At 38.8% G+C, this 288,358-nt stretch overlaps 6 protein-coding genes, 1 long non-coding RNA gene, 1 other non-coding gene and 1 pseudogene across 18 annotated transcripts; 6 read left to right on the forward strand and 3 right to left on the reverse strand.

The window, feature by feature from the left end:
* Positions 1 to 4,118: 4,118 nt before the first annotated feature.
* Positions 4,119 to 33,032, reverse strand: LOC126058509 (uncharacterized). The gene is made up of 3 exons (XR_007513233.1): positions 32,886 to 33,032; positions 6,402 to 6,685; positions 4,119 to 4,268 (listed from the first exon to the last, which is right to left on the reverse strand). It is a non-coding gene; the product is annotated as an uncharacterized LOC126058509 (long non-coding RNA).
* Positions 33,033 to 33,047: 15 nt separating this feature from the next.
* Positions 33,048 to 69,413, forward strand: SNX16 (sorting nexin 16). Of its 9 annotated transcripts, none has more exons than XM_049853575.1 (9): positions 33,053 to 34,009; positions 34,884 to 35,132; positions 35,220 to 35,359; positions 42,196 to 42,282; positions 47,570 to 47,718; positions 57,874 to 57,943; positions 67,500 to 67,636; positions 68,168 to 68,287; positions 68,963 to 69,413. In XM_049853575.1, exons 2-9 carry the CDS (start codon positions 34,985 to 34,987, stop codon positions 69,057 to 69,059), a joined length of 948 nt encoding a protein of 315 aa, XP_049709532.1. In that variant the 5' UTR covers positions 33,053 to 34,009; positions 34,884 to 34,984; the 3' UTR covers positions 69,060 to 69,413. The 9 variants fall into 9 exon arrangements, with proteins under 9 accessions (XP_049709533.1, XP_049709532.1, XP_049709526.1 ...); XM_049853569.1 differs by having other exon boundaries at positions 33,054 to 33,741; positions 33,828 to 34,009; positions 34,884 to 35,359; XM_049853570.1 differs by having other exon boundaries at positions 33,054 to 33,741; positions 33,836 to 34,009; positions 34,884 to 35,359.
* Positions 69,414 to 93,046: 23,633 nt separating this feature from the next.
* CHMP4C (charged multivesicular body protein 4C) lies at positions 93,047 to 127,574 on the reverse strand. Its single transcript, XM_049853581.1, has 5 exons — positions 127,204 to 127,574; positions 105,530 to 105,707; positions 101,468 to 101,582; positions 97,575 to 97,728; positions 93,047 to 97,389 (listed from the first exon to the last, which is right to left on the reverse strand). The coding sequence occupies exons 1-5, from the start codon at positions 127,391 to 127,393 to the stop codon at positions 97,325 to 97,327; spliced, it is 702 nt and encodes a 233-aa protein (XP_049709538.1). The 5' UTR covers positions 127,394 to 127,574; the 3' UTR covers positions 93,047 to 97,324.
* A 12,667-nt stretch (positions 127,575 to 140,241) lies between these two features.
* LOC126059107 (uncharacterized) lies at positions 140,242 to 140,341 on the forward strand (annotated as a pseudogene).
* An 11,642-nt stretch (positions 140,342 to 151,983) lies between these two features.
* On the forward strand, positions 151,984 to 179,025 carry ZFAND1 (zinc finger AN1-type containing 1). Of its 2 annotated transcripts, XM_049853579.1 has the most exons (8): positions 151,984 to 152,063; positions 155,212 to 155,254; positions 156,115 to 156,154; positions 160,585 to 160,712; positions 160,801 to 160,892; positions 161,818 to 161,939; positions 178,492 to 178,647; positions 178,742 to 179,025. In XM_049853579.1, exons 1-8 carry the CDS (start codon positions 152,009 to 152,011, stop codon positions 178,910 to 178,912), a joined length of 807 nt encoding a protein of 268 aa, XP_049709536.1. In that variant the 5' UTR covers positions 151,984 to 152,008; the 3' UTR covers positions 178,913 to 179,025. The 2 variants fall into 2 exon arrangements, with proteins under 2 accessions (XP_049709536.1, XP_049709537.1); XM_049853580.1 differs by lacking the exons at positions 155,212 to 155,254; positions 156,115 to 156,154 and having other exon boundaries at positions 151,993 to 152,273.
* Positions 179,026 to 182,683: 3,658 nt separating this feature from the next.
* SLC10A5 (solute carrier family 10 member 5) lies at positions 182,684 to 185,875 on the forward strand. The gene has a single exon (XM_049853567.1). The coding sequence runs from the start codon at positions 182,690 to 182,692 to the stop codon at positions 184,001 to 184,003; it is 1,314 nt and encodes a 437-aa protein (XP_049709524.1). The 5' UTR covers positions 182,684 to 182,689; the 3' UTR covers positions 184,004 to 185,875.
* On the forward strand, positions 182,984 to 214,312 carry IMPA1 (inositol monophosphatase 1). Of its 2 annotated transcripts, none has more exons than XM_049853578.1 (9): positions 182,984 to 183,011; positions 196,343 to 196,418; positions 197,038 to 197,171; positions 199,098 to 199,202; positions 200,848 to 200,893; positions 203,276 to 203,384; positions 205,110 to 205,218; positions 211,876 to 212,027; positions 212,886 to 214,312. In XM_049853578.1, exons 2-9 carry the CDS (start codon positions 196,356 to 196,358, stop codon positions 212,999 to 213,001), a joined length of 834 nt encoding a protein of 277 aa, XP_049709535.1. In that variant the 5' UTR covers positions 182,984 to 183,011; positions 196,343 to 196,355; the 3' UTR covers positions 213,002 to 214,312. The 2 variants fall into 2 exon arrangements, with proteins under 2 accessions (XP_049709535.1, XP_049709534.1); XM_049853577.1 differs by lacking the exon at positions 182,984 to 183,011 and adding an exon at positions 191,321 to 191,442.
* Positions 214,313 to 240,737: 26,425 nt separating this feature from the next.
* LOC126059098 (U6 spliceosomal RNA) lies at positions 240,738 to 240,844 on the reverse strand. Its single transcript, XR_007513362.1, has one exon. It is a non-coding gene; the product is annotated as a U6 spliceosomal RNA (small nuclear RNA).
* Positions 240,845 to 276,201: 35,357 nt separating this feature from the next.
* Positions 276,202 to 285,916, forward strand: FABP12 (fatty acid binding protein 12). The gene is made up of 4 exons (XM_049853583.1): positions 276,202 to 276,274; positions 280,767 to 280,939; positions 282,623 to 282,724; positions 285,842 to 285,916. Exons 1-4 carry the CDS (start codon positions 276,202 to 276,204, stop codon positions 285,914 to 285,916), a joined length of 423 nt encoding a protein of 140 aa, XP_049709540.1.
* Positions 285,917 to 288,358: the final 2,442 nt, after the last annotated feature.

Genomic DNA, 288,358 nt, shown 5'->3' on the forward strand with positions numbered 1-288,358 from the left:
ATTATTTATCACTGATTATTTATTTATGATGACTTTATCAAGGGCATAGAACCAGAGCACATCCTTGAGGATTGGGGTGGAGTTTCCCCAGGGGAAAAAAAAAAAAGCATTTCCTATCTCCAATCAACCTAAAAGTGGGTAAACCAGAGGGGAGAATGGAGAACTTGGGTAGAGAGAAAATTTTATCTCTTTCTAGGTTGGGGCTTTTGATGCATCAGAGAGATCTGAGATTTCTGGAGTGATCCGAATGATGGGTTTTGAGCTGTCTTTGTTCAGAGAAAGCAGGCTGAAACCCAGTCAAGAAATAAGACTGTGAGTGACCATAGAATGCGCATGGGTTTGGGCAAGAGTTGTTAGGAATTCCCTGCCCTAACGCTCTCCTTTTATCCCTGAAGGTTCAAGCCTGAATAAGAACTACATGGTCTCAGTTGCTATGGGTAATTCAGAAAGGCCTAGTGCATGTGAAATTAAACAAGGCACATCTGTTATTTTTCACCGATCTATACTGAATATATTTATACTGAATATTTACCACATGTCATGCACAATTCTCTGTGTTTTCACATGGACTAACATTTTTACTCCTCATAATAGCCTTGCAAGCGAAATGCTATTATCAGTCCTTTATTAGTGTACAGCTAATCTTTTTTTTTTTTTTTTTAATGTACTCAAGCTACACAGGGAGTAAGTGGCAGAGCAAGGAATGAACACAGGCAGCCTGGTCCCACTACAACACACTCTATCATGGAATAAAAAGCAGATTTATCTTGCTAATGTTTTTCATGAGACAATAGTAGATAAGTTGCCAAAATGGGTTAAAGTGTATAGAATGGCTGGATAGCGTTTTTGTACTTTGTTCTTTGAACAGCGTGGATCAGTGAAGGGCTTTGGAAAATTGATTTGAGAAAAGCTTATTTTAGGAAGATTTACCCTTGAGATTAGCATACAGGAGGAATCAGAATTAAATTTATGCAGCTGTTTTAATCACAATGGTTTATAATCTCAAATTCGTTTTATTTGTTACCCCTACTTTGCTAATTAGTATGAACACATGTGATATGTTTAGGCATTGTTTGCAACCAAGACCTGTTGGGAATAAGATTAACAATTAGAATACAGAAAAAGAAAGTTACCAAGGGAAGCAGGGCATACAAACACTTCATGTTTAGAGATATGTACCTAAAACAAAGCCACAAACCTGAATATGAAAGCCTAAAGGAGAGGATTTGGTTGAAGATAATAGGAGGAAAGAACAGAAGGGCTATCGAACAAACAAGATCAGTGTTTCAAGAAAAGCTTAACTCTGCTATTTGCCAGTAGAATTAGGCCCAATGGGTAGAAGTCAGGTTCAGTACAAGAAAAGAAATGTTCAAATAATCGCAACCATGCTAAAAAAAAAAAAAAAAAAAAAAAACCATGCTAGGGTGAATTAAATTGAAAGATGGGGTTTTATCAGTGGAGAGATTTAGGCAAACTGGTGAACTCCATCAAGGATGTCAAGGGTACACAGCTATCAGAAGGGTAGTTGGACTAGATCTCTTCTAACTTTGTGATTCATGACCATTTGATTCCAAATACCTCTATCCTAAAAGTTTAAGCTATTGAATGTTATACAAAAATGAGAAAGAAGAATACCTGACACAGTACATATACAGAAGCAAATAGTACGTATTTGGTAGAAGGAAGATCAGCATGCGCAGTACACATACTGCAGCTAAAGTGATAAGAAATGGATGGACAGACTGGTAGAAAGAATTGATAGATAATTTTAAGTAGACAGAAAGGGAGAAAGACAGGTTGAGTATTATCATATTGTTTTAACAAATTTCCCAGTTTCCAAAATATAGAAATCACAATCAAGATAAGACTCTAAGAGTTTAAAAGCTATGTCTGAATAATGATTTGCATGGTTCATGTACTGGTAAATGAGAAAGAGAAAATGATTGAAAGCTTTAGTAATCATTTTTAACATCTGGATTTGGACAATTAGTGTTCGTTCTTCAGCTTAAAATTGGGTACTATTTCACATTATTTAAAATCCAGTGAGTATTGGATTTGGGGGAATTCATTTTCCTTTTAGATAAAAAATAAACAAAGGATTCCTTCCCCCAGATGGCAAGTGAGGAGAGTGAATCCATCATGTTTCTTTTACAAGCATAAATATTTGGAACGTCCTAAGTCCAGTGCTTTTTTATCTATGTATTGGGTTTGTGTGTGTGTGTTTGTGTGCAGAATTTAAAAATACAGATTATAATGATAAACATTTCCATTATATTCACCTCAAATAGAAAATTAAAGAAATATCTTGAAATGACGTTAAAGGAAATCAAATAAGATCAGAAACATCTTATTTATACTAAAAGAAATATCAACTTTCACTTCCTTTGCCTAGGTAGTTTATATCTCATGGTGGCCTGAATGATAATTCCAATAAAGAATCAGACACCTTTCATCTAATACCTATATATTATTTTGGGGAGAAAAACCAATTCTGCAGACAAACACCAGCAAAATATTTTTTTCACTTTTAAATCATTTATTTCAGCATAAAGAAATCAGAAGTTTGTAGGAGCTTTCATACTTACATTTTTCATGTTACATAACGAGGTCATTATTGCCAGAGAATAATTTCTCTTTCCAATTGCCTGAAACCACTGCCACAATAATTTTATTTAGATTGGAAAGAAACAATCATAGCATCTTTTCAATTAAGAGACATACTTCATTTTCCAATGTTTTCATTCTCGTCATTTCTTCTAAAACTCATCACATACGAAATAATTTTACTCAGCCCAAGCAACCTGTGAAAACACATCAAGGGTACAGTATAATTGTGAAGTTGCAAGGCTGTCCTTTATCTTTTTCTTGGGAATATTTTACATTAACAGGTAGAAACTCCCAGTTTTTTTTTTCTTTAACACAGTGTATGTGCTATGAAAATTAAAATATATAAAAACTATAGCTTTTGTCTGAATTAATATGATACACATTGTTAAAATATATTTTGCAAGACCCAAATATATTAAGTCACAAAACAAGTAACATAACAACTGCTGTTATATGGGCAAAGGAAATTTGACCACCATGTCAGGTGCAAGGGTCTTTCAAATCAGTAAAATCAGTATGTATTTTTCCAAATACATATTTTTTGAACTTTATATTTTCAGAAGAAATATTGTTCTCTTAAAAAGGTAGTAATCTAACTGGACTTTGTAATAAGGTGCTTAAGGGCCAAAATACACTTATAGTCATATGCTTTAAGGTAATAGAAATAAGACATTTTGACAAAGGAAAGGAAAAATAATTTAACTATAATTTACTTAAGTCCAAGAATTTTACCAAAGACTTTACATAGGTAGTGTCCCTAGATGGCACAAAGTTAAGCACTCAGCTACTAAAGAAAAGGTTGGCTATTCAAGTTCACCCAGAGCCACGTTGCAAGAAAGGCCTTCTAAAAGGTCACAGCCACTAAAACCCCTGTGGAGCACAGTACTACTCTGACACGCATGGGGTTGCCATGATGCAGTATCTACTCCACAGCAACTGGTTTTATTTTTTTTAACCTCATTCATTCTTTCAACAATCCAGGAAGTTTGCTATCATTAGCCGTATTTTACGGATGAAGAAACCCAAATAAACAAGATTGCCTTGAGGAAGAGCATTCTAAAACTAAAGCTCCTGACAGATTGGAAATTTCTAGCAAAGGTCTAACCCAAATCTATCCTCATCCAAAGTGACTCCATCTTAGATTTCTAACTGCAGCTTTTGTCATATAAGAAGATGAGCCTGTGGTTAGAAATGGTCGACGTTAGAAAAAGATAATTCAGACCTGTAGAGGTATTAGACGTTGCATTAAACATGTGACTTTGGTGGTCGGCTGATTCTCAGAAAATGCCCCCATTACTCCCCCTCAAAAATGGTTTTTCTAACCTGTGCCTGGGTCCTTCCAAAGCCCTGCATGCTTCCATGACCTTGCTCTAATCCCCCTTGAACATACTTGTAATTTTCCAAACTTAGTCCTAATTAGCCCAACTCATGATTAGAATAAGCTGATGTTTAGCATTTTCACTCTTACTCCTTCAACAAACTTATATATCAGCAGAACTCACCACCATAATGGTAAAGCAGTTTAACACAGGCAGCAGATGCCTAAATGCCAAGACACGTGTGATTTTAGTGGTATGCCAAAATCCTGTCAACTGGAGCCATCATGGCAAAGAAAGCCAACTCCTACAAAGGTGTCATCCAAGACTCTGCCACCTGCAACTCTGTAAATGTTAAAAAATCAAAAAATTTTTAGCTGCACTTTTCTGTTTGTGGTTTTTTTCTTCATAAGCTCTGCATCACTGCAGCCCCCTAAAGGACGATATTCAAATTATTCTGACACTGTGCCTTCCCATTTTACAGAATTTTTTTTTTTTTTGTCACAATAAAGCTGTTTGTTTTTAAATTTAAACAGGCTCATGGGTATTCCACTACAACAGACTGAAAGAATACAGGTAATTTATCCAAGATCATACAACTTATTAGTGGCAGCGTAACAATTTTAAACCAAATGTGTGAATCTATAGTTCTTCCTTTGTTAATATGGGAATTCTTGAATCTGCTGTGCTACAATTTTTCCAGGTCAATTACATCAACATCAGCATTAACAAAGATGTGGTGAAATTTTGGGAGGAGTGTATTCATATTGCCATTTTAGAAATAATTTGTCAGTATCCACCAAATTTTAAATGAGCATATCCTCTTATACAGGAATTCACATCTATGAAGCCATCTTATAGAAATCCTTGCTCTGCACAAGTATGTCATTACAACATTATTTACACATGCAACAAAAAAAAAATATATAGGAACAACCTATTGCCCATGAATAGGGAAATATTTCAATATAATACAGTGAGCAGACATCATATAATTACATGTAGGAAAACAAAAGAATGTGGTAAATCCACATGTACATACATGGAAAAATCTCTAAGATATACCTTTAAGGGTAAAAGCAAAATAGAATACTACAAATAATATACATTCATTTTTGTAATAATGTTAAGACAGATAGATAGCTATAGACAGACTAGACTGATAGATTCACAGGGAGAGAATGTTACTTTTGGAAAAGAAAATTTGATAGGAGTATTGGGTGAAGGGTACTTTCACTACTTTATATATTTCTGGGTTGTTTTTTTTTTAATTTTATGGTGTTGCTGTTCTTAGTTTCATATTATTCACATGATAAAAGAATTTTTTGAAGAAAAAAGTTATTAAATCCTATTTTTATTAGCTTTCTTGCAACTTTTACTAACAGCAAGAAATAAATATTTAGGATAAGTAGCTCTTCCTACTATCTAATGCTATCTTTGATTTTGTGACCATGATTTATCTTTATTCTATAAAATCACCTTACACCACAGGTCAAAGACCGAGAATCAAACATCCCCTTGTCTTCCCCACAGGTCTATTGAAGCTCCAGGACTGAATCTAAAAAAAAACCACTACCATATTAATCACAAAGCACATTTGACATTTACCATATTAAAGCACTTTTGCTCTAATTATATAATCTGGTCCTCACCATAACCTGCGTTATCTAGAGCAATTCAACAGTAATGAAATTTATATTATTCTATTTCATGCTAGTGTAAACTCATGTTTACTCATTTAACAAACATTTATTGAGGGTCTACTATGAGCTAGGCGTTTGTAGTAGGTATTGTGGAGCTAGAAAGATGAATCAGATTAGACAAAGATCCTCCCCTGAATAAAATAAGCAGCCAGAGTGTATGTGTTGGGAGAGGTGGTGAGTATTAAGGTATGTGCACAATAACATAATTTAAGGTAAAAAGTAATAGGTGCCATTAGAAAGATAAAAACTATTGTCTCAGAGGTCTGCAAATCTTGAACCCCGGAGGTCTTCTGTAAGACTGTAAACTATGAATTTATGTTATCCATATAACTATTTGCCTACTTATTCACAAGAGTTCTTTAAAGATCTTATTGATCCTATAACATCCTACTATGCAATGTGATCAAGTGCCAGCACATGAAATTAAGAGACAAGTAGATCTGACGTCCAGTAGAGGTTGCTCCATTCACTAGCTATTTGGGAGAATTATTGAACCTCTCTGAGCCTCTGTGTGGGAAACTGAATGGCCACATCCATGTATCTGGTCCATATGTTCTCCAGAAGCTTTTTGTCTAACAAGAGAAGTCAATTTCCCCTCCCCTTAAAACTGGGCATTCTTTGTATTCACTCAATTAATAGAATATGGCAGAAGTTATGCTGCATAATTGCTAAGGTTAGTCATAAAAAGTGACACTGCTTCTCTCTTTTCTCTTCTTCCCTCCCTCCACCCTCTCCCTCACCCTCACTCTCCTCCCTCTCTTTCCAGAATACTCACCTTTGGAATCCATCCACCCTTCTCTGAGGAAGCACAAACTAGCCCATGTGTACAGGTCACATAGAGGTCCTCAGCATCCCTCAGCACTTCTGTGAGTGCACAAGCCTTCAGATGATCTCAGCTCCCGGCCTTTCTGTCTTCTAGCTGAGGCCCTAGACATCATGGAGTAGAAACAAGCCATCCTGTCTGAATTCCTGACCCACAGAATCCATGAGCATAATAAACAGCTGCTTTGGTATAATTTGTAACAAAGGCATGGTAACTGGAATATTCAATTTTTTCATCTGTAAAAAAGAGAATAAGAACATATTAGAGGGTTGTTTCAAGGATTAACTGAGACAATATAAGAGATTTGATATAGTGCCAGGCACACTACACTAAAGAAATGGAAATTACTATTACCACGTTATTCTCATTATTCTCTCCGCTCTATCACTACATTACACATTATTTTTGCCTCCTCGTCCCACTTTTCTGGTAGAAAAGTCAAGCCCCATTCTGAAACTGCACCCCTAAAGATATACGAGAACTAAACTAGACATAAGCTTTTAGCAAGTGGTTTGTATATTTCTCGTATCTTCTGGTAAACATTAATTCTGAAGGTGGAAATTAACAGAGATGAAGAGTGTAGATGGAACAACAGCCAAAATGAGACAAAGTAGACAAAACTCCTCTGTGATAAATCTGCTTTCTAACTTTTTTCTGTTGTCCCTTAGAGCAGTATAAACCCACTGCCCACTGCCTTCGAGTTGATTCCGACTCATAGTGACCCTACAGGACAGAGTAGAGCTGCACCATAGAGTTTTCAAGGAGCGCCTGGTGGATTTGAACTGCCGACCTCTTGTCAGCAGCCATAGCACTTAACCACTACAACACTAGAGCAGTATGGACAAGTATAATCTCTTTCTCTCTGTCCCTCTCTCTGTCTCTCTGTCTGTCTCTCTGTCTCTGTCTCTGTCTCTCTCTCTCACACACACATACACACACACACTCTCATCAATTGAAATGAGTATCTGTATGACCAGAATTCATGCTGGTCAGTATTCAGAGGCATCAGCTTAAACATTTCATCCTTTATTCATTCATTCATTCATTGGACAGGCCTTTACTTAGAATCTTGTACATGCCAGGTGCTGTGTTGGTGATAGGAATCAATGGCATATTCTACATGGTCCCTACCACTCTTGAGGATTTATAGTCTAAACCTAGAATACAGGCAAGTCCTTTTTCTTTTTTTAGGAATTCTTCCTTCTTCCCAAAAAATCCTTAATATTTCATGTTAGTTAAAGCAGCCAAAATTTAAATCAAATAAGTTGTATATTAGTGCATCTTCAGTTTATGTTAATACTCCTCTCTTGTGATTTACATTATATCCTCCTACCATCATTTCCATCACTGACACAAATATCAACCAACAGAGTATTTCAAGTGCATCTGTTTTGCCTTAGCCCTAGTCAATGAACACAGTTAAATAATCATGGTATTGCCATCTGGGTACTGATATTATGGTGTACAGATTGCTATGCACATGAACTTAATAAACACTTGCTTAACAAGGCAATGAAAGTGTGATACTGTTAAAAACAGATTCTGTGGATATGAAAAGAATCAGACAATCTTCACAAGTCCCACCACTGTTACCTGAGGAAGCCATGTTGCTCATCAGAAATAAATCCCCTGAGTGGGCTGGAATAAACAACACCTGTATCAACTGTCATAATAACTCATGCTGCCCAAGGAAGCAGCTGCACAGAGAGCCCCTTGCACCTTAGCAAAGTATTCAGTATTCATAGCCCAAGAACCAAGTGCATGTCCTCTCTCGAGCATGTCAAGACTAACCCGACTATGACATCTATTCCTGCTTTCTCTGTCTTCACCAAAAGTCCAAGCCACCATGCCATTCCTTCTCTTTTGTTGTTGTTGTTGTTGTTAGGTGTAGTAGAGTTGGTTCCGAATCATAGCGATCCTATGTACAACAGAACAAAACACTGCCCAATGCTCACAATCGTTGTTATGTTTGAGCCCATTGTTGCAGCCACGGTGTCAATCCATCTTGTTGAGAGTCTTCCACTGTACTTTACCAAGCATGATGATGTCCTTCTCCAGGGACTGATCCCTCCTGACAACATATCCAAAGTATGTAAGATGCAGTCTCGCCATCCTTGCTTCTAAGGAGCATTCTGGTTGTACTTCTTCCAAGACAGACTTGTTCATTCTTTGGGCAGTCCATGGTATCTTCAATATTCTTCACCAACACCACAATTCCAAGGAGTCAGTTCTTCCTCGGTCTTCCTTATTCATTGTCGAGCTTTCACATGCATATGATGCAATTGAAAATACCATGGCTTGGGTCAGGGGCACCTTAGTCTTCAAGGTGACATCTTTGCTTTTTAACACTTTAAAGAGGTCTTTTGCAGTAGATTTGCCCAATGCAATGCTTCTTTTGATTTCTTAACTGCTGCTTCCATGGGTGCTGATTGTAGATACAAGGAAAATGAAATCCTTGACAACTTCAATTTTTTCTTCATTTATCATGATGTTGCTTATTGGTCTAGTTGTGATGATTTGTGTTTTCTTTATGTTGAGGTGTAATCCATACTGAAGGCTGTGGTCTTTGATTTTCATCAGCAAGTGCTTCAAGTCGTCTTCACTTTGAGCAAGCAAGATTGTGTCATCTGCATATCTCAGGTTGTTAGTGGGTCTTCCTCCCATCGTGATGTCATGTTCTTCATATAGTGCAGTTTCTCAAATTATTTGCTCAGCATACAGATTGAATACGTATGGTAAAAGGATACAAGCCTGAGGCACACCCTTCCTGACTCTAAACCACACAGTATCCCCTTGTTCTGTCTGAACAACTGCCTCTTGATCTCTGTACAGGTTCTTCATGAACACAATTAAGTGTTCTGGAATTCTCATTCTTTGTAATGTTATCTGTAATTTGTTATAATTCAAACCATAGAATGCTTTTGCATAGTCAATAAAACACAGGTAAACATCCTTCTGGTATTCTCTGCTTTCAGCCAGGATCCATCTGACATCAGTAATATCCTTGGTTCCACATACAGCCTGAATTTCTGGAAGTTCCCTGTTGATATACTGCTGTAGCTGCTTTTGAATGACCTTCAGCAAAATTTTGCTTGCATGTGATAGTAATATTTTTCGATAATTTCCGCATTCTCTTGGATCACCTTTCTTTGGAATAAGCATAAACGTGGATCTCTTCCAGCTGGTTGGCCAGTTAGCTGTGTTCCAAATTTCTTGGCATAGACAAGTGAGCACTTTCAGTGCTGTATCCATTTGTTGAAACATCTCAACTGATATTCCATCAATTCCTGGAGCCTTGTTTTTCACCAATGCCTTCAGTGCAGCTTGGACTTCTTCCTTCAGTACCATCGGTCCCTGATCACATGCTACCTCTTGAAAAGGTTGGACTGCTTATATATCCTCTAATCTGACCCAACCCCCTCCTGTCTCCTTCTACCTAAACCCCAGCATTTCACATCCTTCAGGTCCCTCTTTTCAAAGGACTTCAGGTCCTTCTTCTCAAAGACTGCCTCTGACAACCCCATCTAAGTAAGTTTCATTCTGTTATGTGTATCATAGCACTTTTTACTTCATTCATAGAATTGTTACAATTTGCAGCTACAATTTAGTTTTTTGTTTACTTGCTTATTATAGCTTTCCAAATTAGAAATAAACTCCATAAATGTCAGGGATAATACCCACATTGCTTACCACTCTAAACCCAATACCTAATTCAGGGCCTAGCACCTAGTATGTGCTCAATTAATATATATTGGATGAAAACAAACCTGTTAAGTAAGTAAATATCTAACCAAGAATTTCATTATGTAAGAAGAAACATACAGTTTACTCCATTGCCACTGTCACTACCATCATATAGGTCAACATCATTTCTTAATTAAATGATTGACTGCTTTAACTAGTCTCCTAGCTTGTAAGGAAACCCTGGTGGCATAGTGGTTAAGTGCTACGCCTCCTAACCAAAAGGTCGGCAGTTCAAATCCACCAAGTGCTCCTTATATAAGAAGAAACATACAGTTCACTCCATTGCCACTGTCACTACCGTCATACAGGTCAACATCATTTCTTAATGAAATGATTGAGTGCTTTAACTAGTCTCCTAGCTTCTAAGGAAACCCTGGTGGCATACTGGTTAAGTGCTACACCTCCTAACCAAAAGGTTGGCAGTTCAAATCCACTAGGTGCTCCTTGGAAACTCTATGGGGCAGTTCTACTCTGTCCTATAGGGCCGCTATGAGTTGGAATCAACTCAACGGCAACGGGTTTTTTTCTAGCTTCTAATCCACTATTTCTTTTCCCTTCCCAACCTGTTCTCTACATAGAACAATACCAAAAAAAAAACCAAACCCAGTGCTATCGAGTTGATTCCGACTCATAGTGACCCTATAGGACAGAGTAGAACTGCCCCATAGAGTTTGCAAGGACCGCCTGGAGGATTCGAATAGCCAACCCTTGGTTAGCAGCCACAGCACTTAACCACTACGCCACCAGGGTTTCCATAGGAACAATAGGGAGTTTTCAAAAGAAATTGGAGAAAAATTTTTTTAAAAGTTGGGACTGGCGGTGCCATGGTTAAACACTTGGCTGCTAATCGAAAGGACAGTGGTTTAGACCCACCAGCTGCTCTGTGGGAGAAAGATGTGGCAGTCTGCTTCCACAAAGATTTACAGCCTTGGAAACCCTATGGTGGAATTCTACTCTGTCCTATAGGATCACTATGAGTTGGAATTGGCTCGATGGTAAAACTTTGAAAGGTGAAGAGAAGAAGGCAGACCAGCTAAGGACTTTCAGATCTATGGAATGACACAATAATGAGTACTGTGGGACTTCTTTTTGCCTCATATATCCAAAATTTAAAATTGAGAAACCAGCAGCCCAGAAATACTAAAAGGTGCAGGCAAAATAAGTCCCAACAGAACCCTGCTCTCTCTAGCCAAAGGACCAGAAAAGGAGCAACCTAGCAAGACTGAAAAGTGGTACACAATAACCACTCTATTTCAGCTAAACACCACTGAAAAAACTGTGGCCCCACATACACTCAAGCTAGCAAAAGCTGCGTGGAGAGCCTCAATGTCCACACTCATGAGGCTATAAAGAGGTGCCCCAATACTTTTGTCAAGGTGGTGTTACAAAAGGCCAAGTAGGGAGCTAGGACTCTCATTCTCCTGCCAGCAGTAAAGAGACACTGGTGTAGGGTCAGAGGAGACCTAGTGTAGAGTCAGGATGTTCACCACTGCACACCTGTAATGAGACCACCCCACCATGGTGTCAGTGAAAAGCTGGAACTCCCACCCCTCTCCAGCAATAATGAAGTGCATCCCCCTCAGGTGTCAAGAGAGACCAAGTGGGGAATCTGTACTTCTACCCCCACCTACCAGTAACAAGGCAATGTTCTTGCCTTCTCCTTCTGGAGTAGCGTCAGTAAAAACCAACTCAAACAAGATCTCATAGCATAGTATAAAAATGTCCAGGTTTTCATTGAAAATCCCTCATCATACCAAGAACCAGGAAGATCTCAAACTGAATGAAAGAATAAATAGATACCAATGACAAGATGACAGAAATGCTAGAATTATCTAACAAAGACTTTAAAAGTATCATTATAGAAATGCAGCAATGAGTAATTACAAATGAACCTGAAAAAAATGGAGTCTCAGTAAAAAAAATAGAAAGTCTCGGCAAAGAAATAGAAGACATAAAGAACCAAACTGAAATTTTAAAACTGAAAATTAATAATCAAAATAAAAAGTTTAGTGTATGGATTTAACAGCAGAATGTTGGGGACAGAGGAAAGAATCAGCAAACTAGAATACAGAATAACAGAAATTATGCAATATAAACAATAGAGAGAAATACACTAAAAAAAAAATAAGCAGAGTCTCAGAGATCTGTGGAACTATAAGAAAAGATCTAACTTGTCATTGCATCTCAGAAGGAGAAGAGAAAAGGACTAGGCTGACAATGTTCACAAAAATATAATGGCTGAAAAATTCCCAAAATTGACTAGATACATAAAGCTATGCGTTCAAGAAGATGAGTGAACCCCAAACAGAATAAAACCAAAGAAATCTACTCCAAGATACGTCATATTTAAATGCCTGAGAGCTAAACACAAAGTTTTGAAAGCAGAGAAAAGGAATAAAAAATTTCAATGGCAGCAAATTTTCTCATTAGCCAGAAGGAAGTAGCACAATATTTTTGAAGAGCTAAAAGAAAAGAACGATTTTCGTGGCACAATACTTTTCAAGAAGGAAGTGGCACAATATTTTTCAAGCGCTGAAAGAAAAGAACTATTTTGGTCCTCTGTTTAAGTGGATAGACTCCTCTGAACATCTATGAACAGAGCAGATAGGTTCACTTCCACAATTTTCTAAGTTTACGAGCTTCATTTGAAAACAAAAGGTATCATATGAATTTTTCCTCCTTCATGGTATCAGGGAAACCTTGGTGGCGGAGTGGTTAAGTGCTACAGCTGCTAACCAAAAGCTTGGCAGTTCAAATCCACCAGGTGCTCCTTGGAAACTCTATGGGGCAGTTCTACTCTGTCCTATAGGGTCGCTATGAGTTGGAATCGACTCGACGGCAACAAGTTCAGTTCAGTTCATGGTATGAGATATTGAATTCTAAAATTAAATCAAGTTCTGCTCTGTTCCTCTCTGGCCCAATTCCATGATCATGCTACCTTGCAGATCACTCACGTTCTTAAAGAGTAGTGCTAGGATTTAGTTTATGGTTCAAAACTGAGGTTCTAGCCAGGTACGTCTTTTATATGAGAAGTACGAAGTGGAAGAACAACTTGGTTGCCAATATAATTTTTGTATAAAATACCATGTTAATTGTCCACAACTGACAATTACGTTTTGTTTGTTGACTTTGAGCTTGGAATCACTTGTTAAATAGACGAATAAGTGAATCAACAGATGGACAGACACACTGATGAATGCATTAAAGGCAGTTCCAAATATACTGATTGTATTTTAAAACTGTATTTGTAAGTTGGGGTAAATTCAATTTGGGGTGCCTGAATCATATGTTCTTTGGCAAAACATAAAGAACTTCCCTTCAGTACTCCATCATCCATCCCCGTGCTAGAGAGTAGGAGCTATGATGCCTGCAGTGGCGATTCCGTATCTGGGATACAGGGTTCAGCAAGAAGCCAGGGAAAGAGATACATCAGAATTCTGGGGGCTGAGTGTTTCAGATGAAATCTCCACAGCAACGATTTACAAAGTATGATCCACAGGCCCCTAGAGGGCTTCAAGATTGTTTCAGGAAATCATAAGAGCAAAAAAAAATTTTATAACAATGCTACAACATTTTTTGCCTGCTTTTCTGTTGACATTTGTATTGATGGTACAAAAGCAATGGTGGGTAAGACTGTTGATTTCTTAGCACAAATCAAGTCTGGGACCAAAGTGTACTAGCAGACACTAGATTTTTCACTGCCACATGCCCAAAGTGGAAAACAACCAAGAGCGCCAAGATCTCCTTGAAGAAACAGTAAAAATAATAATTTCATTAAATATTAACCATTGATTACATATTGGTTTAGTAGCCTGTATGACACACACTGAAGTAGAAGGATTGACTACATGTTTGATTAATTTCAGATTGCAGAAGTTGGTGTCTTCATCTTTGGCCTTGGTGGTTGGTGCATAAATTTGAATAATAGTCATATTAACTGGTCTTCCTTAGTGTTGTACTTCAGGATAGATCTTGAAATGTCCTTTTGGATGATGAATGTGATGCCGATCCTCTTCAATTTGTCATTCCTGGTATAGTAGGCCACATGATTTTCCAATTCAAAATGGTCAATACAAGTCCATTTCAGCTCACTAATGCCTAGGATATCTATGTTTATGCGGTCCATTTCATTTTTGATGACTTCTAACATTCCTAGATTCATACTTTGTACATTCCACATTCCTATGATTAATGGATGTTTGCAGCTGTTTCTTCTCATTTTGAGTCATGCCACATCAGCAAATGAAGGTCCTGAAAGCTTGACTTCATCCACATCATTAAGGTCTACTCTACTTTGAGAAGGCAGGTCTTCCCAGTTGTATTTTGAGTGCCTTTAGGCTGGCAGTTCAAATCCACCAGGCACTCCTTGGAAACTCTATGGGACAGTTCTACTCTGTCCAATAGGGTCACCATGAGTCGGAATTGACTAGATAGCAACGGGTTTCCAACCTGAGGGTCTCATCTTCTGGCACTATATCCAACAATGTTCCACTACTATTCATAAGGTTTTCACTGGCTAATTTTTCCAGAAGTAGACTGCCAGGTCCTTCTTCTTAATCTGTCTTAGCCTGGAAGCTCAGCTGAAACCTGTCCACCATGGCTGACCCTGCTGGTATTTGAAATACTGGTGGCATAGCTTCCAGAATCACAGCAATACGTAAGCTACCACAGTATGACAAACTGACAGACATGTGGCAGCTTTCCTTCATGGGCAATAGTATTGCTGACATATATATTATGAAGAACTGTTATAACATTTCTAAATCCTTATGTTCAGCATAAACATAAATTTTTAGAACACACACTACACCATCCCTCCCCTACATTATCATTCAAACAGGCCCTCCTACATTCACTCGTTGAACTATAATAAGACGCATAATTTTAACTCACACAATGTGACTCTAACCTGTCCCTGAAAAGTGTGTGTTCTATCATGAGGCTTCATGGGCACCACGTGAAACCAATAGGAACCCTCCTTTTTTTACAGGTTTCTTGATTACTAATCAAGCTTCATTGATATCACTCAAGAGTAATAAAACATTTATTGTAAAAAAAAAAAAAAAGTCATCAACTAACATCCTAGAACAAAGCCCAACTATCAGTTCTGAAAGAATGGTTGTTTCCAAATAATCTCACTGAATTAGTCTTGGCTGGAGAATAAATGACAGATAGAAAGTTATACAGAATCTAACGTAATGAAAGAAATGGCAGAGCCATAAGCAGATAATGAATCCTCACAGTAAAAGATATGGCACTGTTGTAACATGTTAATAAGCCACCATGGCAGACTTGCCTGTCATTCAATGCTATTATCATGCCCAGTGGGAGTGTGATTGGTTTTGTTGTTTTAAGCAGTGATGTAGACAGTGAATCCAAAAGACGGAGAAACAGCATATCCAGCACTACACCTACAAACCAAAGAACTTCTACAAGAATTCTATGCCACAAAAAAAAAAAAAAAAAGCCATACACAAGTGGAAATGCAACTGTCATTTTTTCTACCATGCCTGCACTACACAGAGCAATTTTCAATATCCTTTTTTACTCAGGGTAATGTATGTAGGCCAAGCTTTGATTTTACTAGAATTGATCATAACATACAGGAAATATTTCTTTAATTTCTCCACTAGGAAATTCATGTCTTTTAGAAAACATGCAGCATTAACTTATGGTATAGTGACTTTAAAAAATTTATAAGGCTTTTTGGAAAAGTAGAAATTCTTATATAAGTTTCTAAAAACATGTATTAGTAATGAAATCCGTAAGTAGATATGTCCTAAGAAATAGGATAGTCAATGCCATAGCTATTATTCGGAAACTAATATGATGTATTATATAATATTGCATGCTCTCCAAAACACAAAATTTTAAATAGATACGTTTATTTTGTAAAGAAAACTTACCTAAAAAAATGATCAAATAGTATAAGTAACAAAGAAAGAAAAAAATTCAGTGAGGCTGAGATAAAAAATTTCGTAGGTACCTGTGATGGTTAAGGTTGTGTGTCAACTTGGCTGTGCCATGATTCTCAGTGGTTTGGCAGTTATTAAATGATGTAGTTTGGCAGTTATGTAATGATGTAATTTGGTGGTTATGTAATGATGCCGTTATCCTCCATTTTGTGATATAATGTAATCACCTCTACGATGTGATCTGATAGGATCAGCCAATCAGCTGGAACAAATCTATCTTGGAAGAAGTACAGCCAGAATACTCCTAAGAAATGAGGATGTGTTTGGACATGTTAACAGAAGGGACCATTCCCTGGAAAAGGACATCATGCTTGGTAGAGGGTCAGCAAAAAGAGGAAGACCCTCAGTGCGATGCACTGACACAGTGGCTGTGACAACGGACTCAAACATGGCAACAGTTGTGAGGATGGCACGGATCGGGAAGTGGTGCACTCTGTTGTGCATGGGGTCACTATGGGTCAGAACTGACTCCATGGCACCTAACAACGACGACAAGTTTAGGACATTCTTCATGTTTGCACTATATTTAGTTTAATAATAATATTACTTAATAATAAATTAATTAATTATTTAACAATATTTCATTGCAATTTTATATAATTTGATAACGGGCTTACAAAAGTTCTGAAACTTTAACAATCAACTCTTGTGAGGCAATAAAAGGTCCAACACACAACTGTATAACTCACCTAAACTAAAGCTCTTTGGAGTCTCAACAATTTTAAAGAGGTAAAGAGTTCCTGATCAAAAATTTGAGAACTGCTGTTCTAAGAGTGAGCTATAAACTGGTTGCTGGTGAGAGAAATTAAAATAATCACGACTGGAGGTTAGAAGAAAGAGAAGATTTGAGAGGGAGAAGTGTGCTGGGAAATAAGAAGGGAAACAGAGTCAGAGAAAAAGGGTTTTGTTAGTGGGGGTAACACGGCCCAAGTGTTCTCCCCTTTCTCTTCCTTTCATTCCAACTCACCTGCTCCGCTTTCTCCTGACTGTGATGCTTAGATTCCAGGTCTCCCTGCTGCATTTCCATGCCAACACCTTCACCATCGCCACCTATCCTGACTCCATCACTACCAGACAAGCACTGATGACAGATAAATTTGGAGACCAGGACTGAAGAGAGGGGTAGGTAGCACCACAGACAGTTGGGGCATTAGTTTGTCAGCTTAAAACTAAAATGTTGAATTAACCTCATAAAAACCAACCAAACAAACTAAACGATTCCGACTTATAGCGACCCTACAGGACAGAGCAGAACTGCCCCACAGAGTTTCAAAGGAGCAGCTGGCGGATTCAAACTAACGACCTTTTCGTTAGCAGCTGAGCTGTTGACCACTGTACCACCAGGGCTCCAAATAACCTCATGGCTTCTACCAAATTTTCAAAGTGGCAGTGGAGAAGGGAAAAGAGAAAGCGAGCTCTCCAACGGTATGGCAATTCATACCTGAGTATACACGAAGAGTACTGATTAAGAGTTGCAAATTTACTACTACATTCAATTAAATGGGGAAAGTTTTATGAAAGACATGTAAATTTGGGAATCAGATGAAAGAGGGAGAGTTCAGTGAATTGCCTAAGTGTAAGAAGGGAAGTTAGAAAACCTGCAAATGTAACAACTGAACCAAAAATTTTATACTCTTGGTTACTGATCCATGATTACAATTATGTAAATATATTGAAATACATAATCTAAGCTTTATCAAAATTAAATATCACCAAAAAATCTAATTGAATAATTAATTTCCTTAATTTTTAAGGAACAATTAGTGCTGACTTTTTTTTTTTTTTGAGAGTACTAGGAGACAATTGGGGCCTTAGAATGAACATTTTACATATAAACCTCATTACTGAATGTCACATCTTTTGCATGTTTCACTCCAGGCTTTTTGAATTCTCAACAAACCCACTTTTGAATAATACATACTAATGTTAAAATCAACACTTTATATCTCAGCACTATATATCTCAGAAACCACATTATGTGATTTATATTATACATAAAACACATCAATACATTTTATTTTGCTCTTCAATGAATTTCTTTTGGAACTGCTTATATTTTTTAAGTACTATATAAATGTGAAATGCTAAATCTTACCACAAGGTGGCTCTTCTTAGACTCTAACTGCATCATGTAAGCAGTTCTTGAAAAAGAATTTCCATACAGATTATCTCTTAAATGATCTTTTAAAGCAGAAAATAGTGAGATAAAGCCAGTTTGGGAAAGTAAAAAAAAAAACCTAAGAACAATACGCTATATATACATACACAAATAAATGTCATTTCAAAGATATGTATGTGTGAGAGAGAAACAGAGACAGGGACAGAGAGAGAGAAACAGAGAGACAGAAGAGAACCTGCTGCCATAATACACCTATTTAGAAGATATTTAGGCTCCTGAGTAACTGCAGTGGAATATGGTTCTTAGTGCAGCTCCTAAATGCTGTATGGAAGGCACCTTGAATAAATTCTTTCATCATTTACTGGGAAATCCATTATTGCTTCTTCTTTACTTGTCCAGGAGTATATCTCCCACTCAATGTCCAATGCAGGGTAGCATATGAAATTATTCACTTAATAAGCTGATTTACCAGCATTTTAGGGAAGCCCAAAATGCAAAACACTCATTCATTCAGCAAATATGTATTGGTCCAGCCCATATTCCAGACACTAGAGTAGACATCATAGTAGAGTGGTTAAGAACAGACCCTGGTACCAGATCGTCCAGGCTCGGATCATGGTTCCATTCTTTACTCTCTGTGTGATTTTGAGTAAAATAGTTTATTTGTGTCTAGATCCATCATATGTGAAATATATATAATAATCTAAGATTGTAATGAGGATTAAATAACTCAATATAAGTAAAGGTTATAGAAGAGCGCTTAACATAAAGTGCTTGATAAGTGTTTGCTGTTATTATTAGGCACTATAATAGATTTTAAAATATGTCCTCAATTTCTGTGACACTCCTCCCATAGAACTTAATCCCTTTTTCTTTAAACATAGGCTGGCCTTAGTAAGGAAACACTGGTGGTATAGTGTTAAGTGCTACGGCTGCTAACCAAAGGGTCCGCAGTTGGAGTCCACCGGGCGCTCCTTGGAAACCCTATGGGGCAGTTCTACTCTGTCGTACAGGGTCACTGTGAGTCGGAACTGACTCGACGGCCCTGGGTTTGTCTTTTTTTTGGGGGGGGGGTGGTTGGCCTTAGTAAAGCCCTCCTAATACACAGGATGTGCTGTATCTTATGCAAATAACGCACGCCCTCTGCGTTTGTTTGCTGGTCGCGCCTCCAACCACCCCCATCCCACCTCCTACAAGGCACTCTCATGACTGTGGCCATGTCAATCCTCTTCCACATTTTGCTGTTAAAAAAAAAAAAAAAACTAGCATAGTGCGCTTATGAAACTACCCCAGGGTGGTGAGGGAGGGCGCGGCCGTCTAACAAACACAGAAGGTGTGTGCTGTTTGTGTAAAAATACGGCAGTGACTTCAAAGGCTAGAAGAAGTGATACAACTTCAAGGTGGCTCTCTTTTTTCTCTTAGGATGCTCACCCTTGGAACTCAGCCACCATATTGTGAAGAGGCCAAGCTAATCTTAAATAAAACACTGAAGAATAAATTTGGTAAGAGTACAAAACTTATACTCTGAAAACTACAAAACATTATTGAAAAAAAATTAAAACGATCTAAATAAATGGGAAGATATGTATGTTCATGGATCAGAAGACTTAAATGCTGTTAAGATACCAATGCTGCCCAAATTGATACACAGATTCAACAAAATCACTATCAAAATCCTAGCTGGTATTTATTTTCAGAAACTGACAAACGGACCTTCTCTGTTTACTGTAAACACCTCCGAGTCCTGCTTTTACATCTATAGAATCAAGGTAATAATTCTCTCTAAATATTGCTACCAAAAAAAAAAAAACCCAGTGCCGTCGAGTCAATTGTGACTCATAGCGGCCCTCTAGGACAGAGTAGAACTGTCCCATAGAGTTTCCAAGAAGCGCCTGGCGGATCTGAACTGCCGACCCTTTGGTTAGCAGCCGTAGCACTTAACCACTGCCACCAGGGTTTCCAAATATTGCCACATACCCTCTAAATTATCTCCCTCCCTCTAGTCTTCTCTCTCTTCTATTTATTCCAGACACCAAAGACAAAGCAATCTTTCTGAAATCCTAATTTGATCCTGGGTTCCTTTCCCTGACTTCCCCTTGACTACTCTCAATAGTTTACTTCTAAGCTTCTTAATCTTGCTTTCAACAGCCCTTTATGATTTGGTCCTCATTTACTTCCTCTGTTCCATCCTAGCCTTCCCCACTCTACACTCTGTATTATAGCCCCTATGAATTTTTCCTGTTTCTCTTCTTACACTCTCTTCTGAAATCCAAATAATTCCCTGGGGTACACAGACTACAGTCTCTACATAGTGTTCTAAACAAAGAAACATGAAACTTGTTTCTAAAAGTTTAAAGGATAGGGTAGATCTTAACTACGGAAACTCACAAACTGGTGGCACAAGAAGTTTCACAGAAAGCTACCTTTTATACACACTCCTTCCCCTGAAGTTTCCCCTTCTGAGCAGCTGGTAAAAATCTTTTCCTCTCTCTTGATACAACTCTTTTACAGTAGGGTAGCTCCTCCCTCCATTCTGCCCTATCCCCAGGATGCACCACCCCCAGGCTAGAAGTGGTCCCTGGTCTTCCACTCAAGCCCAACAGCCAAGCTAATCCACTCTGGAATAGTCTAGGACAGCTAGAGATCCAAGCAGGTTCAGATCCCTAGACTGCCCTCACTTTTTCAGAAGAGAATAACATGGAACTTCCTGGGAAAGGTAATCTCAGCTCCCTCTCTGTTGCTTTCCTTATTTTAAAAAATCGACTCATCACTAACTTTGCAAAATACCTAATAAGCAAAATTAAGCTCCAACTTTAAAAGTCAAGGGTCTATAGAAAATTGTAAATAACCACACATTCAGAATGTTTTACTCCTAATACACTTGACTTTACCATGCTATTTTTCACCTTCAAATCTTAGGAAATACTGTCCTTCTGCCTGGAACACTCTTCTCCCCTATCCATACCCCTCTTACCTGCCTAACTCCTACTCATCCTGAAATTAAATCTTATTTCCTCCAGGATGCCTTCATTGACTACTCACCCTGCAGTCTGAGTTGACATACTTTCTTGGTGTAAATATTCTCTACTTTACTCAGTTATGATGCTTACTGGACTTTACTGTAACTGCCTGTGTGGTTTGTCTACTCCCAACTATACTGTAAGCACCATGACGGCAACCATGAATTTTGTTTTAGTGACCACTGTATCGTCTGTGACACACCATATGTGCTAAACAAATATCTGTTGTTGGTGGAGAGAATAAATGAGATGACCTGTGTAAAGTGACTAGTGTAGAAACTGACAATCCCAACTCCAAGTACAACTGCCTCTCTCTTCTTTATGTAGATCAGCCATCCTTGTTGAGAGAGCCACCCTTGCATCTAGAACACTTTAGTATGTATTGATTTAAATGTTTATCACTACTTAACTGCTGGGTGAAGTCAATAAGTATAAAGTCCTTATTTTTATATGCCCAGCACCAGTAATTGTGCCTCACACACATAAAAGTGCTCTAGAAATGTGGGCTGACTAAATGAATGGGAAAACAAACATGGAAACAATTTCAATACAATGTGATAAAGGCCATAATAAAATCTGTACAAAAGACAAATAAGAGCATAAAGTAAGACATGCCAAATAAGCTTGGGAAATCTATTTTTAAAAAAACTTGAGCAGTAATTTGAATGATGAATGGAATTTTTCAGAGAAAAGAGAAGTAATGGCATGGACCAAGGAAAGGAAGTATTTCAAGTTTATGACAAGTGATTCATTAAGTATGTCTGGTCCCAGAGAAAAGAAAAAGAAAATTAGGGGTGATAAGGTTTTTTTAAGGTTAGAAGGGTAGACAGGAGCCAGATCATAACTCTCCTTGGGTGCTAGGTGCTGGGGTAGAGAGTTTTACATTTTATCTCATAAGTAACTGAGCATTAATAAAAAGACTTTGAGCAGATGAATTATAATGCACACAGATTTGCATTCCAGAATGCTCCCTCTAGTAGCAAAGTGGAGAATGGATGTTTGGGAGAACAACCTGGAGACGAATTTTATTGGTCCAAGGAAATATATGTGAACACCTGAAAGAAGATATGTGCGCAGAGAAGATGGAAGAGAAAACAATTTTGAAAGATATTTAGAAAACAACTGACAGGAATTGCTTTTGACGTGGTATAAGAAATGAGGGAGGCGAAATGTGGAACAACTGCCAAGACTCTGGGTGACTGGGTAGGTAGCAACATCAATACAAACCAAAGCAGAGAGAGGAATTAACACCTGAGGAGTACACAGATACTGAAAAAATCATGACTTTAAAGTTTTGATGGGACATTCAGATAGAACTATTCAACCAGCTTTTGGAAATAAGCCTAAGTCATGTGGTGCTTCCTTTTCTGTTCCACGGAGTACATCTCTTCTGGGAAAGGGAAAACTGGAGGTGGGGTTCAACTTTACCATGTCTCCAACTGAACTGTTGTCAGATAGCAGATGATCCTCTGCACCTAGCAGAACACAATGACATTGATGTCTCTACCTGTAGATCACTAAGGAGACACTCTTTCTCAACCCGTTCCAGATACCACCTAAGCCGACTTTTCACAAATGAATACAGATCCCAGTGAAAGTCTAAGCTATCCCAGCCTTTCCCTAAAAGCTGTATGTACATCTTTACCTATTAGCTGGAGTATCATTCAAGCACTTCTGCCTCTTATTTAGGATTCACATACAACCCCATTATTGATTCACCTCTCACTATGTCATTGACTCTCCTTAGAGAGAACATTATTGCTTGCTTTTTCAGCAGCCATTCCTTATTCTCCCTTCCTAACAGTTTATTCATCTATCCACCCCATCCTCCCTGCAACCCATGTGCTTTGAGTAGGGCTGATTCGATGCCTCAACTCTAGGGGAAGACTTTGGTTGACGTAAGTCAGTAAACATGTTCTGGCCACAGTCACTGGTGTACTGCTGGACATGTGACTTAAACAGTCTCATCAAGATGAATCTCAGGACACTTGCTTGGAATATTCAGACAGAAGTTCTTTGTGCTACTAGAATAAACAAACAAACACATTTACTTGACTACTACTGGCAGCCATCCTATATCCAAGAGGCTAATTAGCTTAACACCTCAGAAAGCAAAACAGAATCATTAAACCATCAGATTAGCCAATCCTGAAATCTGTCCTACTTCTGGATTTTCAGGTCATTGAACCAGTAAATTTTCTAATTAATGTTTGAGCCACAGTTTCTATTACTTATACCCTAAAGCATCCTAAATGATTCAGAACCTGGAATTAAAATTGAAATGGGTTAAAGGAAGGAGGCAGGGTGCAGGGTAATATCCCAGGCTGAGGAGGTGGCAATCCTGGTTATGAGGTTAAAAAATTGTTAGTTAAATTGCCAGCTATTGTGACAGAAAGGAAATAGTCTCTCTTCACCAACACTACATTCTCCAAAAGGGCACACTATCCTCTTTTCAGGTCTCCTCTAATATTATCTGGGTAATACTGGTGATTGGCCCAGTTCTCTGAACTGGGAGCCCTCAATAAGAATTGTGGGAAAGATTGCTGGCCTCAACCACTTGTACATTATACCCTTAGAATGTAGGGTACTTAGTAGGGTACTCAGCTTTGGGCCTTACCATCTTTCAGAATGATAAAATCTCATCTGTCATTTAGTTGCATAACTTAATTTATATGCTTATATATATCTGTATGTATGTGTGTGTAGCCATAGCTATATACATAAACATATCTGCATTTATATTCACATCCATGTCTATATCCATATTCTTGCTTATGTCTATACATCTACATCTCTAAGGAGCCCTGGTGGCGCAACGGTTAAGCTGTTAACCAGATGGTTAGTGGTTCGCTCCCACCCAGCCATTTCATGGAGAAAGACCTGGGGATCTGCTTCCATAAAGAATACGGCCAAGAAAATCCTATGGAACAGTTCCACTCATCACATGGGGTCACTGTGAGTCAGAATCAACTCAACCGCACTCAACAACAACAATCTGTATCTATATCCACACCTATACACGTATCTAGTTCTATGACAATATGTATGTTTCCATTTATATGTCTAGCTATATACATAACCCTATGTTGTAACAACATTAGTATCATTGCAATGATTAAATTAGTTGATATATGTAGATGCTCAATAAATATTTGTTGAATTAAATGTGCATACAACATTGAAGTGCTCAATAAAGGTTTGTTGTTGTTGCATTGAGTTGGCTCCAACTCATGACTACCCCACACACAACAAGATGAAACATTGCCTGGTCCCATACCATCTTCATGATCATTGGTATTCTCAAGTCCATTGTTGCAGTCAATATGTATTTTGAGTGCCTCCCAATAACAGCTAGATATTACTACTTTTGTTTAAGTATATTTTTGTTGTTATTTTTATTAAGGTAGCAACAACAAAAAAAACAACTTAAGCTTACTTATCAATACGAAATTTATTATTGCACATAATTTCAAGTTCCAAAGTAGAGTGGACTCTAAAAAAAAAATCAGAGCCTCAGTGATATCATCGAGATGCTTTACTCCTCTTTACTCTGCCATCCTCATTACCGGCTTCATCCCAAAGATGGCTGCCAGTGGCAATTAAGACTCAGTGCTTCCTTATTCATACCCAACTGAAGAGAAGAAGAGAATATTTGCCCCCAAGCACGAGGTAAATGTTCTTCCTTTTTCTTGGCCTTTCTCTAGATCCTTCTGTTCACATGTGTATGTAACAAGCAGGCAAAGTAACTCTGTCCAGTTTAAGCAGAAAGATATTAAAAAGACGTCAACTAGCTCACAGAGTCTCTTGGCAGTTTGACAACAATGCAGCCTGGAACAAAGCCTAAAATCAAACCACAAAATAGTCTTGTAAGGATGCTGCTGCTAGTGTGCATTGGATACTATACCTTGGACCGCAAAACATGGCAGGCATGAGAAAAGGGTCTGTCTGATTAGCAAAGTTCAGAATATCCATACCCTAGCTGCAAGGGAAGCTGAGGAAGCAAGGATATGACAATTTAGAGTTTTAGAGTGGGAATTTGTGTTCTGACCTCTCACCAAGATTCATAGGGCAGGAATTCCCAGACACGGAGAGAAGTTCAGATAGTTGGCAGCCAACAAACGTCCACTACAGAGCTGTTACAGAAGCATCTGCCAAAACAGCCACCCAAGTGGTGTGCTGCTCCCTGGGGAAATGAGAGCTATGTGAACGAAAGTGAAAGGGCTGGCTCGCCAAACTCTGAAACACTTCAGGATTTGCGCAAAAGCGAGAGAAAGCTCTCCATTTCAATTGGCAGCTGACTGCTGCGCTGTGGGTCTCTGGTTCAGCAAAGGCAGGATAGCATCGCTGGAAGATTTCCAGCTCGCGTCATTGGTATCAGAGTTTGACTCAAGTGACACTGCACATCTAATCTCTGTTAGGGCAAAGGCTGGTGTAGAGCTGTCAAGCAAGCAGTGACTCAGTCAGCGGCAAAAGCAGTGACAGTTGCTCACCCAGCAACAGCGATGGGGAGCAAAAACCAGAACGGATTCCCTGAAGCACTAAAGATACTCCTTGCCCCCCACCCCCCGCCCCCGAGTACACTCAGGAAAGGGAAAATTTACAAGAGACTAGAATTTTTTAAAAAGGAAGTGGGGGCTTGAAACCAGCAAAATTTGAGTGTTAATGTTAAAATTCAGTGTCTCAGGGACATATGGATCACATATGTGATTAAATAAACATCTGTCATCGTGTTTCCTGGAATCAGAGCTATTAAAAAAAAAAGGAGAAGGAAAAAGAAGCACTTTTGCTAACCAGTTTCCTTTTTCCACCCTATGGAACATGTGAGGCTGCTTTCCTGGAATGCTCTGCCACTAGGTTTTTACCAGGCTGTTTTCTTTCAAACATTCAAATCTCAGCAGTCAAGAAACACTTGAAGAGAGGCTTCATTTGATGTCCCAGTGAATAATTGCTGCGCTTCCTCCAACCTGGCCACTCATATCATAGTACCCTGTTTTCACTGTTTTCAAAAACATAAATCTATCTAAGTTTTTAAAACTTGTTTCTCTGTCCCATACATTCACCAGAATGTGAACTCATGAGAACAATGACATTGCCTATCTCATTACTGGTAAATTCTTGTAGGCTGAGGACATTAACCGGCACATATTATAGGCAATCAATTAATTCTTGTTGAATGAGTACTAAGATGTGGCTCCCTGCAGAGTTGAGGCTGTTTGACAAAACCACGTAAAACTTCAAATTTTATGTCTCTAAGTCTGTAATTCAATTCAAATAACTTTCTCTCTCATTATTAAACAATTTCTATATAAAATCTTCTGGACCTTTCCTGCCTAGGATACTTCCCCCAACTACACCCATCATTTCCCTTCCAGCTACACACATACTTCACCTGGTTAACTCTTTCCCAATCTTTCCAGTTTATCCAGTTCCTCTTACTTCTATCTTTCTTCAACAAGGAAAACTGAAGTTCGATACCAGAGAGCAAATCAGAATAACAGTACAAATGCTGGGGACAAAACAGGACACAGAATAACATCAGTTCATCAAGACAAATATTTTGTAGGAGCCAAAGGTATGACATATTAATTATGCTAGCTAGAGCTAGGTAACGGTCAAAGAAAAAAAAAAAGAAACTAAATAATTTGGGCTAGATACCACAATGTTAAATGGGGTGAGGAACCCAGGAGTTCCTAGAACTAAGTCCAGAGACTTAAGTGTTTCTACAGCGGTCTTGCTCAGTGTGCCTCTGTAAAGGTCTAGACTCCACCCCTCACAGTAAAGGAAAATATATGGTGGAGTGGGGATGGGCTATGGAGGTGGCAGAACTAGGACTGAGCCCCAACTCTGCCAAGCAAGATAATGTCTCAAAGAATAACTTAACCAGTTAAAAAAGACAAGCTAATCCTCTCAATCTGTAAAACATCCATTATAATAATAGCATTTGTCTCATGGGATTATTGTGAGGATTAAATAATGTACAAAAATTTCCTACTCTAAGTAATTTTTCTTTATTCATTCATCAAATATCTATACACATTATTATCAATATTGTCTGTATCTTTAAAGAAAGCCCGGGGTGATGCAAATGGCTACGCACTCAACTACTAGCTGAAAGGTTGGCAGTTAGAACTCAACCAGAGACACCTGGGAAGACAGGCCTGGTGATATGCTTTTGAAAGGTTACAGCCTCGAAAGCCCTATGAAGCACAGTTCTTCTCTGCACACATGGAGTCACCATGAGTCAAAGTCTACTCCCCAAGGGCAATTAACAACAACACATCTTTTTTAAACTAGCTGAGCTGCCTTCTTCATTTAGGAGATAATAACAATATAAGAAAAAAAAAAAAACAACGTTGTCCATTCGATTCCAACTCAAAGCAACCCTATAGGACAGAGTAGAACCGCCCCATAGATTTTCCAAGGAGCGCCTGGTGGATTCAAAACGCAGACCTTTTGGTTAGCAGCCGTAGCACTTACCCACTATGCCACCGGGGTTTCCAAAGAGACTGGCAGGCCTACTCAAATATTTGCATTTATTCTGCAAACTAGGAGTTGAAAATGCACATATCTGTAGGGGTCTGGTAGGAAATGTAAACAATTTAAGAGGTTCAGATGCAAAAAAAATAGTGGTTATGGGGACTATGAAGTACTATCTTATTCAGGCACCAGTCAAGGTACTGTAAGCACACAAATACGTAATCTTGGCTCTTAGCCAGTACACATAAATAAGTAAGTACCAACAATATAATGTGGTGGCTGCCTCCAATGTGTACCACATACAAGGGAATCTTAGACAAAGGGTCAATTTAATTCCACCTGAGGGAGCCAGGAAGGCGTTACTGATGAGGTATCTGAGATGAAGCCCTTGTAGCACTATGGTTAAGAGCTTGGTTCCTAACCAAACGGTCAGCAGTTTGAATCACCAGTCACTCCTCGGAAACCCTATGGGGCAGTTCTACTTTGTCCTATAGGGTTGCTATATGTTGGAATCGACTCCACGGCAACAGGTTTGAGTTTTTGTTTTTGTTTTTGTTTTTTTTGAGGGGCAAGTAGGGGCTCATCTCTCTATTTCCAACTACTCCCTACGATACTCCCTTCTGTCCTTTCAGATTGCTTTTCTCACTGCCCCACAACACCTCATACTCTGTTATGTATTCCCTCAAGTCCAGCTTTGCTTGGTGTACCCTGCCTTCATCTTCTACTTATCTAATTCCCACCAATCCTCAAATGCCCAGTATAAGATTTTCTTTGTGCATAAAATCCAAGACTTTCCAGGTATGAAATATTACCCGGAATGTACCAGACCAAGATATTACTGAAAGACTGAAAGATATATTGGACATAATAGAGTGTAAAATGCTCAGAAATAGCTTCCTAGAAGAAGAGTCTTACTGTACGTGGAGAGCAGTTTACTAGTTTGGAAGTCAGGGATTAATCTGCTCTGTAACCTCGTGCGTTATCGTTTAGCCTGTTTTCTTCAGTATCCTTTTCTATGAAATGAAAGCATATCTTCGTGACCATCCTCATGACTATGACTCTATGATTTTAGGAAGAAATGTGATCTCTTTGTTACATGTCCAGGAGGATTTCCACACATGCTATTAAATGAACTCTTTCAAAATTGTCCTTATTTAATATGGCAAGTGGAAAATCACTACTCAATTGTGGCAGTATTGAAGAATGTCTTCTCTGTGCTATTAGTAGTATCATAAAATTTCTACTCTCGATTTAGGGAAGTGCATACATCACAAGTCTAGTGCCATAGTCTGCTATCAGGTTACCCTGCTACTACTTTGCTCACCTCCATTTACTGTAAGAAAAGGTCACTGTGGTTCTTTCTTTGGACTCATAATTTCATGGCAGTGAGGAAAGAGAGGGCAGATGTAATACCCAACCTGAATATTAAAGAAAACACTGTTTATGGAGAATAATATACATGAACTGGGAAACTCATGAATTTAAACCAAAAGAATCACCGAAAAAGTTCTTTATATGTCATTTTGTTGTTGTTAACATGCCATCGAGTCAGTTCCAACTCATAGCAACCCTATGCACAACAGAACGAAACACTGCCCAGTCCTGCACCATCCTTACAATCATTCTTATGCTTGAGCCCACTGTTGCAGCCACTGTGTCAATCCACCTCGTTGACAGTCTTCCTCTTTTGCACTGACGCTGTACTCTGCCAAGCATGATGTCCTTCTCCAGGGACTGATCCCTCCTGAAAACATGTCCAAAGAATGTAAGATGCAGTCTCACCATCCTTGCTTCTAAGGAGCATTCTGGCTCTACTTCTTCCAAGACAGATTTGTTGGTTCTTTTGGCAGGCCATGGTATATTCAATATTCTTCACCAACACCACAATTCAAAGGTGTCCATTCTTCTTCTTCCTTCTTTACTCACTGTCCAGCTTTCACATGCATATGATGCAACCGAAAATACCACGGCTTGGGTCAGGCACACCTTAGTCTTCAAGGTGACATCTTTGCTTTTAAAATAAATTATTTTAGCTACTACAAATTATTGAAAAAAAGCTGTTTCTTGATGTTGTAAACAGAAAGCATATTATGAAATACTATATTTTAAGAGCATAGATTATAAACTGCTGACAGCTATTCAAAAAACTGGAAAAACACTTTATCAGCTTCTACTCATTTTCAGTTTGCCTCATTCCAACTTGCTGTATTCATTGTTCTTTTGTTATAAGCAAAAGAACCAACTCCAGCTAGGTTTAAGTAAGAAGCTGATTAATTGGAAGGACACTAGGTTATCACATGGAGACCCAGGGAAAGAATGGAGAAGAGGATCAATCAGATCACTCCAAAAACCTCAGCAATGGGACTTTGTGGAACTTCTCACCACAGAACTTTTTTGTGTGTGTGTGTGCTTTAAGTGAAAGTTTACAAATCAAGTCAGTCTCTCGTACCAAAATTTATATACACCTTGCCATATACTCCTAGTTGCTCTCCCCCTGAGACAATGCACTCCCTCTCTCCACCCTCTATTTTCGTGTCCATTCGACCAGCTTCTGACCCCCTCTGCCCTCTCATCTCCCCTCCAGACAGGAGATGCCCACATAGTCTCATGTGTCTACTTGATCCAGGAAGCTCACTCTTCACAAGTATCATTTTCTAACCCATAGTCCAGTCCAATCCCTGTCTGAAGAGTTGGTTTTGGGAATGGTTCCTGTCTTGGGCTAACAGAAGGTCTGGGGACCATAACCTTCAGGTCCTTCTAGTCTCAATCAGACCATTAAGTCTGGCCTTTTTACAAGAATTTGAGGTCTGCATCTCATTGCTCTCTTGCTCCCTCAGGGGTTCTCTGTTGTGCTCCCTGTCAGGGCAGTCATCACTTGTAACTAGGCACCATCTAGATCTTCTGGTCCCAGGCTGATGTAGTCTATGGTTTATGCGGCCCTTTCTGTCTCTCGGGCCCATAATTACCTTGTATCTTTGGTGTTCTTTATTCTCTTTTGCTCCAGGTGGGTTTAGACCAATTGATGCATCTTAGATGGCCACTTGCTAGTGTTTAAGACCCCAGACACCACTCCCCAAAGCAGGATGCAGAATGTTTTCTTAATAGATTTTATTATGCCAATTGACTTAGATGTCCCTTGAAACCATGGACCCCAAACCCCTGCCCCTGCTACATTGGCCTTCGAAGTATTCAGTTTATTCAGGAAACTTCTTTGCTTTTTCACCACAGAACTTCTATTAGTCTGACTTTAGCTCCTGTGACTTCTAGCCTGTGTCTCTTTTCCATATTCAAATTTTTGGGAGACAGCATTTGTTGAACACAACTTGGGTCAAATTATCTTTTTGTGGCACAATCAACTATGACAAGAAACAGAATCACTTATTATAAACATGGCCACCAGAGGCCAGCCTTATATGAGGAATCAATTCCAGAGAAGGGGGAAATAGTGGGACTTTTTTTTAGGAGCCCTGGTGGCGTAGTGGTTAAGAGCTCAGCTGCTTGGCAGTTTGAATCCAACAGCTGCTCCTTGGAAACACTATGAGGTAGTTCTACTCTGTCCTATAGCATCACCATGAGTTGGAATCAACTCGATGGCAATGGGTTTCTTTGTTTTTTTTTTTTTTTTAAGGAAGTCACCTCATGAGATGCCTGCTTGCTGCACATGCTTTACTCGCTGTGGTTGTTATCCCCGATTTAGCAGTATTTATATATCATTGAATAAGATTGTTCATTTGGTTGGCTCAAAATGCCCTCCTGAGAGATATATATTTTATACAATGTTAAAATAATGAAAGAGGCAGAAAAAGTGGTCTTCTATGACTTTATAAGTTAGAAGGCATCACTTCAGTTTGACTGTGGGCAGAGTACAGAGGTATCAGGAGCTGAACTAAAACAAAGCATTAACAGGGACCGAATGTCATACATGACTTGACTTGTGATAATGTAACTTTTACTCTTCCCAACCACAGAATATACTTTCTTGATTTCCCAAGACTTTCAATTCATTTCCTGAAACAAAGATCTAGACATTTATCAATATCAGATATCATGGAAGACAAAGTATGTAGTATGTATATTGTTGTGTTCCCTTCAAAAATCTGTGAAGGAAGTTCTTCTTGGGCAATTTCAATGACATTTTCCATGTATTTATCCTCCTCCTAACTGTGTTATCTGTACACTCTTACTTCTTGAAGGTTTCGTTTTCCTTGCCTTCTTAAATGTTAGACTATCTATCAGGTTTTCCTCATTACAGATCTCTTTGCTACCATCTGCAGCCCTATCGCTGAAGTGAGAGAAATATTCCAAGACTCCATTCTTTTTCTGCCTTCCTCTAAATATCCTTACTCACTTACAGAACTAATGGATTTAACTGCCCCCTCAAGGCCAATGGTTGCCAATTCTATCCTGATAATTACCTGTGTTTTACTCCACCGTTTTTATACAATTCTGTTATATCTCATTCTCACCGGTAAGAGCAGTATCTCTCAAATCAAAATCATTATGCTATAAATCAGATTACATTCCTATGTTCGTTGTGAAATTACTATTTTTTCCCAGTCTTTTGGGACTACTCCAAAGCCTTAGAAATCATGGAATGATCTTTAAAACAAATCGCACAGTTCTAAGACGAACAGGCCTGTAAACTGATCCGAAACTTTGTATTTGACTATCAAAAAACGGCTTTCCTGATAAACTCCCTGGTCTTCAGATGTGCCTGTCTAACAAGACTAATGTTATCATTTGGGGCAAAAATGTTCCCCAGGGAGTAAAAACCACTAAAGAATTTCAGGGACTGTCTGCCAGCGAGGACTTCTGAATTATGTAGGACAGATAGGCTGTAATGCAGTGTTCTATTTTCCCACTCTTCCAATCGATTGCCATCCCCTAAAGCGCTTCTAATTCTGGAAAACAGCCTATAACCTATTTAAAACCACCTCAAACCGGTGATGACTACAAGTCCCATGATGCAACGCAAGAGTCCTGCCATAGGTTAGCAGTAGACCTTCCGATCACTTGTCGAAGAAACTAGGTATTGTAGGCTCTATTTCTTAAAAATTCGCCTCGAAAAATAAAGCTAGGGCAGAAGGGGTGGAATTCTTACCACAGGACTAGGTTCAACCGTTTGCCAGAGAGCCCTGGCTCAACAACTCCAGTCTGCGCCTCAGGGGCGGGCGCCCTTGGCGTGACGCCACTTCCGGGAGAGGCGGCTCAAGCCCGGCCCCTCCCTCACCTCGCGGGTATCCTGGGCCGGGTGGCCGGGGCTGGGGAGGCAGAGGCGGGCGGAGGCGGAGAGCAGCTGCTTTCTGGGCGCGGGGTCACGTGAAGCCTCTCGCTGCCGTGGGAGGAGGTGAAAAACTGCGGTTACGGAGGATCTGGTTTAACCGTCACCGGGAAGCGCGCTGGAACAGGATTGCAGAGTGAGGTGAGGTAGGGTCAGGTTGGGGGGCGCTGTCCTGGGCGCTCGCGTGGGAGACACCTGCACCCGGTAGCTGGTTGGGGGCTCTGCAGTAGGGTGTCGAGGCGCCGCAGGAGCCTCCCGGCCACCTGCAGGTCACAGCTGACTCCTCCGTGCGTCTCGGAGACGCTGTCCGCGTATACTTGCAGGCGCAGGAGAGAGGGTTTCGGAGCGACGGGTCTCACCTCCCCTCGCGCCGAAGACCCTTGGCCTGCGCAGACCCCGGCCGGACGCGCTGGAGATCGAACTGCGCCGGGGTTTCTCCACTTTCCTCTCGTCACCCACTTTTCTCGCCCACCGGGTCGCTTAGGGCCGGGCCACCTCACCTGCCCGAGGTTTTCCAGAATGAGACTGAGATGATCATCCTCGGAGCGTCTCCAAGCCAGGGCAAAAGTCAAGACGCTCCTAATGCGAACATTACGTTCTCTTAACGCTTGGGTAGACTCCTCTGGACGTCAGTAGTTGTATCGATGTGCGTCCCACCCCTAGTCGGCGGCCTCAGGTAGGTCTAGTGCCAAAGGGCAGAGTGATCTCACAGGCCTTGAGAAGCATGAGATTTCAGACTTTTATTTACTTCTTTTTTTGGAGGCTCTCAGGCGGAACCGAGGATCGATGAATCAGCAACTCAAGTTTCTTGAATCTTTGATGATGGGGAAGGTTGCCCGGAGCCACGTGCTTGGTTAAAAATCTGTTCCAGCACCTTTCCAAGTTGAGGCGGCCCATTAGTTTCCTACCTTTCCCACCGAGTGGAGTTGCATAAATAGAGTTGGGTAGGTAGACCGGTTGTTATGTGAAGTCCTGTCACTTCTTTGGTCTCTAGTTATTACAGTTTTTACAACTTCACGGTATACCTTTTCTTTTGTATTATGGAATTATTCCGATATAAGATTTACTAATCCTTTTGACGAGAGGTTTTGAGTATGAGTTATAAGTATGGCTAAGTACCCTCAGTGTATGGCAAAGCAGAATTAGTGATGATGTGGAAACTCTGAAGAACATTTAAACTTTTAATTATTTAATCTTGTTGGATATATAGTTTAATGTTCATTAGGTTTTATTTGAATAATTTCATAAAGTTTTTTTTTAATACATTTGATCCTGGGTTTTATAAAATGTTAATTTAAGAACAATTGATATTTACCACGTAGCATCTAAGCTTCTGGTTCAGTTATTACTCTGTGTGATTGAGTTTAATTAATCAAAATCAAAGGTAGTAGGAATAGTTTTCCTCTTTGTCTTTTTTTCTTCCCTCCCTCTACTATACATAGTACTATTAGCATCATAAGCAGGGAATAAAGCTTCAGGAAGGTATTTATCACTCTTCCCTCTTCCATCTCTTTTATATAGATGAAATCAGGCAAAAATGAACATTAGAGAAATCCTTCACGAGGAAATAAAGTAGAGAAAAAGGATAACGTAACATGAGGGTCCAAAAAAGGGTGTGGAGTAGTTCTTATCTCTTTACCTTGGAAATAGGAGTCCTTAGAAATTATATTTGGGATTAAAGGAAGGGGTTTGGCATGTCACCACTGCAAAAAGAATGAGTGTCACAAAACTAAAAATAGTTATGAATATTTTTATTTTCTTTTTGGATCCTGCTCCAGGTTAAAGATTAATTTTCCAATATGTCTGTCTCATTTGTAGATATTGAATTACTAAGGAGAAAATAATGGATTGCACATTAGTTATTCTCTAAGTGTTTGGACCAACAGTGTGTAGGCCTCTGTTGCAAAGGCCGAAAGAAGATGGCAACTCCTTATGTCCCAGTTCCTATGCCAATAGGAAACTCTGCTTCCAGTTTTACACCCAACAGAAACCAAAGAAGTTCTTCTTTTGGGAGTATCTCAACAAGCTCAAACTCTTCCAAAGGCCAGTTAGAAGACTCAAATATGGGTAATTATAAACAGACAAGTATGCCTGATCAAATGGAAAGTACTTCGTCTATCTGTAGCAGTCCCCTCATTAGGACTAAATTTACAGGTACAGATTCTTCCATCGAGTATTCTGCTAGACCAAGAGAAAGCGAAGAACAAAATCCTGAAACAGCCAGTTGGGAAGATAGACCATCTACACCTACTATACTGGGTTATGAAGTGATGGAAGAAAGAGCTAAATTTACTGTAAGTATTGGCTTCTGCAGTACATCAATAGAAAGTGAAATACCAGCTAACCTGTTGAACCTAGGGCTGTCATTACAAAGTACCACAAACTGGGTGACTTAAAACATCAGAAATCTATCGTCTCACACATCTGGAGGCCAGAAGTCTGAAATCTAGGTGTCAGGAAGATTGATTCCTTCTGAGGAAGAATCTGTTTCACGCCTTCCTCCTAGTTTCTAGTGGCAACCAGCAAGCCAAAGCTTTCCTTGGCTTGTGGCATCATAACTCCAGTCTCTGCCTCTGTCTTCACATGGCCATCTTCCCTCTGTGTCTATCTTTGTCTCTTTTTTTTATAAGGAAACCAGTCATATAGGATGAGGGCCTACCCTAGTTCAGTATGACCTCATGTTAACTTAGCTAATTACATCTGCAAAAACCATATTTGCAAATAATGTCACATTCACAGGTATAAGGGATTTAGGACTTCAGCATATCTTTTCAGGGGACACAAATCAATCCATAACACTTACATTTTAAATCTGTGTTAAATTATTAATATTAGCCTGGACTTGTAATTTTTCGAACTTCAGATTCAAATAGTTTTCATGGATGAACCTTGAAAACATTACAATGAATGAGTTAAGTTGGACACAAAAGGACAAATACTATATGACCTCAGCTATATAAAATGAACAGACACATGAAGACAAAAGTGTATTAATGTTACCAAGGTAGATGGGAGAGGAGGAATGTAGAGGTACTAAAGGGATATTGAGTTTCTGTTAAGGGTTATGAAAAAATTTAGAAATAGGTAGTGGTGATAGTTCACAACATGGGAATGTAATTAATGTTCCTGAATTATACACATAACAGTGATTGAAATGGCAAGTGTTTTGTTGTATATATTTCACCACAATAAAAAATAATATGGGAAAATTTTTCCTGATTTCTTAAAAGTGATTTAGTGGAGTAAAGAATTTTGTACTTGACTAGCTTAATGCTGTTAGTAAACTTGTTTTACCTTTGTAAGTTTTCACAAACTGAACACACCTTATGAGCTAGCACATAGATCAAGAAACAGAACACTGCTGGCATCCTAAAAGCCTCCTTGCTCTGCCAGTCATTACCGACTCACCATTCCCTGAGGGTAAACACTTTACTGATCGTGATAAAAATCTTGCATATTTTTCTACCTTATATAAGTGGAATTTTGAGTATATATACTCCTTTGGGTCTGGTCTCTTCTGATCAGCACTATATTTGTAAGATTCACCCTTGATGTTACATGTAATCATAGGTAGCTCATTTTCATTGCTGATAGTATTTCTTTTTGTGGATAAAAAACACATTTATTTATCCATTCTAGTTTTACCATTGAAGGACATTTGAGTAATTTCCAGGTTGTCATTTGGTTAACACATACACACATTTCTGTTTGATTTCTACCTAAGAATAAAATTGTTACTGATACACCCAGCTTTAAAAGATACTGTTGAACAGTGTTCTAGAGTAGTTGCACAAATTTATAGTCTTATAAGCAGTGTGTAACTTTGGAAACCCGGGTGGTGTCGCGGTTAAGAACTGTGGCTGCTAACCAAAAGGTCGGCAGTTTAAATCCACCGGCCGCTCCCTGGAAACCTTATGGGGCAGTTCTGCTCTGTCCTATAGAGTTGCTATGAGTTGGAATGAACTCGACGGCAGCGGCTTTGGGTTTTGATTTTTTAGCAGTGTATGTAGGAGACCCAGACTTGATTCCCAGCCAGTGATCCTCATGTGCAGCCACTGCCTGTCTGTCCTGCCTGTCAGTGGAGGCTTGTGTGTTGCTGTGATGCTGAACAGGTTTCAGTGGAGCTTCCAAACTAAAAGAGACTAGGAAGAAAGGCCTGGTGATCTCCGCCCAAAAATTAGCCAGTGAAAACCTTATGGCTCACAAGGATGTGATTTACAGCCGATCATGGGAATGGTGCAGGACGAGGCAGCAACGTTTCATTCCATTTTGCATGGGGTTGCAATGAGTTGGTAGCCAACTCAGCAGCAGCTAACAACAACAAGCAGGGTCTTCAACTTTCAGTATTTTCCATCTTCTTCTTTTTAACTATTTAGGTGGATTTAGAGTAATATCACATTATGGCTTTGATTTGCAGATCCCTAATGCCTAATTAAATAGAAGACCTTTGAATATATATATAAATGTATATGTATGGGTATGTTTGTGTGTGTTGCCATATGGATATTCTCTTGTGAAGTGTCTGTCCAAGACTTTTGCTCGTTTTTCCATTTTCATTTGTATTTTTCTATGCGTGCTGTGTATGTCTGTTTTCAGATACATTTTTGTGTGTGAATAGCTTCTCTTACTGTGTGTTTTGCTTTCTTACTTAATCGTACACTTGATAGAGAAAAGTTCTTAACTTTAATATAGTCTGGTTTACTAGTTTTTCCTTTATAGTTAGCACTTTTTGAAATGTCTACCTACTCCAAAGTCACAAAGATGTCCTCTGTTTTCTTCTAAAAGCTTTATTGTTTGACAGTTCACATTTAGATGTGTAAACAATCTGGAATTGATTTTTGTCCATGGTGTGAGGTGAGGGTCAAGATACATTTTTTTTAATCCACATAACATAGGTTGATCAGGCTTTTCTTGAAAAAACTACTTGCTCCACTGTATTTGCACTGTTGCCTTTTTCATAGATCAGGTGACCATAAATGTACGTGCCTGTTTCTGCGCTCTGTTCTGTTCCAGTTTCCCATCTGTCTGCCAGTTCCACACTGTCTTACAGTGTCTTTATGATAGGCCTTGCTATCTGGTAGTGTAAGTACTCTAGCTTTGGTTGTTCTTCCTTAGGATTGCCTTGGCTATTATTGGCCCTTTGCATTGAGATTATATTGAATCTATAAATTAATACAGAGAGAACCGACACTTTTATAATAGAATCTTCCAGTCAGTGAACCTAATCTATTTATTATGGATCTTCTTTAATTTCTTTTAATAATGTTTTATAGTTTTCAGTGCAGAGGTCTTAAATTTTTCGATGGTATTTATTTCTAGATATGGATGTTCTTGTAAGTGGTTTTTTTTTTTTTGCTTTCTATGTATTGATTGCTAATTGATGTATGTCAATCTGGTTATCTAGCAACCTTGATGTTCACTTCAACATTTCATACTGTAAATTTATGACAGGATGGGAGGAGGTCCAAGAAAAAAATACTGAGATAATTTACAAAGAGACTTGATCTTTAGAGTTAAGTTAATCATAAGAACACTGATGAGGTGGGAAATCTGTGTGGAACTGATTTTTTTTTTCTTTAAGAGTCATTTGGAAATAAACTGGAGGCTCATTTCTTTACATTGTTCTACCTTCCTTAGGAAGAAGTGATCATTAATTGAGGCAATATATATGAAAATGAAAGCTTATAGGCATTTAATAGAGTTGTATACCAAAAAAAAAAAAAAGCCAAACCCATTGCTGTCGGTTCCAACTCATAGTGACACTAAAAGGAAGTACAATGAAAAATGAAGTTAGTCATACTCATTCATTTATTCATTAACTCAACAGACATTTTCTGAGTACCTGTTATATACCAGGCATTGTTTTGGGTAATGGTACAGCAATCCAAAAAGAAAAGAAAGAAATGAGAAATAGATAACTAAGTAAATCCCTCTGATGTGTCACATGGTACGATAAGTGCTATAGAGAAAAATAAAACGAGGAGGATAGGAAGTTTCCCCCAAGCTGGAATTGTGACTTTTATGGTGTTATTAGTCAAGGCATCGCAGAAAAGATTTTAACTCTTAAGAGGGATGAGCCATGAGAATATTTCAGGAAAAAGTATTTCAGATGGGACAACTGCAGAGGCCTTTGTGCCTGAAAGCAGGGTAAGCAAGGGAGAGAGATACAGAAGATAACAGGTAAAGGTAAGAGAGAGTGGCACACAGATCATGTAGGGCCTTGTAGGCTACTGTGAGAACCTTGAATTTTACTCTGCATAAAATGGGATTCTTAAAAGATTTTGAAAAGGGGAGTCACTTGATCTAACTTAATGCCTTAAAAGGCTCATTCGAGCTGCTAAATTGAGATTGTATGGGGAAAGAGTGGAAACAGGAGGCAGTTAGGTTTTGCAGTAATCCAGGAGGGACATGATGGTGGTTAGGACTGCGGTTGTGGAGGAGATCCTGAGAAATGATCAGATTCTGCATGTATTTTGAAGGTAGAGCCAACAATATTTTCTGATGATTTGGAGGTGGAGTGTGATCAAAAGAGAAATCAAATCGACCCCAAAGTTTCTGACCGGAGAATAAGGTTGCTGTTTAATCAGATGGCAGATTCTAAGGAAAAGATCAGGCTTCATTTTTGGACATGCGTGCTTAGAGATGTATATTAGACATCGAAATGGAGATACTAGATATGTGTATGTATATGTGCGTGTGAGTATGGACACTTGTATTTGTAGTGTGTGTATGTGCATGCACATGTGTGTATGTGTATAAAAGTCTGGGAGGCGTCTCAGCTGGAAACACAAGCTTAGGAGTTGTAAGTTTGTAAAATAATTTTTCCTAGATATGTTCCTTTGAATTGAGCTCTTAACTGAAGAAAATACTAGGGCTATCGAGATCTGATAATATATACAGTGTCAAGTCTTTCAAAAGGATTTTTAAACAGCAAGTGACTAGGAGTAGGTGGTGAGTAGAGTTGGGAAAGAGGCATGAGATAGGCTTCTGCACTTGGTAATGTTTTGTTTCTTGCTCCGGGTGCTAGTTGCATGGGTGTATTCATTGTGAAAATTCATCAAGTTGTGTACTTATGATTTGTGTACTTTTCTTATGTATTTTATAATTCATTGTATGTTGCTTAAAAATCCTTAAAAAAAAAAGACTGCATAAAAAGATAGTGTGTTATTTGAACATAGAGAAGAGAATGATCACCACTATCCATAAAGTTTGAAAGAATCAAAAACCAAACCCATTGCCATCGACTCAATTCCAACTCATAGTGACCCCACAGGACAGAGTAGAACTGTTCCAGAGGGTTTCCAAGGAGAAGTTGGTGGATTCGAACTGCCGACCTTTTGGTTAGTAGCCAAGTTCTTAACCACTGCACCACCAGGGCTCCTTCATTGAAAAAACACTACTTAAACAAGTAGAAAGGTAGGAAGAGAGCTTTCTAGAAAAGATAAACCACAAAGGTCTGCACTTTGTCTTTCCAAGAGAAGGAGGAGTATTTAGGAGCCAGTGTGGCGAATAGCCAAAACAGGAAAATAAAATACATATGAGTTATTTGCAGATAAACCTAATTATCATATGGAATTGACTTTTATGGTGTAATTCATACTCACAAGTTTTGAAGTCGATTTATCACCCTTTCTTTTAGCAATTTCTAAAAAATTTCCTTTGTATTCCCATTGTGACTGTCTTAGATCAGGACTTTCTGCAGACTTTAAAGGGTATCTGAATAATCTTATTCCCTACCTTTATGTGTTACAAAGATAAATTACTTACTTTTTACCTCAAAGCTAGAGGATTTATTATTATCCCTTGCTGATTCTCCCCCTTAAAAGCTAAAAGAGAAGCCTATAAGGCAGAAAAGTCAAGTCTATAAGGGAGAAAAATCTAGAGATAAATAATGAGTTATCTCTAGAGCAGTACTGTCCAACAGAAATATAATGTGAGCCACGAATGTGAGGCACATTGGTTATTTTAACTTTTCTAGTAGCCACGATTAAAAAAAAAAAAATCTTTTTATATTTCATGTCACATAATATATCCAAAATATGATTTCAACATGTAATCAATATAGAACAGGTCTAATGACATAATACATTTTTTCTTACTAAGGCTTTGAAATCCAATGTGTATTTTATGCTCATTGCACATCTCAACTTGGACTAGCCACATTTCCAGTGCTCAGGAGCCACATGTTGCTAGATAGAGCATAGCTCTAGAGCTACAACTAAAAATGATTGCATAGCCAACTTCAAGAAGAGAAGTTGCTCTTTGTAAGAGTTTCACTCATTCAACGGATATTTACTGAGTCCCTTATATGTGCCATGTATACCAAAATGCTGTGCCAAAGCCTGCTATGAAACGTTTCTCTGATATTCTATCATTAAATAGCACTTCCTTAAAATATACTGCTAAAGTTTTTACATGTTATATGCTCTTGAAGATATACTGGCTTGCTTCAGCCACATTTTTCTATTCAATAGCCTGGATAAAAAAAAAAATAAGAATATAAAATTTTATCTACTATGAGAACTTTTTTAGTTTGAATTTCAGCCTTGAAGATTAAAACAACATTGAACTTCTTTGAAAACTGTGCTTCATAGTTATTGGGTTTTAAAAAATTAAATTATGTAGGGCAAGAGTGGTTATTTTTCACAGCTTGTTAAAGCATGAGTGAGTTCTTTTGTCAATTTCAGAACATGTTAATATGAAACATATTTTGGAAGCTAATCACTGTTATTAATGTGCACAGAAAAAGCATGTTGTCTCAAATTTGTCATATTTGTGTATCTTTAAAAAAAATCTTGCTTTTGATGAGAGCATTTTGATTACTTATACATTTTTATGATCTAAATGGTTTTTATATCTTTTGCTTCATAGTTTTCATAGTTTTCCTGTATGATCATGTCCTTAAGACTAAACATTCACAGATATTAATATAGAATGGTAGAGCTTGATTAGTTAATACATTCCTAATAGTGACAGCTTAAGTCTTTCAGCTTTAACACTTACATATATAAGCTTAAGAAATGCTATTAAATTGTTATAATCGGAGTTGTCAAATAAAAGATTTAAAAATATTTGGTTCGAGTTATTAAATATCTTTACTTTTCTGTAATTTTTTTTTTTCTCTGCATAGGTATATAAAGTACTAGTAAAGAAATCCCCAGAAGAAAGCTGGGTAGTTTTTAGAAGATACACTGACTTCTCTAGACTTAATGACAAAGTAAGTTCTTTAATGAATTCAAAACTAACTTTTCAGTTATGAATTATTATCTGTTCCTTACACTTCTGTTATAGTTGTGTTTTTTCTTGCCATTAATTATTTGAATCAGAGTGTTTTTATTTCACATTAGTAACCTGAACTCCCATCTATAAAAAAAAAAAAGCATAGCTTTATTTTTTATGAAAAAAAACAAATTTTTTAATGTAGAAATGTAAGACCTTAAAATTGCTAAAAGAAAGTATAAGTGATTATACAATTTTGTGGATTTGGAGGGACAACATGTATGGTAAGACCCCCAAATCCATATGATTGTAAGAAAATGAACAAAAAATATTTTTGATATATTGTATTAACTTTCCTATTGCTGCATAACAAAGGACCACAAACATAGCAACTTAAAACAACATCAGTTTATTTTCTCATGGTTTCCATGGGCTCACCTGACTCACTACTTAGGGTCTCACAAGGTCAGAATCAAGCTGTTGACCAAACTTGGTACTTACCTGAAGCCTCTGGGGAAGAATCATTTTCCAAGCTCATTCAGGTTCTTGGCAGAATTTAGTTCCTTGAAGTTAAAGGATTGAGGTTCCTGTTCCCTTACTGGTTGTCAGCCAGAAGTTGCTTTTAACTCCTAGAGGCTACTCTCTAGTCTTTGCATGTGGCTCATCCATCTTCAAAGCCAGCAACAGCATATGAAATCCTTCTTGTGCTTTGAATCTCTCCTGACTTTTCCTTCTGCCACCAGCCAGAGAAAACTCTCTGGTATTAAAGGGCTAACGTGATAAGATTAGGCCCACCAAGATAACCTCTCCATCTTAAGGTGAACTGATTAGTAACCTTAATTCCATCTGAGAAATCTTTTTTGATTTGTGGCACAATGGTAAGCACTCGACTGCTAACCGAAAGGTTGGCAGTTCAATCCCACAGCCACTCTGCGAGAGAAAGATGTGGCAGTCTCCATCTGTAAAGATTACAGCCCTTGCAAACCCTATTGGGCAGTTCTACACTGTCCTATGGGGTTGCTATGAATCGGAATTGACTTGACGATGAGTAACATGACAAACTCATAGAAGTAACACTGGTGGCAAAGGTCATGGAACCATCTAGAATTCTGCCTAGTGCACATATGAAGCAAAGAAAGAGGTTAATAATAAACCTTTATATGTAAAGAATGCTTAAAAATAAATAATAAAAAGTGAACACAAAAGTAGAAAATACAACAAATGACATGAACATGGTATTCACAGAAGAAATATAAATGACCAGTAAAGTTTTAAAGCATTTAATATCACAAGAACTCCAAGAAAAGAAAACTAAGGAACTTTTTCACCTTTCAAGTTGACCAGCATTTAAATGGTATTATTCAGTGTTGGAAGAATGAAACTTCCTAGAGGACATCCTAAAGTTTCATATGATTTTGTCATAATGAACACATTTCTGGGGTTTATCCTGTATAAAAAATCATGGCTATGGGCAAGATTTACCTCTAAGGGTACTCACCATGCTGTTTTATTTATTGTTGTCATATTTGTGTTTTACTTTGTTTTTAATAGTTAAAAATTTGAACCAACCTAAATTTTCGATAGGGAGTTGATCAAGTAAATTGCTGTCCCGAGAGCTAGAAGAAAATTGTGGGGGTGAGGGGCTGTAGTTGGCAGGTTATGGATATTTTAGAAACCAAGAGAAAAACCATTTTTCCAAAAGAAGAGGGTGGTTCGTAGTGCTTCTGAGAGACCAAGTAAGATGCCTTAGAACATCCAGAACTTAGTCCCCAATTTTGACAGATGTTTAGTAGAAAAAACTTTACTGGTTCTGTTCTTTCCCATTTGTCACCTTCTCTTTCCTCCTCCTTTGAATTACTTAAAACTTCTAAAGTTAGTATGCTCTTTTCATGTTTAATGGTATGAAACCCCGTTTTTGTGACTTAGCAGCCGTCTGATTGCCAAAACATTTCTTCCACTCTGAAAACCTTAGCGTCAAAGTAAAAAGTATGATATAAAATGCCAAACTATTTCAGCTTTTAGTAGGGTGTTGTTGAGATGCCTTTTTAAGTATGCCAAGATACTTTTAAGTGTTTTTTATAATGTAACATCATATATGATTTTGTTACTGTTCCTCAGCTTCATATATTACACTGATGAATTAAAAACCTGTAATTCTGTACACCTATTGATTTTTTTTTTTTTTATGATTAAACAGGAAGATGAAAGCAATTCCTGAAGTTATTAGATACTTAAGTGGAATTCTTAGCTTTGTTTCAAAAATTGTCACAATTTTATTCAAGCAGATTTAATTTTAAAGTGTCTATTTAAAGCTATTTAATCTTTTATGACTTAAATTTTTTCTTTTTAGGCCTTAACTGTAATTGTTTGCTTCCTTTTATCTCTCAATTTATCCTTATTGCTAAAGTATCTCTTTTATTAGACAAACCGAAACTTACACACTTAATATGGTTTTTGAAGAAAGACTCTAGTCGAAGTTTAATATAAATCTAATAACTATCTCCTTGACCACTTCAAGTTGGTCACTTAAAATTAATAAGGGTCTAAGTCAGTCTTTTAGATACCAGAAAGAACTTCAACCATCACTGGCTTTGACTGGCGAGAATCAAAAATGTATGTTAAACATCAGTAGGTACATAGGTTAAATTATAGTTAATATTTGTATAATTGTTAATATAAAGTGAAATGTTAGGATTGCTCATCTTATAAAAGCACTCATCAGGTATTTACGAAATGAGTAGCTTGAGTTGAGCGTTGTGCTAGGAATTTGGGATTATATAGAAACTATAGATATATGATCTTAACTTTAAGGAGTTTACATCTGGGGAAATAAAGAGGTTTAGCCAAAAAGAGAGAGAAAGAGGGTGAAGGTACACGCATATAACAAATAATATGACTGTGTACACATAAATGTTAGATGAGATATACATGTTTCATGGGTATAGGTAGTCAAAAGATAAAAGAATAATGAAGTTTGGAGAAACCAGGAGTGCTGTTGAATGGGTTGGGGATACTATATTCATTAGGAAAGAAGTATTTATTGAACTGCTAATTTTCCCCAGGTTCTAGGCCCCTCTCATGACTTAGTAAGGTAGATTGCAGTTTTTCCTTTTTTACACCAAAGGGAATGGGTCTGGAGAAATTAACTAGCCCAAAGCCAGACTGCTAATAAGTGACAGAGTGATTCAAATTCAAGCCTGTCTGACTCCAGCGGCCATGCTTTTTGTAGTACACCAAGCTTCTAAGAGATGTAGGAGATGGTAGCTGGAATTTTTGAAGTCTTACTAGCTGATATATAATGTTAGTGAACCATGTCCATATATAAGGCAATTTCCCCCACTTCTCAGTGAGAAGATACAAGAAAAAATTTTTGGCCATCTTGAATATATGAACTCTTAATGATGTAGCTAAAGTAGTCAAATGTGTACTTAAGGTATTTAATTAGTTATACATAATTGAAATCATATCTATAAATAGCATTTATTTAGAAGTATGACTTTTTTTCACTCAAATTGTATGAAATAATTTTATTCAGACTCTTTACATGATCTTCAATATCAGGTGGTTCTTCATCCCTAAACCATAAAAAGCCAGACCTGTTGCCATCAGGTGACTCCAACTCATAGCAACCGTATAGGACAGACCGGAATCACTAAAGCTTATTTTTTTAGTCATCTAACATAGTTGTCCAGAGCCTATAATTTTTATTTCATCTGTTTGACATAGAAGACATATTAAATACATGTACAATTGCTATCCCTGGATATTTTATTCTGTGCCACAAGTACTCTTATATTAAGACACTAGTGTTTTTCATCTGTCTGCCCTAAAAAGGGTGTATATTTAGGATCTCCATTATGTAGCATATTTTCCGTTACTTTCTTTTTTCCCCCCCTCTTCTTCTGCAAAAAAGGGGGAAAAAATTTATTAGAAGAGTATCAGTTAGCTGAAAGAATCGGTAAGAAACTTAAGAATTAAGTTCAGAACATGAGTGGAAACTGAGGCTAGACATGAGAGAACACACCAAGATCATACCATATATGAATCTAGTTAAGATGCTGTCTCTGGGCTTTAGATACTCCTACCGTATGTTTCATTATCATTGCCATTAGTGTGAATAATTTCTGAAATAGCCCTCAGATTCAAAGCTCTGGGTGGAAGAATGTGTTAGAGAGTCTAAGTTGCAGGGGCAAGGAGAGAAATTTGTCCATTTCAACTTCTGTTGTGAGAGGTAGAAACCTGCTTCCTATTGAATAGGGAAGGAGCTGAGGTGCACATCAGAAAATTTGCAGCATAAAATCAGGAAACTTTAAATATTGTAACAAGAAGACCCATTTATAATTGTGGAGGAAAAAAAATAGCCAATTGACAATGTGAAAGTTACTCAACGGAATTAAAATACAATGGTTAGAACAAGACAAGTTTTCCTGCAGAAAGCTGATCTTTTTTTTTTTTTTTTTTGAATTCTCCTGGCTTCAGCTTCTCTGGAAATTTATAAGAGCCTCTTCTAAGTGGGGTAAAGTCATGAGCAATTTTGGAATACATAGGGCATATCAGAGGCGAGGCATCTGGAGGATTGTAGGATGGACTAGGTGATATACAAGTTGCAGAAATATATCACCAGACATACCAGTGAGTGAACCTTCAGATGATTTCAGCTCCCAGCCTTGGTTAAAAAAGATTTCTTAGATAGGATCTAAAAAGCACAAACCAAAGGAAAAAATTGAAAAGTTAGATAACATTAAAATGAAAATTTTAAGTTAAATTTTGTTTTATCGCTCTGTTAAGAAAATGGAAAGTTAGGCCACATTCCAGGAGAAAATATTTGTGATACATGTATCTGACAAAGGACATGTATCCAAAATATATAAAGAGCTCTTAGAAACTCAGTAATAAGAAAACCCAATTTTTAAAATGGGGGAGGAATATAAGACTTGAATAGGTAATTTATCAAATAAGATATACAAATGCAAATAAGCATATGAAAAGATGTTCAAAGATCATTTGTCAACAGAGCAATGCAAATTAAAACCACAATGAAATACTACTACGCACCCACTAGAATGGTTAACATTAAGAAAACCAACAATGCCAAGTGTTGGCAAGGATGAGGAGCAACTGGAACTTCTATCTATACATGACTTGTAGAAATCAAGAAACAAAGCAATCAGGGCTTGAAAAGCTGAGCTGAAGCTTATTCATGAATAATTTTTCATAGTCAGCAGGATAAATTTTGTAGAATTGATACAATTGAGTTGAACATTATATTTTCTTTTCTCTTTCAGTTAAAAGAGACGTTTCCAGGCTTTCGATTAGCACTTCCACCAAAACGCTGGTTTAAAGATAATTACAATGCCGACTTCTTAGAAGAGAGACAATTAGGATTACAAGCATTTCTTCAGAATTTAGTAGCTCACAAGGACATTGCTAACTGGTATGTAACAAATTAAAATAAGAGATTATGAAAACAACCAATTTAAACTAAATAATAAATCTAGAAATGTAGTTATTCAAGCACGAAAATGTAGGGTAGGAGTGTATTTTTTCTAATAAGGCGCTACGTGGAATTTTCTTGCTTTCAGTAAGGACTTTATTTGGCATTTGCTTTTTATCAAAACTTTTAAAAAGTCAGCAAAGTCAAAATTCAGTGTATAACATTCTCAAACCAACCAACAGTTTTAGCTTTAGCATTTTAACTATCATTTAAATAAAATGAGCTCACATACGAGTAGATTGTTGGTTAATATGACACTATATAATTTTGAAGATAATCATTCTTTATATGTCTCCAAACTAGTGCAAAAGTATGGAAATTATGAAGTTGAGTTCATTTATATAGAAGGCAAAATGAAAATACTAAAAACCACTAAAAAAAAAAAAAACAGAAAGGGTCTTATGGGCTTTTTTTGCTTCAGAATATATTTACAAGAAAATTGCTCTATGATTTAATATCAGCTCGGTGTTCAATTTTGCAGCTTACATTATTAGATAAATGTGAACTATTTTGAAGGAAGTAGAGAGCATTTGCATTGCAGCAATAACATGTTGTATACACTTGTGTTTGTAACTGTCTAGCAGTTTTTCAGCTAAGGATAGAAAACAATTTTAAAAAAACCATTCTGTCTCACTTGTTATACTTTTTTGTTTTTGTTTTTATGTATTTCATAACATACACATTGTATGTGTACACCTTGCTTTGTAATGTGTGCTAAGCTTGCAGCTTCTTGAGATCCCTGCTAATTCCCTCCCATTCTACCAATTATTCTTCTAATAAAGGAACTATACCCAAACCAATTCTCTATTCAGCTGCCTCCTTGACATCTCCTTTGGATATGTCAAAGTTACCTCAGACCTAAGACAGACTTAAGAGCTTGCTCCCCGGAGTTTTTCCTCCTCCATTTTTCAGCACCATCGTGTACCCAGAATCTGGGAGTCATTCATCCTTGACACATCCCTAACTATCCTTACCTCTTCCTTTATGTTTTAAATACTACTGTAATCTGTCGCTTGTCTCCAACCCTGCCATCCCTACCCTAGTCCAAGCAGTTATTTCTTGCCTTAATTACTGCAGAAGCTTCCCGGCTGGTCTTCCTCATCCAATGTTAAATCTTTCAGCTCACTGAAGTCACAGTGATCTTTTGTTATACAATCGAGTTAAATATTCTTTCTGGCCCCTGCCTACCTGCCTGTCTTTCCAACCTCATGTTTTATTATTCTCCCACCTCTGTATATCACTCATATTGGCCTTCCTTTAATTCTCCAAAATCACCTTAAACCTCCAAAATCACCTTGCTCTTATTCCCTCAGATCTTCAAATATGCTGTCCTCTCTGCCTGGAGAGGTAACCTTTCTCACTGCTAGCCCACCCAGCCCTGGCCTACATAACTCCTGTACATTCCCTCAAATTTCAACACAAACTTTACTTCCTTAGATAACTGGCTTTCCTTACCTACCCCTCAGCCACCACTATCACCACCAAAGGCTAGGTCGGTTCTTTCCTTCGTGCCTATACAAGCCCTTCTCTACTGGCTCTGAGAGCCAACTCCCAATGCCTTAAGGCGTTCACTGTATGTGCTGAATTAACTTTTCTCCTGTGCTTTGAGGTTGATACTTAGCTACGTACCAGTCTAAAGAGAATTGAGAAAGTACTAGTCACTGAAAGCATTTTCAGTAGGCTTTCTTTCACGAAACCTCCGTTGAGAAAAGCTGGTTGGTATTTTTCTTTCAGACCACATCAGTTTTTAATTATTCGTGTGACCGTTTAATTGTGTTACCCTCACTAGACTGTAAGGTTCATAACAGCAGGTCGTATGTCTTGTTTTACTCAACACTCAGTGTCCACTGCTTAGCCCAGTCCCTGATACACAGTGAGTGCTCAGTAAGCACTTGTTAAGTAAATGACAGAATTGTTGCTATCCACTGTTGTATGTTTATTTAGAAAAAAAAGTTTGAAACAAACATGATAAAACTTAGCGAATATGTGTTCTAAGTAGTGGGAAAATGGTGTTTCCTATCTTTCTGCATTTTTTTTGTTTGTTTACATCTCTCCAATAAAAAAGATCAGTATTGCTTCAGACACACAAACCAAGAATAAAAACCAACACACACTAAAATCATGGAGAAAATACATTTTATACCATTCCGTGAAAAAAAGACTTTCACGACCCAGAAAACCAAAAAACCAAACCCACTGCCGTCGAGTCGATTCCGACTCATAGCAACCCTATAGGACAGAGTAGAACTGCCCCATAGAGTTTCCAGGGAGCACCTGGCGGATTCGAACTGCCAACCTTTTAGTTAGCGGCCGTAGCACTTAACCACTATGCTACCAGGGTTTCCCACAACCCAGAAGTCAGCACGTATTACCCCCTTTCTCTTGTCTCTTATTCAGTAAACCTTTATGTCCCTGTATTAAAATGTTGTGGTGAATTAAAATCGAATTTATTCTGTAAATGACTATACTTCATCTAATGAAATATTAAGTAATATGAATCAAGTAAATAAAATCTTGTGACTCCTTGATTTTCTTAGTGTATCTTGGTTGACATATTCAGATGCATCTTTTTTTCTTCTTTAATTTCTGATAACAGATCTCAGTCTCTAAGGTAGGCACTGCTAGGAACAATCTTGAATGTTTCTAAAACTATATGCCTCAGGGTGGTGTTGCTCAGTTTTTAGATAGATATTTCAGGGAAAGAAAGGTTCCACGGTCAGATAAATTGGACAGAGATTTCACTTCGCATTCCTGTAGTGTTAAAGGTTCTAAAAAATACATTCTTGCATGAAAGAATCTAGTGCACATTGCCTTTATTTGCCTACCTACTTTTGTCATATTTTATCATCAGGCTTTTCAGGAATTCAATTAAATCACTTAAATTGAATTCAAAATAAAGTTCTCTCTGCCAGTTGTCTCTTTAATGATTGATGGGTAGCATATTTTATTTTTCACTGCAAGAGGTTTCTTTTAGTAAATTACTGCTCAAAAAATGAGAGGGAGTGGAGAGGAAGGATTGTTTATCAACATCAAAAGCATTTGCCTTATATCATGCAAAGAAGGGTACAAAATTTATTTGGAGAAATTATCTTCCATTTAAACAAAAGAAGGGACTTTATAAAATGCTGTATGGTATGATGCAGTTTATAAAAATAACAGGAATTCCGAGAAGAGAAAGATCAGTGCTGTTTGCACTGATCAAGCAATACTGGAAGGAGGATGTAGGGTTTGAGAGCATTGAAGGCTAGATGAAGATTATGGGTAAGAAGATGGATATGAGTCAGAAACAAAATAATTAGAAGATGTGTAGGAAGTCAGAGGTTGCCAAACAGCTATTTATTAGTTGAAAGTCGGTCCATTCAAACAGGAATAATATTTTTCATATTTTTGAGCTTATACCCCAGAAATATCTCACCACCCCTCAGTACTGCTTCTTCTGTTAAAAAAAATGACTAATTCTCAAAGTGTCAGTGGCAAAATTATTGCAGTGTTCTCCCGTCAATGTTGCCATTACTATTGCACTGTGCAGCAGATTGTAAATACCTCCACAGTCTAAGTTCAAATAGTAGTTGGTTCATAAGGTAGTTCACCAGACAAAAGCTTGATTGTATCTAAAAATTTCAGAGAAGAATGAGAAGTTTCTTTTATTTTTGACAATCCAAAAGGAAGAGGGGAAATCCCTCCTAGGAGAAAAGAAAAATCCCTCACATCTCTTTATGCAGATGTTGTCGTCTTGTGCCACAGGTTCCAACTCATGGCAACCTCCTGTGTTTTACAGAGTAGAGCTGCTCCCTAGGACTTGCTTGGCTGTAATCTTTACGGAAGCATGCCACTAGGCACTGCTGGGTGGGTTCGAACTGCCGACCTTTTGGTTCCCAGCTGAGTGCAAACCATTTGCACCACCCAGGGACTTACGAAAACATAAAACTACATTTAAGAATCACTGCTTAAAACATCCATTAGTGGAGTATTACTTGCTAGTATGCCTGTTAGCATCCTGTTATGGGTGAAATGGCAGCATGGAAAAGATTACTACCTTTATATTGCCAAATAGCTGTTTAATATTAATTCTTTATACAGTTCTTTTTATTTCCTTTCTGATATCCTTAGTACCTTACAACACAGTTATTTAACTTTCAGGTTAGCTAAAAGCTTGCCATTACACAACTGGCAGCTCTTGGTATTATAATTTCTCTAACCACACCAGAGCAGAAGTAGGAGAAAATAAGATCTGAAAAGATATTAAGGACTGTTGGTTGAGTGTTTTCAGAAAATATTTTCAAACATATTCAGAAAGTACAAGGTAAGAAAACATAAAATACTTCAGTGATAAAAGGATTAATTAAAGGTTTTGATTTTCCAATCATTTATTTAGTTCCTGCTATACATGGTGTTGTGACTATTATACAAAAGTAAATTATATGCTGATCCTGTTTTGAAAAAAACTGAATAGGCAGAAGATATGCCCAAAATAAGTATAATGGATAAAGAGCAAGATCTCTTTTCAGAAGAGAAAGAAAGAGAACTTTTGGCTAGGAGAAACCCTAGAGGGTGACATTTAAACTTACTAACTTTAAAGAATTAGTAAGATTTGGACTGGCAAAGAGAAGGTGAAGAAGGATTTTCTGTGTGAAAGGGAATATCATAATCAGAGTGCAGAAACAATAAAAATAGGTCCTGTACTGGGAGCAACATGAGACTCACTTTGTCCAAGTGAAGGATATGTAAAGATGGATAGAAGGAATAAAGTCTTATATTGCACAGTGTGTTATAGTTAAAGTATTACTGTTTATTGTTTTATGATGTGCTTCTTAGAAATTGTTACCTCATTAGTCAGCACAGAAAATATTTTACTGTTCTCTGTTTTCAAAAGTATTCCACATATATCCTGATTTACAAATCTTCCCTTCTTTTTAGTTCTTTTAAATACAAGGGTTAAAATCATGCATTTTTCTTCATATTACTATCCATCTGTAAGGGTTTCACTGCCAAAACTCCATATAAATTCTACATCTGTTTAAAAACAGAAGAAAAAGTTTAGATTGGATCTGAATTAGCAGCAATTCATGGTTTAAAAAAAAAAAAAGTGTCCATATATTTATATGAGGGACAATTGAAAGAACTGAGAATACTTGCCCTTTAAAAAGAAAAAGAACTTAGGGGTATGATGGCCGCCTTCACGTATTTGAAAGATTGTGATGGGAAGAAGGATATTTATCAATATATAACTATTCAGCTTTAGATCAGTGCTATAGCGTGCATATGAATCACCTGGGGATCTTGTAAACCGCAGGTCCTGATTCAGCAGGTCTGGGGTGAAGATCTGGCGTTTCTAGATTCTAGATGATACCAATACTGCTGGTCTGAAGATCTCCTTTTAAATAGCAAGGCTGAAATGTAGAACTAGGAACCATCGAAAAGTGAGAGGTTAGAGGAAAGCTTCAATTAAGAGCTAAATATCATTTCAAGCTCTCCAGTATAAAAATATGTCTCTTTAAGTATTTAAAGAGGCTAAGTGACTATCGATGGTATTTATTAAGTGGGATGATTTGGATTAGGTAACTACTTAGGTCTCTTGCAGTTGTAAAATCCAGTAATTCTATATTTCTTGAACAAGAATACTTAAAGATAACAATTTTTATACTTTTTTAACTTGACGTTTCTTCTCACAGGAATTTTATTGTTATTGTCTGTAAGATGCTATTATACATACAAAAATGTTAAAAAGAAATTGAGTTAGTATTAGAATTTTTATAAAACGAAAGGGGAATTCAGTTATATATGCAGTAAGTAGTTCACAAAACGTTAGTTTGATAGAAATTCAATTCTGTAAATTTGTAAAATATGCAATAAAGCCAAACATTTTGTACTCAGATACATGTAAATTCTTACCTAATTAAATTGAATCTCAGAGACTTTATGCAAAACTCAGTTTTGTGGGCTTAAAAAAATAGCAGGAAATAATTTTAAGCAAATTACTTTTAACTATTTTATTGTCAGTGTCCTGATTTGGAAAATAAAATTGGACTAGATGTTCTGTAAAAGTCCCCATTCAACTCTAAATTTCTCATATTCTGTTCTTTGTGTTGTGCTTCTTAAGACTCTTGAAGTCATAGCATCAGACATAGCTAGGTTCTACTGTTAAGACTTTTGATCTTACTCATTGCTGTCCTGAGCTATTTGAGACTACAGGCAATGTGCTGTTTGCTTCTGATTTCTACTGTAATACGTGAATACTACTGACAGTTTTTACTCTAGGCACACTTACTGAAACTACACAAGAGTTTGAGATAGACTATTGTCAACCAAAATCAAGAAAAGGAAGCCACAAACAATAAGTCTCTCTTCCTTATCTTGTTAAATAGGAGTATCTGTTGAAAACGAAAATCCATCTCAAATTTGAGAATTGTACTCTAGTGTGTATCTACAGTAGTGGATAAAAGTTTGTCCTGATACTCTTAATATTGTTTCATTAATTTTTTTAATTAATGAAACTATTACAATTGCATATATTTTAAGAATTAATTAATTAATTATTGAGTACTTAATCTGTGCTGTGCTGGTTAACTTGGATGTAGTCTACATGTCCAGGAACTTGTTACTTACCTTTTAGTCGAGCAGTGGCTGGTAAACAGACAATACTAATAACAGAGTGTAATAAGTCCTATGAAAGGAATCTCTATAACGTGCTATGGTATAGCTAGAAGAACACTGAACCAAGTGTGGAGAAAAGGGGTTTAGTCAGAGAAGGCTCTCAGAAAGAGATAATAGCTGAACTGAATCTTGAAGAGTGAGAGTTAACCAGGTAGAGGTCTGAGGGGTGGGTAAGGACAGTAGCAGGCATGAGCAAAGGCATGGAGCCATGAAACAGGCATGAGGATGTACTGTTGATGGAGTGTCAAATAAAAGGAAGTTAGCACCTAAAGGTAGGCAGGTGCTTTATGCCAAAGCCAAGAGCTTGACTTTGTTCCCTCTTGCTAGAGAAACCATAGATGGGTTTGTGTGTGTGTGTCTGTGTGTCTGTGTTTTTTGTTTTTTGTTTTAACACCTGACCCAAGAGCAACCAATTAGAGCTCATCCCAGAGAATTTTTTTTTAATAATACTGAGTTTTTTGGTGAAAGTTTACACAGCAAGTTAGGTTCACATTTGACCGTTTACACACAAATTGTTCAGTGACATTAGTTACATTTATCACAGTGTGTCACCGTTTCCTTAGTTGTATTCTGTTTGTTCTCTTTCCGGTACTCTAGTTAACCTCCCACCTTACGGTCTTATCTTTGCTTTTGAGTAATTGTTGGCATTTTGGCCTCATACTGATGGTTTTTAAGTAGGGCACTGATCTTTGGATAATATCCTTTATTTTGTGTGTCACTCTGCTATTTCACTAAAAGGTGATCTCAAGGGATAGGCTCAGTTCTGGGTTTAAAGAGTGGCTCAGGAAGTCTTCTGTTCTCTACTGTTCCAGTTTGTCTCTTTTTTTTTTTTTTAAATAAGAACCTGCGTTCTGTTCCACATTTTTCTCCCGTTCTACCCAGGACCATCTATTGTGATCCCGGTCAGAATGGTCAGTGGTGGTAGCAGGGCACCATCTCCTTCTTCTGGTCTCAGGGTAGATGAGGCTGTAGCTCATGCAAACTTGTTTCTTCTCTGAGCTTTAGGTTACCTTCCTACTGTTTTGCCCCTGGCAAGTAGATGAGTTTTAAAATGGGTTTGACATAAAACATTTATCGGAAGGGATTAGATTAGAAGGGGTGAAACTGAGTTTTTCCAGTTTTTACCCAGAAGGAATAAAATTGGATTAGGGCAGATTAAAACTAAGGCAGAGACACTTGTGGGCTAAGTCTCTAGGTGAGAGCGATCAAGGTCTAACCTAAAGCCCCTACTGCCAGAGCACACATCCAGCACAGAAAACTAAGTATGAGCGTTTCAATCTCACATGCATCCGCCCCAACCCCGTACACTGTGAGGCTCACTGTTAAACTACCCTTGATCTCTGAGTCCTTAGCCTCAGGGTTATGTTTAATGTCCATTTTTTGTTGTTTACTTTTAACCAGTCAAGAATACTAAAGAGAAATATAAACTGATTTAGCATTTCTATCTAAAGTCTCTCAGTGTATTTATGAAGTGACTTTTCGTGCCTTATTTGGTTTTGACAAATTGGTGTCTAGTATTTTTAGTGTATTTTTTACTTCAGTCTTAGTTGACCTTTTAATGAATTGTAGGCATTTGTCTTAGGATTTTTCCCCCTTTTAAAAACAGATTTTGAGATAAAGTGCACATTTAGCTATTGATAGTCTTGTGTGTGTGTGTGTGTGTGTGTGTGTGTGTGTGTGTGTGTGTAATGCAAACAGATAAATAACAGTTAATAGAAAGTGAAGTTTTACTGAATGGATTGTTTATTAAGTTGGATTTGAATAGATTATTATGTAACTTGATGAATTCTGTATTAAGTGTGTAGTTTCAAAATACATTAAAACTTTTGAAGAGAAAGGAAGAGTTGAAGTTACAGTGCAAAGTTGCAGTTATGACAAACACAATGTCGGAGGAGACCATTTCTCCTTAATTTATCTCCAGGCAAGTTAAGTCAAAAGCTTGATGCAATTTTAATGTAGAGTTTTTTCCAAACATACTAAAAGACGCTCTAGGTAATAAAAGGAATAGAAAGGGAAAGAATTCCAGGTTGTCAGATTTTCCTCAGTCGCATAGGTTTCTCTCCTATCCTGATGTGTTTCTTGCCTACATATTGTCATAGTCAAATGGAAGCAAAAGTATTAAAGATGGAACCCAGAACAAAGATTAGGGGACTATATTGAATCTAACATTAAACACGTTTTAGGAAAAAAAGACTTTTTAAAATTGATTATTGTCATTGTGTGCCGTCAAGTTGATTCTAACTTATAGTGACCCTATATAAACAGTAGAACTGCCTTGTAGGGTTTCCTAGACTGCAGTCTTTACTGGAGCAGATCACAAGGCCTTCTCCCCGCCCCCCCCCCCCCGCCCCCTGCCAGCTGCTGGTGGGTTTAAACCGCCACCGTTTCGGTTAGCAGCTAAGTGTGCTTAACCATTGCACCACCAGGGTGTCTTTTTTAATTGACGACGATATATCAGTAGACCATTTAATAATGTAGACTTGGGTTTTATATATTGTTTGAATTTACTTGATTTGTTTATAGATTGTTGTTGTTAAGTGCTGTCAAGTCAGTTCCAACCCGTAGCAACCATATGTACAACAGAATGAAACACTGCCCGGTCCTGCGCCATCTTCACAGTCGTCGTCATGCTTGAGCCCATACGTGGATAATGTATATGTAAAATACAAAATGATAATATATAGAAAATCAGTAAGCAGAACCATAGCATACATAGGCATTCAATAAATATTGACTAAATAAATTTCTCAAGTCACTATTCGAAGCAGGGGTGTTGGCTTCCTTTCCTAGGAAAAAAAAGTATCAGAATTTTTTACAAGAAAGGAGTAACTTTCTGAAACACTAGTATGTCTCAGATAGTCATGCGTCTCTCCCTGGATAGGAGTAGAGTTTGCACCTGGGGCTGCCTTCCTCTGCCTAGTCCTGTTGAAGCAGAGGAAGTATAACTGCAAAGTATGTAAATCAAAGTTGTAAAGCCAATTTTAAATACTTTAGAAGCATCCACTGGAAGAAACAATGGAAATGCAAATTAGAAATTGTATTTATTCGTAACAGAATAATGACTTTGTTAGTCTAGTTCAGGCTAGTATTCCTTCGAGAGTCATTTTCTTAAAAATAAATAAAGATGCTGTTCACCGTTTAGATTGGTCTCCTGTACCATTATTCTGAATTTGTTTTATGCCCTGTAGTTTTTATGTAACAGTAAATCCCCAGTCTGTTTATGTTCATAAGATCTTAGAAAATAGCTTGAAATCTTTTTATCTTGCATAGATTTGATAATTATATCTGGTTACTTGTATGAAAGCATGACCCAACTTGCTTATTCTGCTAAAGCAGCAGAACCCACTGGCTTAATACACTCTATAGCCTGAAAGTTACTTGATTTTTGCTCTCTCTTGTAAATTTATTTGTACCCCAGCTCATTTTTTTTTCTTTGGAAAGCCTTGCAGTGAGAGAATTTCTTTGTCTGGATGATCCACCAGGTCCATTTGATAGCCTAGAAGAAAGCAGGGTAAGTGCTGTATTACATGTCACACAGAGAGAGGAACAAATAATCCAGTACAATAACTGCATTGTTTCTTGGGTGGACTAGCAAAATATCGTGATTTCAGACTGTAGAAGTTTTGCTCGGAAAGCTTTTAATGTTTAAGCCAAAGGTTTTATTTCATTTGAAACACATGGAGCTAGTTAAGTGAAAAAAATAAAAATGAATGCATGTCATATAGTTAATGAACTTCTAAAATTAAATCCTGCATGATGCTCTTCACTATTGTACAAAAAAAAAAAATGATTTGGGGATTTATTTTACTACATTTGAAAGTACTGTTTGTATGCTGGATTTTATTCTATCTAAATGTTGAAACACCCACCATTAAAATCAAATTTAAAAGTGTTTTGTTATCATTAGAGGTAGAAGTGATTGTCCTGTTATCAATTTAGCTCATGCCTGATGCTCCTCAAATTACATTAATTGACGTATTAAAGTGGCCTGTTTCTTGAAGCAATGGGCTAGATTCACAAAACAGATTTGATAATAATAGATTCATTAAGGTTTTATGCAAGTTTTTCCCTAAATGTTTATTGATATTAAATGAAACATTTAATTGGTAAGTTTGTAATGTTTTCAGTTAAACTGAGTCAGTTCTTTGTATTAGAGTAAATGCCATATCTTTTTTAAACAGCTTCATTGTAAGTAAAGTTTTCACCCATAAAATCTATGCAGTATAAGTACCTAATTTAATACTTTTTGCTAAACTTATAGAGTTGTGTCACTATCACCACAATCTAGTTTTAAATTATTTCCATTTCCTCAAAAAAATTTAGCCTGTTTCCAGTTGGTCCACACTCCCAGCCCCAAGCAACCATGGATCTGCTTTCAGTCTCAACAAATGTGCCTTTTCTGTATGTTTCATAAAAATAGAAAGACACACCATATAAACACACACACATGCACACACATATATTTCATGTACATATATATATGTCTATGTATAGATGGATAGGTAATCTTTTGTATCTGGTTTCTTTCATTTAACAATATTTTTGAGGTTCATCTATATTATAGCCTTTATCAGAATCTCATTCTTTTTTATTGCTGAATGGTTTTCCATTATATGGATATACCACATTTTGTTTATCCAGACACCAGTTGATAGCCATTTGGATTATTTCCGGCTTTACACTATTATAAATATTGCTACTATGAACAGTCTCCTAGAAGACTTCTTGTACACATGTATTGTCATTTCTCTTGGGTCAGTCCCTAGGAATGGAATTGTTTGACCATATGGCAAGCTTATGTTGAACTTTTTAAAGAAACTCACAGACTTTTCTGAAGTGGTTGTACCATTTTACCTTGCCACTAGTACTGTATGTAAGGTCTGTTGTCTGCACATCCTCACCAATATTTGATAACGTGTTTTTTAGGATTATAGGTATTTTCATGGGTATGCAGTGGTATTTCATTGTAGTTTTAATTTGCATTTCCCTAATAACTATTAATGTTGATCACCTTTATGGAAGCCATTGATTTCTTTAAGGCAATGTCTAAGCCTTTTTGCCAATTTTTTTTTAAATTTTACTGTTTATCATATTGAGTTGTAAGGATTGTTCCCTGTGGGTAAAAGTCCTTTTTCACTTATATGATTTGCAGATATTTTCTCCCAATCTGTGTATGTCTTTTCATTTTCTAAATGCTGTCTTTTGAAGTACAATTTTTAGAAATTCTAATGAAGTCCATTTTATCTTTTTTTTTTTTTTAAGTAGATCATGCTTTTGGTGTTGTATCATAAGAACTCTTTGCCTAATTCAAGGTTACAAAGATGATTTTCTCCTACATTTTTTCAAGAAGTTTTATAGTTTTAGCTCTTAGTTTAGGTATATGATCCATTTTTTTATAAGGTGGTAGGTAAGAGTCTTAACATTCCTATAGATATCCAATTCTATCAGTACCATTTTTTGAATTGTATTGGCACCTTTGTAGAAAAGGAAGCAACCTTAAATGTAAGGGTTTATTTCTGGACTCTCCATTCTGTTCCATTGATCATTTTGCCTCTCCTTATGCCAGTACACGTTGTCGCGTAGTATTTTTTGAAATTAGGTGGTATAAGTACCCTGACTTTCTTTTTTACAATTGTTTTGGCTTTGCAGTTCTATAGAAGTTTAGGATCCCATTACCAATTTCTATGAGAACCTATGGCATTTTTATAGGAATTACATTGAAGCTATAGGTCATTTTTAGGAGAATTGCTATCTCAAAATATTGTCTTCAAGTAAGTAAACATGAAATGTCTTTAGATCTTCTTTAATTTCCCTGAGTATTCTGAAGTATTTTACACTTCTTTCACAATCCTATTCCAAAGTATTGTAACTGACATTGTTTTTCTATTTCATTTTCAAATTATTCATTGCTAGTATCAATGGCAACTAACAACAAGTATATAGAAACACAGCAGTTTTTAAGATATTCTTATATCCTGTAACGTGACCTTACTAAATGTGTTTATTCTAGTAGATTTTTTTTGTGAATTTCTTAGGATTTTCTACAGTAGGATCCTGTCGTAATAAATCCTGCAAATAAAGACAGCTTAACTTCTGGGGGGTGCCATTTCTTTCTTTCTTTATGTATTTCTTCCACCCACCCCTTTATTAGGCTGCCAAGAACCTCTTGTACAATATTAAGTAGAAATGGCAAGAGCAAACATCCTTGCCTTCTTCCCAGTCCTAGGGGGAAAGCATTTCAGTTTTTCATCATTAGGTTATGATGTTAGCTATAGATTTGTCTTATATCAGGTTGGTTGACAGTATTGTTTGGGTCTCTGTACCTTGCTGTTATCCTTGCTGATTTTCTGTCTGCTTGTTCATCAGTTATTTAGATTAAAAAAAAAAAATACAGGTGTTGAAATATGTGGCTATAATTGTTGAATTGTCTGCGTCTTTCAGTTCTGTCCACTTTTTTTTAATTGTCCTTTCAGTGAAAGTTCAAGTCAGTTTCTCATACAAAAATTTATATACACATTGTTATGTGACGCTAATTGCCCTCCTTATAATGTGACAGCACACTTCTTCTTTCCACCTGGGATTTCCCTATTTTTTATTGAGCCAGGTTCCTTTCTGCCTTCTCATCTTGCCTCCAGCAGGAGCTGCCCATTTACTCTTATGTATCTACTTGAGCACACTCTTCACGAGTATCATTTTATGTCTTACAGTCCAGTCTAATCTTTGTCTGAAGAGTTGGCTTTGGGAATGGTTTTAGTTTTGGACTAACAGAGTCTGGGAGCCATGTCTTCCATCAGTTCTGTCAATTTTTAATTCACGTATTTTGGGGCACAGTTGTTAGGTGCATGCATACATTAACAATCGATGTGTTTTCCTAATGATATATTTTCCTAAGATGCCGTGTATTGAACCTTGTACCATTATGAACTGTCCCTTTTTGTCTCTAGTAGTTGTACTCTTAAAGTCTATTTTGTTTGATATTAATATAGCCACTCAGCCTCTCTTAAGATTACTGTTTGAGTAGTGTATCTTTTTCCAAGCTTTTGTGCCTTTTTGTGCCTTTCAGTCTAGGGTGCATCTCTTGTACATAGGGTTGTACATAGGTTGGGTCTTGGTCTTTTAATTAGCGTGACATCTGTGACTTTTACCTCCATTTGTCACATCCTTTTTAGTTCTCTTTTCTTCCTTTGCTGCCTGCTTTTGTTTTAAATAAATATTTTTTTAATGTATCATGTTGATTCAAGTCACAGTTTCTCAGCCTTCATGCTATTGGCATTTTGGGCCTGATAATTCTTTGTTTGAGGGAGAGAGACCTTACCTGTGAATTGGGATGTTTAGCAGCATGCCTGGACTCTGCCTACTAGATACCAGTAGTATCTCCCCTCCCCCAATCTATGAAAATCAAAAATATCTGCAGACATTGCCAAGTGTCCTCCAAGGGTCAAAGTCACCCTTGGTTGAGAACCACTGCTTTAGTAAATAAATCACCAAAACCAAAAAAACCAAACCCATCACCATCAATTCTGACTCATAGCAACCCTGTAGGACAGGGTAGAGTTGCCCCATAAGGTTTCCAAGGTTGTAATTTTTACAGAAGCCTACTGCCACATCTTTCTCCAGTAAAGCATCTAGTGCATTTGAACCACTGACCTTTTGGTTAGCAGCCAAGTGCTTAAACCCTGCTCCACCAGGTTCCTTGTAAATCACCGGGATAGTATTAAGTTTGTACACTCAACAAAGTAATATGGAAGGAATCTGCTAGAACCTGTCTCTGTACTTGAAATTAAATGTTTATTTGGACAGTAAATTTGTTCTATGCTAGATCTTCTATATCAAAATAAAATCTACAGTGATTTTGCCAGATACATAGCTCTTTATTCTGCAGACTTCCTTAAGCAACCTCTCATTTTAAGAAAAATTCCAAAAATACCATAAATCCATCCTTGAAACATGAAGTTAAACTTCAAAGGATAATGAAGCCTTCAATCCAGTAAATCCTGACTCTCTCCTACTTAGAACTGCTCGTAATTATGTAGTTGAAATATTCCCAGTTACTTATTCTTTTTGTTATTAGATAGTGGGTCTTTTTATGCCTAACAGTGTTTTTTGCCTTGAAATCCATTTGGTCTGATATTAATAAAACTATACCTTTTGGGGTGGGAGAGGGAGATTTGCTTGTGGCCTGGTAAGTATTTTTCCAGCCTTATTTTTTAGCATGTCTCTTACAGACATATAGGTAGATTTTTGTGTTTTAACCCATTCTGAAAGTTTGTGTCTTTTTACTGGTGAGTTTAATTCTGTTATTTTTAGTGATTACTGATACAGTTGTATTTATTTCTACCATTTTATTTTGTGCTTTTTATTTTTTTTTTAATATTGCTTTTTCTCCTTTCCTCCCTTTGATAGATTTAATGGATTTTCAGTCTTCCTTTTTTTTCTACTTCCGGTTTCCAAGTTGTATATTCAGTGTCTTTTACTTAATGGTCATATGGGCTTCTCATCTAATATTTTAGAACCAAGTGGTTTATAGCCCTCCCCAACGTTAGCCATTATTATATTTTATACAGAGGATGCTTTGTTTGCCACTTTCTTTCCCCACCATTCCTTCTTTCATCCTACTCTTTCCTTTGGGGTTTAATTAACTTCTTTTTAAAGTACAGCCAGTCCCTGAGCTACAAGACAACTCTTGCCCTTTAATGTTATGTAAATTTACCCTCACTTTCAAACAGTTGAACCAACCCCTACTTGCAACAAATTCATTACAATCACCTTCACTTGTTACACCTGCAGCTTTTAAATCACTGAAAAGGCTTCTAAAGTCACTGAAAGGGCTTCTAAAGTCACTGAAAAGGTTTCCAGCATTTTCTTGCACTAAAGTAACTCTAAGTAAACACTGTACGTACCTGTTACTGACTTACAAATTTCAGTTTAAAGGCACAGTTAAGAACAGATCTCATTCGTAACCCGGGGTCATGATTTAATATTTCTTACAGTGTGGATCTGTTAGTAATGTTTAGGGCTTTGGTGTCTGAGTTTTTTTTCACTCTTGCCCTTATACTTGAACAGTGTTTGTGTGGGTGTGGAATTCTACCTTCACAGGTATTTTTCCCTGTGCTTTGAAATGCTCTACGCTGCCTTTCACCTAGACTGTTGCTGTGAGACCTGTGCCCTCAGTTTATTGTAGTCTCTTTATTTAACTGTTTTTCCTCCCTAGTGTTTTGGAGGTCTTCTCTTTGATTTTGGTATTTGCAGTTTCAGTATCTTGTATGTAGGTGTATATTTATTTTATTCTTCCTTGGATTTTCCAAATCTAAAAATGCTAGTATTTCATCAGTTCTGAAAATTCTTCACTATTTTCTCATTGAATATTGCTTTTCCCCCCATTCTTTTTGTTTTCTCCCTTTGGAGTTCTATTTACAAATATGTATATTAGTTACTTTGCTTTTCCATCTGTCTTACCCTTGCCTTCATAGTATCCATCTCTATCTCTCTGTGTTTCATTGTGGGTAATTTCCTTATATCTAGCCTCCAGTTAACTACTGTTACCTTCATGTAGGCTTATTTATTTCACTGTTTGATGCTTCTATTCTTTTTAATGTTATTGACTATATTTTTCATGTCTTAACATTCTATTTGATTTGTTTCATGTATACCTTGTTTTTAAATAGAGGCTTTAAAATATATTTTCAAGTCATTATAAATGCCCATATTTTATGGTTTCTGTCTAGAACTACCCTAGCAGTTCTGTGATTTGGAGTCTGTGTGATTCTGATCCTCTATTTAATGGATCTGTTCACTTTGTTTCATGTTGGATTGTTTCCAGTGTGCTTTGTAATTTTGGATTGTAAATTCACTGCCATTAGAACTCTGTCTACAGGGACCTTGTGCAGCCTAGACTGAGGGTGTATAATTCCATAGAAGTTTGTGTTTGCTTCTGAAATAATTCCTTGATTACCATTCATCCTGGACTTTATTTATTTATTAATGTTAGCTTCTCACTTTGGGTGTTTCTGACCAACTGTAATAGGGTAAATTCAAATCCAAAATTCACATGAGACATTGTCCAATGGTTATAGATTCTTCAGGAGAGACTTTATCTCACCCACTGAGAGACATGATGAAACAAGCAGTCTGTCTTGTATTGCTATGTTGAAGAATGACCTTTATTATGGTTTAGCTCTTTAGGGTCCTTGCTTTATTCTGAGTGTTACATTTCTGGTCACTGACCCCCAAACTATTCCTGAGTCCACATCTCTTGTCCCATCCTGGTGTTCCAACCCAAGCTCTAAGGTAACCGAAATTAGCATCCCCTCCTCGACACATCTTCCCTACTCCCTCAGCTGTAGTGTCAGTGGACATGATTATGGCACTTGTTTTCATGTCTCTTCATTTTGCCCCCCAAATTTACCTTTCTTTCTTGTCTGTGTAGCTATTTAAAAAGTTGTTTTATAGCTGGAAGCTTTAGTTTATCTGGCCTACCATACTTTTAGTAATGGAAGTTATTTGTGGTTGATCTATTTTGTTTTTCTCTATGGTTTTAGGTACTGTTTGAGTGATGGTTGAAATTGTTCCTTTTTTTCATAATATTATGAATATAGTTAGATTTTTAAATGTGGAAATGTTTATATAATGTCTATCTTATGTGGTTAGAGCCCTGGTGATGCAATGTTAGCGTCCTATGGCTGCTAATCAAAAAAGTCAGCTGTTTGAATCCACCAGCCACTCCTTGGAAACCCTATAGGGCAGTTCTACTCTGTCCTAAAGGGTTGCTGTGAGTCAGAATCAACTCAACGGCATTGGGTTTGGTTTTTTTGGTTATTTTTTTTTTTTTTTATGTGGTTAGATGAAAAAAGCAAGTCTGAGAATGGTGTGCATTATATATTCCTATCTGTATTAAAACAAATATTTGAGAAACTGAAAGTACTTCAGTTCGGTTGGAACATGGGTATGTGGAAGACCAGAGGAAGGGAAAAGTAATAGAGCAAGCCGTGAAGTTGGAGTGAAAGGCATATACCACATCATAAGGTACCCTGTTTGCCAAGGTTAGAGATTTGATCTTATCCTGTAGGCAGCGTTGAATCACAGGTAACATGATAACATCTATTTTTAAGAAAACTAGCTTTGTTGAGAATGGTTTGGAAGAGTGCCACAGTGAACATAGGTAGGCTAAATAGTTTACTGGTGTTGTAGTTTAGTTAAAAACTAAAGGCAGTGGCAATGGAGATAGAAAGTAAATTATAAAAATTCAAGAGATGTTGATGAGATAAGGGGGAGAAAGTGAAAAGATGTGATTTTAAGCTGTAGAAATGAGGGAAATGAATGACTAAGATGACTGGTGGCTTGGGTGATTAGGCGGTAGAATGAATGTTCCTTTCGGGGCATTTTCTCTTCAACTTGTCATTGATATATCCAAATGAAGAGGACCTATACGCATTTGAGTGGTATCTGTGTAATCAGGAAAGGTTTGGGCTAGAGATTAACCAAGAAAGAAAAAAATTGGAAGTTGATAACATACAGAATAGATTATAGCTGAAGTGATGAGAGTGAGTGTAATTGCCCAGGATGGCATGTAAAGCAAGAGAAAATAATCAAGGACAAATCTCTGATGAATGCCCACATGCAAAGAATAGGTCCAAGACTAAGAAGAAACTGTCAAAGTTAAGAAAGGAACCAGGAAGTTTATAATGACCAATGCAAGAGAATTGTATTAAATACAATAATAATAATAAATAAGCCAACAATGACATGCTACAGAGAAGTCAAGGGAGATGGTAAATAAAAACAGTGTTTTGGATTTGACAATTAGAAGGTAATTGTTATCTTTTACCTAGTTATGATCAATAGAGAAAATGAGAGTAAGCCCCTTAATTGAATGGTTTGAGTAATGAATGAAGACTATATTTACGTGTTTAAAGACCTTTTTCTTGTAGTTCATTTTGAAAAGAGAGAACGTAGTGTCTGGAAAGACTTATGGTCAGGCAAGTGATGGAGGTGATTTTTTGTGTGTACAGGTGAGAGATTTTTAGGATTTACTTAATAAGCTTCAGGGACGAAACTAGGAGAGTAGCAAAGGTTAAAAATTTGAGAGTATTAGTGATGGAGCAAGATCCCAAGTGCTTCTTTAACTGGAAGAACAAAGTGATTGGATTAGCCTTAAGGATGAGAAGACAGGATGAACATGGATGCCAATGCAGTTAGGATTCAGAGAGTCTGTGATTTTTATTTTTTCTGGTGTAGGAAGCAAGATCATCTGCTGGGCTCTGTCTGGAGCAACAACAGTGGCAATCGTGTAGGAAACTTGAGGGGCCGGAAGGGCTTTAAATAGTCACAGGAGACAAGTGGTAGCTAATTGGAACAATGAAAAAGAATGATGAGCAACGTTGAAAACCTCACCAAGTTAAGTGACCAAGTTTTTTTTCATGGCATCATTCTTCATGGTCCCAGAAACCCAGTGCCCTTGAGTCGATCCCAACTCATAGCGACCCTATAGGACGGAGCAGAACTGCATACTTCATGATAGTATGATCTTATTTGTTTTAGCCTTTATTTCATCAGTGGTTAGCATCCTGGATATAGAAGCAGAGAACGTGTACCATTAGGTTTTGAGTAAATATGGTAAAAAGAGAAGGTGGTATCAAGGAAGTTGTTGTTACAGAGTGTGTCCGTTGGGTTAATACAAATGGAATCAGTAGCCATGGCTTTTTAAACATCTAATCATGTAGGGCTGGGCAAAAGTAGATTAAGAAGAATAGAAACTGTAGCAGTGGATATTAGTCTTTTTTTCCCCAGTTCAGCACAAGAAGGATATGAAATATTCACTTAGACACAGGCTTGCTGTTGTAATAATTCCCAAGAAAAGACTCCCTGGTGGGTGGGGACTAATGAGAAAGAACCAAGATAGCAGAGACCTAAAAAGATGAGGGGAGAGAACACATCATTGGGTTGTGTATGTGTTACTTTGATTATCCATGTTCTTTAACTCTTCAGTAATGCTCTTGGGAAAGGTACTGCGTAAGTAATTATTTTTATCCTTTTTCTGCATGTGTTTGGGGTTTTTGTTTTGTTTTTAGGCTTTCTGTGAAACTTTAGAAGAAACAAACTACCGCTTACAGAAGGAACTACTTGAAAAACAAAAAGAGGTGGAATCACTGAAGAAACTGCTCAGTGAGAAGCAACTTCATATAGACACTATAGAGAACAGAATCAGGTGTGTTGCGATACTGGCAATTTTAGTCTGATTAATTCAACTCTAATGCTCCATGTTACGTGCCCTTTGTGTTTTTATGTGATTTAGGGGATTTCTTCTTCTGAAAGTTGTAGACTTTTGGCATACTTCCCTGTTTTGGAAAAACTGCCTTTTGGTGATGTAGGAGGCCAAACCCAGTTGAAGGATGGGAAAAATTCAAAAAATTCACGTCTAGCTATTCAACAAATTAAACATTACTCATTTTAACCTATTTAAATGATAACTTCCTTTCTGGGAACTTAGAGCAGCTTTTCATATATGAAAGCTGTAGTTTGCCTTCTCATCAGCATATATTGAATTGATTCTAGAATTATTTTGTATTAGCCATAACTACTAATTTTTGTGCTGACTCCCAGACTCGGCAATTTATTAGCTATGTGACTACATTAAGATGTAGCAGCTGAAGACTGCTAAAGCCACATGTATTCACAACAGTAAACTTATACATGTTTTCTTCATAGAAAATAACTTGTTCTTGTAATTTACTTTTAGAACATTGTCCTTAGAACCTGAAGAATCACTGTGTATGTCAGGAACAGAAGGTGAACAAATCCTAAAGGTGGAGTCCCCTGTGCTTGAGTCGGATCGAGATATCCTGGATGAAGAATCTAGGTATATTAATGTTTCATTTATTATAGCAGTTTGAATAATTGGAAGTACATGGTTCTATGTTAATTTTTTTAATGAACTCAATTTTATCATGCATCTTCTAGCAAGTAGGGAAGGACTGCAGATATTCTAGGCTCTCCCTAAAATGAGTCTTTGGCACCCAGGCTGTAAGCCATAGCTTTCTCATTTATTTTGAAGCTGTGTCTGAATTAATTGGACTATGGCTCAGCCTTACATTTTTGTAAATCTTGACAAATAAAAATTCATTCAAAAAGCAGGGCACTATAATAGCAACCACCCCATCTACCTAATAGGAATGATGAAAAGATAATATATTGGAAAGTTTGTAGAATTTTTATTGCATATAAATCCAAGGCAGTTGTTAATACTTCAGTGGTAGCAGCTGAATTATAATTATGAGAACAAATTTTTTGTTGATAAAGGCAATTACCAATGGGATTTTTATTGGTAAATGGTCATTTGGAGATCTGAGAGTTAAAAATATCTCTCCAAAGATGTTACTTGACAGTAACAAGTTAAAGATATTAAATTTCTGATTGAATATTTAAATATTTGGGTTCTTTACATAAGGTAAAAGGTTTGTCAAAGTAATAGTGAAGTGAAACAGCATTCATCCAATTCTTTTGTTAGACATGTTTCTGTTTTGTTTTTTTGCAGAGCTGATAATAAGCCATCCTTAAGTTGTAATGAACTTGAAAATTCTATATCGGAGATAGAAGTAGCGGAAGTGGCATATAATGCTGAAGAAGACTAACACATCTCAAGCATCTCCCTCCATTTTGACATTTTAGTAAATTTAGAATTGAGTGGCAAATATTATTTTTTAAAAAAGGACTGTGAAACATTTACAGGAAAAAGCAAGAATGTACATGTATAAAGTTTACATAAAGAAAAAATATTTAAGTTATTGGAATAGGAAATATATTCACTGCTGCTTTTAATCATCTTTTTCCAGCTTTTGTGTTCAATACACTAAAAAAAATCTAGTTAGAATTCTGTTATCAAGAGTCACATTATTAAATACCGTGCATAAGTAATTATGGTATTTTGCCACTATATTTTGCTTCAGACTAACATGTATGTGTATTTTTTTTTAAATCACCAATTATATTAGTCAGATAGAAATTAATAGCATGTTTCTATCTGGGTGATTATATACTGCATTGTATCTCTGACATGATATATTTTCATTAGTGGTTTAAATTAGTGAACATCCTAGTAAAGATAAAGATGAATTGTAAATGTTCACATTTTTACCGTCTTTAAATGAAAATTAGTTATTTGGAATGTTAATGCTATTTAAAAGAAGAGGCAATGACTTTCTAGTACCAAAGGAAAATGATTTGAAAGATCTGAAATCACAGAACTAAGTGATAAAACATAGCCTTGATATAAAAAGCTAATTCATTAATATCAAGGTACTGTAGTACCATGGAACCCTGGCGGTGCAGTGATTTAGAGCTGGGCTGCTAACGAAAGGGTCAGCAGTTCAAATCCACCAGCTGCTCCTTGGAAACCCTATGGGGTCAGCTCTGCTCTGTTCTGTAGGGTCACTAGGAGTCAGAATCGACTCAACAGCAACGGGTACCGTGTCCCAATTTATTATGTCATGCTTGTTTATTTTCCATGTAATCTTAATCTTCAGTCTTTACCTGTAGAGTCCATGAGTTTGCCTTTTCCAGAATACTACCTCTTTTTCTAATCAAGGCATACTCTTTTGAAAAAATATTATAGATTCTAAGCAAATAGGAAATTATACAAAAAGAAAGGAAAACAAAAAGCCATATATGCTACGAAGTTCCTAACTAGGCTGACTCCTCTGGTGTTGCATTTTTATTTCTATATGTGTGAAGATGTTGCTATCATGCATTATGGCTGATTTTCTTTTTAATATATTTAGCCAAGTGATGCACTTTATGATAAACTCTTTTTGTGCCAAGTTTAATTGGTGAATTCCTTTAGTACATGGAGTAAGGAGAATTATGTAGTGCCTTTACTCGTTCATGTTTTACAAGTGTCCTAGGGTCTGTGAGTCAGCTTTATGAAAATGTTTTATGCTTATTTCAGCTTCATGTCTAGTTATTGAAAGTGCCTTGTTTCATTTTATAGTATGAAGTTACTCATTTATTTTCTGTTTCTACTGTTTTACCTGTTGCTATTAGTATGCATTGTAATCATGCTAGCATTTTCAAGTCCCATTTGGTATATTGAACTACATATGCTTTCTAAAAACTGAGAGAAACAGAAAACAATCTCCAATTTTATTTTTTTTACTTTATAAAAGTTTATCAGTATCTTGATGTACACGTTAAGACATGGTTGTTTAAAATTCTGCCGATAAAGATCAGTACGTCCAATGGCTATTGTTAATCTTTGATCTAAAAAGGAGACTCCTTTTTACCACAGTACCAAAATTTTTAAAGTCTTTGTCAAAATACACAGGTATGCTCTGTCTCAACATCTTCCACAAAGTATATATTACAAATGTGTTCACTATCCTTGGAGACAGAAAAATCAATATAATAAACCAGTCTCTACTTGTTCATTTAAAAAATACTATTCTAGACCTTGCAAAAGGCTTTAAAAGAATAATCATTTAAATTGATTTATACCATTTTCAGTCTAGTAAAACAAGGTGATTCTTGCCAAATTCCAGATACTGTAGCCCTATGTATCTGTCTTAAAGTGAACCACAAACTTAAAATCTGACCTTTCCGAAGATGGTATTTGAAGTTTTGGATGGGGAAGAATAACTGCTAATTAGGTAAGCCACTAATATTTATATTAAGAATTTACTTTTTTTTTTTTTTTTACTTTTATAACCCGTTTTATTCCCAGTATTATATTCATTTAGTAAATTATTTGTTTCGGTACAACAGAAGCTATGTTGTTCAGATATTGAAAGTCTTTTTCCTCCCCCAATTTCTGTGTTCTTCTCCCTATCACCTGTTATTATTATACATTAAGTTATATTTAAGTGCTGCATTTCACAGATGTGGAATGAATCTGTGATTTTCTTTTTATGTTTACACGTCATATTACGCATAGTTCTAAGTCTTTGTCAATAGGTACAGTGCACTTCAGATGTAACCAATATTAATAAAAAAATGAAACAGCTGAACCAGAAAAACACTTTTGTGGATCATCTTTTACCTTTTAAGATTTCAGTTCACATATAGGTAGTTCAGCCATGAAACTTAGCATTAAAAATTATGTTTTAAATATATTTTTAATTTGTTCAAAATGTATTTTATGTGTTAACTACTCTGAGATTAGCCATTGAAAAGCGCACTTAGAAAACCATGTTCCTCAAATAAATATGTAGCCTTGTTCAACTGTCTATTAGGAGAGAAGTGTGGCCTAAGTCTAAAAATAATCCATACTTATGGTTTCAAAGTAGGTTTTATCACTAATATGGACAGAAGAGTTTTGGGATTACCAGTGCGTATTCCCAGCTAGGAGGGGGAGGGATCCAAATCTCACCCTCTGGGAGGTCTTCAGAGAGCCCCGTATTTGACCCACATTTTGCTGTTGATTGAATTGCCCTGACTGCACCGCACTCACTGCTGTGCTTCTATACTCTTGCCTTTTATTAGGGAAAAACAATCATCAAAACTTGTATTTTCAACACATATGTTTTTAAGGCTGTTGGCTACTTTGTCACACATCATGTACCCTTTATGAGGATCCACGGGAGAAAGTTCTCTTAAGTCTCAGTACCAGTAAAACTGTGCTTCTGCTAAACAACTGATTTGTTTTTATGTTAAAGACTCAATTACTTACATAGGTTTTGTTTTGCCTTTTGGACATTTCTAAGCCAAATTGTTCACCTCTAGCTACTGCACAGAACATTATGGGTTATGCTTTGTGCAGTAATCGTGGCTTTATTATATTTGTCTATCGTTATTTTCTCTTAACTCCAACTTTCTCCCTCATTTAATTTATCCTGTTAGAGCATATGTAATTTTGTTCTGATAAAGTCTCAGACTTGAATGACATCTTAGACTACATTTAGGTAAGAACTTGTCATATCCTTGTACTTCATCTTCTACAATCACTGCCACCACTAAGTGATGCCAATAGTACGAAAAGCTAAATCATCCTTGTCTTTTAAAAATGCCTTTAAGTGAGATGAGTGAATGTGGAATGTAAACTTAGAAATCCTATCCAGGGGCAAGCTATGCGTAGGATTTTGGCCAGAGCACAGCATTGATAAAGTCATGGTTTTAACCATAACCTCAAATTAGGACAGACCCCACTTGCCAATTGCATATACTAAGATGGTATCTAAAGCCCCACCTCGACAGTATTGAGCCCTTACCTCTAGAGGAGTTACTCTCTAGAGTTAGTTGATCTGCCAGTTCAAGCTTTCAGTTATCTTGTCCAGCAAATACTGTCCATTGGCTAACCCAACAGATATTTGCAGTCCTTTTCCACCTCCGGGATAGGAATTGGAAAAGCTAAATACTTATTTTTTCAGCTCTAAGTTTGGACTTGGGGCACAATTATGGCCAGTGAGACAAGTGAAAGTCTGCTGGTGACTGCTGGAGTGTCTTGCTTTTCTGAGAAGGCCAACACGCTGCAGATACAGTCCCTTACTCTTGTTTTGATCTCAGATTTGCTGTCCAGAGGTACTATGGCAAACATGAGGTGTGACCAGCATACAGGAAGGATAAGAGAAGCACAGAGATTGGCTACTTCTTCAGCCACTATTAATTTGTGGGTTTTTTTTGTTTTTTTGCTAATTGTAGCCGGAAACATTTGTAATTAACGCACCAAAATAAAAGCTATCTTAATTTGGATTGCAGATTATGATCTTAAGAAGAAAAAGTTTTTCAAAAAAAAAGGCTTTTCTGTCTGTAGTGATATTGTTTTTTGTTTTGTTTTTTTGTTTTAAAGCTTAAGGGGAGAGAAGCATCTATTAGATATAACTAAGGTCCCTTAACTTTTGAGGCTCTTCTGACAAATCAAGTATGAAAGAGAAAGTAAATAGTCTATTTTCTTTATATAGTGTGGATGTAACATCACCGAAATGTTTGTGAAAATACGTCATAGTTCAAAAGGTTAAAGTAGATAGCCTGTTCATTCGTTCGTTCAGCACGGTACATCGACTGTGACTTGGCAGTGGGTTATAAAAATTAAACAAAGAACATGAGTTCTTGGTTATCTTTCTTAGTAAGCCATATTCCTAATACATTTTCTGATTAGCTTTGTGATTTCTCTAGAGTGAAGACTCAAGACCTGTGTGAAAGAATCTATGACAGAAAGCTTCTCGATTTTTAGTTTTTTTTTTTTTTTTTTTCAAACTCGTGCTAGTAGCTATCTGGTTATACTTTTACCAAGTCTTTCCAAATCATTTGACCTAGTTTTTCCTGAAATATTTTGCATTCCTATTTCATTAGTTCTGACTGTATTAATCAACTGATTTTAAATTCAATTTTAAATACAGCTGCTATACACAAATTTGGAAGCAAACTGATTCTTAGTAACCATACAGTGCACCAGGAGGGGGCAGGAGTGTGCAAGTGTTCTCATGAAGGAACCAGGAACATTCAGGGCGCCATGAGCGTTCAGGTATTTTACGAAGTATATTTTATAGTAAAGATGGAGAACCTCAGCGTATCATTTAAGTGTGTATTCCATGGTTGGGGGCAGGGATGATTCACCTTACACCTAAAACCTGTCCAATTCTCTTCATCTTTGCACCCATCACCCTGGCCAAATAAATGAATCGCTGCAGTCTTCTTTTAACTGATCTTCCTGCTTCCACTTGTGCCCCCACTATAATCCATTCTCCCGAAGTGGCCATAGTATTCTTTTTGAAAAACCTAAACACATTGTATGTTTTCTCTACTTAGAAACTTCAAAAGGTTTCCCATTATAAATTTCAGACTTCTTGCCGTGGCCTCCAGACATGAACTCACTTCTGCCAACTGCTCTTCCTAATGCCAGCCACATTGTCCTTCTTTCTAAACGTAAGTCTGTCAAGCTCTTTCCTGCCTCTTAACTTTGCCATATGCCCTTGTCTAGAATGCTATTCCTAGACTCCTCACAGGCTGGCTTCTCTTCAAGTCTTAGGTTAAGTATTACCACTTCAGGCTACCTAAAATAGTCCTCAGAGCAGCCACCTCAGTCTCAAATTTCTAATTATTGTCCCTTTCATCTGCCCTCTCCAGTCCTGCCCCCTTCCCAGCTTAGAAGAGGCCCTGGCACAATAGTGCTCAAAAAGTATTTATTGAATAAACAAGGTTGTAAACACCTGAATTAGGAAATTATTAGAGAAAGTAGAAATCAGTAGCAAAAAATATTTGGAAGGAAAATTTAAATCCTGGGGCTTGGTACTCTCTGGGTAAATTGCTATACTACTTAAGTGAGGCTAGAGGGGGAGGAGCACATTTAGTGAGGACGAGCTTAGGTTATCTAGGACATACTGGATTTGAAATACCACAGGCAATGCAGATGAAGTGCTCCAGTGGGTGGCTGGATACAACCGTCAAAAATTAAGGAATTTAGGAGGAGAACTGAAACCGTGTAAATGAGAAAAAAAAAATCAAATGATGTATTACATTAGGCAAATCTGCTGTGAAAGACCCCTTTAAAGTATTAAAGAGCAAAGATGTCACTTTTAGAACTAAGGTGCACCTGGACAATGAATAAGGAAGACCAAAGAAGAATTGACACCTTTGAATTATGGTATTGGAGAAGAATATTGAATATACCATGGACTGTCAAAATAACAAACAAATCTGTCTTGGAAGTACAGCCAGAATGCTCCTTAGAAGCAAGGATGGTGAGACTTCATCTCATGTACTTTGGACATGTTATCAGGAGGGACCAATCCCTGGAGGAGAACATCATGCTTGGACAAGTAGAGGGTCAGCGAAAAAGAAGAAGACTCTCAAATAGATGAACTGACACAGTGGCTTTAACAATGAGCTGAAACATAGCAATTATTGTGAGAATAGCACAGGACTGGGCAGTGTTTCATTCTGTTGTACATAGGGGCGCTATGAGTCAGAACCAAATCGACAGCACCTAACAACATAACACCTCTTATTTTCATATTCCTTCTAGTACGGTGGTCTAGAACATTAGGAACTCAAATGTTTGCAGCCCTGAAATGAAGACCAGAAATGCATGGCTCCATGTGTGCTATAGTGACAAGCATCCTGGAAATAGCCTGATGGGCCCAGGTGTTGTATCCAGTTAATTTGTTTTTCATTCCATCAGTAATTTGTTATCACCAAAGTCATATTTAATAATAACAGATATAAATAGCACAATATCACAAAGTTCTGTCTTTGTTCTTTGCTTATTTTAATAATATTTAGTATTTAAAGTGAAGTTTAGGAAAAAATTCAAATAGGCAATAAAATCAAAAAAGTTAGGTCTCACTAGTAATCAAAGAAATATAACTGCAATAAGAAGGCAGTATGTTGACAGATTTTTTTTTGTGATGTTTTCACTTGAGTGTGGGGAAATTAACTCTGTGCATTGCAGGAGGGGAAACCCTGGTGGCGTTATGGTTAAGTGCTACAGCTGCTAACCAAAAGGTCGGCAGTTCGAATCCACCAGGCGCTCCTTAGAAACTCTGTGAGGCAGTTCTATTCTGTCCTATAGTGTCGCTATGAGTCGGGAATTGATTCTACAGACCCCTCCTGGTCAGCTTGGCCCCCGCCTTGCCATGCTCTGTGGTCCCAAGGGAAATAGGCCTGGACCCCCAGACCCCTCCCCACCAGCTCAGACTCCACCTCACCATGTTCCACAGACCCCAGAGGAACAGGCCTGAACCACCAGAGTCCTCCTCCCCAATCAGTCTCCACTTTTTAACACTCCATGCCCCCAGGAGGAACCAGCCCAGACTCCCAGACCCCTCCCTGCCAACTCCGCCCCTGACCCGTCATGCTCCACAGCCCCAGAGTGAACTGGCCTGAACTGCCAAAGCCCTCCCTGCCAGCTCAGGCCCTGCCTCACCATGATCCATGGCCCCAAGGGAAACAGGCCCACCCCTCCCTGTGCCCCAGTCCAGCCCTAAACTGCAGCCCAGTTCTTGCCGCGAACAACCCATCACAGCCCCTTCCCCCGCTACTGGACCTGTCCTGCTGCAGCATAGCTGAGCGACAAGCCCTGCTCACCAGGACAAGGTAGTGAGAACTGTCGTGCTCACAGACAAGGAGCAAAGCACATCCAGCCCACCTACCCAGACATAACCAAGCAAAGCAAAAAAGCAGGTTAAAACAAACAAACCTACAATCAATAAACAAAGAAAATAATACCTGAATGTCTCAGAGACAGCAGACAATATCAAAACATATTAAAAAAAAAAAAAAAAAGGACAAGATGGATGCAGTAAGTGACCAGAATAAAGCACCAGTTGACCTTACAGTAGAAGAAAAGGCACTGGAACTACCTGATAGGGAATTCAAAATTTTAATATTCAGGGCTATCCAAGAGATTAAGAGATCAAGGAAAATGCAGACAAAATCATGGAAAATACAGACAAAACCAACCAAAACAAAGCCAAAATCAAGGGAAGCACAAAGCAATAGAAGAATTCAGGAAAATAATACAGTAACAAAATGTCAAAATAAATAAACAATTAGAAAACATACAAAAACAGCAGTTAGAAATCCAAATGACAAAATTCAGAAATAGACAACGCAATAGAAGGTTTCAGAAGCAAATTTGAAACAATGGAAGACACAATCCATGAAATTGAAAACAAATCCATGGATGTGAGTTTGTTTGAGGAAAAACCAGAGAAAAGAATGAAGAAAACCTAAGAGCTACATGGAACACAATCAAGAACAAAAAATTGCACATGTTCCAGAACAGAGGAAAAAATAGAAAACACAGGAAGGATCATTACAGATTTGCTGACAGAAAACTTCCCTAACATCATGAAAAATGAAAAGCTAACCATCCAAGCTCAACGAACCCCATATAGGATAGACCACAAAAGAAAGTCACCAAAACATATCATAATCACACTTACTAAAACCAAAGACAAAGAGGAATCATTAGAGCAGCTCAAGAAAAATGAAAAGTCACATACAAAGGGGAAACAGTAAGACTAAACTCTAATTACTTGGCAAACACCATGTAGGCAAAAAGCCAATGCGATGATATATAAAACCCTGAAAGAAAAAAAATTGCAAAACAAGAAAAATATATCCTGCAAAACTCTCAAATATGATGGTGAAATTAGGACATTTCTAGACAAACAAAAATTAAGGGAATTTGTAAAAAAACCAAACCAAACTTACAAGAATTATTAAAGGGAGCCCCTCTGTTAAAGAACCGACCAACAACCTGAATCTAGGACACAAGTCAGTATCAGCCAGTGTTAATTACTAGGTAATTAACTCTCCAGGATAAAACAAAACTTAAAGACTTAAAACAGGGGACTAGAGATGTCAACCTGTATGTGACAACAACATCAGAACAACAAAAGGAGGAATACATGGTGCAGATACACAACTTTCAAACAGAGAGAAAGTCAAGGTGATACTGAGTAATAAAAGACTTAGGAAAAAAAGGGAAATTTTCACAGTAAACACAAAGTTATCAAACCTACTTATCAAATAAAGAAGAAAAAAAGTCTCAGTAAACACAAAATCTACAATAACGATAGAAATGAAAAGAAATTCCACAAGCAAAAGGAACCCAGCACAGGAGAGTAAGAGGAACAAAGAAAACCTCAGCACCAAAAAAAAAAAAAAGCACCACACAATGACAGCAATAAATTCACACCTATTGATAATCACACAGAATATAAATGGCTTAAATGCACCTGTAAAGAGACAGAATGACAGAATAAAAAAATGACCCCCCATCAATATGCTTTCTACTAGAGAAACACATTAGACCCAAAGACAAATATATTAAAAATCAAAGGATGGAAAGAAAATCAAGCAAATAAACCAAACCCACTGCCGTCAAGTCAATTCCGACTCATAGCGACCCTACAGGACAGAGTAGAACTGCCCCATAGAGTTTCCAAGGAGCACCTGGTGGATTTGAACTGCCAGCCTTTTGGTTAGCAACCAAAACAGAGCAGAAGTGGCAGTACTAATCTCAGATAAAATGGACTTTAAGGCAAATCCACCATAAAAGACAAGGAAGGGCATCATATAATGATTAAAGGGACAATCTACCAGGATGACATAACCATAATAAATATCTATGCACCCAAAGACAGGGCTCCAAAATACATAAAACAAACTCTAACAGCACTGAAAAGAGAAACTGACAGTTCCACAATAATAGTAGGGGACTGCAACACACGTGCCTCCGCAAAGAATAAGACATATAGAAATAAACTCAACAAAGATACATATCTTAGTCATCTGGTGCTGCTATAACAGAAATACCACAAGTGGATGACTTTAACCAAGAGAGGTTTATTCTCTCACAGACCAGTAGGCTAGAAGTCCGATTTCAGAGCACCAGCTCCAGGGGAAACCTTTCTCTCTCTGCTTCTCTCTCTCTCTTTCGGCTCTGGAGGAAAATCTCTGTTATCATCTCCCCTTTCTCTGGAAACATCTCAGCACAGGAACCTCAGGTCCGAAGAATGCCCTGTACTCTCGGCACTGCTTTCTTGGTGGTATGAGGTCCCCCTGTCTCTCTGCTTCTCTCTTTTATATCTCAAAAGAGACTAGCTTAATACACTATCTAATCTTGTAGATCTCATCAATATAACTGCCACTAATCCATCTCATTACATCATTGTGATAGGATTTACAACACATAGGGAAATCACATCAGATGACAAAATGGTAGACAATCATACAATACTGGGAATCATGACCTAGCCAAGTTGACAGATATTTGGGGGGGACACAATTCAATCCATGACATTCCACCCTTTGGCCCCCCAAAATTCATGTCCTTGCCACATGTAAAACATATTCACCCCATCACATCATAGCAAAAGTCTTTGATCAACTCCAAGTCCAAAATCCAAAAATTCCTCTTCATCTATAAAAGCAAGAATACAAGCTATCTGGTTCCAAAGGTGCAATGCTGCATCAGGCAGCCACAGGCTAGACATTTCCATTACAAATGGGAGAAATTGGAGGAAAGGAAGGGAAAAGAGGCACCAAGCAAGTTAGCAGAGCATATTACATTAGCCCCCAAGGCTTGAAAATAATCCTCTGTTCTCTGAGACCATTCACACAATAGCCCTGTCCTCCAGACTCTAGGTATTGGCCACACTCTCCAAATTCTGAGCGGAGGCCCCTCAGCCCTGGGCTCCAGCTCCACCTTCCAGGCCACTGGAATGGCAACTCTGCTTTCTCAGCTTTAGGTACAGCATTCTCCTAGTCCATCTGATGGGTGACTCCACTCTTAGAAACACCAGAGTCCATGGCTCCACTCTTTGAGGCCCCAGAGGTTAAGGCCATACCTTTTGAGACTGAGGCAGTTCGGCTTCCTGTGTTCTTTGTCTCTTCAGCTCCTGCTTCTTGGTTCCTTGGCCTCTCCGCCCTTGGGCCTCATGCCTGCATCTGCCCTGCTAGAGCAAGTGTTCCAAAGCTCTGTAGCTCCACCGATCAGTGCCTGGAGGCACCCCACTCCACCAGTGAACTTTGGCCAGAAGGCACTCAGCTCTCTCGCCCCATTGGTCAGCAAGCCTAGCTCCACCAGTAAGTGCCCAGAGGCACCCCACTCTGACAGGAAGCCTCCTGTGTACAGGCACTCAGCTCTTTTGCTGTGTGGGTCAGCTCCAGTGCTGTCTGGCACTGGTCTCCCTGGCTCTGCTGCTGCCAGTCCTCTGCCGCTATTGTTTCTCTGCTGTTGCCAGTCCTCTATCCATTCGCAGTTTCAAAATTGCTTCCACATTTTAGGTATCTGCTACAGCAGCACCCCACTCTCAGTACCAAATTCTGTCTTGGTCATCTAGTGCTGGTATAACAGAAATACCACAAGTGGATGGCTTTAACAAAAAGAGGTTTATTCTTTCACACTCCAATAGGCTAGAAATCTGAATTTAGGGCGCCGGCTCCAGGGAAAGCCTTTCTCTCTTGGCTCTGGAAGAAGGTACTTGTCATCAGCCTTCCCTTGGTCTGGGAGAATCTCAGTGTAGGAACCTCAGGTCTAAAGGACACGCTGTGCTCCTGGCACTGCTTTCTTGGTGGTATGAGGTGGTATGAGGTTTCTCTGCTTGCTTCTCTCTTTTATATATCAAAAGAGATTGGCTTAAGACACTGTCTTAGTTACCTAGTGCTGCTATAACAGAAATACCACAAGTGGATGGCTTTAACAAAGAGAAATTTATTTCTTCACAGTAAAGTAGGCTAAAAGTCCAAATTCAGGGCATCAGGTCCAGGAGAAGGCTTTCTCTCTCTGTTGGCTCTGAGGAAGGTCCTTCTCATCAGTCTTCCCCTGGACTAGGATCTTCTCTGCACAGGAACCCCAGGTACAAAGGATGCACTCTGCTCCTTGCACTGTTTTCTTGGTAATATGAGGGCCCCCTGTCTCTCTGCTCGAAGAAAACAAATCTTATAGATTCAGTCCTGCCTCATTAACATAACTGCCTCCTATTGCCCCTCATTAACATCATAGAGGCAGAATTTACAACACGTAGGAAAATCACAGTAGATGACAAAATGGTGGACAATCACACAATACTGGGAGCCATGGCCTAGCAAAAGTGATACATATATTTTTGGGGGACACAAATCAATCCATGACAACCACTATTATAAAAACTCAAGAAAAGTTTTACACACAGAAAGAAACAGTCTTTGATGGTTACGAAGGAGAGGAGGGTGGGGAGGGAATAACACTAACTAGACAGTAGATGAGTGGTAACTTCAGTGAAGGGTAAGACAGTACACAATACTGAGGAAGTCCCCACAACATAACAAAGGCATAGAAACATGACAGACACATCAAAACTGCCTGAGGGACTGAGTTACTGGGGCTGAGGACTCAGGACCATGATCTCGGGGGACATCTAGATCAATGGACATAACATAGTTTATAAAGAAAATGTTCTATATCTGACTGTGATGAGTACCATCTGGGGTCTTGAAAGCCTGTCGGCAGCCATCTAACATACATCTACTGGTCCCATCCCAGTTAGAGCAAAGGAGAATGAAGAAAACAAAAGATACAAGGGAAAGATTAGTCCAAAGGACTAATGGACCACAACTGCCACAACCTCCCCAACACCAAACCCAGAACAACTGGATGGTGCCTGGCAGGGATCACAATACAGGGTCCTGGACAAAGCAGGAGAAAAATATAGAACAAAATTAAAATCACAAATTGCTGGTCTTCCACAGACTGGAGAAACCCCAAGAGTATGGCCCTCGAACACCCTTTTAACTCAATACTGAAGTTACTCCTGAGGTTCACTCTTCAGCCAAAGATTAGACAGGCCCATAAAACAAACAGTAAAATACGGAGCTTAACCATGTATATGAGACTAAACAGGCATAGCTGCCCAGGGACAGGGACAAGAAGGCAGGAGAGGACAGGAAAACTGGATGAATGGGGAATCAAGTCTGAGAAGGGGAGAGTGCTGACTCGTCATAGGGTTGGCAACTAACGTCGCAAAACAATATGTGTACTAATTGTTTAATGAGAAACTAATTTGCTCTGTAAGCCTTCACTTAAAACATTTTTAAAAAATCACAAAGATTAGATTGGCCTGTAGGACAAACAATCACACACATGAGAACATGCTTCATAGTTCAATCATATAACCTAGACTAAATGAGCACACCTGCCCAAATGCAAAGATGAAAAAGCAGAAGGGACAGGAAAACTGGATGAGTGGAAACAGGGAACCCAAGTTGGAGAAGGAGAGAGTATGGACACATCATGGGGTTGGCAACCAGTGTCACGAAACAATTTTTGTATTAAATGTTTAATGAGAAAGTAATTTGCTTTATAAACTTTCACCTAAAGCCTAAAGCACTATTAAAAAAAAAAAGAAGAAGAAATAAATAAAATAAAAGAATTATGTCAGACCAACCTAAAAAAAAACTATCAAATTGGACAGACTTCAGTTCGGGCTCTGCTTTTTGCCAAGCAGATCAAATGACTTTGCATCTTTGAGCCTCAGTGCTAATTTAAAACGGGGATAATAATAGTTCCCATCCACGTGTGTGTTGAAAGAAGTAAAAGTGAAAGGGTAGGTAAAGCGTTCTGCAGAGAGCTTGGAATCCTCTGTGGTTCGAAAAGCAAGATAGCCCCAAGTCAGCATGGACATTGTACAGGTGCTAAGTGAGGCAGTGCGCTGTTGTAAAGATGTGTGCCAGCCAGGTATTTATCCTCGAAAGCCCACCCACCATCTTAGACTCCACTTATAGCACCATTAACCTGTATTAGAAAAAGGTAAGAACTCAGCCTGAAGTCTTAGGAGAAGAAAACAAAGCTATCTGCAATGCCGAATTATCAGTATTCCCACATTTTACAGTCTTACCCGGTGATGGTGGAATCACTCTTCAAATAGATATTTTCTTGGAAATATACTTTAGTGCACCCACGTTGACAGTAAATTGGATCTCACCTCTTCACCCTTGAAAACCCTGGTGGTGTAGTGGTTAAGAGCTTCAGTTGTTAACCAAAAGGTCAGCAGTTCAAATCCACCGGGCTGTTCTTGGAAACCCTATGAGGCAGTTCTACTCTGTCCTATAGGGTCAATATGAGTCGGAATTGACTCCACGGCAACAGCTTTTGTTTGTTTCTTCACTCTCACTCCTATCACTCTTCCTTTCATTCACTAGCCATACTAGCCTTTTTCAGTTCATTAGACGTTCCGAACACTCTCACCTCAGAACTTGCCCACATATCATTCTCTCTACATTTTCTTTCTGTAGAAGAACAACATCAAAACTTAACTAGTGAAATCTCAATTTTCTGCTCCTAATCTTTCCAATAAATCTAGTGATGCCTACAAAGTGTTTTATTAACACTGAAAATTAAAATGAAATTTCCAATGTAAGTGCATGAAAGGAATAGGGAAGTTTTTAAAGAAATTTGATTTATTTGTGATCAGATATCAGATTTCCTTAAACTTCTTCTTGGAAGCATTTTTCTTTTCGCTCCTTCTTACCTTTCAAATATGTCAGAGGAATAATATTGATTTAGTGTCCTATCAAAGCATAAGAAGCTGATATGGAAGTCACTTCCTAAATGTATTTTCAAGGTACAAAATGGTCACCATGACTAAGCATAGAGTGTCTTTGAACTTCAGTTGATCCCCCAATTGCATATGGAATTCCACTCTTAAAATTTTTTGAAAGCAAACATTATCTGAGTAACTTTATTCTACTCTTTTTCACTAACTTCTGCCAAAGAAGAGAACACAGTGTGAGGAAGTTAATTGAATTTTGTGATATGTAAATAAGAAGATCCTTCAATTATAGCTGTATTTGCTGAAATTCCTGTTCATGTCCATGGAGTTTCTGGGAAAATGATGACAACAGAAACGTAATCTATGCTGGTCTTGAATTCTGTCTACAGAAAGATCTCGGAAACATCTTTGGCATGGCTCTCAATTACCGAACACTTTGTAATCTGTATAACCCATTGCCATCAAGTGGATTCCAACTCATAGTTACCCTATGGGACAGTGTAGAACTGCCCCCATAGAGTTTCCAAGGAGCTCCTGGTGGATTTGACCTGTTGATCTTTGGTTCACAGCTGTAGCTGGCTCTTAACCACTACACCACCAGGGTTTCCTGTAATCTGTATACATTCATGCATTTAATCAGCAAATATTATTGACCACCTACTGTGTGGTAGGGCATGTGGTTGGCCTGTGCTGGGTATACAGCAATGAACAAGGCCCTTGATGACCAGCTACATCTCCAATCTCGTCTACCAACCAAACCCCACTATGACTCCTAAGCTCCAGACTCGCTATGTCCCAGCTCTGCATGTGATAGTCCCACTGGAATACCCAGAAAGTTAGTTAGGCCTATAACATCTTGTACATTCCTCTGGTAGAGCACTTACCACCTTAAGTTGTAAGTATTTGCTTTAAGCCGATCTACCATATTAGACTATAAGCAGCCCTTCAGTGCCTAGCACTGCATGCCCTGCTGTCATCGAGTCAATTTCAACTCATGGCAAGCCCATGTGTTACAGAGTAGAACTGAGTTCCACAGGGTTTTCTTGACTGTAATCTTTTACAGAAGCAGATCACCAGGCCTTTCTTCCATGGTAACACTGAGTGGGTTCAAACTATCACTCTTTTAATAGTAGAGTGCAAATCATTTGTAACACCCAAGGACATTTATTATTATCATGTCATAATACCTGGCATATATACAGCAGGAGCTCAATAGATATTTGTGGCATATGAATGGATTGTGACCAATATTGTAAATGACATTGAAAAATAAAGTATTTGAGAATTTTTAGCCCCAAGTCACATGTTGTTGCTGTCAGGTACTGTTGAGTTGGTTCCGACTCATAGCAACCCTATATAGGACAGAGTAGAACTGCCCCATAGGGTTTCCAAGGAACAGCTAGTGGATTCAAACTTCCAACCTTTTGGTTAGCAACTGTAGCTCTTAACCACTGCGTCCCAGGGCTCCATAAACTACTTATAGGTAATATGGATCTAGGGGCTCTCTTATAACTAGAAGTACTTTGGAAAGTAACTGATCCAAAGTGACCTTCAGGGCACAAACCCCTTCCATACAAACATACCATTCCTATAAGGCAATTACAACCACCTGTAGTCATCGTAGGGCGGCAGCTTGCAGACAGACTACCATGCTAGATTCAAATCCTAGAATGCTTATGCCTAGAAGAGCCCTTCAAGTCTTCTGCTCCAAACCTCCCCCACCCCCTTGTTTTACAGATAAAACCTCTAAACCAGAGAGGTTACATGAACTTCTTAGCCTATAGGCAATGAGCGAGTGACAGAGCAAAATGAAGAACAAGGTTCTTCGGCTCCCAGCCTAATGTTCCTTTATTTCATTATGAATCTCTCCTGCCTTGGGTTATATGAGCAAAGATTTCATAAATAATAAATCATAGGCAATATCTGTGAATTACAACTTTAGTACAGCCAGTGGAGGAATTATTCTCAATCTTATCCCTGATTCGGGGTTCCAGTTCTATCTCTTGGGCTTAGCTTGACAAAGCAAATTAGTGAAGAAGGGTCAAGAGTCACATTTTAATACCATCAACCCAGGATCAACAACCTGCAGCTTGAGGAAGCTGCAGACATCATACCTACCTTCCTGAGATCCTGGAAATTTGCTGTCGGTGTCAATTCCGTTAGTGTACACACAGGCCCCACTGCATCTGGATGAAGAGTTATCCTAATTTCCTGGAATGAGCTGTCTCCCTAAGTGTTATAGCTATTCAACATGCTCTGGGATGGGTTGGAGTAAGACCTGAAATTAAAGGACAAATCAGCAGAGTTTAGTGTGGAAACTTCTTCAGACATAGGAAGAAGATAGGGCGAAACAAAATCTCACATCTTCCCTTGGAGAAATCATAGCCCCTTATAAAAAGGTCTCGTCCCTTTCACCTCCACCTCTGTCCCCAGAATCTACGCTTGATTCCAATACTGGTTTGTGAAGAAGGCTCATGGCCTCCACTTCTGAGAATCAGAAGCAGTGGGGCTGAACCAAATGCTCTTCCTCTTCTCTGTGCTAGAATTTGGGAGAAGGCTGAAGTGGCCAGTCCATTCATTGCCCTGTGAGGACTTTCTGGTCTCCGTTGAATACGCTGAAAGAACCCAATAGGTACCGACACAGAGATGCACATCACGGGTAGCCCATGACTTATATTAGTAAATGAGTCTTGACTTAGGAGCTGTTTCCCTATCCTAGAGGTGGCAAACAGGAAGTTGAACTTGCTGCCCTCTTACCAATCTGCAGAGATTCCTTCCAACTCAGTGCAGAACAGATGTCCAATATTCACAATTGTATTCAAAGGTTATGAAAGTTTAAAATGGATAAATAAGTTATAGGGAAGGTTTAACCCATTACCATCAAGTCATAGCAACCTTATAGGCAGAGTAGAACTGCCCCATAAGATTTTCAAGGCTGTAACCTTTATGGAAGCAGGCTGTCACATCTTTCTCCCATAAAGCAGCTGGTGGGTTTGAATTGCAGACCTTTTGGTTAGCAGCTGAGTGCTTAACCACTGTGCTACCAGGGCTGTACGCTGAGCGATAATCCAAAAGACTGGACTATATGAAGAAGAACGCCGAATTAGGATTGGAGAAAGAGTCATTAACAATCTATGATATGCAGGTGACACAACCTTGTTTGCTGAAAGTGAAGAGGACTTAATGCACTTATTGATGAAGATCAAAGACTACAGCCTTCAATATGGATTACACCTCAATATAAAGGAAACAAAAATCCTCACACATAGACCAGTAAGCATCATCATGATAAATGGAGAAAAGATTGAAGTTGTCCAGGATTTCGTTTTACTGGGATCCACAATCAATGCCCATGGAAGCAGAAATCAAGAAGTCAAGAAATCAAAGAACATATTGCATTGGGCAAATCTTCTGCAAAATACCTCTTTAAAGTGTTAAAAAGCAATGATATCACTTTGAGGACTAAGGTGCACCTGACCCAAACCACGGTATTTTCAATCTCTTCAAAAGCTGGACAATTAATAAGGAAGACCAGAGAACTGGTGCATTTGAATTATGGTGTTGGAGAAGAATGTTGAACATGCCATGGATTGCCAGAGGAATGAACGATTCTGTCCTGAAAGAAGTACAATCAGACTGCTCCTTAGAAGTGAGGATGGTGAGACTTTGTCTCACATTCTTTGGACATGTTATCAAGAATAACCAGTCCCTGGAGAAGGACATCATACTTGAAAAAGTAGAGGGTCAGTGAAAAAGAGGAAGATCCTCAATGAGATAGATTGGCACATGGCTGCAACAATGGGCTCCAACATAGCAATGATTGTGAGGATGGTGCAGGACTGGGGAATGTTTTGTTCTGTTGTACATAGGGTTGCTATGAGTTAGAACTGATTCTGTGGCACCTAATAACATCAACAACAACAGGGAAGTTTATTCCTCTTTGTCACAAAGGCATATAAGTAAGAAGTTAAATGAACACAGTGAGTAAGTAAATGGTTGGGTTGGGTTAGAACTTGTCAAATATTATTTTAAACTTCTTTTGTGTTTTCCAAGTGATCCAACTGGAAAATTAAGCCTTTCCCTCAATGGAACTCTCTTTAGTGCAAGTTTCTGTCATAGCATTGATATTCCTTTATTACACTTATTTGTTTATATACTTCTTTTTACTCAACTGTGTTGAAAGAAGACCCTATTTTTTTTACAATTGCATGCCCACCCTCTAATATGATAGTAGGAATTTAAAAAATGAATATTGCATAATCCTGTTTAACTAGGCTTCTGAGAGTTACCGTGCAGGTTACTTAGATAGTTTAGTTACTAACAAGAAATAAATCTTACACCTTGTCTCCATGTTCATGTAAAATCAAAATATTGAACAGAATCACTTCCTCATGAACAAACTACAACAGTCTGCTTAAGCTTCCCTGCTTGTGGTGTGCAGAATAATGACCTCCCAAAGATGTTCACATCCTAATCTCCAGAAAGTGTAAATACACTGCCTTACACGGCAAAAGGGATTTTGCAAATGTAGTAAAGTTAAGGACCCTGAGATGGAAAGATTGTTCTGGGTTGTTCGGATGGGCCCCATCTAATCGAATGGGTCTTTAAATGCCGAGAACATTTCCTGACATGGTCAGAGAAAGATATGACAACGGAAGAGCCCAAGAGCTGCAACATTGCTAGCTTTGAAGCTGGAAGAAGGGGGCTGTGAGCCAAGGAATGCAGGTAGCCTCCAGAAGCTGGAAAAGCCAAGGAAACAGACTCTCCCCTGGGGAACATAGGCCTGTCAACACCTTGATTTTAGCTCAGTGAGACCCCTGTTGGACTTCTGAGCTACGGAACTGTAAGATAATAAACTAGCGTCAGCTTAAGTCACCAAATTTGTACAATATGTTAGGGCAGCAAGAGAAAACTAATACACAGCCCAATTCCTACACTACCACTGACAAGCTACAACAAAGCTCTCGGAGCTTGCATCTTCTCATTTATAAAAGAAGAGACAATCACGCTTACCTCAGAGGACTCCTGTGGGGATTAAATGCAAGGAAGAATGTGGAACACTTAACGCAAGGCCAGGACATCATAAGTAAGGAGAACTGCTTCCCTTAATTAACTGCTATGTGAGTCCCTGCAGGCACTGCTGCAATCAAGCAGTCCTGCATCTTATCTGCCAGTAAGGGGTGAAAACTGATTGCCTGTGAGGCTGCTTGTTAGAGAAGTTATCTCTACCGTGTGTGGCTGAACAAGATTGCTTGGGTCTTATAAATTCCTTGAGAAGCAGTCGGCTACCCAGTAGACCAAAACATTTCCCAGTTACCACAGTCCCAGGCTACCTGTACTCAGGGAAGAGAGGGCCAACGGTCAGCCCAAGTTTCATAGCAACCATGTTGTCACTGGCAGCCTTGCCTTCTGCAATGATGCACAGGAGAATGAAATGAAGCAAGAACGAGGTTTCCAAAGACCACATCCTTTCAGGCTCAGTTAAGCCATATGGCCTGCCTTGTTGTCTAGTTTTTATGTAAAGAACATTTTCAGCTCTAAAGTTTCAATTAATAAAATCCAAACTGTTAATCAATTTCCCACAAATGGAGTTGCCTGCAGCAGATTTTAGTTGGCACTTAGTTACGACGAGCTTAGAGTGCCGCCTAGCGGGAACGATGAGCAGTAGCGCTTAGAACATCTCATCCTATAAAACAAAAACCAAACCCAGTGCCGTCGAGTCGATTCCCACTCACAGCGACCCCATACGGCAGAGTAGAACTGCCCCATAGAGTTTCCAAGGAGCGCCTGGTGGATTCGAACTGCCAACCCTTTGGTTAGCAGCCCTAGCACTTACACCACCAGGTTTTCCATCTCATTCTATAGAGGAAAAAAAACTACCAAGGGAGGTGCCAGGGATGCCGCAAATTGAAAACCCCAAGGACCCATAACTGGATGCTGTTTTGTGGGTTTGTCTGGCCAAAATGAGGTCTATCCCAGGGATATTTATCTTAAGTGACTCTCTCATCCAAGAGAGTGTGCCATCTGGAGTGAGCTGAGTCAGACCATTTAGGTTTCAAATACCTAAATAGGCGTTTTTTTCATTTTCTATTGGGTATTTTAGTGAATTTTCCCCTTTACTCCATAAGGCAGAAACAACAAATTGATTATTGCGTTAGTCGTTTTTATATCCGAAGTGCTAAAAAGCACTTGGAATTCAAAATTTTTCATGTATTTATTTCTATTATTTTATCTGTTTTTCACTAGGATGCCAAATAGTGTTGAAATGTGTTTTTTATAACTGGTTTTAATAATTCTGTGCCCACACTCTTTATCCCTTTGTAAAAACTTTCCTTCTTTTTTTAGCTGCATTTTTTCTGTTTAACATTAGCTAGTTTTCTGAAAATGGAGTTTTTGATAACGTTTGTCATCTTATTTTGGAAAAATACAGTTTCTACTCTTTACCCCATATATTCCCTTTCAAGGAGGATTTTGACATCTTGAGAGAAGTGACTTTGTACAAAGAATTTAAGAAATAGAAAACTGCTTAACTGACTGGAAATGGGACATTTTTCCATTTGTCAAAGTATACCTGAGAAGCTAGAAAACCTCCCAGATGTTTTACTATTTCTCCAACTTCTCTTCAGTTGCAATTTGTATCATCTGATGTTAGCCAGCTCTCTTCCACTTGACCTTCATTCTCTTTCCAGTTGCTGTCAAGTTGACCCTGATTCATGGCAACCCCATGTATGTCAGCATAGAACTGTGCTCCTTAGCGTTTTTAATGGCTGGTTTTTGGAAGTAGATTGCCAGGTCTTTCTTCCAAGGTGCCACTAGGTGGACTAGAGCCTCAAAATCTAACATATTACCATGAAGACAATCAAATTTCATTTAAAGTTCATGATTTCAGGAGTAAGTCAATAAATGGTAAGTCTAATTATTTTAAACAGTATGCAAATATTTCTCTAAGTCTTGTTTTATTAAGATTGTTTCCCTAAGGCTTTGTTTTATTTACAAATATTCCTAGAAACTCCAAATTTTACTAATTGCATTTCACTCTCTAAACTCAACCCAACTTGTACTTATGTTATATTACTAAATACCATCAAAGCTGTTGAAAAGCAAAACATTTTAAGAAAAGAGACGGAGCTAGCAAGTGCATAATGATTTTGGGCCATCTGGGGTGTCCCTGTCACAAGGTTTAGCTTCCTGCACTTTAAAATCTTCACTGGATGACTTTAAGAAATGAAACCGTCTGAAGCCTTTCGACATGGCAGTGCTATACATTTGGCCAACAAACATCTTCTGGAAAGGAACCAGAGTAAAAACAGTTTAAATTCTATTAAATCTTAACTTTAAAGCGTGATCTTGAACTCTTAGATCTTGACTAAGAACTATCCTAGAGAAGAGCTAACTTCTCAAATGGAGGCTTCGTTTATAATGTTTGAACTGTTACTGGTATAAACTTTTTGGTTGGAATTTGCTCTCTTTCTTTGCAATTGGGAAGAATGTTCTCCTTTAAAACTCTGTCAGTCTGGCCCCGTTTCCCTGAAGCTCTTTATACAGTTTTATGCCTACCTAAATGTGCGTTGTTCAAATTAAAATAACCTTCTAGGAGAATCACTGTAAGAAATACTCTTCTCACTGTCCATTTCCTGGCTATGATGGGCCTGCTGGCTCTCTGCTGCCCTCTACCGCCCAGGAAAGGAAAAGAGCGGTTCTTCCTTGGGTTCTACTGGTCTGAACTGTTACGGATTTTATGTCTGTGTCATTTTGTACTAGCAGAGATATGGGTTTTGGACTCAAGAAGACCTGGATTCATTTTTAAGGATATGAGTTTTGGACTCAAGAAGACTTATATTCAGTGGGCCTACCATTTAGCAATTGTGTGGCCTCTCTGAGCCACTTTTAATAGTGTTATTAATGGCTATTTATATTGATTACCCACTGCTGTCAAGTCGATTCCGACTCATAGCAACCCTATAGGACAGAATAGAACTGTTCTGTAGAGTTTCCATTGTCTATTGATTAATGTGTATTGATTAATACCTACTATATTAATACCTGGAGCCCTGGTAGTGCAGTGGTTAAGAGCTCAGCTGCTAACTAGAAAGTCGGCAGTTCGAATCCACCAGCCACTCTTGGAAACCCTACAGGGCAGGTCTGCTCTGTCCCGTAGAGTTGCTGTGAGTTGGAATCAACTTGATGGCAAAAGGCTTGTTTTATTTGTTTGTTTTTTTGGAGCCCCAGTGGTGCAGTGGTTACAGCACTTGGTCGCTAACCAAATGGTCTGCAGTTCGAATCCATCAGCTGCTCCACGGGAGAAAAGTGTGGCAGTCTGCTTCCCTAAAAATTACAGTCTTGAAAACCCTAGGGGGCAGTTCTATTCTGTCTTATAGGGTCACTATGAGTTGGAATTGACTGGATGGCAAGGGAATATTAACACCTGGCTCTCTGGGTGGTGCAAATGGTTGACACACTTGGCTGCTAACCAAACAGTTGGAAGTTCAAGTCCACCCAGAGGCTTCTTGGAAGAAAGGCCTGGTAAGGTACTCCTGAAAAATCAGTCCTTGAAAACCCTGTGGAGCACAGTTCTACTCTGACACACATAGGGTAGCTTTGAGTCACAGTCAACTCAATAGCAACTGGTTGGCTATATTAATACCTACTTCGTAGCCATGTTTTGGGAACTAAATGAAATATTGCATAAGACCATTTGCACTTAGTTGGCACGTAGATAGCACATGACGGATGGTGATAATTTTTACTTAAAGTGCCTCTGTTGCTTTGAGGATAGACAAGAGCAGAAAGAATCTGACTCTTGAGGAGGAAGACCAAAAAAAAAATAAACCAAACCCATTGCTGTGGAGTCAATTCTGACTCACAGTGGCCCTACAGGACAGAGTAGCACTGCCCCACAGGGTTTCCAAGGAGCACCTGTTGAATTCGAACTGCCAAACTTTTGGTTAGCAGCTGTACCACTTAACCACTATGCCACCAGAGTTTCAAGGAAGACAGTTTGCTCAAAATGATGGTAGTCTGCTTTTCCATACAACTAGCTACTCAGAAGGAATCCCTCAGATCTGAGGCTCTCTGGTTTCCACCCTTCCTAAGATTTGTGTTTTCAGCTTTTCCTTTGATTCTGAGAGCTATCTATATCGCCTCCTACATATCCAACTTTGTCTTCTAAACTACCTTGAATATGTTTCTTACAAGCAAAAAGGAAAAAAAAACAGCAACCCCTGACTAAGATACAGAACATTTCATTTAAAAATAACAAAACCAAGGTGAGGTCCACCAGTAAGATGCTGCTATAAGGTAGTAAGACCAGTTTCAGCAAGCTTTCTAGAATTTATAACTCTCAAATAAATATTTTCCCATTCTAAGGATGACTTGCTAGCAACACCTTTAGATGACTTATTAATACCTTTATTCTTTTTAATACCTCTTCAGTTTAAGGTGATTTACAACTTCTCTCTCATTTGTTGTTCTCTTTCCTTACTGTTAACAAAGGGGCAGCATTATGATTGTATTTCAAAGTATTTTTAATTTCTTTTCAAATTAAAATATCACCTTTTGCACATTTTTTTTAATTTTTAAACTTCAACAGTTTAATACTTCAAGTCATGGATTATTTATACATGCACTGATAATAAGTTGGTCTTGCCCAGCACTAACCAATAGGAATATATAAATATGTAAAGGTAAATATCCCAGCAGCCACATTAAGAAAAAGTAAAAAGAGGTGAAATAAATTTTAATCATACATTTTATTTAATCCAATACATCCAAAATAAATATCACTTCAACTTGTAATCAATATAAAAATTATTAATGAGATAGTGTACATTCTATTTTTCATGAGAAGTCTTTGAAATCCAACATGTATTTTACACTTAGAACATATCTCAGTTCAGACGCAAATTTACACCAGCAATATTTGGCCTGTATATACCCACACCACACACCCACTGCCATCAAGTCAATTCCGACTCATAGCGACCCTACAGGACAGAGTAGAACTGCCCCATAGTGTTTCCAAGGAGCGCCTGGTGGATGTGAACTGCTTACCCTTTGGTTAGCAGCTGTAGCACTTAACCACTACACCACCAGGGTTTCCAGGTCTATATATTAAAAAACTAACTAAATTTTACACTTGGAACAGTAGATCCATGCTGTTCCAAACATAAACTTTTCCAATAACTGAATCTAGTTAGCTTTTAAATTTAAAGTTAGATAAAATTAAAAATTCAACTCCTCAGTTGTACTAGCCACATTTAAGTGCTCATTCCATGTGGCTAATGGATATTGTTTTGACAGCGCAGCTCTGAGTAGGCTATGCATGTGTGTTTAACGAGGGGAGGGGAGACATTCAAATGTCTCTCAGGTCTCATTCGCAAGGTTTTAACATTTTAGCATTCCACAGTAACTTTTGTTATTGAAAGATATAAAAATTTCTGCTTGAGGATTATTGAGCTTCAACAAACTGTGGGTTTATAGTTTTCATCAAATTTGGAAATATGGGGACCATTATTTCTTCAAATTTTTTTTCTGTCTTGTTTCCTCTCTCACACACCTCCCACCCTGCTACCTACCCAGTCTGAGTACTACAATTTCAGGACTGATGGGTTTGAACTGCTGACCTTTCAGTTAGCAGCCAAGAACTTAACCATTGTACTGCCAAAACGCCTGTTAATCCCAACAACTACATTAATTTTTTAAATTTCAGATAGTGTATTTTCATCTCTAGTATATGAGCCCTGGTGGTGCACTGGTTAAGAGTTCAGGAGTTCAAATCTACCAGCCACTCCTCAGGAGAAAGATGTGGCAATCTGCTTCCATAAAGATTACAGCCTTGAAAACCCCGTGGGGCACTTCTACTCTTTCCTTTTGGGTCTCTGAGTAGGAATAGACTCGATGGCAATGGGTATGGGATTAACAGCAGATTAAACACTGCAGAAGAAAAGACTAGTGAACTTGAAGACATAGCAATTTAAACCACTCTAAATAAAACACAGAGAGAGAAAAAACTAAAAAAACAAAAATAACACCTAAACAGAGCAAGAGTGAGCAGTGGGACCATACTAAGCAGCCCACCATACAGATAACTGTAGTACTCAGACAGACTGGGTAGGTAACAGGGTGGGGAGAAGTGGGAGAGGAAGCTGTGAATGAAAGCCATGCTGTAGTTCAAATTCTAAATTCACGAAGGCACCAGTGTTAAAGCCAGCTACCTCCTGAAAGGCCAATTTAGACACCATTTCAGAGCTCAGTCTCTCATCAGGGAATACTGGATGACTATTAAGAGGACGGAGTCTGGTAGTGCAATGGTTAAGCATTCAAGTGCTAACCAAAAGGTCAGCAGTTGGAATTCATCAGCCGCTCCCTGGAAACCTATGGGGCAGTTCTACTCTTGTCATACAGGGTTGCTGTGAGTTGAAATCAACTGGACAGCAAATTTTTTTTTTTTTTTAGTATTTCTATTTGGGTCTTTTAAAAATATTTTCTGTTTATCTCTTCATCCCGATCATGGTTTTCTCTATTTTCATGAACATATGGAGTATAATAGCTGTTTTAATAGACTTGTGTTCAAAACTCTCTCATCTATATCATTTCTGAGTCCACTTATATTGGTTGTTTTTCCTTGTGGTCATAGGTTGTGTTTTCCTGCTTCTTTGAATATCTGAAAAATTTTTATTGGATGCCAGACTTTGTGAATTTGATGTTATTGGGTGCTTGGGTTTTTTTTGGTTGTTGCTATTTCCACTGATTTGATTGTTTTATATTCCATTAAATAGTTTTGGGCTTTGTTCTGGAATCCAGTTAAGTTACTTGGAATCATTTGATCCTTGTTTTTAAGCTTTTTAGGGTGGTCCAAAATAGTCTTCAATCTAGGCATAAATTACTAAGGAAAAACCCTCCTGAGGACTCAAGGCAGTGTCCTGTGTGGTAGGTCTTTCCAGTCTGGCTGGTAAGAACGCAAACTATCTAGCCCTGTGGAAGCTCTGGGGATTGCGCTGCCTACTTCTTTCTGATAGTTCTTCCCAGTCTTAGTGGTTCTCTTATATACATAGGCAGATCAGTTCTCAGCCAAAGACTTGAGGGGACTCATCAGCAAATCTCCAGAATTCTTTCTCTCTGCAGTTGCTTCCTTTCTAGGACTCTTCCCCACAAATTTTCTTTAACTCAGCAAGACTTCCAGGCTCTGATTGAGCTCTCCTTTCTTGTGCAGGCAGTAAACTGGGGCACTGGAAGGGCTCAGTTCTTTTGTTTCCCTTTTCTCAGGAATCACAGTCCAGCACTGCCTGTTGTTCAATAACCGGAAACTATTGTTGCATATATCTGGTCCAGCTTTATAGTTGTTTGAAGGCAGGAAGGTAAATCTAGTTCCTATTATTCCATCAGGTCCGAAAAGATACCAAAATAATCATGTGTTTAACAAATATTTACTAAATGCCTACTGTATAGGAGGAAATGTGCTGAGTACTGGGGATAAAGAACTAAAAGAGATACCCTCAGGATTACTATATGAGGGACCCTAGTGGTTTTCACAGTCTAGCAGGGAATATCAACAATAATTAAAGTAGATCAGTAAATATGTAACCATGATAAATGGTACAAAGAAAAGCAGAATACTATGAAATCATATAATGGTGACACCTGAGTTAGCCTGGGCAATCAGGGAAAGATTCCCAAAAGAAGGGACATTTGAACTAAGATTTAAAGAATACACGAGAATTGGTATGTGTTATGGAGGGTGGGAAGACTGCCAAGGAGAGCAGCATATGCAAGAGGCCTATGGCAGGATGGAACCCTTAGAGATCACCAAGTCCAAGCCTTAGATTTCCCGTTGAGAAAACAAAGTCTCAGAGTTTGTAAAATGCCTAAAGTCACATTGTCTTAGCAGTGGCAGAGCAGGGACTGGAATCCAGGACTCTTACTTCCAGGTTTAGTGCTCTTTCCATACCACTACGTTGCTAAGCATATATACAAATATGTAGAAAATACTAGAACATTTTGTATAATGCTACTGGTCATTATATACACAAATATTTTTGTAATTAATTTTCATTTAAAAATAATTATGGCCAAAATTTTATTCAAGATACACTTTTAATTGCCTACATTTTTTAATATATTTATAGGGAATATTCTGTAAAGTGTAAGAGAGAGCACAAAACAGAAAAGAACAGAGACTCACACATTTAGTGCGCTGAAGCTTAACATCACCATAATGGCCTGGGAGTGTTAACGCAGCTCCCTAAGTGGCTAAATTACACCCAGGAGAGCCTCGCTCAGCAATATAGGCTGTTAGTGCTTTCAGACATTTTGGGAAATGCATCCATTGCCCCATTTCAAGCTTAATTGGCATAATAAATGTCAATTAAAGTGCCTTTAAGATTTTAAACGGCAAAACTCTAACGAAACTATTTATGTATAGACTCACACAAGACTATCCTGCAAGAAGTCTCTCCCAAAAGTGGCACTATGTATTTACATTTACCATGGGCTATATCTCTTCAAAAATGGAAAAACACAACAAACTTGCATTCACTTCAAAAAGGAAGTTAGTTTGCCCCACAATCCTGAAGATATCACCCTTAAACGGCTTATAAACTGTTGTATGCCTTATATGTTAGTAGAATTCAGTTTTCTTTCAACAAGTATATATTGAGAACCAGTATATATTTGTATATTCACTGTCTGTACGTATTTCTAAGATTAGAAACTCAGTAGTGGACAAGGCTCCTGCCATTCAGTATGGATGGACCCTTCCAGGTGCTGCCGCCTCTGATTCTATGTCCACACATCACCACTTTTTTAAGCTTTAAATTACAATTAATGGTTCAGTGTGGATATAAAACAGTACCTTTGTTAACTTCTAAACTTGGCAATGTATTTATATGTTTTATGTATATTTCATTAAGTGTCAAAAAAAATTCCATTCTAGTTTAAGTAGCCCAAGCTGCCAAGTGCTTGATATCATCATCCTCTTCTTTTGTCCTCCTGGAAGATGCTGAAACATAAAATGGATATAAATTAGTAATTGGTGTCATTCATACTTTCAACAGAGAAAACAGGAATGTACTATGAATAAAAATGTGTATTTTTATAGAATCAAAAATAAGTGCTAAAAGGGAAGAGCTTGGCTATTATTTTAGGTAACTGTCCGGCCACAGGTAGTTGAGTTGGGTAACAGACCTGCTCGGGATCTATGTGCAGTGGAGGACATGGCTGGCAGTCTATCTGGCTGTGCTGGGAGGGAGGAAGAGGGCACATTTGGAAGTCGGATATTTCTCATCTTCTTGTTTAATTCCTCCTGCTCCAATTCTTCAAGTTCTGCCATCAACTCATCCTGAACACAGGAAAAGAGAAGAATTACGGAGTCAACGTTTCAAGAAGTGAGTTTCCTCAAACACAATAACGAGAACATCTGCTACCCAATTGATATGTGAGAACCCAGTGAAATGGAATATTTATTTTAAAACTAAGTCTTTTTGCAACATTGAACAATGATTAAAAAATGAATATTTTGGGTTGTGCAAATTTGTTGCAGTTAATCTTATAAGACTTCAGTAAACAGTCATGCAAGTAATTTCTGTTAGCTGAATATGTAACCTCCACAGTTTCTAGGAAATTTACACCTTGCCTGTTGTATTTCCAATTTATCTTTTCTCCTGCTGAATATGAAGAATTTGTGAAACAGTCTCAATGTCTTTGAAAGAAATAAATATTTTTATTTGGGCTAATGCTATTAAAAATGAATCAGAAACAGGTATGTAAATAGCATAGTTCACAGAAGGTAGTTATGCCATGGTTCTTTTATGTCTCCGAAGCCAGTATAAATTGTGCTGTGTGCTTGGGTTGAGAAAACTTCAACTAGAGGTAGATGCACTGCATGTTCTTCTTTTAGCTCTAATCCCACGGAGTATGGATTAATCCTAAACTATCTTCTGGCCCAAATTTTAAGGAGGGAAACGAGTTTGAGATCTTAAGGGTATAAGCAAAGATTTGAACTGGTTCATCCCAGTTCAACTCCCTGCTGAGACCTTGCATTTCCACCCCAGGTATATTGAATCAGAATCTACATTTTAACAAGATCCCCCAAGTATACATAAGAATCACCTGGGGATCTTGTTAAAAAGTAGGATCTGATTGAGTACATCTGGGGGTGGAAATGCAAATTCTCAGCAGGAGTCAAACCAGAATAAACCAGTTTGAAGCCCTGCATATAAGTCACCTTATGACAGATTTGACATGACCTGAGACAGTGCCGATCTTACTGGCTCCATGACTCTTTATCCCCTCTTAGAGGTTGGGAGTTGAAACTAAATTTGTCATCACTGAAATTCTGACATTATCAGGATTACAAGTTACCTGGCCACTCTTATATTCAACCAAGTAGATTCTTCATTCATTCCTTCATTCATTCATCACTCAACAAAAAATTGAGAGCTGATGCCTTACCAGGTATTGCACTCAGTGCAAGGAATACAAAGTTGGACAGTCCCTGAATTCAAGAATCTCATGCTCGAATTTGGGAAAGAGGCACATAAATAATTATCTTATATTAAAGTGAGGCTAATGATACTATGGGGCAAGAAACTTATGCCAACCACAACATTTTATCAAGTCAACTGGTCTCAGATGTGCAGCAAGCTAAAAAATTGTCTGGCTTCTATTAAATTTACCTCATGAGACAAAAAGGGCTACATGAACCAGAGACTACATCATCCTGAGACCAGAAGAACTAAATGGTGCCCGGCCACAACCGATGACTGCCCTGATAGGGAACACAACAGAGAACCCCTGAGGGAGCAGGAGAACACTGGGATGCAGACCCCAAATTCTCATAAAAAGACCAGACTTAATGATCTGACTAAGACTAGAAGGACCCTGGTGATCATGGCCCCCAGACCTTCTGTTGGCCCACGACAGGGACCATCCCTGAAGCCAACTCGTCAGACATGGATTGGACTGGACAATGGGTTGGAGAGGAATGCTGGTGAGGCGTGAGCTACTTGGTTCAGGTGGACACTTGAGACTATGTTGGCATCTCCTGCCTGGAGGGGAAATGGGAGGGTAGAGGGGCTTAGAAGCTGGCAAAATGGTCAGGAAAAGAGAGAGTGGAAGGAGGGAGTGGGCTGTCTTATGTGGGGGGAGAGTAATTGGGAATATGTAGCAAGGTGTATATGAGTTTTAATGTGAGAGACTGACTTGATTTGTAAACTTTCACTTAAAGCACAATAAAAATTATTAAAAAATGAAACTTAGGAACTAACTCTTCATAAGACCTGAATTCTAATTTTTATTCTGTAACTAACAAGCTGTATAATCCTAAATAAAGCCTTTCACTCTCTGGGTAAAAAAACAAATTTACCTCATGAAAAGGAAATAAAACATGATGGTATGTGGGATGGAGCTCTGAGGGTGCAGTGGTTAAAAGCTTGGCTTCTAACCATAAGGTTGGCAGTTTGAATTCATCAGCCACTCCATGGAAACCCTGTGGGGCAGCTCTACTCTGTCCTACAGGTCGCTATGAGTTAGAATCGACTCTACGGCAACGGGTGTGGTTTTTGGTTTGGTGTGTGGGAGTTGGGCCATGTGAAATATTACGGTCAGTGTAGATGTGTTTCCAGTATGAATAAAACGACATCAGAACCACTACTCTGAACTCCTTTTTGTTCTCACAAAACAATTAAGTACAAATACAGTAAATATTTTTTTGTTTTTAGAACAGGAAGATTTCCTACTCAGAGTGTGTACCCAAAATTGCCAATAATGCTTGATAGTTATTAACTGCATTAGAAGATATTTATATTTTCTTTAGAAAATATGAGGACAACTGAATTATCACCTCCTCCATCATTTTCAGCCTTCAGGTACCAAACACTTATAATAAGAGAATTTTAGAATTTAATGAACTTTAGAGATAATCCAATGATTCAGTAATTTTCATTTAATAGATGAGAAAACTCAGGGTAAAAAAAGTAAAGGGACTTACAAAAACCTTACTAATAAATGGTAGAACCAGATGTCTTCATGCTTAGCCCAAAGCCCTTTCTACCATATCTACACCAGGAGTTGGCAAACTTTTTCTGTAAAGAGCCAGGTAGTAATATTTTAGGCTTTGTGGGCCACATACGGTCTCTGACACATAACCTTCTTTGTTGTTGTTGCTATTGTTTTCAACAACCCTTTAAAAATGTAAAAATCATTCTTAGCTCACAGGCCATACAAAAACAGGAAAAATTTGGCACACAAGCCATATTTTGCCGACCCCTGATATACACCATTTAAGTAAATTGTTGACACGCAATTATTATTTTCTAAGACTCCATGAAACCATATCTTACTTGTTAGATGTGTCATTTTAAATACTATATAGATACAGGAAGTCAGATTCTTTGCCCTGTTAATCTGATAATTGGAAATGTTTCAAATTGTGGACTAATCCTACTTGTGAGTGCTTTGAGCAGAACAATTGAAATTCACGGTGCAGACATCACCATTATAATTATACCCTATATTATTGGACTGATTAATCTAAATGGAATGTGTATATTAATAATGCCACTCCACATTTATTTTGTTTCATAGCCTGAGTAATAAACAAAAGCAGCCTAACCTCTAATTTAACAGCTATAGAGCATGGTATGTCTCTTCCTTGCAGAATGACACAATCTGTTTTGTTTTGCCCAGATGTACAAGCACTTGAGTCCTCATAATGGGGCTATTCAGGCTTCAACCATTTAAAGTCACTGACTTCACATAATCACACACTGCTTTTTCCTTAATAGCTGAAAACTTAATTAGGAGGCTGTTTGCCAAACTATATTAATCTTTTCTTTAAATCAGAGTTAACAACACTTCATTTTTCTCTTAGAGAAGTACACTTCTACCAAACTATATTAATCTTTTCTTTAAATCAGAGTTAACAACACTTCATTTTTCTCTTAGAGAAGTACACTTCTATCAAATGTCTTTTATTAGTTAATTCTTTAAGGAAGAAGGCAGCCTGTCTGCTATATATGGTGGGAAACTACCCTTTATTATAGCCACAGATACAGCATTCTTTATACCGTGTTACCCACCTCATCAAAGTTATCGCCAAATCCAACCCGTTGAGAAAATGCTTCTGAGATTTCTTGGGCGATATCCTGTTGCTCTGTGATCTCTTGCATCAAATCATCTATTTTATTTACATCCCTGGAAAATGATATTTTGTTGAAACATTTTAGAATTTTAACTTAAAATTATGAATTCAGATATAATCCTGTATGAAAAAGAGTCAATTTTACATTCTTAGCTCCTTAAGTAGGATAACAAAAATTCCCGGTGCTGATTTATATTTTAAAAAAAAGGAAGAATCCTATACATATCTATTGTAAATATTACATAGATAGCCACTACATCTGCAAGTCACTGGAAAGCATAGTATTTGTGTCATATTTTGAAGTCTTGTCCAGTAAGGAATATGCCAAATTTAAATTATATGCTGTTGCATACCAACTTTCCAGGAAATGGTGCCATGGACCACCAAGGACCACCATGACTAAGGTAAGCTATGGCAGCTCTCAGTAACCACTATCTGACAGAAGCCTTTTGTAGAGCTAAACTCTGAAACTGGAGATCTATTTCATGGAATGCCTAGTAGCTTTGAGATTCTGTCTCCTGGAGGCTTTCCCATAGCTGATGATGCTCTAGGAGATTACTAATGAGAGCAGGATTAGGCCTACGAAGCTCTGAGAAGAATCAGCAATGCAGCAAAGGAATCCAGATAGCCACAGGCCCAGCGTGGGCAACTACAACAAAGACAGTTTCTAGCACCTAAGCCCCACTGGCCCCTAAGCACCAGTGAAGGCTGACAGTATTTAAATACCAGTATCTGAACTGCTTCTACAGTAACCTGTCTGTCTCCCCCCAAAACATGTATCAACTGGGGTAGGCCATGATTCCCAATATTGTGTGGTTGTCCTCCATTTTGTAATTTTCCTATGTGTTATAAATCATAATCTCTGCCTGTGGTTAAAGAGGATTAGGGTGGGATGTTACACCCTTGGTCAGGTCACATGCCTGATCCAAAAAACGGAGTTTCCCTGGGATGTGGCCTGCACCACACTTTATCTTACAAGAAATAAAAGGAAAGGGAAGCAAGCAGAGTTGGAGACCTCACACCACCGAGAAACCAGTGCTGGGAGCAGAGCGCGTCCTTTGGACCTGGAGTTCCTGCACAGAGAAGCTCCTAGTTCAGGGGAAGATTAATGACATGGACCTTCCTCCCAAACTGATAGACAGGGAAAGCCTTCCCCTAGATCTGATGCCCTGAATTTGGACTTCTAGCCTACTAGACTGTGAGAAAATAAATTTTCTTTGTTAAAGCCATTCAGTTGTGGTATTTCTGTTATGGCAACACTAGATGACCAAGACAGAATTTGGTACTGGAAGTGGGGTGCTGCTCTAACAGATACCTAAAATGTAGAAGCAGTTTTGAAACTGTAAATGGGTAGAAGACTCAAAAGGAAGTGAGGAGAACTGTTAACACCGGAGAAGTTGCGGATGGTGAGAAACAGCAGTAGAGGACAGGCACCAGCAGCAAACCAGTAGCGAGCTGGTAGCAGCAGAGCCAGGAGACCAGGCCCAGACAGCACTGGAGCCAACCCATGGAGGGAGAGAGCTGAGTGCTCGTGCACAGGAGGCTTCCTGGCACTTTCCAGTGGAGCTACAGAGCTTTGGAACACGTGCCGCAGCAGGGCAGATGTGGGTGTGAGGCCCAAGGGGCTGAGAGGCCAAGGAACCAGGAAGCAGAAGTTGAAGTGACAAGGAACACAGGAAGCTAAGCTGCCTCAGTCTCAAAAGGTATGGTCTCAACTTCTGAGGTTTCAAAGGGTGGAGCCATGGCCTCTAGTATTTCTAAGGGTGGAGACACCACTCAGAGGGACTAGGAGAATGGTGCACCTAAAGCCGAGGGTGCAGAGTTGCCAACCCAGTGGGCCTGGAAGGTGGAGCTGAAGCCCAGAGCCAAGGGGTCTCCACTCAGAATTTGGAGAGTATGGTCAATACCTAGGGTCTGAAGGGCAAGGCCATGGTGTAAATGGTCTCAGAAAACAGAGGATTATTTGCAAAGCCTTCAGAGCTAATGTAATGTGCTCTGCTGACTTGCTTGGTGCCTGTTACGCCTTCTTTCCCTCCAATTTCTCCTATTTGTAATGGAAACGTCTAGCTTGTGCCTGTCCTGCCATTGTACTCTGGAAGCAAATAATCTGTATTCTAGATTTCACAGATGAAAAAGAATTTTTGGAGTCTGGACTTGAAGTTAATTTAAGGCTTTTGCTATGACATGATAGTGTGAATATTTTTACTTGTGTGGCAAGGATATGAATTTTTGAATTGTGTCCCCCCAAAATATGTGCCTTCCCCTAGAGCTGATGCCCTGAATTTGGACTTCTAGCCTACTAGACTGTGAGAAAATAAATTTCTCTTTGTTAAAGCCATCCACTTGTGGTATTTCTGTTACAGCACCACTAGATGACTAAGACACTGTCTCTGAATTATTCTTCCAGCTCTGAAACTAGGAAAAACCATTGACAGGATATAAGAGAAGTGACAATATTCCTCATTATTTTGATTCCCAGTGGAATTAATCTTTTTCAAGTTTCCCACACTCTATTCAAGGTAAAAGCTGAGTGTTTTGACATATATTCACATGGTAATCGAAAAGAATGGAGCCCTGGTGGTGCAGTGATTAAGAGCTATGGCTGCTAACTAAAAGGTCAGCAGTTCGAATCCACCAGCCTCTCCTTGGAAACTCTATGGGGCAATTCTACTCTGTCCAATAGGGTCAGTATGAGTCAGAATCAACTTGACAGCAATGGGTTTGTTTTTGGTAATCAAAAAGAATACTTTTACCACCCTACTACCACCTCTCATTGCCAACCCTTACTGCTGCTTCTAATGAATATACAATGAATATATTTATAAAAAGACATATGAGAAAAGTATGACTAAAACTTGAGGCTAGGAGTAGATTTTCCCAAAAGGAACACCACGGGATGATGCTGTTAAGCTGTTAAGGTTATGGGTTTTGTAATACATTTTAACATCCAGCTTACAGCAACATTAGAGGATTCTGACTCAGATAATGAGTACAATGATCTTTCTGAAGATGTCAAAATGGCAACTGATTGTTAATGAATTATCAAGGCAAGAAAAAGCTAGCAAAAATTGTCTTCATTGACTCTAGCCTCCCTTTTTCCACCTTTTCCATCCTATGACTTCTTCTCTATATCCCTCAGACACTCAGTGCCCTTGTGCATCCCTGTCCCAGACTCCACTAGCATGTCCATGTCCAGTCTCGAGAAAGGATCAGGTCGCAGGCATTTATTTCCCAACGTGAATGTAAAGTAAATCACCACCAGCCCCACTACATGATGAATATTGATTATTGATTGCTTTCTTTGTGCCAGGCAATATGCTAAGTGTATTAAATCTAGTATCTCACTGAATCTCACAATACCATATGAGATAAGTATGATAAGGAAACTGAATCACAGACAGGCAAAGTAACCTGCCCAAGGGACAGTGAGCAGTGGAGCTGGGATTATAACCCAGAATATCTGAGTCCCAAAGCCTTGGCAATAAGGTAATAACTATTACTCTAAATTAGTGGTTCTCAAACATTGGTTAGTATTAAAATTACCTGGGAAACTGGGTTAAAAACAAAAAGCCCCAGGCTCTATCCTGCTTTAAGGAGCTTGGGCTTCTGTGTTCTATTGGCTCTCTAGGTGATTCTGATTTGCACAAAAGTTTGGCCACCACTATTCTATAGTTCTAAAACCCTCACCCTAAAACCCCCAGATGATTACATTTAATTCAAAATCAGGAAATGAAAGTATTTACAAGTGGAGTTTCAGGCAATAGTGAGGCAGCTTAGAAACATTAAGAGCAAACTATCTTTTATGTCCTTTCTGAAGCCACTATAGCTTTGTTTTTGCCATTATAATCTCTAATCTTTCTCTGACAGAGCATTCCATTTCAACATGCCAAAGAGCCTCAAATGAATAATCTCATTCCTGTAAAAATCATCAGGGAGCTCCAACAGCTCTTCTCAACATCAAGGGAATTTATGACTCAGAAGGAAGACCAAAGTCACCCACATGTTTTCATGAACTGCTTTCATTGCTTTTGCTGCCAAGCCCATGTTCCTTAGCACCTCGGTGTTGGTGTGTGAGTTTTCCAGGGCTTCTCTCTGGAACTCAATGGTGGACAGTGTGCCATCAATCTGAGTTAGCTGCTTCTCAAACCTCTTCTTTCTCTTTAGTGCCTGTAGTGCAGCTAAATAAGGAAGAAGAAGCCACAATTATAAGGGGAGCACCAAATCACATACTCAAGAAACATTCGCCTAGCGCCAACTATGAACTCAGCATTGTTGATACTTAAACACAAAGGGTATACCAAACAAACCTGAGAAACTTGAGGATAACACCTGTTTTCTCAATTAGCTACACCAACTACCACTCCCTCAAATATTTTATTACTGTTTTCTTCCAAAGATCTGGCAAATATAAAAGGCCAGAAAGTCAATTTTCATATTCCATGTAATATACCTCAGAAATGTTTCTGTCAATATTGGGTTTTAGAAAAGGAGAGATAAAAATATGAGTAAAAATCATACAGTAGAAATATTAAACTTTAGAGGAAGGAAGGGCTTAACGATTGTTGATTCTAGCACAATTTCCTTATTTCAAGGACAAGTTAATTGAGACTCAGAGAATTAAGTGACATGCTTGAAGACAGACAGCTAGTGGTAGCTGGAGCCAAAACCTACGGTGCTGAGCTGCATGCTTGGTCTGAAATGATTATGAGATGGTCATTAAGGCTACACTCAACCATAAGTGTGTGTGAAATCAATACTACTAAAGTCGTACTCAAGGATTACATGGCATACTGGTGAGAGGATTGCGTGCTGCCTTCAGAAAAATGATATCCCTTAGCACTTTAGCAAGATAACTTTACCTACTTCACTCTAAAACCACAGACCTAATAGGGTCCTTTTGACTGTGACACCTTAGAAGACGCCCCTGCAAAAAAAAAAAAAAGGCCCTAAAGTATGCATTTTTGTGGGTCATTTAGGATCGAGTGCAGAAAAAGAGTAGCAGAGGAATGTTAATATAAAGTGAAAATTAAATGGAATTAACAAAAGAACTCAGTTTTGTGGTTTCAGAGTGAGGCATGTAAGTTATTACAACAGAGATTTCTGAGACAAGTCACTCTTCTAACACTGTTTTGGTCAATTTCTTCTTATACGTCCAACAGGAGGAGCCCTGGTGATACAGTGGTTAAGTGCTCAGCCACTCCCTGGGAGATAGATGTGGCAGTCTGTTCCTGTAAAGATTATAGTCTCGGAAACCCTATGGGTCAGTTCTACCGTGTCCTATAGGGTCCCTAGGAGTCAGAATTGACTCAATGGCAAGAGGTTTAGTTTTGGTTTGGTTTTCATTTCAATAGATTTGATTCATTCCAATGTTTTCTGTTTGGTGCACAAAGACTCATATACATTATACCCTCTTAGTGGATTTTGTAGCTGATCAATACTGTGTTCAGTTTAATACTTTTTGCCCAAAACTCCATTTAGTTTTATATTAAAATGGTATTTGTTTTCTTTTTGTTGTAATTTGCCTGTAATAATTTTTACCTGAACCTCTATATCAAAATTGTGTATTTGCTCTTCTTTTTTTGGTGCACCTGTTGTAAATAGCATATACTTGAATGCTTTATTCAGGAGATTATTTTTAACTCATTTAGATAGTCTCTGTCTTCGAATGTAAGATTTTAGCTCATTTTCATTTATTGTAGTAGCCCACGTGTTATGTGATATGGTTTTTTTACTGTCATCTTTTTTCTGTTTTCTATTATGATTTTTTGCTTTCTTTTCTTTACGTACAGTGACCAAATTTTTGTTGTTCTTGTTTCTCCTTTAATTACTGGAGAGTTTTATATTCTAAATTTGTTCTCTTACTGGATACCCTTGTAATAAAACTATACATATATAATTAAACTTTTCTTTCCACTTTGGAAATTAACCAGAAACTATAATTTACTATTTCCAAATAAGATTCTCTTCCCCCAATGTTTCATTGAAATAATCTGCAATTTTAGTTCCAGATAATTACCATTTTTTATTATCTTCCCAATTAAAAAAAAAAAAAAATCTTAACAGTTGCATTAAGTTTCAAAGACACAATTTCAAGTTATTTACACTGAACTATAATATCCATTGGCTTATTAACATCTCATAACTTATGCTGTCACTATTCTTGAAAAAAAATTTTTTTTTTCAATTTACTGGAGTAAATCCTAAAGATTTTATTCAGAAAAGGTGTATAGACATAAATTCTCTGAATACTGTAGGTCTGAAAATATCTTTATTTTGTTTTAACCTTAAGTAATAGTTTGTATTTTTACAAAATTCTAGCTTTAAATTATTTCTAAAATTTTAAGATACTGTTTCATTGCCTTTGGATATTCAACACTGCAAAAGTTTAATGCTAATATTATTCTCATCCCTTTACAGATAATCAATTTGCTTGTTTTGTTTCTTCTCTGGAAAGTTTTAAGATTTTCTTTTTTGCCTTGGAGTTCTGGAATTTCAGCAGTATAGGTCTAGGTATGTGCCTTTTATTTTTGCTTTTAATGGCTTAGCATTCAATGAGTGTTTTTATTCTGAAGAACCAGGTCATCCTTCATCTCAGGGAAACCATGTCCTATTATTTATTATTTTTCCCCTTCATTCTGTTTATTCTCTTCTGAAATTGGATTTTTATCTTATTATCCCCTTCCAACCATTCTGTTTTCTCTCCTTTGAAATCCCTGTAAGACAAATGTTGCATTCTTTAGCTCTATCCTCTAACTATTAATTTATCTTGCTCTCTTTTTGTTCTGTGCTGTAGGAGAATTACTTGGCTGTATATTCCAGATACCTAATTTAGTCTTCAGCTATTTTTGCCCTCTTATTAATATTTTTAAAAACAATTATATTTTTAATATCTAAATTAAAATCTCTAAATTTTAAACTTTTCTTGTTCCCCAGTTGCTCATTTTTGTGGCAGCCCATTCTTGGCTTACAGATGCAATAGCCTTTTGAATCTCTCTGAAGATACTAATACAAGTTTCATTCTTAACATCTTTTATTTCCTACATTATCTCTCTTCCCTTTGGGTCAGTTGTTTGCTTTGTTCATCTTGGTCCCTCTCTTTCATGTAATTAGCTTTCTTCAAAATTCTAGGTCCATTATTATAAATGAAAGACTAGAATAGTTAGCATAAATACCTGTCATCACTGCCTCTAAAAAAAGAAAACCTGCTGCAGTTGACTCTGACTTATGATGACAGAGTAGAATTGTGCCCTATAGGTGTTCTTGGCTGTAATCCTTTACAGAAGCAGATCACCAGGTCTTTCTTCCATGGCCCAGTTGAGCAGGTTTGAACTGATGACGTTTAGGTTAGTTGTCAAGTGCAAATCATTTGCACCACCCAGGAATCTTCAATGCCTCTAGTAGTTATACCACTGTGTTTCCCCAGCAAGCTGCTCCCCTGAAAGGGAAGGCTCTGTATACAAAATGGGTGGGGCATGTCAACAGGGTAGGGAACAAGCAGACAGGCTGCAGATTCCTGCGATTGCCAAAGAAAGGCTTTCCTTTGGGTGCAGAACATTTTTGTACATTTCCCTCGTGAGTAGTGACTTTTCTTTCCCCCCACCTACCTGATTGCGGTGGAGGTCCAGGGTTAGCTCAGGCTCTGCTCTGTTTCTCTCTCCAGATGCAATACCACAATTTAACCCCTTGCTGCATACCGCTTACACTTTATTTATAGAAAAGTTCTCATCTGTTTAATGTGTTTTTTGAAAAGAACTAAAATGACTTTTTAAAAAAAAAGTTAACTTGCATAAAGATCTTTCTACAGTATCGCATCTTCAGCCACTCAAGAGAGGCTCTGGGTTGTCAAATAAATGACGGCTTTCTTACCCCCTCACAGGGGGAATGGCCAACTGACCCTTTGTGCTATCATTCTACCTTTGAATCCAGGTCTGCTACTGCATTTATTACACTGCATTGCAATTATTTATAAAATTTCTGCCCTCCCTCTTACCCGAATTACACCTACTTATAAGCCTGTTGAGGGATGATACAATATCTTTTTCACCTCTATGTCCCCAGGTCCTGGCACATGGCCAACACAATACTTAACAAAAATTAACAGTACTTGGCATTTGCTCTATGCCAAAATGGCGTTAAGTGATTTATGTCCATTATATGATTTATGTAATTTAAGTCTCACAATAACCCCAAAAGTAAATACTACTATTAGCTAATTTTACAGAAGATGAAATCAATAGTAAATGAATAAATTTGATAATTTTTGTGCACAGAGGATAATGATGGCACAGAATAGTGGAAAGGACATGGCCTTCAAGGCCAGAGTGTGACTCCATCTTCCATAATTTAATTGATGTGTTTTTGAGCAAGTCACATCTTCTTTAACCTTCATTTTCCTCATCTGGAAATGGAGAAATAATCCCTGTGAATCTGAGTGATTGTAAGAATTAGTGATAATTTATGGAAAACACCTTATACAGTGCCTGTGGCATGCAAGGGCTTAGCATGCAGACATTATTATTCATAATGTTTTATATACTATTCATTAATTAATGAGATTGTGTATCTTATTTCTGAGACCACTGAGCAACAAACTACTTGTTTTTCATTATAACTCACTATAGCAGGAACATAATGTTATAAAACATCTCCACATTTTTATAGGTGAAGTAAATAGTTTTATTCAGCAGGGTATTCTAGAAAGCTAAATTTTACATACACACCTCCACCCAATATGACCAGAAGTGGAACGTTCAGAACGCGTCTCCTCCCTTTCTTGTCAGGCTGGTTCAGTTTCTATATTTATTTGGAACCTAACTGATACCCATTGACCTAAAAGCATTTTCCATTTTTTGAGAAATTCTTTTCAATTCTCCATTTAAAAATACGCCATGTTTCCTAGTAAAAATTAATTTTAGATTACTTCCTGAAAAATCAAGAAACGTAGTTTAGTATAAAGGATGAGGCTTTGGAGTCAATAGACTTACATTTTAGGCCTACCTCTACCATTTAATACCTATGTGATGTTAACTCCTCTACGGGATGTTCCCTCACTTGAATAACAACAACAGCAACAATAATAATACCTAGAAGATGACAATAGAACGTTGTGATCTGAGGCCAGCTGCCTACTTTTAAATTTGGGCTATATCTATCCATACTTATACAGCCCTAAATAAGTTTCTTACTGGAAAATGGGGATAATAACTCATTTGGCTGTTGAGGATTAAATGAGATAACATACGTAAAATGTTTACAGCATTGTCTGGCACTGAATGAGTGATTATTAAATATCAGTCTTCATCATCATCATCATCATCAGCATCATCATCTTTCACACGGTTGTCAGAACTATATATTGGAAGCCACATGGTATAATGCCCAGCCTTGCAAATGTTAGCTAATATTAAGTTCTGGTTTGCATAAAATTTAAATTGTCTATGCTAACATAGAGGAACCCTGGTGGCACAGTGGTTAAAGCACTTGGCCATTAACTGAAAGATTTGGTGGTTTGAACCCACTAACGACTCCATTGGAGAAAGATGTGGCAGTCTGTTTCCATAAAGATTTACAGTTTTGGAAACCCTATGGGGAAGTTATATTCTATCCCATAGAGTCATTATGAGTCAGAACTGACTTGACAGGAGTGGGTTGGAATGGGGTTTTATACTATGATTTCCTTTCTTCAAACTAGTTAGAAGAAATTTGAAAATTCACCGGGAGTTGCAATCTCAACTTATACTACAATTCCCATACTGCAAACTACAGATTGACCTACGCCAGAATCCCAAACTCAGAAGAAGCCAGGTAGATAATGAGAGTAAGAAATGGCAGACGTGAGCAAAAAGACCACCTTTGTTTTCCTATATGAGAAACATAGAGATACAGAGAAATGTTTCTCTACTATAACAATTAAAAAAAAAAAAAAAGCACGAGATGATGATAAACCGCAGCAGACACTGGTCTCAGTGTCAGAGAGACAACAGGAAGAGGAGGGGACCATGGTGACCTGGGGAGCATAAGCCTGATCTAATGGAAGCAATATGGCTCACTCTACCTGAGGGCTGTCATGCAGGCTTGTAGGTACAGGGCCACCAGCCATCAGGATGTGCAAAAGAAACAAGAAATGTGGATTTGCACACAAAATCCCCAATTTTTAAATGCTGACTTGCATTTTCAAAAAATACTGTGTGAACCAAACCAATGGCTTCCACAAGGGTGGATCTGGTCCCAGGACAGTTGACGTTTGTAACTTCTTCCTGGCCCTTTAAGCTCCTCTCAAACATTGAGAAAAGTGGTTCCTGCCCCAAATAACCAAAAATTGTACATGAAGATTTTCCCCTTGAGCTGTTTCTCCCATGATATTATAATGCCACTGACCTATCACGAGTTGGCCATGCCTTCATTTTGTTTTCTATAGGTCGCTATGAGTCAGAATCAAGTCCTGAGCAATGGGTTTGGCTTTTTGATTTCACGTGATTTTCTGATCAATAATTTGGGACTGAAATAGCTGTGGCTTTTCAAAGACATGCAACAAATGCTGCAAATCAAGCATTGCTCCTAATTTGGCCAAGAAGGACATTTTTAAACCCATGTAATTTAACCCGCATAGACAGTGCAATCCAATCTCCCAAACTCCATCATGTATGTGCTTTTAAGCAGCTGGTGAGACCTGGGCAACATTCCTCTTTAACAAAGGAAGCTAGTGTATTCCTTTGTGGTGGAGAAACAGCCAGGGGCTTTGTCTCCTCACATAACAGTGATGTTTCTTTAGCAATGGAGCCACAGAACAATGTCCTTTCTGTACTGCTGTTAAAGAAGACACATGAAGAGTCCTTGCTGCAGTCCATTGAGGATTGGGACTGAAATTTAAGAATTACCCACTTGATCCAAAATTAAACTAGCCCTATACAACTCTACTGTACTATACTGCCCGACGAGGTGGGCTTTCGGTAGTCTATGCCAAATAATTTAAAATAGCAGAAAAAAGCTGCAGTGTCATTGTTCACATAATGTAAAGGACATCATGATTTTAAAGGTCAATCTGTTGTTCTTTTGCTCATTCAGGATGCATAAATGCATGCATTGTAAATGGTTCTTTTTAGGGACCATTATACCCAGGAAATAGACACAAACCTGTTAGTGAAATAGGAAACTGCATTACAACTCTTCTCTTATCCAGGAATGGATGATGTGTAGAGAAGGGCTAAAAGATGAGGCTCTGAAGAGTAAGCCCATTCATGAGAGTGCTTAAGGTACATGCGTCACACACGATCAGTTATGTCATGCTTTGCTTTTAACTGGGAGGTCTCATGATCATGGTGTTTTATCTTAGGATCTTTAATGTAAGCCCTGTTCTTACTCATATACAAATCACCTCATTATTAAGCAGTATCTTCTATTCATGGTGCATTGCCTTCGTTCTCAAGAAGCACAATCTGAGCAAGCACCATAATAAGTATTTCGCAAATGGAATAAAAACAAAGTGTCTCTGTTCAAAGTCACAGGTCAGATTGGAAACAGCTGGGGGAACATGAAAAAATTCTTAAAATTCATTTTGCCATCCCATTATTAATTTCCCCGGCACTCTACACTTAAAAAAATACATTCTTTATGCATTTGTTTCAGTTACTCAACAAGTGTTTACTAAAGATTTACCACATGCCTGACATTATGATAGGCACTGCAGAGCAAAGAAATAAGGCAACGATCTCAGAGGAGACAAAATATGAAATGGATATTCAATCACTTATTCATCATTCAACAAACATTTCTTAAGCACCTACTATGTTGCAGGCAGAGCCCTGGTGGTGTAGTGGTTAAGAGCTCAGGCTGTTAACCAAGGGGTCGGCATGTTTGAATCCACTAGCCGCTCCTTGGAAACCCTATGGAGCAGTTCTACTCTGTCCTACAGGATTGCTATGAGTTGGAATCAGCTCAATGGCAGTGAGGTTTTTTTTTTTTTGTGGTATGTTACAGGCACTGTACCCAGGCATGCTAACCTGTGTAAGCTACAGCCTTCATTTCAAGTAGTAGAGACATAGAGGAGGGTAACAGGAGTAATGTGAGACCTATAGGAGGTTCAGAGGATACACAGAAGAATTTATAAGCTCTCTTTGGAGAGTAAGGGAAGGCCTCACAGGGGAGACAATGTCCATGAAGCTAGGGTGACTGTCTACCTATAAACGTACTCCCACATACTCATCAACAAGGACCATAACTGATGAAAGCCATCCTTTTATCCTCAACCTTCTCCCCTACTGCAAATCTCACACTAAACAATGAGAAATTTCTGAACAATATGGGAACTACAACCTCAAAATAGAGCAAATCACACCCGCCTGCCACACCAACTAGATCTTATATGTAACCTCTATATTTTCAGAGGTCTCACCAATATTAAATGTCATAAAAAGGATAAATAGCAAGCTAAAAAAAAGACCAGAACACAGCACTAACGTCTGAGGTTGTAGAATGGCATAGCAGATGCCCGAGAAAACAGCAAAAAGGAATGAGATGAGAGGAAGTAAATAAGATATAGTCTGAGGAAAGGGCATTGGAAGTGGAATATAGCTATAAACAAGCCAGTAATGCTAGACTGAATTTTGTGTAATAAAATGGTGATTAACTAATATCATAAAGTGTAAGAGAGGAAAAAGACAGGGTGATCAGTGCCCTCTCCCAGCTCCATAGAGATAACAAATGGACAAAGGAAATCAAAGTTTTTTCAACAAAGTCGATACACCTTTCCTCCATCTAAAGAGCTCACAGTTCTTTTTGGAGATGAGACAGCTCTCAACGCCAGGATATTCCAAAAGAATATTAAATCAGGTGCCAGGGAATCAATTCCAACTCATGGGAACCCCACGTGTGTCACAGTAGAACCGTGCTCCCCAGGGTTTTCAGTGGCTGGTTTTTCTGAAGTAGATCACCAGGCCTTTCTTTTGAGGAGTCTCTGGGTGGATTTGAACTGCCAACCTTTCAGTTAGTGGCCAAATACATTAACTTTCTGCACCACCTAGGGCCTCCTCAACAGAACATGTGTAAAGGCAGGTAAACCTGAAAGGGAAAGTTCGTGATGTAAAAGTGCTATCACTCTTGAGTTATCAAAAATGGAAAATATGCTTGCGCGAAGACTAAATTTCCATTCCCATTCTCATTTTTTACAATTGATCGCTTCAGAGGTCAACTGCCAAGTAAGCAGAATTAACTTGCTAGTGGGACAAAATACCACTATATTAATTAAAATCTAGTTGATATTCTTAGTAAATATTAATCATATTCATTGTTTGACACCTTAAGAGTACATAATGAATTGAATGAATGAGTTTTTTGCTTGCCACTACTATTATTGGCAGTCTCACAAATTCATAACCTTTGTGGTCTTGCTATTGCCTAGAATTTTACAAAAACAACCTGTGTCTTTAACCAGCAGTTATTAACAGAAAATCTCAGAAACAGATGATCATGTTTAATTCCACAGGGTAGACGACATGTACCTGAGGGTGTAATTTTATACTATGAAGGAACCCTGGTGACACAATGATTAAGCACTTGACTGCTAACCAAAAGTTCAGCAGTTCAAACTCATCAGCCGCTCCACAGAGAAAAGATCTGGCAATCTGCTCCCGTGAAGATTACAGCCTAGGAAGCCCTATGGGGCAATTCTACTCTGTCACATGGGGTCACTAAGTGTTAGAACTGACTCAACAGCACACAACAACATATATAATATAGTTCTATTTTCTAATCATAAATAATTTCTTGTTTATATGATGTAGCAATATTTGATGATACTGTACAAACATCCCCATGCCTTGTGCTGTTCCACCACCTGAAGTATGAAAACCCACAAATTATACTCCCCCAGCCCCTTTCAGCTTTCACTGTCTATGATTCTATGGCCAGTCCTTTCAGATAATATGGTCAACAAATCTTAGAAAAATACATAGCTCCTATCTTCAAGGTGGTTATTAGTATTTGAAATTCTTTAACAGTAACCAATAACCGACTGTTATCAAGTGACTCTGACTCATGGCTACCCCATGTGTGTCACAGTAGAACTCTGTTCCGTAGGGTTTTCAATGGCTGATTTTTAGGATGTAAATCACCAGGCCTTTCTTCCAAGGTGCCTCTGGGTGGACTGAAACCTCCAGTCTTTCTATTAGCAGCTGAGCACATTAACCACTCACATCACCCAGGGGCTCCTTTTAGAACAGGGTTACCTTGAAATTGGTGTTGAACTATAGCATCCTTTCATTTTATAAAACATAAGTAGTAGAATAATATCCAACAAGTCAAGATAGCTTACATAACTAAAAACGTTCAAACTGCTCACAAAAAGATAAAACCTGGACCCTTATGTATGTGATCTTTAAAATATGTATAAATATAAATAAGTATAAGTATAAATCATAATTTTCTTTGCTGCATTTAACACGGAAACCCTGGTGGCATAGTGGTTAAGAGCTACGGCTGCTAACCAAAAGGTCGGCAGTTCAAATCCACCAGGCGTTCCTTGGAAACCCTATGGGGCAGTTCTCCTCTGTCCTACAGGGTTGATATGAGTCAGAATCGACTTGAAGGCAACAGGTTTTTTTTTTTTTTGGTAGTTAACACAGTATAGGTTTTCAGTTAGGATAATATCCGGAGTTCAAACTCCAAAGTTATACTTACTTTCATTTTACAGGTAATAAATCTATGGAAAGTGTTGGTAATGTAAATAGTACTGCTCACTGAAAAGGCCTGGTGAACAATGCTATGGCTACAGCAAAAAAGACACCCATTATGGCTATGCTCCATACACATTATATCAAAGAACCAGGAAGACTCACTGGGAATTCTGATTGAAATAAAGGATAAAGTCTCCAAAATGCTTACCAAATATTTGGTTGCATAATTTTACATCTCTGAATCCAGACATAAAAGTATAAACTTTATTTCATTTAAACTAGATGTTGGTATTAAATTTTAATTTTCGAATAAAGTATTTAACTTCGAATAGACGCATTCCCAACCTTTAAAAGAGAATGATCTCCTTTTCCTTTCCTGTAATTTTAAAATGCCGTTCTTGCTTGCTTGCTGTTTTGGGTTTGTTTTGCTTTGAAGGCAGTAATTACACTGTTGGTATTTTAAGTCACTAGCATGGGAATGAGTTGTCGGAGATGGCAGGAAGTGGATGGTAGTCAGGGTTTCTAGCTCTCCCCCATCTACTCCCTAGAAATATCCACAAGTTAGAATACATGGATAAAGCATTGCTAACTCTGTAAGTGACCGACACCGGCTTGAAGAGACATAGGTCCAAGTTTGGGAGCTCTCGCTGCTTTGAAGCACCCCATATAAATTTCAGACTGGGCCCTCCATATTTGCAACAAGCAATTCTCCATCAGCACCACCTGAGGGAGGTAAAGAATCAAAATCCCTGGCACAGGAAAGTTGATTATTCAGGAAATGGCTGGCAATATGCTTTATATTTAACCCCGACTCTTGGTTTTTGTTCCAAGTAGGAGAAATTAAAATTACCACTACTCGCTAAAAGTTCTGGTTAAATTTTACTAAGGCAGAAGATTGATAATACGTTTTAAAAAAATTCCTCATTACTATCTGTAGATTTCAAGTATCTGTGAGTTTCGTTCATTAAAAGTATAATTAGAGAAAAGCGTATCTCACAAAAATGAACACCAAAATAGATCATTAATGCCCCTTCCGAATCTGAAATCCAAAGCATAACTTAAAAAAAAAAAACAAAACTCAGTATTAGATTGCTTGCTAGGTCTCTTCGGCTATAGTATCATAGTCTGAAAATGATCTGAAATAAACAGTCCTAAGTACCAAGAAATACACTAGGAATCCTAAGCACCTCTGGAAGTAAACGCCCAGCAGGCTTCTGCCATATTTTGGGGGAATGTATAAATGATATGAATTTATCAGAGTTGTGGTTTTAGTAGTAAATTTGCTACCATATTCTACTGTATTGTGACCGAGTCAACAAATTACACAATAGTATGAATCAAATAAAATTATTTTCTTTGTTTAATGTAAACATTTCCCAAAATGTGCTCTATTATCCCATCCTGTGGAATTTAATTGTAGAAAATTAATAACAAATGTTCCAATAGTCATTAAAAAATCCATGAAGGAAAAAACTCAACATATTTCAAAACTAGATGTAATGCCACATAAGAAAGAGTTCCAATTACCCTTTTAGAAGAAAACAAAAATCCTTACAACTGGACCAATAAGCAACATCATAATAAACAGAAAAAAGATTGAAGTTGCCAAGGATTTCATTTTACTTGGATCCACAATCAACGCTCATGGAAGCAGCAGTCAAGAAATCAAACGATGTATTACATTGGGCAAATCTGCTGCAAAAGACCTCTTTAAAGCATTGAAAAGCAAAGATGTCACTTTCAGACTAAGGTACGCCTGATCCAAGCAAGGTATTCTCAATTACCTCATATGCAAGCAAAGGCCAGACAGTGAATAAGGAAGGCTAAAGAAGAATTGATGTCTTTGAATTATGGCATTGCAGAAGAACATTGAATATATACCACAGACTGCAGGAAGAATGAACAAATCTGTCTTGGAAGAAGTACAGACAGAATGCTCCATAGAAGCAAGGATGGTGAGGCTTCATCTCACATACTTTGGACATGTTATCAGGAGGGGCCAGTTCCTGGAAAAGGACATCCTGCTTTGTAAAGTAGAGACAGGGTCAGTGAAAAAGAGGAGGACCCTCAATGAGATGGACTGACACAGTGGCTGCAACAATGGGCTAAGCATAACGATTGTGAGGATGGCGCAGGACTGGGCAGTGTTTTGCTCTTTTCTACACAGGGTCGCTGTGAGTCGGGACTGATTTGATGGCACCTAACAATAACAACGACCCCTCCAGTAGTAGTCATGAAACATGTCGGAAAACTATCAAAACCTTTTATGTCACAGATAATTGAGAAAATCATTGTAGAACAGAAATACTCTGTTACTCAAGCAGCTGAGGAATTAGCAGAGAAGACGATGATTACATGAGTTCATTAAGATAAAAAAATATTAACTTAGTCACCTATACTTCTTTTCTTCGGGTTACTGGATGCTGAATCAAGGAGAAACCACAGACTACCCACTGGCCTTCGAACTTGACTGTGCATCAAAATCATCCAGAGAGTTTTGAGGACCACAGTCTTGCACCTTATCCCAGATCTCCTGAAACTGAATCTCCTGGTGCGTCATTTTAAAAAACTCTCCAGGTGAATCTGAAGGAGCTATCACACCATCAATTCATAGACCTGCATTTGTGAACCAGAAGTATATGAATGTAGTATGGTCTTAGGGATTTAATTCACAATGTACGCTGGGGTATTCTTGGAGAAATGAGAAAAGGTTAGAGAAATAAGATGATATGAGTCAGAAATGTGGGTCAGGTATATTTATAGCTAGATGAATAACTAAACTCATTGAGTGTTGACCTGTTAAACTGGTGATCCACTTTTGTTAAATCCTGGCTGAAACACTGTTGCTATCATGCAGAGGTACCCTGGAGTGAAGTCTATAGTGCCATATCATGAGGCTCTGCCCTTGGTTCTACCCTATTCAGTATTTTAACCAAGCCTTTGACAAAAAAAAAAAAAAAAGGCTGTTGATCAAGGTTGTGGCTGATTCAACTAAAAGAAATAGCTCATATATAAGATAATAAAATTGGAATTCAAAAACATCTTGATAAATTTAAGACAACTGGAAAAAAGATGATGTTTAATAGAAATAAATATAAAATATTGAATGCAAGCTTAACGTGTTGATTTAACTAAACCAAAAACCAAACCCACTGCTGTCGAGTTGATTCTGACTCAAAGCAACCCTATAGGACAGAGCAGAACTGTCTCATAGGGTTTCCAAGGCTGATTCTTTATGGGAGCAGAATGGCACATCTTTCTCCTGCTGGAGCAGCTGGTAGGTTTGAGCCACCAACCTGTGGTTAGCAGCTGAGCGCTTTAACCACTGTACTACCAGAGCTTCTGATTTAACTTTAAAAATAAACAAACCAAGCCCGTTACCATCAAGTCAGTTCCGATTCATAGTGACCCTATAGGATAGAATAGAACTGTCCCATAGGATTTCCAAAGAGTGGGCAGTGCATTCAAACTGCTGACCTTCGGTTAGCAGCGAAGCTCTTAACCAGGGTGCCACCACTAAGGGGTAGGGTAAATGTGTCTGGGAGTTTTAACTGTTTCCAAATCCAATAGGGAAAAAGCCAGTGATTTGGCAGCTGAAAGAGCACATACAAATATAGGCTTATTAATAGAACAAAAGAGATAATTCCAGGGCACTCTGTGCTGGTCAATACCTAATGCAAGTGCGTGAATGACATTGTAAATCTTTGTGGGATTTTTGCCAGGGCTCAAAGGGGTGGGAAAGCAGAAATATCAACACTAGAGCTTAAATGAACAAAGCTTCCAGGGCTGCCTCAGGTATTTTAGGCTCCCAATTACGGGCTGAAAGCCCCAAGGGGAGCTTCTAAGTTAAGGAAGGGAAACTGTGAATGGAGGTAGAGGAGGGTCACATCTCCATGCCTAGTGACCTATCTTTTCCAGAAAATGGAGACTACGATCTGGCCTAGGTATTCTGTTAATGTCCTAAGAATAAAACTTGTTCTTTTTCTAGGCCCCAGAATACATTGAGCATGGTACAAGAATAAAATCAGATAATTAGAGGCACATATAACAATTTATTATCTTATAATTTGAATACTAAATAACTCTGAGACCCTTTACAACCAAGGTGGAGTTATAGTACCGTATGAACTTCCCTAAAGAAATCTAACTCAGGTAGCTAATGGAAGCCTGTCGGAAATATTTCAGGAGTAAACAGAGGAAGGTGAATAGATTTTTCTCATCCAGTATCTGAGAGATGATGGGGGAGGAGGGGAGGAGAAACAAAAGGAATAGGTGAGGCAAGAAAACAGAACAGAGAGTACTACCAGTTTCTAAGAGGTGACTGGTGGACTCAAACTGCCAAGTTTTTGATTAGCAGCCAAGCTCTTAACCACTGTGCCACCAGGGTTCCCCAGTTTAACAACTCTTTGAATAACAGACCATAAGTTTACAAACTGTAGTGGACATCAGAATTAGAATCAGTAAGTTATTTGTTAACAGTTCAGACTTCTGGAGCCTATACCCCACCTACTAAAATAAAAATCTTTAAGGGGGTAGTCGTGAATGTGCCTTTAATAAGCACCTTCAAGGAATTCTGATACAGGTGATCTGAGGACCATATTCTGAGAAATGCTCTTAAGAAAGGAGGTCACCAAGTAAGCTATAGCTCCCAGGGGAACTTCCATCAGGGCCCTGCAGTCTATGACTGTCTTGTATTACCGGAGCCATGCTTTCAGGCTCACTAGTTTGGCATTCAACTAGCTGATAGTGTTGTAGCTCTCTTTAGGCAGAGGTCCTTCCGGCCCTCTGAGGACTGCAGGATTTGGCTCTATGACAACTGTAAGAAAAAGTAAACTCAAGAGTCCAAGGTGTCTCCTTCCACTAAGCTAAGTGGGTGGAAGTTTGCACACACCCCCACTCTAAGAATGACCAACCGTGCCATTATTCTGGGAGCAAATTCATCCTTGGTTTAAAAAAAAAGAAGAAGAAAGGAGCCCAGGTTTCAAAGCTGAGCCAGCTTGCTAAAATGGAGGACTCTCTGCCTTTGGACCTTATTTTACCAGCAGATACTTGATGAAGAGGTTGACTTGCCTCAGCACCAGATTTTCACTGAAATCCTGTGTTATGATACTAAGTAGGAGTTATGGCCAGATTTGCCTCCTGTCTGTCTCAACCCTTCATCTCTATCAGCGCAAGTTCCCAACAGCCTAAGGCCTACTGATGGCATCAGATTGGAGCCACCCTTTTTACATAATTACGCATTTGGAGTTGCTGCTCAGACCAGGAAAAGGTAAGCAACAGGGCCACGACCAGGATAAGGGAGGAGAGAGGGACCTAGTGTGCATAATTTAAGGGGGCATTCACTCTCAGTGTCACACAGGTGTGTCCCAGGTGCTGCCTCACCCTGGTAACTCACCCAGCCCTGGCAAGCAAACTTCAGGAGTAAGGGGCAACTGAGGAAGTGAAAAAGGTCAGGTTGAGGAATAGGAAACTTACAAGAGGAATTACCTGCTGTCCTCAAATACAGGAGAATTCTTCATTTGACAAATAGGGTAGACTTAGTCAATGTTGTTCCAGAAGACAAAGTTTGGGTCAATGAGTGGAATTTACTAGGAAGCAGATTTCAGCTTTAAAAAAACAAAACAAAAAAACCTGCTATTGTTATAACCATGGCTAATGTACTAAGTGTTTTACACAACAATGCCGTTAATCCTCACAACTCTAAGAAGCAATGTTATCATTGCCATTTTGTAGATGAGGAAACTGAGTAGAGAGGCCAAGTAACTGGTCTAAGGTCACACAGCTTCTCAGTGGCAGGGCAAGGCTGGGAATCAAACCCAGGGCTGCCTGCTTTGAAGTCCAGCCTCTTGACTATATGCCAGATTATTTTGTGACAAATGTGTCAATGGGGACCTGGCAGAAGCTCCTGAAATATTTCAAGAGTAAACAGAGGTGGACAGAGGTAAACAGAAGAAGGTGAATAGATTTTTCTCATCCAAGTATCTGAGTGATGATGAGGGAGGGAAGAAATAATAGGAATGGGCAAGGAAAGCAAACAGCATAGAGAGTGGTCCCTTTCAGCTTAAAAACACTTTGAATAATATATCATAGGTTTTCAGACTATAGTATCATAATCAGAATCATTATTTATTAAAAGTTCAGATTTCTGGTGCCTACACCACACCTACTAAAAATTGAATGGGAATATATTTAAGCAAAAGCCCGATGACCATCTATTAGTGATATTATTTTTAAAAAACCTCATAAAAGAGATTAGAAGAGATGATCTCTAAGGTGGGTGGCCCAACTAGCATGACAGGATGGGTTTGCAGTGTGCTAAGATATTGATTCCCTACAGCTTTTGAGGCAACTGACCTGGCAATATCAAGAGTCCCTAGGCTAGGTCTTAAATGCTAGCAGCCGGGCATCTAAGATGCATCAATTGGTCTCAACACACCTGGAGCAAAGGAGAATGAAGAAGACCGAAGACACAAATACGAGCCCAAGAGACAGAGCCACATAAATCAGAGACTACACCAGTCTGAGACCGGAAGAACTAGATGGTGTCCAGCTACAACTGATGACTGCCCTGACAGGGAACCCAACAGAGAATCCCTGATGGAGCCGGAGGAAAGTAGGATGCAGACCTCAAATTCTCATAAAAAGGCCAGATTCAATGGTCTAACTGAGACTAGAGGGACCCTGGAGGTCATGGTCCTCCGACCTTCTGTTAGCCCCAAACTGGAACCATTCCCGAAGCCAACTCTTTAGACAGGGATCGGAATGGACTATAAGGCAGAAAATGATACTGGTGAAGAGTGAACTTCGTGGCTCAAGTAGACACATGAGACTAGGTGGGCAGCTCCTGTCTGGAGTTGAGATGAGAAGACAGATGGGGACAGAAGCTGGCTGAATAGACATAGGGAATACAGGGTGAAGAGGAGGGGTGTGCTGTCTCATTGTGGGAGAGCAGCTAGGAGTACATGGCAAGGTGTATATAAGTTTTTGTACAAGAGACTGACTTGATTTGTAAACTTTCACTTAAAGCACAATAAATAAAAATAAAAAAAGAAACGTATGTTAAAAAAAAAAAAAAAAAGAGTACCCAGGCTACCTGGTCTACGTGTCAATCAGTGAGATACACAAAACTAGCCCTGCGCATGGCTGCCATGTTGTGAAAAGGTTAGGAAGCACTGCAAGACTAAGAGACCTTATTTTCCTACCTCACTAGCATAGTATGAATTTAGGCTTCTAATCCTCAACCCTGACCACAGGGCAGAATCAGCAAGGGTGGGGGCTCTCGTTAAAAAAAAAATCGATGCCTAACCCCTGCTGGGGTGGTTCTACTCTGCCCCATAGGGTCACTATGAGTCAAAACCAACTCCACGGCAATGGGTTAACCCCCACTCTGGCCAATTATATCAGAGTCCATGGCAGTGATATAAAAGACACTGAGATGACTTTAGAATCTAGCCAGGGTTAAGAATTGCTCTAGATGACAGTGATCAGAAGAAGTAGAAAAAGAATTAAGTGATGTATAAGAAGTTTCCTTTTCCACAAAGCAGATCACTAGCTCCAAAGCAGGAACTAAATCATAGTAATTTGGATAAAGTTTGAGGTGAGGAGAATTAGCTACTGCTGCACAATTTTGCTACCAAGTTATAATGAAAGCAAGTTTCAGACTAAATTCTGCATATACACTGATTAAACAAACATACATTATTAGCAAGCAGGCCAAAACAGTTTGCCTGACCTGTTCCGTGGGCTCAATGAAGCCTCAGATCTACGTCCTTTCAGGTGCACCAACACACCTCGTATAAAAGGTGCACTAAAGGCAGACAGTGACATTCCAAGGCAGAGTTCTGGGCCCTTGGTGAGGTACACTCAATCAGAAATCCCCTGAACCAAGGACTGAATGCTGGACTGGTTGAGATCAAGCCTCAGGTACCATCTTAATGGTAAGTTAATTATGTATGTGGTAGATCTTATAATCTGTTCATATACAGATAGGAAGCAAGTGTCCCTAAACTTCTTGAGCCAGTCCACATTTTTAGAATAGCATAGTTTCACCAATAAAATCTCATTTCTAACATTTATTATGCTAATTAAAAATTAACTCATTTTACCAATAAAATCCATTTGAATTCAGTCTGCTAATGTCAAAGCTTTGGTTGTTGTAGAGATGGATAACTGAGGAATTTGTAGGGGTCAGGAGAGTGGCCCTTTCTGAAATAATGCTAGCTCGCCGCTCACAGACCGTGAATTCTCACCAACGTGTTAGCTGAAGGAAACCTAAACTGCCCATGTATTATGTCACTCTGATTATAATATAAATTACTGTCATTCTAACAATAGCATTGTGTAGCACGGGACCCATTTAAAAACCAGTTGGCAGCTTGAGTCCTCCCAGAGGCACCTTGGAGGAAAGGCCTGGCAATCTACTTCTGAAAAACCAGCCACTGAAAACTCTATGGAGCACAGTTCTACTCTGACACACATGGGGTCACCAGGAGCTGGAATTGATTTAACGGTAACTTGGTTTGGTTTGAGTTCTTTTTATGTTGGGTTTAGAGTTCCTGGGTGAGGCATACCGTTACAGTGTTTGCCAGCTAACCCAGGTTCAAGTCCACCCAGAGGCATCTTGGAAGGGAAAGACCTGGTGATCTACTTCCAAAAACGTAACCACTGAAAAACCCTATAGATCACAATTCGACTCTGATGTACATGGGGTCACTATGAATTAGAATCGACAGGAGGGCAACTGTTTTTTTTTTTTTTAATATTGGGCTTTATATCACTATGTGTGTGAAAGTATTTCTTGGCGGCTAATGGAAGACAGTAACTATGTGTATATCAAGTTATCTTGTTTAACTGGAAGATGCAGAGGTTGACAGTGTTTTTAATGGATGGGACTGTCATTGATAACAGATGACTTCATGCTAAAAAGCCTCTTCCTACTCCCAAGTCCACAATAGCAGCAGCAAATCTCCCAAAGCTAAAGGACAAAGAATAAGTGATGTCTCTAACATCAATTGTCTGTTTGCATTTGGTACTTGCATCTGTAACTTCTCTGATCTAAGGAAGTTACAGCTCCTAATTAGTGGCGTAGTGGTTGAGAGCTACATCTCCTAACCAAAAAGTTGGCTGTTTGAATCCACCAGACACTCCTTGGAAACTCTGTGGGGCAGTTCTACTCTGTTCTATAGGGTCGCTATGAGTCGGAATTGACTCGATGGCAATGGGTTTGGTTTTTTTTGGTTTTAACTTTTTTTTGGTCTTTATTGTTAAAGTCTGCATGTGAAACGCTTTAGTACATTGCCAACTGGAGAACATTTCTGAAAATAATCCACATTATTTTACATTTTTGTCTTTCAAAAGCAAATCTATATTTTCACTACTTCCTAGAAGCAGATGTTCAAATTTTCAGATTTTTAAAACCAGTATTTACAAGCAACCGCTACAGACACGGCTATATACGAATCCAAATGGATGTCAGAATAAAGGGAGGAAAAAACTTTCTCTAAGCAAATTTCCATCCAATGAAGAGGAAGGGCCAAGTAACAGAATGACCAGTGACATTTAGCAAACCATAATGGCATAGTCTCTCTGTAGAAATTGCCATTTATCTGACTGACATAAACTAAAAATAGAAACTAGTACTTAGCTCTACAACAGACTATAATAGGACAAAAGTTATACGCAATAGCACAGAAAAATGAAGCTTGACCTTTATATTGTTGATACTAAGTGGGCACAAATGTATTAGGCACGCTTTTATGGGAAAGATGCAGGGTTTTCCAGGTCACGTCCATGAGACATCATTCCTTTCCTGCATTAAATGATGGTAGCGTCAATCAGGGTGAGCTAAGTCTTCTCAAGGCTTTGTTAGGACTAAAGAAGCGGCCTTCAGGATGCAAACGTTCAGGGTTTGGTAATCAGTGGAGTCCTGTATTGCCACTTCTGTTCCTGGATCTGCCACTGACCTGGTGTTACAATAGTAAATCACTTCAACTTCTCACTGGGTTTTTATACCTGCCACAGCTGCTGTTGAAAATCAGATCTATTCCTTATGTTCTATGTATTCCCTGTGTAGACAGCCATATACTGAAGAAACCAATTAAGTTGGGCAAAGTACAAACAGTTCAAGGTTCAACAGGAGCAACAAGCTTCACTACTGACTCAAAGTCTCTTGCGTATGCAAAGGCCAGTGATTCCAAACCCACTGCCATCGAGTCGATTCCGACTCATAGCGACCCTACAGGACAGAGTAGAACTGTCCCACAGTTTCCAAGGAGCGCCTGGTGGATTCGAACTGCCGACCTTTTGGTTAGCGCCTAGCATTTAACCACTAGCCACCAGGCCAGTGATAGGAAGTTTAATTCCATTTTTTTTTTTTTTTTTCTCTCTCTCTCAACTGCACAGCAACCAACCAAAGTTTTCAACCTTTGAGGAGCAAGCTAAAACCAGGACTTACTAGACTACGCTTCACTGGAGGTTTGCGCACAAGTTAAAATGCAAGACTCAACATTCAAACGTAGAGCAGAAAAATCGGAAATCTGATGTTTATTTTGGGGGTCAGCCGGGCTGGGACTACGGTGAGTGGGCCAGAAGCAAAATTTAAAGGGGGTGCTCAAAACTCAGTAATCAAATAATAATTTAATGCCCCAAAACTCTAAATTAAATTTAAAAAAAAATATCCACAATGAACAAAATACCAAAACTTTAAATAAAGAAGCCCCGTGCGGAGAGACACAGGAACCGGAGACAAAAGAAAAAAAAAAAAAAATCAGTCATACCAATCCTGCCTTTAAAATTTTGCTTTTAATCAAAAGCCTCACTCAGCTCGCCCTAGTTCCAGCCCTGGTGGTCTGTACCAGTTTCTACAAAGACTGTAGGAGCAAAGCTGAAGCGAGCTCCTACCTGGCCACCTGGGGGTTGGGGGGGCTGTGGGTCGCACTGCTCCCAAGGAAAGGGCTGGAGGTAGGTGGGTGAGAGCTCACGCCTGAGGGCCAGACCCCAAGCCTACCTCGCTTGTTCTGCGTGCCGTGCTTCTTGGCTAGGGTGAGTTCTCTCTGGATTCGATTTTCCAGAAACTCTTGTTTCTTGCCCAGCATCTCCTCTGTCTCCCGAAGTCGGGCCAGGGCCTCCTGGGGGCTGGGAGCAGCTCGGCTCTTAGAAGAGCCGCCCCCTTTAAAGAACTTGCCCAACTTGCTCATGGCTCTGAAGTTGGGGGGATAGTTGTCCCGGAGGCGTCTCAGGTGCTCCCCGGGGCCGCGCTGGGGGACAGGTGAGCGAGATAGTCCTCTGGGGACCCCAGGCTCAGAAGGCGGCGCTCCTTGGAATCAACAAGATTCCGGGGCAGGTGACACACACTCCTGGGCATTTCCTGGCCGCCGACTCGGCCCCGCCCCTCGGCGCGGTTACCGGGCGGGGTGGACACCGGAGTCGGACGTCTGCCGGTCGGCACCACCCAGCCCCTGGGAGTTAAGGGAGAGCGGAAACGGCTGCAAAGTTCCTGCTTGCCTTGTTCACTCTGGAGGCGCACCATAGATGAACTACTTTGTGAATGGCTCATTTAAAAAAGCGAGCCAGTATTCCAGGGATTTTGTGCTGGCCTAAAAACACGTAAAATAAGTGAGCTTTACTTATCGGGCGGGGGGGGGGGGGTGAGGAAACCCTGGTGGTGTAGTGGTTAAGTGCTACGGCTGCTAACAAAAGGTCGGCAGTTTGAATCCTCCTTGGAAACTCTTAAGGCTGCTAACAAAAGGTCGGCAGTTCGAATCCTCCTTGGAAACTCTTCAGGGACTCGACGGCAGTGGGTTTGGTTTTTGGTTTTGGTACTTTACCTGGATAAGCATGTGCTTTATTCCAAGCATGCGGTTTGCCTGTGTGTGTATGTGTGTGAGTGAATAAATGATATTCATTTATTTTCATCTAGGTGTATCCTGTGGGGGTATGAGTGTGTGTGTGTGTGCACGTGCTTTTCCAGGAGAGTTGTCCACCACTGCGACGTAGGTATGGGGGCAAGTGGCTTATTCTAGGAGCTCCAGCTGGTCTCATAGGCTTGCCTCTGCATGTGTAGTCAGGGCAACGAGGTGTGTGTCCGCGTGCCAGGTGGCCTAGTGGATTCGGAATCATTTCATCCATGCAGATTTGAAGTGGGTGAAAGAAGATCATCATGTCTTTTTCTAATGTCTGGACTTCTGAACATGTTTGGTGGTTGCAGTCAATTCAGTAATAAGGAACCTGAAGCTTTCAGTCTATGGACAGTGTATCTGAAAGCTTTAATGGGGCCGCCTCTAGTGTTTGATTCAAATGCCTTTACAGAGACAGTTAAGTAACAGAAAGGAGAGAATGCCCTAGAGGAAACAAAACAAAACCCTGTTCATGCTATCTCATTCCCATCTACTGGAGCTGCAAGGAAAGAGTTCGGTAAGATGAAAAGACGGCCATTTGTAATGATTATGGATGATGCAATACAAACTGAAAATTAAACATTCTACAAAGGAGTGAGACATGGAATCAAGTCTACGTTCTAGTTTTAAAGGACTAGCATATGCCCAGCATAATACAGACCTATTTGAGTAATATTACCCAACATTATCAGAACCTATTAGTGATCTTTGGAAACCCTGGTGGTGTAGTGGTTAAGTGCTACGGCAGCTAACCAAAGGGTCGGCAGTTCGAATCCGTTAGGCGCTCTTTGGAAACCCCATGGGGCAGTTCTACTGTGTCCTATAGGGTCGCTATGAGTCAGAATCGACTCAACGGCACTGGGTCTGGTTTGGTTTTTGGTATTAGTGATCTTTAGCTAATCACAGATTGCTAAAAATAAATAAAGCATCCATTACTATGACAAATACACCTTGATACCCAAGATCAAAAATCTGATATTGTGTGTCATCTAACACAGAAGCAGAATGTTGATTGATTTTATTCAACATTGGTATGCTGTTGTTGTCAGGAGCCATCAAGTTGGTTCTGACTCATAGCAACCCTATGTACAACAGAATGAAACATTGCCCAGTCCTGTGTCATCCTCATAATCGTTGCTATGTTGGAACCCATTATTGCAGCCACTGTGTCAATCCATCCTGTCGGGGGTCTTCCTCTTTTTCAGTGACCCTCTACTTTACCAAGCTTGAAGGTCCTTCTCCAGGGCTGGTTCCTCCTGATAATATGTCTAAAGTACTTGAGAGAAGTCGCTATTCTCACTTCTAAGGACCATTTTGGCTGTAATTCTTCCAAGACAGGTGTGTTCATTCTTCTGGCAGTCAATGGCATATTCAATATTCTTAGCCAACGCCATAATTCAAAGGCATCAATTCTTCTCTGGCCTTCCTTATTCATTATCCAGGTTTCTCACGCATATGAGGCTACTGAAAATACCATGGCTTGAGTCAGGTGTACCATAGCCCTCAAAGTGGCATCTTTGCTTTTTAATACTTTAAGGAGGTCTTTTGCGGCAGATTTGCCCAATGCAATATGTCGTTTGATTTCTTGTCTGCTGCTTCCATGGGTGTTGTTGGTGAATCTAAGTAAAATGAAATTCTTGACAACTTCAATATTGATATAGCCAGCATCAAATTTTGCTGAAGAAACTAAATGTTTTCACAGGAGGCTTATGGGTATTTATCACAGAAACACACACATGTTGATTTATCATTTCTCAATAACTACAGCCAGAAACCTCATCATTTTCTGCTCGGCCATCCACACCACTTATGGTCTGTAACATATTTTGCTTGAATTTTCTATGTATTATAAACTATAATAAATATTGTGTTTTGTTATCTAAATATTTTATGAATCTGTTTTGGAACTTATTTTCTTAACTAGATTTTAAGTCTCAAAAAGAAGTAGCACTTATTCTACTATGGTTCCCACTTCTGGTCAGTTTAACCAACCTCTATTGAATGTATTTTATATATAGTACTGGGAATACAAGTGCAGTCTGTTTATCTCTAATGATGGTAGTAACAGCTTCCATCTTTTGAGCATCTACTATGTGGCAGGCATATTACATGCACTATCAATAATCCTTACAAACACCCTATAAAGCAGGTATTGTTATTTCTATTTGATATATGAAGAACATGATATTCAATTGGTAACATGGCCAAGTTTGCACAAGAAGTAAAAGGGGAAGAGATCTTTCTGCTTTTTTTAAAGCTCTTGATCTTTTCACTGTTCATGTGACCTACTTTCTACTACATGGATTGGTCCAGAAGAGAACCTCATTAAGTATTTATTTAACTAAACAACTTGAGATGAAGAGGTGGTTGTGAGGCATTAACTTTAAGGGATTCTGCAAGCATTACTGAATTCATGGAGGGACACATTTAAAGAGGAATCTCTCCAGTGTACTGAAACATTCCTTCGTGGTTCACTAAACACTAGATTTTGTTGGGAGAGCATGGAGCAAATAGAACAGAGGTACTGAAAGTTATGGTGAAGAGTTGCTTATCTATCTACCCATCCATTTATCCATCCATGCATCCATCCATGCATCCATTTATCCATCCATGCATCCATCCATGCATCCATCCATGCATCCATCCGTCCATCTGTCCGTCTGTCCATCCGTCCATCCATCCACCCATGTTTTCCATTTGACAGATATTTATTGAGCATCTCTATGTTCCAGGCATTGTGCTAGGTATTGAGAATATGGTTAAGAACAAGATAGAGGTGGTTTTGTGTTCCACAACTTGGTGGGGAGGAGACAGAAATTAAACAAGTGATTTCAGAAATAATGGACTTAATAAAGTTCTAATAAGTACTATGGAGAAGGACAGGGAATTATGAGAATATAGAAAATCTGATCTTGTTTTAGAGGTCAAAAAAAGGTGGCCTGAAAAAGTGACAGTTAACCTGGAATTTGAATGATGAGTAGGAGTTACCTAGATTTAGAGAAAAGGAAAAAGTATTCCAGGATAAGAAGTCATTCATTCCTTTTTCATTCATCATTTTTTTAAGTACATATTATGTATCAACATAGTTCCAGATGCTAGAATTTCAGCAATGAACAAAGAAAGGTAAAAGTCCATGTACTTGTGAAGACTACTTTCTATTTAGTGGAAGAGAGACAATTAATTAATTAATTACTGTATGTGGAAACCCTGGTGGCCTAGTGGTTAAGTGCTACAGCTGCTAACCAAAGGGTTGGCAGTTCAAATCCACCAGGCGTTCCTTGGAAACTCTATGGGGGCAGTTCTACTCTGTCCTATAGGGTCGCTATAAGTCAGAATCAACTCGATGGCAACAGGTTTTTTTTTGGTTTGGTTATGTGCCATCTGGAAAAAATAAAGCAGGGAGAGTTTGAGATTTAAAATTTTAAACAATATGTGCAACACTCCTGAGGTTGAAGGATTTGGTTTGAAGGAAGACTAGTATAGCTGAGGCTGGGAGACAGAAGAGGAGAGTGTAATGACATGACCTTTAAAGTAGGCAGAGTCCAGATCATATAACGTCCACACAATACGCTAAGGATCTTGTATGTTATTCTAAGAGCAAATAAGAATCAATCAGAAAATTAAAACAAAAAATCTAGTCATTAACTTATAATGCAGTGGAAAAAACAATCAATTTTACACAATTTATTGTGTGGATCACCTTCAGAAACACAGATGGTATACAAAGCAAGATATGTTTAAATTAAAAACCATTCTCTTCCATTAATACGTAAACTCAGTAGGGAAAAGATAATACTTGCAAGCAAACAAACCATTCAAATATATATTAGTGTTGCGTGCAGCAATGGGATACAGAAAATACATTTTTAAATCAATGATTTAGAAGCTGAAAATAACACATTAATCTTCATTCAATACTCATCCTACAAATGTGGTTACATAAAGAGTTCTCAGCATCTAGTGTATTTTTCATTTTCTAATCTCAGTTGATCTCAGCTAATAAGGAGGCTGCTGTTCAAAAGAATGATCTTGTTCAGGGTGATTTACCGTGGTTTAAGATGGCAGAGGAAATTGGAAATTTATAGATCTGGTAAAAATACTTAGATGTCAGACTAATTGATACATTTTGGCCACCCCTTGAAATTACATCCATTTTTAGGATGCCAAATGAACTGTTTAAAGCAACAGAAGAAGAATTACCCTTTAAAGATATTGCAAAATCATCAGCAAATAGTTATTTATTAAGCAGCTAAACAAGTATGTACACATTCTTTTCATCAGCAGTTCTGTTTCTTAGAACCAAATATGCATTGTTTGTAATACTCAATCACAAAAATGAGCACAGAAGTGGCCATTATGAAAAATAACAATTTCACAACAATAAAAGTTATACTGCCCTAACTCATAAAGGAGAAATACGGGACCTGTGCCTGAATTTTGTCTTCGAAGCTCTTAATCCATGTTTTCTCATATCTCTGTTCATCTCTGATCAGAAAGACGTTAAAGAATCTCAGATTTACCAGGTTTAAGTGTAAAATGTTTTCTATACCAACCACGTGATAGATATAAAATGAGATGCAGCCCTCTACTTCAATGTCAGCCTTATTGTATAACCTCCATATACCAAACCCAAAACCAAACCCGGTGCCATCGAGTCGATTCTGACTCATAGCGACTCTATAGGACAGAGTAGAACTGCCCCATAGAGTTTCCAAGGAGCACCTGGCGGATTTCAACTGCTGACCCTTTGGTTAGCAGCCGTAGCACTTAACCACTACACCACCAGGGTTTCATAACCTCCATAACTCTTCCCAAAGCTGATTGTTACACCCTCCCTTGCCTGAAGAATTACGTTATACCTGGATACAACTGCATGAGATTTTGTACCTAGTCAAAGAACACACACTCTCCTCAAACCAACTCCTTTTCCTCTCAATTGAGGATAATTCTAGCTTTTCTTTACTTGAGCCAAAAACCTTGAGCCATCTTTAGCTCCTCTCTTTTCACCCCACATCCAATCCATCAGTGATCCTATAAGCTCTAACTTCTACAAAAGCCCGACAACCTACCAACATCCTGCTCCAGGCTCTCTCACCTAAATTATCACAGTAGACTTCTAACCGACCTCCTCATAACCATCTTGTCATCACTACAGTCTACCTACAGAGTAGCCAGAGTGAGCCTGGGTCTAAACTTTCCAAGGGCTGCCCACCTCACTCCAATTAAAAGCCAAGATCTTCACCAGTGTCTTCAAGCCCACTTCCATCCCCACCCAGTACCTCCATGTCCACATATCTTACCATTCATCCCTGGTCCACTCTGCTCCAACCACATTGACCTTCTCACACAACCATTACTATGATAATATTGGTGATTGTAGTTTTGATGATGGGTTTTTCTTTGCTTCACTCCCTTCCCTATCCCCACCAATTAAGCCTCAAACATTATCAACGCTCATGTTTTTGCGTCATCGTCCTGTTGCTGTCTTTTAAGTGTACCCCAATTTGCTTCTTTCATGCTTGAAGTGTGAACCAAACACAATATTCCAGGTGTTTTTGACCACTCAAGCAGGGTGAAGCAAGCTACCTTATTGATGTTTCATATTCTGAAGATTATATTTTTATTTATGCCAGTTTAGATTATAGCAGCTTTGGGGCAGCTGCATGTCAATGTTGACTTATTCAATCATTGATGCATTGGACAAATTTTTTTTGAGACCTTGCCATGTGCAGAACATTGAACAATGAGCTGGTGTAATGGATTGAACTGTGTCCCCCCCAACTATGTGTCAACTTGGTTAGGCCATGTGTGGTTGTGCTCCATTTTGTGATTTTCCTGTGTGTTATAAATCATAATCTTTGGCTGTGGTTAAAAGGATTAGGGTGGGATGTAACACTCTTGCTCAGGTCACATCACTAATGCAATGTAAAGGGAGTTTCCCTGGGGTGTGGCCTGCACCACCTTTTATGTTACAAGAGTTAAAAGAAAAGAGACTCAAGCAGAGAGCTGGGAACTTCATACCACCAAGAAAGCAGCGTAGGGAGCAGAGAGTGTCCTTTGGGCCTGAGGTTCCTGTATTGAGCTGCTCCCAGACCAAGGCAAGACTGATGATAAGGACCTTCCTCCAGAGCTGACAGAGAGAGAAAGCCTTCCCCTGAAGATGATTACCTGAATTTGGACTTCTAGCCTACTAGACTGTGAGAAAATAAATTTCTCCTTGTTAAAGCCATCCACTTGTGGTACTTCTGGTATAGCAGCACTAGATGACTAAGACGGCTGGCAATATAATAGTAAGAGACAATCTTTGTCCTCAAAGGACAGAATGAAGATATTTCCCAATAATCCTGCAAATACAGACTTGCAAACTATGGTAAGTGTTATGAAAATTTCCAGGAAATATGTATATTATGTAGGTAGAGTAATGGTCCCCTGAAACCTGTGAATCTATCATCTTACATGGCAAAAGAGATTTTTATGTCATTAAATTACAGAACTTGAAATGGGAAGATTATCTTGGATTATCCAAGTCAGCCCAACATAATCACAAGGGAAGTGGGGTGGGGTGGGGGGTTCAGAGTCAGAAAAGGAGATGTGATGATGGAAGCAGAAGTCAGAGAGAGATGAAGGTAGATTTGAAGACGCTACCCTGCTGGCCTTGAAGATGGAAGAAGCCACAAGCAGGTCCCTCAATGCAGGCAGTCTCTAGAAGCTGGAAAAGACAAAGATGTGGCTTCTCTCCTACAGCCTCCAGAAAGAACACAGCCTTGCTGATACCTTCATGTCAGGACTTCTGACTTCTAGATATGTAAGATAATGAATTTGTATTGTTTAAAGCCACCAAGTTTGTAGTTATTTGTTAAAGCTGCAATAGGAAACTAAAACATATAACAGAATCTGATCCAAGTTGAAGCAGGTCCCTAAAGCCTCTTTTGGGTAAGACACTTCTGAGCTGAGAGCTAAAGACAGCAGGAGATAACCAGGCAATTTTGGAAAGAGGAGGAAGTATACCATACTAAGGGGCTGGTCCATGAAGTCGGGAACATAGCTGGTAAGTACAAATAATTAAGAAGTCAGTAGTGAGAGTGAAAAGAAAGAGCAGTTCTAGATACTGGGGAGATGAAGGCAGGAGTTGAGTCACTTACGGCATTATAAACCAGTCTATAAAATGGGGATGAAAGCAATATTTATCTTTTTATGTAATTTTATTTATTTTTTTATTGAGAATATATACAGCAAAATATACATGAGTTAAACAATCCAGTGACATTGATTACATTCAAGTTATACAACCATTCTCATTCTCCTTTTCTGAGTTTTTCCTCCCCCATTAATATCAACTCACTGCCCTTAAGTTTCTTATTTAAACTTTCCAGTTGTTGTCAGTTTAATCCCATATAGATAGATCTTGAAACAGCACAATGCTCAAGGCAGACATTCTTTTATAGGTAAGCTAAACTATTGTTTGCCTTTAAGAAGACTTCAGGGATATTTTTGGTTTAAGGTTTACAGATTATCTCAAGGCAATAATTTCAGGAATTCATTTAGCTCCTGTGGCTCCAGAAGGTCTGGATTCCATGAGAATTTGAAATTCTATTCTGCATTTTCCCTCTTTTGATCAGGATTCTTCTATAGAATCTTTGATCAAAATGTTCAGTAATGGTAGCCTTGCCAAACAGAGACTTTCACACCAATGTTCATTGCAGCACTATTCACAATAGGCAAAAGTTGGAAACAATCTAAATGGATAAACAACCTAGATGAATGGTAAACAAAATGTGGTACATATATTCGATGGAATATTATACAGCCAGCAGGAGAAATGAAGTCTTGATACATGTAACAATATGGATGGAGCTTGAAGGCATTATGCTGAGTGAAATAAGTCAATCACAAAAGGACAAATACTGTATGACCTCATTTACATAAAAATATCAGAAAAGGCAAATGTAGAGAGACCTAAGTTTATTAGTGGTTACAAAGTTTATTAGTGGGCAGGTGGAAGGGAGAAAGAAGGAGTTGATGGTGAAGGAAAAATCATATTGATTAAGGGTAGAATTGCATAGCTGATTATTGCAATAACTGTCAAAAAGTTTTACACCTGTAAAACGTTGAATTGGCAAAAGTTGTGTGATAGATATACTCACAACAAAGACAAAAGAAAAAAAAAAAGAGTAGCTGCTGAGGCTATTTATTTTACATCCAAACACTTCATGGGATTTGTTTCCTTCTTTTGGAGGTTTAGGGTCATTTTCATGAGCCATCCCAGTTAATTGGCCTAATAATGTGCGTAGTGCTTCTGTCTTCCCTCCTAGTTCGTTGTGTAGGCCTAGGGTCTTAAAGCTTGCAAGCGGCTATCCAAGGCACAACTGGTCTCTATTCACCTGGAGCAATGGAAGAAAAAGGTGAATCAGGAATAGGAGGATAATATGGAATGTGTCCAATTGCCTCCATGAACAACTGCCTCCTTTACCGTGAGACAGAAGAGCTGGATGGTGCCCAGCTACTTTTAACAGTATATATCACAATGTGGTGTTATGAAAATCAAATTAAATAATCCATTTAAGTGCCTGGCACATAATAAGTACTCAAAGAATTTTAGTTGTTATTATTAAAGTTTGATTTAGAATGTTTTATATCTGATTCACAGCATAGTGAGCAAGATAAACTGATATTCAGAAAAGAGAAATATTTTTATTTGTCATGTAAATTATGGAATATCTCACTTTTTAGTTATTTTATTTATTCCCTATAAATTAGTCAGTTATTACCATGATGATGCTATGTCACAAGCCAACCCAAAACTCAAGGACTCACAACAATAACTAATTATATTCACTCTCACAGACCTGCAGGTATATTGAGATTTGGCTGGGCTAAATTTTTCAGTCATAAATAAAAATTCTGAATGTTATTATTAAGTAATATGATTTCTTTTTTAAAAAGAGTTACCCTAAGGATAACTACAGTGACTAAGTTTATGTTTTTAATCATATCTTTTTATATTACCAGAAAATTCAAGCCAAATTTAATTCCAATTATAACCAGTTAAGAAGTAGAATAGGACATCATTACAACAAACAGATGTCATGAGTAAGATTTTAAAAATCTTACAAAATTGGATGGAGTAAAATTTAATTCCCCAGTGCCATACCTAATTGTACCACACTTTTATCTATTCTTTAGCACATTGCCTTTAAAGAAACATTTTCACTGTAAAATATTTAAAATTTACAGAAAAGTGCATAAACATACAGACAAATTAACAGAGGTGTAAAGAAAACATCTCCGGTCACAAAATAGGACACTGCCAACATCACAGAAGCCTTCCTACCACTCCAGGTATCCCTTCTCAATCAAAAAGCCCTCTTTATTCCCTCCTCAGGTAATCACTCTTCTGAATTTCACGGTAACTATTTTCTTGTTTTCCTTTATATGTACACCATTATGTATAGATCCCTAAACAATGTAATTACTTCTGCCTTTTTGAACTCTATAAATGGAATGGATGATATGTATTCTTTTGTGTTTTGTTTTTCTACACAGCATTGTATTTTTAAGATTCATCAATTAATGTTCATTCATTTTCATTGTGGTAAAATATGCCATTGTTGGACTATACCATAATTTGGTTATCTTTTCTACTATTGATAAGAATTTTGTTTGTTTTCCATCTGGGCTATAACAAGGAGTTCAGCTGTTAGCATTCTTGTATATTTGTCCTGTGTTCATATTCCCTCAGATATGCAGGAATATTATGCTTTCAGACGTTTAAATTGTGATCACATTTTCATTCTAAATTACTTTGTCTCATCAGATATGAAACAAAAATATAAATTACAGTCATTTGTCTCATACATTTTATCGAATGTCTATTATGAGGCCTAATGACATCATAGTAGATTGGAATAATTTACAGTGATGAATAAAACATTCACCAGCCAATAGAGTGCTTATAGCCCAGTAAGGGAGAGGAGATGCTTAATAATAGTTATAATAAAAGTTAGAAATAATTAAGTTTAATAAAGAGGCACACGTAAAATGTAATGGGAGTCCAGGAGGGGTAACTCCTTTACAGCAGGAGGAATGAGGGCAAGCCCTGGGAGATGAAATTTGAATTTGAACTCAAGGATAAGAGGGAGTTTGATACCGCAAAGACACAGAGGTGAGGAAACCAGGGGCATGTATAGAAAACCTACAGTAATTCAACTTGACCAGTACATAGGAAAATTAAGACTTTTTTTCATTCATTAATTTAATAAATATTTGTTAAGCACCTGAAAAGTAGGCTCAAGGCAATTATAATACAATGGACAACAAAAACAGATATGGCTCCTGCCATCATGGAGCTTACAGCTTAGTGAGTGAGACAAACATTAATCAAAGAAGCATATAAACAAATACGAAACTGAATCTTAGACGAATGTTTTGAAGATAATACAGAGTTACCATAATAACAGCAGGATTTGTCCTAGTCAAGGAGAACAAAGAAGAATTTCCCGAGTAGTGAGAAGTTCAGTGTGGTCTGGAGAGTAGGGAGCCCGAGGAAAAGTGGTTATCGCTCAGGTTAGAGAGAAAAGTTGAGGCCAGACTGAAGAGCTTTACTGGGGAAGTTAAGGAATCCTGTGAATAATAGAGAATCAATGGAAAATCTATTGAATTCTAAATGCTAAAAAAAAACACAGAAATGAAATAGATCAAAAGGGGAGAGAAAAGTATTCCACATGTGCTATTGGGGGCTTAGAGTATGAAGAGGCCTCTGAGAGAGAGTAAGAGAAAGGTTGTTGTTTTTGTTAGTTGCCATCTAGTTTGGGTGGTGTAAATGGTTAAGCATTTGATTACTAGCTGAAAATTGGTGGTTTGAGCCCACCCAGAGAATCCTTGGGAGACAGGCCTGGCAATCTGCTTCTGAAAGTTCACAGCCTTGGAAACTCTATGGAGCATTTCTACTCCACACACTTGGGGTCACCATGAGAGAAAGGAAGGTGGGGCCAAGATACTGAAGGACTTAAATGCTAAACAGAGGCATTCCTACTTAGACTCTTTGAGTTCCTTTTGTTCGGGGACCTTGTCTTATTCAATTCTACATGAGACCAAGAATAGTGTCTAATATATAGTAGATGCTCAAACATTTGCTGAATTGACTTGAGTGAAGACTTAATTATGTAGCTAATAGAAATCACTGAAGATTTTTTTGTCAGGTAAATGATAATGCCACCTGGCTAGTGATACTAATAAAAGTGTGTAACAAGTGCTACTAAAGCAGATGCCTGAAATTCTGGAGGACTAAATTCTGCCTGGCATTCAGAGAAACGTTTCCCCATGAAAGGATAACAGAATTATACTCTGAAGGTAGAGTAAGAGAGAGATGGGTTTCTCAAACTTCCCTAATGAAGGAATAATGAATGTGAGGGCACTTGTTAAAATATGTAGCTTCCCAGGACCCATTGCAAACCAAACTCATTTGCTTCAAGTTTATTCTGACTCATAGCAACCCAACAGGACAGTAGAACTGCCCTATAGGTTTCCAAGGCTGTAATCTTTATGGGAGCAGACTGCCACGTTTTTCTCCCACAGAGTGACTGGTAGGTTTGAACCACTGATCTTTTGGTTAGCAGCCAAACACTTGAACCACTGAGCCAGGGCTCATTGGACCCATCCCAAACTGACTAAATCAGAGCCTGAGAGCAGTGTGGGCAGCTGTGCAACTGTATTGCTTAACAAACACTCCACCTGATTCTAATTATGAAAAAAGTTTGGAAAACCCTACTCTAGAGAACATTTGAGGGAAAAGGAAAGGCATATGCAAAAGAATGGCCGTATGAAGGGGCCAGAAATAATTGTTAAAAAACATGAGAAGTTCAGTGTGGCTGGAGAATAGAGAGCAATAAAGTGGCTATTGCTCAGGGTGGAGAGAAAAGTTGAAGCCAGAATAAAAAGCTTTGTTGGGAAAGTTAAGGAATCTTGTGACTAATGGGGAATTAATGGAAAATCTTATGCAAGGGAAGTGAGATTTTGGCAGGGGAGGGGAGAGGAGGAGGGAGAATAACTGGAGGAACTGGGGAATATACATTTCAGAGACTTTTTGGGGGCAGAATTGACGATGTTTAATGACTACTTCCATGAGAGCAGTAAGAGAAAAGAAGTTGAGCTTGCTTTGGCAGCACATACACTAAAATTGGAATGATACAAAGATTAGCATGGCCCCTGTGCAAGGATGACATGCAAATTTGTGAAGTATTCCATATTTTTAAAGGGCCACATAAACCAAAGACTAAATCAGCCTGAGACCAGAAGAACTAGATGGTGTCAGCTACAACCGATGACAGGGAAGACAACAAAGAACCCCTAAGGGAGCAGGAGAGCAGTGGGATGCAGACCCCAAATTCTCATAAAAAGACAAGACTTAATGGTCTGATTGAGACTAGAATGACCCTGGAGGTCATGATCGCCAGACCTTCTGTTAGCCCAAGACAGGAACCATTCCTAAAGCTAACTCTTTAGACAGGGATTGGACTAGACTATGGGCTAGACAATGATATTGGTGAAGAATGAGCTTTTTGGATCAAGTAGACACATAAGACTATCTTGGCATCTCCTGTCTAAAGGGGAGATGAGAGGATAGAGAGGGTCAGAAGCTGGCCAAATGGACTCAAAAAAAATAGAGGAGGAAAGGAATATGCTGTCTCATTAGGGGGAGAGCAATTAGGAATATATAGCAAGGTGTTTATAAATTTTTTGTATGAGAGTCTGACTTGATTTGTAAGCTTTCACTTAAAGCACAACAAAATTTTTTTTTAAAAAGTACAAAATGAATTCAAGGTTTCTAACGTGTTAATGGAAACCCTGGTGGGGTAGTGGTTAAGTGCTATGGCTGCTAACCAAAGGGTCAGCAGTTCGAATCCGTCAGGTGCTCCTTGGAAACTCTATGGAGCAGTTCTACTCTGTCCTATAGGGTCACTATGAGTCAGAATCGACTCGATGGCACTGGGTTTAATGTGTTAAACTGCCGTTATTAGGGAGGGAATAATGCTGTAAGAAAGCATTCCATTTTGGACTTAAATTTTATGTGACAAATAGACAGCTCCACAATAACAGTAGGAGACTTCAATACACCACTTTAGAGGAAGGACAGAACATGCAGAAAGAAGCTCAGTAAAGCCATGGAAGATCTAAATGCCACAATCCACACGTTGATCTCATAGTCATATACAGAACACTCCACTAAACAGTAGCCAATTAGACTTTCTTTTGCAATGCACATGGAACATTCTGTAGAATGGATGACATATTAGGCCACAAAGCAAGCTTTAACAGAATCCAAAACATCAAACTATTACAAAGCATCTTTTCTGGCCACAAAGCCAAAAAAGTATAAATCAATAACAGAAAAAGCAACAAAAAAAATCAAATACATGGAAACTGAACAACACCTTGCTCGAAAACTACTAGGCCAGCAGAAATCAAAGATGGAATCAAGAAATTCATAGAATCAAATGGCAATGAAAAAACATCCTACCAGAATGTTTGGAACACAGCAGAAGCAGTGCTCAGAGGTCAATTTATAGAAATAAATGCACCTACCTAAAAAGAGGAAAGGGTCAAAATCAAAACATTAACCCTACAGTTTGAACAAATAGAGAGTGGCAAAAGAAGTCCTTAGACACCAGAAGAAAGGAAATAATAAAAATCAGAGCAGAAATAAGAATAGAAAAACAATTGAAAGAGTTAACAAAACCAAAATCTGGTTTTTGGAAAAAATCAACAAAATCAACAAACCATTGACCAAACTGATGAATGAAAAACAGGAAAGGAAACAAATAATCTGAATAAGAAATGAGATGGGCAATATCACGATAGATCCAACTGAAATTAAAAGAATCAGAATACTATGAAAAATTGTATGCCAACACATTCGAAAACCTAGAGGAAATGGACAAATTTCTAGAAACACATTACCTACCTAAACTAACAAAAACAGAAGTAGAAAAGCTAAATAAACTTGTAACAAAAGAAGAGACTGAAGAGGTAATTAAAAAACTCCCAATAAAAAAAAAAGCCCTGGCCCTGATGGCTTCGCTGGAGAATTCTATCAAACTTTCAGAGAAGAGTTAACACTACCACTATTAAAAGTATTTCAGGGCATAGAAAGGATGGGATACTCCTGAACACATTCTATGAAGCCAGCATAACCCTGATACCAAAACCAGTAAAGACACCAGAATAAAAGAAAATTACAAACCGATATCCCTCATGAACATAGATGAAAAAATCCTCAACAAAATCCTAGCCAATAGAATTCAACAACATATCAAAAAAATAATTCACCATGACCAAGTGGGATTCATACCAGGTATGCAGGGATAGTTCAACATTACAAAAACAATCAATGTAATCCATCTCATGAATAAAACAAAAGATAAGAACCACACGATCTTATCAATTGACACAGAAAAGGCATTTGACAAAGTTAAACACCCATTCATGATAAAAACTCTCAGCAAAATAGGAATAGAAGGGAAATCCCTGAACATAATAAAGGGCATTTATACAAAGTCAATAGCCAACATCATTCTAAATGGAGACAGCCTGAAAGCATTCCCCTGGAGAATGGGAACCAGAGAAGGATGCCCTTTATCACCACTCTTATTCAACATTGTGCTGGAGGTCCTAGCTAGAGAAATTAGGCTAGAAAAAGAAATAAAGGGTATCCAAATTGGTAAGGAAGAAGTAAAGTATTCCTATTTGCAGATGATATGATTTTATACAGAGAAAATCCCAAAAAATCCACGAGAAAGCTACTGGAAGATTTCAGCAAAGTATCAAGTTACAAGATAAACATACAAAATGTGTTGGATTCTTCTACACCAACAAGAGAACTTTGAAGAGGAAATCACCAAATAAATACCATTTATAATAGCCCCCAAGAAGATAAAATACTTAGGAATAAATATAACCAGAGATGTAAAAGACCCATACAAAGAAAACTACAAGACACTACTGCAAGGAACCAAAAGAGACCTACATAAGTGGAAAAACATATCTTGCTCATGGATAAGAAGACTCAACATTGTGAAAATGTCAATTCTGCCCAAAGTGATCTATAGATACAATGCAATCCCTATTCAAATTTCAATGACGTTTTTTAATGAGATGGAGAAACAAATCACCAACATCATATGGAAAGGGAAGAGGCCCCAGATAAGTAAGGCATTACTGAAGAAGAACAAAGTGCGAGGCCTCACACTACCTGATTTTAGAACCTATTATACTGCCACAGTGGTCAAAACAGCCTGCTCCTGGCACAAAAGATACACAGATCGATGGAAGATAATTGAGAATACAGATCTAAATTCATCCACCAATGAGAAGATAATATTTGACAAAGACCCAAAGTCTGTTAAATGAGGAAAAGACCATCTCTTTAAGATATGTTGCTGGCATAACAGGATTTACATCTGCAAAAAAATGAAACAAAACCCATACCTCACAGCATGTACAAAAACTAACTCAAAATGGATCAAAGACCTAAATATAAAATCTAAAACAATAAAAATCATGGAAGAAAAAATTCGGACAACGCTAGGAGCCCTAATACATGGCATAAACAGAATACAAACCATAACTAACAATGAACAAACACCAGAAGAGAAACTAGAAAATTGGGAGCTCCTAAAAATCAAACACTTATGCTCATCAAAAGACTTCACCAAAAGAGTAAAAAGACAACCTACAGACTGGGAAAAAAATTTGACTATGACATATCCAATCAGGGTGAAATCTTTAAAATCTACAAAATACTGCAAAGCCTCAACAACAAAAGACAAAAAAAAACAATGAGAAAATGGGCAAAGAATTGAACAGACGTTTCAACAAAGAAGACATTGAGGTGGCTAACAGATAGATGAGGAAATGCTCATGACCATTAGCCATTAGAGAAATGCAAATCACAATTACAGTGGGATACCATCTCACCCCAATGAGGCTAGCACTAATCCAAAAACACAAAATAATAAATGTTGGAGAGGTTGTGGAGAGGCTGGAATAGTTACACACTGTTGGTTGGAATGTAAAATGGTACAACCACTTTGGAAATCAATTTGGCTTTCTTAAAAAGCTAGAAATGGGAGTACCATAGGATCTAGCAATTCCATTCCTTGGAATATATCCTAGAGAAATAAGAGCTCTCACACGAATAAATATATGCACACCCATGTTCACTGCAGCACTGTTCACAATAGCAAAAAGATGGAAAAAACGTAGGTGCCCATCAACAGATGAATGAATAAACAAATTGTGGTATACACGTACAATGGAATACTACACAATGATAAAAAACAATGATGAATCCTCAAAATGTCTCACAACATGGATGAATCTGGAAGGCATTATGGTGAGTGAAATTAGTCAGTTGCAAAAGGACAAATACTGTATGAAACCACTATTATAAGAACTGAAGAAAAAGTTTAAACAGAAGAAAACATTCTTTGATGGTTATGAGGGTGGGGAGGGATTGAGAGGGGAATTCACTAACTAGATTGTTGCTGTTGTTAGGTGCCATCGAGTCGGTTCCGACTCATAGCGACCCTATGCACAACAGAACGAAACACTGCCTGGTCCTACGCCATCCTTACAAACGTTGTTATGCTTGAGCTCATTGTTGCAGCCACTGTGTCAATCCTCCTCATTGAGGGTCTTCCTCTTTTCGGCCGACCCTGTACTCTGCCAAGCATGATGTCCTTCTGGAGGGACTCATCCCTCCCGACAACATGCCTAAAGTATGTAAGACGCAATCTCGCCATCCTTGCTTCTAAGGAGTATTCTGGCCGCACTTCTTCCAAGACAGATTTGTTCTTTCTTTTGGCAGTCCATGGTATATTCAATATTCTTCGCCAACACCACAATTCAAAAGCGTCAACTCTTCTTCGGTCTTCCTTATTCATTGTCCAGCTTTCACATGCATATGGTGCAATTGAAAATACCATGGCTTGGGTCAGGCGCACCTTAGTCTTCAGGGTGACGTCTTTGCTCTTCAACACTTGGAAGAGGTCCTTTGCAGCAGATTTACCCAATGCAATGCGTCTTTTGATTTCTTGACTGCTGCTTCCATGGCTGTTGATTGTGGATCCAAGTGGAACGAAATCCTTGACAATTTTAATCTTTTCCCCGTTTATCATGATGTTGCTCATTGGCCCAGTTGTGAGGATTTTTGTTTTCTTTATGTTGAGGTGCAGTCTATACTGAAGTCTGTGGTCTTTGATCTTCATTAGTAAGTGCTTCAAGTCCTCTTCACTTTCAGCAAGCAAGGTTGTGTCATCTGCATAACGCAGTTTGTTAATGAATCTTCCTCCAATCCTGATGCCCCGTTTTCCAGCTTCTTGGATTATTTGTTCATCATGTAGATTAAATAGTTATGGTGAAAGAATACAACCCTGACGCACACCTTTCCTGACTTTAAACCAATCGGTATCCCCTCGTTCTGTCCAAACAACTGCCTTTTGATCTATGTAAAGGTTCCTCATGAACACAATTAAGTGTTCTGGAATTCCCATTCTTTGCCATGTTATCCACAGTTTGTTATGATCCACACAGTCGAATGTCTTTGCATAGTCAATAAAACAGAGGTAAACATCCTTCTGGTATTCTCTGCTTTCAGCCAGGATTCATCTGACATCAGCAATGATATCCCTGGTTCCACGTCCTCTTCTGAAACCAGCCTGAATTTCTGGCAGTTCCCTGTTGATATACTGCTGCAGCCGTTTTTGAATGATCTTCAGCAAAATTTTGCTTGCGTGTGATATTAATGGTATTGTTCTATAATTTCCACATTCAGTTGGGTCACCTTTCTTGGGAATAGGCATAAATATGGATCTTTTCCAGTCAGTTGGCCAGGAAGCTGTCTTCCATATTTCTTGGCATAGATGAGTGAGCACCTCCAGCGCTTCATCTATTTGTTGAAACATCTAAATTGATATTCCATCAATTCCTGGAGCCTTGTTTTTCACCAATGCCTTCAGAGCAGCTTGGACTTCTACCTTCAGTACCATCGGTTCCTGATCATATGCCACCTCTTGAAATGGTTGAACAGCAACTAATTCTTTTTTGGTATAATGACTCTGTATATTCCTTCCATCTTCTTTTGATGCTTCCTGGGTCATTTAATATTTTCCCCATGGAATCCTTCACTACTGCAACCTGAGCCATGAATTTTTTCTTCAGTTCTTTCAGCTTGAGAAACGCTGAGCATGTTCTTCCCTTTTGGTTTTTCATCTCCAGCTCTTTGCACATGTCATTATAATATTTTACTTTGTCTTCTCAAGAGGCCTTTTGAAATCTTCTGTTCAGCTCTTTTACTTCATCAATTCTTCCTTTTGCTTTAGCTGTTCGACGCTCAAGAGCAAGTTTCAGAGTCTTCTCTGACATCCATCTTGGTCTTTTCTTTCTTTCCTGTCTTTTCAGTGACCTTTGCTTTCTTCATGCAAGCTGTCCTTGATGCCATTCCACAGCTCACCTGGTCTTCGCTCATTAGTGTTCAATGCATCAAATCTGTTCTTGAGATGGTCTGTAAATTCAGGTGGGATATACTTAAGGTCATATTTTGGCTCTCATGGACTTGCTCTGATTTTCTTCAGTTTTGGCTTGAACTTGCATATGAGCAATTTATGGTCTGTTCCACAGTCAGCCCCAGCCTTGTTCTGACTGGTGATATTGAGTTTTCCATTGTCTCTTTCCACAGATGTAGTAAATTTGATTTCTGTGTGTTCCATCTGGAGAAGTCCATGTGTATAAAAATGTGTATAGTCGCTGTTTGTGTTGGTGAAAGAAGGTATTTCCAATGAAGAAGTCATTGGTCTTGCGAAAATCTATCATTCGATCTCCGGCATTGTTTCTATTACCAAGGGCGTATTTTCCAACTACTGATCCTTCTTTCTTTTCAACTTTTGCATTCCAATCGCCAGTAATTATCAATGCATCTTGGTTGCATGTTCGATCAATTTCGGACTGTAGCAGCTGATAAAAATCTTCTATTTCTTCATCTTTGGCCCTAGTGGTTGGTGTGTAAATTTGAATAACAGTCATATTAACTGGTCTTCCTTGTAGGAGTATGGATATTATCCTATCACTGACAGTGTTGTACTTCAGGATAGATCTTGAAACACTCTTTTTGACGATGAATGCAACACCATTCCTCTTCGAGTTGTCATTCCCAGCATAGTAGACTATATGATTGTCCAATTCAAAATGGCCAATACCAGTCCATTTCAGCTCACTAATGCCTAGGATATCGATGTTTGTGTGTTCCATTTCATTTTTGACGATTTCCAATTTTCCTAGATTCATACTTCATACAGTCCAGATTCCAATTATTAATGGATGTTTGTAGCTGTTTCTTCTCATTTCGAGTCGTGCCGTATGAGCAAATGAAGGTCCCGAAAGCTTTGCTCCATCCACGTCATTAAGGTCGACTCTACTTTGAGGAGGCAGCTCTTCCCCAGTCATCTTTTGAGTGCCTTCCAACCTGGGGGGCTCATCTTCCAGCACTATATCAGACAATGTTCCACTGCTATTCATAAGGTTTTCAGTGGCTAATGCATTTGAGATGTAGACTGCTGGTTCCTTCTTCCTAGTCTGTCTTAGTCTGGAAGCTCAGCTGAAACCTGTCCTCCATGGGTGACCCTGCTGGTATCTGAATACCGGTGGCATAGCTTCCAGCATCACAGCAACACGCAAGCCCCCACAGTAAGACAAGCTGACAGACACGTGGAGGAACTGGATAGTAGATAAGAATTATTTTAGGTGAAGGGAAGCACAACACACAATACAGGTGAAGTCAGCACAACTGGTCTAAACCAAAAGCTATTTCCTGAACACAGCCAAACCCTTTGAGGGACAGAGTAGTAGGGGTGGGGGTCCAGGGACCACGGTTTTGGGGGACATCTAGGTCAACTGGCATAACAAAGTTTATTAAGAAAATGTTCTGCATCCCACTTTGGTGAGTGGCATCTGGGGACAAGCTTACAAGTGGCCATCTAAGATGCATCAATTGGTCCCAATCCACCTGGAGTAAAGGAGAAGGAGAAACACCAAAGATATAAAGAAAATATTAGCCCAAGAGACAAAAGGGCCACATAAACCAGAGACTCCATGAGCCTGAGACTGAAACAGACTACTCAGCCATATCTTGAACAGTACCTGAGCCAATTTTTTTCCCCTCCTTCTTTCTTCTTTCTCTCCTTTCCCTCCCCAGCCCATCCCTGCCTCCACGTAAGGTCCTGATGTTAGCTCCCCAAATGGTTAAGTGTTAACCAATGTTTCCTCTAAGACTGTGGAAAACAAGCGGTATTGATCTAAGCCTGTCAAATAAGACGAAGGATGGCACCAGCTACCCCCTGAGCTGATGGGATAATGGCAGGAAAACATCAACAAGTTTGAGATACAACCACCAAAACCAAACAGAAGAAAGAGAGTGCACATTCCATAAGTTCCTAAAACTTATGGCCCCTTTTCCCTTAATAACTTGAACCCATCGGTAGTCTGGTGAGACAGACGACTTTAGGAGGAGATCATTCCCCTCTGTCTCCATATACTGGTATATCTAATAAAGCTCTTGCTACCCACCTCACCCCTGTCTCAAGAACTGGGTATTTGCCTCAGGCGGCTCTAACTCATGAAATTGTGGTAACAAGACCAGAAGAACTAGATGGTTCCTGGCTACCACCAATGACTGCCCTGACAGGGAACAAAAGAGAAAGTCCGTGATGGACTAGGAGAAAAGTGTGGTACAGAACTTAAATTCTAGCAAAAAGACCAGACTTAATGGTCTGACTTAGACTAGAGTAACCCTCGAAAGCATGGCCCACAGCCTCTCTGTTAACCCAGAACTAAAACCGTTCCTGAAACAAACTCTTTGGACAAAGATTAGACTGGACTGTAAAACATTAAAAAAAAAAACCTTTTACATGCCAAACCACAAATGTATATGTCTAAGAGACAGTTGGAGTTTGGGAGAAACTCGCACGGCTGGAAATACGCATGTGGGAGTTTTTGATGTTGAAGCCATGGGGATTTTACTTACGTTAAGGATAATGGACCAGTGACAAAACTCTGGGGAAACAGACATGCTTAAATAGCATGTAGAAGAGGAATCAGCACAGGAGACTAGAGAGATCAGGGAACTAGTAGCTGTAATCTTGGCTACTCTAATCATCTAATGCTCCTCTCATCCCCAGGCTAACTGAACTGAAAAAATAAAAATATTTCTATTATGCTTGGCCTTATAAAATATATATTTGCCACCTTATCTAGAACATTCCAAGAATTCTTAGCCAAGCTCTCTTGTTGTTAGGTGCTGTCAAGTCAGTTCCGACTCACAGTGACCCTACGTACAACAGAACGAAACACTGCCCAGTGCCGTGCCGTCCTCACGATCATTATGCATGACCCTTTGGTTGCTGCCACTGCATCAGTCCATCTCATTGAGGGTCTTCCTCTTTTTTGCTGACTCTCCAGGTTACCAAGCGTGATGTCCTTCTCCAGGTACTGGTCCCTCCTAATAACATGTCCTAAGTATGTGAGACAAAGTCTCGCCTTCCTTGCTTCTAAGGAGCATACTGGCTGTACTTCTTCCAAGACAGATTTGCTTGTTCTTTGGGCAGACCATGGTATATTCAATATTCTTCACCAAAACCATAATTCAAAGTGATCAGTTCTTCTTCGGTCTTCCTTATTCATTGTCCAGCTTTTGCATGCATGTGGGGCAACTGAAAATATATCATGGCTTGGGTTGGGTGCACCTTAGTCCTTAAAGTGACATCTTTGCATTTTAACATTTTAAAGAGGTCTTCTGCAGCAGATTTGTCCAATGTAATGCGTCCTTTGCTTTCTTGACTGCTGCTGTCATGGGTATTGATTGTGGATCCAAGTAACATGAAATCCTGGACATCTTCAATCTTTTCTCTGTTTATCATAATGTTGCTTGTTGGTCCAGTTGTGAGAATTTTTGTTTTCTTTGTTGAGGTGTAATCCATACTGAAGGCTGTAGTCTTTGATTTTCATCAGTAAGTGATTCAAATTCTCTTCGCTTTCAGCAAGCAAGGTTGTCATCTGCATCTCACAGGTTGTTCTTAATGAGTCTTCCTGCAATCCTGATGCCACATTCTTCTTCATATAGTTCAGCTTTTCAAATTATTTGCTCAGCATACAGATTGAACCCTGATGCACACCTTTCCTGATTTTAAGACACAAAGTATCCTCTTGTTCTGTCTGAAGGATTATTTTTGGTCTATGTACAGGTTCCTCATGAGTACAATGAAGTGTTCTGAAATTTCCACTCTTTGCAATGTTACCTATAATTTGTTATGATCCACACAGTCAAATGCCTTTGCATAGTCAATAAAACACAGGTAAACATCTTTCTGGCATTCTCTATTTTCAGCCAAGATCCATCTACAAAACCTGATATTGATTGACCCAGTTGACTAAAATAAACACACAAAATCCAGGCAGGCCATGAATTCATAGATTCACGAATATCAGAAGTCTTTTATACTTGGATTTTAGTCCAGGCTCTTCCACTAATGGGGGCAAATCATCTAACTTTGATGAACCTGTTTCCTTGTCTTAAAAAAAGCTAAGGAGGTTGGAATAGCTAGATGACATCTTAGGTTGTTTCCAGACCTAAAACCTTAAGCTTCTCCCAAGAAATTCTGACATGGAAATCTTACATAGATTTTACTCAAGAGAAAATCTTGAAGTAATGATTCTTGTTTCCCAATCCCACCCCTCCCCTTCCTCAATGAATATTGATTTGGGAATACCCAAAATTATATATGAAGTATTAGATACTTCCCCAGTTTCTCTAATGAATACAGTTGATTGTCACTCATCCACTCTGAGGGGAGTCTCCTGTCTTGTCAATGGAATGGCATCCATTTGTACCCCACCTAGACAAGCCTCTCCTCCCTCAGTACCTTTGAAGTGGTTCAGCAAGCAAATGACACTTCCTTACACCCCAGTGGCATCACCATGAGCGTTTTTCAGGTACTTGTGATACATGAGTCCGGGATCTCTAAGCCAAGGAGCCCTGTGTGATTCAGGATGCACTCGGGAACTCAAGATTTAGGAACTTTTTAATATTTTCTATTAACCAAAAAAATTAAATTAACCAAAAAGGAAAAATGAAAGATATCTTTATTCTTTAAAAAGCCTAATAACTCCCTTGAAAGAGGAATTTATTTTAAACTATATAATGAACTAACATTGTTTTAGGGTGAATAAGGAATTAGAAAACTAGTACCCTTCTCTTTCACTTGATTCTTGCAATACTGTTAGTATTACTGTTTTACTGTTTGTATTTACTACTGTTAGTAGCTCAGGCTGCTAACCAAAAGGTCGACAGTTCGAATCCACCACCCGGTCCTCGGAAATCCTACGAGGGCAGTTCTCCTCTGTCCTATAGGGTCACTATGAGTTGGATTGACTCCAGGGCAATGGGTTTTGGTTTTTAGTACTGTTAGTATTTTTTTTTTTAGTATTACTAATTTACTCTTAGTAAATTAGTATAAAAATCAAACTAATTAAAAAATGAATAAATCCTTCTGGGGCCGTTCCGATTCTGTTCACAGCATGAAGGGAAGAGTGGAACTCGTTTTCCAGAAAGGGGGTTGACTAGGCAACGGGTCTCCCGCTCCAGGAAAAGGACTGCTCCGGCCGACACCCTCTTTATTCGGCCACTTGGCTTAGTGCCTTCGGCCGGCTTTTCACAGGCTGTTCGCACTCACCCGAGCCAGGCCACACCTCTGCACCGCCCCCACATGCGGGCTCCGCCCGTTGTCCGCCACAGTCCCAGCAGGCGCCGCGCGGGACGTCGCCGTCACCCCGCCCCTCCAGCTTCGCCCCGCCTCTTACGCCACTGGGGAGATGGCGGAGTTGGACATCGGGCAACACTGTCAGGCGGGGGATTGCCGGCTAAGAGGTGATCGGAGAGTCCCCAGCCCCGTCCAGCGGGAAACCGGGGCACCACTCTGCTTCTGCGGAAGGTGGTGGCGCTTGAGGGGAGGCCGCTGGCCCGGGCAGGGTCTGAGTAGCAGGACGGGCATGCCCTTCCTGGGTCTGCCGTGAGATGTGTTGGTGCTTTTTGTGTTCCCCCGAGCCTTTGGAAGAGACTTGTGATCTTTTTGGAATGGTACTATGCATTTCCTGAACACATACTTTGCCACATTAACTTTTAGTGGGTCTTGTCCAGGAAGTCCGTGGAGTGCACACCTGGGTCCTGTAGCGCGCTCCCACTGAGTTGCGCGCGGAGAGGGAGGATGCTTAGGTCGGGGATTGGGAAGGTTTGGCTTCCACTCTAACCCTGCCACTGTGAGCTTGGGAAAGCGCTTCAGTTTCCCAAACTTTTTTTATTTGCACCTCAAACTTTTCCACCAGGGCTCCCAGCTCTGTTATTCTTTGATTCTGACCATCATTGAGTCAACAGGCATTTACCGAGCATCTATTCTACGTGTTGAGAATACATAAGGATATAAAATAAGATTTTTTTCTCACAAAAAAGCTTTCAGACCAGTAAGCTGAACTCTAGAAAGCATGGATAATAAGGCAATGGTCTCCCTCCATTGTGCTAGAGACCTTAGGATACACATAACCCAATCTGATAGCCAGTGTTAGTGTGGCACAGGCTTCGGGATGCCATACACCCGGAACAGACAAGTCCCTGAAGGTCTGTGGTGCTAGCATTATAGCCATACACTACTATTCGATCTTTGATACCTGAGTTTGACTCCAAATCTGTGCCATCACATTTACCACATACTATACAGACTGGCAAACAGGTTTCATCTCCCACTGCAGCTTCAGTCATTGATAGCGAGTGCCTGAGTCACTGTGTTGAGAAGGACTCTGAGGTTGAGCCTAAGCTTAGTAAAAAAAAAAAAAAAAGCTTAGTAGAAGTGCCTTAATTGATTAGTGATACCTCATGCGGATGTGGGCTAAAGGACTGGTGACACAATCCCTCCTGGGCCCTCGTTACTTATCTTGTTGTGGTTGTGTGCCCTGTAGTCAGTTCTGAGTCACAGCAGCCCTATATGACAGAGTAGAACTGCCCATAGAGTTTCCTAGGCTGTCATATTTATGTGAGCAGATCGCTAGGTCTTCTCTTCCACTGAGCAGCTGGTGGGTCCCAAGCACCCACCTTCTGGTTAGTTGCAGAGAGCTAAGTTTAACCATTGTACCACCAGGGCTCCTTTTGTTAGTTATAGCACTCTGTATATGTATCTTTCACCACTGGCTATAAGCATCAGCTATTCAACAGGTAAGAACCTATGTTTTCTTGCAGACCTTTCATATGGAGACTCAGTCAATTGGATTTTGACTGTAAGTTATGCACATCTGGTGTGCCAGATTCCACATAATGAGTCCAGTGAACTTATATTCTTTCTGTGACCTAGTTTATCTTCCTTTCCGACTTGAGGTGTCTCTTAAAGTGTCAATATCTGAGGTGAGGCCAGGCTCTAGGTCTTTTGACTAGTGGAGAGAAGTTACGATTTCAGGTATGTTAAATGGGTGTCCTAAATTACATTTAGCTTCTGGACGGGTAGAGGGATGGTGTCAGATGCCAGGAAACTACCTTGATCATGACTCTTCCTCCTGATTTGCCTCTAACGTTTACTTGGTCACCAAAAACCTCCAAATATCAAGCATGTAAAATTTTTCCAGTTTGAAAGTGATACAAAAGTTTTGCAGAACATCACAATCTTTGTTTGCTTCTCTTATATTGACAAATGTATATATTATCTCTTTGTATGAAACAGAAGCTCACAGTATTATGCTTAGGAACAGTAGTGACAGTTCATCAAGCTAACTTTTCAGATGAAGGAAGAACTGTCATCAGTCCCTCTTCTCCCACAAGCAGAATTATCCAGGGGTCCCTTTGGGTTACACTAGGACTTCTTTTCTGTTTTGGGTTAAGATATGCTATATGTTGAGATCTTTTGGGAGCAATTACAGCTTTTCCCAAACTGAGACTGAGCAATGCCTTCTCTTTCCACTTTGTAGAAGAGGTATGATTAGATATATCCAGCCTCACTTCGCTGTATGCTCCAATTTAGTATGAGGCACATTGAAAGCAGCTTAGAGAGTGATTGATTACATCAAGTGGTAATGGGTCAGTTTCCACATCTAGGAATGGATACTTTCATGTGTTTTCCAGAAGTTCGGTTCTTAGTTGTTGGAGTAGCCCTAAATAGCAAGGAAAGAAACAATACAGGAGTAAATTTTGAGGTATTAATCAATCTGTCTGTTGAATTTCTTTGAAAAATCTCCATCCAGTCACCATGGTATTTTTCTCAGAATTAAGTATACATAAAATGAGTTAGTTGTTGTAATTATGTTTATTAATTATCTTTACTATGTCACTATTCTGACCTTTTACATATGGCTTTTTTGTTTTTTTTACAATTAGCCTGTGAGGTAGGTGTGGCATAAAGCATACTATAAATGTAGTTATATACACAGTATACATCACACAGACACTATGAGCTTATATCTGTGTATATATGTGTATATTATCTAATAAAGATTTGGCTGTTTGTGCATATTTTCACATTTATATGTATATTTATATATCTGCACACACATAGTATAGTATATAGTATGTCATATATATATGTATATCAAAGCTCTGCTATTAAGTACCTGGCTTAGTGTTCCTAGGTTAGTAAGAAGTGAAATCAGAATTGAAATCCAGGTTTTTTACTCAAAATGCAGGACTTTTGCAGCACATAGTCCTCCAAAACAGTACCTGGTAAATGGGAAATGAAGCAAAACAAAACAAACAGCCTCCACCCCCATCCCCCCCCAAATAAAAACAAACCCTCCAGAACTTTTTTTTTCCTGGTTTAGCGTAGGTACCAGGAGCAACATTTATCTCCTGATAACTCCAATCCGGTTACTTTCTTCTACAGTGTTTGACATCGTGGTGACTTTTGTTTAACTTGCTACAATGGGATATTGATCAAAAAGGAAAGTTTTTCGATAGCAGTAGTTTAGTACTTTAAAATTCTTTTTGCTTAAGAAAACAAAATCACATATTGACCAGCACATATGATATTTTCCCTCAATTTTAGATTTTCTTCCGTTTGTATGTGATGGTTGCTCAGGAATATTTTGGTAAGTTTTTATGCAGAATTTTAGATTAATTTTAATGTTTGTAGTATTGAGGTTTATATCTGAAAAGCAGAATGATTTTAAATAGTTGTTACTTTAGCTCTTGATATTTAGTATTCAGTCCAGTAACCACTTGGAAAAAAAGAAACATAGATGTCATAGTTTCTGATTATTGTTCATATTTGTTGCTAACCTTAAAACTTCCAGGAATGGGCTTATATGTGTGAATTTTATGTTAAAGTTGTATTTGTGTCTTTTAATTACAAGAAAGAGTAATATCCAAATATAACGAATATGATAAACAACTGTTTGGATTATTACTGTTCTTTTAAGTAATAAAATGAAAAGTACCCAGCCTGTGAATTCTTTAAATTGGATGTCGCATGTCATTTGCACACATCACATACATTCCAAGTCTGAGAACTAACCAGGGATTTTGGAAAATGGATTTTCTTTGTGATTAATAGTCATATTTAAATTTTTCAAATTTCATTAAGCATTTAATTTATTAAGTAGAGCCATGAAAAATGAATTGTTTTTGGAAGAAATTCAGAAAGATTTTTCAAGTAAGTAAATGTAATGCATATTTATAAATCTTTTATAACTAGAGCACTCCTTTGACATTTTATTATTAATGATCTTTGAGAAATAAAAGGAATCAAAAGATTATTTGTATTTTCAAGCACTTTAAAGTACTTAAGGAAGGGTAATTTAGAGTGATGAATTATTTTTACTCATATTGAAGTTGAACAGTTGTGTTTTAAATTCTTTTGGGACATTAAAATATGTAAAATTACTGTAGCCATCTTTGTTTAAGTATATTACTTGATTGCATTTAAATAATTTTTTTTTAATTATTTAAGCCTTGAACACAGAAGCAGGGAGTCACATGGCTGTTCTGAGGTAAGAATATTTCTCCTATCTAATAAAATGTATTTGTATTCACGTGAAGCCCTGGTGGCGCAGTGATTGAGAGCTTGGCTGCTAACCAAAAGGTCAGCAATTCAAATCCATGAGCTGCTCCTTGGAAACCCTATGGGGCAGTTCTGCTCTGTCCTGTAGGGCCGCTATGAGTTGTAATCAGCTCCACGGCAACAGGTTTTGTATTCACGTACTTTTATTCAGAATTTGATTAGATTTTAAGCCACTGCACCTGTGGTGCAACGGAGTGGGTTTTCTAACCGTGATTGGGTGGAACTATGCACATAAGGTGCTTGTGGCCCACCAAAGTAATTGGACAGCTTGTTAATAATGCAAATATGTTGCATGGCACCCTTGTGAAGGTGGGACATGCAAATAAGGTATATGGAACCCTAACTAGGGAATTGGTCAGTTTTACCATGCTGGTAAGCATAAAATGAGTCATCCCGGAGGCAGAAAGGGGGGACCTCACTACCACCAAGGGAGAGGAGCTAGTAGTGGAACGTGTTCTTTGGACCTGGGATCCGTGTGCTGAGAACCTCCTAGGCCCAGAAGATAGAGAGAAAGCTGTAATCCCAGATACAGCGAGAAGCAGTGCCAGGGAAATGGCTGCAGCAGAGGCAGCAGAACCAGGAAACTGGCAGGAGATGGTAGATGGGCTTCCCAGCCCACAGAACAAGAAAGCTGAGCACCTTCAAGCAGGAGGTTTGCTGGCAGAGCGGGGTGCCTTAGGCTTACCAACGCAGGGAGCTAGAGAGCTGAGAACTTTTGGGTCAAAGTGTACTGGTGGAGCGGGTGCCTCTAATCACTTATTGGTAAAGCTAAAGAGCTTTATAATACTTGCCTGAGCAGGACAGAGGCTGGACCAAGTTGCTGAGGGTCAGAGAGAGGCCTGTCTGAGGGCATGGCTGAGAAGAGGCTGTCCTGATCGAAGAACTGTATTCTGAGTGGTTCCTCATCCTGAACTGTAACTGTTACTTCCCTAATAAACCCTATAGCTGTGATTATGGTCTTTGAGTTCTGTGTGGCCATTGCAACAAATTATCGAACACAGCAGAGAAGTAGAGAGTGCCATGGAAGGGACGGCTGGTGTCAGAATTGGTAAAAAGGTTAGAAGGGGGAGGTATGTCCGACCCCCGCCTCATGGGACTTGGTCTTCAGCTGTTGATCTTGATTCTTCTTCCTCCTTGTGAAGCTAGAAGGGGTCAGATGCCTCTACTGCCACACCGTTTTTACAGCACCCCAGATTAAAATTTGACATACTAAACTGATGTATGTAAAGAGGCTTTTACTTCATTTATATTATTTTTCTCAGTTTGTTTTAAAGAAAAATTGATCTACTTAGTATTTATAATTTTTTATCTTCATAATTCTTATTTTCATTTTAGCTCAGTTCTATATGAATAGTCTACTTACAGCTTTCATTTATGTATTTGCAAATATCAATGGCATTAACGTCCTCATTACATACTTGCAGTCTTCCTTCACTGTTGTGTGCGTTTTTACTGGTATCTGTGATAGGATTCTGTGGTCGTAAATTGTTCTGGCTCAGTCATCCTCAGGTCACCAGGAACAAACCTGTAGCCTAAAATAATACCCACCCAAATTCTAAAACAAATTGAGACATTAAAAAAGGGCTGGCTACAAGGTAGAAACCAAAGTATCACCTATGTTACTGTTAAAGGATAAGGTGAATGATTGAAGCTTAGTGTAGAGCTAAATGGGTCAGCAAGGGAAATCCAGAGGAGCCCTGGTGGCACAGTAGTTAAGTGCTTGTCTGCTAACCCAAAGGTCGGCAGTTGGAACCCACCAGCTGCTCCACAGGAGAAAGATGTGGCAGTCTGTTTCGGTAAAGATTATAGCCTTGAAAACCTTATGGGGCAGTTCTCTGACCTATAGGGTCGCTATGAGTTGGAATCAACTTGATGGCAACGGCTTTTTACGAGTGCTCATCAGTCAAGGAACACTGGTGACACAGTGGATAAAGCGCTTGGCTACTAACTGAAAGGGTGGTTCAAACCCACCAGCCACTCCACAGGAGAAAGGTGTGGCAATCTGCTTCCATAAAGATTGCAGTCTTAGAAACCCAATGGGGCAGTTCTGCTCTGACCTATAAGGTCATTATGAGTTGGAAGTGACTTGATGGCAACGGGTTTTTACCTACCAGTCACAGCAGTGCTTGACTAAGTTAGGCCTCCTCCCTGTGGGCAGCTCAATTCCAAGAGGAAAAAAGGGGAGCTAAGCCTACTCTGCCTAATGTAATTTTCTCAAATTTGACAGATAAGTAGCTCCACTTCCCTTTGGGCAGAGATAGACAGGGAGTTAAAATGAATTCATGCCATTTAGAAAGAAACAGCAGGATTAGAGAAGAAGCATTTGCCACTAATGCTTTTCAGTTGATGTTTATTCATGTCCACCACTGACCAAGCATTGTACCCAACCCATGGCCATTGAGTTGATTCCAGCTCATGGCAACCCTGTAGGACAGAACAGAACTACCTCATAGGGTTTCCAAAGGTGAAATCTTTAAGGAAGCAGACTGCCACATCTTTTTCCCATGGAGCAAGTGGTAGGCTTGAACCACTAACCTATAGGTTAGTAACCAAGAGCGCTTAATCACTACTCCACCAGGGCTGTACCAAGCACTGTACCTAGTATTTTCATATCTGTTCTCTCCATTACAGAAAATTAAAGTTAAATGAGTGTCAGTCAAAATGTCCCTTTGAAGTTTAGGCGAGTTTTTTAAGGAAAACGAAAATTAACATGTTAGTACTATGCAGAATTAAGTGTAAAGAAATACTCATTTAGAGCCACCCAGAAAATCTGACTGATATATCCTAAAAAACTTATAAATCATCCCTGTGCTTTCCTTTTTCTTATATTAACTTGACTTCTGTGCATGTCTCTCAGATTATTAGATTTCATTAATTAAATAATGAAATTAAAATTGCTTAGTTTTATACTAGTGGAACAAATTTGGATGCATAGTTAAAAAGTATCTTAGGCTAGGTTCTCTAGGGAAACAAAATCAGTTACGCATATGTATATATATATATAGAGAGAGAGAGATTTATATAAAAGAAATTGCTCACGTGGTTTTTAGAGGCTGTACATCCTAAGTCCGTGGGGCAGGAAAGAGGATTCTCATGATTCACATAGCTACATGGGCTGGCAAACCCAAGATCAGCAGCCTGGAGAGCAGGGCTGTAGCAGGTTCTGAAGACTGATGAATCTCAAAATCATCAGGTAAGCTGCTAGCTCAAGTCCCAAGAGCTGGAGGTCAGACGAACGGGAGCCAGCTGCAGGCTCTATAACAAGCAAACGCCCCGTCAAGGGGAGCAGGAAGGAACTAGGTGGAGGAGGGCAGAGAGATGAAGGCTGAGGGGGTAGTGAGCTGCCACAGGCCTCACCCCTGCCGGTTTCACTTAGCATGTTTCATCATGGGAGTGATCATGTATCAGATTTCAACAGGGCAGTGATCACAACATTATGCAACTGCCAAAACACTGAGAATCATGGCCCAGCCAAGTTGACACACAATCTTAAGTATCACAAGAAGTTAATTGTAAGATGTAATCAGCCAAAGGGTAGTACCCTTTGGTTGTACTTTTTAAGCAAATATTTCCCTAAATTCACTCAATTCTACAAACCTAGTTACTTAATGATCAGAATAGCCTGGTTTACCTGGGTTCTTTTTTGTTTTTTATCTTATAAAACATCATCTTCCTCTGATACAGTATTTGCTGATAATATAGTATTAAATACATCTTAGAGAATGATACATGGTTATGAAAATGATCTTTAGCCCATGTCAATAAATATGTAATTTTTAAGTGTTTTTAAATATATATTTAACCCCCTACAATAGGAGTCAGCAGTAGGTATGACTTGCCATTTGAGGGTTGATGAGGTGATCACCTGAGTGTTATTTTGGGGCATCTTTGCCTCGGACTGTTACAGAACAATATTAAAAATTGTGAAGAATAACTGAATAGTAGTCACTTTAACTTGGCTTAGACGATAAGTAGGAGCCCTGGTAGCACAGTGGTTAAGAACTCAATAGCTAACCAAAAGGTCAGGAGTTCGAAACTACCAACTACTCCTTGGAAACCCTATGGGGCAGTTTTACTCTGTCCTATTTTATAGGATCACTATGGGTCAGAGTCAACTCAGTGGCAATGGTTTTTTTTTTTTTTTTGGTTTAGAGGATAAATACACTTCAGCAGGGACATTGTGAGAATTTAGAACATTCCGCACAATAAGCATTTCTTGTATAAACGCTTACATTCTATTACATGAGTGTGTTACTTCCTTTAATAAAGAGATTATATGAATGCTGCCTACCAAAATAGATTAATTGGTTTGCTATAAATGTGAAATATAATGCTGTTTCCTCCTCATCATATTTGCAGGTGAATATAATCAGTGAGAGACCGAAAACAGATAAACACACACCTTACCCATGCTCATTCAAGGACTGTACTGAAAAAGAGCTTGTGCCGGTTGTATGTCCTTATTGTGAGAAGAATTTTTGCCTGAGGTGATCACTTAGACCGTTCAAGCCCGGTATATCTGTTTAAGTTGTATGCAAACACATGAACTAATGTTACTCTTCTTGTTCCTCATAGACACCGTCATCGGTCAGATCATGAATGTGAAAAACTGGAAATCTCTAAACCTCGTATGGCTGCCACCCAGAAACTTGTTAAAGACATTATTGGCAAGTACCTAGAAAGCTTGTTTTATTATTTCCTTATTGCTGTATGGAAACCCTGGTGGTGTAGTGGTTAAGTGCACTGGCTGCTAACCAGGAGGTTGGCGGTTCAAATCCACCAGGCGCTCTTTGGAATCTCTATGGGGCAGTTCTACTCTGTCCTATAGAGTCACTATGAGTTGGAATTGACTCGACGGCAGTGGGTTTTGCTTTGTGTTATTGCTGTATACTCTTTTAATTCCAGAGTCTCTTGCTTTTTTCTACTTACCAGTTATGGAAATTGTTGTTAACAACCTCAGTGTTAAAAATTTGCCATGGATTTTGATGATATTCGGTGACACTATTTCTCACAAGGCCTATCTGACCAGTAAAACTTTAGAAATTGTGTGGAAGTATCCCACCACACAATCTCGTCTGTGGGCCACTTAGATCATCTAGTTAATCATCATGGCTGGAAATGGTATTCATGAGGTTAAGTGGTGCTTTGCATTCTCAAGACTAAACTCAAATCCTAGTCAGCTATCCTATGATTGCTGCTGATAATAGGAGGTACCAGGAAAGAATATGTGTGTAACTTAGAACAGTCTCTTGCCAATGTGTTACTTCAACAGAATTTCATTCTGTATTAAGGATAAAACTTTTATTAATATCTTCCATAACTAAATCTTAAAGTTCTCTGTAGAAATGTTAGTGGTTGCTTTGGATTAAATAGGCTTAAGATGGAAAGAAACATATAACAGTGAGTTTTGCGATATGGGGATTGCTTAGATGAACTTGGATGGTATTTTTTCATTGATCATATAAATTCAGTACCTGTAAAATGAATGTGATTTCTTTATCTCAATTGTGTGTAACTTGTGGATGCCTCAGGGTTATAATTAATAAGTGTTTTATGATAAAATTCTTATGTGCTTATATGCTTATCTCTTAGATTCCAAGACAGGAGAGACAGTGAGCAAACGACGAAAAGGTGCAAAAAATAGTGAAACAGCTGCAAAAGTTGCATTAATGAAATTGAAGATGCATGCTAATGGGGATAAGTCATTGCCACAGGTTGGTCTTAAAGATTTAGAAAGAAAAAACCCCAAATATAGTTGAAACCGCCTTTTTACTTTTCTCTCCCCTCAGGTAACAGCTAACCTGAACCTGCTATGTATCATTCCTAATATTACATAGTATATATTTGCATAATATAATACATAATTTTGTGTTTTTGGACTTTACATTGGTACATTGAAATGGCAGTATACCACATGTGTCCTTCAACTTGCTTTTTTTTCACTTAGTGTTATGTTTGTAACATTTATCTATGCATATACGTTTGGTCTAGGTTATTCATTTTGGTAGTGCCTGTTATTTCATAGTGTGACTGTACCATACAATTTAGATTTTTTTCCTTCCAGTTTTTTGCTATTATAAATGCATCTATGGTGAGTAACTTTGTGTATGTGTAGGAGAATTTCTCTAGGGCAGTATCAGTTACATTTTACATGTATACATGTATACACATACATACTTATACATACATAGCACAGTTTCATTAAATAATGTCTAGTCTTACTATGGAGTGCTGGTGGCACAGTGGCTGAGATCTTGGCTACTAACCAGAAAGTTAGCAGTTCGAGCCCACCAGCCACTCCTTGGAAACCCAATGGGGCAGTTCTGCTCTGTCCTATAGGGTCGCTGTGAGTTGGAATTGACTTAATGGCAAGGGGTTTAGTCTTACTATGGTGTTATATATTCTGATTTTTTTATTCTATTTTAATTCATTTTCTAAAATGCTGATCATAACCCACTACATTGATTTTACAATCCCCAATGGATTGAGACCATTAAAATGAAAAATGCTGCGCTAGGGAATATACCTAGAAATAGAAAAGCTGAGTCATGAGGTTTACTCCTCTTCAACTTTACTATGTATTGTCAGGTTCCTTTTGTCAATGGTTGTCCTGGTTTATCTCTGTCTTGCAGTGTCCGGAAGTTTAAGTGTTTTTTGCCAACATTTCATTGTTACCAATCTGATAGGTATGAAATATCTCACTGCGGTTTACAGTTGAATTTCCTATTACTAGTGAGATTGAGCTACTGTGCATTGTTCATTGGCAGCTTGATTTTCTTGAACTCTTTGTTCATATCCTTTGCCCAGTTTTTCTATTGGGTTGTTTGGCATTTTTAAATAAATTTATAGGATCTTTGTGTGTCCTGAATTCTAATCCTTTTTTGATTAAATGTGTTGTGAAATATCTTCTTCCAGTCTGGCTTATGTCTTTACTTTGTTCTGGAGATCTTTAATGGTACAGACTTTTTAAATTGTAATATACTTAACTCACATTTATTAGTGATTTCCTTAAGACTTGTACTTTTTTTTATAAGTCATTCACAGAATTTTCTTTTGAAAGTTTTGTTTGCTTAGCTCTATTTCATCTCGAACTTAATTGTTAAGTATGGCCAGAGGTAGGGATTTACCTTTATTTATTTATTTTTTCTGTATAGGTTACCGTTTATTAACATGAGATATTGAAGAGTTCATCCTCTCTCTCTTGTTTTGTAACTTGCAGTGACACCTCTGTCATAAATCAAGTTTCTGTGCATTTGCGGAGCCAGTTTGGGGACCTCAATTCAGTTCCTTTGTTCTGCGTGCCTATCTCTGTGTCAGCATCAAACTGTCATAATTATCATAGCTTTGTAATGAGTAGGGCAGGTCCCTCCACCTTATTCTTTGCCTATGCTTGGCTGTTTACTGTCTCAAAAGTTTTAGGATCACTTTGTCCTTTTCTGTGACATTGCAATTTTGATAGGAATTGTACTGAGTTTAGATTGAGAGACAGTTGACATCTTCAGAATATTGACTCTTCTCATCCTTTTTTATGATCTATCCTGATTTTTCTTGAATTCTTCTTTTATGTCTTTAAATAACGTTCTGTAATGTTATTTTTATACTGCTTCTATTTCATAAACACTGTAGAATTTCTTAGCTTTCTTTTGTTCTTAGGTTTTTCATAGCTTTTGCTGTGAAATGATCTAAATGATACTTTTTTTTTTTTTTAACTGCTTTTTCCTAATTGGTTACCAGTGGTTTTTGTATGTTAACTTTATATCTAGCAAATTGACTCTTTTAATAGGTTCCATCATTTGTAGATTTTCTGGGATTATTTTGTACAGTCAGACATATCTTCTGAAAAATGGCAGATTTCTCTTTTTTTTTAATTTCCTTCTTCTCTTCCTCCTTGTTATTGCTATCATTATTGTTATTATTTGGTCCTAGTGTATTGGCTGAGATCTTCAGTACTATGTGAATAATATGAGTAATAGCAGGCATCTTCATCATGTTTCTAACTTTGATGCAAATGTGTCTAAAGTTTTACCGTTAAGCATTATTTGTTAGTTTTGATAGTAGCCTTTATCAGGTTAACAGTGTTTCTTTTCCTAGTTTATTAGGAATTTATATCATGAATGGATATTAAATTTTATTTATTTTTTTAACATATGTACTGAGATGATAATGTATTTTATTTTTTTGATCTGGAACTTAATTGTTAAATATGGCCACAGGTAGGGATTTACCTTTTTTCCCCCCATGTGGATTACCTTTGTCATAATGTTTTTTTTTTTTTTTTTTGTCAATGTGGGAATTGTATTAATCAGTTTTTCTGTTGTTGAATCATCCATATGTTTCTGGGATAAACCTTACTTAACTGTGTTATATAATTTTTAAAAAATGCACTATAAAATTTATCTGCTGATTGGTATTTAGTGTTGCTTAGTGAGATTAGTTTCAAGATTATACTCATAAAATTAGCTGAGTAACTTTCCTTCTTCTGTACTTTGAGATTGTTGTAGATGATTGTTCTTGAAGGTTGGTAACACTCATTTTTTATAACTTTCTGATCTGTTGTCTTTTTAAGGCAAGAATTTTGAATACCATTCCAGTGTCTCAAATAGTTTATGGTTTGTTTGAATAATCAGTTTCTTCTGAAGTCAATTTTGAATGTACTAAAAATATCTACTTGGTATAAATTTTCATATTGATAGTTCTAAAGTTGTTCATAGTATTCTCTTATGTTCCAAAATCCATTTCATTCATAACATTTTTTACTTTTCTTTGTTTACCCCTTTATTAGTCTTGCTAGAGGTTTGCCTTTATTTATTTATTTATTTTTGTTAGTCTTTTCAAAGAACCAACTTTCGGTTTTATTGACCTCTCTGTTGCTTTATTTTTCATTTCATTAATACCTATTCTTATATTATTTTCATTTCTCTGCTTTGTTTAGATTTTCTCTGCTGTTCTTTTACCAGCTTCTCACATTGAATGGTTAACTAATTTATTTTCAGTCTTCCTTTTTTTTTTAAGTAACATTTATTTTATTTTGGTATAATTTCAAACTTACAGGAAAATACAAGAAGAGTTCAAAGAGCTTTCTTCCATACCCTTTACCCAAATGCACCAAATATTTATATTTTGTCCTATTTGCTTATCATTTGTGGTTCCCTCTCTCTGTGTATATGTGTGTGTGTGCGCACGTGTGTGTGCCTGCCCTTTGAAAGTTCTATGCATCATTCTCCTCTACCCCTAAATATATCAATGTCTTTTTCCTAAGAACAAAGATCTCTTCTTATAACAATAGTATAATTATCTAAATCAGGAACTTTCATGTTAGCTATTTCACAGTGCGTATTTGACAGCTGTTTCAATAATACACTTCATAGCTATTTATTTTCCCCTCCCCCCCCACCCGGACTGGATCCAATCCAAGTATTAAGTGTTTGATTTTCATATCTCTTTTGTCTTCTTTTATTAGGAACTGTTTCTTGGTCTTTTTTCATCTTTTATGTCCTTGACATTTTTGATGGGCCCAGATCAGCTTTTTTGTAGCAAGTCCTGCAATTTGGATTTGTCTGGTGTTTCATCATAATTGGATTCAGGTAATGCTTGCTTTGTAGGAATACCACAAAAGTCATATTGTGACCCGCTCGAGTGCATCCTATCACAATTTGCATTTTTTAGTTTGTCCCGTTATTGGTGACGTTACCTTCGATTACGTAGTTAAAGTGGTATCTGCTGGATATCTCTGCTGTAAAGTTGCTGTTTTTCTTCTTGTAATGAAGATGTAATCTATCAGGAGATACTTTGAGACTAGATTTAGTATCTTTTTTGTTTTTTAGGAAATGCATTTAAGCCTGTACATTTTCCAGGAAGTAGTTTTTAGTTCAATAGTCCGCTCAAGCTTTGATATTCATTTATTTACTTATCCGTAATAGATCATTTCTAGGTATTTTGTTATTTCCAATTTGATTTCTTTGTAACTCAAGTTATTTAGAAATATATTTTTAAATTTACAAATGTGGATTTTTTTATTACTGTTATTTTTATTAAAAAAAAAACTAATTGGATTGGCATCAGAATCTATATGGTCTCAATAATGTGAAACTTCTTTAGACTTCCTCTGTGGCCTAATTCATGATCAGTTTTTATACATTACATGTGTACTTTAAAAAAAAGGATAATTACTTTTTTCTTTGGTTCTGGGTTCTATGTAGATATTATCTGCCTATAAGCTTGTAGACAGATAATATCTATGTAGAACCCAGCACCAAAGAAATGAATAATTAACGATTGTGATGTAGAAGCAATTTAATTTTGGTCTGCTTTATCTGATAGCTTCTAAGACAGACATATTAAAATCTTCCACTATGACTGTGTTATCATTATTTATTTATTTATTGTAATTCTAACAGTTTTTCTAGGTAGTAAAATATGAGTATATGAAAGTTCTTTATTGCACTATTTTCTTTATGAATTTCACCTTAAATTCTATTATGAACGATAATGTTTCACTAGCTTTCTTTTGGTGACTGTTGAACAATTATATCTTTTTATTTCATCCCCTTATATTTAGCTTTTCTGTGTCGTTTTGTTTTAGGGTATCTCTTGTAAGCAGCATATAGGTGAACTTTTTTTTTTTTCATCCAGTTTGGTAGTATCTCTCTATTATAGGTGAGCTGAATCCATTCATATTTATTGTGATCACTGATGTATGTGAACTTATTTCACCTGTCTTGCGTTTTCTGCTCATCGTCCTTTTTCTTTGATTCTGTCTTTATCTTTCCTGTCATCTGTTGTATTGATTGAATGTTCTGTGTTCCCTGTTTGTTGTCCTTCTGGTTTAGAAACCATTGATTATAGTTTTCTTCTTTCAGTGACTATCCTTAATTTTTTTCCTTTTTGAAACTGTCTTTTTTTTTTTAATTAACTTTTATTGAGCTTCAAGTGAACGTTTACAAATCAAGTCAGTCTGTCACATATAAGTTTATATACATCTTACTCCTTACTCCCACTTGCTCTCCCCCTAATGAGTCAGCCCTTCCAGTCTCTCCTTTCGTGACAATTTTGCCAGCTTCCAACTCTCTCTATCCTCCCATCCCCCCTCCAGACAGGAGATGCCAACACAGTCTGAAGTGTCCACCTGATATAATTAGCTCACTCTTCTTCAGCATCTCTCTCCTACCCACTGTCCAGTCCCTTTCATGTCTGATGAGTTGTCTTCAGGAATGGTTCCTGTCCTGTGCCAACAGAAGGTTTGGGGACCATGCTCGCCAGGATTCCTCTAGTCACAGTCAGACCATTAAGTATGGTATTTTTATGAGAATTTGGGGTCTGCATCCCACTGATCCTCTGCTCCCTCAGGGGTTCTCTATTGTGCTCCCTGTCAGGGCAGTCATCGATTGTGGCCGGGCACCAACTAGTTCTTCTGGTCTCAGGATAATGTAGGTCTCTGGTTCATGTGGCCCTTTCTGTCTCTTGGGCTCTTAGTTGTCGTGTGACCTTGGTGTTCTTCATTCTCCTTTGCTCCAGGTGGGTTGAGACCAATTGCTGCATCTTAGATGGCCGCTTGTTAGCATTTAAGACCCCAGACGCCACATTTCAAAGTGGGATGCAGAATGTTTTCGTAACAGAATTATTTTGCCAATTGACTTAGAAGTCCCCTTAGAGCATGGTTCCCAAACACCTGCCCTTGCTCCGCTGACCTTTGAAGCATTCATTTTATCCCGGAAACTTCTTTGCTTTTGGTCCAGTCCAATTGAGCTGACCTTCTGTGTATTGAGTGTTGTCCTTCTCTTCACCTAAAGCAGTTCTTATCTACTAATTAATCAGTAAAAAACCCTCTCCCTCCCTCCCTCCCTCCCCCCTTCGTAACCACAAAAGTATGTGTTCTTCTCAGTTTATACTGTTTCTCAAGATCTTATAATAGTGGTCTTATACAATATTTGTCCTTTTGCCTCTGACTGATTTCGCTCAGCATAATGCCTTCCAGGTTCCTCCATGTTATGAAATGTTTCACAGATTCGTCACTGTTCTTTATTGATAGATAGTATTCCATTGTGTGAATATACCACAATTTATTTACCCATTCATCCGTTGATGGACACCTTGGTTGCTTCCAGCTTTTTGCTATTGTAAACAGAGCTGCAATAAACATGGGTGTGCATATATCTGTTTGTGTGAAGGCTCTTGTATCTCTAGGGTATATTCCGAGGAGTGGGATTTCTGGGTTGTATGGTAGTTCTATTTCTAACTGTTTAAGATAACGCCAGATAGATTTCCAAAGTGGTTGTACCATTTTACATTCCCACCAGCAGTGTATGAGAGTTCCAATCTCTCCGCAGCCTCTCCAACAGTTATTATTTTGTGTTTTTTGGATTAATGCCAGCCTTGTTGGAGTGAGATGGAATCTCATCGTAGTTTTAATTTGCATTTCTCTAATGGCTAATGATCGAGAACATTTTCTCATGTGTCTGTTAGCTGCCTGAATATCTTCTTTAGTGAAGTGTGTGTTCATTTCCTTTGCCCACTTCTTGATTGGGTTGTTTGTCTTTTTGTGGTTGAGTTTTGACAGAATCATGTAGATTTTAGAGATCTGGCGCTGGTCTGAGATGTCATAGCTGAAAATTCTTTCCCAGTCTGTAGGTGGTCTTTTTACTCTTTTGGTGAAGTCTTTAGATGAGCATAGGCGTTTGATTTTTAGCAGCTCCCAGTTATCTGGTTTCTCTTCGTCATTTTTGGTAATGTTTTGTATTCTGTTTATGCCTTGTATTAGGGCTCCTAGGGTTGTCCCTATTTTTTCTTCCATGATCTTTATCGTTTTAGTCTTTATGTTTAGGTCTTTGATCCACTTGGAGTTAGTTTTTGTGCATGGTGTGAGGTATGGGTCCTGTTTCATTTTTTTGCAAATGGATATCCAGTTATGCCAGCACCATTTGTTAAAAAGACTATGTTTTCCCCAATTAACTGACACTGGTCCTTTGTCAAATATCAGCTGCTCATATGTGGTTGGATTTATATCTGGGTTCTCAATTCTGTTCCACTGGTCTATGTGCCTGTTGTTGTACCAACACCGGGCTGTTTTGACTACTGTGGCTGTATAATAGGTTCTGAAATCAGGTAGAGTGAGGCCTCCCACTTTCTTCTTCTTTTTCAGTAATGCTTTGCTTATCCGAGGCTTCTTTCCCTTCCATATGAAGTTGGTGATTTGTTTTTCTATCACCTTAAAAAATGACATTGGAATTTGGATCGGAAGTGCATTGTATGTATAGATGGCTTTTGGTAGAATAGACATTTTTACTATGTTAAGTCTTCCTATCCATGAGCAAGGTATGTTTTTCCCCTTAAGTATGTCCTTTTGAATTTCTTGTAGTAGAGCTTTGTAGTTTTCTTTGTATAGGTCTTTTACATCCTTGGTAAGATTTATTCCTAAGTATTTTATCTTCTTGGGGGCTACTGTGAATGGTATTGATTTGGTTATTTCCTCTTTGGTGTTCTTTTTGTTGATGTAGAGGAATCCAAGTGATTTTTGTATGTTTATCTTATAACCTGAGACTCTGCCAAACTCTTCTATTAGTTTCAGTAGTTTTCTGGAGGATTCGTTGGGGTTTTCTGTGTATAAGATCATGTCATCTGCAAATAGAGATAATTTTACTTCCTCCTTGCCAATCTGGATGCCCTTTCTTTCTTTGTCTAGCCTAATTGCCCTAGGACTTCTAGCACGATGTTGAATAAGAGCGGTGATAGAGGGCATCCTTGTCTGGTTCCCGTTCTCAAGGGAAATGCTTTCAGGTTCTCTCCATTTAGAATGATGTTGGCTGTTGGCTTTGCATAGATGCCCTTTATTATGTTGAGGAATTTTCCTTCAATTCCTATTTTGGTGAGAGTTTTTATCATAAAAGGGTGTTGGACTTTGTCAAATGCCTTTTCTGCATCAATTGATAAGATCATGTTGTTTTTGTCTTTTGTTTTATTTATGTGGTGGATTACATTAATGGTTTTTCTGATATTAAACCAGCCTTGCATACCTGGTATAAATCCCACTTGATCAGGGTGAATTATTTTTGTGATATGTTGTTGAATTCTATTGGCTAGAATTTTGTTGAGGATTTTTGCATCTATGTTCATGAGGGATATAGGTCTGTAATTTTCTTTTTTTGTGATGTCTTTACCTGGTTTTGGTATCAGGGAGATGGTGGCTTCATAGACTGAGTTAGGTAGTATTCCATCATTTTCTATGCTTTGAAATACCTTTAGTAGTAGTGGTGTTAACTCTTCTCTGAAAGTTTGGTAGAACTCTGCAGTGAAGCCGTCCGGGCCAGGGCTTTTTTTGTTGTTGTTGTTGGGAGTTTTTTGATTACCGTTTCAATCTCTTTTTTTGTTATGGGTCTATTTAGTTGTTCTACTTCTGAATGTGTTAGTTTAGGTAGGTAGTGTTTTTCCAGGAATTCATCCATTTCTTCCAGGTTTGCAAATTTGTTAGAGTACAATTTTTCGTAAAAATCTGATATGATTCTTTTAATTTCACTTGGGTCTGTTGTGATGTGGCCCTTCTCGTTTCTTATTCGGGTTATTTGTTTCCTTTCCTGTATTTCTTTAGTCAGTCTAGCCAATGGTTTATCAATTTTGTTAATTTTTTCAAAGAACCAGCTTTTGGCTTTGTTAATTCTTTCAGTTGTTTTTCTGTTCTCTAATTCATTTAGTTCAGCTCTAATTTTTATTATTTGTTTTCTTCTGGTGCCTGATGGATTCTTTTGTTGCTCACTTTCTATTTGTTCAAGTTGTAGGGACAGTTCTCTGATTTTGGCTCTTTCTTCTTTTTGTATGTGTGCATTTATCGATATAAATTGGCCTCTGAGCACTGCTTTTGCTGTGTCCCAGAGGTTTTGATAGGAAGTATTTTCATTCTCGTTGCATTCTATGAATTTCCTTATTCCCTCCTTGATGTCTTCTATAACCCAGTCTTTTTTCAGGAGGGTATTGTTCAGTTTCCAAGTATTTGATTTCTTTTCCCTAGTTTTTCTGTTATTGATTTCTAGTTTTATTGCCTTGTGGTCTGAGAAGATGCTGTGTAATATTTCGATGTTTTGGATTCTGGAAAGGTTTGTTTTATGACCTAATATGTGGTCTATTCTAGAGAATGTTCCATGTGCGCTAGAAAAAGAGTATACTTTGCAGCAGTTGGGTGGGGAGTTCTGTATAAGTCAATGAGGTCAAGTTGGTTGATTGTTGTAATTAGGTCTTCCGTGTCTCTATTGAGCTTCTTACTGGATGTCCTGTCCTTCTCCGAAAGTGGTGTGTTGAAGTCTCCTACTATAATTGTGGAGGTGTCTATCTCACTTTTCAATTCTGTTAAAATTTGATTTATGTATCTTGCAGCCCTGTCATTGGGTGCATAAATATTTAATATGGTTATGTCTTCCTGGTGAATTGTCCCTTTTATCATTATGTAGTGTCCTTCTTTATCCTTTGTGGTGGATTTAAGTCTAAAGTCTATTTTGTCAGAAATTAATATTGCTACTCCTCTTCTTTTTTGCTTGTTGTTTGCTTGATATATATTTTTCCATCCTTTGAGTTTTAGTTTGTTTGTATCTCTAAGTCTAAGGTGTGTCTCTTGTAGGCAGCATATAGACGGATCATGTTTCTTTATCCAGTCCGAGACTCTTTGTCTCTTTATTGGTGCATTTAGTCCATTTACATTCAGCGTAATTATAGATAAATAAGTGTTTAGTTTTGTCATTTTGATGCCTTTTTATGTGTGTTGTTGACAATTTCATTTTTCCACATACTTTTTTGTGCTGAGACGTTTTTCTTAGTAAATTGTGAGATCCTCATTTTTGTAGTGTTTGACTTTATGTTTGTTGAGTTGTTACGTTTTTCTTGGCTTTTATCTTGAGTTATGGAGTTGTTATACCTCTTTGTGGTTACCTTAATATTTACCCCTATTTTTCTAAGTAAAAACCTAACTTGTATTGTTCTATATTGATCACTCTCCATATGGCCGTTCTATGCCACCTGTATTTAGTCCCTCGTTTTGATTATTGTGATCTTTTACATTTTGACTTCAGTGATTCCCTGTTATGAGCATTTTTTTTTTTAATTAATCTTAATTTGTTTTTGTGATCTCCCTATTTGAGTTGATATCAGGATGTTCTGTTTTGTGACCTCGTGTTGTGCTGGTATCTGATATTATTGGTTTTCTGACCAAACAATATCCTTTAGTATTTCTTGTAGCTTTGGTTTGGTTTTTGCAAATTCTCTAAACTTGTGTTTATCTGTAAATATCTTAATTTCGCCTTGATATTTCAGAGAGAGTTTTGCTGGATATATGATCCTTGGCTGGCAGTTTTTCCCTTTCAGTGCTCTGTATATGTCGTCCCATTCCCTTCTTGCCTGCATGGTTTCTGCTGAGTAGTCTGAACTTATTCTTATTGATTCTCCCTTGAAGGTGACCTTTCTTTTCTCGCTGGCTGTTTTTAAAATTTTCCCTTTTTCTTTGGTTTTGGCAAGTTTGATGATAATATGTCTTGGTGTTTTTCTTTTTGGATCAATCTTAAATGGGGTTCAATGAGCATCTTGGATAGATATCCTTTTGTCTTTCATGATGTCAGGGAAGTTTTCTGTCAGCAGATCTTCAGCTATTTTCTCTGTGTTTTCTGTCCTCCCTCCCTGTTCTGGGACTCCAATCACATGCAAGTTATCCTTCTTGATAGAGTCCCACATGATTCTTAGGGTTTCTTCATTTTTTTAAATTCTTTTATCTGTTTTTTTTTTCAGCTATGTTGGTGTTAATTCCCTGGTCCTCCGGATGTCCCAGTCTACATTCTAATTGCTCGAGTCTGCTTCTCTGACTTCCTATTGCGTTGTCTAATTCTGTAATTTTATTGTTAATCTTTTGGATTTCTACATGCTGTCTCTCTATGGATTCTTGCAACTTATTAATTTTTCCACTATGTTCTTGAATAATCTTTTTGAGTTCTTCAACTGTTTTATCAGTGTGTTCCTTGGCTTTTTCTGCAGTTTGCCTTATTTCGTTTGTGATGTCTTGAAGCATTCTGTAAATTAGTTTTTTATATTCTGTATCTGATAATTCCTGGATTATATCTTCATTTGGGAAAGATTTTGATTCTTTTGTTTGGGGGGTTGTAGAAGCTGTCATGGTCTGCTTCTTTATGTGGTTTGATATCGACTGCTGTCTCCGAGCCATCACTGGGAAACTTGTTTTTCCAGAAATTCCACTAAAAAAAAAAATGCAGTCAGATCCCTATCAGAACTGCCTTTGGTTTTTAGCTGCCATCTTGTTCCCTGTAAGGATGAAAGTCCGAGATTTGGATCATATATGCTTGGCTGTAGCTGGTTCTGTGTTTTTAGTCCAATTAGGGGTGGATTTTTGGTCCCTGGGTTTTTTGTGGTTCCTTTTCTCAGGCCGGAAGAGTGGGTTAGGAAAAGACCAAAAGAAAAAAAAAAAGAGGAGGGGAAGCAAAGCCACCTCGGAGCCGGAGCTGTTCTCCCTCTGGCTCAGGAAATTCCAGTGTCAATGAAGCCACCTGGGGAGGGTGGGGGAGGAATCAGAGAGATGGGAGAGTAGCACCTCGGAATATAGCCAGAGTTGCTTGTCTTGCTTGGAATGACTGTTGTATCTGAGATTCCCGTGGGGCGTGTCGCCTATGTGTGTTGGCTGTGTGGAGATTGCCCCTGGGGGTGTGGCCAGCTGAAGCCACGGTCAGATCCTCCGGTGTCAGTCCAAATCCTAGCGTCAAGGTTCCCCTGCCGGGACGCTTTACTCCCGGCTCCAAAATCAGTCGCTGCCTCCCAGGGATTTCTCCTCCCGTGAGCCGCATCACCGCGCCGCCTCCACGGACCGGCTGGGCCCCCTCCCAGGGTTAGTTCAGGGGAGTAGGGTTGCGCCCCGTACTTGCGCCGTGACAGCGCCCAGTCAAATACCCGGCGCCAGGGTTCCCCGGCTGGGACGCAGCACTCCCGGTTCCAAAACCAGTCACTGCCTCCCGGGGAGTTCTCCCACCAGCCGCGTCACCATGCTGCCCACGCAGACCGGCTGGGCCCCCTCCCGGGTTCAGTTCAGGGGGGTAGGGCTGCGCCCCTTGTTTGCGCCGTCACAAGATTTATGAGTTCAGCTCCCCTGGGCCCAGATGCCAGGCGCCAAGGTTACCTGACTGGGCCGCTGGCTCCAGGCTCCGAAAACAGTCACTGCTTCCCCATATTTGTTCGTTTTCCATCTCTAAATCTGTGTTTGTTGTTCAGGGTTCGTAGATTATTATGTATGTGATCGATTCACTTGTTTTTCCGATTCTTTGTTGCAAGAGGGATCTGGGGTAGCATCTACCTAGTCTACCATCTTGGCCCCGCCTCGAAACTCTTTTTTTTTTTATGTTTTTTAAAATTTCAAAGGTAGTACATCTTTTTAACAAGTGTAGCTATTAAAAGATGTATAAAGATAAAACAAGCACACCCTCTTGTGCCCCTCCTCCATTGCAGTGGTTCCCAACGGAGGACAGTTTGTTCCCCAGGGGACATTTGGCAATGTGTAGGAACATTTTTTGTTCGGTACAACTTAGGGTGGAGGATACTACTGGTATCTAGTGAGTATAGGCTAGGGATGCTACTAAACATCCTACAATGTACAGGGCAACCCCCACAGAAAATAATTTTCTGGTCCAAAATGTCAGTGATGCTGAAGTTGAGAAAGCCTACCCTAAAGTATCCAGTTCACATTGCTTTGCAACTCTATTATTAAAGACTAATAGCAAAAACTTCTTTAGCACTTATTGTGTTCCAAGTATGCACATTTAATACATGCTTTTTTTTATGAGGCAAGTACTATTATCTTTATTTTACAAATGAGACACAAAAAGGTTAAGTAACTTGTTAATACCATAGCCAGTAATTGGAGAACTGGGCATTGAAACCAGGCAGTCTGGCTTTGGAGTCCATGTTTTTAACACACTTAACAGTATATCACAAAGCATTCCCCAGTCTGTAGGTTTAACTTTTTCCCCTGTATTTTTAATGTTTGTGTGTCTTTATATCTCATAAAGTAATTAAATATATATAATTATTAATACATATGTATGCACATACATACATAAACACATGTATTTCTAGGTACTTATTGCTAATATAGAGTCAAAAAATCTTGACTTCTATACATCTTTTTCAGCTACATTACCAGATTTTTTATTAATTACAATTTTTCCCTACTAGTATCAGAGATTTTCTGGTATGTAATCAGATTAGCAAGTAGTGATAGATTTAACTGTTCCAATTATTGTATTGATTATTTCATTTTCTTATATTACATTGGATCCCTGATGGTGCAGTGGTTAAGAGGTTGGCTGCTAACCAACAGGACAGCAGTTCGAATCCACCAGCTACTCCTCGGAAACCTTATGCTGCAGTTCTACTCTGTCCTGTAGGGTTGCTATGAATTAGAATCAGCTCCATGCAACAGGTTTATCCTGCATTACCTAGAATCTCCAATACAATGTGTAATAACACTGGTGATAGCAGCTGTGCACTTGAAGTTTTATATATATAGTTAAATATCTATTCTTCTCTCAAAGTCAGTTACTGATATTGTTATCCTCCTGACTAAGTCTATGAGCTTAACCCAATTGAATATCTCCCATCCTATCATCTGTTAAAACATAAAAATTAATTTTTAAGTCAATAGCCACTTAAGTCTACTAACACAATTTTTTGAGTTTTTCCTTTCCTTAGGGGTTGCTTTTATTTTGCTAAAGTACATTCTTTAATAGTTAAGTAAGGGTCTTCTGTAGTAAATTCTATTAGTCTTTTTTGTCTGAAAATGCCTTTATTTTGCTCTCACCTTTAGCTGGATTCTCTATTAGATCCTTTCAACCCTTTTCATATACTGCTCAGTGGTCTCCGTTGTCTAATGTTGGGTAAATGTCTGCTGTCACTCTTATTCTTATTGCTTACAGATAATCTTTTTTAGGGACTGTTAAGTTTTTTTTCTTTATCATGATATTTTCAATTTCAGTGCAGTGTTTTTAGGTGTGGATTTATTTTTATATATGCAGTTTAGCACTTGAGGTGCATTTTTAATTTTTACTGGTCGCTTCACTTTTGGAAAATTGTAATCATTTTCTCATTAGCTATTGTTTCTTCATCATTCCCTTTCTTCTAAAATTCCTATTAGACATATTTTTAGGAATCTTAATTTATCCTCTAAGATTCTTAACTGCTTATTCATAATTTCTACCTTTATGTCTCTCCTGTATTCTAGGTGACTTCATCAAATCCATCTTCCAATTTGTTAACCCTTTTTGTTGACAATTACAGTAGTTTATCCTCTTTGAGTTTATTTCAGAAACTGTATTTTTTATTTTTTCTAATTGAATCTTTATATCTTTTCTTGTTTCATTTCTACATGGTTTAGTTTCATAATTTCTTGTTCTTTTTAATGGATATTATTTCTTAATTTATCTCATGCATCCTAAATAAACTTTTTTTAGTGCCTTTTTCAATTCAAATATTTTTGTTTCTTGTATAATGAGTTAGCCTTTAATTTGTTTAAAAATTTTTTTTGTCTTGAGTAGGTTTTTTTTTTTTTTTATGTCTCTCACTTCCTCTACTCACCTCTTTCTGTCTAGTAATTTTGCATTTTCTTTCACCTGATCCACTCACCCAGGACCCCCATTCCATGCCAACTAAAAGCCTGATATCGGCAGTTTGAGCTTCTGGTGTACTCAGATTATTGTAGATTCATTTACTGAGCTGGGAGACCTTGGCTTTGGTTACTGTCAGAAGTTATTTATGTGCTTTCCTGTCTCCCTAAATATCTTTTTATATAAGCCATAGCCCAAGTCATCATTCACAGGTAACTCATTTAGGCACATTTCCTAGAAGACGAGTCCCACAGCAGCCTCTGCTTCCAAGCAGTGAGCCTGACTCAGGGGCTTTATCTTCTTTGTGGTGCTGTTATTTCCCATAAAGCTGAATATCTGGCTACTTCTTTGTCTTTTGGAGCCCTGAAGGCTGTGGCTTTAGCCTGCTTGTCACTGTGAATTTCTGTTCCATTTCCAATCCTCAGGCATTTATCTCTTGAAAGTTTTTTTTTTTTTTTTTTTTTTATCTTTTTACTTTTCTCTTTTCATATTTATGCTCTCATTATTTTGTTTTTGGAGCAGGTATCACTAGGCCATAGAGTCGGCCCAAACCTTAAACTTCCAATGACTTATTGTTTTTTTTTTTAATGTGTTTTAGTAACAAACTTCATTGGTTCTTCAACAAATCTAAATTCTTTACAGCTCATAAAGGAATTGTGTTGAATCTATTATTTCTTAAAATAATTGTGAACTCTCTCCCATAAGGCAGAGATGATATAATTATGCCACAGTTTTTATTGTAGCAGGAATTTATCTGTAAAGCCAACAGTTTTTTTAGAGCAATTTTTAGGAATCAGGGAAGATCAGAGACCAAACACTTTTGCTACTATTCTTTCTTTCCTGCATTCATTAATTTAGCAAGAAAATGCAACATAAGAAAGCAGCTAAGATATGGAATACTAGAGGAACCATCCCTGAATCCCTCTCTTTTGTTGATAAGGTAGTTGCCTAATTTTTTTTTTTTTCTTTTTTAGTTTGTTTGTTCACAAAAGTATTCCTGTCTCTAGATACGTAGTCAGGTCTTTCACGCACAAGGAAATTGTTATATGAGTTCAGGAACCCTTTAGTTGCAAGTAACAGAAACTCGATTCTAACTAGCTTAATCAAAATAAGAATTTTTTTCTCATGTGATGAGGAGTGACAGAGATTGATCTAGTCTCAGAGAATGACCAAATTCAGGGATTCAAATAATGTTGAAAGAGTCCATCTATTTTTTTCCTTCCCTGTGTGTTGGACTTATTTTCTCCCATGTAAGACGATGTTTTCCACATTGGTGCAGGGAAGGTGAGGGGCAGTGGGAGACGGCTGCAGGCAACTCAGACCAAAGAGAGCTCCAATCACACACACACACACACATACACACACACACACTTTGAATTTAAAATCTCAGGAAAAGCCCCTGATTGGCCTAACTTAGGTCACATGCCTGTCTTTGCACAAATCATAGTAGCGGGAGGCTTGGGTCATGTGCCCAAGTGGTGGATGCTGGGATACTGTGATTGGCATTCCCACCAAAAGTCTCGTCATTAGAGACTAATCATTCTCTTACCAGAAGAATAGAGGAAGGAATGTCACCAAATGAAACAGATGTCTATTTCATATATATAATTCATATCTTAACTTTTTATTTTTACAGACAGAAAGAGTTTATTTTCAGGTTTTCTTACCTAAGGGGAGCAAGGAGAAGAGCAAACCAATGTTTTTTTGCCACCGATGGAGCATTGGAAAAGTCATAGACTTTGCTGCTGCTTTAGCCAGCCTTAAAAATGACAATAACAAATCAACAGCTAAGGTAACGGCCTATAATAATTTTTACTCTAAAAGTTATAGGAAATTCTATACAACATGTTTATTTATTACAATAGGATTTATTTTTCTTTTAACAGAAATTAAGGTTATGTCACATTACTTCAGGAGAAGCCTTACCCTTGGATAGTATTTTGGAAACGTGGATTGCTAAGGAGGATTGTCCATTGTATAATGGTGGAAATATTATCTTGGAATATCTGAACGATGAAGAACAATTTTTGAAAAATGTTGATTCTTACTTGGAATAGTCATTCAAGGATTCAAGCCAGAAATCGCAAGGAGAATTCTATGCACTTGTTTAAGTCAGTTTTTTAAATACAAATCCTATATATTTTATTTTATCTTTAAATTTGCTTTTTAATTTATGCCATAATTTATATTATCAATTTTTTAAATTAAACTTAGCTTGAGTTTTTGTATTTTTAAAGTTTAACTCTGAACTGATATTCATTTATCAGCAAATTCTTATATGTAATCAGATTTTATTAGGTCATGCTGTAGTAACCACAGCAAAGGTGTGTTTTTCATTTGGTTAATGTCAAGTGTTGGTTGGCTGTGGCTCTGTTTTATGTCATCTTCACTCCAGGATCTCGGCTGAAGGAACAGCCCCTTTTTGGTTCATTGCCATTTTTATGGCCGAGGGAGCAGGAGACGGTAGACATATGGGTTGGCTCTTAGTGTACCACTGTTACTTTAAACAGATCACATGGCCAAATTTAACATCATAAGGCCAGGAAGTTGATGTGTATATGTGAATCGTAGAAACTCATCTCATTCAACCTTCTCAGATTTTGGATGAGGAATCTGAGGCCTAGGAAGGAGAAATGATTTTCTTGGTGTTACCTAACTATTTCAGGGCATTTTTCTGACAAAGAGCCTCCCCCAGTAGAGTTCACCTTTTTGTTTGTGTGAATGTAATACAAGTGAGAAAAAGAATGAGGTAGGCCAGCTTAACTGCAGTCTCTTTATTGATACAAAAGCAAAATACATGCCAAAAGTAACTATATTTTATTAACAATTCAAATTACCGTTCCCGACCAGTATATTTCATCTAGACCCAACAAAATACTGCTATATAAAAGGAAAAGAAATTATTTCTATTCTTTGTCTCTTTTCTTTTGTAATTGTCATGGAGATGTATAGTGGCCTTAGCTTAATGAAAGAACAAACCCATTTGGTCATTTTATTTCTAATCTGCTTTCTCCACATTGTTTTCTTGTGAGGGGTGGAGATGACTTCCAACTCTTACCAGGCACTTACACATTCATACATTAACGTAGTTATGAGAGTACCTATTAAAGCAGGTATTCGTTTCTAATTGTTATGGTGGATACAACGAGGAGATGTATATACGTATAATATAATGCAAAGCAGTGTAACAAGTGCCAATGAGTGGTACAGATAGTAAGTAAAGCTATGTTACAATAGCACTTTTATCAGAAACTATAAATCCAGAGGTAGAAATGAACCTTAAATACATTTCCATATACCAGAGAGTTTTAATACAAACTATGAGTATCTATCCCAATACCTTGCACTAGTAGGTAAAAAACACATTTCTCATGAATTGAACTAAAGCTAAATGTGTTAGGAAAAAATAACTATGGGGAAGGGACTGAGGGAGAGGAAAAAGCTGACAGGGACTGAGTTAGACCTAGAGAGAATGAAGAAGAGTTCCTTTTAATGATTCGACAGGAAAGAGAGAAGCATGAAGGGAAGGGAACATCCATGGGCATACCTGTGGTAGGTTAGGGTGAGTCCCAGATAGTGGAGCATGATAGCGTGGAAGAGACACAGGTGCTAACGTCCTCTGAGCCTCTAGGGGCTGGGGCTCCCCTGGAACAGTCTTCTAAAGAAAAGGGGCTATAGGTGAAAGAGACTATCAGTCCCTCTAGCTTTCCATTTCCAAATTAATCTGAGGTCAGACAACTTCCGCAGGCTTTCTTTTAGGACTTTTAGTTGAGTATACTTCATGAAATTTTAGGATCTCACTGTCCTACCTCACCCCAGTATCTTTCCACCTGCATGTAGAAACTTGAAATTATAAGTAGAAAACCTACAAGTAGAAAAAAAGGGTTTTAATTTTAGATATGTAGTTGAAATAACTAACACTATGACATAAATGAGCTTCAGTTTAAATGTAATTGGCCTGTAGATACATATGAATGATCGATTATCATATTTTTCCCTGAGATTTCTCAATTTTTACCCCCAGATAAGGAGAAGATTTGGAGAACTCGAAGGAAAAAGGTTGCAGACAAAGGAATCTGGGGGAAAAAAAATTTACATACTTCACATACATTTTACATACTTTACATACTTCACTTGGGCAGCAAAAATTTTACGTTAAGATATTTGGTCACAACTGTAAAGATAGCTTTGGTTTCATAAAGTTTTTATGTTTGTTTTTTTTAACCGGGAAAGTTCCCTGGGAATTTAATTGAAATATCACAGAAACAGATTAATTCCATTTCCGTATTCACAACATTGATACAATGTCTTGCTTTTCTTAGTGGAATACATGGAAATAAAACTTACAAAATCTACAGTCTATTGAGTTTGAAAGATTAGTCTGCATAAACACTACAAGTTTTAAAAATTTTCAAGATGAACAATAAAAGTAGCTTTGATAGTTTTTCAAGAGCAAATATTTTATGATCTAAAATACTAAAAACCAAACCCATCGCTGTTGAATCAATTCTGACTCATAACGACCCGATAGGACAGAGTAGAACTGCCCCATAGGGTTTCCAAGGAGCACCTGGTGGATTCGAATTGCCAACCTTTTGGTTAGCAGCCGTAGCACTTAACCACTATGCCACCAGGGTTTCCTAAAATACTTAATACAAGTTAAATATAACATAGATTGTGTTCTGATCACAGGAAGCGTCTGCTGAAATGATCATATGTTCAAGGACTAATGGATCCATGGGCCAAATAGTAGACAGTTGTAACTTTTTTTTTTTTGCTGCTTTGTCTTGGTACCCCTTCCGCTTGTTTGGGAAATACATTGTTGTGTGAGTCTGTGGGCTAACATACAAAAAGCCTGATACTTTTTGATCCCTGCAGCTGAGGCACAGCCTATAAACTAAGTTGAGCCAATTGAATGTCCTTGCCTAGAGCTGTGAATAGGGAACAGTGTTACAAAGAAGGAATAAGAGGTTAGAATTAGTCCCAGTGGCTTTCCCTTGCCCTGTGGTGGCAGCACCCAAACGTCTGGCAGCATCAGTCCCTTAACCAGACTGTATCTTATGTTGTAGTTCCAGCTGCCCAGGTTCCCAAGCTACCCAATAACCATCCAGCAAACTATTTTTCTATTGAAGAAGAACACCAAAAGCTGTTTCAGTGGTACTCTAGAATTGTAGAAAAATTATTCAGCAGCATAAGAATGTTGCCAAAGGCCAGCTGTCTGTGGGCCCTGCAATTTTCTAAGTAATGACGACAAGCCACTGGACTGAGCTCCTAGAGGGTGGAGACCTCATGTAGCTTGGCCACTATGGTATACCCTGCTCCTAGCTCAGTGCTGGACAAACCGATATTCAGCAAATACTTAATTTCGATGTGAATGAACAAAATAGTAACACCTACCTCAATGTGCCTCCTCATCTGTTTTAGATTTTTGAATGCTGATTGCTTTTAGTATAGCTTTTTCTTAGGAAGGGAGAGAATTCAAAAGTGATGACCCCAAGGTTTTAAGTTCAGGTAAATAGGAGACTGTTTTCTCATTGGTAGAAATGAGGAAGTTGGGAGGAAAGATTGCATTTCTGTTGTGATAACTTGAACCTGTTAAATACCAGGGTTTTAAAATATTCGTAAGTACAAGTTAAACAGGTTGTGTCACTCACTAGATTCCTTTGTATTTGTTTAAAAAAGTACAACATCTCCTCCTACTGAACTTTGATCCAGAAAAACAACTGTTAACCAACTAAGGCAACATCAGAACGCCACTGGAATACCTGTGAGGAGAATGTTCTTTCCGTGTTTTTAAATTCGTTTTGCATATAAGATTTATTTAAGCTTTCAAAATGATTAGAAAACTTTTTACTTTCTTGGTTTTGTTGTTTGTGACTTTGGGAGAAGCAGAGAACTCATTTCTCAGTTTTTTGAACAAAGAAAAGACTGAAATACTACTTTTCACAAAGACTGAAGAAACTATCATTGTAAAGTCAAGTTACAGAGAAAAACGGCCCAACTCCAGCTACCTCTTTGTGCTATTAGAAGATCCTAAAGTGCTTCGAGTGGTGAACGTGACCAAGACCTCACTGGATGTTACAAACTTTACCGTAAACCTAGTGACATATGAAGAAGGAGAGACAAATTTGACCATTCAACTATGGGATTCTGAAGGTAGGCAAGAAAGACTCATTGGAGAAATTAAGAATGTCAAAGTCAAGGTGCTCAAACAAAGAAAAAGTCCTTTCCAGGCATCAATACATTTTGATAGGAATATCCTCATGCTTATTCTGCCAATGATACTGTTAAATAAATGTGCATTTGGTTGCAAGATTGAACTGCAGGTGCTTCAAACAATATGGAAGAGACCTTTACCAGTAATTCTTGGGGCAGTTACACAGTTTTTTCTTATGCCATTTTGTGGATTTCTTTTGACCCAGATTTTGGCATTGCCTGAGGCACAGGCTTTTGGATTTGTAATGACTTGCACGTGCCCAGGAGGAGGTGGGGGCTATCTTTTTGCTCTGCTTCTGGAAGGAGATGTCACTTTGGCCATTTTAATGACTTGCGCCTCAACATTATTGGCCCTGATAATGATGCCTATCAATTCTTATATATATAGTAGGATGTTAGGGTTATCAGGTACATTTCATATTCCTCTTGCTAAAATTGTGTCAACACTCATTTTCATACTTATACCAGTATCTGTTGGGACCGTCATCAAGCTTAGAATACCTGAAAAAGCAAATTTCCTAGAGAGAATAATTAGACCTCTGAGTTTTACTTTAATGTCTATAGGGATTTATTTAACACACAAAATGGGATTAATGTTTTTAGAAACACTTAGCTTAGAGGTGCTTCTATTGGGTCTGTTAGTTCCTGCTTTGGGTTTGTTGTTTGGGTACTCCATTGCTAAGGTTTGTATGTTGCCTCTTCCTGTGTGTAAAACTGTTGCTATTGAAAGTGGGATACTAAATAGTTTCTTAGCCCTTGCCATTATTCAACTCTCTTTTTCACAGTCCAAAGCAGACATGGCTTCTGTGGCTCCTTTTACGGTAGCCATGTGTTCTGGATGTGAAATGTTACTAATCCTTCTGGTCTACAAGGCTAAGAAAAGATGGATCCTTATCGTAGATGATAGAAGAAAAAAAATTTCCCTAGTTTAACCATGAAAGCATTACTGAAATCCTACTATAGGAGATTAAAAGAATGAATAAAATGAAGCCTGCTCTTAAGCTTCTTATGATCTGGTTGAAAACTTGACATTAGGCAGAAAATCATACATGTAATCATACATGCTAAAGCCCCCGATGAGTGCTACAAACAGTTAAATGTACATAAGTTCAGAGGAAGGAGACACCTTTGGAAATGTTTGATAGAATAAGATTCAAATATGATACTTTATTATCATCTCTTAAACAGGAAAGAGCAATTACAAAAAAAGAAAAAGAAACTCCTCCCTGTAGTGATTACAATATATCTTAAGTATGCAAGGAAGGGTGTCCACATAATGGGCATTCAGTAAATGCTCACTCAGTGAATGAATAGGTAAATTTCTATTTGGCTCTTTTAGTGTCTCATCGGAACCAGTATGTCTTAAACTAAATGTAGCATCTCTACTCTCATAGCTGTGCTTCCTCTTGTCTTCCATATCTCTCACTAGAGGTATTACTGTTTATGCTGAAACATAGGGTCATCTCTTTTCTCTCTTCTTTCTTCCTTTCTATTCAACCTGTTTCCTACAGAAAATTCCCTATAATATCTCTTCATCAGTCTTCTTTCCATTCCCACTACACTACCTTTGTTCTGTCCTATAATGCGTCTTCCCTAAGTCCTTCTAATCAGCGTTCGGTGTCTCATTCTACCCTACAACTACTGTCAGATTAATCTTCCTGAGGTCAAACTATGACCATGTAATCTCCCTGTTACAAAGCCTTTTGACCTTTTGAATAAAGTCTGTATTCCTTAGTGAATCATTTGTTAACAATCTACTGTCTGACCCCAATCTAACTTTCCAGTTTTATCTCCTCCCCCATTTCTTCACACAAAACCTTTACTCCAGTCAAACGCGATGACTTGATATGAGTATGTCCTCCTAGATGCCGTTCCTGCTCCCCAGTGGGCCCACTTCATCTCTTTTTCAATTTTAACCGTTTTAAGATCTGGCTCAAATATCACCCTTGCCATGAAGCTTTTGCTAATCTCCCTTAGCTACTTGTAAGTGAAATTTTAAATTCTCCTCACAAATTTTTGTAGTGTAAGAGAGAAATTTCCAGTAAGTCTTTGACCAGAGTAAATTGTAAAAAACTTAAATCCATGTTCCTACTGCTTTCAGCAGAATTAAAAACTGAAATTAGCAATGCCTGCATTTAGGCTTTTTACCTAGCATAGTAACCTTGGGTAGTTAGGGAGGTGTCTTCTTTGTGGACAAGTCAGGACGTGGAAGGCATGCACTGAAGAAGGGAAGTTGTGACACAACTGCGTTTGTGTAAAATGGTCTTAAAAAATATTTTCATTATAAGGATGTAGAAACTATTTCAGAAAAGACCTTGGGTACCAACATACTACCTAAATTCCCCAGGCAACCTGAAAGGTTTAGCTTGAGGGAGCAGGGGCCTAGGGGGAAATTTTTTATCACCAGCCTCTGCAATGGCACTTCCAAGATACGTTTTACATCAAAACTAGATGCTTTTACAAGGTATGCATTGTAAGCATCTCATGACTATATTGTAAGTCTTTACGCCCAAATGTACTTTGTAGCTGACCACTGTAATCTATCTTTGGGGCCTACCTATACATACTTAAGCATATGTATACAGTGGGAGTTTCTTCTCACTTTGCTTGCCCCTTCCTCTTCTGACCTCAATGAATGTTTAACCAATCAACAATTTTTGTTGTAATTTCCTTTTTCAGCCTTATAACGGTTCCTCCTTGGGACTGTCTCTGAGATTGCCATGTTTCCACTTCTGTGAGCTGGTGGTTTCCTGTATTTGAATAGATCTTTTGAAACCAAATAAATCCTCTGAATTCTCATTTAAGATGTGCATGGTTTTTCACCGCAACAGTACTTATAGTATTTATTACAACTTGGCTCATTTTACAGCTTTTTGTGTACCTGTTTTATCCTTCCTTTTTTTGCTATAAATCCTTGAGTTTGAGAATTGTTTATTCATTTTGATACTCCACATAATTTCTAGCACAGTATCATTTTTAAATTGTACTTTGGATGAAGGGTTACAGCGTAAATTAGTTTCTCATGAAACAATACATGTACTGTTTTGTGACATTGGTTGCCAACCCCATGACATGTCAACACTCTCCCCTTCTCACGATCTTGGGTTCCTCATTACCAGCTTTCCTGTCCCCTCCTGCCTTCTCGTCCTTGCTCTTAGGCTGATGTACCCATTTAATCTCATTTTGCTGTATGAGCCTGTCTAATCTTTAGCTGAAGAGTGAGCCTCAGGAGTGACTTCACTACTTAGTTAAAAAGGAGTCCAGGGACCATACTCTCAGGGTTTCTACAGTCTCTGTTAGATCAGTAAGTCTGTTCTTTTTTTGTGAGTTAGAATTTTGTTCTACATTTTTCTCCAGCTCTGGGACCTTCTGTTGTGATCCTTGTCAGAGCAGTTGGTGGTGGTAGCTGGGCACCATTTAGTTGTGCTGGGCTCAGTCTCATTCAAGCTGTTGTAGTTGTAGTCCATTAGTCCCTTTGGACTGATCTTTCCCTTGTGTCTTTGGTTTTATTCATTCTTTGTTGCTCCAGACAGGGTGGGACCAGTAGAGTATCTTAGATGGCCACTCATGAGCATTTAAGATCCCTAATGCTGCTCACCAAAGTAAGATGTAGAACAATTTCTTTATAAACTATGTTATGCCAGTTGAGCTAGAAATCCCCTGAGACCATGGTCCCCAGCCCTTATCCCAGTAATTTGGTCCCTCAGGGAGTGTGGATGTGTCTATGAAGTTTCCATGACCTTGCCTTGGTCAAGCTGTGCTGACTTCCACAGTATAGTGTACTATCTTATCCTTCACCAAAGTTACAACTTATCTATTATCTGGTTAGCATTTTTTCCTGCCCCACCCCTTCCCTCCCTAGTAACCATCAAAGATTTTTTCTTTCTGTGTGTAAACCTTTTCAAGAGTTTTTATAATAGTGGTCTTGTGCAGCATTTGTCCTTTTGTGATTGACTTGTTTTACTCAGCATAATGTTGTGAGATGTTTCGCAGATTCATCATTGTTCTTTATTGTTGCATAGTATTCAATGGCGTGTATGTACCATAGTTTGTTTATCCATTAATCTGTTGGTGGCACTTAGGTTGTTTTTGTCTTTTCGCTATTGTGAATAATGCTGCAGTGAACATGAGTGTGCATATGTCTATTCATGTGAGGGCTTTTATTTCTCTAGGATATATTCCTAGGAATGTAATTGCTGTATCAAAAGGTATTTCTATTTCTAGCTTTTTAAGGAAGTGCCATATCGTTTTCCAAAATTGTTGTACTGTTTCACATTCCCACCAGCAGTGCATAAGAGTTCCAGTCTTCCCACAGCCCCTCCAACATTTGTTATTTTCTGTTTTTTTGATTTCGTGCCAGTAATGTCAGGGTGAGATGGTATCTCATTGTAGTTTTGATTTGCATTTCTCTAATGTCTAGCACAGTATCTTCTAGAAGACTATTCAGATAAAGAGTGAAACATAGACTGGGACCCAAATTCATAGTATCCTTTTTTTTAATACCACTTTTGAATTTTCAATGGAAATTTTTAGCATCTAGTTCCAGTTTGCCATACTTTTTGGAAGAGAGTACAGGTATTAAGAATAGGAAATATCACAAGAACTGGAAATAGCACTATAAATAATCCTGCTTCCCCCATTTCCTAGCCTTGTGACTTGAGGCAGATTATTTAATCTCCCTGAGGTCCAGTTTTCTCATCTAAAAAATAAAGATAATAGTGTCAATTCCATCAGGTTGTCTTATAGAATAAATGATGTCATGACATACAAGGTGCTTAGAGCAGTGCCTGGCACATAGTAAGTGCTCAGTAAGTATAGCTGCTATTATTATTCTGTCAGAGTTTAAACTTTTGACTTTGATACATCTGTTATTGAAATATTAATCTGATAACTAGGCATGGAGCCTAAAACATTTAACATTTTCCTGTGATTTTTATTTGCTATCTTACCCATAGTGTTAGAGAATTTTTGTTTTCTTTGCCAGCTGATAAGACAACCAGGGTTCTTTTTTTCTAGTTTCACCAAATCCAGTATAGAACACCAGGATTTCCACGACCTGGATTGGGGTGGTGGTGGGTGGTTATTATTCACTTTATAAAATGAGTATTGCTTATGTGAAATATTTACTACTGACTCCTTTAAACAGAAATCTGTGCTTGGGGGTTAAAATTTAAGTCAATATGTACACATTTAATTTACATACATTTGCATGAACACTGATTAGGAGGCAGGTGACCTGCCTTTCTAGTTGCACTTTTTCACTAGCCTGTGACCTCAAACAAGACACTTTCTACACTTCAGCTTTCAAATGTGCAGAATGAGAGGATTTGACTGAGATTTTAAGCCTTTGCTCAACTCTGTAGTTGCAGTCTATGATTCTAGCATAAAACCCTAGCACCTAGCACCAAGGGCAGGATGATGGGGGTAAAATGAAGACAGTTTAGGTTTATGAGAATAACCTTACACACTGCTGTTGCTTTCTAGTTATAGCAACAACCACAGTATGAGCTTTCCAAGGGCAGGGACCACGTACTATTTTTTGAATTCCCTACAGTATTTAGCACAATGCATTGAACAGAGTAGGTGCTCATTAAACATTTATTGAATTAATCAAAAAGGCATATATATAAGGATCAAGATCATATACTTGAACCAGACTATGCCTGGATCTGTAATTCCAGCTCTGTCATTTACCAGTTGGGTGACCTTGGTCAAGTTATTTAATTTCTCTGTACCTAAATCTTACTGAAAAATGGGGATAATCATAGTACCTACCTCATAGTATTGTTGTGAGGGTTAATGAGTAAAGTGCTTAGAATAATACTTAACACATACATGTAAACTATTATTATTGTTTGTCTATGAATATTTAACAATATCTGGGTAGTACAACCCATTAATGCCCTTGGCTGCTAACCAAAAGGTTGGAGGTTGGAGCCCCCCCCAGAGGCACCTTGGAAGAAAGGCCTGGTGATCTTCCGAAAAATGAGCCATTGATAACTCTATGGAGCACAGTTCTACTCTGACACACACAGGGTCACAATGAGTTGGAATTGACTGGAAGACCACTGGTTTTAGGAATATATGAATGATCTTCCATCTTACAAAAGCCATTGAAAGTACATGGATTGAACTTGGAATATTTATTTCTCATAATAGATGCATCATGGAAGACTGAGATTTTACATAGTAAAACCTGTCTGAAAATTTGGCTGGGAATGAACATACCGAAATAATTCTTTTTTTCTTTAAAGAATGAGTGGCATAAAGCAGTTTTGTCTAATAGGTTGAGTTCATACCAACTAGTTTACACAGCCATGATTGGTTATAGAAAAGATCCAAAAGGTAGAGAGGTTAGGCCAATTTTTTTTTTTTTTTTAAGTTTCTTTTTGACCCTTAAAAACCAAAAAACAAACCTGTTGCTGTCGAGTCGATGTTGACTCATAGAGACCCTGTAAAGGTGGTATAGTGGTTAAGTGCTCGGCTGCTAGCCAAAAGGTTGGCAGTTTGAACCCGCCAGCAGTTCCACGGGAGAAAGTTATGACAATCTGCTTCTGTAAAGATTACAGCCTCGGACACCCTATGGGGCAGTTCTACTCTCTCCTGTAGGGTCATTACATGTCGGATGAAGTATGAGTTTCTAACCCTTCTGTGATACTGTATTCCAAGAATAACAATTCTGTGATACAAATTCTTATGTCTGGTGTCAAAAACCATATTAAGCCAAAAACAGAAATTGATTTAAGTTTATTTGATACACAGTTTATATGTCAGGTAACATTTTTGACTTGAGAGTCAAAAATGTTCCAAAGAGGAAAGAACTTCCAAAGATTTTTATACCCTGTCTTATTGACATTACCATGGAAACAAGGCCAGAACAGTGTTTACATAATAACAACTTATCCTAAAACACAGCTTCTAGTCTGACTTTGGAGATTCTGTTTCTGACTCCACACATAGATAATTGTTCAGAAGCACAATGGCTAGGACAAAATGATCTGTACTAATTTATCTAGACCATTGCTTGACTCAGAGGTGATTTTAGGAAAACAGCTCTCCCAAGGCTCAAGGTCCAAATATCATCTCAGGGTGATAGCTTGGCTAGGTCACCCAACCCTCCACGGATCCCAGAAATCTGGATTCCAGGAAAATAAACTTGGTTCCTCACTGGGAAAGCTGTTGGCATTACAGGAGCATATCAGAAATCTTAACCAGTATCTGCAACTCCAGCCTATGTTGTATCAAAAGATGAAATCTTACTAGATATCCTGGTTATCTACCAGGAGCACTTGGACATTGCGTAAATTTGATTTTTTTTTTTTTAATCAAAGTCCACTGAGCAATTAACTATTAACTAAAAAAGCCTTGATATGTGGAAAGAAGTTGTCATTTAAAAGTCATCAGCTCCAGAGACTAAGCAGTTGGCAAGTTGCCCAAGATTGCTGGGTAATAATCACCCTGGTGGCCTCTCTTTATTGTACAAGACAATTAGGTCCCTAGTGCTCAGGGGGAAGGGTGAAACCATTTTTCGGCTTGACAAAGGCCATCTGTCCTGTACAGTCAGGTCTTTAAGGAGGAAAGGCTTTGGATCTCACCTCTTCCATTGTGAGGTTTAACATAGTTAGAATCTTTCTCATGGTGGATGCCAGTTGGCGGGCGAGAATATCAAAAGCCCCCAGAAGGAACTCACCTTTATGGGAAGTCTGGAATGGTGACCTGGCAGCACACCTGGTACATTGTCCTAAGGCAGCACCCTGTCCACCCCCACCCCAAACCACCTTGACATGGCAGATGTTCTTTGGAATTGGGAACAGTGGCTGCAGATGTGATTGTAGTTTAAAAAACAGTGCTTTTGAGAATCCAGCAAGGATGCAGTGAGGCCTCTGCAGGCATCTAAACCACTTTCTCAGCACTGGACAAAAATCTTCTGGATTGCGTGGGACCGGTTAGCAACACGGCGACAAAAGAATGTGAACACTAGACCTAGAAGGAAAAAAAAAAAAGGAAAAGGGGGAAAAATACAGAGGCAAAGAATTTTTAACAAATCTACAGAAGAAATGGCAAGAAGGAGAAAGGACATTAGAAGAGCCCGTAGTGAAAAGGAGAAGGACACATCTAGCACGTCGGAACCAGCACCGTGCAGGCACGCAGAGAGCTTCTGGAGGAGGGTGCCTGCGTGTCTGTATGAGGGTGTGTGTGGTGGGGGGTAGAGGGGGTGTCGCGGGCAGGGGCGGGCTCCCCAGTGGGCCACGCCCCTGTGGGCGGTGCCCCGGGGGCGGGACTTCCTGTCCCGAGCCGTCTCTCTCCCTGCGGAAGAGTGGAGCTACCCGTCTCGCCGGTCCTGGGCAAGCAGCTCGTCCTCTCACGCAAGGTGAGTCCTGAGTTCCCCGAACCCTGCATGGGCTCTCGGTGGGCTGGCCGGGGCGGCCCGGAGCGGTCCCTCCCCGCAGGCGTCTGGCGTGGGTGGACGCGGTCGGCGGTGCCGGGGTCGGCGCCGGGGGAGAGAGGTTGCAGCTGGGGCTACTGCAACTGGCCGGTGTGGTCCTGGGTCGCCGCCGAATGATTTGCAACGTTCGCAGAGAGGTTGCACCCACGCAGTCTCACTTAACCATTGCGGCAGCTTATGCAGAACGGTCCCCTCCCCCTATTTTTTTCATTTTGCCGACTCGGTAGAGGCTGAGAGAGCCACACGTCCCTAGGATCTCCGTAGTCCCAGAGTAAGTGATGGGTCAGCGCCCTGGGTCCCGTTCAGTCCTCAGTCGTGCTGCTGGGAATAGGTGACTGGGAGGGAGGTGGCAGCATGGTACCCACCCCTTGGAAGGCTGTGACCAGGACAGAAACACTTGGAAACGTTTCAAGTGTTTATGGCTTTAGGAAAATGAAGGCGAATAAAGTATGAACTCTTCCATCAAGTAGTTTACAAACTGCTTGGGAAGATAAGGCATGCACACGAATGACTAAGATGCAGGGAAGACAAGAGTTTGATGGACCATTCCAGGCCAAGGCTCCCTCCTATCTTCTGTGTGTTCTCTCCTAAGAAATGTCATTTAGACTCACGACCTTAGTTGCTTCCTTCTCAGATGACTTTCGTATTTATATCTGCAAGCAATACCTCTCCTCTGAGCTCAGGGTCCTTCTATTCAGCTGCCTAATTGATGTCTCCCCTTGCTCTTCCTATGCAAATCTCAAACTTGACTCTTTTCTGTTGCTTCTTGCTTCACTATCTGTCACCATTGTCCATGCAGTTGCCAAAGACAGAAATCTGGCCTAAAATCACTAAACTCTTTCTCTCCCTCATACCCCATATCCAGTCTGTTACTAAGTCCCCCCAACTTTACTTCCCAAAGCAAATATCTCTTGACTCTCTCACCTTCTCCTCCCCACCCCACTCCCCCTCCCCCGCCAGGTTTAAAGCAAACATCAGGACTATGGTATCCTAAATCTCTTAATCCCTCTGCCTGTACCCACTCTCCATTCTTCCTTCCACCCTCAGATTCTTGCTGTTCAGTAGTCACAGAGAAATGATTCCTCTGGAAATGAGAATCCTTATTGCTAAGGCCTTGTGGGGGATGATCCCTACTACCTCCCTCCCTCCCTGTTTCCCTTGATTCTGAACTCCCACACTTGGGCCTTTCAGTCACTGCTCATGTACTAGGCATCTTGCACTTGAGATGTTTATGCCCCTTCACTTTCCTCTCAGGTCTTAGTTTACTCATGACCTTACCTGATGCCTTAGACCACATTGACGCTCCCGTTATGTGCTTTCCATTTCACTTTTCCTTCTGAGCCTTTTGTATTTTTGATTTTGCATGTAATCTATGATTTTTTCTTTTATAATTTATTTTTGTTTTTGAGAGTATACACAGCAGGGCATATACCAATTCAGCAATTTCTGCATGTACAATTCAGTGACATTGATTATATTTTTCGAGTTGTGTGACCATTCTCATCCGCCTTTTCTGAGTTGTTCCTCCCCAATTAACATAAACTCGCTGCTCCCTAAGTCCTATCTAATTCTTCCGGTTGCTGTTGTCAATTTGATTCCATGTAGATAGACCTTAAAAGAGTGCAATGCAGAAGAGCAAAGATACAAAGGCAAGATTAGTCCAAAGAACTAATAGATCACAACTACCACAGCTTGCACCAGACTGAGTCCAGCACAACTAGATGGTGCCTGGCTACCACCGCCAACTGCTCTGACAGGGATCGCAGTAGAGGGGCCCGGACAGAGCTGGAAAAAAATTAGACAAAATTCCAACTCACAAAAAAAAGACCAGACTTGCTGGTCTGACAGAGACTGAAGAAACCAAAGGGTATGGCCCCCAGACACCTTTTTAAGTCATTACTGAAGTCACTCCTGAGGTTCACCCTTCAGCCAAAGATTAGACAGGCCCATAAAACAAAATGAGACTAAATGGGCACAGCAGCTCAGGGACAAGGACGAGAAGGCAGGAGGGGACAGGAAAGCTGGTAACTGAGAACCCAAGGTCAAAAAGGGGAGAGTGTTGACATGTTGTGGGGTTGGCAACCAATATCACAAAACAATATGTGTATTGTTTCATGAGAAACTAATTTACTCTGTTAACTTTGATCTAAAGTACAATTTTAAAAAAAAAAAGGCACAATGCTCAAGGCAGATATTTTTTACTAGTTGAGCTAAACTATTGTTTGATTTTAAGAAGACTTCCGGGCATATTTTTGGTTTAAGGGTTAAAGATTTTCTCAGGGCAATAGTTTCAGGGGTTCATCCAGACTCCATGGCTCCAGGAAGTCTGGATTCCATGAGAATCTGAAATCCAGTTCTGCATTTTCCCTCTTTTGATCAGATTCTTCTATAGAATCTCTGATCAAAATGTTCAGAAATAGTAGCCGGGTACCATCCAGTTCTTCTGGTTTCATCGCAAAGGGGGCAGTTATTCACGGAGGCAGTTAGCCACACACATTTCGTTTCTTCCTCCGATTCCTGACTCTGCTTCTTCCTCGGCTGCTTCAGGCGAATAGAGACCAATGGTTGTGCTTTGGGTGGCCACTTACAAGTTTTAAAGACCACAGGCACTATGCAACAAACTAGGAGATGGAACAGAAGCAGTAAACATGATTATTAGGCCAGTTAACTGGGATGTCCCATGAAATCATGACCTTAAGAGCCTAAGCCTCCAAACCAAAGAACCAAATCCTATAAAGTATTTGGTTGTACATAAGCACCCTCAGCAGCTACTCACTCTCCCTTTTCTTTTTTTTTTTGGTCATTTTTATAAATGTATCTAGCACACAACTTTTGCCAGTTCAACTCTTGATGAGTGTACAACTTATTGACAGCAGTTACATTAATTGGCTGATGCAACCTAGTTTGTAATTTTTTGATTAATCTCTCACTCCCCCATTAGTAAGTGTGAATGGAACCTGTTATTCCTCACTGTGGTACAGTGCATGGCATATAATAGGCATTCAGTAAATTACCTGTTGAATGATTACATGAATATGACTTTTGGGTGGAGAATCCCTAGAAGAGAGGATACCTTTTGTAATGGCTCTTGAATAATTGTAAGGAGTTATGCTAGTACTGTTAGAAGGTAGAGGTGTAAGGAGTTATGCTAGTACTGTTAGAAGGTGGAGTCGTAAGGAGTTATGCTAGTACTGTTAGAAGGTAGAGGTGTAAGGAGTTATGCTAGTACTGTTAGAAGGTGGAGGTGTAAGGAGTTATGCTAGTACTGTTAGAAGGTGGAGGTGTAAGGAGTTATGCTAGTACTGTTAGAAGGTGGAGGTGTAAGGAGTTATGCTAGTACTGTTAGAAGGTGGAGCTGTAAGGAGTTATGCTAGTACTGTTAGAAGGTGGAGCTGTAAGGAGTTATGCTAGTACTGTTAGAAGGTGGAGGTGTAAGGAGTTATGCTAGTACTGTTAGAAGGTGGAGGTGTAAGTGGCTTGAACAAGGTTTCTGGAAAGAATACAGATCTATCCTGAGAACATCTAGTTCTGTAAGGAATTGGAACGGAGGGATGAGAGTAAGTAAGAATGGAAAAAAAAAAGTTTGGAAACAATTCTTGAGGAACTCTAAGTGATTATTTACATAAGTAAAAGAGTGGCTTCCTTTTTTAATTTTTTAAGTTTTTATATCAGGAAGAAAAAGCAGCTACAGAAACAGCTCACTGTATCTGCCCTTTGCCCTTCCCTTCCCTTCCCTCTCCTATGATGTGAGCACCGTTATGGGGATTTCTTAGTCATCTTGAAGATTAAACTCTCTCAGATATTCCCCCATAAACAGTTGTACAGACTCCAAATTAGGTCTGTTTTATAGAGGTTCCCACATATTTCTGTGTCTGACAGCTTAAAAGGCTTCTCTGTGCTCTGTAGTGATGGTAGGGTGTGGTCAAGCCAGAAGTCAGGGAAAGTGGATAGTTCAGCACACAAAACTATGTTGATGGTTTTTTTCTCTGAAATTCAGGGAAATACTTTTTTTTTTTTTTTAATTCCTGGAATTTTCTTCCTGCAGAATGCCATAATAGAAAGAGCAGTGTACTTTAAAGTCAGAATTGGGTTCACCTTCTGACTGTGTCATCTGTCTATATAACCTTGAAAAAATTATCATCTCTGAGCCTTAAGTTCTTTATGTTTACAACCTCATTAAAAAAGAAAAAATTGCAAGTGTTAAGCACCTATCACTGCCTGGCCTTCAGTGAGTACATGTGCATTTTGTTCCTTCCCTTTAGACCTTCTTTTATTTCACTGTTCCAGTATCTTTCTAGTTTTCACTTTAATCCAAACATACACTTATCTTTTACAGTATTTCTCGTGAGCTTTTTTTTCCATTCCCCAAACCAGTGTGTGCATGTGTGTTAATATGACATGGTATGAACACCTTGGGAGATAACCTGGTGGTGCAGTGGTTAAGTGCAAACCAAAAGGTTGGCAGTTTGAACCTACCAGCCGCTCTGCAGGAGCAAAATGTGGCAGTTTGGTCCTGTAAAGATTTACAGCCTTGGAAACTATAAGGCAGTTGTACTATGTCCTGTAGGGTTCCCATGAGTTGGAATTGACTCGATGGCAATGAGTTTTCATATTTTCTGTTATGAAAATGTTTCTACAGTAGAAATAGACTAGCTTGGCTTTTACTGGGATTTGGCATAAACCTTTTAAAAAATTGAATTCTGGAATGGGGAAATAAATGCTGAAATGAAAGTATGTTGTTTTATCGAGGTATTTTTTTTTAACTAACTATTGTATAATTAATATTTTTAGAGATTCATAATGGCTTTGTGCTAATATTTGTTAGATATATTCAGAAGATGGCTGACCCTTGGCAGGAATGCATGGATTATGCAGTAACTCTAGCAAGACAAGCCGGAGAGGTATGAACTAAATATCTTACCAGCCTTAATAAAATAGATGTGCACAGTGTGCGGTTGTCTTGTTAAATACAACACTTATTTTGATTAATCCTCATTTGTTTTCATACTTTAAATGGAATGAATACTCCACAAAAATATTTAGCTATATGTCAATGAGGGAGTCTCTGGGTAGTGCACACAGTTAAGTACTCTGCTTCTAACTGAAATATTGGTGGTTCAGATCCACTCAGAGGTGTCTCAGAAGAAGGACCTGGTGATCTGCTTCCAGAAGGTCGCAGACTTGAAAACCCTGTGAAGTACAGTCCTACTCTGAAACGTATGCGATCACCATGAATCGGAATTGACTCTACAACAACTGTTTTTTTGTTTTTTTTAATGTCATTGGAAGCTTCTTGTGATGACAGTTGTGAATCTAAAATAAGGTGTAAGGCTATATAATTTGGTACCTAGGAGACCATAGCACTAAAGAATTATTTTATAGATATTGTGGCAAGACATTTTTTAGAATATTGTTTGAGACAGGTTCAATGTTTTAAACCATTTCTATATTTCAATAGCTTTTAGTTTGATTTAAAATTATTTGTGTCTTTTCTATTTGCTTACCCAAAAATCTTTCTAGGTGGTTCGTGACGCCCTGAAAAATGAAATGAACATTATGATTAAAAGTTCTCCAGCTGATTTGGTAACTGCAACTGACCAAAAAATTGAAAAAATGCTTTTCTCTGCCATAAAGGGAAAGTATCCATCTCACAGGTATTTATTACTTCAATTTCAAATTGATAAAATGAAACCTGGATTGAAGCCAATGTTTAGGTAGTAATCTTATTCTATACACAGGAACTGGCTGTTGTTAATTTAAGCTGCAAAGAAATTTATTTGGAGGTGTGGGCAGCTCAGGAACCTTGAGAACCAGACTCAGGCAGGAATCATGGAAGAAAGACATGCTGATACCTGCTACTGAATCCATTGCATAGGAGGCCACTGGTGGCCCCATGGCCTCACTCTTGACTCTGTTGGCTTTGAGTATTTCCTCACTGTCCTTATACCTTACTTCATTGACTCAAGATTACAAACCCTTGATAGGAACATCTCCTTGCTGAGTTTCAGCTGTTTGCCCATGCTCAAGCTGCCAGGGAGCAGGGAAGAGGGAATGCTTGGATTCCTTCATAATAGGGGGAATGTTAGGATGCTGGGTGGCCAGGGTGACAAATGGCTGCCGTAGACATGATGCAGATGTTCGGTTTTATTCTTTATATTGCAAATGTCTAGATATGGTTGAGTGCTGGTTATTTTAGGAATTTAAGTGAAAATACTCAAATCACTGCTATTTTACAGGCACACAGAAACGTCATTACTTTAAAGCTTTGTTGTTGCTATTGAGTCAGCTCGGACTCATAGTGACCCCATGTAGAAAAGAACCAAACGTTGCCCAATCCTGCACCATCTTCACAGTCGTTGATACGCTTGAGTCCCTTGTTGTGGTCACTTTGAGTGCCATCTAGTCTAGGGGGATCATCTCACAGCACTATATCGGACAATATTATGTTGCTTGGAAACCCTGGTGGCGTAGTAGTAGTGGTTAAGTGCTACGGCTGCTAACCAAGAGGTCGGCAGTTCAAATCCACCAGGCGCTCCTTGGAAACTCTATGGGGCAGTTCTGCTCTGTCCTATAGGGTCGCTATGAGTCAGCATCGACTGGACAGCAGTGGGTTTTTTGGTTTTTTGGTTCCACTGGCTAATTTAGGAAGTAGATCATCAGGCTTTTCTTCCTAGACTGTGTTAGCCCCGAAGCTCCACTGAAACCTGTCCACCATGGGTGGCCCCGCTGGTATTTGAAATATAAGTGGCATAGCTTCCAGCATCACAGCAACACATAAGACACCAAGTACAACACAGTGACAGACAGATGGTGGTTTAAAGCTTTAACATTGTCATTTTCTACTTCCTCCTGGCATGCCCAGCTCTTTTTGGCCATTGAGAAGAAAAAATGTGTAAAGCTATGGCTAAATATACTTCCTTCCAATAAAAAAGTTTATAGCTAAGAGAAAAAGAGATAAAATAAGATCATGACAATAATTATTAGGACAGTTCAGTATTGAATAAAGTAAAGTAGAAAAGGAAAGGAAAAAACCCATGAACTCAGACAGCATTTATAAAATTTACTTAAGATTTAGCGCATAGCGTGTTTTAGGGAGGCACGTGGAAGCAGAGCAACTTTGGTGAGAAATTTGCTTTCTCAGTCGACTTGTGTTTACATTTACTTGATGTTCTCTGTATTGTCTGTTGCTGCATAACAAATTACCCTAAAAACTTAGCAGCTTTAGATCGTATTTCTCATCTGCAGCAAAGGCTCTTTTAAGGGATGTGTGTGTGTGTGTGTGTGTGTGTGTGTGTGTGTGTGTGTGTGCACGCTCATGTCTGTTTTTGCTTACCCTGGTATTGCATTTAAGAATTTTGAATTCTATTGTTTTTCACATGATTTTGCTCTAGGGGACATAAAATAAAGCTTGCTCACTTTTAGGAATCTTTACAGGAAGAATATAAGGAGCAACGATAGAGAAGTGTAATGTACAGACTTCTGTTATGTTTTATAGTTGACTGTGTAGTTAAGGAAACGTTATGGTTTGAAAATTGTTGAAAGCAATGTAGAGATTGAGGGTTTGTCATTCTTGCTTTCAGTTTCATTGGTGAGGAATCTGTAGCAGCTGGGGAAAAAAGTATCTTAACTGACAACCCCACATGGATCATTGACCCTATTGATGGAACAACTAACTTTGTACATAGGTATGTTTTTAAAATTTTAGTATTGTAATTACTGTTCGCATATTAACCAGATGGACCCTTAGAGTACCCTGTTCAGGAACATAAACATTTTAGAGAATTGTGTAATTTGTTTACCATATTTTTATGCACATAATGTGCACCTTCTCCTTCTGTTTGCCAACCATGCCCTCCATTTTTGTAAGTGCGCTACACTAATTTTTTTTTTGGCTGTAAAAAAATTAGCATAGCATACAACGAAAATACCTCATGGGTGGAGGGTGCAACTGGCAAACAAACGTAGAAGGCACATGTTATGTGAGTAAAAATACAGTATGCTTCTTTAGTGTAAGAAAAAGTATACAAAAAATGATAAAGCAAAATGTATTATGCAAAATTTCTACTGGACGTGGAGGAGGAAGACAACTAATATTGTCGAGCCATATCTTTTAAATGTGGAACAATGCTCATGTAATGTAAGAGAAGATTATCACAGTATGTGCAGTATGATCCCTTTTCATTAAATTGAAAACTCAGTACTAAATATTTTTTTAAAGCTCTTATTTTCAGTAGTTACGTTGAACCTATTTTGTCCATCTTCTTGACCTTGATTCTATTCTAAATCATAAATTACAATATATATATTTAGACTGCCATGCAGCCATAGCAGTTAACTGTGACTAACAGTTTACCTTTCAGATGTGAAGCTCCAAGTTATGTATTGGAGTAGAGACAGGTAATAACAATCTATTCTGTAAAATTCAGACCTGTGTTCATCATGGGCCTAGCCTGTGAGTGGAATGATCACAAAGGAAAAGAATTTTTTTTTCCCACTTTGCTCAATAGTATGAAATGAATTTAAATAAATTTTTTTTTAATTTATTTTTTGAAAAAAACCCATTGCAATTGAGTCAATAGTGACCCTATAGGACAGAGTAGAACTGCCCCATAGGCTGTAATTTTTACAGAAGCAGACTGCCACATCTTTCCCCCATGGAGCAGCTGGTGGGTATGAACCGCTGATCTTTTGGTTAGCAGCCGAGTGCTTAACCACCGCACTAGCAGTGCTCATTTTTCTTTTTTTTTTCAAAGTATTTTTAAATAGTGTATTCATGGGGTTCACATTCAAAAGATAGAGAAATAGTATGCAGTGCAGTGTCCTTCCCAATTCTGTCACCTGTTTCCTAGGGCCCATTTCTGGAGGCGACCATTGTCAGCTCCTTGTGTATCCTTTCAGAGATGTTCATGACAGAAGCAACCTGTATGTACATATGTGTGTGTGTAACCCAAAAAGAGTTGCCATCCAATCGACTCTGACTCATGGTGAGCCCATGTGTGCTAAAGTAGAACTATGCTCCATAGGGTGTTCAGTGGCTGATTTTTTGAAGGTAGATTGCCAGGCCTTTCTTCCAAGGCCCTTCTGAATGGACTTGGCCCATAAGCTTTTGGTTAGCAGCCGAGCACGTTAACCATTTTGTATTAGCCAGGGACTCCACGTATGTATATGTCTGCCCTTCTTTGCACAGATGACCACATACTATACACACTGTTCTCTGTAATGATTTTTGAGGAGGGGAGAGGTGAGAATCTACATGCAGTTGTGAAAGGTTTGTAATAAATTTATTATGAAAAAATGTTTATTAAAACAATTTTTTTTTTTTTTTTAAAGATTTCCTTTTGTAGCTGTTTCTATTGGCTTTGTTGTAAATAAACAGGTATGTTGTTTAAAACTTACGGTTGGTAAAATGCCTGGCTCTCATCTTCTGTGAAACAGTAAATGTGTCTTCATAATAAATGTAGATTTGCCTCTATATTCAATTTATATAGCTGCATTATTTCAAATGTAAGTGATTGGACTGTTAAAATTATCATGACATTTCTTCTGAGAAACAGGAATTCTAAGGGGAAAATACTTAAGAGTAAGTGAAATACGAGTCAGTATTTAATCACCATTATGTAAGTGATAGAGTCAGATATTATGGTGCGATCTGAAAATACTTAATGGAAGTAATGGGATTTGAGCTGGAATGCATCTAGGAGACCGCTGAGACCAGGAAGTGGCAGGGACCAGAGCATGGTGGGAAAGGGCAGAAGATGTTCAGGAATCTACACGTAATTGTGCACTCATTATATCTAAAGCCCCTTGAAAAACCCATTGCTGTCGAGTCGATTCCGACTCATAGCAACACTGTGGAACAGAGTAGAAATCTTCTATAGCACTTCCAAGGCTGTAAATCTTTATGGAAAGAGACTGCCACATCTTTCTCTCACTGAGTGGCTGATGGGTTTGAACTGCCAACCTTTTGGTTAGCAGCCAAGCGCTTTAACCACCATACCACCAGGTCTCCTTATCTAAAACCCAGTAGACTAAAACCTGTAGCTATTGTTATTCCTTGCTGTTTGGCTGTTTTGTTCGTCATACAGTGAACAGTGTTCACTGACCTGTACCTGTCTTCAAGGAGCTTGTGATATATTTGATTACCATGTACACAAGACAGATAAGAAATCTGTGAAAGTAAAAACACAGATTAATACAGACGAAAGCTTAGCCATGGGGTGATGGTAAGTGGAAACTCCCTAAAGGAGATAGTTGAGCACTTAGCATATAGTCAGCCCTGGGCTGTGTGGTGTCCCTGTCCTTAACCTCACAGTTGAGTGCAGAAGTTAGATGTGTAATCAGATAAATGAAAACATGTGGTGGAACTGTGAGAGAAAAATCTTCATAACATAATGGATCTTAGGGGATGGGTGTTGGAGCTGAGTCTTAGAAAAGTAGAGGTTTGCCAGATAAAGAAGAAAAGGAAAGCATTTTAATCAGAAGTTGGAGAGCCTGATACGCATAGGGAGGGGCGATGAAAGGACTGGAGGTGGCAGGAGCAGAGGTGGATGAGAAGTTAGTTGTGGCCATATCCTGAGGCATTGCAGCCTCCTCATGCCCTTAAAATTTAGACGTTGTTTTTAGGCAGTGGGAATACAGAAGAGATTTTTAAGTTGAGAGTGCCATATAATCTCTGGAATATAGAGATTGTACTGGAAGGGGTGGGGAAGCAGTGATTTTGAACTAAAATGGGGTAGTGAGTATAGCTGAGTGAGTGCCAGAATCAGGAAGTGTTTGGGAGTGTAAAGGGAGAGACTTGTGGGGAGGAAATGAGGCAGGCGCAGGCAGTGAGTGATTTTGATCTCTTTGGTTGAGATTTCTGCAAGACTGGTAGGTGGTCTGAAGCAGAGGTTCTCGCTATGATGATAGGGTTGATGGGAGCCAAAATTATAGGTGATAGTTGAATTTGTGGACTGGGAAGAACTAACACTTAAGAATATAGAGAGCTAAAAGGGAAATGGAAGAAGGAAAAAACCCTGAAGTACACAATTTAAAGGGATAGACAGAGAAGATTCTAAAAAAATGAGACCAAGATGGATTTAGTGAGTAAGGTAAAAAGAACTAAGAAAATACCGCCTGAAACATGGAGGTACTGGATTAAGTATTGGAGAAGTAGACGACAGTGAGTTCCTCAGAGAGACATTCTGTCAGTAAGAGTTCATTGGAGATCTCCGTGAAGGAGTTTATACAGAATGAATGATCAAGGCAGAAGCCAAATTGTAATGTATTAAGAGAAAAATAGAGATGCAAAGTGTAGACTACTGTTTGGCAGTGAGGGGAAAGAGAGAAGATGGCCTCTTGAAGGGATTAGAGTTCGGGGAAGATTGTGTAAGGGGAGGAGACATCTGAGGGGAAGGTACCAGAAGAGAAGAGGGATCAATTGCTGCAGCAGTTTTTCCGACAGTGTGTGGGAGGGGAGGGGTCATCACCCAGGAGGAAGCGTTCAGTCTGGAGAATAGGAAAGCCCTGTTTTCACCTGAAGCATGGAGGGAGAGAGGTTTAGAAATGGATGGAAGGGAAGATGAGGATTGCAAGTCTGATGACCTCTTTGCTCTGATTAGGCTGGAAATTAGCATTTTCCGTATCGCACAGGTTAGCCATTTGAACACCTTATTATTAGTCAGTGTACCAGATTTTCATGTTACTTTCTTAGAAAAAGTATTGGCTTAATGAAGAAGGATTCTGAGGTTTGGTAAAGGAACCTTGTTTCTTTCTACAGATGGAATTTGGAGTTGTATACAGTTGTGTGGAGGATAAAATGTACACGGGCAGGAAAGGAAAAGGTGCCTTTTGTAATGGTCAGAAACTACAGGTCTCACAGCAAGAAGGTAGGCTTAACTAATATCTGGTGGGATTATTACTGTATACTCTTAACTGTGGTTCCTTTTTTTATGTTACCCTATGGAATTCTCTAAGTGTTAACTAGTTCATAAGTTGCGTTTATTTTCTCTTCGCTTTCTTATTTTGAGCTCCACTTTGAATGTAGTTGTTAGTTGCCGTCAAGTTGGCTCTGATTCATGGCGACCTTATGTATAACAGAATGAAATGTTGCCCAGTCCGGTGCCATCTTCACAGATGTAGTAGAGGAAGCAAATGTAGCTCAGCAGACATTTCAAGCTCAGTACTGTGCTGGGGATAAGAAAGTGAGTAAGAATGGCTCCCTGCCCTTGTGGAGTTTGTGAAATATTGTTTCAGCCATTGCATTTCAAATTCTTCATAGAATTCCTTTTACCTGATGCCATTGGGACCAATTACAAGATAGTAAATTGAAAAAAAAAAAAAAAAGTTTGTGCAAGCTAGGAATTATTAAAAATTATTAAAAACCATACATACACATTTTTGGAAACCCTGGTGGTGTAGTGGTTAAGTGCTATGGCTGCTAATCAAAGGATCGGCAGTTCAAATCCACCAGCTGCTCCTTGGAAACTCTGTGGAGCAGTTCTGCTCTGTCCTATAGGGTCACTATGAGTCGGAATCGACTCGATGGCACCGGGTATACACATTTTTAATGAGCTAGATGATTGGAATTTTAAGCCTTCTTTCTATGTGACAGCTGACTGAAGTTTTGAGCCCCCTTTCTTGTATAAACCACATCGAACATTTTCTAGTTTTCCCTTTCAGATTCTTTTAAGTGCTGCAAGGTTTCAAAGATAATTCCAAAACGATCTGTGTTCAGAAGCCTTTTAAAATTTTACATATCCCCCCTCATTCGTTTATAGTTGTCTTATCCGCCCTTAATTTGTGAGTAGATTTTTAGTTCATTACGTTTTTAATTGAACTCTAAGACCCTAATGGTTGGAAGATACATCCTAATTACAGAGATGTTAACTTGTGAGAAACGTGCATCTTTGAATTGAAAGAATGTGGTAGCATTCATTGAAACAATTCTTTCCCTCTTTATATGTATTTTTTGTTTAACATAATATGTAATTAAATTGTGTAATCGTTAGAAGAAGTACAACAGTTATAAACATGTTTGGGAACAAGCACAGCTCATAAGCATACATTTTAATTGGTGAGAACAGTTGAAGTGTGGAGGTGTATGCTAGAGAGTAGCCTCTTGGCCAAGAGTGTCATGAACGTCAATCACAGTGTCTCAGAGGGAATGGAGAGCACTGGATAATCTGTCAGGGTTATAAACGGAGCTCAAATAAGAGAGCTTCCACTTAACTTTATTTGAATTGGTACTGCTGCTTTATTTCAAATCTACGTACAAATTCTTTATTGAATTTAATTTCTAAATTCTGCTTTTTTATATTTCAGGTGTTTGCTTGTTGCCTACTAAAGTGTTTATGTATGCTGGCAAGTCAGTTACATTCTGCATTTTTGAGGGATGGTCTAGGAAGCTAGACTCTGATGAATGTATAAATGATCACTTAGAGACAATACATTTATTAGTATCCTTGTATTTAAAGGCTTGGAAAGAAACAAATTTGATAAAACTAGGAAGAGGGATAAAAATGTTTTATTTTATTCTGAATTACAAATGTAAAAATTTCCCCCAGACTTCCAGTTATTAAAAGTTAGTGATTATTTAAAACATTCTCTTTTAGATATTACCAAATCCCTTTTGGTGACAGAGTTGGGCTCTTCCAGAACACCAGAGACCGTAAGGATTATCCTTTCTAATATGGAAAAGCTTCTTTGCATTCCTATTCATGGGTAAGCCCTTTTCATTTCCCACCTAAAGCTCCAGATAATTTAGTATTTTAGAGGGATAAATTTTTCTTTAGAAACAAATGTTTATAAACAGATGTGGGATGGGTAACAATTCTAATTTTATAATGTAACTTTTAAACTTTTTATTGAAAATAATTTAAAACTTATAAAAAATCGTGGAAATAAAACACGGCAAAGAATAACAGATTTATCTTTCACATATTGTTAACATTTTACCCCACTTGCTTTATCATTTTAGCGGGCGTTCGCATGCTCACTCTCTCTTGCTCTCTGTGTACATATGCACATTTTCCCCCTAAATCATAGCTTTTTACCCCTAAATATTTCAGTTTTTTTATTTCCGAGGAATAGAAATATTCTCTTCCATAACCACAGTACAGTTACTGACTTCATAAATTTACTTTTATCTAATTTACCGTGTATATTCCAATTTTGTCAGTTGATCTAATGATATCCTTAATAGAATTTTTCCTCCTCTGGTACAGGATTCAATCTAGGGTCAGATATTGCATTGAGTTGTCGCATCTCTTTCACGTCCTTCAGTATGGAACATTTGCACAGCCTAAGACATTATGCATTGCCTCTGGATTTTCAAATTTATTTGTGTAGAGACAGATACACAAGGTAGTCTCGTGATGTTTTTCAGAGTTCTCTGTATCAATAGTTACTTCCCCCTTGTCACTTCTTGGAAACCCTGGTGGCGTAGTGGTTAAGAGCTACAGCTGCTAACCAGAGAGTCAGCAGTTTACGTCTACCAGGAGTTCCTTGGAAACTGTCCTATACGGTTGCTATAAGTCGGAATCAACTCTGTGGCAATGGGTTTGGTTTTGTTGTTGTTGTTGTTACTTATTGCACATACTTGTGTTTTTGTCTTTTTTTTTTTTTAATCTTGATTAAATTAGCCAGTGGTTTGTCTGTGTTTTTTTTTTTTTTTTCCCATAAATAACCGGGATTTTGATTTATTAATTAATTGATGTACTGTTGTTCACTTTGTTTCCTTTTTTTTCTTTTTGAGTGGAAAATTTATTTTCTTTCTTTGATTTTTATTGACATTAGTATTTAGGGCTATGAATTTTCATCTGATCACTGCTTTAAACATATCCCATAGATTCTGATATATAGTATTTTGATTATCATTAGTTTTCATAAATTCTATAATTTCTGTTTGTATTTGCCCTTTAACCAAGTGTTGTACTCTTTAATTTCTGGGTAGATGGGCCTTTTTTTCCTCCTGTTTCATTTTTAAGATGTATTTGTATTACATTTTAATATTTCTACTTTATGGGACCTACCTTTGTTTTCTTTGTGCCCAAGTATATGATCAACTTTTGTGAAAGTTGCATATACATTGAAAAAAGGTAGTCTCTTACTACCGGGATGTAATATTCATACATAACGAAAAGATTCACCTTTTCATTTGTTTATTTTTTTGGCTACTTGACCTGTTTCATATTGAGAACAGTGTGTTAAAATCTTCTATTATTAGTATATTTCTGTGTATTTCTCCTTGCAATTCTTGTAGCTTTTATTTTAAATGTTGTTGTTGTGTGCCATGGAGTCGATTCTGATAGATGGGTATTATGTTGTTTGATGCTGATATGTTTCTAACTGTTAACTTTCATTATAAATTCTAACATTATAAAGCATCCTTTCTCTTGTTTAATGCTTTTTGTTTCCATCTACTTTGCTATCAGGATTGCAGTCCCTACTTTCTTATTATTTCCATTTGCCTGGCAAATCTTTATTTTCAGACTTTTTCAATCACTGTCTTTTAAATACCTTTTTTCACCAACATAAATGGTGACTATACACATAGACCTCGCCAGATGGAATTCATAGGAATCAAAGAGACTATATCTGTGGAAAGAGACAATGGAAAAGCTCAATATCATCAGTCAGAACAAGGCGAGGGGCAGACTGCAGAACAGACCATCAGTTGCTCATATGCAAGTTCAAGATGAAACTGAAGAAAACTAGAACAAGTCCACAAGAGGCAAAGTTTGACCTTGAGTATATTCCACCTGAATTTAGAGACCATTTCAAGAATAGATTTGACATGTTGAACACTAATGACCAGATGAGTTGTGAAATGACATCAAGGGCACCATACATAAAGAAAGCAAGAAGTCATTAAAAAGACTGGCAAGAATGAAAAAACCAAAACGAATGTCAGAAGAGACACTGAAACTTGCTGTTGTACATCGAGTAGCTAAAGCAAAAGGAAGAAAGATGAAGTAAAAGAGCTGAACAGAAAATTTCAAAGGGCGGCTCGAGAAAACAAAGTATTATAATGAAATGCGCAAAGATCTGGAGATAGAAAACCAAAAGGGAAGTATATGCTCGGCATTTCTCAATCTGAAAGAACTGAAGAAAAAATTCAAGCCTTGAGTTGCAATATTGGAGGATTCCATGAGTAAAATATTGAATGATGCAGGAAGCATCAAAAGAAGATGGAAGGAATATAGAGTGTCACTGTGCCAAAATAATTGGTTGATGTTTAACCATTTCAGGAGGTAGCATATGATCAAGAACTGATGGCACTGAAGGAAGAAGTCCAAGCTGCACTGAAGGGAAGGATGAGAAGAAGGCTCCAAGAGTTGACAGAATACCAACTGAGATATTTCAGTAAACGGATGCTGAGCTGGAGGTGCTTACAGGGCTATGTGAAGAAATTTGGGAGATAGCTTCCTGGTCGGCTGACAGAATGAGATCCATATTTGTGCCCATTACAAATAAAGGTGATTCAACAGAATGTGGAAATTATTGAACAATGTCGTTAATATCACAAACAAATAAAATTTTGCTGAAGATCATTGAAAAGTGGTTGTAGCAGTACATCAACAGGAAACTGCCCGAAGCTCAAGCCAGATTCAGAAGAGGCCATGCAAGGGGGATAGCATTGCTGATGTCAGATGGGTCCTGGCTAAAAACAGAATACCGGAAAGATGTTTACCTGTGTCGTATTGACCATGCAAAGGCATTCAGCGGTGGGGATCATAACAAATTATGCATAATGTTGTGAAGAATGGGAATTCCAGAACACTTAATTGTGCTCATGAGCAATCAGTACTCAGACCAAGAGACAATTGTTCAGACAGACCAAGGGGATGCTGTGTGGTTTAAAGTCAGGATTATATCCTTTCACCATATAACTCAGTCTGTATGCTGAGCAAATAATTCGAGAAGCTAGACTATATGAAGAGGAATAGGGCATCAGGATTGAAGGAAGGCTCTTTAACAACCTGCATTATGCAGATGACACAACCTTGCTTGCTGAAAGTGAAGAGGACTTGAAACACTTACTGATGAAGATTAAAGACCACAATCTTCAGTATGGATTACACATCAACCTGAAGAGAACAAAAATCCTCACAACTGGACCAGTAAGCCAACACCATGATAAATGGAGAAATTATTTAAGTTGTCAAGGATTTCATTTTACTCGAATCCACAATCAACACCCATGGAAGCAGAAGTCAAGAAATCAAAAGACATGTTGCATTGGGCAAACCTGCTGCAAAAGACCTCTTTAAAGTGATGAAAAGCAAAGATGTCACCTTGAAGACTGAGGTGCACCTGACCGAAGCCATGGTGTTTTCAGTTGTCTAATATGCATGTGAAAGCTGGACGATGAATAAGGAAGACAGAAAAAGAATTGATGCCTTTGAGTTGTGGTATTGGGGAGAATATTGAATATACTGTGGACTGCCAAAAGAACCAACAAATCTGTCTTCGAAGAAGTACAACCAGAATGCTGCTTAAAACCAAGGATGGCAAGACTACATCACCAACACTTGGGACATGTTATCAGGAGGGCTCAGTCCTTGGAGAAGGACATCATGCCTGGTAAAGTAGAGGGTCAGCAAAAAGAGGAAGACCCTTAATGGAATGGATTGACACAGTGGCTGCAAGAATGAGCTCAAGCATAACAGTGGTTTTGAAGATGGTGCACGACCAGGCCGTATTTCATTCTCCTTTACATAGGATCTCTATGAGTCAGAACTGACTCGAAGGCACCTAACAACAACAACATGTTTTACTAAGCATGTCGCTTGTATACAGTGTAGTTTTGCTTTATAAGCCAATTCTAAGGTTTCTTTTTTTTAATAGACAAGTTAGACCTATTTATTTATTGATGTAACTATTTTATTTGGTCTAAATTCTATTATATCTTAATTTGTATTTACAGTATATATTATAGTTACTATATTTATTTGGTGAATCTTCTCTGTTGTTTTTTTATATTTCTTTTGGTGTTTATGAAAGTTTAAGTTTTATCCTAGCAATTTTTTTGATTAAAACTTTTTCTTTTGCCCTTCATTATCTGTTTTCTTACTTTTTACTGTCTTAAGGTTCCAGAATTGTTTGACTTCCACCTATTGCCTGTATAACAATCAATGATCTTATTTTACTTCCCCTTTTTCTCTCCCTTTCATTCTATGTTTTTTTGTTGCATTCTTTCTGTGTTGTCAGAACATATACCATTTTTACATACTATTACTCACATAAGCCCTTTGATCTTAGTCGTAATGCTCACAGCATTTTAGGTAGTCAGTTGTAAGTTTCCTAGTCACATTCTGATTGTATGAAGCTCATCCTCTACTAGATGCCTTGAGATACATATGTGTATAGTATTCCCTAAGCTGTGGTCCGTTCCAAACTGTTACACTGTGCCTTGAAGCTTTAAGGACAGCTTGACAGTATATACTATCCTTAATGAAGGAAGAGAGGCTGAATAAAGTAAAAGAGAAGGGCTACTCCCAAAATGATGACCTTGAGAGAAGGGCATTATGATCAAAAAGGCCTGCTGCACCCAGCAGTGTGATGTTTTGAAGCAAGGACGTTAACCGTAGGCAAGTTTTCAGTTATGTTAGCTATAAAAAAGCTGAAAGTGCTTTACAACTTCAGCCTTTCCCTGCCCCCCCCCCCACCTTTGGCCATTGACTAAAGTAAAAAGTAAACAGTAACCTTTCATTTTAGGTCTTTTTTCAAAAATGTAATCAGGGAAATGTTACCAAGGAGAGATATTGTTTTCTTTTTATGATCTTTTGTACTCGGCTACTTCTTTAGTTTTTCCTTTGTTTTCAGAAGGGTTACTTACACAAAACAAAGTGCGACTAAAAAGAATCATAATATGAATGAATGCCCTAAACAAATGGAAAAAATTCTAACGCATTCTTCCTAACTAGGGAATGGCATTTATGAGGAACTGTAAATCATTGTGGATCCATTCCCTTGGTTTAATTTTTGGACATTTATTTAAATTAAGTGTATTGTGTCTCTTTACTTATATGCAGACATAATCTCTTTCTTCTAAACATTTCAGTATGTATTTCCTTAAAGAAAGGGGGAGGGGGACATTCGCTAACATAACCATAATTATAAAAATTAGGAAACTAACATTGATACATTATCTAATATAGAGACTTTCTTCAAATTTTGAAAAAATTCTGCTCCAGGATCCATACCAGGATCATACATCACATTTCATTGTAATTTCTCATTAGTGTCCTTTAATCTGGAGTTGTTGTTCAGTCTTTGTCCTTAACCTTGAAAGTTTTGAGGAGTACAGGCCAGTAATTTTGTGGAATGTCTCTTGATTTGTTTTCATTTGTTTGTTTCCTCATGATTAGATTTGGGTTATGCATTTTTGGCAGAATGACAGAAGTAAAGTTCTGTCTTCAGTGCCTCATGTCAGGAGGCACATGACACCTCCTTGTCACGTTGTTGGTGGTGGTAACTTGGACAGCTTGGCTACAGTAGACCATTGTAAACATGCTATTTTTCCTGTGATAATTATTATGTATCTTGTGGGGAGATGCTTTGACAGTATGTAAAATGTTGTTTCTCATTAAACTTTTACCCAGTGGTTTTGGTATTTTTTAGTGATTCTTTCCGGAATCAATTACTACTGTGTTGTTGATGTTGTTAGGTGCCACTGGGAGTAGAACTGCCCCATGGGGTTTCCAAGGAATGGCTGGTGGATTTGAACTGCTGACCTTTTGGTTAGCAGCTGAGCTGTGCCACCAGGGCTCCAGTTATTGCTATAATGGCTACCAGATGATGTCCATATTTATCTTAAGTGGGTATATTTACAAGGAAAAAGTGCTGTGAGAAGGCAAACCTGAAATAATCTTCCCAGGCTGGGCTAGGTCTGTGCAGAGCCCAGGCATGCTGTAATCCCTGTAATCCCATGTTCTGGGACACATGAAATAGGGAATGACCAGTAGCCTGATATTTTACCCCCTTAGACACTACTTGTGTGTGTGTGTGTGTGTGTAAAACAATACAAACCATTATCCCAGGGTTTACACACATACGAATATACATGCCTGCCATTAGAGTAGAATTATAGCATTATGCGAGTTTTTTTTCTCAAAATTACATTACTGTTTTAAAGTTTGTCTTATTAAGTGATTGCTTTGTGAGAATTAATTTTGTCATTCGTAGCACCCTATGATAATTAGGCTTTTCATATTTTCATTACAAAATTATACCTTTTTTTTTTTTTTTACGTTTATATTCTAGATAGTTTCAAGTTATCTCATTGAATACTTAACAATAAACTGAAGTTAAGGAGGAATACCTTATTTGAAAGGAATATCTTTTCCAACCCTGTTTTTAAATGTTACTTGTTAGGATCCGGGGTGTTGGAACAGCAGCTGTTAACATGTGCCTTGTGGCAACTGGAGGAGCAGATGCCTATTACGAAATGGGAATTCACTGCTGGGATATGGCAGGAGCCGGCATTATTGTTACTGAAGCTGGTGGTGTGCTGATGGATGTAACAGGTAAAATTATGGGACAGTAAAGCACCTTTGCCTTCCCATCTGTTGTACTTTCTTCTGTATGTGATTTTTTTAAAAAAAAGTTTGATGTATATTATACTTCAGCTCTTAAAGCAAAAAAAGCAAGCCATAAAATTTTCTGCAACATCAAAAGAACAAACATTGGGAGGTAGAGGCAAGGATAAGAAGCTGATGGTAGTGTGGGAATGAGTGAACAAAAAGTGACTGAGCCTTTTCACATGTGAGCGTTGGGAACTCTCAAGAAGCTGTAGAAAAGGTCTAGAAGGCCCCAGAGTCTGAGGCCCTTACAGAGAACCCTTTGAATGTTGACTGTTGCGATAGTTGAGGACAGGCTTCCTCCATCATCACTTTTTGTCTTGGGTTTAGGTTAAATACTTGATTGGAACGGATGGTGAAATTTTTAAAACGAGTGGTGAACTTGAGTTAAAGAATTCATAGGTGCACTGGGATAAAGGCAACAAAGAAATTAGGAAATGGGAAGGAGAATCCTATGGAAATTCACTGGAACCAGATTTTGTGCCTGTAGATTTTTGCACAAAAAAAGAGGTATTAAAAGTAATAAGAATGCGCAAAAGATGAAAATAAAAGAGAAAAGATGATTTTTTTCAGACTCATATGAGTTGAGACTTCCCAAGGGACGTTTACTCAAAAAGATGCTTAGAAACATCTGTATCTGTTGCCAAAGCTGAAATATTGTGGTTATGTGACAAAGTAGGGTTTTTTTTTTAAGTCACTGAAGTATTAAAATGTTATGATTGACTAAAAAAGTGCCATACTAGTTTTATATGAATTACTTTTATGCAAGACTTAATCTTTTTCCGTATTTGATTTGGTTTTTAGGTGGACCATTTGATTTGATGTCACGAAGAATAATTGCTGCAAGTAGTAGAACGTTAGCTGAAAGGATAGCCAAAGAAATTCAGATAGTACCTTTTCAGAGAGATGATGAAGATTAATTGCAACATCTTCCCATGTATTCAGTCACAGTTACTTTTCCCTGAATTTGCTGATGCATTGATGATGTTAGAAAATGTAGGACATTTGTTTCAGATGCATAATAAATGTTTAAATTGTTTTCGATGTCCATTTTAAAAAATTGGAACTTGTTCCATATTGTACTAAGTATTCAGGAAAAGATGAGATATTTGTTTCATTGTTTTAAAAAGTTTTGTGTGTAAGAATATACTTTGGGGAAAATGCCAAGGCGGTGGAGGTCACGAGATAGATAACACATCAACTGAAGAAGCCAGTAAGCAATTTTGAGTTATTAAGCATGTATGCTTTTCCTGAAATATTCACTTACTATTTATATACATAGTACTCTCAATTAGAAAGTCAACTTTTTGGGAAAAAAGTGTTCTCTTTAGTCCTCAAAGCCATGTTTAATTAAATTTGTAAGGGTATAATGAGAACTTCCTAGTCCAAGGTTTCTCTCTTTGCAGTGAACCTCATTTGTGCTGTTCATGATTATACATGTAGCTCCTAGCACAGTGCCTGTCCAACAGTAGGCTCTTCAAAAATAAGCGTTAAAAGAATGAATATTTTGAAGGCAGCGATTCCTAGTTATAACAGGTACATAAAGTAATGAGCTCACCATTCTGTATTTTTGCTTCAGATTTTAAAGCAAAAAATTACGTAGTTATCCTTTTTTTAACATTTCACATACCATTCCTTTTGACATTTCACATTACCATACCATTTCAAGTTACCACTCCAGATATCATTTCTTATGGGCATTTAATGAACATTTAATGGGCATTTCTACAATTAATATATTGTCCAAAGCACTGCATTTCAGTATGTTTTTGGATTCATTTTCAAGTGCTTGTATAAGAGAGAAGAAAGGATTTTATAAAAATGCCCGATATAGTAGATCATTTTACTAAATTCAAAATTCATGTTTTAAGATGTTTAGACCAATTTGGTTGTGAATAGGAAACCTAGAACCTGGCAAATAAACTGTTTTGTTAATATTAAAGTTTTAGTTTCTTCCCAGACTCCTTTTAACTTTGTTTCTACTGGATTTCATTCAGCCTTTCAATATTCCTTAAAAGTCTTCGGCTCACCAAGTTCAAAAAGAAAATTGTACTGGTTGATATTAAAAATATTAATTTATCATTTAGCCTTGTCTCAACATGAGAACAGACTATTAAGAAGTTTTGTTACAGGCTCCTCTGAGACTTGTATTGATAACATAAAATGTGCTTCCCTAAAGTTTTCAAAGTGGGGTTATTTTATTGTCAGGTACATCTAATACGTTAAATATATGATACTAAGATTGAGATCATTTGTACAGTTGAATGTATGCACTTAAAATATCGCATACAGGTTCTTTTTACATTTACTCTAAGAGTATCATGAATAAAATTTTAAATAAACGTAATAGATACATTATTAAAAGTTTACAGTTTACTTCTAGGGATTTTGTGTTCGATTTTAAATCTTTGAAACTTGGAGTTGTGATTGAATATAGGTTCTTTATTTTTTACCTATAGTTTCTAAAACTTTTCTGAAGACTTTTCCCTCATTAGGTAACTTTTTCATCTTTTTATTCTAAATACAGTTTGGTATTTTGTGGCTGAAAGTTTTTTAGACATTTGAAGAAGGATGATTGACAAGTGGATTATTCAACAGTAACTTGGAAACGTTTTCTGAGTAACAGGACTTCTTAGGCTTAACATTTATAATATACAGGAAGGGTATACCATCTTCCTGTGTTTGTACACACACACGCCCATCCATACTTAAACATAAGATATACACATTTGAACACCTGTCCCACCCCCCCTTTTTTAAAAAAATAAAAATGAGCTTATTATATACTTAATTGTAAAGTGCTTGATGGCTTCATTTTGAATCACTAGCTATTCTTAGAAGTGGTTAGCAATGTTTAGGTCAGTAATGTGCCTATGATATATATCATTGTGACTCAATTGCCCTTAATTTCAACATCTAGCATAGAACCCCACCACTTGTCTCTCAATTTATCATACTGTGGTGGCATGCATGTTGCTGTGATGCTACAAGGAATACCAGTTAATATGACTGTTACTCAAATTTGTGCACCAGCCACTAATGCCAAAGATGAGGAAATTGAAGATTTTGACCAACTTTTGCAGTCTGAAATTGACCAAACATGCAATCAAGATGCATTGATAATTACTGGTAATTAGAATACAAATGTTGGAAATGAAGAAGAATCAGTAGTTGGAAAACAAGGCCTTGGTGACAGAGATGACACTGGAGATCACATGATAGCATTTTGCAAGACCAATGACTTACTGGAAATACCTTTTTTCAGTACCATAAACTGCAACTATGTATGCGGACCTCACCAGATGGAGTACACAGAAATCAAGTTGATTACATCTGTGGAAAGAGGGTGGCGAAGCTTAATATCATCAGTCAGAATAAGATGAAGGACTGACTGGAACAGATCATTGATTGCCCATATTCAAGTTGAAGCTGAAGAAAATTAAAACAAGTCCATGAGAGCCAGAGTACGACCTTGAGTATATCCCACTCAAATTTACAGTCCATCTCAAGAATAGACTTGATGCATTGAACACTATACTCATGACCAAAGACCAGATGAATTGTGGGAGGACATCATACATGAAGAACACAAAGGTCATTAAAAAGACAGGAAAGAAACAAAAGACCAAAATGGATGTCAGAAGAGACTCTGAAACTTGCTCGTGAAGGTAGAGTAGCTAAAGCAAATGGAAGAAATTGTGAAGTAAAAAGCTGAACAGAAGATTTCAAAGGACTACTCAAAAGACAAAGCATTGTAATGAAATGTTCAAAGACCTAGAGTTAGGAAACCAAAAGGGAAGACCACACTTGGCATTTCTCAAGCTGAAAGAACTGAAGAAAAAATTCAGCCTCGAGTTGCAATGTTGAAGAATTCTACAGGGAAAATATTAAATGATACAGGAAGTATCAAAAGAAGATGGAAGAAATACAGAGTCACTGTACAAAAATAATTCTTTGATATTCAGCCATTTCAGGAGGTAGCATATGATCAAGAATCAATGGTACGGAAGGAAGAACTCCAAGCTTCACTGAGGACACTGGTGAAAAGCAAGGTTCCAGGAATTGATGGAATACCAATTGACACGTTTCAACAAACAAATGCAATGCTGGAAGTGCTGGCTTGTCTATGCCAAGAAATTTGGAGGAGAGTTACCTGGCCCACTGGCTGAAAGAGATCCATATATGTGCCTATTCCAAAAAAAGGTGATCCAAGGGAATGCAAAAATGATCATTAATATCACAAACGGAACAAGGAGATATTGCACGGTTTAAAATCAGGACAGGTGTGTGTCAGGGTTGTATCCTTTCACCATACTTATTATGCAGTCTGTACGCCGAGCAAATCATTCAAGAAGCCGGACTATATGAAGAACACAGCATCAGAATTGGAGGAAGACTCGCTAAAAACGTGCAATAGGCAGATGACACAACCTTCCTTGCTTAAAGTGAGGAGGACTTGAAGTGGTTACTGATGAAGATGAAAGATTACAACCTTCAGTATGGATCACACCTCAACATAAAGAAAACAAAAATCCTCAACTGGATCAGTAGGCAACATCATGATAAATGGGAAAAATACTAAATTTGTCAAGGATTTCATTTTACTTGGATCCATAATCAACGCTGATGGAAGCAGCAGTCAAGAAATCAAACGATGTATTGCATTGGGCAGTTATGCTTCAAAAGACCTTTAAAGTGTTAAAATGCAAAGGTGTCACCTTGAGGACTAAGGTGTGAAAATACCAACCCGTGGTATTTTCAGTAGCCTCATATTCATGCCAAATCTGGACAATGAATAAAATAGAAGAAATGATGCCTTTGAACTATGATGTTGGTGAAGAATATCGACTATACCATGGACTGCCAGAAGAGTGGCGATCTGTCTTGGAAGAAGTACAGCCAGAATGCTCTTTAGAAGAGAGTGGCAAGGCTTTGTCTCACATACTCTGGACATGTTATCAGAAGGGATCAGTCCCTGGAGAAGGACATCATACTTGGTAAAGTAGAGGGTCAGCAAAAAAGAGGAACACTCAATAAGATGGATTGACACAGTGGCTGCCACAATGGGCTCAAACGTAGCAACAATTGAGAGGATAGCGCAGGACTGGGCAATGTTTCGTTCTGTTGTACATAGGTTTGCTGTGAGTTGGAACTGACTCGATGACACCTGACAACAACAGTATGGAGGTTAAGACATCATGTTTAAAGAAGGAAAAAATACTTGTTTCAAACTGTTTGCATTTTTCTCAAGCTTGTAGTCGGTCCCATCTTTACCTTGCTTTATTTAGAAAAACTATATGTTCTTTTTATTATGTAATTAATACATATGCATAGTTTAAAAGTTCAAACAATACTGGAAGGCTCAGAGTCAAAAACAGCATTTTCCTATCCTACCCTATCCCTGGAATGATCTCTCTAAGCTCTTTTAGCAATTTGATCCAGTATTTACCTATAATAATAATCTGTTCTGTTAAGTCCTTAATTACTGATTTTACACATTGTCTCTTAACTTGTTAATATAGAATATGAGTGTTTTGTACTCTTAACTCATTCTATGTTCCCTTACTACCTCCTTTCTGTCCTTATCTGTAAAATAATGCCTAAAATTTTTGTTAAATCAATATTCAGTGCTTACCTTACAACTTTTATTCACTGGCTAGCTAACTAGTAATGTACTAGGATTATGTTTTCTTTCACTGGCTATGATCTTTTGGAACTAGATCACCAAGCCTTTCTTCTGAGGCACCTCTAGGTGGATTGGAACTGCCAACCTTTTGGTTAGTAGCTGAGAGCTTAACCATTTGTACCACCCAGGAATTCCAGTGGGTGTCCCCAGTGACATCCTGTTTACAGAAACCAAATGTTTTCTGCCTTCAGTTTGGCCCTTTCATAGTTATTTCCTCTTACTTGATCTCCGTGTTTTTTTAAATCACACTTTTAAAACTGTCTTCTTGGTGTTCTTCTCAGTCTCCTTTGCTGGCTTTTCTTCCTCTGGTATGATGCTCTTCCATAGAGTCTCATCCTTGGTCATCTTGTCTTCTGATTCTGTCCAGTCACTCTGAGCGGACTCATGGCTGCCCATGACTTCAACTATCACATCCATTCTTTTGACTCACAGATCTTTATCCAGTGCGTATATTTTCTTTCTAAATTCTCAGTCTGAACTTCCAGCTCCTTTTCGGACATCACCTTCTGAATGTCCTCTACTTTTAATCAGCTCGACATACGTCAAACCAAACTAATTTTCCTCTCAGAGATTTTTGCCAGTGTCTCTCTCACTAAATTAGAACCCCTATACTTGATTTTCCACTTGCCCTAGTCCCCCACATCCAATTTGTCTTATCCAAGTTTTTCGTAAGCTCGGCTCCCCTAACATTCCCATCCAATTCTCCAGCCAGACTGAAACGCATGCTCTTCACTGGGATCGTCTCATCTTTTCCATGAGATACTCTGTTCAGAATGCTGTACAGTAAGAACAGCGCATTTTTAAAAATGATTATAACAGCTACCTCTAAGAGTGATCCCTCTTTCCCTGGGAACTGTCATCGACAAACAGGGCTGCGTCCCGGGCGGCCAGGCCTGTACACAGGCTCTGCCTCTGTTTAGCTCAGGAGCGGACATAAGACCCAAGCAGGACAAATGAAAGCTCCTGGGGAATTGGGAATTTTGAACCCAACGACGGACATTAGGAATGAATGGGAATAATCTATGAAGTGCTTTAGATCAGCACTGGATAAGAAACATGCTCCTCGGGGAGTGGCCGGCCCTCAGCCTGAACTGGGCCTCAGGGAAGCTGTGCTGGCAGCAAGCAAGAAAACCACAGGTCCCCCTGTTTAAGATAAATAGAAATATACCACACATACCGTACCATGTAATATGTTCTGATTTCCAAGACTCAAACCTATCCATAGGTTGTTTATTCCCTTAAATGTCTCACAAATATTAATGTTTGGCATTTATTGAGCTCAGTGTACCAGGCATCATGCTAAGCACTTGACATTAATGACTATCTAATCCTCACAGTGATCTCAGGAGACATTATAGTATATTCTTCATTTAATGAGGCACATAGATATTGTTGAATTAGCCCAATTTTCCTTCTCAAGGAGACACACCTAAGTGGTGAAACTCATGTAGAGACAGAATCCATGGTCTTAACCCACCAGACAATGGCTCTCAACCCCGGCGGCACATTAGAATCACTGGGAAGCTGTTAAAACATGCCAGGACTTGTGTCCCCTCTTCAATGAAACTGATTTACTAGGTCTGGGGTGTTGCCAGGGGCCCTGGTGGCGCAGTGGTTAAGAGCTCAGCTGCTAACCAAAAGAATGGCAGTTCAAATCCACCAGCTGCTCCCTGGAAACCCTATGGGGCACTTCTACTCTGTCCTGTTGGGTCGATATGAGTCAGAATCGACTTGGCAGCAACGGGGTTTTGGTTGGGGTGTTGCCTGGCCATCTGTATTTTTAAAAAAGTTCCTCAGGTGATACTGTTGGACAACCAGAACTGAGAAGCATTTTGCTACACTGTACCGGCTTCCCAGGGAGTCCCTGGGTCGTGTGAATGATTAATGTGCTCAGGAGCTAACTGAAAGGTTGCTGGTTCAAGTCCACCTAGAGGTGCCTTGGAAGAAAGGCCTGATGACCTACTTCTGAAAAATCAGCTATCGAAAACCCTATGGAGCCCAGTTCTACTCTGCCACACATGGGCCACCATGAGTTGGAATTGACTTACTGCCAATTGGTTAACTGGTAACTGCTTGTCAAAAGCAATTGATTTCTTAGATGTAGCCAACCCACCCAACCACCCACTTTTCTACTTCCACAGACCTAAGAGGATTTCACTGTATAATCTCATATCTTAAAATTGAAAAGTTGATGTGTATATTTCCACCAGGAAAAAAAAAAAGAAAAAAGAAAAAATTGCAATGTTGCTTTGAGTCATCCATTTGCCACCTGGTGAGCCTGATTGGAATCTACCAGCAGGGTTTTTTATTCCCACAAATTAACACTAGATGGCAAACTATACATTGGGAATCATGGTATGTTAAGCATTTTCATTTTGGAAGCACTTTATTTTCCTTCAACTAGCCTCATTAGCTGATATTTGAGTCTAATAATGCAGTAATAAAACCACGGGAATTCTTTCATAAATTACTCTGTATTGTGGGTCAACTCACATCTCCTTAAGCTGAGCTGTAGGTAAGCTGTGATACAAACTATGATCTGTATTTTAGTGGTCTTCCAGTCTCAGCATCAAAAAGGGAGTTCATTAATCATATTTAAAAAACAAAAACAAAAAACTGTTGCCGTCGAGCTGATTCCGACTCATAGAGACGCTATAGGACAGAGTAGAACTGCCCCATAGGGTTTCCAAGGTGCAGCTTGGAAACTACCAACCTTTTGATTAACAACTGAGCACTTAACCACCGTGTCACCATGACTTCTTTCATTTGGCACAGTGCCTGGCAAATATCAGCTCCTCTATAAATATTTGTTGAATAGGTGAATGAGGTTTCTATACCTAATAGCATCCCTCTTAGACCATTTTGTGCCCAGGTTGGGCGATAATAATTTTATGCCTGAAAATAATAGATTGCCTAAAACCAGTGCAAACTATTCCTTTTACGAAAAAACAAGGGACAGATCTTAAATATGATGAAAGGTAAGATCCGAGAGATTTAGAGGTTCAAATAACCTTTCTAAGTGCAAGTAAATGATCACCAGCTTAATGGTTCCACATTTCTTTGGGGATAAACTCTAAATTCCTTAATATAGATTACAAGGCTGTTCAAGATCTGCCCCCCCCCCTTCTCTCTCTACCTTTTTGCCCTCAGCCCTATATACACCGTGCAGAGGTCTGACGATTCATTTCAGCTTCAGGAACACGCCTTATTCTCTCTCGCAAATCTTCACGACCAGCCGTTCTCTCTTTTTGTAACCCTCTCCCGACTTCGTTTTGAATCCCATTGCAACCCATGCTTAACTCGCCTTGACCTGTTTAGCTTCTACCTATGTATTTATGTCTTAGCTTGGCTGTAACTTCCTTCAGGAGTACTTCCCTGACCTCCAAGTATGAATTTGTTCCCTCTCCAGTTGGTTTCCTCATTCAGACTACCTACCACACTATGTAATAATTGCCTCTTTTTTTGCCTGTAAAGACAAGGCAGAAAACTTCATGGAGGCAGTCTTTTGTTCACTCTTGTATTCTCATCATTTGGCACACACCAAAAAAAAAAAGAAAACCAAACCTGTTGCCATCAAGTTGATTCCAATTCACAGAGACCCTACAGGACAGAGTAGGTCTGTCCCATAAGGTTTCCAAGGCTGTGAATCTTTACAGAAGACCACCACATCTTTCTCCCGTGGAGAGGCTGGTAGGTTCAAACTGCCAAACTTTCGATTAACAGCCAAGCGCTTAACCACTGTGTCATCATGGCTCCTTTCATTTGGCACAGTTCCTGGCAAATATCAGCTCCTCTATAAATATTTGTTAAATAGATGAATAAGGCCTGAATAGCATCCCTCTCAGACCATTTTGTGCCCAGGTTGGAGAATAGTAATTTTATGCCTGCAAATAATAGATTGCCTAAAACCAGTTCAAACTATTCCTTTTACGAAAAAACAAAGGACTATCCCTTCTACTTCTTGATTTATTAAAAACAAAAAACTACAAAACACCCCCGAAGTCTTACAGATTCACTTCACATTCAAAGTGGCAAGACGTGAGATGTGAAAAATAAAATGAAATTTGTGTCTTTTCTGCTACAAAATTGAAATGAATGACACATTACCTGATCATGCCAATTAATCAGTCTTTAACCATATTGAGAGCTTTACACGATTTTGGGGTGATTTTTTTTTTTTTTAAAGGAAGCTTAACCACTAATTGGAAGGTCGTTGGTTGAAATACACCCAGCGGTGCTTGGGAAGAATGGCCTAGCGATCTACTTCTATAAGATTATTATTGTTATTAGTTGTCATGGTGTCAAATCTGACTCTTGGTGACCCCATGTATGTCAGAGTTGAACTGCTCCATGGCATTTGCAAGGTTGTGACCTTTTGGACGCAGGTCACCAGACCTGTTTTCCAAGGAGCCTCTGGGTGGGTTCAACTGCCAACCTTTTGGCTAGTAGTCAAGTGCTAACCTGTTCGCGTTACCCAGGGACGTCTTCCTTTAGAAAGATTACAGCTTGTGAAAACCGTATGGAGCACAGTTGTACTCTGAAACGCATGAAGTTGCCATGAATTGGAATGGATGCTATGGTAATTTTTTTTTTTTAAAAGCAGATTTAGGTCTTCAAAAAGAATAATTAGCCTAATGAGAACCAGCTCATTTCATTCCATCCCTTCTCTCTGCCCGCTCCCACAGTCACAACTCAAGCCCACAGGATAATAAAATTCCTTGGGAATAATCTTCAAAGATAAGATTAACTAGATAACATGCCTCTAAAACTGAATTATAGTTTGTAGACAAATGTAAGTGCTGATAGGGCCCTGAAGCTTGTACGCTTTTCGCTAACATATTTACTAAGGTTTCTTAATTTTTAGGTATAAAAATGAGGAGATTGAATAGATAAATAATCTTTTTCAGTGCCTATCCTGGGTCAAGCCAAACTGCCAAAACAAAAAAGACACAACTTCCTGGGGGCTTTATTACCCCCCTTCACCAAATTTTAGTATAACTACTATATAAAAGCCTGTTTTGATAGTTATTATAAGCAATAGCCCCTGGCCCTCTCATTCTCATATCTCTGTAAGAATTCCATTGTTTCTCAGACCATTTTCCTTCCCTACAGGAAAAGCCCCCATGATCTGAACATCAAAAATAATTGTTTTTGTCCTGAGCACTGGGTTTGTTTTTATTTGAGAGATCAGTGATTTCCAAAATTTTGACTGCCTTAGAATAATCTAGGAACTTGCTAAAAACGTAAATTCCAAGATGTGGCCCCAGATCTACAGAATTAGAATTCTGCAGATAAGGCCTGAGTATTCTAAATTTATAAGCTCTTCAGGTAATTTGGATGCACACAAAAATGTACGAATTCCTTTATAGATGAGAATTATATAATTGAGTAGCTTTCTCTTCAGACATGGCCACTAGAAAATCTGAGGTATATTTGTGGTTCACTAGTAGCACGTGTGCAGATTATCATATTATGCTTTTTAGTGCTCTTTCTGTCTTCTCGTGTGTCCATCTTTGTTTTTATTTCTTCTCTCACCTCACTTCTAGATTAGGTACTTGTCATATTATACATCACATAAGCCATCTTCAATCCTCTTTTGAGACATAGCAAGAAAAAAAATTTTTTTTTTTTGAGCAAGAAAGAGGCAGGTAAATAGACAAATGTATAAATTATTACACACAGCTTCTATAGAGAAAAAATATTCTTGGCAATTGGTGCAGAGTAAGAAGAAGTTGAAGTTGTCCATGATTTCATTCTACTTGGATCAACGATCAATATCCATGGAAGTAGCAGTCAAGAAATAAAGTGACATATTGCACTGGGCAAATCTGCTTCAAAAGATCTCTTTAATGATTTAAAAAGCAAAGTTGTTATTTGATCACTTAGGTATGTCTGCCTTAGATGTACATGAAAGATGGATAATGAAAAAGAAAGACAGAAGAAAAAGTTGATGCATTCAAACTGCAATGTTGGTGAAGAACACTGGATTGTCAAAAGAATGGACAAATCAGTCTTAAAAGAAATACAAACAGAATGTTCCTTAGAAGAGAGGATGGTGAGGTTTTGGCTCACTTATTTTGACATCATCAGTAAAGACCAGTCACTGGAAAAGGACAACATGTTTGGTAAAGCAGAGGGTTAATGAAAATGAAGGAAATCCTCAATGAGATGTATTGCCAGAATAGCCACAACAAAGGAGTCAAACATACCGAAGATCATGAGATGGTGCAGGACTGGGCAATGTTTTATCCTGTTTTACAAAAGGTTACCATGAGTTGGAGCCAACTTGACAGCAATTAACAAAACAAAAGCATTCTTGGCAGACCTGGAGAATTGTGTGTGTGTGTGTCGGGAGAAAAAGTAAATGACTATACTACCAAGAAAAAGAAAATAAGGAAGTATGTGGGAGTAAGACCAACAATGTGCTATAAAGATTTGAAAGAAAAACTCTCAGTTATGGGGATTAGGAAAGACTTTGTGGAAAAGTTGGCTTTGGAATTGAGCAAAAGATCTTTCAGAATGGATGGAATCTTGAAAGATGGAGTTGAGACTGGTGAAGGAACAGTATGAGAAAATACTTAGAGACAGGAAAGTACTGGTTAGTTTAGATTTGTTGCGATCAAGTCAATTCCAATTCATAATGACCCTATAGGACAAAGTAGACATGCCCCATAGGGTTTCCAAGGCTGTAATCTTTACAGAAGCAGACTGCTATATCTTTCTCCTGTGGACCAGCTGAAGGATTTGAACCGACATTTTGCTTAGAAGCCGAGCACTTAGCCACTGCACCATGAGGGCTCTCTGGTTAGCTTAGGGAAGGAATGAAAATTCTAATTTGGTGAGAGCCTCGTGTATGTCTAAGGATCCGTGGGGTGGGACCATCCTGTGGAAGACCCTGGACTACAGGCTGGGCCAAGAAGTTTCTACCTAATTCTCTAACAGGCTACTCAAGGTTGTTGGGCAGCAGAAAAATTGACTACAGTTGCGCTTAAGAGGATGAATAGCAGCTTGTATATTTGAGTAAGAGATATAAAGCATGAAAACCCAAAAAACCCAAAACCACTGCCACTGAGTCGACTCTGGCTCATAGTGACCCTATAGGACAGAGTAGAACCGCCCCATAGAGTTTCCAAGGAGCACCTGGCAGATTCGAACTGCCAACCTTTTGGTTAGCAGCTGTAGCACTTAACCACTATGCCACCAGGGTTTCCAGAAAGCATGAAGTCCAGTTAAAAGCATTTTAAAGTAGTACAAGAAAGGAAGAGTGAGGGCTACTTGATCATGAGCAGCAGGATCTCAGAGGAGGAAGACAGATCCAAAACCCATTGTAAAGATACAATAGATAGGACTTTGGCAATGATTAGGAAGATGGTGACATAGGAGCAGATTTGGGATTGGTTCAGTTTAGGACATATTGAGCTTCAAGCGGGGGAGGGAAATCCAGGCAGAGATGCCCAGAGAGCAGTTGGAATAGCTGACTAAAGTTTGAGAAGAATTAGGAATACATGGGGATAATCTGCTTGGAGGTGAGAGTTGACACTGTAGGTAAAGAAGCTCAGAAAGGAAGAAAGAAGAGACTAGGGATAAGAGATCCTCCTTAGAGAATCTTCGTACAGTGTGGAGCCATCCGCTTGGAGACAGGTTTAGCAAGGAAGTTGGTATGTGTAAAATATAAGTAATGACCAAGAGTAATTTAACCGTATCAGAAACTGGTACCTTGGCTTCTCAGAATAGGATGTTTGTTATTAAATTGTGCTATAAGTCCAACTATAAGCACAATTTGACTATGGAGAAAAAATCTGGGAGCAATGAAGGAAGAATTGTATAGAACCAATTGGCAAACTTACCATTACAGAACTCCATATATACGAACTTATCAAGAAGGGAAGAACCACCCCTATAACTTAAATAAATGCTGATAACAGGCTAAACCTCTTGATTTGTGATATTCAGGAATCTCCTGGGTAGTTTTTTAGTAACAGCTGGCCCAAAATAAACTCTTTCTGGTTTTTTCCTTTTGGTTTGTTTTATTATATCTCTTGTAATAGAAGAAGATGCTGGTAATACCCCATTAAAATATGAACCTAAGGGGTAGATTGAGATAGAGCCATTCTAAAAGCTGTTACTGCACTCAGCAGTTTTTCCTGCTGGCCCCAGCACTGGAGGGTGATCCTGCCGCATCATCTAGTAACTACTTGAGCAATGCTGCAACCTGAACAAACATTTATTCAAGCCAGAAGTACTTCAAATGGCAAGATTACTGTTTCAATATTTACCGTTTTGCAATTGGCAACCTAGGCCATGAAAGCTAATGACTTTCAAACACACAGAAAGGTTAATAGATTTGGATGATAGCCATCATTCTCTTAAAGCCCTTGTTGTTGTTGTTCTTAGGTACCGTCGAGTCAGTTCTGACTCATAGAGACCCCATATACAACAGAACGAAATACTGCCTGGTCCTGTGCCATCCTCACAGTCATTATTTTGAGCCCATTGTTGCAGCCACTGTGTCAGCCCATCTCATTGAGGGTCTTCCTCTTCTTCGCTGACCTATATTTTACCAAGCTCAGTGTCCTTCTCCAGGGACTGATCCCTCCTGATAACATGTTTAAAGTATCTGAGATGAAGCCTCGCCCTCCTTGCTTTTAAGGAGCATTCTGGTTGTACTCCTTCCAAGACAGATTTGTTCTTTTTTTTTGGCAGTCCATGGTATATTCAATATTCTTCACCAACGCCATAATTCAAAGGCATCAATTCTTTTTCCATCTTCCTTATTCATCATCCAGCTTTCCTCAAGGTGACGTCTTTGCTTTTTAGCACTTTAAAGGCATCTTTTGCAGCAGATTTGCCCAATGCAATGTCTTTTGATTTCTTGACGGCTGCTTCCATGGGTGCTAATTGTGGATCCAAGTAAAATGAAACCCTTGACAACTTCAATGTTTTCTGCATTTACCATGATGCTGTTTATTGGTCCGGTTGTGAGAATTTTTGTTTTCTTTATATTGAGGTGTAATCCGCACTGAAGACTGTGGTCTTTGATCTTCATGTTTCAAGTCGTCTTCACTTTCAGCAAGCAAGGTTATGCCATCTGCATAAAGCAGGTTGTTAATGAGTTTTCCTCCAATCCTCACGCCCCATTCTTCTTCATATAGTCCAGCTTCTTGGATTATTTGCTCAGCATACAGGTTGAATAAGTATGGTGAAAGGATACAACCGTGAAGTACACCTTTCCTGACTTTAAACCACACAGTATTCTCTTGTTCTGTTCGAATGACTGCTTCTTGATCTATGTGCAGTTTCCTCATGAGCAGAATTAAGTGTTCTGGAATTCCCATTCTTTGCAATGTTATCCATAATTTGTTATGATGTGTACATAAAGCCTTTGATTAGTGGCAAATGACAGTATAGGACAACTAATGATTGAAATAAATAACAAAATAATATCAAGGAAACGGATCCCTGTATACTGGCATTAGGTGCTACTCCCAATAACATTTGGCAGCATGTATAAAGGCAGACTTGCCTGTATCTAAACACCACTCTCCACCCCAAAGCATGAAAGGCCCTACAAGGGGAGAGGAATCATCAGAGAGTGAGCGTCACTTTGGACTCTCCCTGTCTCCTCTAGTTGTAGAATTTAGGAGAGGTGGTAAGTGAGAATCTGTTTAAGGGTTTTGAATCTTCTAAAGAATCAGATCTTGTTCATTTTAAGCTCCCTTTCCTTTACCTAAAAAAAACAGTTGCTGTCCAGTTGACTCTGACTCATGGTGACCACAAGTGTGTCACAGTAGAACTCTGATCCATGGGGTGTTCAATGACTGATTTTCCAGAAGTAGATCACTAGGCCCTTCCTCCAAGGCACCTTTGGGTGGATTTGAACCTTCAGCCTTTCAGTTAGCAGCTAAGCATGTTAACCACTTGTACTATCCAGGGTCACCTACTCTTCAAGAAAATGGAGAGGATATATAACTCTAAAATAATTCAATTGAGCCAACCAGTTAGACGTCGCTTGGTATTTTTTAATCTTTTGCTCACTCTTGGAGGCAGTAGAGTACATTGGAGAGGAGGGTCCTTGACCCCTTGTTCATTGCCATAACTCCAGCACATACTCGTAACCCTAGCACTTTAACAATTGTGCCACCAGGGCTCCTGCTGCAGCTGGGCCTCCAGAAATACTCGTCGTTTAAATGACTGAAAAATAATGAATGAGCAGAGAATTGAGTTCAGGACTATTTGACTCCAAAGTACTCCATGGAGTGTACATTTTAGTTGGAAGAGACAGACAATTATAAAATGAATACCATACAGAAAATCAAAACAGGGCCACGGATTCAGAATGACTGGGTGAGCTATAACAGATTGTATGGTCAGGGAAGCTCTCACTATCTGCGTGGTCTTCAGCAGATTTCTTAGCTTCTCAGTTTCCTCACAGGTTGTTGTGGGGGTTCAGCTGCATAATGATTGCAAATACACTAACTACAGCGTCTGGCAGGTAGGAAGGACACAAATGAACATTAATTGTGGAATTGTTTATGTTCCCTGACAGTAGATTTTGAATTGTTTTGTTCACTGCTATATCCCCAGTGCCCAGAGCCATGTCTGATACAAGGCAGACAATGAATATTTGTTAGCTGAACGATTTAATGATGATGAGAATCAGAACTAGAGACAAAAAAAAAAGACAACAGTGTAGATAAAGTACAAAAATGATTCACAGAATGCTTGGTGAAGCCTTAGTAAATTGGATCTAAAAAAAGGAAAGTATAGCTTTCTAGGGAGAATCCAAGTCAAAGTACAGACAGGGCTCAGAAATCAGAGTTGTAACTGACCCCAAGCAAAGGAATCAAATACATTCTTCCCTCTTTCTTCATCCACTAGAGGGGGTACGTTACTGTAACACAAGCCTTTCCATGCACAAAGGACCCTGTAGCCCTTTTAAAATGATGATGAGTTTATGGAACAATGACTAGAGCTAACGCCATATTAGGTACATTTCGATTTAGTGGGTGGTTAAAAAAACTCTCTAATCAAGCAGTAGCAAACAAGAAGTGATCCAACTGTGATTCATATGGTCTTTTAAACTTTGTAACAAGAATAAAAATTGAAGGAATCAAATTATTTTTATTTCATTAAGAACAAAAAGAAGAAAGCATAAACAAGGTGACCAGCTGATTCTTTTTTAGTCTTAGGGCACTCACCAGGAGTCAAGATCGACTCAATGGCAGCTGGTCCCAGTTTTTTAAAAATTATTATGGAAATGTCATCACTTGATTGTTTTAGAAGTCGAAGTTTTCCAAATACTCATTTTTGCTTTGAAGCATTCTTTTTGCATGTTTGACTCAGTTTGAAAATCTTAATATTTTGCTTTTCATGAAAACTTCTTTCATTCTGTTTGTCTCATACTCAGGGGTGGAGTTTGTAAAGTGTAAACGTTCACTACAAAACCAGTGTTGAACATACGTTGAAATGATGAGACAAAGTTTATAAATAGAGCAGTAATCCTCTAGCAAAGCCTGGTAATCCCCTAACGTTGGGAGATTGGTTGGCAAGTGCTACCTCTGCAAAAATGTGCAGGTAAAAGTCCCACGTTCCTTCCTCAGATGACCATTATGAGACTTTCTGGCATTCTCAGGTAAGGCATATTACTGCATAAATGCAGATTATTTTATTCTATTAAGAATAACTTTAGAAATACCGTTAGCATTGTATTATATACGTATCAGTAATAGAATGTTGACTGGAATTTTTTATGTTGTTTGGAGTTTCAGTGGCTGAAAGCTATGAATGAAAGTCATACTGTAGTTCAAATTCCAAATTCAAGGAGGCACCAGTGTTAAAACCAACTACCTCCCTGAAAGGCCAATTAGAAAACATTTCAGAGCTCAGTCGTTCATCAGGCAATACTGGAAGACTAGTAAGAGGGGAGAAAGTGGCGGGACTTAGAAAGCGCCAAGTGCAGTTTTCTGGAAGAGAGGAATACTTCTGCTCCCAGAAACCCAAAGAGTGGAAATGCCAAGAGAATCCCACACATGGCTTGAGCATACCTGACAGAAAGGGCAAAGGGCAATGGGCGCTTCTTTCCTTAATTAGATGTCTGTTTAGTCAGGAGACTTGCTGATATGACCTGTTCTTCAGCAGGGAGTAATGATGGGAATGATTGGCTCCCTGAGCAAGGCGGCCCAGTTGGGGATGTACCTACTAGCTGGGGCAGAGGCAGACCCTTTTCATAATCACACAAGTTAATATGAATTTCTGTCCTGAGACTTGTGCTATTACACAGAGCTAAAAGAGGGCATAAAAGACAAACCAGACCTCACATAGGACAAACTATTTAATGCTGAAAGCTTCAACAAAACAATGGGGGTATCTTTGGCTGGGTGACTGTTTTCCCACTTAGGTAGACTCAGCCCTTGGACCAGACCACAATGATCTCTGTCCTCTCCGGATTTCTGTTACCACCCTGTGGTTCTGCTTTATTATTTTTTCTCTAGAAATTTCAAGTACATTATTTCTGACACACCACTCAGGGCAAAGGCTTCCACTTTTATACGCCTTTTATAGTTTCCATAGGGGATAGCAGTGCTGGGGTCATACTGAATGCGCAAAAAATGATCGTTACTGATCGAAGTATCTGTTTAACTTTCCAATTTTTGATGGCAACTTTTCACACACAGACCATTTTGAAGGCAGAAGTGGAGTCAGCTTCCTAATATGAATCCCTCATATCCCAAGTTCAGGGCTGCGCGCCAAGTAGATACTGACATCCAAGGGGCTTGTCAAGGTTCTTACACATGGGAGCATCTACTCTGGGAATGCCTAAGACATGGAAAGAGAAGGGTCAGCTAGATTGTTATGGTTGTTGACAGCCATTTCTAATTACAGCTAGGCATTGCTCCATAACAAAAGGACCACTTATGAATGAAGTGTTTGCTATGGTTAAGGACACCAGGTAAGACTAATCAGGAAAGGCTTCATGAAAGCGTATTTAAAAAAATAAACAAATAGGAGTGTAAATAACATGGAAAATCTGGAACGCATTATGCTGAGTGAAATTCATCAGTCGCAAAAGCACAAATATTGTATGAGACCACTATTATAAGAGCTCAAGAAAACGTTTAAATGCAGAAGAAAACATTCTTTGACGTTTACAAGGGTGGGGAGGGAGGGAGAGGTGAATTCACTAACTAGATATTAGACAAGAGTTATTTTAGTTGAAGGGAAGAGAAACACACAATACAGGGGAAGTCAGCACAACTGAACTAAACCGAAAGCTAAGAAATTTCCTGAATACAATCAAACACTTCGAGGGACAGAGTAGAGGATGTAGGGGTCTGAGGATCATGGTTTCAGGGGACATGTAGGTCAATTGGCCTAACAAAATGTATTAAGAAAATTTTCTGAATCCCATTTGGTGGGCGGCGTCTGGGGTCTTAAAAGCTAACAAGCAGCCATCTAAGATGCATCAATTGGTCCCAACCCACCTGGAGCAAAGGAGAATGAAGAACACCAAAGACATAAGGAAAATATAAGCCCAAGAGACAGAAAGGGCCACATAAACCAAAGACTCCATCAGCCTGAGACCAAAAGAACTAGATTATGTTTGGCTACCACCAATGACCGCCCTGACAGGGAACACAACAGAGAGTCTCTGAGGGAGCAGGAGAAAAGTGGATGCAGAACTCAAATTCTAGTAAAAAGACCAGACTTCACGGAGGGACCTCAGAAGACATGTCCCCCAGACTGTCTGTTAGCCCAGAACTAAAACCATTCCCGAAGCCAACTCTTCAGACAAAGGTTAGACTGGACTATAAGACATAAAATGATACTGGTGAAGAGCGTGTTTCTTGGCTCAAGTAGATACATAAGACTAAACGGGCAGCTCCTGTCCGGAGGTGAAATGAGAAGGCAGAGGGGAACAGAAGCTGGCTGAATGGACAGGAGAAATGGGGGGTGGAAAGTAGGAGTGCTGTCATATTGTAGGGAGAGCAACTAGGGTCATATAACAATGTGTGTATAAGTATTTGTATGAGAAACTGACTTGAATTGTAAATTTTCACTTAAAGCACAATTAAAAAAAAATAAGGCAGGTGCAAAGAGATGAGAAGCACATGGAAAAATTTGGTGGTGGAAGTGAGCAAGTTAGTTTGAAGGAAGGCTGACTGCAGTAGGGTTAAGGGAAGACAGTGGTTAGGTAATGGGCGGCTAAAGACCAGCTGCTGTCTAGTCAACCCCGACTCATGGCAACTCCATGTGTGTTGAGGTAGAACTGTTCCCCACAGGGTTTTCAATGGCAGATTTTTCAGAATCTTTCTTCCAAGATGCCTCTGGGTAGACTTCAACTTCCAACTTTTGGCTTAGCAGCTGAGTGTGTTAACTTTTTGCAACACCTAGGGACTCCAGTTGGTAGCTAAGGGATTTATAATCTGAGATTTTATAATTGTATTTGAAAATGATTTATTTGGTGAGTTAGAAAAGAAAGCATGCAAGGAGGTTCAGGGAAGAGAGAGCCAGCTTACAAGTTTGAGGAATTAAATAGCAAAATGTGGTTGATAGCTTGGAAACCCTGGAGGTGTAGTTATTAAGTGCTACAGCTGTTAACCAAAAGGTTGGCATTTCAAATCCACCAGGTGCTCCTTGGAAACTCTACGGGGCAGTTCTACTTTGTCCTATAGGGTCACTATGAGTCAGAATAGACTGGACAGCAATGGGTTAGGTTGATAGTTTGGGGGAGGAAGGGTGAAGAAAGGAGATTCACTTAGTTTTGACTAAAATTAGAATTAAAGTGCAATGGTTATCCACTCTGCTGGTAGCCAAAAGGTCGGTGGTTCAAACCCAATGGCCCCACATGAGAAAAGACCTGGTTATTTGCTTCGGTAAAGATTACAGCCAAGGAAAACTTATGGGGCAGTTTCACCCTGTCCAAAAGGTGGCGTAGTGGTTAAGTGCTACAGCTGCTAACTGAAAGCGCCAACCCACCAGGCGCTTCTTGGAAACTCTATGGGGGCAGTTCTGCTTTGTCCTATAGGGTTGCTATGAGTCGGAATTGACTAGACAGCAACAGGTTTTATAGTTGCTGTGAGTCGGAATTGACTCGATTTTTTTTATGAGTCGGAATTGACTCGATGGCACACAGCAACAACAATTCAACTAGAAACAGTCTCTTGAAAAGAGCCACAGCAGAGTAAAAACAACTGCTTGTGTATTTACTTTGGAATTAAAAATGGTTCTTATACAGTCCTTAAACTACTGAGGGGCAGGTGCCCTGGGAGTTGACAGGGCAACCAGAGGTAAAAACCTAGAGAGGAGGTCACAAGCCAGGCTTAGGGGCAGGTCTTGAAACTCCATTCACATGTCCAAGGAAGAGGTCATAGAAATAGATACGCTAAGTTCAAATTTCTTTCCCTTTCCTAAAACTCCTGGTAGTTAAAAAAAAATGTACTAATCTTAAATACGATATTCATGGTGAGTAGCAACTCCTACACAAAATGAACTACTGTACTAGGGGTAAACAATAATTGTTTAAAGCCATTAATAGAAAACACCCAAAAATATTTTCCTGAGGCAAAAGAAAAATAACAAGCTAACAACAAACAAAAATGTCTATGTATTTTAAGAGGATGATTTTAGTAGAGTCGTCTCTGGGTGGTATAAACATTTAATACATTCAGCTGCTAACTAAAAGGTTAGAGGTTTGAGTTCACTAAAGGGACCTTGGAAGAAAGGCCTGGTGACCTGTTTCTGAAAAATTGAAAACCCTATGGAGCACCTTTTTACTCTGACATATGAGGTGTCATCAGTCAGAGCTGAGTAACTGCACCTGTTTTTTTTTTTTTTTTCTAGCAGAACTTACAAAAGGCACAGCTAAATTGTCCTTCCTTCCTTTTAGAGAGCCCATCTTAATTTCAGACAATATGGAAGGTGTTTTTCTAGTGCCACTTTTAGGGACTTCCCTAGCCCCCTTTGCCAGCACTATGCCGGTCCCAGCTATGATTTATCAGTCCAGTTTCTTCCTGAATTTTTAGTGTATACATTTGTGTGTGTACATGTGTTTAGAGAAATATCTTTTGCCGTTTGATTAGTGTCCAGCTGACTAAGTCTTCTTAAGGAGACCCCCTTCTCAGAAGTGGAGAAGAATGGTCCTCAACTATAACATCGCTTGGTGACGGTCTGACACGCCCCAGAGGGCCTGCTCCTCGTGTCTCCTACCCTGTGCTGCTATCACCTATTTGGAGACCTTGAAGTCACAGCTCACAGCTTACTCTCAAATCAGAAACCAAACCAAACCCCGAAGTGCACAGCAACACAGATCCCAGCCCCAAGGGTCCCTCTGTGTTGCAAGCGGATTTCTGTGGGTGCTGGAGCCTTGACCTCTGAGGTTTTCTGGTGCCAGAAAGTCTGCTGTGGCAGGATTTCAGGAGCTTCTGTCCCAGGAGCTGCTTATCCTCCTCTGCCAAACCGTTGTTATTATGTGCTAAAGAGAAGCCATGGGATGGCTTCATATCAGGCAGGACACTCGCGAGCCTAAATCAGAGGAAACAACGGCTCATCTGCCCTGGAGCTTTGAAGATTACTGAACTGTGTAAAAATTGCAAAAATCAGTAACCAAGAACTCTGCAGCTTGGCCTTGAAATCATTATCGTGGCTAAAGACTCAGTCCCCATTGAAGAAAACTGTAGAGCTAGTTTAACCACGAAGGTTAAAGTTCAGGTAAGAAAAGGGCAGGTCCACACATTGTCTTTCTCTGGTGACTAAAGATGACCAGCTTCTGAAGCTCCAAAAGGAGAGCTGCTCGGACTAAAACAGACACTTTGAGATTAATTGCCAGACTTCTGTTACTTAATATATCCCCTTGTTCTCCTTTCTTTTTTGCTGCATTCCAACAAAACATCTCTGCCATTATATAAATAACACGACATAATGGTATAACATGCTGTTGTGACAAAGATGAAGAAATACACCTTTTATAACAATACCCCCTCTAACACCCCCCCCCCACACACGCAAAGAAAGTGACTATTTGGATAAGAATGATCTTGACGTGACAGATCTAGGTAGAATTTTAGGGACAGCACACTGATTTTTGGTGTTGTTAACTTGTTTACATAGTACCCAGTTTATTCTATTAGCATGGCTAAACCTCATTTACTTGCTACTTGGTGTTGTGTGGTAGCTTGAAACCTGGACTGGAAGTATGCTCTATTCTGAACTCTTCTAGAGAGTAATTTCATAACTCCAGAAAAGTAGCAAACTCTTTCTTTAATTAGTTCCCTCTATCATTAAATATATAGAGTCCTGGTGGCACAGCGGTTAAGAGCTTGGCTGCAAACCAAAAGCCCAGCAGTTCGAATCCACCAGCTGCTCCTTGGAAATCCTATAGGGCAGTTCTACTCTGTCCCATAAGGTCACTATGAGTCAGAATCAGTTGACGGCAACAAGTATTAAATATATACTGCAGCAAATTAAGGACAAAGACTTCCTGAAAATTGAAAAGATTATGGCCCCATGAAGGATTTGGAATTACTTGAGAGAGAAAAGAGCAACATAAATGCAAACATTACTATTACTCTTCATGGACATCATAGTAGTTTTAGATATAAAGATTGATTAATAAAATTATATTATTCTAAAAACAAAACAAAACAAAAAAACCCAGTGCCATCGAGTCGATTCCGACTCATAGCGACCCTATATATAACAGTAAAATCTATGTTACATTTTCACTGCAAGGATAAGGAAAATGTATACCTATGGGGAAAACTACATGGAAAATTGTATAGTCTCCAAAATAATTAAACAACTTATTTTTCCTCTTTGAAAGGCCTCCTTAATCTAACCTTTTTGTTTAGTCCTGAATCTACCTTTCTTAGTTATAGATCTTGGACAAGTTTCTTAACCTCTCTGGATTTCAGTTTCCTCATCTGTAAAGTGAGAGTTATAGTAGTATTTACCTCACAGGGCTGTAGTTCAGATTGGTGCTTGGTTTATAGAAGCCTCTCACTGTCATTTGTCGTTAATATTACTTTCTTATAATATCCAAAACCGAACCCATTGTTGTCAAGTTGGTTCTGACTCATAGTGATTCTATAGGACAGAGTAGAACTGCCCCATAGGGCTTCCAAGGCTGTAACCTTTACTTGCTCAATCTGTATGCTGAGCAAATAAATCCTAGAAGTTGGACTATAGGAAGATGAATAGGGCATCAGGATTAGAGGAAGGCTTATTAACAACCCGGGATATGCAGATGGCACAATCTTGCTTGCGGCAAATGAAGACTTGAAGCATTTTCTGATGAAGATAAAGAATCCATACAGCATTCAGTATAGATTACATCTCAACATAAAGAAAACAAAACTCCTCACAACTGGACCAATATGCAACATCACGATAAACAGAGAAAAGACTGAAGTTGCCAAGGATTTCATTTCATTTAGATCCATAATCAACACCCACAGAAGCAGAAGTCAAGAAATCAAACGACGTATTACATCGGGTGAATTTGCTGCAAAAGACTTCTTTAAAGTGTTAAAAAGCAAAGATGTCACCTTGAGGACTAAGGTTTGACTGACCAAAGCCATGATATTTTCAATTGCCTCATGTGCATGTGAAAGAAGACTGAAGAATTAATGCTTTCGAATTGTGGTGTTGGTGAAGAATATTGAATGGACTGCCAGAAGAACAAACGAATCTATCTTGGAGGTGCAGCCAGAATGCTCCTTAAAAGCAAGGATGGCAAGACTTTGTCTCGCATACTTTGGATATGTTATCAGGAGGGACCAGTCCCTGGAGAAGGACACCTTGCTTGGTAAAGCAGAGAGTCAATGAAAGAGAGGAAGACCCTAAATGAGATGAATTCACATAGTGTCTACGACGATGGGCTGAAGCATAGCCACAATTATGAGGATGGTGCAGGACCGGGCAGTGTTTCGTTCTGTTCTACATAAGGTGTTGCTGTGAGTCAGAACCAACTCATTGACACGTAACAACAACAATCTTTTTGGAAGCAACAATCTTCTCTTGCGGAGTGGGTGGTTTGTTGGAACCACCGACCTTTAGATTAGCCGCTGAGCTCTTAACCACTGTGCTACCACAGCTCTTCTTGTTTTAATCTACAATGTAATTTGTCTTAATTAGACTCATTTATGTTTGTCTTTATTTCTCCCATTAAGCTCCTGAAAAAAAGGGACAGGACTATGTCTTCTTCATCTTTTTATCTTTCTCCTTGTCTAGCACAGTGCATTCACTGTACATGGTAGAAACCTCGTAAGTATTTGAAGTATCTATGAACTTAATCATAGTTGCAAGTAATGATAATAAGTCCAATTTTTTTCAAAAGCCTATTTCAAAGGCAAAAATATCACTTTGAAGACCACATTTTAATCGTTTCCTCCCTCCTATGGTCCTTTTTTTGTCTGCAGGCTTCACCTTAAGCCAGGCTTCACTTATCTGGTGTTTGGATATTTAGTCTCCAGACACAACGCTGTCCTGATAGTGCCAGAGCTGATTCTCTATTGAGGCTCAGACCACGTCCTATCTTCCTTTGTGAGGTGTGGAATATTTCAAACCAGCCTACCGCTTAGGTTCTTATAGTTAAACAATTTATAACATCCCAGCTCTCTCTGAGAACCTGGTTTCTGTCTAATGTCCGTGTAAAGTGCGATTTGCAAGGTTTAAATCTATTGAGTCCCGTACTACTAATCATGTAAACAAACAATAAATTATATCATGTCATCAGACAAGTCTGAAAGCTCTTCTAACTCTCCATTTTAAGCAGTAACCTTTGCTAAAACACCTTTTTTTTTTTTTTTTTTTAAATAACTTTCTCTTCTGGAAGCCTCTGGGTTAAATGACTGAATGGCTAGAACAAGTGAAGCTGGGTGTGTTTAGTGAGAATGCTTTTTTGCTCCAGAACACTTGGGTCCAAGAACTGTCACATTCTTTTATTTGCTCAAAATAAAATTAAATCTGGTTCTGAGCTTTATCTCCCCCATGGTGCTAAGAAATTCAATCTCAGGTTTGGGGGAACTCCTTCCCCTTCCTGAGGATTATATCAAACTCTTAAAAGCAGGAGGGTGTTTCCACAGTTTAGGATATTAGGGAAGGGGCATGTCTGATCGCGGAGAACTGGCTGTCCAGGTCTTGAGGGTGGGAGCTTAGGCCTTCCAGGCACAACAACTCTGACTTCATGCCTGGTACCAGCCTTCACAGGCTTCCATGTTGGCACCCCACCAGGGTTCAGCGTGTTTATTCTGTAACAGACTCTGGGTTCTCCCATTCTTGAAAACGAACCCCTTCTCAGTTTGTCCCCTTCCCCTCGGCTTCCACTTGTCCCAGTCTTAGAGATTTGCTCCAGGACCTTCAGCCCAGAGGGAAAATTCTTACTCTCCCCTCATATCATAGGAGAAATAAGATACAATTTAATGTCAGTATAAATCTTTTTTTATATAAATCATTCTGTTGTGTATTTTACTAAAGCCCCTCTCCTCAGCACAGCATCCTTTTCAGGCCAGCCTCAGAAATGTCAGCAGGAAGTCCTGTCCCAAGGAGACAACGGGCTGGGCAGGAGCAACCTGGACACATGCTCCACCTGCAGCTGAAGGAGTGGACAGAACCTAGCTTTTTTGGGACAATGGAAAACTTCAAGGGACTAGATTGTGATCGAGATCTGGATTCTCATTTGGAAAATATGTGTTTCATCTCTGAGGTGTTTTCTAGAGCAACCAAGGAAGAATTGATGCTGGTCCTTCTTAGCTTCTTTGCGATAAGTCTGTTTTAGCTGATATTGAATGATAGCCTGCTCTGTACAGGAGATGGCAAAGCAGTTTCTTGCATAGACCTCTGCCCTCTTGAATTAAATGCACAGCTTAACTTAATAGACTCATTTTGTTTATATTTAGAGAAAGCGTTTTAAGTTTTAGAGTAAAATTTTACAGTTTCGGGTAAAGCTCAGAAATTACTGTGAATTTTTAAAAAGTAAGCTAGGGATTATTTAAATATGTAGAGTTATATTAGCTCAATCTCAAGTAGTAAAAAATTAGACTAATAAATGAATAATAAGTAATAAAATGCACCAAATAGGCCAGGTTTTAGCTGCAGCATATCAGGTCTCAGTTCTTTTCTGCTATTTCCTTGCTTCTCCCATCTTCCATGTGAATTCATGAATATCGACTTATTATTATTTTTAAACTGAATAGAGGTCCACTCTCAAGCATGTTCTTCACGTCCTTCGATCAGGGGTCAATGACCTATCACCTGCAGGCAAAACCTGGTAAGTTGTCCTTTTTTTTTTTGGAAATAAAGTTTTATTGGAACATAGCCACACCTATCCACTTATGTGTTATCTATGGAGGCTTTCAATCTACAATGACAGACAGAGTTGAGTAGTCATGACAGAGACAGTATAGTCTGCAAATCCTAAAATATTTCCTATCTGGCCCTTTACAGAAAAAATTTTGCCAAACCTTGCCTTAAATACATAACAATGAAAAATTAGTGCATAGCTCGTATTTAAAATAGGGAAATGGACACAAGCATTTATTTATCCTTCCCTCTATTATCCCAACAAAATGGTGGAAAAGTGAGTAGACTGGTACTGGAAGGGAGACTACACAAAGATGAGAGAGTTCAATAAGCTTCTGAAAGTTGGAAAGGAGGTAGAAGCTTAACAACAGAAAAGAGTTTTATTTATGTATTTATTTATTTTTATATGGGCAAATGAAAGTTTACGGTTCAAGTCAGTTTCTCATACAAAAACTTATACACACATTGTTATGTGACCCTAGTCAATGTGACAGCACACTCCTTCCTCCACCCTGTATTTCCTGTGTCCATTCAACCAGCTCTTGTCACCTTCTGCCTTCTCATCTCGCCCCAGACAGGAACTGGCCACATAGTCTCATGTGTCTACTTGAGCAAAGAAACTCACTTCTCACCAGTATCATTTTATGTCTCATAGTCCAGTCTATCTTCTTTTGAAGAGTTGGTTTTAGGAATGGTTTTAGTTCTGGGCCGACAGAGAGTCCGGGGACCATGCCCTTGGGGTCCCTTCAGCCTCAGTCAGACCATTAAGTCTGGTCTTTTTACCAGAATTTGAGTTCTGCATCCCACTTTTCTTCTGTTCCATCAGGGAATCTCTGTTGTGTTCCCTGTCAGGGCAGTCATTGGTGGTAGCCAGGCACCATCTAGTTCTTCTGATCTCAGGCTGATAGAGTCTCTGGTTTATGTGGCTTTTTCTGTCTCTTGGACTCATATTTTCCTCATGTCTTTGGTGTTCTTCATTGTCCTTTGCTCCAGGTGGGTTGAGACCAATTGATGCATCTTCGATGGCCGCTTGCTGGCTTTTAAAATCCCAGACGCCACTCACCAAAGAGGGAAGCAGGATGTTTTCTTAATATGCTTTGTTATGCCATTTGACCTAGATGTCCCCTGAAACCATGGTCCCCAGACGCCCATCCCTACTACTCTGTCCCTCAAAGTCTTTGGTTGTATTCAGGAAATTTCTTAGCTTTTGGTTGAGTCCATTGTGCTGACTTCCCCTGTATTGTATGTTGTCCTTCCCTTCACCTAAAATAATTCTTGTCTACTATCTAGTTAGTGAATACCCCTCTCCCTCCCTCCCTACCCTAGTAACCATCAAAGAATATTTTCTTCTGTGTTTAAACCTTTTCTTGAGTTCTTATAATAGTGGTCTTATACAATATTTGTCCTTTTGTGGCTGACTAATTTCACTCAGCATAATGCCCTCCAGATTCATCCATGTTATGAGACGTTTCATGGATTCATCCTGGTTCTTTTTCATTGTGTAGTATTCCATGGTGTGAATATACCATAAATTTGTTTATCCATTCATCTGTATTCCATTGTGTGAATATACCATAAATTTGTTTATCCATTCATCTGTTGATGGACACCTTGGTTGTTTCCATCATTTTGCTATTGTAAACAGTGCTGCAATGAAAATGGGTATGCATGTAAAAAATATGGAGTGCTTCACGAATTTGCATGTCATCCTAGAGCAAGAGCCATGCTAATCTTCTTTGTATTGTTCCAATTTTAGTATATGTGCTGCTGAAGGGAGCACCAGAATAAAATTTTAAAAAGCTCAATATATCAGAATGTACCTGGCAAAACTCAGGAAGTTACCAGAGTCAGGGTTTTCAGATATAATGTAGGGCACAAACAAGATGGGGCAGGAGGAGCTTAAAATATGGTGTCAAGAGCATAATCCACTAAAGGAAAAAAAATTCAATAAAACGTACTTTATAATTTTTTTTTTTAATTTTATTCTGGAAAGGAAAGACCCTGCTAAAAAGGAGAAAATATTTGTAAATCACATATCTGTCAAATGACATGTATTAAAGAACTCTTTAATAAGAGTAAGAAAACAAACACTTCAACTAGAAAATGGAGAAAAGACATTCCCAAAAGGGATATCCAAACCAAACACAACCCATTGCCGTCGAGTTAATTCTGACAGAGGAGAACTGCCCCCACAGGGTTTCCAAGGAGCACCTGGTGGATTTAAGCCACTGACCTTTTGGTTAGGAGTCTAACTCTTAACCACTACAAAGAGGATATACATATGGCAAATAAGCACATGAAAAGATGTTCAGCATCAACAGCTATTAAACCTGTACTAAACCTGTTGCCCTTGAGTAAATTCTGACTCACGGCAACCCTATAGGACAGAGTAGAACTGCCTCATAGGGTTTCCAAGGCTGTAATCTTTATGGAAGTAAACTACCACATCTTTCTCCTTTGGAGCTGCTTGTAGTTTCAAACCTCAGGCCTTTCACTTAGCATCTGAGCACTGACCCACGGCACCACCAGGGCTCCTTCCTTAGCTATTAGGGAAATGCAAATTAAATCCACTGCATAGCATATCTATCTATTAGAATGGTTCAAATAAAAAATAAGAACAATACAAAGTGCTGAGAAGGATACAGCATAACTGGATATTTCATACATTGCTTGTAGGGATGTAACATGTACAGCCACTCTGGAAGGGAGTGTGGCATTTTCTTAAAGTTAAACATAAAGTTACAATATGACCCAGTGATCACTTCTATGGGTATTCATCTTAGAGAAATGAAATTTACATTCATACAAAAACCTGTACATGAAAGTTTATAACATCTTTATTTGTAGAAGCCAAAAATTGGAAACAACCCAAATGCCCTTTACCTGGTGAATGAATAAGCAAACTGTGGTAGTCCATACAATGGGACAGCAGAAATTATCAATAATTTACTGATAATTTCAGAAGAAATTATTGATACACACAACTTAGATGAATCTTGAGAGCATTATGGTGAATGAGAAAAGGCAATCTCAAAATGTTACATTCTATATGATTCCATTTCCACAACATTCTAGAAATGAGGAGGCAGTTGTGAGAACCACTTCACCTTGGGGGTCAGGTCCGTAGGAACCTGCATGGATTCACCTGAGGCCCCAAACCCCTCTCCCCTCCAGTGCTTTAATAGTGTATAAACCCCCTACTACCTGTTCTCTATCCCTCCCTGCAACCCAACCCTGGAAAAGGAAGAAGGTGCACAAACTCGACATATTGTTTCCTCAACACTGGTGAAGCAAGGGCAGGGAATAGACATAGAAAATAAATTATTATTTTAAAGTTAAATTATTCAAGTTAAATTAAACCCACTTGGGAGCACTCAATGCTTAACTACTTAAGCAAAAACCTACTTGCTGGGGCAAAGTATTTATTTGGTATAGTGTGGCCCTTCTGGTTTTTGCCACTCCTTGGTCTAAGGGCGGAATGTATTTTCAATGCAGTAAAAGACAGACCTGTTGAAAGATCTTCTCCAGATCAGATCAGATAAGTAGGCCTGCAGTTGCTTGTCTTGAGGACCTCCTGCAAGACTAGTGTCACTTTCGAACTTGTCTTTTGGCTGGTCAGGAAACAGCAATTGCAATGACCCCACCTATGTGACTTGGCAGGAAGTTCATGCCCTCGATCCTCTACTCATTAATATCTGTGCTGGTGTACAGTTCCAAGTTTATTCAGCTGCTTTTTGGGCTGTGGGCAGGTTGTAGGTCAGGGCACAATTGGCCAATTTGCCTGTCATTCCTTATCAAACATGCCCTGCTCTTTGTCATGTTTATCTGAATGGAAACTTTGGAATATCTTTGACCTATTTCCCAAGCACAATTAATTTGCCTACTATAGATATCTCAGGTATAATTAGACAAGGATCACCTAGTATTTTACAAATACCATTCAAATCATGGCATACGTAAGTTTAAAACATGGTACTACTTGAATTACTAGCAAAACACAAATAGAAGAAATAATGAAAACAAGAAGTCAGGCACTGGAGTCCCCAGGTGGTGCAGACGGTTAACATGCTCAGCTGTTAACTGAAAGGTTGGAAGTTCAAATCTACCTAGAGGCACCTTGGAAGAAAGGCCTGGAGATCTACTTCTGAAAAATCAGCCATTGAAAACCCTACGGAGTACAGTTCTACTTCGACACACATGGGGTTGCCATAAGTGGCAAATGACTGGATAGCAACTTGTAGTGGTCCTTAGAGGTCTTATGTTCTAGGTCAGAGACAGTGAGTGCACAGCTAAGTTGTAGTACTTAAAGACAATGGTGGAGTTGTTTAGAATTTTTTGAGCAGATTTTTTTGAAAATATATTCTGACGGGTTTAAGAATTGTTAGAGGACAACAGAAATAAAATTTTAAATAGGGGTTATCCTGTAATATCTGGAATAATTGGTTTTTGTAAATTAACCATGCTGCCCCGTATTTGTTAGTTGCTTCACTGCATACAAAGCCGTGGCTTTACGTGACCCCAGCATTTTGCCGACGAATTGTAAAAGGACTGGAGCGTAGAAAAAAAAGTTTATGATATTTTGAAACAGACGGTTTAGGTTCGAGTTTGGCCTCTGTCAGTTACGAGCTACAGGACTTAGCCTCTGCAAAATTTAGTTTCTTCATCTGTGGAAAGCACTTTGTAACCGTAAAGAAAATACAAGTTACTATCTGGAAGGGTTTTTCTGTGATTAGCAAGTGGTTGTTGTTCTTTCTTATGAAGGACTAAAGGTGAATATGTTATTCTAAAAACTCCTTGGTATAAATTGGACACTGAGTGACTGTCATAGTTCAGAACTGCTTAATCAACCTTGAAGTTGGCACCTCCTGGTTTGGAGTCCCTCCAGTTTGGTATCCTTACTCTGATGGGTATTTTAAGGAGGCAGAACCCAGCTTTTTCTTTCTTTCAATGCTAAATCCACACAAAGAGGGAATTAAAACAGAATTGCTAAATCACCTGCTCCCTTCAGAAAACTGCTGAATGAGACTTCACCTTCTAGATGCCAGCTTTTGCGGCTCCAAGGCTTAATACGGTGCGTCTCTGTTTGATCTCACGATTGTTTAATCTGGCTACACCCCAGAACCACACAATAGAAAACCAATATGGTGAAAACCTGTTTGACAACCATATTGGTTTCTACAAAAAATCTCTCTTGTTGAATCAGCATTTTAAAGACCAATGATTTTTAGAATCTTACCCACGATACCAGCAAAGGAAACAAAATGAGTTTATGCAATTTTATTGTTTGCCAGTGAGGGATCATGACAAACACATTGATGTGACTTTTTAAATTTAAGCCTGTACTGGCTTATCATGTAGTCTATGTTTCCCATTTATGAGATCATTTCATATACACTATCATCATATGACTTTTTTTTTTTTTTCAGAAAGAGTAGGAGATAGTTACTCTATTTTAGAGATTTGGGTTTTCCAGCCATTGGTTTTTTTAAAGGTAGATTAGGAGCCTGAATAGAGCAAGCAGTTTGTGACCCACTGCTAACCTACAGGTGGCAATTTGAACCCACCCAGCGGCTCTGGAGAAGCAAGGCCAGGTGATCTGCTTCCATAAAGATGACAGCCAAGAAAACCCTATGGAGAAGTTCTACTGGGGTCACCACGCTCAGGAGCTGACTCAAGAGCAGCTAACAACAACAACAACAACAAAGGTAGACTGGGACTAGAAACCTCCCTGTTTCTAGGGAGGGGGGAAGGATCATGAAGGCTCTCAGAAAAAATTACACTCCCAGACATCTGATCCAACCACGGAGTGGGATGGAAAGAATGACGCTCTGGGAAGAGTGGCCAGGACTTCTTTCCTACCAACAGTAAGGACACTCCCAGAAGCTGAGCTCCTCCAGTCCAGGGTAACACCCTTAAGATGCAGCAGACAAGGTTCAGTTCAGCAAGGAGGGTTACCATTGCTTTCTTGTTGCATGGAAGCAGCATAGCATAATCATTAAGACCATGGACTTTAATGTCACAGCGTCCCAACTCTGCCACCTGCTAGCTTGTGTGCTGCTTGGGGAAGTCTATTAATCTTTTAAAGCCTCTGCTTCTGTAACATGGGGATAATAATATCTCCATTATTGCGTTGCTGAAAGGATTAAACGAAATAATGACCTTAATAAAATCTGGCACAAGGTCTGCTGTAGAGTTCTTGAGGAGCATGAGAGGAATAGAAGATGGAATGGAAGAAATCTGTGATATACTGCTTGCAACATACTGCATGTACAGCTGATGGTTTGAATCTGCAAGGTCGTGTTTCTCTGGCTGAATGAGCCAACAGATGTGTTTTGCTTTCCTGACAGAAATGTAGCCCACCGAGTATCTGGGATGTAAAACAACTTTTCTGAGGCAAACATAAGGCCAGGAATGCCTTGTTTATGATTGAAAGGAGATGTTTCATTTAATTTTTTTTATCCAGTTTGTTAGTTTGGGGCTTCATTCTCGTGTCTTCTCTTAGCTGAGCAGTATGATGGGTCCCTCCAAATCTTGTCACCTCATCACAAACAAGATAAAAGGGAGATAGAGAATAAATCATAACAAAATTGTAAGGATGAGTTTTCTAAATTGGTTCTCAAGGATGACTAGTCTTAAAGGTGTTGATGACTCTGCTTCCAGCAGAAAAGATGGCACTGCTAATCCATGGCATGAGGTGACAATAGACATATGCAAAATATAACCACCAATAGGTCAAGTATTGGTGAGAAGTGAGGTTCTGGGCAATTGCATGTTTGATACTTTCCTACAATTTTGTCAGAATCAGAAGTAAAAGGAAGCTGGTTAGTTGGTCCTACTTTTGCTAGATGAAGTACTGAAAGAAAGAGATGACCTTAGGGCTTCAGAGTCATAGTTTAGGCACTACATACAAGACCTGGAAGTTTCCACTTGTGCCCTGAAAGAAAGCCTTATATCTTACACTAACAGAGCTGATACTGCCAAAAACCAAAACCGAGAGTCTTATTGTAAGAGTGGCTGAATTACACCACCAACTGAATTCCCAAACTCAAATGATGTCTGAAGTTAAAGTGAGAGCATTGACTGGGAAGAAATGGGATCCTGAAACTTGGGATGGGGACATAAGGGCAGATAATCAGGAAGCTGGAGACATCGAGCTCCTAAATTCCATTGGATCATACCTGCTAACAGTACCAGCCTTTTTACTCCCATCTGAACAGATCACTCATTCTTTGTCCACTAAGCCACCCTCCTCAGTAAAATTATTACCTCCTTCACCCGCATCTGATGAGATTAACCCAGCTATGTCTGAAGAGTCTTTTCCTGAGATATCACCTAGGATGGCATCTTAATCAGTGCCTAAGACATAACCTGGAGTAGATGCCTTATAAGACATTGCTAAATGTTCCCAGGACCCACTCCCACCACTTTTGCTTCTAGACTTATAACTAGACTTGGGTCCCTGTGAGTCCCAAAAGGTGAAGTACAAAGTATGACCCAGGAGGAGGTATGCTACACTCCAAAAGAACTGGTTAACTTTCCTGATATGTACAAACAGAAACCTGGAGAGTGTCTGTGGGAATGGCTATAAAGAGTGTGGGGTAATCGTCCACTACTCCACTGCTGTTGAGTTGATTCCTACTCATAGTGACCCCATCAGACAGAGTAGAACTGCCCCATAGAGTTTCCAAGGAGCGCCTGGTGAATTCGAACTGCGGACCTTTTGGTTAGCAACCGTAGCACTTAACCACTACACCACTAGGGTTTCCGGAAAAATGGTACAAGGATCATAAAGCTGAATCAGTCTGAGTTTATGGACGTGGGACCACTAAGTATAGATTCTTCATTCAGTGTTTCAGCTCGAGAGGTTAGGAAAGGATCTAATAGTTTATTTGGTTGGTACGCTGATGCATGGGTTATGGTGTGGCTTATACTAAATCAAGTTAAAGTACCAGACTCCGCTTGGTTTACTGTAGAAGAAGGTATCCAAAGGCTTAGGGAAATTGGCATGTTAGAGTGAATTTATCATGTTAAACTCACAGACCCACACAGGAATGCCCAGAGGATGCACTTTTTTTTTTTTAATTTTTATTGTGCTTTAAGTGAAAGTTTATGAATCAACTCAGTCTCTCATACAAAAATTTATATACACCTTTTTGCTATATACTGCTAGTTGCTTTCCCCCTAATAAGAGAGCACACTCCTTCTCTCCACCCTGTATTTCTGTGTTCATTCAGCCGGTTTCTATCCCCCTCTGCCTCCTCATCTCCCCTCCAGGCAGGAGCTGCCCACATAGTCTCATGTGTCTACTTGAGCTAAGGAGCTCACTCCTTACCACTATCATTTTCTATCTTATAGTCCAGTCCAATCCCTGTCTGAAGAGTTGGCTTCGGGAATGGTTCCTTTCTTGGGCTAACAGAAGGTCTGGGGACCATGACCTTCAGTGTCCTAGTCTCAGTCAGACCATTAAGTCTGGTCTTTTTACAAGAATTTGAGGGTTTTTTTTATCCCACTGCTCTCCTGCTCCCTCAGGGATTCTCTGTTGTGTTCCCTGTCAGGGAAGTCATCAGTTGTAGCCAGGCACCATGTAGTTCTTCTGGTCTCAGGCTGATGTAGTCTATGGTTTATGTGGCCCTTTCTGTCTCTTAGGCTCATAATTACCTTGTGTCTTTCGTGTTCTTCATTCTCCTTTGCTCCAGGTGGGTTGAGACCAATTGATGCATTTAGATGGCTGCTTGCTAGCTTTTAAGACCCCAGACTCCACTCTCCAAAATGGGATGCAGAATGTTTTCTTAATAGATTTTATTATGCCAATTGACTTAGATGTCCCCTGAAACCATGGTCCCCAAACCCCCGCCCCTAGAAGATGCATCTTTTACCACAACATTGAGGAACAAATTTGTGAAGGGAGTGCCAACATCCTTGAAGTCTGCTGTGATTGCTATTTTATGTAAGTCAGATTCGACAGTGAAAACTACTCAAACTGAATTGAGACACTTAACTACAATGGGGATAATTGGACCCTGTGGTGGTAGGGGTCAAGTGGAGGCACTCAATTGAGAAAGACAAGGTAGGTGTGATTACTGTAATGGACAACAGCGTCAAAGCAGTAATCAGAATAGTCTAACTCATATGTCCTTATGGCACTGGTTATTTAGGGTGCCCTTAGGAGTGAAATAGATGGTAAATCTACTAAATATTTACTTGATCTATATAAGCAAAAGAATTCTAGGTCAAGTGAATGGCAGTCTAATTCTAATAGCCTGAATAGAGATTCACAGCCTCCCAATCAATTCCCAGACTTGAGCCAATTTGCAGACTCACAACCTCTTGAATGAAGGGGAGCCCGGGTCCCCTACACTGCCAAATATTTATACTGTTAATCTTTCTCCCAGCCTTCCTCAAGGAGATCTATGGCCTTTTGTGTTCATTGGGGAAAAGGAAATAATCATACTTTTCAGGATTTCTAGATACTGACTTTGAACTGACACTAATTCCAGGAGACACAAAACATCACTGTGGCCCACCAGTTAGGTTATTAAAGAAGTCTTAGCTCAGGTTCATCTCGCAATGGCTCCAGCGTCTCTCTGGTCCCATCCTGTAGTGATTTCCCCAGTTCCAGAGTGCATAATTGGAATAGATATACTCAGCAACCGGCAGAACCCCCACATTGGATCCCTGACAAGTGGAGTAAGGGCTATTATAGTAGGAAAAGCCAAGTGAAAGCCATTAAAACTATCCTTACCTAGGAAAATAGTAAAAGAAAAGCAATATCACATTCCTGGGGGGATTGCAGAGATTACTGCCACCATCAAGGACTTGAAGCATGCAGGGTTGGCAATTCCGACCACAACCCCATTCAGTTGGTCTATTTGGCCTGTGCAGTAAACAAATTGATCTTGGAGAATGATAGTGGATTATCATAAACTTAACCAGGTAGTGAATTCATTTGCAGCTGCTGTTCCAGATGTAGTTTCATTGCTTGGGCAATACATCTCCTGGTACCTGGTATGCAGCTATTGATCTGACCAGTGCTTTTTTTTCTCAATATGGTTTTGAAGGAACACCAGAAGCAGTTTGCCTTCAGCTGTCAAGGCCAGCAATACATTTTCACTGTCCTACTTCATAGCTATATCAACTCTCCAACCTTATGTCACAATTTAGTTCACAGGGACCTTGATCACATTTCCCTTCCATAAGATGTCACACAGGTCTAGGATTATTTTGATTGGACCTAGAAAGGAAAAAGTGTCAATAGCTCTCTACTTATTGGTAAAAATTTGTGTGCTAGAGGGTGGGAAATTAATCCCACAAAAATTCAGGCACCTTCCACCCCAGTGAAATTTTGAGGAATCCAGTGGTGTGGGGCATGTCAAGATATTCCTTCTAAAGTGAAGGATAAGTTGTTACATCTGGCCCTCCTACAACTAAAAAGGAGGTACAATGCCTGCTGGGCCTCTTTGAGCTTGGGAGGCAACATATTCCTCATTTGGTTGTGCTACTCTGGACTATTTGTCAAGTGACTAAAAAAGCTGCTAGTTTTGAGTGGGGCCCAGAATAAGAGAAGGCTTTGCAATAGGTTTCAGGTGGCTGTGAAAGCTGCACTGCCACTTGGGCCATATTATCTGAAGGAGTCAATGGTGCTTGAAATGTCAGTAGCAGATAGAGATGTTGTTAGGAATCTTTGGCAGGCCTCTACTAGTGAATCACATTAGAAATTTGGAGCGAAGCCTTACCAATCTCTGCCAATAAGTACTCTCCTTTTGAGAAACAGATTTTGGCTTGTTACTGGGACTTAGTAGATACTGAACACTTAATTATGGGCCTCCAAGTCACCATGCAACCTGAGCCACCCATCATGAACTGGGTGTTGTCTGACCCACAGAGTCATAAAGTTGGATGTGCACAGCAGCATTCCATCATTAAATGAAAGTGGTATATACGAGATCCGGCCTAAGCAGGATCTGCAGTTACAAGTAAGTTGCATAAGGAAGTGGCCCAAATGCCCATGGCTTCCACTTTTGGCACATAACTTCCCCTCTCCCAGTCTGCACCTATGGCATTATGGGGAGTTTGTTATGATCAGTTGACTGAGGAAGAGAAAGCTCATGCCCGTTTTAAAGATGTTTCTTCATGATATACAGGCACCACCTGAAAATGGACAGCAGCAGCACTACACCCCTTTCTGGGGTCTCTCTGAAGAACTGCCATGAAGAGAAATCTTCTCAATGGGCAGAACTTGAAGCAGTGCATCTGGTTGTTCATTTTGTTTGTTAGGAGGAATGGCCATGTGTGTGATTGTATGCTGACTCATGGGCTGTGGTTAATAGTTTGTCTGGACAGTCAGGGACTTAGAAGGAACATGAGTGGAAAATTGGTGACAAGGAGATATGGGGAAGAGGTATGCCGGTAGACCTTTCTGAATGGGCCAGAGAAGTGAAGGTATTTGTGTCTCATGTGAATGATCACCAAAGGGTGACCTCAGTAGAGGAGGGTTTTAACAATCAAGTGGATAGGAAGACACATTTTGTGGAAGCTGATCACGTCTTTCCCCAGCCACTCCTGCCATTGCACAATGGGCTCAAGAACAAAGTGGCCATGGTGGCAGGGACAGAGTTTATGCATGGGCTGAGCAACATGGACTTCCACTTACCAAGCTGACTTGGCTACAGCCACTGCTGAGTGCTCAATCTTCCACTAGCAGACGCCAACACTGAGTCTTCAGTATGGCACCATTCCTTGAGGTGATCAGCCAGCAACCCAGTGACAGATTGTTTACATCGGACTTCTTCCCTCATGGTAATAGTAGTGTTTCATTCCTACTAGGACACCTGCTCTGGATACAGATTTGTCTTCCCTGCATGCAACGCCTCTACCAAAACTATCCACTGTCACGGTATCCCATACAGCATGGCCTCAGATCAAGGGATTCACTTCATAGTAAATGAAACATGGCAATGGGCCCATGCTCATGGAATTCACAGGTCTTTCCATGTTCCCTATTATCCTGAAGCAGCTGGCTTGATAGAGCGATGGAATGGCCTTCCAAAGACACAATTATAGCACCAGCTAGGTGGCAACACTTTACAGGTTTGGGGCATTGTTCTCCAGGATCCTGTATATGCTCTGAACCAATATGCAATATATCGTGCTGTTTCTCCCATAGCCAGGATTCATGGTTCCAGGAATCAAGGGTGGAAATGAGAGTGGTATCACCCACTATTACCCCTAGTGACCCACTCACAAAATTTTTGCTTCCTGTCCCTATGACCCTAGGCTGTTTTTGTCTGAAGATCTTAGTCTCAAGGGGAGTGTCTTAGTCATCTAGTGCTGCTATAACAGAAATATCACAAGTGGGTGGTTTTAACAAACAGAAATTTATTTCCTTACAGTAACCCCACCCCAGAGCTGTGTTGAGTTGATTCGGACTCATGGCGACCCTATAGGATAGAGTAGAACTGCCCCATAGAGTTTCCAAGGAGCGGCTGGTGGATTTGAACTGCCGACCCTTTCGTTAACAGCCATAGCACTTAACCATTATGCCACCAGGGTTTCCACACAGTAAAGTAGGCTAAAAGCCAAATTCAGGGTGTAAGCTCCAGGGAAAGGCTTTCTGTCTCTGTCGGCTCTGAAGGAAGGTCCTTGCCCTCAATCTTTCCATGGTCGAGGAGCTTCTCAGGCACAGAGACCCCAGGTCCAAAGGACGCACTCTGCTCCCAGTGCTGCTTTCTTGGTGGTACGACTTCCTCAACTCTCTGCTTGCTTCCTTTTCCTTTTATCTCCTGAGAGATAAAAGGTGGTACAGGCCACACCCCAGGGAAAATCTCTTTGTGTTGGATCAGAGGTATGGCCTGAGCAGTGGTGTTATGTCCCACCCTAACCCTCTTTAACCACAAGCAGAGATTATGATTTACAATACATAGGAAAATTACAAAATGGAGGGCAACCACACATGGCCTAACCAAGTTGACACATATTTTTGAGGGACAAAATTCAATCCCTTACAGAGAGGGATGCTTCCAACTGGACACGCAACACAAATTCCATTGAACTAGAAGTTAAGAATGTCATCTGGCAACTTTGGGCTCCTCATGCCTCTGGATCAACAGGCAAAGGAGAGAGTTACCATATCGGCTGGTGTGATTGATCTTGACTACCAATGGAAAATTGGATTGGTGTTGCATAATGGAGGTAAAAAAAGAATGTCTGAAACACAGGAGATCTCTTCAGGAGTCTTAGTATTGCCATGCCGTGTGATTAAAGTCAATGGAAAACTATAACAACCCACTTCAGACATGACTACTAATGGCCAAAACCCTTTAGAAATGAAGGTTTGGATCGTCTCATCAGGCAAAGAACCACGGCCAGCTGAGGTGCTTGCTGAGGGTAAAGGGAATATGGAATGGGTGGTTAAAGAAGGTAGTTCTAAATACCAGTTATGAGGATGTGATCAGTGAAAAAATGAGGACTGTAATTGTTATGAGTATTTCTGTGCATCAAATATTTTTGTCTTGTTTACTTATAAAATATAAGATGCAAATGGGACTAGTGCATGTTCAGTTGTAGATATGTTAGTTGTATCATGTTGGGTACAAGTATGACTTGTATTTGCCTTTATTTAAAGATTGTGTATGGTGTAGGGAAATGTGTACAAGTGCCAAGTTGATGGTTAAGGTTGTGTGCCAACTTGGCTGTTGCATGATTCTCAGTGGTTTGGCAGTTATGTGATGATGCAGCTTGGCCATCATGTAATGATGTAATCATCCTCCATGATGTGATCATCCAATCAGTTGTAAGGGGAGTTTTCTCTGGGGTGTGGCCTTCATCCAAAATGTTGTTTTTGTTATTGTTAGGGCCATTAGATCGATTCTGACTCATAGCAACCCTATGTATAACAGAACGAAGCACTACCTGGTCCTGTGCCATCCTCACAATCCTTGTTGTGCTTGAGTCCACTGTTGCGGCCATGTGTCAGTCCATCTCCCTGAGGGTCTTTCTCTTTTTTGTTGACCTTCTACCAAGCATGATGTCCTTCTCCAGGAACTGATCCCTCCTGGTAACACGTCCAAAGTATGTGAGCAGACAATATATACATATGTATAGACTTTCTGGCAAAACTTGCTTGCTTGCTCTGTATTCTGCTTCTGGTTGTTAATCCTCTGACTTATGGTTCTTAAAACTTGAGCCAGAGCCCTGCTGTACTGCCTGATGATCTTGTGATTTGTTGACTTTCACAGCCTATGAGCCAGCAGCCTTCCTCTGATCTGCCAATCTTGAATTTGTCAGCATCTGCAGCCTGTGAGCTAGCGGCCTGCCATCGAACCTGCTGATCTTGGGTTCCTCAGCCCCTGTAGTTAGGTGCGTCAGGAGAAGCCTCCAGCCTGATGCATGACCCATGGACTTGGGGTCTTGCCAGCCTCTGCAACTGCATGAGCCATTGCATTGTGATAAATCTCTCTCTCCCTCTCTCTCTCTATATGTATATAAGCTTCTCTGGTTTTGCTTCTCTAGAGAACCTAGGTTAAGACAATTGGCATGACTACCTTCACTGTAGCAGGCTTATGGCATGTGGCAGCCTGTAATGATAATTGGGCAGCTGGTGCTGGCTTACTGTGATGCAGAAAAGGTAGAGGAGGAGGGCTCATGGAAATGTGGTCTTGGTCTTCCCATCTTCTACTGTTATCCTTCCAAGAGTTTCAAATAGTTCAAAGCCAAGTTACTGAAGAATTGACAGAATTATTATTCTAGTCTCTATGTACCCTCTTTGGTATATGTATGCAGGAAAGACCCCCCCTCTGACTTATATTCCAATCTAGTGTGTGAGGAGGGCTGGTAAGGATGTGTCCTCAAGTGCCTTTATGGCCATTTATTCTCTTTCTCCTTCTAGGGGAGAATCCTATCATACTCTTTCATTTCAGAGGCATAGGGTACAGCAACAAGGAGCACGTCATAGGCACTGGTTCTCTGTATGCCAGTAGTAACATTCATGCAACCCTGATGTCCAATTAGCCTAAAGGAACTTGGGCAACCTTGTTCTACTCTGCTCCAGTAACTTCTTACTTACTTGGCTTCTCAGGCTTCCCTTACTGATTTCCCCCCATGGTGACTGTCTTAGGCTGAGTTCTCTAGAGAAGCAAACCCAGGAAAGTGTATATGTACATACAGAGAGAGAGAGAGAGAAAAAGAGATTTATATCAAGGAAACAGATCATGTGCTAATAGAGGCTAGAACATTCCAAGTCTGTTTGTGGATCAATACTGAGGCCTCTCCTGATTCAAATAGCTGCAAGGGCTGGCAAACCCAAGATTGTAGAGCACGGCTGTTGCTCACAGGCTGTGAAGATTAACAAATCCCAAGATTGGAAGGCAAAACCACAAGGTTTCTCCTGATTTATGTAGCTGCAAGGGCTGTAAACTCAGGATCGGCAGGCCGGAGAGCAGGACTCTTGCTCATAGGCTGTGAAGATCAATGAATCCCAAGATTGGCAAGTAAGCTGTTAGCTCAAGTCCCAAGAATCAGAGGTCAGATGAACATGAGGCAGCTGCAGGATCCAGAGAGGGCAAAAGACAGAACGTCCACTTATATTCATATGTAGGCTACATGCCCAAGGAAACTCCCTTTCAACTGATTGGCTACTCACAGCAGATCCCATCATGGGGGTAATGAACACTGAGAATCATGGCCCAGCCAAGTTGACACACAATCTTAACCATCACAGTGACCTACAGCCCCCACAGGCTTCCTGCCTGGGGAAGCCCTATGTCATGAGTAGCAGGGTATAGCTTTTAGGGAACACAACTGAGCACAGAAAACAAGTGTTTCTCTGATTAGGCCTGTACAAGATTACAAAATTAAAATTAAATGATTTTAGATTAAACGCCTCATTTTATCCTTTGGCTACTAAAATAAAAGGTCTGCTGTAGGATATAAAATAGAAAATACAATTTGATTTTGGAAAAAAATTTTTTTTTTACATGTTTCACCCAGAAGTCAATAGGACTTCTCTTTTTTTTTTTTGAGAAAATACTTAAAGATTTTGATTTCAGGCTCAACTGAGTTAATTCTTTTCTCTATTGCTCTGTTTCAGAAAGCTAATCTAATCTTACAATAATGTGGTATGGCATTCAGACCAAGTACCATCTGGAGATTGTTTAATTCAGGGCACGACATTTTAAGGGACTCTTTGAAAACCTGAGGCACATTCAGAAGAGAGTGATCAGAATGACTAAGGGATAGGAAAACATGTTATATGAAGGAAGTTCAGGAAATTAGTTACTTTCTGCCTAGAGAAGATAAATACTTAAAGGGAAAAATGTTAGCTGTATTCAAATGTCTGGATGATGACTAGATGTATTTTGCTGAAATCAAGACAGTAGAATTATATTTAGTGAGTTATGGAAAAATGGGTTAGACTTGGTAGAAAGAAGACCATTCCAGCAACTGGTACCCTCTGGAATTGAAATAGGGTTGCTATGAGCTATGAGTCGGAATCAACTCGAAGGCAATGGTTTTTTTTTTTTTTTTTTTTTTTGAAGAATTGAAATGTATTATCTAAGAAAGGGGTGAGTTTCTCTTCACTAAAATCATTTGTGAATCAACAAATATTTTTTGAGTGACTATTAAGTGCCAGGAACTTTTTTAGGCACTGAACTGTAGCAAGGAATAAACTTAGAAAAAAAAAAAAGACTTGATAGCCATTTATCTGGGATATTATAGGATAACTTTGTACTTGAAGAGGAAAGTTATAGTGTTATTTCCATGGTTTATTATTATTTTTTTTGTACTTAAGATTGTATGCTTTTATTCATTTAAGGAAACATGAATGAAAACAGCAAGATCAAAAAGTCTTTTTATCATTTACAGTTAAAGTAAGTTCCTTTGGGACAATGACCTAGCTTACTATTTTCCCCTGGTGCTAATAAATCACTGTATAAAAATAGGTGCTCAGTTAATTCTTTATCTGCCCTAGCAAGCCCAAGAGAAAGGTAACAATGGTGATGAGTTTTCAATCACTTTAGCCAAATTAAAAAAAAAAACCAAACCCACTGCTGTGGAGTTCATTCCGACTTGTAGCAAACTTATAGGATACAGTAGAACTGCCTGGTAGGGTTTCCAAGGAGTGCCTGATGGATTTGAACTGCTGACCTTTTGGCTAGCAGCCTAACTCTTAACTGCTGTGCCACCAAGGCCCCCAGTAAGTCTGCCTTTTTCAATTGTTTCAGTCAATCAAGGTATTTTTAAATTAACCTTTCTCTTCCAACACATTAGCTTTCACCGTAAACTGCATAACTGTACCCTGTACTTGCCGTCAAGTCGATTCTGACTAATAGTGATCCTTTAGGACAGAATAGAGTCGTCTCATGTGGTTTCCAAGGAGCGGCTGGTGGATTTGAACTGTGGACCTTTTGGTTAGCAGCCGATCTCTTAACTACTGTGCCAACAGGGCTCCAAACTGTGTACAACTGCACATCGGATAACATACTTGCATATCTTCATTCAAATCACTGGTAAAAATGCTGGAGAGAATAGGAATAGAAACAATGTCTTCCTCTCAGCTTTCCATCAAACCATTTATCAGCATTATTATGAAACCAAAAATGAAACTCACTGACTGTAGTGTTACATATGCAATTAAAAAAATCTTATTTACACAGATATCATGAAAGATTTTGGGAAATGACTTACAAAGAACAAGGCACTATGTCTGCAGCATGTGTTGTTCTGCTTAGTAAAGAAAATATTATTTGTTACTACTGTACCTTTGATCCCCTAGCAATCACTATTTCATTTCCTATGTGCTCAAAAACTGTATTCAAGAATTCATTCTAGCAATTTTAGAGAACACAAATTTACTTACTTTTGAAAATTGTAACATCTCCTATTTCTAATCTTTTGTTATCTTTCCCAATCTCCATGACTTCTCTGAAATTACTGACAGCGGTTCCATGATAACAATTGCTTTGGTACCCAAAAGATAGTTTTTCTGGCTGCCCAAATTTAAACTCATTTATTGCCTTTCATTACTGGTTTACTGGCACCTTGTTTTTTTTAGGTTTTGTTGTTGTTGTTAGGTGCTGTCAAGTCAGTTCCAACTCAGAGTGACCCCACAGAAAAAAACACTGCCTTGTTCTGCTCCGTCCTTTCAGTCGTTATTATGCTTGAGCCCATTGCCACAGCCACTGTGTCAATCCATCTCGATGAGGGTCTTTTCTGCTTACCCTGTACCTTACCAAGCTTGATGTCCTTCTCCAGGGACTAAAATTCCTCTTGACCACATGTCCAAAATATGTAAGATGCAGTCTTGCCATCTTTGCTTCCAAGGAGCATTCTGATTGTACTTCTTCCAAGACAGATTTGTTTGTTCTTTTGGCAGTCCATGGTATATTCAATATTCTTCACCAAACCACAATTCAAAGGTTTCAATTCTTCTTCAGTCTTCCTTATTCATTGTCCAGCTTTCACATGCATATGATGCAGTTGAAAAATACCATGGCTTCGGTCAGGTGCACCTTAGTCTTCAAGGTGACATCTTTGCTTTTCAACACTTTAAAGAGGTCCTTTGCAGCAGATTTGCCCAATGCAATGCTTCTTTTGATTTCTTGACTGCTGCTTCCATGGCTGTTGATTGTGGATCCAAGTAAAATGAAATTCTTGACAACTTCAATCTTTTCTCTGTTTATCATTATGTGCCTTATTGGTCTAGTTGTGAGGATTTTTGCTGCCTTTATGTTGAGGTGTAATGCATACTGAAGGCTGTAGTCTTTGACATTCTTCAGTAAGTGCTTCAAGTCCTCTTCACTTTCAGTAAGCAAGGTTGTGTCATATGCATAATACAGGTTGTTAATGAGCCTTCCTCCAATCCTGATGCCCTGTTCTTCTTCATATAGTCCAGCTTCTCCAACTGCTTGCTCAGCATACAGATTGAACAGGTATGGTGAAAGGATACAACCCCGACGAACACCTTTCCTAACTTTAAACCACTCAGTATCCCCTTGTTCTGTCTGAACAACTGCCTCTTGATGTATGCAAAGGTTCTTCATGAGCACAATTAAGTGTTCTGGAATTCCCATTCCTCGCAATGTTATCCATAATTTGTTAGGGAAACCCTGCTCGCGTAGTGGTTAAGAGTTCGACTGATAACCAAGAGGTTGGCAGTTCAAATCTACCAGGCACTCCTTGGAAATCCTATGGGGCGGTTCTACTCTATCTTATAGGGTTGCTATGAGTTGAAATCAACTCAACAGCAACAGGTTTTAGGTTTTAGTTCAAGTAAACCATGTTTCTTCTATCTTCTCTTGTTTGAAAATCATTTTCTTTCTTTTTCTTCTTTTTTTAATAATATTTTATTATGTTTTCAGTTAAAGTTTACACAGCACATTTGGTTTCCATTTGATAATTTCTATACAAATTGTTCAGTGACATTAGTTACATTTTTCACAATGTATCAACATTCTCTTTAATTGTATTCTAGTTGTTCCATTTCCAGTGCTCTAGTTTCCCTGTCCCCTTATCTTCTCACCTTTGCTTTAGAATTTTAGAATTATTGACCTTTTGGGAAGATCATTTTCTTGACGGAAAAGTTGGAAACATGATATGAATATACCAAAATGTATGTCAGAGGAGACTTTTAAAGTTGCTTTTGAATGTACTGTAACTAAAGCAAATGGAAAAAATTATGAAGTAAAAAAGCTGAACAGAAGATTTCAATGGGCAGCTGGAGAAGACAAAGTAAAGTATTATAATGAAATGTGCGTAGACCTGGAGATAGAAAACCAAAAGGGAAGAACACGCTCGGCATTTCTCAAACTGAAAGAATTGAAGAAAAAATGCAAGCCTTGAGTTGCAATATTGTAGGCTTCTACAAGGAAAATATTAAACAATGCAGGAAATATCAAAAGGATATGGAAGGAACATAGAGTCATTGTACCAAAAAGAATTGGTCAACATTCAACTGTTCCAGGAGGTAGTATATGATCAGGAAGAGAAGAAAGAAGCCCAAGCTGCACTGAAGGCATTGGCAAAAAACAAGTCTCCGGGAATTGTTGGACTACCAATTGAGATGTTTCAACAAAGGGATGCATCACTGAAAGTGCTCACTTATCTCTGCCAAGAGATTTGGAAGACAGCTACCTGCTCAGCTAACTGGAAGAGATCCACATTTGTACCCATTTCAAAGAAAGGTGATTCAACAGAATGCAGAAATTATCAAACAATATCATTAATATCACATGCAAGTAAAATTTTGCCGAAGATCCTTCAAAAGCAGTTGTAGCAGTACATGGACAGGGAACTGCCAGGAATTCAAGCTGGATTCAGAAGAGGACGTGAAACGAAGTATATCATTGCTTATGTCAGATGGATTTTGGCTGAAAGCAGAGAATACCAGAAAAATGTTTACCTGTGTTTTATTGACTATGCAAAGGCATTTGACTATGTGGATCATAACTAATTATGGATAACGTAGCAGAGAATGGGAATGCCAGAACACTTAATTGTGCTCATGAGGAACACGCACATAGACCAAGAGGCAGTTGTTCAAACAGAACAAGGGAATACTGCATGGAAAGGTGTGCGTCAGGGTTTTGTCCTTTCACCATACCTATTCAATCTGTAAGCAAAGCAAATAATCTGAGAAGCTGGACTGTATGAAGAAGAATGAATCATCAGGTTTGGAGGAAGACTCATTAATAACCAGCGATATGCAGATGACACGATCTTGCTTGCTGAAAGTGAAGAGGACTTGAAGCACTTACTGAAGACTACAGCCTTCAGTATAGATTATACCTTAACATAAAGAAAACAAAAATCCTCAAGCTGGACTAATAAGCAACATCATGATAAATGGAGGAAAGATTGAAGTTGTCAAGGATTTCATTTTACTTGGATCCACAATCAACGCCCTTGGAAGCAGTAGTCAAAAATTCAAAGGACCCATTGCATTGGGCAAATCTGCTGCAAAATCTCTCTTTAAAGTGTTAAAAAGCAAAGATGTCTTTTTAAGGACTATGGTGTGCCTGATGCAAGCCATGGTGTTTTCAGTAGCCTCATACAGATGTGAAAGCTGGACGATGAATAAGGAAGATGAAAAAAGAATTGATGCCTTTGAAAAATGGTGTTGGTGAAGAATATTGAATATATCATGAACTGCCAGAAGAACAAACAAATCTGTCTTGGAAGAAGTACAACAAAAATGCTCATTAGAAGTGAGGATGGCGAGACTTCACCTTACGTACTTTGGACATGTTATTAGGACAAACCAGTCCCTGGAGAAGGACATCATGCTTGGTAGAGTACAGGGTCATCAGAAAAGAGGAAGACCCTCTATGAGATAGACTGACACAGCGGCTGCAACGATGCGCTCATGCATAACAATTGTGAAGGTGGTGCAGTTCAGGCAGTGTCTTGTTCTCTTGTACATAGGATCGCTATGAGTTGGAACTGACTGGACAGCACCTAACAACAAAACAACAACAGATGCTCATCAAAAGCTAACTCCCTTCCCTTTAATAGGCTGCACTGTCACCTTATTTCTGACACTGGCAGGAATGTTTTGAGCACACTAACTAAAGTGCCTATGAGATGTGTACTGAGTGAATGAATGAGTTATAGAAAATTAAATGCTAGGTACAGTTTTGAGTAATTTAAACTGGGACTAAAAAGTGATAATGTCTAATTTTAATTGTTGGCTTCGTGGATTCATCTGCTCCACTCGGGGCCCTCTTCACAGATAAGACAGTAAATTTAATCACAGGATAAGTTGCAATTACTTAAGCTACACTATTTCTGCCAGTACTTGTTGGAGGAAAAAGAACAGCAGTTGTAAATTAAATGCAATCTCTCTCATTAAAATGAATACTTAGTAATGAAGAAGGCTGGACTATGATCAAATGAATTCATGTGGTCCCAAATATTACTTGCAATAACATGTTTGTTTTTCATTGAACCACAGAGACCTTAAAGGTCAGTTGTAGTCTTATAAGAGTAAAAGAGGCGAGAGACAAGCGGGCTTTTGAATTTTCCCTTTATTTGTCTGTGATGTGCGTGGGGGCACACACGTGTCTGTGCACACAAATGCACACATGAGTTTTGATAGCATGCTCTTATATATCCACTAGGTGAAATGAAACCTAGCTCAGGTGTCAAAACTTGCAGTTGTGGAAGGTCTGTTTCTATTTCTCAGTCGTTGCTCATTGCTCAACTTCTGCTTTTCTTCTCCTTAGGTAGGAATCGTGGGAATTATCCTGAAACATTTTCTCTTCTCTTTCTCACATTTCTCAGAAAATAAATGTAAAGAAAACAAGTGAGTTTTTCAAAGAACTCGTGCAACTGTTTGAACAAGTAAAAATAGCCTGAGGGAAAAATGCTGTATTCCAAGGGTGTAGCTTCAAAAGAAGGGTGAGTGTTCTGTGACGCAAGGAAGTCAGGCATGCAAAGACAGGTGATTGTCCATGTTGGGCTGATTTTATTTAGTGATATCTAAGATGTGGAAACACAAAGCACAGAGAAAAAAATATGTCAAGTGTGTCTGTTGACTGGTTCTCACAAAAATCTACTTTGACAAAAAATGATATGTACATGTAAAAATTGTCAAATTGATGACTGTTTTGTTGTGCATATTTTCACCACACAAAAATTTTTTATGTAGTGTGCAGTACTACTATATAAATCAGATCTTAAATTTTAACTTGGAATTTGTTTTCAACACGTTATGGTTAATTAGGAGTCCCCGGGTAGTGCAAATGGTTAACATACTTGGCTGCTAAATGAAAGGTTGGAGGTTCAAGTTCACGCAAAGTTGCCTCAGAAGAATTTTCTGACAGCCCTCTCTAGCTCAGTCACCATTGCTGGCTGTTATCCTGATGCCTTCTTGTGTTAGCTCGAAGGTTCTGGACCTGGCCCTCTTATTTCACACTCTAACCCAGTGACCTCAACCACTCCATATCACCAAATCTTTTTTTTCTGATCCAGATCCTTATTTCTTGTGCTCTGGATTTGTATATTCAATTCCCCATTGAATACCTTAAGCTGGCTAGCCTACAGACACTGGCTCAGCAAACTGAATTCATATCTCCTTTCTTTCTACAAAATTCCCCTTCGTGTATGTCCCACCCTACTTCTTACATGATACTAGCATCAGGAGGGCATTTTATTGTTGAATATATTTTATTTTTTAAATAGAATTTATTCTTCTAACTACGGAACAATTTCAGATAAATTGAAATAATTGAAAAGTAGGAAGAAAGAATAAAAAAAACTCATAGCCCCACCATCTCAGACAACTAATGGCTTGGTCCATTTAATTCCAGTTATTTTATTCATATTTATGATTAGCATGTATATAATTTTGTATACACAAAAGTGAAAAAATGAGTAAATCTCATTGCTTTTCAACATTGTTCATGTTGGTTTTTAGGCCTCACTGAAACAGAATTCTTCATCTGTTATCCACAACCCCCTAAATTAACTTCCAGATAATGCTGTTGTCATCTTCACGTTGACTTGAGCCACAGTCTAGATAGTAAACTCTTTTTCCCCTTACGCTCCTTTCCAGTGGAGCCATCATCATTAATATACCATGAGATGATGTCTTCTATGACAGCTACTCCGCATTGCCCAAACCTGCTGAAGGATTATCACATGCAACAGTTCCTGGAATACTATCATTCGCTTTAGACTTCACAGTTGATATTCATGTTAGAAGAATAAATTACTCACATTCTGCATAGACTGTTGGTAATTAGTTTCATAATGTATACACTTGACCCCAAAGTCAAAGATGGAAATTGCTCTGCCACCTATAGCAATGTCTTTTATTATTATTTTATCTTGATTTTTAGATTCTAAAGTGTTGAACATTTAAACTTTAACATCTTAAATTGGAAATAATGTGAGATTATTCCATATGCCTTTTGATGCAGTAGTGGATTTTCTTCCCAGTGTGGGTACTGTTCCCCTTAGGGAGGAAGCTGCCTTCTTACAGTAATACGAAGGCCCCGCCAGCATGAGGGGCATGTCTTCAGGCAGCCTTTGTTCTCTGGCCCCCCAGCTCCCCTGTCCCCCAAGTTTTGCAACTGTTTTAGTCACTGCTGTTGGAAAAGATACTAACCTTCCTGTCTATCCTGATCAAAATGTGGGAAAATTCCTTCTCAGTTCATCAGCAACGAAACTGGAGATCTTCAAAAGATGCTAAAAGGAGATTAAGAAAAATAAGACACAAAAAGGTGAGAAATGGGTTCATTAGTGGAGTGTAAAAGCCATGCAGGCCTAAATGCATGTCTCCAGGTCTGTGAGTCTGTGCAGTTTGAGCACACTAAGCATATTGGTCATTTATGACCTATCTACCAACTGTAGATTTATAGGAACAACCACAACCAAGTGGTGTGGAATCCCACCAGGTTCTCCTCACCCTTCATTCATCAGGTTTGTTCTAAGTTTGAGTTGCCTCAGCTGCTCCCAAACCATTTGGGTGCTGGTATTCCTGTTGCCTGGAAAATCCATATGCCGGAGCCCAATTCAGACCCTGTGTCCTGAAGACGCCACTTGCTGTGAATCCCCAAGGTGGGTGCCAAGTGTTATTCCACAAAAAAGCAAGACGCCCACCGCTTCCTTATGGCAGATAGGGCCAGGCACATTTTCAAGGAGTAATTTCTTTTGATTTTTAATCCTCAGCAGTTTACCTCATACCCTTTGCCCCAAGTGAAGAAGATCACTGCGATAGCTCCAAGGGAAGTTTCCATTGTCACTATTGTGACCCTAATACTCCCCAACATGTTTTCTCCTTTTCAAAATGGGTGACTGACAGCTTGACATAACTATCCCCATGATAAACCCATAAGTTTTTTTTGCCTGTTTTTTTGTGTTTTGGTCCTCCTTTCCACATACCTTTGTTAATGACTTTGTTTTGATCTGATGCTAATGACTTTGTTTTGTTCTGCCTGGCCACCTGTGACTTACAACCCCCCACATGGAGAGCAGAGTCTCAATGTTTGGCATGTATATCTTTAGCCTGATAAGGAGATATCCAGTATGTATCTCTTTAGCCTGATAAAGAGTCTCTTGTAATTATCTTGTAATGAGTAACTCATCGGCCATGCCATCTGCGGGCTACAAAGACACTTCAAACCTTTGTAAAAAATCATTTAAAAGCTCTCATGTAAAATTACTTTTCAGGACTCCATAAAGACAGCCTGTGTTGCTGTTGGATTTTCCGTTGTCTACCTCCTAAATAAACTTTCTCTCTGACTTGGAGTATGTTTCATTAGCTCGAGGGCACGGATCCTAGTCAGGCAACACCATTCTAGCTGGGTTTTATAACTTCCCATCAGTAAATTGTACTTATACAATCAGCAGTTTCCTGTTTCTGAGACTTTAATGACATAAAGGTGAAAAAAGTCTGGCCACAGAGGGAATTGTTTACCTTTGCAGCTGTTCGCCCAGGCCTCTAGTGGCTGCTAGCCATTCCCTCTGATTCCAGAGCCTGTTAACCTCTTTCACAAACATTGTGGGCCCTGAAGGTCCTGCCCATTTTGTTGAGTTGTTTGATGGGAAGTTAGTTCTCTACAAGCAGGTTCCTTTCTCTGGATACTTCCAGGTATTGCTGGGTCTGACAAATGAAGTACAACATCCAAGTTCCTAGTGGCAACAGGTGGAATTCCAGGAACAGTGAGCATGGGAGGCACTTGAAACAAAGTGAAAGGAGGCAGCACTTAAAATATCAGACAAGTCGGCTGTCAGCAAGACGGAAGTATGGTAGGTAGCAGGGCCTCAGGCACAGAGTTAGGGATCAAAGGCAAGACTCCAGTCTTTTGAGGGAAGAAATGTCTTTCTAACAAAAGATAGGGCCTGACCCTCATAGGAGATGTTACAACATAAGGATTGAAGTCAAGGGGGTGCAGAAGCTTCGTGATCTTAAGTTGAAAACTGAGCACAAGGTCAATAATTAAAACTGGTGCATGTTTCAGGCCTGGACAAGATTGAGCTGATGCTAAATCCCAGCTTAGGTGAATAGCAGGACTCCTCAAATTTTGACATCCTTTAAGTTATTCACCTGAGATCTTTTGAAAAGTGCAGATTCTGATTCAGTAAATCAGGGATAGGCTAACACTCTGTAGTGTTGTCGAGTTTTCAGGTGATATAGATGGTGCTCATCTGTGGAGTACACTTTTTGGTCTTGTTTTTGTTCATGTGCTTTTATTTTTATTTAAATTTTGGAATAATTTTAGATTTACAGAAAAGTTTCTAGGGTAGTACAGAGAGTTCATATATACGTTTTCTCTAATGTCAACATCTAATGCTACTACGTATATTGTCCAAGCTAATAGATAAACATTGATACGAAACTAAACTACAGACTTGATTTAAATTTCTCTGTCTCACCCCCGCCCCCCCCCCCCATTTGAACTGGTTTGAAGTCTTGTTGAGAACCACTGGTCTAGACCATTTGTCCTTGATTGCTGAGCCTTAGATGTGAGTCAGAATAACCTGGGAGAAGTTTTCAACGGACATATTCCCAAGCCCATCCCTGGCAATTCTGATTGAGAAAGTCTAGGGTGGTACGAAGGAGTCGGCTGTTTTATAAATGCAAGTCATGCTTGGGAGCCACTGGTATAAAACTACTTTGTTACACCCTGGTTAATATTTAATTGGCTGGGGATGCTGGGGGCAGGGCTAAGGAAGCAGATGGGGTTCAAACAGCTCCAGCCGTGGGAAGAGTAGGGCAGGAGAGCCTGGGAACCCAGCAGGGTATGAATCATAGACCTTCAGGCTGCCTGGTTCTGGCCTTGTGGTCTTTGCTCATCCCTCCAGGAAGTCTCTCTGCTATTTTGATTTGTCTAAATCTCATGATGGCTCAGAAGCAGGCAGCACCCCAAGACAGCATCCAACCCCAAGACCAACCTGAAGTCAGGAATCTGCCAAAATTCTGAAACAAAATAGGGCACAGCACAGTACTATTTACTAGCATCAAGTTATTTATTGTCTAAAGTTTAAGTGTTTCAATATTCACCCAAAAGAAGTTGTGTGATCCAGAGTATTTCAAAAGAAAACTGGGGATGGAGAAGAAATAAAAAACTAGAGAAAGAAAAAAAATATTTTTCTTACATGAACTTCAGAAAAAAAAAAGTAATTTATGTAATTTTGATTATATAATTACAATATTTACAACTATTCTATTTTATTTTATTATCGCAATTACTTACTATTATGATTACCTATAAACGTTGTCTCTATCCTTGGTAAGTATGATGGCCAGTGTTATTCTTTATAACTGTTATTGTTTTTGGTATCCTCAAGTCGGTTCCGACTCTTAGCGACCCTATAGGGAAAACAGCACGAAACACCGCCTGGTCCTGCACCATCCTCACAATGCTGCTGCGTTTGAGCTCATTGTTGTAGCTATTGTATCAGTTCGTCTCGTTGAGGGTTTTCCTCTTTTTTACCAAGCATGATGTCCTGCTCCAGGAACTGGTCCCTCCTGAAAACATGCCCAAAGCATGTGAGACAAAGTCTCGCCATCCTCCCTTCTAAGGAGCATTCTGGCTGTACTCCTTCCGAGACAGATTTCTTTGTTCAGCTGTCAGTCCGTGGTATATTCGATATTCTTCACCAACACCACAATTCAAAGGATCAATTCTTCTTTGGTCTTCTAAGAAGACTTATAACTGCACTCCCATCCCCCACTGCCCCCCCCAAAAACAGAAAACCCTCAATAAAATAAAGATAATTTAAATGTTGCTTTGAAACAAGCTCCTGAATTTAAACTTCAGGGAATCTCCATTTTTTAAAAACCAGTTTCTCCCTATTAGTTTCCTAGGCTACTGTAATAAACTACCACATACTTGGTGGCTTAAAACAACAGAAACTTATTATTTTACCATTTTGAAGGCCAAAAAGCCAAAATCAAGGTGTTAGCAGGTTGGTTCCTTCTGGAGGCTCTGAGGGAAAAGCCATTCCATGCCTCTCTCCTAGCGTCTGGTTGCTGCTGCCAGCAAGTCTTGGTGCTCTTTGGCTATGGTTGCCCTCTCCCTCTGTCTTCACCTGACCTTCTCCTGTGTCTGTGTGTCTCAAATCTCCCTCTCCTTTCTCTTCTAAGGATACCAGTCAATGAATTTAGAGCCCACCCTAAATCTAGGATGACCTCATCTTGAGATCCTTGACTTAATTACATCTGTAATGATCCTATTTTCAAGAAGTCACCTTCACAGGTACCAGGGCTTAGGACTTAAATATATCATTTTAGGGGATACAGTTCAACCGCTATACTCCCCAGCCCTACTAAAAATGTTGAACAAGTGTGTAAAGAATATTGGGTGGAGAAGAACCACATTTTTGCCTGCTTGAGTGTGCCCCCTTCCAGCCCAGATACCAGCCACTCTGTTTCAGCTTCCTGCCTGCTGCTCACTTCCAGCAGCTATTTGAATATTAGGCAAAGTAAGAATACCCTGAGCCTCAGGAATGGCCAAGTTGCCAGTCCTTTGCCATTGTCTTGACCAACACTGGGGGGTGCTGCATTCTTCTCAAGTTTCTTTAACACCCTTCTTCACAGTTGAGCCAATATTAGCAGAGAAGCATGCAGAATTTAGGTTGCTACTTTTCATTTGCCACAACACCTGAAGTTTTATGGTGGACTTTCCCTATACCTCCAGACATTTTCCTTTAAAATATCTTTAAAGGTTTTTCTCAGGGTGCGGCTTTAATCTATATGCATAAGAACTGCATGCAAGACCTGAAATCTTAATATGAAGGTGACTAAACTCATGGGCATATTTTATAGATACTCAGGTATTTCTGAAGAAAACTTTATAATTTAATGGAACTATTCAGCCATTAGCGGTTAGACTCACGAAGAGGCAAAGAGCAGGACAACTTTTTTACTCTGTTTCTTTTGTAGTCAATTTTTTAAAAAAAAAATTTGTGTCTTTCTGCCTCACGTCTCTCAAAGCAATTTTTAAAGTGGTCCCCCAAATTTGACTGACGACTATTCCTTATGTGACTTATAAGCACGCCAGAGCTTTGCTTCTTAGTGATTAAATTTCTGTTGGCATTATCCATGACATCATTATAAAAATGTATTTTCTTGATAAAAATGTCATGGAATGAAAAATAATATCCATCATTCCTCTATCCTAAGCAAAAAGAAAAAAGTCTACAAACAGTAACTATTAAGTTACCCCAGTTTTAAATAATGGGATGCTACAGACTTGAGATGTTACAGCCTGGGTTTGGAAACTTTTCTCTGTAAAAAGCCAGATAGGAAATATTTTAGGCTTTGAGGACCATATGGCGTCTGTCACAACTACTCAATTCTGCTGTCTTAGCATGAAAGTAGTCATAAATAATATGTAAAGGAGTAAGTGTGGCTGTGTTCCAATAAACTTTATTTGTAGGAGATGGGCCATATTTGACCCATGTACTGTAGTTTGCTAACCCTTACTTTTAAATATCAACCAGCTCTCCAGGTGTCTACTATATACATAAATACCTGTACAGAAACAGAGTTTTAGCATGTTTCAGATTATTTTTTAAAGTGTTGAAAATAGTTGGGATGTTTCTTTCATTCACCACTGTATACCTAGAGCCTGTTAAGGATCTTTCATATAGTAGGCACTCAAATATTTATTGAATGAATAGTGAATAAGTAAGGCTTGAGTTTTTCTTGCATAACCTATGGAGAATGTCTCCTATGCTTTGTTCAGCTTCAATAAACTTCAAATTGCTTAGATAAAGCAACTCAAGTTCAAACTCTTATTTGAAAGGGCTTGCCTCTTTCCTTCCCTGTAGGAAGGTTATAAAATCTGTACTTTTTCTATAGATCACTGAATATATATATATATATATGTATATCTATATATATAGATATAGATATACATATATAGACAGAGAGAGAGAGGCACCTGGTGGCACATGGTTAAGAACTAGGCTGCTAACCAAAAGGCTGGCAGTTGGATTCTACCACCCTCTCCTTGGAAACTCTATGGGGCAGTTCTACTCTGCCCTATAGGGTCGCTATGGGTCGGAATTGACACAATGGCAAAGGCATATATAAATATGAGTTGGAATTGACTCAATGGTGATAGGTTTGGTTTTGGTTATATATATATATATATGTATATATACAATATCTAAAAAAAAAAAATTTTTTTTTTTTTTTTTTTTTTTTATCTAGCTATCGGAAACCCTGGTGGTGTAGTGGTTAAGTGCTACAGCAGCTAGCCAAAGCATCAGCAGTTTGAATCCACCAGGTGGTCCTTGGAAACTCTATGGGGCAGTTCTACTCTGTCCTATAGGGTCGGTAGGAGTCGGAATCGACTCGACGGCACTGGGTTTGGTTTGGTTTTGGTATCTATCTACCTATCTATCTATCTACCTATCTTCCTACCTACCTATCTATCTATCTATCTATCTATCTATCTATCTATCTATCTATCTATCTATCTATCTATCTATCTATCTATCTATCTATCTATCTATCTATCTATCTATCTATCTATCTATCTATCTATCTATCTATCTATCTATCTATCTATCTATCTATCTATCTATCTATCTATCTATCTATCTATCTATCTATCTATCTATCTATCTATCTATCTATCTATCTACCTATCAAGACCACCAGATGATTATGTTCCATAAGAAAGTCCAGAAAACGTACCATTCACCAGGCCATCAGTAATCCACTGGTAAGAGGGGCCACAGAATCACTAAGAATTTCTGCAGTTGCTGTTCTCTGTGGCCGAAACTGACATTAAGAGAGATTGTCATAGAGCTTGACTCGTTGATAGCAGTGGGAATGATGAGTCTCCAAAGTAATGGAGACTAGGTGGCAGCACGTTACTGCCAGAAACCGCCCGCTGCCATCGAGCCGATTCTGACTCATAGTGACCCTACCGGGGGGTTGCATTTCCCCTAACAACAGGAAATGTTGAAGTGACAGCCAAAGAGGCTCGACCTGGAGGGAGCTGTGGAGATGGTTAATAGATCACTACATCCCTGCAGACAGAATTGAGCGATAGCCAGAGAGGCTGCTGCTTAATATATACAATCAAAAGAAGGCAAGAATGAATGAACAGGAGGTTAATGTGTTCATCCCAGTAGTAAGCCATGATTCTTTGCTCAAATCCCTGGCCCAAGCCAGTTTTCAGACCTAGAAACTGTGGACTGAAGAGGTGGCCAAGTCCAAAAAAGAAGAACCCTGAAATGCCATGGCAATGATATACTATATTAATTTTTCCCATTTTCCTTAAAAGAAGCCTCTGGCCATTTACTTGAAAAAATATGAACTGGGGAAGGAAATATTCAGATATTTTGAGAGCATTGGTTCTGATTAACATCGATACATAGGGTTCCAAAGCATCATGTTAGAGTGGAGTCAAGTAATAAACAGAACCTGGCAAAAGTCTTGCTTAAAATAGGTCTGGTAGGCCTGTGGACCCACTCTTCCAATGGCCATTCTCCAAATGTACAGTTGGGGTTGACATATTGAATTTGATGATGATGTGGGGGGAGATGGCAGAAATTTGTGTTATTCTAAAAGATCCTAGGGATGCAGGGGTGGTGTTCTATATCATAGAAAAAAAAAAAATAGCTCCATTTAATTCACCAGTCTGGCCACTGCAGATACCAAATGAACCCTGGAGAATGATTGTGTTGTTGTTGTTAGGTGCCATCGAGTCAGTTCCGACTCATAGTGACCCTATGCACAACAGAACAAAACACTGCCCCGTCCTGCGCCATCCTTACAATTGTCATTATGCTTGAGCCCATCATTGCAGCCACTGTGTCAATCCACCTTGTTGAGGGTCTTCTTCTTTTCTGCTGACCCTGTACTTTGCCAAGCAGGATGCCCTTCTCCAGGGACTGATCTCTCCTGACAACCTGTCCAAAGTATGTAAGACGCAGTCTCACCATCCTTGCTTCTAAGGAGCATTCTGGTTGTACTTCTTCCAAGGCAGATTTGTTCGGTCTTTCGGCAGTCCACGGCATATTCAATATTCTTTGCCAACACCACAATTCAAAGGCATCAATTCTTCTTTGGCCTTCCTTATTCATTGTCCAGCTTTCACCCAGATATGACGCAATTGAAAATACCATGGCCTGGGTCAGGTGCACCTTAGTTTTCAGGATGACATCTTTGCTCTTTAACACTTTGAAGAGGTCCTTTGCAGCAGATTTACCCAATGCAATGCATCTTTTGATTTCTTGACTGTTGCTTCCATGGCTGTTGATTGTGGATCCAAGTAAAATGAAATCCTTGACAACTTCAATCTTTTCTCCGTTTATTATGATGTTGCTCATTGGTCCAGTTGTGAGGATTTTTGTTTTCTTTATGTTGACGTGAAGTCCATACTGAAGGCTGTGGTCTTTGATCTTCATTAGTAAGTGCTTCAAGTCCTCTTCATATTCAGCAAGCAAGGTTGCATCATCTGCGTAACGCAGGTTGTTAATGATTCTTCCTCCAATCCTGATCCCCTATTCTTCTTCATATAGTCCAGCTTCTTGTATTATTTGCTCAGCATACAGATTGAATAGGTATGCTGAAAGAATACAACCCTGGCGCACACCTTTCCTGACTTTAAACCGTGCAATATCCCCTTGTGCTGTCCGAACAACTGCCTCTTGATCTATGTCAAAGTTCGTCATGAGCACAATTAAGTATTCTAGAATTCCCATTCTGGAGAATGATTGTATACTACCACAAATTCAACCAACTAATAGCCATAATTGTGGCTACTGTACCAGATGTGAGACCTTTGCTAGAGCAGGTTAATATGACCTCCTGTACAAGGTATATAGACACTGATTTGTCAAATGCATTCTGCTCCATCCGAATCAAAAAGGGTATCAGAAAAGAGGGCCAGGAACAATTTGCGTTCATATGGAACAGACAAGAATATACATTTACAGTTTTGCCCCAGGGCTATGCTAACTCCCTTTCCTTGTCACAATAGAATCAGATGAGATCTGACTGTACATCCTCTAGAACATCATGTTATCAGGCAGAATGAACAAGAAGAGGCTAACACACATGTAACCCAGAGTATGGGAGATAGAATCTATGAGGACTGAGGAATCTATTAGAGAAGGAGGAAGGGTAATGAGCACCCAGGGGGAATTTCTAAATTTGCACTGTGACTCAAATCAACAGGGTGGGGGTAAGGGTATGACTTGCTTGCTGGCCTCATCGAGGGGGAATAGTGAGATAATTTGCTGGCCTGCTTTGTCTGGTGCCCCCTTGGACTTGCGACCCTGGGGCAAAAGCCCCCCTCTAAGTCCCATTTGCTATGCCTCTGGGGATCTTTTACTCTGATAAAGTTTTTAGGGATTTAGTTGGGTCAGGGCACGCCAGGATGGCTCTTTCAAAAGACAAGTTGTTACATCTTGAATCCTTAACCAGAAAGAAGCTAAATTCCTGGTAGGCCTCTTTGGCTTCTGGTAGTAACATATTCCATACCTAGGAAAGCTGCCCCAGCCCATATACTGAGTGACTTGAAAGGCTGCCCGCTTTGAGTGGGGCCTAGAGTGGTAAAGAGATTGAAGGAAGTCATGGCTGCAGTACACTACTGGTTGAACCATACGATGTATGGTGCCAGAGGTGTTAGTGATGGGAAAAGATGCAGTGTGGCATTCTGTAAATCCCCAGAAGGGGCATCATAGCACAGTTCTCTGAGGTTCTGAAGGTCATGCTATCTGTAACAGACTTGTAAGGCTTTGAAAGAGTTTCTGGTGTTTAGTAGGCCCTGAAAGAGACAGAATTCTTGACTATAGGACACCAAGTAACCATGGATCTGGAACTGTACATTATGAGCTGGGTTCCATCAGACCCACCATGTCATAAACTCAGGTAGGCCCAGCAGCAGTCCATCATAAGATTGAAATTGTGCATCAGGGATCAAGGTTAAACCAAGACCAGAAGCCATGACTTAACTGCATTATCAGGTAGCCCAGATCCTCATATTATCCACCATGGTTCTACAAACACCCCTCTTTCAGATCATACTTAGTGCTGTATAGGGCTCCCATATGACCGGGTGAAGGAGGTTGAAAAGGCAGAACACATATGGCAGGTTAGCTCATTACCTGAGTGCAAGCAGAAAATGGACAGTGGCAGCGTTACACTTGGAATGGGAGGGAGCTTGAAAAACACCAGTGAGGGAAAATCATCCGAATGGACAACACTTAGAGTGCTGCACCTGGTTACTGATTTGGTGTGGAGGGAGTGGTTGCCTGAGATAAGAATATACACATACTCATGGGTAGAAGCCAATAGTCCGATAAACTGGTCAGCGATCTGGAAGGTAAAGGACTGAAAAATTGGAAACAAGGAAGTTTGGAGTAAAGCAATGTGGATGAACATAGGGGAGTGACCATAAAGTGTGAAGATTTTTTATGTGAATGTTAACAGACACCAGAAAGCATCAATCACAAAAGAGGCATGAAACAAACAAGTAGACAAAATGGCTAGTCTAGCTGACATTAGCAGGTCTTGGAATTGACACAACGGAGACATGAATGAGTGGCCACAGTGGCAGAGACAGAAGACTTGCATGGGCTCAGCACCATGGCTTCCCATATACCAAGGCTGACTTAGCTACTGTTGCCTGTGAAAGTTCAACACATCAGCAACAGAGATCAATACTAAGTTCCCAATATGACACATTCTTTGAAGAGGTGATTTTCAAGAGGTAATTTTCCTTGTGTTGGAGGATCAGTGTGTATCCAATATATGTGGAAACACTTTCAACATTTTCTTGAGAAATTTTGAAGTAATTTTAGTACCTTCAGTGATGGGTCATTTCCAGTGTTCAGCCTCATGCCTATTAAGTTATTGAGTGATCATAAATTTAATAAAATTTTAATCACCTTAATGTAAAAAGAAGTCAGAATGTTAAAGTTGATATTCAGGAAAGGAAAGCAAACAAAGAAATAAACTTTGGTACCTGGATCAACTGTAGCTGGGCCATTAAATCAAATAGTGTATGCAAAATTGCTTAGCTGTGTACCAGGCAAGTAATACTAATTGCTCCAAAATGTTGGTTGAATCTGGAAGACCATTGGCCTGGAAAAGTGCCTTTTACAGATATTAAAAAAGAGCCTGATAATTTAACTTTGCTATGGGAATTGTTATAAAATACTGTATCCCACTTCCTGTTTTAAGGAGAGAATTTTATAATTTCAGCTTTTTTTAATAACTGTCTAAATCATCTAGTGCTGCTGTAACACAGATACCTCAGATGGAAGGCTTTAACAAAGAAAAATTTATTCTTGCACAGTCTAAGGGGCTATAGGTCCTAATTCAGGGTGCCAGCTCCAGGAGAAGGCTTTCTCTGTCTGTTGACTCTGTGGGAAGATCCTTGTCATCAATCTTCCCCAGTTGAGGAGATTCTCAGTGCTGGGACCCCGAGTCCAAAGGATGCATTATTTTCCTGGCTGTTGTTTCTAGGTGGTATGAGGTCCCCATGTCTCTCTGGTCACTTCTCTCTCTTTTATCTCAAAAGAGATTGACTTTGTTGTTGTTGTTGTTAGGTGCTGTTGAGTCAGTTACGACTCATAGTGACCCTGTGCACAACAGAACGAAACACTGCCCAGTCCTGAGCCATCCTTACAATCGTTGTTATGCTTGAGCTCATTGTTGCAGCCACTGTGTCAATCCACCTTGTTGAGGGTCTTTCTCTTTTCCACTGACCCTATACTCTGCCAAGCATGATGCCCTTCTCCAGGGACTGATCCCTCCTGACAACCTGTCCAAAGTATGTAAGACACAGTCTCGCCATCCTTGCCTCTAAGGAGCATTCTGGCCACACTTCTTCCAAGATAGATTTGTTCATTCTTTTGGCAGTCCATGGTATATTCAATATTCTTCACCAACACCGCGATTCAAAGGTATTAACTCTTCTTCAGTCTTCCTTATTAAGGAAGATTGACTTTAGATACATCCTAATCATGTAGATTGAGTCCTGTCTCATGAACATAACTGCCTCTAATCCTACCCCATTCACATAGTAGGGGTAGGATTTACTACACACAGGAAAATCATATTAGATGACAAAATGGTGGACAAGCACACAATACTGGAAATCATGGCCTAGCCAAGTTGACACACAGCTTTTGGAGACACAATTTGATTCATAATAATAACTCTGTGTCTGCATATGGGCATCAAGCATCATCCAGAATGAACAATGACATCCTCAGAGGCCGAAGACATGTATAATCTATGTTTGACCTGTAACTTAATTTTTGGTGTCTCCTCTTTTCTAGTTGGTGTACTTGCTGCGTTATTCCTTGTAACCTCCTCTGTTCTGATTTCTTACAGATATCAGTGTATATGAAACTGTTACAATCAAGCTTGAAAGGAACAGAAACTAGTGAAATTAAGGGGAATTTACTAAGAAGAGATTTGGTGTTCTCATGGTAATGATGACTCTCTAAGCTTGTGGGAAATTGAGCTGGCACCTGGAAAACCACCCATAACAAGGCCGTGTGTGTATATGTGTGTGTGTGTGAATATGATCTCTTTCCCTCCTTCTCTCTTCATGTCTGTTCCATTCTCTTGCTTATTCAAAATAGTTATGTGTTGCTTACTTAAAATAGTGGCTCTAGCCCTGACTAAACTTTTTCAATGCCAAATGCCATCTATGATGTCTCTGTTTTTTAGTAAAAATTATGAAAAATGAGAATATAAAAAGTTCTCTAAATGGTCAATAAATAGGCTTTTTTTTTTAGATTATGCTTGGTCAGAGAAAGAGGAAGAAAAACATGAAGCGTAGGGGTTCTGTGACCTAGGTCTGCCCCACACCTGCTCTGTGTGTGTGGCAGTTCCTAGGGAAGGAGCTAGACAAAATTTGTCACATATAGATTTGATCCCAAGTTAGAGATGGAAAAATAATATCTAGTTCTGGTAAAAATTCTACTATGCTTTTATTTCCACCCTGCCTTGTTTACATTTAAGAGAGCTTTTCAGCTTCAGATGGCAGGAAGGGAAAAGGGCAAGGTTAGACTTTCCCATATTATTTTCCTTGGCTTTTCTCATGGCATTGTCTTCCCAGAATTGCGTGAAAACAGATTCCAATACTATTTCAGGGAACGCTGACAGGCACAGATACATGATTTTTTTTTCTTTTAAATATCAACTTAGAAAGAATGGTTGATCAGCTCCAAGGAACATGGAAGTCCATTTCTTGTGAAAATTTTGAAGAATATATGAAAGAACTGGGTAAGCCCCATTTCCTTGCACATCATATCCAGTGAAAAGGGGAGCACTGATAGCACAGAACTTGGTCTGTAAGAAATCAGATTAATTTTGAAACCCCTGATTGTTTTACTTAGAAGCAATAAGCATTGATCTGGCACATATTATAGATACCATTCTATGCCAGTCTAGGTTGGGATTGAAATAGTTCCTGCCCTCTAGTGATTTACCACGGTTTTATGTAGCTAAAACATGCATGTACCATATATGAGACAGTAAATGATTTTAATAAATAAATAAAATAAAATTTAAACAAAAAGACTTTATTTTAAAAAATGATCATTTTATAAACATTTGCTGTAAATATTTAGAAGATCTTCAGAATAGACCTTATTTTCCAGCTTCTGGTGTCTTTCAGTATTCCTTAGTTTGTGGCTTCAGCACTCCAATCTCTGCTCCCATCATCACATAAGGCCCATCTGGGTAGCCCAGGATAACCTCCTCTTTTTAAAATCCGTTACTTAATCCACATCTGCAAAGTCCCTTTTGCCATTTGAGGCCACATTTGGGAGCCATTTTTCATCATATAACACTTTGTAATCATGTTGCACATATTTAGAGCTAATATAATCTATTCTGCTGGATTTTGGATTTATTTGGTACCCGTAATTTCTCCCATTTGTATCGGAAATGTCTACTCTGTGTTTGTTCCACCATGGTACTTTCGAAACAGGTAACTTGTATTCTAGATTTCACAGGTTCAGAGATAGAAATTTTTCCCCAGGACAGAATACCCCCAGATTCATACCCATAATTGATTTAGTTGATTCAGAAGATGAGATTTTGGATTTAGAGTTGATAAAAGGCTTTTAAGATGATGTGATAGGATGAAAGTGTTTTCCTTGTGGAAAGGACATGAATTTTGGGGAGCCAAAGAGTGGAATTTTACGGATTGAATTGTGCCCCCCAAAAATATGTGCTGTAAATTCTATCCCCTTTACATGTGGATATAATCCCATCTAGGAAGAGTTTCTTTGTTATGTTAACTGGACCATGTCAGTGTAGGATCTGTCTTAAGCCAATCACTTTTTGAGATATAAATGAGCAGATCATACTAAGAAGTACACAACAATAAGGGGTGTTTTTGGTAAATTCTATAACATATACAATTTTGCAGCAATGATCAAAAAAACATAAGTGTGGTTACATATGTAGTTATGTATGCACATATGTGGAGCTCTGGTGGCACAGTGGTTGAGTGCTACGGCTCCTAACCAAAAAGTCAGCAGTTCAAATCCACCAGGCACTCCTTGGAAATCCTATGGGGCAGTTCTACTCTGTCCTATAGGGTTGCTGTCTTAGGGTGGTTCTCTAGAGAAGTAAAACCAGTAAAGCATATAAATATGTATATATAGAGAGGTTTATAACAAGGAAATGGCTCACGTGGTTGTACTGGCTTAACATACCAAGCCCTTTGGTCAGGAAAGGGGATTCTCCTGATTCATGTAGCCGCAGGGGCTGGTGAACCCAAGATCAGCAGGCCGGAGAGCAGGGCTGTTGCTCACAGGCTGTGAAGATCGATGAATCCCAAGATCAGCAGGCAAGACTGAAGGTAAGCTGCTAGCTCAAGTCCCAAGAACTGGAGCCAGCTACAGGATCCAGAATGAGCAAAAAGCCCCCTAGCCCTGCCTGAATGTCTGCTCACACTTGATATAGGCTACATGCCCAGGGAAACTCCCCTTCATCTGATTACTCAGAGCAGATCCCACAATGGGGGTGACCATGTATCAAATCTCAACAGGGAAGTGATCACAACATTATACCACTGCCAAAACACTGAGAATCATGGCTTAGCCAAGTTGACACACAATCTTAACCGTCACAGTCCCTATGAATTGGAATTGACTCAATGGCAATGGGTTTTGGGTTTTTTAAGTATATGTGTGTATATGTGTGTACATGTATAAGTGTATTTATATGCATATGTATATACATGTATGTGTGTGCATTATATATATTTATATATATAAAATAAAACATATATGGGTACTTCTTAGACATAGTTAAATACTTCGAGGAATTGGTTTACGGGGCTTGAAGGCTTAGGGCCATAGTCTCATAGGACAACTCGGCCAATTGACGTAGTATAGCTCATGAAGTTTATGTTCTACATCCTAGTTTGGTTAGTAATATCTGGGGTCTTAATGCTTGTGAATGACAATTTAAGATACAACTATTGGACTCTACCCATCCAGAGCAAAAGAGAAAGAGGGAAACCAAAGACTCAAAGAAAAAGCTAGCCTACAGGACTAATAGCCTACGTAAACTATGGTCTTAACTACCCTGAGGGCAGAGAAACTAGATGGTGCCTGGCTATCACACCAACTGTTCTGATCAGGGCCATAATAGATGGATTCTGATGGAATGGGAGAAGAATATAGAACAGAACTCAAATTCTTTACAAGCCCAAACATACTGGACCAGTTGAGACTAGAGGAACCCCTAGACTATCGCTCTGAGACATCCTTTAAACTTTGGACTGAAACTACTCCTAGAGATCACTTTTCAGCAAAATAACAGATTGGCACATGAAATAAAGAATATCACCTGTGAGTATTGTGCTCCTTTAAAAAATTATCTGTTCGAGATGAAACATTCAATGTTTACTCTAAAACAAAGATGAAAAAGTAAAGGGACAGGGAAACTAAATTACTAGAAATGGAATAACCAGAACGGAAATAATGAGAATGTTGACAAATTGTGAAAAATGTAACCAAAGTCACTGAATGATTTATACAGAAATTGTTAAATGGGCACCTAATTTGCTGTGTGAACTTTCATCAAAAACGCAGTAAAGAATTATTAAAAAAAAAAAAAAAAATTCAGCTCAGGCACAGAAGAAGCAAGAGCAAATGAAGAAAGATTGATGCCATGTGGTGATCACCGAGAAACCAAGAAATAGAAGCTGAAAAGAGACAAACACCTTCCCCCTAGAGCCTACAGAGACAGAAAGCATTCCGCTAGAGCTGTCACCCAGAATTTGGACTTCTAGCCTCCTAAGCTGTGAAAAAATAATTTTCTGTTTGTTAAAGTCACCCACTTTTGATATTTCTTAGCAGCACTAAGAAACTATGACAGGATATCTTAGTCTTGCTTCTATAGAGGAGCAAAGAGCGTATATATAGTGAGATTTACTTCAAGGAAATGGCTCACGGAATTGTTGGGGTTGGTAAATCCCAAATCCGTGGGTCCAGCGACAGGCTGGGGATCCTGCTGACTCATGGGGTTGTAGGTGCTGGCGAATCCAAGATCTGCAGGTCAGGCAGCAGGCTGGAGACTTCTTGTCTCCATAAACCGTACATAATCTCCAAATAAAGACAATTATAGAGTCATACTTGTGCCTAGCATATGTACAATCGAAAATGCATTAGCCACTTTTACATCTTGTATTTCCATGAAGCATATCAAAGTGTTTCCCTGATTTATCTTCTCTTAAAGATTTAACTAAGGTATTGCTGTGTATATAATCATATTTCTGTAGAAAATATTCCTAAATGTACTGCACAAAGCTGTGTGTGCAAGTATGTTCACTGAGGCATCATGTGTCATAAAAAAATGGAAACAAACTAAATGTTCATCAATAGGGTGATTGATAAACAAATTTGGGTATATATATGGGAATTCAGGTATATATATTCTAAGGAATATTATGTAGCTATGAAAAAATATAGTTCTGTACGTACTAACATGGTCTCCACATTATTGGTAAGTCTCTAAGGCATACAGGTAAGAGGAAAAAAACAAATGGATACTATAAATATAAACAATATCGAAATATAAAAAACCATTTTCATCGAATCGATTCCAACTCATAGTGACCCTTTAGGACAGAGTAGAACTGCCTGCTAGGGTTTCCAAGGCTGTAATCTCTATGGAAGCAGATTGCCACATTTTTCTCTCACAGAGCTGCTGGTGGATTTGAACCGATCTTCCATTTAGAAGCTGAAAGCTTATCCACTGAACGACCAGAGCTTCTAAATATAAATATACATATATGTATACTAAAATGATATAGTAAGATATAAATCTGTATTTTAAGCCCTATATATGTGTACACAAAGAATCTAAGTCAAAAGATAAAGATCTGGAAGAATTCATGCCAAAATATTTTGCTTCTTTGTGAATGGGTGTATTTTTAAAACAAGGAGATGGTTCATAGCTTTAATTTGATTTCAAAGAAGCCCATGTACCAACCAGGTTAGTAACTACTGGACTAGGAAAACATGACAACTATTAGACAAAAACTGGAGACTGATGTTTTGTTTTACTGTTAAAAAAAAAAAAAAAAAAGTCCACCATATAATGATGAGACCACTAACTTTAGATATTTGAATTCATACAGCATTAAATCAGGTTAACTCACAAGCCTCCCAGTTAACAAAGAATGATACAACTCATGGGAGTTCTTGGAGCCAACAACAGATTTAACGGTTGTGTCCTTTTATCTGATTTCTAGGAATAGGGAGAGTAAGCAGGAAACTGGGCTGCCTGGCAAAACCCACTGTGACCATCAGTACAGATGGAGATGTGATCACTATAAAAACCAAAAGCATCTTTAAAAATAATGAGATCTCCTTTAAACTGGGAGAAGAGTTTGAGGAAACTGCACCAGATGGCCATAAAACCAAGGTGAGGCTTAAAGTCTTTCAGACAGGTTTTATAAGAATGTTAGTTGGAAATCATTCTAAATAAGAAAGCCCCTTATTATAGCAAATATATCTAAAGTCTTCATTAGATAAATTTTTGGCTAAAACCTAGGACCAAGAGATCTCAGGCTTTAATACAGGTAGAAACCTTGTGGGATCCTTGTGAAAAAGACCTGCTTCTAGGTCCCATCCCTAGAAGCTCTGATGTGTGGGGTTGGAACCTGAAAATTGCATTTTTTGCAATGATTCTAATGTAGATGTTTAGCAGACCACATTTTGAGAATTATTTCCCTAGATTAGTGGTTTAGTTCTCTCAGAAACAAAAGTTCTCACTTCCTATTTTGTAGCAATTGTTCACACATAGAATTACGAGTAAAACTTGCATTGACTGGCATAGGCTAGGTTATGCCATGGTAACAAATTAACTACAAAATCACCGTGGCTTAAAAATTATCATTTTATAACATTTTCTCTAAACACTAGACGATCTTCAGAATAGATCTTGTTTTCCAGCTTCTGGTGGCTGCCGGCATTCCTTGACTTGTGGTTTGGTTGCAACACTTTAATCTCTGCTTTAATGGGGCAAGTAGGATTTATTACTAACTCCTAGTATATATATATATATGTATTTTTTTTCCTAGTATATATTTGGAGTCCCTGGGCAGTGCAAATGGTTAAGATGTTTGGCTGCTAACTGAAAGATTGGAGGTTTGAGTCCCCCCAGAGGCACCTCTGAAGAAAGGCCCAGCTATCTACTTCTGAAAAATCAGCCATTGAAAACCTTATAGAACACAGTTTTACTCTGATACACGTGGGTCACCACAAACTGGATGAGGATCAGAGTATGGATTCAGTGTTGGGGTGGGGTTGGAAAACATTGTGTATGGAGAAGAATAGGCAATCTACTCCACTTAACCTCCCTGGGACTTAGGCTGAAGGAGAGCCAACTTTGTACATATACCATCTAAAACATGTGGTCTTCTCAATCAACAAGATAAGGAAGCTTTTCATTGCCTCAGCCTGGAAGTGACACGCATAGTCTTTATTCACAATTTATGGGCTCCAACTAATGGTAATTAGGCAGGAAAACATAACGGACAAATGGAAAATTTGGTGACCATCACTGTCTCTGCCACAGAATAGAATAATAATTTTCATAGAAGGCCCAACTCAGTGGAATTTTAAGCTCTGAGATATGATGACTCAATGATAACATGATATTGCAGTTGGGTAATTGCTATCTCAAAGAGTAGAGTTTAATGAAGGATATCTCTAACCTGAGGGGAAGATAAGGACTTTGGGGGAGGACTGCAGTCCATCAATCAGATCTATGCTACCGACTAAGCTGTGACCTTGGGCAAGTCACAGAATCTTGCTGGCTCAGTCAGGGTGATAATAATAGTACTTACCTCATGTTGTTGTAAGGAGCCCTGGTGGTGTAACTGCTAAAGAACTCAGCTGATAACCTAAAGGTCGGTGGTTCAAACCCACCAGCAGCTTTGCAGGAAAAAGACCTGGTCACCTGTTCTGGTAAAGACTACAGCTTAGGAAGCTCTATGGGGCAGTTCTACTCTGTCTTATACGGTCACTGGAAGTCTGAATTGAAAAAATGGCATTTTAGCACTCAAATCTGGCAACCTAAGTTTGGTGTTTTTCTGTTTTACAGAGTACCGTAACCTTAGATAATGACTCCTTGATGCAGGTTCAGGACTGGAATGGTAAGGAGACCATCATAAGGAGAAAGTTAGTGGATGGAAAAATGCTGGTGGTGAGTGAGCTTTTCTGAATGTTTCCTCACCTATTGTAGCACCTATTTATAAAAGCTCTTAAATACCTGGTTCTAAAACAAATGAAAGTGAATGTCATTCTTCCTTTTCCTTAGTTTATAGGAATAGTAGAAAAAAATATTCACAGATAATCATAAATACTATAAAATGTGCATGGATGGGGGCCTACAAAACTAAAGAATATTGCATAAAAATGTTGTAGCCCCATTTTTTGACTCACATATAAGCCAAAATAAGTATGTATTGGTTCAATAAAGATTTCGGCAGGGATTAAGGTTTACTGTCAATCCTCCACTCTATACTGGAATTAATTTCTCACAATTTTCCAGCTCAACACCAAATAAAGCACAAAAAGGAAATTTAGACTGGGGTTACAAAACTGAAGTGTTGTCTTTTTGGTGAAGTGTTCTGTTAGCATCAATAAGACTTAACATTTAGAAGGCTAGAGTATCCCCATGTTTTCACATATTATTTAGCCCATTTAACAGTTGAGGAAACAGAGTCGGACACTGACTTACCTAAGGATATACAGCTAGAAAAATATAGTGGTACTGGGATTAAAACCCAGGCTACTTTAATTCCAAAGTCTATACTTTTTTTAATTCATCCTGCTCCCATTTGGGATGGCTCACCAGTCATCTTTCCACTTCCACTAAACATACAAAACAAAAAACAACCCAAACCCATTGCCTTCTAGTCAGTTCTGACTAATGGTGACCCCATGTGTGTCACAGAGTAGAACCGAACTTCATAGGGTTTTCTTGGCTGTGATTTTTATGAAAGCAGAGCAGAAAGCAGATCACTAGGCCTTTCTTCCATGGCACTGCCGGGTGGATTTGAACTGCCAACTTTTAGGTTAGTAGTCGAGTGCAAACCGTTTGTACCATCCAGGGATTTCCCACTTCTACAGAATGGGGGGGAAATATGTCAGTGATTCTGTCTCTCAAATTCCCACCCTCCCCACCAAAATGAATAAAAAAATAATATTTGACACAATATAAAATGGTTCAAAGGGAGTATACAAGATTTGTGTAGAGGTTAAAAAAAAGAGCTATCTTCTTAATATAAGGATTTTTTTTTTTTTTTTTGTCTTTCTACAATGAAGAGTACATTTTGTCACTTATCCAGTCAGAAGAGGAGGAGCAAGGTTGATTGATATTATTGCTTCTTATAATGACATTAGATAATAAACAGACAAATTTTATAGTTCATTAGGAAGAACACTAGACTCAGAGTCCAGGGAATTGGATTTCCATCTCTGCCATTAAATACTTATGTGCCTTTGGACAAGTCATTTATTCTCTCCAAGATTTGATTTCCTGGCCTTCAAAATGGAGACAATGTCTTTCCAGAAGGTTTTCTGAGAGAATTAAATATCATGTATATCTCAGTGCTCTGAAAACTGTAAAATATTACATCGGTATGTTATTTTTACTTGAAAATGTTGAGTATGTAAAATAGCAAAAATACTTCAATGTAGGCATTTTTTTTAAAACAAACCAAACCAAGCCCATTGCTCTTGAGTAGATTCCATCTCATAGCTACCCTATAGGACAGAGTAGAGCTGCCCCATAGGGTTTCCAAAAAGCAGCTGGTGGATTTGAGCTGCCCACATTTTGGTTAGCAGCCAAGCTCTTAACCACTGTGTCACCAGGGCTCCTGGCATTTAAAATACTTTAATAAATGCTTTAATTTACAAACTGTATGCATTGTTGTATGTGTGTATAACAATCAACAAATATATGCTATGCAACTAACAAAAACAACACAGTTGTTTATATAGATCTTTTTCAAGATTTTTGAGGAATGTATGTAGTTTGCAAGGAGCCCTGGTGGCACAGTGGTTAAGTGCCTGGCTGGTAATTGAAAAGTTGGTTCTAACCCAGCAGCTGATACAGGGCAGAAAGATGTGGCAATCGGGTTCCATATGGATTACAGCCTTGAAAAACCTATGGGACAGTTCTACTCTGTCCTACGGGATCACCGGTAGTTGGAACTGACTCAACAGCACACTATTGAGTCAGTTTTACTCATAACCACCCTGTGTACAACGGAATCAAACACTACTTGGGCCAGTGCCATCCTCACAACTGTTGCTATGCTGGAGCCAGCCCATTGTGTCAATCCGTCTCATTGAGGGTCTTCCTCTTTTTCGCTGACCCTCTACTTTACTAAGCATGATGTCCTTCTCCAGGGACTGGTCCATCTTCCCTCCTGATAACATGTCCAAAGTACTTGAGATGAAGTCTCTTCATTCTCTCTTCTAAGGAACATTCTGGCTGTAGTACTTTCAAGACAGATTTGTTCATTCTCCTGGCAGTCCGTGGTATATTCAATATTCTTCACCAACACCATGATTCAAATGCATCAATTCTTCTTCAGTCTTTCCTATTAATTGTCTGGCTTTCGCATATATGTGGTATTATTGAAAAGACCATGGCTTGTGTCAGGCACTTCATAGTCCTCAAAGTGACATCTTTGCTTTTCAAGACTTCAAAAAGGTCTTTTGCAGCAGATTTGCCCAATGCAATGTGTGCTTTGATTTCTTGACTACTGCTTCCATGGGCACTGATTGTGGATCCAAGCATAATGAAATTCTTTATCACATCAATATTTCCTCCATTTATCATGATGTAGCTTATTGGCCCAGTTGTGAGGATGTTTGTTTTCTTTATGCTGAGGTGTAACCCATACTGAAGGCTGTGGTCTTTGATCTTCATCAGTTAGTGCTTCAAGTCCTCTTCTTTTTCGGCAAGCAATATTCCTCCAATACCGATGCTGCATTTGTCTTCATATAGTCCGGGTTTTCGGATTTATTCAGTACACAGATTCAATAAGTATGGTGAAAGGATACAACCCTGACAGACACATTTCTTGATTTTAAACCACACAGTATTCCCTTGTTCTGTTCGAACGACTACCTCTTGGTCTATGGACAGTCTTAGAAACCCTGTAGGACAGTTCTACTCTGTCCTATAGAGTCATTATGAGTCGGAATTGACAGCACACAACAACAACAACAATATGTAGTTTGCATTTTTCTAAGTGTCACTTTCACCAACAATACTGACATAACTCATCCTTCTTTCGTCTTCCAGGAAAGTGCTGCGAACAATGTTATCTGCATGCGGACATATGAGAGAGTACAAAAAAACTCAGTCTCAAGCTCTTAAGCACTCTCAAAGTGTGATCCAAACTGCTGAGGTTGTTTAAATAAAACTCCAAAATAAAACATTCTGACTGTTCATATGAGCGAAGCTTTGACCAACCATCAGCAATTTTGGTTGCCGTGTTAAATATGCCTCTATCATATGGTACAATGACATTGGTGGTAAAGGGAAACCAGGATGACAGATCCTGTTCAATGCAGGGCTGGTAAAATATTCAGAGAGCAACTTCATGTTGATTTTCTCACTGGCCACATTCTGTCCTTTAAATTCCCTATGAGCTGAACTGCAGTGGAAAGGTTCTCAAATCCAATCCATCAGTGAATGCTGTTAGCTCTGCTTTGGAAATATATCCAAAATCCTACTAATTCTCCCTATCTTCACTGCAAGACACCATCATCACGTGCCTGGAATAGTACTATGACTTTTTCATTGATCTACTTACTTTTGGCGGCATAGTGGTTCAGTGCTACAGCTGCTAACCAAGAGGTTGGCAGTTCAAATCCAACAGGTGCTCCTTGGAAACTCTATGGGGCAGTTCTACTCTGTCCTATAGGGTCGCTATGAGTCAGAAGAGACTTGATGGCAGTGGGTTTGTATTTTTCTTTCTTCCCTTTTTTTTTTAATTACTTACTTCTATCCTCCTGAATCCAGCCTTGCCCAAGTTTAAACCCCTTTCTGGAGAGCAAAGGGAGAGTGACAGCTGCCACCCAATGACTGGTTGATATGGGGTACAAACATTGGAGTCATAGCTGTGAGACTTCAGAAGCCTACACTCCTGGCAGCTGGAAGGATGTGTTTCAGTCCTGAAGAGCAGGCAAAGCCACAGCTTCCACTATACATTCATTCAAACACTCTGAGAATTGCCTGCGGAGAGGTACAGATATAGCCTGATTTAAACAAATCCCTTGGTGAAAAGATACTTAAAAGAAAAACTCATAATGGTCTTTTTTGTTCGTGTTCAGTACAAAAGACTTCCTTTAAATTCTTACTACATTTTTTAAAAATTTGTAAAATGAGTATGACCATAAATTATTTAAAAACAAACTGATTTTCTTAATAAATAAGTTCCAAAAGGGAAGGAATTTTGTTGTTGTTTTTGATTCATCCTGAGCATCTAGAACAGTGCCCGGTATACCTAGAAGTGCTCAGTAAATACTGCATGAATAAATCAATGAATGAATTGGGCTTGATTATGCACGAACTAGCATTTCCCATAGCCTTCCTCAAGGTGGCGCTGTGTACAGTATAAAGTGAAGAAATGTGATTATTTTTTATTATAGTTTTGAGTTCTGATTAATTTCCTTTCATTATGTCTTTTTTTTTCTTTTAACCTCGCCATCTTTCTGACCTCTGGTCTATTAGATCTATGTTCTTTACTGAAAAAGGCTTACAAGATTTTCGGAGGTGTTAGCTTTCTTCTTCTCTAGCAAATTGTGTAAGTTTGTTGTTAGCTGGTGTCTAAAGTTGGCCCCAACTCCTGGGAACCCCATGCACGACAGAATAAAACCTTATTCAGTCTTGCATCTTCCCCATGATTGGTTGTGGATCAAACCGTTATGATCCACAGGGTTTTCATTGGCTGATTTTCGGAAGTAAGGTGCTAGGCTTTCCTCCTAGTCCAACTTAGCCTGGAAGCTCTGCAGAAGCCTGTTCAGCATCATAGCAACACACAAGGGAGATGGGTGGCAACTATGGTTGGAATGCATTGGCTGGGAATCGAAGCCGGGTCTCCCCTATGGAAGTGAGAATTCTATTACTGAACCTCCAAACCCATTGCTGTTGAGTCGGCTCCCATTCATAGCAACCTTATAGGACAGAGTAGAACTACCCCATAGATTTTCCAAGGCTGAAATCTTTATAGAAGCGGACTGCCACATCTTTCTGTTTATGATGCACCTGGTGGGGCCGCACCGCTGACCTTTCAGTTAGCAGCTGAGAGCTTTAACCACTGTGCCAGCAGGTTTCCTGACTGAACCACCTCTGCCCCCTAATTGTGTAAGTAGACCCTCTTTTGAACATATTTCTGAAAGATATTGCATATACTACTGTCTTAGGCTGGGTTCTCTAGAGAGCAAAACCAGTGAAACATATATATATTTTTTTTTTCCACTGTACCCCCCCCCAAAAAAAATCATTGCTGATGAGTTGATTCTGACTCATAGTAACCCAACCGACAGAGTAGAACTACCACACAGGGTTTCCAAGGCTGTAAATGTTTATGGAAGCAGACTGCCACATCTTTCTCCCACAGAGCTGCTGGTGGGTTAGAACCGCTGAACTTTTAGTTATTAAGCTGAGCACTTAACCACTGTGTCACCGGGTACGCAGTGGTTAAGTGCTCAGTTTAATATATATTTATCTCAAAGAAATGGCTCAAGTAACTGTAGAGACTGGCGAGTCCCAAGTCTGTGTATCAGGCGTCAGGCTGGAAGCATGTCCTGACTC

Source organism: Elephas maximus, chromosome 15, assembly GCF_024166365.1.
Source record: "Elephas maximus indicus isolate mEleMax1 chromosome 15, mEleMax1 primary haplotype, whole genome shotgun sequence".
Lineage (NCBI taxonomy): Eukaryota > Metazoa > Chordata > Mammalia > Proboscidea > Elephantidae > Elephas > Elephas maximus.

Bases quoted from the DNA above. Each gene is read 5' to 3' on its own strand.
- SNX16 (XM_049853568.1), top strand. From the start codon at position 34,985: ATGGCAACTCCTTATGTCCCAGTTCCTATGCCAATAGGAAACTCTGCT. The intron at 42,283-47,569 runs GTAAGTTCTTTA...TTTCTCTTTCAG, and splicing joins TCTCTAGACTTAATGACAAA to TTAAAAGAGACGTTTCCAGG. The intron at 68,288-68,962 runs GTATATTAATGT...GTTTTTTTGCAG, and splicing joins ATCCTGGATGAAGAATCTAG to AGCTGATAATAAGCCATCCT.
- CHMP4C (XM_049853581.1), bottom strand. From the start codon at position 127,393: ATGAGCAAGTTGGGCAAGTTCTTTAAAGGGGGCGGCTCTTCTAAGAGC. The intron at 105,708-127,203 runs GTAGGCTTGGGG...TTCCTTATTTAG, and splicing joins CGGCACGCAGAACAAGCGAG to CTGCACTACAGGCACTAAAG. The intron at 97,390-97,574 runs GTCTGTTACCCA...TTTATGTTTCAG, and splicing joins TGCACATAGATCCCGAGCAG to CATCTTCCAGGAGGACAAAA.
- ZFAND1 (XM_049853579.1), top strand. From the start codon at position 152,009: ATGGCGGAGTTGGACATCGGGCAACACTGTCAGGCGGGGGATTGCCGG. The intron at 156,155-160,584 runs GTAAGAATATTT...TCATATTTGCAG, and splicing joins AGTCACATGGCTGTTCTGAG to GTGAATATAATCAGTGAGAG. The intron at 160,893-161,817 runs GCAAGTACCTAG...CTTATCTCTTAG, and splicing joins ACTTGTTAAAGACATTATTG to ATTCCAAGACAGGAGAGACA.
- SLC10A5 (XM_049853567.1), top strand. From the start codon at position 182,690: ATGATTAGAAAACTTTTTACTTTCTTGGTTTTGTTGTTTGTGACTTTG.
- IMPA1 (XM_049853578.1), top strand. From the start codon at position 196,356: ATGGCTGACCCTTGGCAGGAATGCATGGATTATGCAGTAACTCTAGCA. The intron at 197,172-199,097 runs GTATTTATTACT...TCTTGCTTTCAG, and splicing joins GGAAAGTATCCATCTCACAG to TTTCATTGGTGAGGAATCTG. The intron at 205,219-211,875 runs GTAAGCCCTTTT...GTTACTTGTTAG, and splicing joins CTTTGCATTCCTATTCATGG to GATCCGGGGTGTTGGAACAG.
- FABP12 (XM_049853583.1), top strand. From the start codon at position 276,202: ATGGTTGATCAGCTCCAAGGAACATGGAAGTCCATTTCTTGTGAAAAT. The intron at 276,275-280,766 runs GTAAGCCCCATT...TCTGATTTCTAG, and splicing joins AGAATATATGAAAGAACTGG to GAATAGGGAGAGTAAGCAGG. The intron at 280,940-282,622 runs GTGAGGCTTAAA...TCTGTTTTACAG, and splicing joins CAGATGGCCATAAAACCAAG to AGTACCGTAACCTTAGATAA.